A 288,358-nucleotide genomic window follows, 5' to 3' on the forward strand; every position below is an offset into this window, starting at 1 on the left:
TTTCTATCTCCCAATGGAACAGGCAACTGTAAAATTGTGCAGATTGCTTTTATTTATGAGGGTCGTTACACACGTATATTTGTGTGAGCATATGCATGAAAATTCTTCCTGCCACACACGTAGAAAAAGTGTTATCAAAGTACTGATGAGTATTCCCAGTCTAACTTTTGGCACATGTTAAGAAAACACAAACACACAATCAAAAGCTGAACCCAGAAACCAAGGCTTAAATGCAGTTCTTTGCAAGACATTGGCTCCTCCAGTAAGATGTATCTGTTCTTCCCCACACAATGGCTTGGAATAAAGGAAGCAAAAATCAGACCAAGGTGAAAAAAATAATTTAACAGAAAGGAGTGTCTCTACCCACTTTTGGCTCTGTCCCTACTTACAGCTTGTTTTATCACCTTCCACTATGCATCCTCCATCAGATTATTGCTTAGCTAATGTGATTCTGAATAGAAACTGGCTGTCCACCTCCACTCTTACCAAGTGGATAATATAAACAAATGACATTTTTGACAATGAAGACAAATGGGATAACAGGGCTTCATTGAAGGTGCTGACCCAGAGGGAGGCTCACATAAAGTCAGAGTAGGGCTTTCTTCATAGCAGTACCAACTCTGGAGAATCCCTTCCCCTACAAGGTTGGACTGCTTGCTCTCCAGCTTGTTTTAAGAAGAGATTAAAACCTGATTTTTATACCTAAGCCTTCCCCATTAAGAATATTTTCATATTTTAAGGTTGGAGCTATGAACTGTCTGTGATTACTGCTCTTTATGGAAGTTTTAATGGTTATAATGGATCTGGTATTTTTAGAACATATCTGTAATATTTATTATTGTTCTTCTTGGAGGTATCCTATGAACTACCAAGGGATGGAATAAGCTCAGCCTCGCAACTAGGGTCTGCGTCACCCGGGGCAAACATGGATTCCACGCCCATTTTGGCGCCCCCCCAGTGCAAATTTTGGTGCCCCCCCAGTGTGGCGCCCGGGGCACATGCCCCGCTTGCCCCCCCCCCCGTTGCGGCCCTGAATAAGCTGGAAATGACCAGGAATAAGTGGACAGAAATATGTTAAATTAATAAATACACTCTATTATCTAACACTGCCAGATCTGTTCTGTTAAAATCTGAACAGTCACTAGATGACAGGAGAGTGGAAGTTGTCTGTATTGTTTTGCGGCCATTGTTTTTCCACCACCAGGCAGGATAACCATATCTTTCACAGATATCCAAAAAACAGAAATTCAACAGGTGTGTCAGTAAAGAGATGCTATCTATTTCTCCCAGAAATCAAGGGAAAACTCCCTTTCATGCTAATATACATATTGCATCCAAATTAACATTTCTAATTATAAGAGTAGCAGGAATACAAACACAGATGCACAAATATGCACACACATATATAACTATCTCTGTTTTGTCAGCCTCTCATTTCCATATACATTGCTGGACTCTATCATGCTGCAAGTGACTTAAATGCAGTATTGTTTTGTTACTTTTTTCAGATCGCACACACAAAGAGCAACCTTTAGTTAGCAATTACTGCCTGAATCCATGCAAGGGAGCGTAGGGCCTTATTTACTAGTCCAACCCCCACCTGTGCTGGCTGAACTTGCTTGCAACTTGATGCAGTTTAAGCGTGGGCTGACCTTAGCATCCTTTATGACTTGTGGGAAACTTCAGAATGCAGAGAACCTTGAAACCTGGGAGAAAAGTAGGTCCATCTGGCATCTCTATCTAATGCAGGAAAGGCAGAATTAATATATTTGTTTCCTAGCAGTTCATATAATGCTAGGTTAAAGGATTATAGTAGCCTTCCCATGAATGTTTTGCTGTTCCTGACAGCAGCATTAAAATGCTTTCCTCTAGTCCTTGAGTCAGAAGAAAAATACACCAGCATAAATTGTGCTGGCCCAACAGCTGAGCTCTGTTCTGCTTCAGTAATAAAGCTGGCATGTAGCACATTTTTAATTGGGGGTGGAGGGGGTTGTTAAGGGAAGAAAGTGGTGGATTCCTCTGGCTTAGTTTTCTATCCTACTGAGCACTACCAGTTAGTGGGAAAAACAACCACAATTGCTTTCCTTAATATCGGGCTGTGGAGCTGGGTGTGTGCTTTGAAACTATTTTACTCTGTGACCCACAACAGCTGGGCTATTTTTGGACAGAGGTTTAGTGCTCTTTCAAAAGAGCTCTAGACCCATATTTTAAAATAGATCACCTGAGAGGTGGCAGTCAGGAGGGAGGAAAAGTTGTGAGGACAATCAGGGGCATTTGCTCCCGCTTTACTCCATGCACTTCCTCTCTACCTGTCACCCATCAGTGGGGCTCAGAGATGGGGGGATGAGCAGGGTTGAAGCAGCAAGGAGTCATTGATAATGAAAAAGTTCTATATAACTGTGCCCAGCAACACCTCGGAGTAACCTATGGAATAGGCAAATTGCACCCCCCCCTCCCTAAGTTAATAAATTCTGTAAAAAATACAGCAGTGCAAAATTATTTGTGGTTGAATCAACAGAATATAAAGCAGCAATGTAAAGCTGGCAGAAACCTCTTTTCCTTCCTGGTTCAAATCAATCTTCTGTGCAGCCTAAGACTAGCCGCTCAGTCCTCTTTTTTAAAAGTAGGTTTAGCACTCTTCCAAAAGTGCTAAACACTTGCATTTAAGAATGAGTCTAACATTCTTTCAAAAGAACTCTCCATAGACAGATAGATAGCCCACCTAAAAGCTTATACTTTGGAGACTTTATATTGGCAAATGTCTCTCCAGTCCAAACAAAAATGGATACAGAGGACAGTTCTCAGTTACTTGAGGTGAGAAGACATGTCCACTGCAGCCTTAAGTAGGCAACAGAAGCTGGGTAGATCCCAGCCTCTGATTGCATCATCAACCATAATCAATGAGGCATCATAGATTGTGGCAGAGAAGAGGGAAAACATTTCTTTAAAAGTGGAGTTTAAGTTGCCTCCACCTTGGCTGGAGATGAAACAAAGGGAATGCCATGAGGACATCTTGGTTAAAAGCAGTTAATGGGGCATGCCTGAAATATGATTAGGGGCTCCTAAGATCATTCTGTAGCACTCAGAAGTAAGTCTCATTCATTGAAGCAGACAACTGTTTTAATAAAAAGTCCCCTCCTTCAATTTTCAGCATTCTCACTTCTATGAATTGTCCCATAATTGCTTCATAATTAGCTACTTCCTGAGGGAGAAAGGTTTTCTTGTTTCCTAATCTTCCCCTCACAATTTTCTTTCTTTTTAAACAGCAAAATAAAGCAATTTCACAATAAAAAAGGGAAGGAAAGAAAGATTACTGTGAGTAAACTAGTAATTAAAAAAAGTCTCTTTTGAGTTGAGCTCAGTTCCTGGTGAACTCTTAGACATGTGCATATAGTTTACTTGGCAATAATCCAGAAATAATTTGGCATCACCTTCTTCCTACTAGATTCCACTGGGTATATCCTGGTAGCCTACCATCCCTGCACTAACCAGGTGTGATTTAATTAAGGTCACCAGGCATTACCGTCTGCTGTGGATGGTAACTAAAACACACAAAAAATAACAATCAACAATCTGTATGGGCAAAACTTCTCATTAAAAGTGTCCTGGCCCTGCTAGAGTTGTATTTGCATCAGGGTCTTTACAACTACATGTGCAAAACATGTCTGCATGGGCTTTCTCATATCTTCAATTAAACATGGATATAAGGCAGAGACATTTGTGCAGCTCTGTTTCCCCTGTACATGGGTGTATCCAGGACAATGCATGCAAAGTGCTAGCAAGACAGTCATTCAGATTGCTTTTAAGAGGATGAGTTCATCTTACCAGTGTTATAAACAAACAAACAAAGAATCCTGGAGGTAAGTCTTTGGATTGAGAGAGAGGACATGCTGCTGCTGCTGCTGAAGGTGAAGATGAAGGTGATGATGATGATGATAATGATTTTAGCAGGGATGCTGTATTCTTTGCAAGTTGGGCAGAAACTAGACACATTATAGAATCTTCCCTGCAGCTGCATTAGCATGCATTCCTCCAATCCTAGAGTTGGCTGAAAAAGTATTTTGGCATAAACTGGCATATGTTGGCTCCTTGGCTGTTGTTTATATTTTTTATAGTATGTTATTGTTTGTTATAAAATGGTGTAAGATGCCCAGAGTTGCTAATGTGAGATCAGCATCTATATAAACCTAATAAGCAAACAAACATACAAAATATAATAAATAATTGTGCTGCCCCAATGGCCAAACTCTAATGTGACTCAGTAACAATGCTAGCAAGTGGTGCTGTCCTAAAGAGTTTCAATGAGGGAGCATTTAAAGGAAATGATCTGGGAATTTCCCAGAGTCCTTTCCTTTCCTACTGAACATCACTTGCTCCTTAGGGTGTGGTAGGGTAGAGTTGGGCAAGGTTAGGCAAGTGCCTGTTATGGAGTTCAGCCACTTTTCAAGCTGCCCTAATCATAGGTCACCAGCACGGAAGTGCCCATGCCAACGACCTGTCAGTCTGGCTATTCTTGAAAAAACAAAATCCCACAGCCTGGCTTACAAATCACAGATACAGAGGGGAGATTGGACAAGCCACAGGAAAGCTCCCACCTACTTTGCCTTCTACCTTTCCACCACATCCGTTAGGTAACAGATGTGGTGGAAGCGTGCATGGTAATGCTTGAGCTTGAGGGAACGATCCAGAAGTGTTCCAAAGGAAAGGCAGCATAGGCTGTGACTGGTAATACATGGAAGTAGGTCTCAGAGTATGCAGAATTGCACAGGACTAGACAAAATGGCACTGTTTCCCCAAACTAATAAAAACAGTGAAAAGTGGACTAGTGCTCTGTTTTTTTAAACACAACCCTAGCATTTGTTTCAAAGTGCCAACCACAGTTTTAAACTTGGGTCTATTGCTCTTTCAGAAGAGCATCAAACCTACATAGAAATTATGATATATGCCTGCATAATAGCCAATCGGGCCTTATGGGAGTAGATTCATCAGTGGGAGCCAAGCATCTTGTCTCACTGGCAGCCCAAACCAAAATGGGTATAGAAGGCCGTGCCCAGCATCTGGGGGGAGGGTTATGCCCCCAATAGCCAAGTGGCCAATATTTGGACAGATCCCAGACCTTGACCACATCATCATTAGCATCATCAGTTAACTGTCACAGATCATTCAAATGATAAGGCTTGCCTAAGGAGAAGAGGGAAAACATATTTTAAAACTGGAATGGCTTAAGACCACTTTAAACTGCCTCTGTGGCAGGCTGAGCATTAGGCAAAGGCGATGTCTTAAAGATACGTTCTTTAAAAACAGTTATCAGGGCATCTTCATGGCACAGTTAGAGGGATTTTAGGATATCTGTTAACAGCTTAAGGGCTTCATACACACAGCCATATCATCAGCATCCCAACCGTCACCTTTGCAAGCTCTTAATCGTTTCAACTGTGCATTGGTGTTTTATAGCACATCCCAGAACAGGAGCCAATGGTAAAATATGTATTTCTTAGGTGCTGAAGAAAGTTGGCATTTGAGTCAAGAGCCAACTATGCTCAGTGTTTGAAAGTAAATAATTGTTCTTTCTGTATGCTCAAGATGCTAGAATATGGGAGAGAGTGGGAAATTGCCAGGGTTGACCTAACTCTACAAGGAACTCTAGGATTTGCTTGAACTAGTGACTCTTTTAGAAGCATCAATTAAGTAATTGGAGGGAGAGAACATCTTGAGAGGCTGCAGGGGATGATTCTGATAAATAGGTTGTTGTGACTGATCACATCCACCATAGCAAGCATTGTGTTAGAGTTCCCAGGACAAGCTCCCCCAATTCCAAACACTGGGCCAAAAAGATGGAGAATCTCTGTTCCATCATCAAAATCTTCCCTCCCTCTGCTTCCCTCTCTTCAGACTTCAAGAAGTCCTTGATGGCAAATGTTAAACTACTCCCACATCTTATATTATATTTAAATTTAGATTATTTTAAATATGTAGATAGTAGTGATTGCATTTTTTATTGAAAAGGAAATTCAAGGGGCCAATCTGGATCGGGACTCCAGTATGGGGGTAGCCTAATCTGTATTTTCCTCTTCTTCTTTTCCCCCCTTAACTCATTGTCCTACTCTGTGATCCTGATTTAAATCAGGCTGCCCATATTTAGACTCTGCTGTTATTAAAAAAAGGTTCCATTGAAATGAATTGCTGGACAGTCCTTTGAACATAATATACAGCTAGGCTTTTAGACTGACTTAACAGTCATTTCCTTTCTAAGAGAATCTGGGAGTCGATTGGTCAGTCATTCTTTGAAAAAGAAGAAATCCATCTCATGTATAGGAAAAAAAAAAGGAACTTTGATTTGCCTAACATTTGCATGCACTAATTCCTATGCATTTTTTAAAACAATGTTTATAATTGAAATAGAAATACAATCCATCTCATTATAACAGGAAAGATGGGGACTAGGTGGCTGATCGGCAAGGCTATTCATTCTGTTATCCCAATGACAACAGGTGATCAGGCGGCTTGAATAGTATAATTGAATATTCAAATAAAATAAAATAATGCAGAGATGGGCAACAACATTTGGTTCTCAGAGGTCACCAAGTTCAGGAATGCAAGGTTTTGCTTTTGGGGAGGGGAGGGGAATATGATAAAAAATTGGAAGAGCAAGGTTGAACCTTCATTGTCTGTATTTTGCATTAACCTCTCCAAAATTGGGCTAAAAAATTAGCCCAAACCATGAGACGACATCATGGCAGGACTGTTACGCATCTTGGAGGTTTTACAAAACAAACAAACAAACAAATGAAATGAAACAACAAATAAATAAATGTCCTTGTCCTCCAAAGGGTTGCTGGTGAAGTATAGGATGCTGTCAAATAACTGATAATGACTTTTCAAATAGAGGACTATTTTCTGTGCTGCAGAGCACTTAGCCACCTTATTCTAAGGACTGAAATTATATAGCCAAAATAGGATGGGTGAGTATTTTCTGCACCATGAGTAAAGGATTGCTCTTGAGGTTCTCTGCGGAAACCACAATAGCTGAGCTGGTATAATATGCTGTTGGTGTACAATTTGCTGAGCTAACATAAGTTTCCTCACACGAGTTCTGGTTTCTTTGCCGCTTACTCTCAGAAAATCTGATGCATGTATGAAGTCAGGCAAATTCCATACCCTAGGCCTAATATATGTTTCTGAAGTGTAATGCCAATAGGGTAGGTGGCATCTACCCTAGGAATGGTTGAATGATAGGGAAATGATAGGAATATGGTAGGAATGAGGAATATTGCAGGTAAGAGCCTATCAGGGAGACTAACCAGGAAAGTAATAGATATGGATCCTATGACAGATTATAGATTCCTAGGTCTAAGATTTCCAAGGTAGAATTGTGTTCCCCGAGTTCCCAATTCATTTATAACTGGTGTTAGTAACCTGCCCCAATCCCAAAGACTTTGCACAGTGCCCAACAACATGATGTCAAGAACAAAAACCATAAAAACCAAACAACTAAGAAATTCATTAAGAGTAGATATTGTAATTTGCTTTGCTATCAGATCAGATCTGGAGAGAGGGAAGACTGAACTTCTTCAAGTCTGAGGTAGTCAGGATGACCTCTGGTTCCAGAGAGGATGACAGCAATTGTTATGGGAAGAACTGTATGGCAGAAGGACCAGATGTTCCCTGTTTTGTTCCCATGTTTTGTCAGGGGAAGGATTGGGTGTATCCATAAGAGAGGTGGTGTAAGGACTGGCACATTCAAGCATTCATTCAGTGACAGTCAGGAGACCGGGCTCTTTCTACTGTTATAATGAAGCGAAATGACCAGTACAAGAAGAAAGCTGCAAATGCCCCATTCCCGCTCAAACCTACATTTAAAACTACATTCTCTAAATTGCCCTCTGCCCCTCTTCCCGCTAAAGCATGTCACTCCCCTTCCCAATCCAGGTAGCTCCTCTGATGTATCTTGCTTGCATGGCCTTGGGGTAGCCTATGCAATAAGTCCCTAGCCATAACAATTCAGTTTGCACTCCAATCTGGCACCCCCTCCCATCTGGCGACACAAAGTCTGTTCACACTGATAAGAGAATGATGGAAGATGCTCCGATAAGGGGTTCCGTGAACCTTTTGATTGGAGAGTCTGACAGGTGGAGTCTTTGTCAGATGTAAGAGGAGGGATTGGTTCTCTCGTGAACTGAAGATCTAACCTTGTTAAAATTGCAAACTACTACCGGAAGGATTGGACAAATGTAGGGCTCTAGTTCCTCTTGCTCTACCTGGAACTACAGAGGGCATGGCTGGCACTGCTTTGACATGCTATGGCTGTTATGACTTGAGTGAGCAGATAACTTGTTGGCCTTCTGGCCCAATGCCTCAGAGAAAACCTGGGTCTTAAAGGCCCTCCTAAAGGGCAGCAGGCTTGGAGACATACAGATGGTGTGTCATAGATGAGGCACACCTCCTGGGTCCCGTAAGATGGCATTTTATTATGGGACCCAGGGCATGTCTCCTGTCCTGATTACCAGGAAACACACTGAGACAATGACTTGGTCTCTAATATTTATTAGTAGTACTTAACAAGAATCCTAACAAACTGAGGAAGCGTGGGAAAAACCCAGCCATATAAACCCCAAAGGTTAAGGCGGTCCCGATCTGTGTCTCTTTGAATGGCTGAACAGTTCCTCAGTGCTACGCATGCGCTTGACAGTCTGGGTGGGAGCCCCCTGCTCGCCATCCTTACTCATGACATCTCCCCTTTCAATGCTTATAGGACAGAGGCAGTTATAGATAGATGTCCTGCAAATACCCAGGCCCTGGATATTGTGGTATGTTGCCTTTCAAAGGGGGAAGAATAATTCCTGGTGGACATGAGATTCTCTGCAAAGCTCTGAACATCATTCTGCAGAGGGAATTATGATGGGAATTAGGGTAAGGGCTAAAATTGTCTCAGAGTGGCTGTGCTGGAAGTGACAGTGCCAAAAACAATTCATAGCCTGCCAGTGTTTCACAAGTTGCACCATTTTAAGAGCCGTTTAAGAAAAGCTGATTTAAGATAACACCCTTTCTTTCTCCCCCTGCCCCCACTCTACTTTGGTGAAATGAGTGGTTGCCCTCAAAATGAAACCCAAGATCTCAGGAATTATACAAAAGCAAGTGAGTTCATCCATCCTATTTAAAAATAATTTTAAAAAAATTATTAGCATTTTTTGCTTATTTCCAATAAAACCATTTGATTTGATAAAGTTGGAAGGCTCAATCATTGATTTATCTGAGGTATCAGAGTGTAATTATTAAAAGTGATATATGCATTACTAGCCCAGTTCTAACCCCAGTGACATACTAGCTTTATTTATGGAGGCATTGCGCAAATTCGTCTTACCATTTCAGGAGATAACGCTGGTGCAAAATTTAGCCACCCCTGCATGAAGCCAGACAATACATTCACTGAATTCACACAAAATCAAACCAAAATCAGTAGGGTTGTATCTTGTATAAACTAGCCAAAAAACCCAAACAAGGTTCAGAAATGATCAGGTCTGGAGATCTGTGTTGCATAGCACTAACAATGCAGAAACAATACTTCTTACACTCTTTTTAGCCTGATCTTAAGTTCTTCCTTCACTCTTTTGTAGGTTTCAATTCTTTTAAGGCTGGACTTCTTTGGAAAGAACTGTAAAGCGCCACAGACTTTAATAATTCAAACATTCCTAGGCCTACAGAGCAGATATGTGTTAAGTGGATTGTAGCAGGACAGGATACACAAAGAAGCAAATATTCTTAAACAGTGCTGCTTGCAGAATCCCTTTTTATATGGCAGGCTTTGGGGGGAAAAATAATGTAAGGAGACAGAAGTACAGAAATGCATTGCAATTAGTTTTTTTCAATGAACACGAGACACCGCTAAAATTACAGAAATAATTGCATGAAAAATACCTTCACGTATACATTTGGTCCACAGGCTGAGAGTACAGAGCTGTTTGATTTCTAGTATATGCATGCACAATAGGGCACATAAAGTACTGGACAGTAGCAGTGATACTCTCATCATGCAAATGCCATTATGTACTTGTGTCCTGAAGTCTCACGCAAGTAAGTCACAGTAATTGTATGAAATTGCTGCACACTGTTACTTGTCCCCTCTCCTGCCCTTCCAGTGGATGCTAAGTCAGTTACCTTTCCCCCAATGCCCAAACTGTGACAGGAACATGATGGGAAATTAAATGTCAGGATGTAGATCCAGTCATTAGATGCCGACTGGAGAGTTAGACCATGTTTAGTTAAGTTTGCCAGGCCTAGGTTCTTTTCCTAGGTGGGCGCCCCGCAAGGCCTTTTTGCCAAAGGGTCCCCTTTTGTCTACTCTTCCAACAAGTTTGCTCACAATCTTCCTAACAATGTTTTTTCACATAATCTGGCTGAGTCAACTCCCCTGGGGTCCCCTCCCCATTTCCCTCCTTTGCTCCTCTTCCCTAACAAACACTAGGGGAGGTAAATGTGAACATTGGGCCTGAATATCAGAATGTTTAACTCCAGTGCGCTGACAACATTGTAAGAAAAATGTGCATGGGTACAAATCATAATATCTGTATGTATTTGTAAATTGGTTTATGGATCTTTAATTTTTTAAAAAAAGAGTGTCCTCTTCCACCTTAGTCTCTGTTGCCCCACAGTTTTGCTCTGGTTTGATACCAAAAGAAACCCACACACCCAGCGCTGCTCTCCTCCTGTAGTAGCTGGTTCTCTCAGAGCATTTTAGCAACAGGGTGTGTCCCTCCTGTTAGTAGCTCCCCTCCTTCCTCATGTTTATTTTTCCTAGTTTGCTCTCCTACAGGCTGGCTGCCTTCCCTTTTTGTGAATTTCAAACGTGAAGCCCAGCAAATGACTTGATCTGCTTATGCAACTTCCTGTCTGCCAGCCCCCCTGCTTTTCCTTCCCCCATGCAGCATTTTCACCAGTTGTTTTCGTTCCCACTGCCTGTGTTCGGCATTGCATATTTCCGTAGAAAATAAGGATCTGATGCCAGTTGTCCTCGCTGTAATGTTTTTACCCCATTTTGAAAAGAGGGTGATTTTTCTATTTCCCTGTAAATTGTACAGGAAACCCCACAGCTCTATGGCTAGGTTTCTGCTACACTGTTGCCTGCTTAAGGCAGGGCTGAGAACCAGATTAATTTCTTCCTTCCTGTGTTTTCACGGAGGAGGGGGTGGGGCGGGGCAGGATCAGATTACCATGCAGACCCCGATATGCATGTGCAATATATGCTCCCCTCTCCCCGAAAATGCCTGTGCATCAGTTTGCTTGGCATTTTGGGACCCACTGACGCAACTTGCAGATTAGAAGCCATGCATCCCCCACAGCTGAGTTGACGTAATGTACCCAAGGAAGCAATATAATGGTTTAGCGTGATGACCTGGTTCCCACGTTTCTCATTCCGTTCCTCAATGAACCTGAATCATATGCTCTGCGTGGCCAGCACACCCTCTTGGGAGAGCGGCAATCTCTGTGCGTGTATTCGGGCATAATCGTGTAACTTACCTGATTTATCCCCTTCTTTCTATTCGGCCCATCGCTCAAGAAGGCCGCCCACCGTCTCCTCCCAAGCAAACAAACCATTAATCTACCAACCCTCATCATAAAAAAAAAACAATACTAAGATGACGGGCTCAGATTCCAGGGGAATTCCGAGGCGCAGCGAAAGACGCTCCCCGCCCCCCTTGCTGGAAGGAGCTCCCCTCCCCCATTTGCAGGGCTTGCATTTCAGCGCCGGCCTAAATAAAGCCTATTTTTGCACGGCTCCACTTTTTGGTTGGTTTGTGAGCCCAGATGTGTTTCTGCGCCCTGCCTCCACCCTCCTCTTTTGAATCCGATCTGGTTTGTTTTTGCAGGAAGTAGGCGAAAGAAGGCAAGCAAGCAAGCAAGCAAGGAGGCCTGCCGGCCTGCCTTCTCTTGGCGCGCGCGCGTATGTGTGCGTGTGTGTGTTGTGTGCAAGAGCGCCTCTCTTTCTCTCTGCTCATTTCTGTATGGCTGGCCACCTCTCTCTCCCCAGTTGCTGAGCGCCGTTGGCTGCTCAGAGCGGTTTTGGCTCCTTCCCTTAGTAACAGCTTTTACATTCTGCCTCAATTCCTCTTCAATCGAAATCACACACACACACACGCTCACACATAAACGCACACGCAAACCATTACTTTTTTTTTTTACTGCCTCCTCCTTCCTGGGGACTTAATCTATAATTTTCCCCCACCCCCTCTCGCTTCCCATCCCCCTCCAGCAGCACCATCACGCACACCTCACCCAGACTTGGGTCATAATTGAATACATTGCATTCCCCCCCCTCCCGGTGGCTACTTGAAGTCTTTTTTTTTCCTTCCCCCTTTGGGCTGCACCCGCAATTGCAAACCCATATATTATACCTCTTAGAGAAGGAGGAAGCTGCATGAAATATAGCTCTATGTGTGTGAGCGTGGGGGGCTTTTTCCTCCTCTTTTGCCTCCATTGCAAAAGGAGGGGGGGCGGAGAGCCATACTAAGCCATCAATTGCAAGGTAAGAAACAAGAGTGTCCCCCCCCACCCGCCTTCCTTATGTGTTTGTCTTGTCCCTTTGCGTAGTTAATTATCTAGCTGCAGCTAGGAAATCTTTCAGGCGCCCATGAAGTATATTTTAAGGGGTTATTACGCGGGGGGGGCAGGGAGGGCGTTGGTGGAAAGGGAATTGAGAGCTGGGGGAGGTTGGGCTGGGGGAGGGGCGCCTGTGTTTGTAGATAGTTGGAGGAAGCAACGCGGGGGAGGGGCAGAAGTGTAACAAGCATTGCCCCCCCCCTTTGGGAAGGCAGTGTCTTTTAACTTTAATCTTTTTCGATCTCTTCTTTTTTCATCTTTCCGGAGGTGTTTTCAACCCCCACCCCCTGCTGCTGACCTTTTAATTTTTTTTAAAAAAAATTGGTGGTGGGGGGAAAGTGTTGATTCATCGCGTTTTTGGAAAGTGGTGGTGGGGGGAGGAGAAGCATTTGCACTAATAAATGCAACCCAGCAGCCATTATGAGGCAAGCTGGCTTGATTGCCTATTTTTAGACGATTTGGGGCAGAGAGGAGTTTTATTTGCATCGGCGGATATATACAGTGTTCTCTTGCTGGAAGGAAACACACGGAGAGGTGTCTGTAAAAGACCCAAGTTCGGAAGTGTGCGTTTGTGTGTGTGCGCGCAGGGTTGTTGTTGTTTTTCCAAAAAGGGAAAGGTCAGTAGAATATTTTTTTTTCTATTATTTTTTTTAAAGGGTGGGGGGAAAGAAAGTTTTGTTTGATGAGGTTTGCGTCCTAAATGTCTGTTTGCAAGGAGCGTGGGGGAGGGTAAGAAATGTGGCTGAGTGAACTCACACGGGAGGGGGATGGGGAAGGGTTATCGGTGGCCTTTGCTGTGTCTTTACAAAATAATGAAAAGGGCTTTTGATGGCTTCTTCCACTCGTTTTAAAATCTAGGCTGTTAGGTCTTCTGGGATTATTATTATTATTATTATTATTATTATTATTATTATTATTTGCTTTTGTGGACGCAGCGTTGGAAACTGGAGCGGAAAGGTCTTGTAAAAACTGCTCAAGGGGCAGAGTTGTTAACCATTCTAATAAGCCAAGTTCTGGAGCGAACTTTGGTCTTCGGGAAAACAATTGTACAAAATTCACGAGTTACACGTCTATAAGGCCCAGTTTTGAAATCAGGGCGGCTTTGCCCCTTTCTTGTCCACGTGTAAAAAGTCTCAAGATAATATCAGTGGACGGTGAATTTTTTTTCTTTTTAAATGGTGTGCTTTGAAAGTGGAGGATCTACTTGCAGTACAGAACGATGTGGTTAATCATCTACCTGCAATGGTAAACGTAATTCACTTTATTATCCTTTTGCGATGTTGGAGGAAAAGGAGGCAGATTATCCAATGGCTGGAGTGAAATGAGGGGAAAAGGCAAAGTAGAAAACAATGCAGCTGTGGATTTTCTGGAGCATGGAAGTTTTAAAAACAAACACTAAACTTTGCTTGGTGTACAGTGGTTGAAGAAAACGTCTTCAAAGGGTGTCCCTGAATTGCCTTGGGGTTTCTGAGCCCCGCATGTGCTTCACTTCCTTCCTTCCTTCTCTCTTTTAATTTGCTGTTGATGTAAAGGAAGTTGCATTTCGTTTATATAAGGCATTATAGAAATCTCATTTTCTGTCAGTCTGGGATTTGGGGGGTGAGTGGGAAGAAGCTATTCTAACCTCAATAGTTTAGGGTTTCTTTTTCAGTCAGACTTACCTAAACAGAACTTCAGTTTTGATTCATGAACAGTTATATCAGGGACTACCACAAAGCTCATGGTATGTAATCTGTCCTGGTTTTGTATCACAGTTCTGTCTTACTTATTTACCACCTGAATGCAATATTTCTTTTCCCCCGTCCTAAAAGCACATTTCATTCAAAAACTTGGGGAAAATGTTGGGGACTTGGAGTAGGCCTCAACCTGGAGGCCTTGTGGGTAGTTTTGTTGGAGGCTGTCCTTGCAAGGCCTGAGTACCAAGCTTCACCAGAATGTGGCTTCCTGGATTAACCCAGTTTCCTCAGATTGCATGGCACACTGAACCACAAATAGAAATTATACGTTATACTAGGCCAAAATGTAGGTGGGTCGTGCGTGGTTCCATGGAGAGTCAAAACCTACCCTTAAATTTTCACCTATATAAAACTGTTGCTCATTTTGTCCCTTTGTTGTGGGAATCAAGAAAACCAAGAAAACAGCAAAAGTTTTTTCCTTCTAAATATGGAAATGATTGAGAAGGAAAGATTTAACTGAACCTGCATGGATGGATGGCATGTTGGTGTTTAGACCATTATATTCTCACTGTGCCTTATAGACTTTGCTATTTCTTTAAAAATTGTAGTTGGACTGGACTTTATGTGGCCATAGTGACCTGGTTCATCTATGGCTGCTAAACCATGTTTGGTTAAACCATGTTTTGGCCTGAAACTCAGTTTTCTGGCTTCCTTTAACACGTTCAACCGTAACACACATGTTTTCTAGATCACAAACAACCAAAACCAAATCATAGACATAGGAATTAGTGTCATGGGTGAACCTAAGCATTGATGTTTCTATTGGTTTTCTTTGTAATTCAATTTATTCTCCAGTGGAAACAAATCCACTTAGAAGCCTTGATTTTTCATTCAGGAAAAAATAAAGATTGGTGGTCATGAGTTTTCCTTCATAGGTACTGCTTATTGGCTAGTGGCAAATCATAGGTACTGTAACTGTTTTATTTCACATTTGAAAAAACTGAGGAACTGTATATATGTATTTATTTCATGGTTATGACATGCATGGAGACCTTGATGGGTTCTTAATGGTAGTACATTTATGAAGGGAAAAAAAAGGAATTCTTCCCACAATTTATAATTAACTTGCACATTTGACAACCACAAAATGTGTTGTCAACCACTATCTTTATTGTGTATTAACCCACAGATATGGGAGCTCTTTACCCATAGAACAATGCTAAACAGCTGGAGAATAGTTTTTTGGTACATAATCATGAACAGAGATGACTGATTATGGGCTTTTCTTTATATATTTGTGATTTTCACACCTATGCTTCAGTAGGTGCAGTTGTGATTCCTGTAAAACTTGTTGCTGAGGGATGGAAGGGTTTGAATAGCTTTAAGAAATAATTGACTCAGCTCATGGGGGATGTCTGTCGATAACTATAAGCCGTGAGAGCTAAATATAGCTTTTCTTATGCGTCTCAAGTGTTCTGAGTTACAACTTTCATAATTTATGGATAGTGTGGCCATTGGTTGGGTTGGGTGGAGACTAAAGGAATTATAGCCCAGCATTTAACAAAGAACTAGATAGGAACAGGTTGGTTAAATCATATTTCTTGTAGAGAACTAGAATGTGTTTGAGAGTAGTACTGTCCTCAGAGGGAGTCAAAACATACAAGATGGTGGTCCTGGTATTATGAATGAAGCCTTCTCCTTTGTGTATGTGACAGCAACTTGCATAAAAGGGGGAATTTTGATTGCGATGCTGCAACTGTAATCTTTCCTGTTTTGACATATACATCCCAGCATGCTGCTCTTAGGAGATATACTACAGGAAATGCTTTATATAGTCAGGAGCATCTGCATACCTATGTCCAACCAGTTTTGGAAACAGAATGACTGTTCACCTAGTAAGATCACATACAGATCTAGCAGATGCCTTTGTATAGTACTCTAAGTTTGGCTTGTTTGTTTTGGTAGCTCAATGTATTCTGTAGCTTCAGTTTATTCAGTTAATAATAATAGTTGAGGCTATACTGTAGCATGAACCCAGAAAATGAGTTGATTCAGTTAACTGGGTTACGTACTGTGTGAACACAGACAAGGTGGTTTTTATTGTGATGTAAAGGTACAATAGAAAAAAAATTGCTTACTGTGTTCATAGGCTTCCTTTTAAAAAGAAGCTTATAACAAGTTTAAAATATAAAATAGGGAAAAAAATAACAAAAGGCTTCCCTGTGCAAGACGTTATACTGAGAATAGAGCTGGAGTTAATTATTTATTGGATTTATATCCCACCTATCCACCAAAGGAAACTAATGCTTGACTTGTATTTTGGGTTCACACACTGTGATAACATATGGCTTGTTGAGTGGTCTTCTATATTATACAAAGCTGTAAATCATGGTTTCTAAATGACAGTCATTGAGTTCCCATAGCATAGTCTGTATTTGCATGGCATGCTAAAAATCTTGGTTAACAAGTGTGCGCCTGGTCCCGTTTTACTTTTTCCCAAGTATGCAGCAGCTTAACAAATAGATTGGCCACCATTTTGGGGAAATTGTGATTATGCATTAACTATATTGTAGATTATAAATTCTGGTTTCTGGAAACCTGAAATGCTAGCTGTTTGGAATTTGGAGCTCAAAGTTATTCCTAAAGCTTTGCTAAAGAGGCATGTGTTAAAAGGATAACAGGCCCTCATTTGTTAACTGACTTTTTGAAGCTTAGTTTGTCATCTTAACATGACAAGAGTGGGTACAAACACTGCCCTAGTCTTATGGCATGGCATGTGTGAACTGTTGTCGCATGAATTAAGTTGTCGCTTAATCTGCAGACCATAGTTTAGCCTGATGTGTGAACTCATCCCCAGTCAAAGCAAAGCAAAACTTCTCTTTGGCTTTTATTTTATCCAGGTTTATTCCCCCTTACTTAAGGTTTCAAGGACCATTCAACATGTCTTTGCTTCATAGCCCCTAAATTTGTGTGCTTCCTCCTCCGTGCTACCAACTGAACACAAGTTAGAGAGATGTAAGGCTACATCTATAAAAGGGGAATTCACACAGATGCTTTACCAAGCAGGGAATGCCAGGGCTGATATCCCACATGATAATTGGGAGCACCTGGGATACATTTACCACTTCCTTCTAAAGGGTAGGTGGAGGTAAGGAAACTATTAATAGGCTTGTTTTGATAGCTGTTTGATTCAAAGTGTCTTCATTCCCAACCGAATGCTTGTAACTAAAAAGGTAAGTACCTGTCAGAGGAAAGTTAGCTTGAACACCAGGTGAACCTTGCTGCTTACATGACTTGCTTCAGCCCCTTGTTATTTGAAATAAGAGGAGTTGTTTGAGAAGCCAGTAGTTTCTTTCATGTTGCAGTAGCAATGAATGCTTGTTTGGTTCTCTGAAATGCTAAAGTGATGATATAAATGCAAATACAAAGTATTTTAGAATTTAGCTTCTGGGCTGTAGGAATTCCTGTAATTTTCCCTCAAGCGATAATTAAGGAAACTCATAGAAAATACTGCTTGGTTCATGTATTATGTCAAGCCAAAATGTGGGTGTCTTGGTTTTGGCCTAACATATGGTATGAACCCAGTCAGGATGGCCTGCAAGCTTTTATAGCAGAGAAAAAGAGGATTTCAATTGCATTTCCCAGGGTAGCTTGCAAAAAATATTTTAGCTTTATGGCTGAACCCAGCTTGCAAAAAATATTTTAGCCTTATATCTGAACCTAGGCTCAAGATAAACAATGATGTGCTTAAGCAAATCGTATCTTGGCAGGCTGTGTGGATTATCACTCTGACTCATTTAGACTAATGCTAAGCCATTGTTTGGCTGAGTCACAGGTGGCACATTCACATAACATGCAGAGCGTAAGTGGTGTCCTATAACCATGTTTAGGTTCACAACAATTTAAGTCAAATGGAAGTGGTTTTGGTTGGGGATTTTTAATGTATTAATATATTAGTTACAATTACAGATGGTCTTCATTTAGTGATTGCTTTGTTTATCAACTGTTCGCAGTTACTGCAGTGATGAAAAAATAACTTTGACCGGTCCTTGCATTTATGACCTTCGTAAGTCTGTAAAGCAAAGAAAAGCTGAAGTAAGATTGTAATCACAGTTGCGGTTTCACTTAACAACTGCTACACTTAATGACCAAGTTGCTGGTCCCAGTTGTGGTTGCTAAACGAGGACTACCTGTAAGGTGGACATTTTGTGTTTATCTATGCTTATTGACTATTGGGAGATTATGGTGGGTTGCCAGTTAAACCAAGTCAGTCTGCATTTTGGCTTACTTTTTAATAAATTCTCATTAGCTTGCAAAGAAAACCCCAAAGAGCATCCAGGCTTGGAAAAAAAAAAGTCTAAATTTGTGCAGAATCCTTACCTTGACGTATTATTTTACATTAAAAAAAAAAATGGAATTAAGCCTATGTTGGCACTGCATTTTGCTGTTCATTTGTTATCAGAGTAGTTGCAGGGAATATATAAACACACAGCTATTTTGCTGCCCTGTTTTGAAATAAGGGCAGGGCCTTTTCAGTAAAGGCGCTACAATTATAGAAAAAACATTGCACTGTTTCCTCCATTTAGGAAGCTAAATATAATGATTTAATAGTTAAAACTTTATTTCAGTCTAATTAATGTGTGCAATTGTTTTTTTTTTTTTGAAAATTTAATCTTCCCCAGTATTTGGCTACTTAGAAAAAGGTAATTCATAAATAAAACAAGTAACAGAATAAATTTAATGGTGTGCATGATACAAAATATATTTTGGCATCTGCAGTGAATAATCCTGTCTATGCAAGTAGTGGAATGTGTTTCTAAATTTTAGCCTTCCTCCCTCCTGAAATTTAATAAGGAATTTTAATTCATTTTTGTCCCACCTTTTCCATGAATTAAATGCAAAGTGGCACAGTAAGAGCACATTTTTTTTAAAAAAATGATACTTTAACATTTCCAGAAAGAACAGGCATGAAAGAAGACTCAATTAACATATTTGCAGAAAAATTATATCTTTACCAGGTATCAGCTGTAGATTAGAAGCACAAATGTGCAATTTCTAAGTGTAGAATCTCTTTTAAACTAGCAAATTTACTGGCATCTTCACTAGTTTACTGCATATGATTTTTTTGGGAAAAGTGTGACACGGTCTTTATATTTTCAAAGCTATGCAGAAAAAGTGGTTTTAAAACTAAGGGTGAAAAATGTTGAGGTGTAACAGAACTTTGGTCTGTAGGTTATAGCAGTTACAGATATTAGAAGTTGGAATACAACTTTATTTAGCCTACCATTTTTCCTGCTTACTATAAGGATTTGTGGTGCATCACAGATCAGCCTTGCATAGATTCCTCTGCTCAGTATTCCATGCAATAGTAGATTGAGAGCCAGGATCTGTATTGTGGTTTGTACCTGAAGACTATTTGAAACTGGAACAGTGCTTAGAATCTGTGTAATAAATAACTAAACTGTGACTTGATTTTCCCATTGTATTAAGCCATGGTTTAATAAATAGGCCATGATTATCTAGGATAAAATAATACACTAAGCTATACTCTAGTTTGCACACCATCATATCTGGATTTTAGCACAAATGCTAAACCAACAGGCCATGTCATGGTTTTGTGCAATAAGTGGTCAGGATTAAATTGTGACTAGAATTTTTGGGACCTTTTATATTATGTAAAACATACTTTCTATTTCTGAAATATGGGACTTCTCTTGACAGGAAAAAAAAGTCTGTTTCAGCAGAATTTAAAGCTGACCGTGCTGTTCTGGTGTCTTCTTTCTCAATCCATCTCAGCAATGAATAACTTTATTTTACTTAAAGTATTTACACCTTATCTAGTTAATTTTCTAATCTCAAAACTTCTAAAACATTAAGCACATAAGCCTTTCATGAGATTTTTACTTGATCCATTTCATTCTTCCCTTTATTTGGCAAGATTCAGCATTTTAATTTCTAGGCTTCTCTCTTGAAGGAAATTTGTGTTTTCTCAAACCAAGGGCAGAGAGGTGACCAGTGGCATAACTGTGTTAATGGAGGAGAAGAATGCAATGGAAGGTCCAAAAAATTGATTGATTGGTTGGAGTTTGTGAAATTAAGTAATTGTTGCCTGCATGACCATTGTGTAACTGTATGTTTTATGTATCCACAACAAACAGTTTATTGCTTTGTTTTTATTAGTATCCTGGATGTTTACTGAAAGTATTACGTGACTTGAATCAGCAGATCCAATTCTACAAAAGAATTTATTTTGATTTTACATCAGGAAGAGCTGTTCTGAGCAGAGTTCCTTGTTGGGCAAAGTTCTCTTTACTTTAAAAGTTTTTTGAGTTTTTTTTTTTTTTTTCAGGACCTAGAGGATCCTTATCTTGAATGCTTCCATTGCTCCCTTGTGCCTGATCATTATTATTTAGCTACTTTGAAGGCTTCTGGAAACCAGTGAGCATTGATTTGGAGAAACACGATGACCTGATGTTTGAAAAATGAGGCTTGGCAGTACAGTTAGTCCCCAAACCTATTCCATATACATAGTCAATTTTTTACGGTTAGGTAAGGATTGATATAACTGTTCTACTTGTTCTTTGAAATAATTGTGAACTGAACTGAGGAAGTTGAGATTAAGTCATCTTTTCTGTTCTCTAGAAATCTTAGAACATTACTCTTGTGTGCTGAAATAGAGTACAAATGATGTAAATTCATTTAGCATAGTCTTTGTTTTATGCTTTTATGTAGCCTGATATAATGAACATAATTAAAAAAAATCTTCATATGCACTACCTTGAACATCCTGGAGAGGGAGGATATTTATACATTTATACAGATTTTACTTTAGTGTTATTTAGGGTCAGGAATATAGGATAAGTATTTTTTGTTCTTGTACACAAGTTCTAACCGGTGTTCAGGAGAAAAAAATATATAGAAAAGGGGTTGTATCATAGGATTAAATATACTTCCTTTGAATTCACATTTCCTGAGATCTTCCTGTAGGTCTACATTTTGGTTTATCTTGTAAGCCAGCGAATATGATTACATTGGGAAAAATGCAGCTTCCCTTGATTGGACCCAGAAATTCAGTTCAGTATCTTGCAAAACTTACGCAGATTGGAGCAAAATGAAAAACAAAAGTTTAAGCTTCAAATATAAATTAATGGGGTCTGAATATGCAAAGATTAACTAGGGAGGGCATAATAGGACCAAAATGGATAGTTAAAATATTCACCCATTGTTAAAATACTAACCTGTTGTGCAATACAAGGAAGGAAAAACCTGACTCCATGCTGGAATCATCCGACAAGAACTAAATGCTGTGTACATTTTTGCCCACTGCACTTCTAATACAGATTGTGTAGAAGTTAGTTAAATGTGGACATCAAAGAGGTATACAGTATAACGTGATTAATCCCATAGAAAAATAAATTTGTTTTTATTTATTGAAGCTAATCGCAGTAGATCTGGGGAAGAAAATCAGAAGAAAATTATTTAGAGAACTCAGTTACCTAGAAATTTGCTGCCAGTAGATCTGATGATGGCCACCAATCTTCAGAGGAGATTGGCAAATTCATGGAGGATGGGATATCAATAACGTTTAGTTACAACAGCTGTTTCATACCTTTGGAATTGCAGGCAGCATACCTTAAATATACCTTCTTAGGAATCGACAAAGAGGACCATCTTTATGTTTGTTCCTGGATTTACTCGGCCAGCCACTGTGTGCTGCAGAATGCTGGTTTAGATGCACTATCTGCATGATTCAGCAGACTTGTTTGTTTCTTGATAACATTGGCTTTTAATATTGTTAAGTTGTGTATCTGATACTCCATATGCCTGACATCCAATTGGATTTGAGGTTCTTGCTGTTGGCCTTTTGTAATGCTGGATAAATATTAAATATAGATATTGTCATAACCATGAAAACTGGTTTATTTTTGATTAATCTAATAGAGCATACAATTGAATGAAAAGGTATCTGTTTAGATTCTAATAAAATGCTAGTCTAATAAACATACATTTGAAGAGAATCCAGAGTACTGGTGATTGGTATGTTAGCTTAAACCTTTGGGAGGAAGAGCAGTAGAAGAATATAAATTAATGATCTAGCATTTTTTCTTCACTTTTTTTACCTCCAACCTCTACTCTGAACTTCAGTTAACAGTTTATAGCAGCCTCTGTTTTTGTGTGAGAGAGGCTTAGTTTATTTTTATTTCTTCCAGAACGTTCTGTTTAACACTGGTCGGTGACCTCACCTCTTTTGTCAGTGTTGGACATTATTCCTTTGTGAGACTAAGATAGGAACAAATAAAAAGGATGAGTCTTTCCTGCTGTTTCACTTACTTTGTCACCGCAGTGAGCTTTGAATGCTTTCTTTCAAGAACTATCTAAAAGTAGAAATTACTGTATACCGTATGGGGAAATGTATGCAGTATCTTCTGTTATTTTGCACAGACCCAACAGATGTATTTATTTAGATTTTTTGTGGGCTTCATCCCTCTGGCTTGTGGCAGATTGGAACTCAAGTCACCAGCAGCCAGACCAAATAAACAGCTAATATTTTATACCTTCTCTGTGCAATTGATGATCCAACACATCAAATTCAATCCTCTAATCACAGTCCACTAACAAACCAAGGTTAAAAGCAGTTAACCTGAGGCCTTGAGTGTGCGGATGGTCCCGTCTCTTGGCTGTATTAACATCCATGCATTGCTCACTTGGCAGCCATGTATATTTATTTTGTATTTATTTTATATTTTAACTTTTAATTGTAATTGTTTTAATTGTTTTATAGTTTTATTGTTGTAAGCCACCCAGAGTCACTTGCTGAGATGGGCGGCCATAGAAATCAAATAAATAAATAAATAAAGTTTAGTGTGATATATGACTGTTGCTACTAAGCCCAAAAGATACTTGGTTTAGCATATTGTGTAAGCCCAGATAAAGTGCCATTACTTGACAGATGTCGGAAGGCTTGTCCAATATACCGAGCTACACAAGCCACAACACATTTTAGCATACAGTAGTGTACTAGTTGAGCTTGTTATTTGGGGGGTTATATTCCAGTGTCCAGCTGTGAATAGCTAACTTCAAATAATGAAATCTTGAACCTACGGGGGTTAGAGGAATTAGCTTCTGGAATATTAGCAAATAACTGAAAAATCACCTCAAATTCAAGGAAAATGTTAGCCATCTCAGATATTCTCCTCTCACACGCTTTTTTGTTCAAAATAAATATGCAAAAGGCTGCATTTGGTTGGGGAATTCTGGGGTGGGGTGAAGAGCTGGATGTGTACTTCTGTGCAGATGCAAAATGACTGATGGGTCAGGACCACAAGCCAACTACCATGGACTAGCGCACTAAGTTAATGTGGATAACATGTTCTGGTTTATATTAACCACAGATATGCCAAACCATAGACAACTTGTATTGTGCAAATATAGGCTGTGTGGTTAGTTAATGGTTTATGTATTATGGAGAATCCAGGTAACGAATAATTACAGAAAATATGATTTATTCAGTCCTGGAGAGCATGTCCTGAAAACAGCTCTCTTCTGTGATTGGATTTTTGTTTTATTTATGTATTTGGGTTACTTAAGTGTGAATAATAAAGAAGAAAGAGGGTCATGAATGAACAGGCACTGAAGGAATTTGGATTGAATATAAAAGTGACCAGTACAGAAGAAGTTCATTGACATGTTTGCCCATCTAGAGCAAATGAACGAGGCTTGAATGGCAAAACAAATATTGAGGAAAGGGAGACAGTCAAGAAAGTCTCAAAGACAAGGGAGAAGTTTAAAGAAAAAGGCAATTTGTGAAGTGTGTAGATGTGGCAGTTTGCAAGCATAGAAAATTACGGAGAAGCATAGTGAATGGTTCTGGTGTAAAATAGGTATTACTATAGTTCATTTTCTTATCTTACATCATGCCTTTAATTTCTTCGGGGTACTATTTCATACTCCTTTTAAACACATTGCACAGGGTTGTTTACCATGAAAATGAATAATATGGTAATGTATATTTATTGCTACAACTCTTGGAAATTGGTGCTGTTAAATGTGGCCAGGGCACAGTTGATATCTGATAGCCTATGATTGTCTTTCTCGATGCTTTGCTCCAAAGCTCATTCAAAACTCTCAAAGCTAAGTTGAGCAAAAAGATCCTGCTTAATTTCTAAAATTAAAATTCTTAATTTCTAAAAGATGTTCTGGTTCTGGATTTTCTCATGAGGATAGCTTTAGAGTTGTAGGTCGACCTGCTTTCCTGATAGCCCCCAGGAGAAATTTTCATTGACCTGAGAAAGGTAATCAAACATTACTCCTTGCTATTTCACTTCTGTTCCTTTTTCTTGACTTCTAGCTCGTATAGGGCTATTGCTTGTTGGCTGCAAAAATCCAGATGACCACTAGAATGGAGCAAAGAGCTAGAAGTTTTTGTTTTCTTGCTAGTAGTTTATTTGGAATTTTGCAGTCCAGATATAATACCTTGAGGTTTTATCTCTTGACTGATTTAGTACTTAAAGCACTACCATGTTTTGAGTATTAATTGGGATGAATTGTTTCAGAAGAGACACTTCTAAAAATCCAAGTACAAATAGAATAAATGTTCACTGAACCCTTTTGGAGATTGGTAATTTGAGTTTGTCAAAGGTGTACATATCCTCAGACACTTCTTGTAGAAAGCAATCTCTACTGATTGTTTGGCCAAAGTTTTTTTTTTTATTCCTGAGCAACATTCTCACATAGTCCAAATTGGGACTGATCACTTTTTGTAACATAGCTAGATTTCTTGGGTGATTCTAAATTACCATTGTCTCAAGCAATGCTTTGGTGGTACTGTTCGGTTGGCCTGGATAATATCAATTTGATATCTCCCTCCCATATTTTTTTTTACAGTTTGGATGCTCCCTTCTGTAACAGCTAAAACTTCTATGCTCTGTGCAAAGCATCCAGTAGTAATTGGAGTGGCATCGTGATTTTCAGCAACATCCTGTTGCTAATTATAATTTATTGTTGGAGGATGTAAGAGTTGGAGCCAGGTAATGAAATTGGTGATAAACTTTAAGAGATAGTTCACAAGGATTAAATAGATGCATCTTTCCAGGAAAAAAAAATAGTTTTGTTAAACGTTTTTCATACTAGAAAGAAGCATTCTTCTGACTCATGTATCTTGTTGAAGACAGCATGGGAAGTAACCGCTCCCAGCACAGTGGGATGTGAGCAGTTGGAACAAATGGGGAATGATTAAGTTCTGAGATAGGTAAACAGAAGCAGAGTAATTTCTGTGGATATAAGATACGTGTAGAATGTAATGCTATTACAAGAAAAAGTGTGAACAGGTTCCCCCCCAAAAAGAAAAAAATCTGCTTTGATCCAAGACAAATATTAATGCATTTTGTAGATGCTTTGTAGAATCCCAGACATGCTGGCTGGGGAATTCTGGGAGTTGAAGTCCACACGTCTTAAAGTTGCCAAGGTTGAGAAACACTGCTCTAGACCAGCCTTTCTCATCCCTTTGACCCTGGAGGAACCCTTCAAATATTTTTCAGGCCTCAGGAAACTCCTGTACATCCAGGCTCAAATATAGGCCAGAGGTTACAAAATTACCTTCGTTTCATGTGTGGGCCTGTATATATGCGTTAACAGTGTTCTTAAACTAAAAATAAAGAACGAAACTTATCTCTTTAATGTGAAGCTGCCCGAATTTGAAATATTTTTTCAATAAATCATGATCTCCCAGAGAACCCCTGGTGACCTCTCGCGGAACCCTAGGGTTCCACGGAATCCTGGTTGAGACACCCTGCTCTAGAGAATAGAAGTTCTTTATGTGTAAATATATTTCTAAAAGTAAGTTTTAAATTCCTGATGCAGAGAAGTCTGTGTTGAAGAATGAAGTCCAAAGTCTGCAAAAAGGTTAGGTTATAATTCAGGGTTAACATATTGCATATTTATTGATATTATATATTTATTGATATTATTGACCCAAATCAATTCACCGCAGGATGAAGGCCTCTTCATTGAAGGTTATACAGTAGACTATAGTCTACCCTGGTCCATTGATAAAGGAATGCCTTTCAACTTCCCAGTGTAAGACTAAGAGGGAGTGATTGGTTCAAATTTACCTAAACAACTTCTGTGTCTAAGAGGACAGGAACCTGGGACTCTTCACTCCTGATATAGCACCACAACTACTAGACCATAATGGTTTTGGCTTTTTATTATTAATATTCATATATGGATTCGGGGAATAATAATTTCTAACAATACTGTAGTGGAGAATATTGGTGAAACAGAGTTACAACAGATTTTGTGAAAGCTTTTTATCTTTTGAATATACTTGGTACAAATATGAATAATTTATAATATATGGAAGGGAGCCATTACTTACTGTGCACTTACTTTGGATCCTTTAGAACAGAGGAAGCTGTTTGCCTTATCCTTTATTGGGTTGCTTTCTTGTGTTACTACATTTTTTTTTCCAAATAGTTGAGCTTGTGATTTGCTACTTGCTTAGGATAACCTAACACCTGACCTCAAGTGGGCAGATCAGAATTTACAATTTTAAGGGTAGAGGGAGACGGCTGTTGCTCTCATCTCTTGTATGATGACATTCAAGATTTAGTTCATTGATTACTGGTAGAAAACTGAAGGGAACTGATGATAAAAGTGTGGGCAAAGATGTGTCTATGGGGGAGGGGATAATTAACATTGGGTGTGATAATTTTAGTTATTTGGATCTGAAGTGCAATGGGTTCTTCAAATCTGGTGTGGATGTGTTTGCTGTATATGTCAGTGTCTCCTTAAAGAAGCCACAGCCTTCTTGAGCATCTTAACTGAAATGTGCACTTTCCTGGGACTGTGCAGGTGATGTTGAAGCCCAGGAAAAGATATGGCTTGCTTAAAGTTCTACAGGAAGTATTGTATGCATGGTAATGCCAGACTCAAAGCACCTTTATCACTTTGGGTCCAAATACTGCAATGTAGACATCAGATGTCAGAATTAAACATGTGGTCTTTGAGGTAGAAGCAGAGAACAAGCTTAGAATTGGTATTGCCAAAGTTGCATTATTGCTGTAATTTATTAGTAGCATACATGAACTGTGTGCGGTATCCCAGCCTGAATCAATGGCCTCTTCAGAAAGGCTTAGGAAGAATTCTGTCTGAAAATCTGGAGACAGACATCAGTGTTACGATTAGTAAATTAGATAGTAAGGTTATGCATGACCTTCAGGTTTGTGTGGGAGCTCAAAGATAGGGAGCACCTATCTTTAACTCCTTCAAGTAGCCAAGCAACCCTGGGAAAAGATGCCTTTAAGTTTAGTTATATTTGCATACTTGCACACACTTTTCTGCCATTGCATCTGAAGTGCTTGCGCGCAGCCCTATTAACTGGATCAATAATCTGATTCTATATAATGCATCTTCCTCAGTTTCTGCAGTTGCCTTCAGATAGCAGATCCTGAAAATGTTAGAAGTCCATCATCATGGCTCCTTGAGATTCTAAGCCATAGCTTTCCACGTGCTAACTTTAGATGTTTTTTTGACCGGATAAGCCAGGCTTTGTACCTTGAACTTGACACATCCAAAGTATGTGTTTCCTCCCCCCAAGGAGAGTTGTGACATTTCTCTGTCGATGTCTATGTGGTGGTGGTGGGGGACATTGGTGTTATGTGGCTGCTTAGTGCTTGTGACTTATTTTTCACTCTATCAGTTATCAAAACAGGGCTTTTTTGAAAATAGCACCTTTTTATTTGGAAAATGTGATAGACGCTTATAGTACCCAGTGCTCGGTTACTGCACTTTATGATCTTTGATGAATTTATATTCTAACGTAAATCTTTCCAGGAAGTTATGCTTGTAAAAGAATACCCCACAGCTCTGTGGCTTGACATTTTGCATTTAATCTGTTATTATTTTTCTCCCTCTTCCATTTTGCAGCTGAGTGAACATGGCTGTAATAGATGTTTAACAGAAGTAAGTTTTGTGGTCCCTTTCTAAGCAAAAATGGTTTTACTCTCCTACGTTTATGAAAAGAAGACGAAGTGAAAAAAGCATTCATAAACTGCAAAAGATCTGTTGGCCAGTTTGTAGTGATACAGGCGAGGGGAACATTACTGTAAGTTGTAGAGGTGAGTTAGTTGTACGTGTTCTTACGTGTAATGAAAATACATGCTGGGAAAGGAGGTGGCTGTAGAAAACTGGCTGGCAAGGGAATGTTTAATGGTTCCCCTGCCTCTCACTTTAAATGCCTTATTCAAGAGTTTTATTTCAGTTAACTAGAGTTTTATTATTTGAATTATACTGGGGTTTCTGAAGTTGTACGGTAGACCTTTTAAACTACATTACACAGATAGGGACTTGCATTTGACATTACAGTTGTTTCCGCAATACATGCTAAAGCTGAATTTAAATCATTGCCTGCTTTTTAAGTATCTTTTATCTTTCTTCAAGGAATCTAAGGGGGTATGCATGGTAGTTGTGAGAAGTTACAGTATTTTCACCTCATAACCTTCTGGGTTGAATTGGGTTGAGTGATCTGACTGGAGATAACATGCTGTGTCAGAAATGGCTTAATGCAATGTGTGTACTCAGCTGTTGTGATTTGTAGACCATGGGTCATGGTTCAATGTGTTGTGAAAACTCAGAGAAATATACCTTATCAGTAAATAATGGATAAGTAAATTGAACCAGGCCAGAATGTGTGTAATCAAGTTCACCTTCTCTTGAGCATATAGTTGAATACCTGTCTCTTCCAAAGGTCAATAATGTTAATCATTTCAACACACTGGATACCTTGAATTATATATTCATGCTGCATTGAAACTTTTCATATTTTCACTTGAATCTTTGGCGGGCATTAAGTAATAGTTTCATTTGATTGTGTGCTGTCAAGTCAGTATTGTACCCTTGGCAACCACGTAGATTGATTTTCTCCAGGAAGATCTGTCCCCAACCTGGTTCTTCAGGTTTTCTAGTGCTGCATCCATGCCACTGTAATAGAGTCCATCTACCTTGTTGCTGGTCATCCTTTTCTCTTTCCTTCCACTTTCTCAGGATTGTTTTATAGTGTATTTTATATTGGAATTTTATAATATATTTTTTGTTTTATATTGTAAACCGCCCAGAATCCCTCTGGTTGGAGGAGATGGGCGGTGACAAATTTGATAACTAAATAAATAAATAAAATAAATTACGGACTTCTCAAGAGAGCTGGGTCTTTGCATAATAATATGTCTAAATTATGATAATTTGATCCTGGTCATTTGTGCCTCAAAAGAGAACTCTGGGTTGATTTGTTCGTTGATCTGTTTGTTTTCTTGGCTGTCCATCATATTCTTAGGTGTCCTCTCTAACGCTAAAGTTCAAAAGTGTCAATACTCTTTCTATCCTGCTTCTTCTAGGTCCAACTTTCTCTTCCATAGAGTGTCGCGGGGAATACCGTTCCTTGCACTATTCTAATCCATGTAGGTATAGACAGCATCTGAATATCTTTCCTGAGGCTCTCATGACTTTATGAAATACATTGTCAAATACAAATTTGTGGCATATTTTTTGACTGCTAGTTGCTTTACTGTTGATAATTGATCCTAAAAGGCAAATACTATCCACTACTACAGTATTGCAATTTTCAGTTCTAAGGCTGGTTGCTGTACCTGTTGTCATGAGTTTGGTAGTCTTTATAGGTAGTCCTTGCTTACCAACGGTAATTGGGACTGGGAACTCTGTCATAAGTGACATGGTCGTAAGGTACAACATCACATGACCGCGCCGACTTACGATGGCAGTTCTGGCAGACCCAGTTGTTGTTAAGTGAATCCTGTGTGGTTGCAGTGTCCGGCAGTGACATGATCACCACTTGCAACCTCCTCCCAGCTTCCCCATTGACTTCGCTTGTCGGAAGCTGTCAGTGAAGGTCACAAATGACAATCATGTCACCGCAGAACACTGTGATGTAATTGCAAGCTGGTTGCTGGGTGCCTAAATTGCAATCATGTGATCACAAGGGTGCTGTGATGGCTGCAACTACAAGGACCGGTCATAAATACTTAGCACTGTCGTAACTGAACAGTCACTGAAATAGTGACATTAAACAAGGACTGCCTGTGTATTTGTTCTTAGCCCTGATTTTTTTTACTGTGGTTCTTGACTTTCATTACTGTAGCTTACAGTTCATTTGCATTTTCAGTTGTTTGTGGTGTTTCTTCCTCCAATTTTCAGATTGGTGCTTCTTCCCCCAACGTTAAAACCACACCAAATTTCAAATCTAGGGTCCCTCGGTCCTTATTCAACGTTGTACGAGTAAGGGAGAATATACAGTTTTGTGTCACCCCTTTGCTGAACTGGAGTCTGTTTCATGTTTTGTCCAGACTGTGTCTTCCTGGCCTGTGTATCCATTTTGTATGAGGACAATGGGATTCCCATTTTTCTAAGCACATTGCACTGTTTGACATGATCGACACAATTGAAAGCCCTTCTGTAATCAATGAAGCACTTACTAATTTCTGCCTTGGTATCTTCGGCTTTCTCAATTATCCAGCATGCATCAGCAATAACGCCTTGTGTTCCTCGGCCTTCTCTAAAGCCAGCTTGAACATTGGCATCTCCATCTCCACATAGGGTTCTAATCTGCATTGGATGATACTAAGCATCACTTTGCTAGCAAGTGACATTAAGGATATTGTACAATAATTTGCATGCTCTGCTAAGTTTCCTTTCTTTGTTGTTGGTATGTAGGTTGATCTCTTTCAATGTGTTGGCCACTGTGGTGTTCTACAGACTTGCTGGCATAGTTTGATTAGGATCTTTACAGACTCTTCTTCAGATGTTTGCCATATTCCTGTGGCCCTCTGACTTGGCAATGACCAGAGAGTGTAGAGTATCATCTTCTAGTACTAGAAGTACTTGTAAGTAAAGAACATCATCTAAGCTAATTTGGATATCTCTACTATACAGAAGTTATGTATATTCCTTCCATCTTTGATCTTCGAATCACTATCTGTCCATTGGTGTCCGTTAGCATGTTAGTTTCAGGTTGGAACCACCTTCTGAATTCAGAGATCTTTTGGACTTTCCTTGTTTTTCCAGGTCTGTTTCCCTCTTTAATGTATTTACGGATGTTGTTGTAATACTACTTTTTATCTCATCTAACAGCTCTCTGAAATTCTTTGTAAAGTTCCTTCCTGAGAACTTTGTCTTTCTTGGCTTTGGTTTGTCTTCTCTCGGCAATTTCCACAGTTTGTTTTGACATCCATCTTGCTTTCCTCTCTTTCTTGATCTTTTCACATTCATCTGTAACAACTTTTTCAATTTCATTGCACAGTTCTTCTTGTTCCCTATCCAAACGAATAATACAGTCTGTTTGTTTTCTGTGTAGTCCATCTGGTGATACCTATGTATATAGGTATTGCTTTGGTTGTTTGAAGACTGATAGCAGTGAAGAAATCATTACATTGGTAGAGATTGATAAGTTGTTCTCCTGATCCATTTCAGCTTCCTAGGCCACACAGTCCAACTACAGTTTCCTCAATATTTCCACCTGTAGAATTCTAGTTTCCAGCCATAAGGTGCATCTTGCTGCATATTTTGTCAATTCCCATGTGAACTTGACAACAGACTTTATGGACCGCCTCCTTCTGCATTAGTGCTTCTGTGTTTTTTATTTTTATGTTTCTTACTTTTTAAAATTTTTACTGAGTAGTAAAAAGTATCCCGGTTTGTTTCAGTTAACTGGTACCTAAGATGTCAATGTGTGTGGTCAGTTCATTTCACTTTTCACTGTGTTGAGCTTTCCACATACATGCTTCTTACATACCATGTTCCCAATGTATTTCTGTCTTTGCGACTTTGGATTTCCTTTCCTTGCATGGCAATATCAGCAAGTAGACATCCTGAAGGCTTTAATCTGGCCACATCACAAGCACCATTAGTACTCTGAAAGATCCCCAGCTCTTGGTAAAGCAACAATTTAGTGATAGCGATTTTCTTACTATAATGGAACTTGTCTTGTTTGTCGACAAGCGTGTGCATGTGTAATATTAAACTTCTTGAGTTCGACCAAAGTTTAGAGAACCCTCTTCATTAAAGAATACTCACACAGGAAACCTGGGCTCTTCCAGTGCTTCGGATTATATTGCCTAACACAGTCACAGGTGATGTTGGACATGAAATTATTTCACCTGATAGATGCTGATGAAGGGTAATGGGTACCTAGTTCAGTGACTGGCAGCCCACATTTTTTTTATACGGATTTCACTAACTTTCAAGCAAAGAAAAAAGCTACAGAAAAACAAAAACCTACAAAGAAAAAACTAAAAAAGTATAGAAACACAAACAATTTTTCAAAATTACAAAAAGAGGTAACTCAACTTTTAACAGGAAGAATATACAACCATTTTCCGTAATCAATCCCTCACTCTATATTAAACCAAAATCACATTATTTCTATAAATTTTCCATTGGCACATATAAAGATCACTAAACACAGTTGCTTCCTCCTTTTATATTAAAATAAAAGAAAAAAAATATAGACTACGTAATCAACTTCCCCCCAAGAGATAGCATTTATTTATTTCCTTCCTACTACTATTCTATGCATATCTGTCTACTATAATAAAAATCAAACTAAAAAACATATAAATTGTCTGCCATTGTACTTGATAATAAGACAGTTTGTGACCATAAATCATATTGACCCCAAAACCAGACATTTATTTTTTTTCTTATACCATAACAATCTTAATCGAAATCGTTAAGAATAAATGAAATCAGCCAAACCCTAAAAGCAATCCAGATAAATATTCTTAAACCCTTATCCCACTTCAAAATAAACAAGAGCATTTACATTTCCTCACAATACACACACAGCTTTTTTCTTTTAAAAAATCAAACTGCCCAACTGCCCCCTCAAAAACTCTGACTTCTCTTCAGGAGACCTCCCATACATAATAACCCCTTCTTTTCCAAGGCGTTCCATCAGAAGCTCAATTTCACTTATGGCTTGGAACTCAATCTCTCCCTTGGATTTCTCTATCTGGACTAACCGATCTTCATCCAGCATTTCAACAGGAATCCTGATCTCACTCTTAGAGACATTTCTGCTGCTGTTAAAGTCTTCAGTTTTATCCACGACATTCCCAACCAGATGACACATTTTAGACCTCATATTTTCCACAGTGTCCTGAATGCCTTGCATAAAAACTTGGTAGGAATCGGAGAGAATCTGTTTAAAATCTTGGTGGAAGTCAGAAAAAGACTGTTTAAAATCCTCCATGTTTCACGCAGTAGTTTATGGTGCCCCCTAAGAGCTTAACCGGTGAAAGTCGAAGGTATGAGAGAATTCCAGAATGTGTTTACATAGGCGAAAGTGAGATATGCGGATAGTTCCCCAGGGAAAGTAGAAGCAGAAAACTGAAAGTTTGAAACAGCCGATTCAGCATGTATGAGAATGCTAATATCTTCAAATTTCTTACAAAAATAATAACAAGGAGACATTTACTTACTCCCAATCCCCCTCAATATTTGGAGGGAAAACAAAGTCTAAAACTGAAAAAGAATTAAAAAAAATAATCCCAGAAATAGTGATAAGCACCAAGAGAGCCCGCTTCTCCTGTGGAAAGCCTCTCTTAAGGTACACATACTTAAAAGAGATATAAATTGGGTGATCTCGAAATGGGGTGGCCGGTCTTTGTGTCCCTTTAAGGCTACAGCGCAGCTTGGAAATTGTGATATCCCAGCCTCCTGGCCGCTCTTACCAATAGAATGCGAAATGCTATTTGCAATCTTCTGGCTGCAAGCAGCTGTCCAGAGGACAGATGGGCTGATTCCAGATGTTTTCCTTTTTCTGGAATAACACTCGTGGGCTTCAGGAAAAACCTGCCTGTGCCCCAAAAAACTGCCGTGTTCTCAGTTCTGCCTGCTGAGTGTGCGGGCACAGCTGTTCAGTCTGCCATGTCCCCAAAGGAAGTTCAGCAGCCTGTAGTTATTATGACCCAAAATATTTGTGTAGTCCCAGAAGTTGGAAACCCTTTAAATTCCCTACCCATTTTTTATGGCTATTTCACTCAGATCAGGAGGTAGATCTATAATTTCCTACAGTGTCTTATTTTTCCTGGCTTAAATTCTGTTGTCTACACTTGCTTTTTTTTTTTTTTTTTAAAGAAAAAGCTTGAAAATTTGTATGTATTTGTGTGTTTGAACTCAGCATCTTAAAATTCAGAAAAATGTAGATATTGGTATTGTGCCTTTGTGTCTATGTCCTGAAAATACAAATTTTTCTGTACTCTGGAGTACAGAATTTCATGCTTCTCAAAATGATCCCTTGCCCTGGTACCTAGGCCGTGATGCTGTTTGCTTGCTTAAGTGTCTTGCAGACTGCCATATCTTGGGAGCCAAAAACAAAACCAAGCAGAACAATATCCGTCTCATTTCAGTTGTGATCCTTTCCCATTATAAAGTTTATGGAAAATTAATTTCAGCATGTCAGCAGGCCTTCATAATGCTTAGCCTGAAGAGCTGGATGGTTTGACTTTTGTTTTCTGTGAAAGTAAATCTGCATGTAGAGGGATCACACTAGATCAAGAGAGAGTGATTTTTTTTTTCAAAACAGTAAAAAACCTGGCTTAAATTATTCATGATTTTTATCCACCCTGATGGTCATGTAAAATTTCATGTAGAGAATGGCTGCAGGGTGAATTGATTTTAAATCAAGGCCCATTTTTCTCTCTCGTAATTTGTATATTTTCTGAGCAAGCATGCATGCTAATGGGATGCTATAGCAATTAAAACATATGCATTAGCGATTAAATAGCCCTTATTCTCCCCAGGAGCATATTCTGAAATGTCTGACTGAGAGGTGTAAAATGTCCAAAATTTGAGGCCCTTGAAAATGAGGTATGATGTGTGTTAGAAAAAATTGAAATAGGTGCAATAGGTGTACAAATTCTACTGTAATATAATTTATATGTTCATGTTGCTTCACTGCTTATCAATAAGTTTTAGGATCCAATTCCAAGTGCTGGTTTTGACTAATAAAGCCTGATGTGACTTGACTTCATGATACATCGGGGATTGTCATCTCCAAGATGAATTTGCTTGGCCTTTGTGTACCTGTATGGGCTGAAGGTTTACTCTCTGTGATGGCCCATACCTTAAACCATGGGGAGCTGTCTCTTGCATCCTTCCTGCTGTTATTTTGCAAGGTTGCAAAGACTGTATTATTTAGTTGGGCATTTGGCAGATGATTTCTACATATTTGGTGACTTGTTATGGAATGGCTGCCATATTATTGTTTCTTATTATAGAGATTTGAAATGAATTGATTTCTGTCACTTTAATTTTACTGTGAGCTGCCTGAAGCTGGGAGTTTATATAAGGATTAATAAATAAAAAGTAAATTGCCCTGTTGGCAAATTTGTGAAATGTAAACAGCAATCCTGCTTATATTTATGGAGAAGTAAGAGCTATTATAAGGACGCGGTGTTGTTGCGGGTTAAACTGCTGAGCTGCTGAGCTTGCTGATCAGAAGGTCGACAGTTCGAATCCACGTGACGGGGTGAGCTCCTGTTGCTAGTCCCAGCTCCTGCCAACCTAGCAGTTCGAAAACATGCACATGTGAGTAGATCAATAGGTACCGCTTCGGCGGGCACGTAACGGCATTCCGTGTAGACATGCCGGCCACATGACCACGGAGGAAGTGTCTATGGGCAAATGCCGGCTCTTCGGCTTTGAAACGGAGATGAGCACCGCCCCCTAGAGTCGGACACGACTGGACTTAATGTCAAGGGAAACCTTTACCTTTACCTAGGAGCTATTATAGTGTAGTTTACTCCCCGGTAAGCATGTAACACATTATAAGCACACACACAAATAACCGTTTTACAAATAACTACCGTTGAGTGTCTGTGTATAAGATTGTAGCATTGTAGCGGAGTTTTACTCCGTGAGGTGGTATGGTACAATGGACGCTATTTGTTGAGGCATGCTGGTGGAAGTGGGGTGTCTTCATCAGAAGTTCCTAATGATTACACCGATGCAATTGAAACTGATACCAGCAGTTTGTGATCAGAACAGGTGAGCAAAAATCGTATGAAAATTCTTTGCCCCTTTTCTTTCCCGCTCCTATGTTGTTAATGGGGACGCACAATGAGTATTCATATATTTTGCATATTGAAAAGTCCAATGAGACAATTCCCGTAGATGGGTGTGATTGAAGTAAGAGACCCTGTTGCTCCTACCTCAGTCCCATACAAGATTGCTCTTCTGTTTGGGCAAACAAGAACACAATTAGCCACTCTGCAAACTTGTTCAAAAGCTATTAGAAGAAGCTAGTAATCATCATGAATATCTAGGCTACCTTGTTTTTGAAGATAACAGCAACTTCTTGGTCAATTTCTCCTAAATGGATTCCTCCAGATGTGAAGGGGCTACAGTACTAGAAATTGTAGTCTATACATGTCCGGCATGAAATATTATTATCTAATTCAGTAGATGATGGTTTATTGACTTGTTCATGCTACACACTTTGAATAAAATCCATTCTAAAAAACACCTCATTTAAAAAAAAAAAAAAGCTCTAAACCCAGGGATCTTTCTAGGTGGTTTGCAAAATTTCCATGTTTGATATTTGCAAACAGCATTAGGTGCTGATGGGCAAGATAGAGAATAAATTCCTTTCATTCTGCTTCTTTGGTCTTTTAATGATCCAGAAGTTTGTTGTTACTGGGCAAGAAGATGTTTCTCTGTCGTGAAAAGTACATTTTTATATACCATGAATCCAAATACTGGTAGTTTCCTAATATAATACGATCTATTGCTTCTTATTTCTGAAACATCCTTTCTAGCCTCTCACCCTGTTGTATAGAAAAACGACTATTCTGTAGCTTGCTTTGGATGATTTTCCTTATGTTTAAGAGCAGTTGTATGTATCATCCCTGCTAGTTTGATTTTGCACAACCTACTATATTTAGTTGAGTTAGTTTTTCCCATTATTTGTATATTTTTAATAACACTGGATGAGCAAACTGGAATGTTTAAAGAGGGCTAATGTGCACGAGTACTTGTACCTTTTCCTTTTCAAAGAAAGAAATGAAATTAATGGCTCCGCTTGCTTGGCATTCTTGACTGACTCATGGGTAGAGTTAGTGTGTTGAGTGGACACCTAACCTCAATTACCCATAAAGATAGGAAGGGCAATTTAACCTCGAAAAATCCAGGATTTCAGATACCACAACCCAGTAAAAAATCGGGCGGTTGCCCATCTCCACTTGCTCAGTTTCCTAAGGAAAAAGGATGAGGCCACAAAGTGGCTAGAACAATCGAGGCCTCCATTGCGGAATTCACTGCCAGAGTCTGAGCAGCACCCACGTTTCCTCCTCTACTCCTTGCCTGCAGGAGCCAGTCAGGTCACCCATGAGTTGCGAATATTTCTCTGCCACCAGTCACCCCAAAGGAAATGACAACATACCTTAGCAGAACTCTTGCACCAGAGTTGTGAGAACATGGGCATATGAGCCCGCATGTGCTCAACCCTCATGGCAGGTCAAACAGTGCTATGTTGTAGTACAGTGCTTTGGTATCATGAATCGATGATGGGAAGAGGGTTCTGTGTCTGCTGTCCCCTGTGCTGGAGTCTGCCATTTCTGTCTCCATATTAGGGAAAAGAAAACTTGTTCTGCCAACCTTTCTGGGCTTGCCTTGGGAGATGGTTGTCTCCTTTCCTGTCACTTTTCTCTGTCGTTGGACTTTATCTGCAAGGGTGGCAGGGAGAGTATGTGTGTGTTACTATGAGCTGTTCGTTGGGGAGGACTAGCCTTATACTTGGGAGCGAGGGGCTTTTAGGGTTGCCTCTGGCAGTTTGTAAGTTTTTTTTTTTAGTGGATTGGAGACTTGAAGCCCTCCACCCCTCCTTTTTGTTTCCTTTTCCATTACCTTTCCATGCATCTGCTTTCTGACTGACTAATGGGGAAAGAGATGGTGACGTCCACAGTTGTGCCGTAGAACCCACAGTGACGTGTATATCATAATGTCATTGCACAGATTATGCAAATGATGTACTCAAGTCATTTTGCACGTGTGTCATTGTCATTTCGGTGTCACTCCCTTTCCTGCAGATGCTCACGGTGAAGTCATGAACCTTGTCGGTGCTCTTTGGAAGGAAGGTGGCGGGGATTCTGTGTCAAAATGGCAGCTTTTGACTCCCTGAGTGTGATTATGCATTGGCAGGTCTACTTGTAAGAAGATTTGACTAGGTTAGTAGTTGACAAGATTGGACTGATTGACTTGAATAGAGCCAGCCTACGCTTGCCTATTAGGGCTATGCAGATCACCGAAATAAGTGGCTTGGAATGCACGTATGAGGCACCTTTTTTTAAATTGTGAAAGCAGCCATAACTTTTTCCAGGCTTGGCATGGGTACTTTGGGGACTGCTTTTGGCTGTCTGTCCATGGAGATGCATTCTGAAGCACCTGCATAAGGCTGGAGAGGATGAGGTTGCTTGAACAATTCGCAGACAGATGCTTTGTATATATCCCCGCACATTCCCAAACATCTCCTGAATGATTCATACAACCCTGTTATCTATCTGTGTAGATTAAATAATCTGTAACTGTCATGGTGTCAAATTCTGTAAAAAGCTCTGTAGTTCCATTATAGTTGAACATGAAAATATGTAATGATGTGTAAATTCTTTTTTTCGGTTTCAGGTGGACATTCAATTTCATCAGTTGCAGCATTCTGCTTTTTTAAGCATATTTGATTATATAAAAAGGTTTTATACTTCGGTTTCGGTTGAAAATTGGAAAATCCCGAGTGCTGGTCTACTTGCACTGTTGGGATATGTTCTATTTTTGTAATGTGGAGTTACTGTTTGATCTCTGTTCAGCATTTTATACATTGAACAGATTAGGGTAATTGATGCTACAGAAAACAGATTGGACATGAGCATAAATGGTTCGGTGGACAGATTAGAACAATTTTGCGACCCATGCTAGGTATCTGCTGTCGCCAAAACAGCATTGAAATGTTGCACAAGTTGTGCCACAGGGAAATCTGTATATACTGCACCATCAGCGTGTATGTTTTGTTGGATATATTTCTGGGCCCTTACTTTACAAGTGTCATACTGTGCCACTATGATTGAACTTGATCCTGTGAAAACCACAGCATTGTCGTTGAGCTCATAAACTTTGCTAGCATTGTTGGAAGTCTGTGTTGCTTGCTGGGCTGTGTGTGGCCATGGGAGCTGAATTACCCGGGAGAGGAATAGGCTGGCGACTTCTTGCAATTCCTTTTCGTTAATAAAATAAATAGGCATGCCTTTGGGCATCGAGTCTTTGCCAGTGTGCATTGCAGTCAGTGGGGTGGTGTGATTGGAGCTGGCTTGGGTTCTGCCAGAAACGTCTTTGGAATCTTACTTGGTTAGTGGTGTTCTTCACTGAAAGGCAGATGCGATGCACAGATGCATCGTGGTTCAGACTTACTTTGGCTTGGGGGCCAGCTGCAAATATGTGTGGCGGCTCCATCTGCCTTGTGAAGGGCCCTTGGGAGGTATGAATCATGTTGGGTTGTGCTTTTCTTTCCTAGCTGCCCCTATACCCAAATGGTGGTTATATTTCTGTCAAAACTGGATCTATTCTTAGCTCCCCACTTAATGCAGAAATCTTTTTGGCAAACTGTACAGGGAAAACTTCGGTAGGAGCGGATGGGAGAGAGAGCTTTCTTACTCCCAGTTGTGGAAAGAAGTGTCGCTGTGGATTTATTCTTTTTCAGTGTTCTGGTTTGTGTTGTGTCATGTCATGAAGCAATATCTTCATGTTTGGAGATCTTGTGTTTGCTGATGGCTGCAGGGTTGCTCTGTCCGATTCAAGTTTATAACCACCCTCTTCTTAATCAGAGTGAGACAAACCATTTTTTAGGGGAAACGACCATTTTCCAGACTGCTTCCTGAGATAACAGGCAAGTCTGGTATTTCAAGGTGCTGCCCGAGTAAAATTCTGTCTGTTGCCTCTGATGTCTGCTAAACCAAGGTCTGACAAACCACGGGTTTACTGTATTTCCCACTCAAAATGCCGGGAAACTTTACTGCCAGTTTCAGCAGTAATGTTGGCTGCTAAATTTTGAGGAGGGTTCAAGAACTGCAAAAACGGGGCTTGAGGCCAGGTGGCCAGCCCTGTCATAAAAACCTGCTCAAACCACATCTTGACACATTGTAGTACATCAAAATAAATTCACAGTATGACTTACAATGACTAGATTCTTATATCATTCTATTCCTGCAGTTTGCAGATTTTCCTCCTAGGTTTAGTTTGGGTAAGTGAGTGGGAGAGGAAATAATAACACACCATCTTTAATTGTGTGGTCAGGGATAGCTTTGGGTGTGTGTGTGGGAGAGAGTGAGTGAGTGAGTGGATGAGTAGGGGAATTAGCTGTTGCCCAGATACTATCTTGGGGGCCTGCATTAGCCACATAAACTGAACCTTTCATGGGTGGTCATGTTCTATAATAGGAACTTCATAGTTACAGAGCATGGCTATTCAATGCACAGGCTGTATTTAATTCCAAATGTATTGTGGTGTGACATTGCGGAAATACGAAATATCTTCTCTTTTCCTTACAACTTCCAGTACTCCTATTCATTTTCTTTCTGATGGTAAATAATTCCAGACAGCCTTCTGAGAGGGTTTTTTTTTAAATTAACTTTACTAGTCTCTGCGTGGAATCAATGGATGTCCAGGGTCACTGATACAGTTGGTCCTTGACTCTCTGGGCTAGTGGCAGAGCCAGTACGATTCCTTGGTATCGGATTGCTCAGAGCTATAACATGATGATTTCTGATGCATAGGACATGATTGAGAAGATAATTCATTTTAGTCCTATTCTGTGAGAAGAGTGACAGGAGAGATGGTCTCTTCAGCTGCCATTTTAATAGTGATAGCTTCCCTTGATGATTTAGAATTGGGGAAAAATCTTATGCTTTGGGAATCATCTTTATTTGTATAATTCACATAGAGAGTTCCCAGTTTGCATTGATACATTTTCTGATCAATTACATCTCTCTTTCACATACTTGGTAGAGATGATTACCTGAAAAACATAAAATAAACTTTGAAGATGCCACACTGATATACTGTTGTATTTGCAGTTGGCGTCCTCTCATTATTACTAATGAATTTATGGAATGGAAACATTTCCTCAGAAAAATTAAGTGCTGCAAAATTTACATACATCAACCCAGTAATAAAATCAAATATTGGTTATCTGGTGATCAAAAATGTTGCCGACTAAGTGATCAAAGTGCTCCTTTTGCAATTTTGTCGTGCATTTTTTTTTCTAAAGAGATAATTTCATGTTTAGCTGCATACCTTAATGCTCTTAATTTTAACAGCAATGCATAAAGAGACTTCAGTATAGCATCTCTTGGGCCAGTGAACCAGTCTGAGTGCGGCACTTTAGACAACTGCAAGTTGGGGCCCTTCAACTAAATGGTGGAATGCAATTGGTTGGACTTGTCGAAGCCTGCCTGTTACAATGAGTTTGGTAGACACTTTATGAATAGAATTAGATTGATATCAGCTTGGATGCCATTATTTTATTAGACTTGGAGAAGGAATGTGATAGTATTTGGGAACATCTGGGAGCTAAAGTCCGTAGATTTGGTGGGCCTCCGTAATAAGGGACCATCTACAAATACTGCATTTGTTATCAAGCTATTAACTTCATTGTGGATTAGGGACTAAAAAAGAGTTGGGAACTATTGCATTGTAGTTTTGATCAGGAAAGAGATTACCTTTAGCTTGCCCGACCGACATGGCCGATTTTAGATTTGTTTATTTAAATGTTTTATATACCATCTTTATACGGCGGTCCTTTTCAAAGCAGCTTTATAAAGTTATTGTCATGATCACCGTTGCGATGCTTGTGACATCGCAATGGCTCGCATGACAATACAGGGAAATGGGTCCCTGGCGGATTAAGGCAAAGGCAACTATGAAACACAAAGGAAAGCAACAGGTGCAGGAAACTAAGTAACAACCGAGACCGGCGGTGTGGAAGACAGCGATACAAAGTTGCCAACGAGTGATTGACTAAACGATGAGAGGCGTGCCCGAGCTGTCAAAGGATTAAGAGCCTGATCGCCCGGCAATGAATCAATACCGTTCAGGAAGGCGATCGAGGCGACACCCGGGGCGCAGGGGGGCTTGACGACCTCTCACCTGACAGGGACGGGACCGGTGGGACTCGTGGGACGCACCTGGAATAAGGTTGGGTGGAGCGCTGACCGGCGCGGGCTATTTAAATCCCGTTCCGGCGCGCTCCCCTCACTCTCAGCTTTTTAAAGGGCATGCACTCTATTCCTGAATAAAGCCAGAACTTAAGCCTACGCTAGCGTCTGTGTCTTTACTGGATCGCAGGTAGAGCCTGACAGTCATTTAAACAGCATTAAATGTCAATACAATAAAGCGTCAAAAAAACCTTTTAGTCCAAACATACTAAAGAAAGAAGTGGGCAAAGCTAAGAAAGCATACAGCACTATATAAGTCAGCTTAATAGCTTTTAAAATTCCAATAGAAGGAATTCATAGAAGACCTCATTTGCAAGTATATCACACCACTTGGGGCCACAGTTGAAAAATCTGCTTTTTACTGTGGAATCAAACTTCCTTCTTCTGGTTACAGAACGTTGGAGAAATGCTTGTTCTGGATGGGGATACACTTCCCCTTAAGGGGCAGGTGTGCGATCTTGGAGTCCTCTGGGATCCAACATGGATGCTGGATAGCCATGTAGCATCTATGTCAAGTAGTGCTTTTTAGCAGGAGACCTGATTTCAGCGTCATCAGTGCTGATAATGTCAAGATGGATTATTACAATGAGCTGTTTGTGGAATGTCCTGTGAAGATAGTCCAGAAATTATATCTGATTAAGAATGCAGTTTCACAGGTGGTGAACGGTGACTCCTGAAGGTCCCATCCCATGTACTTTCCACGCTGAAACAATTGCACTGGTTGCCAGTTGCCCTGCAAGCCCAAACCACACTGCTTTCAATAGCGTAGAGTGACTAACTTGGCTTCACACCAAGCTACTTAAAAAATCACCTACTCCTGTGCAGTCCTCCCTGCATTCTTAGATCATCAGGGGGACAACTTTTCTGTATCCTGCTGAAGATAAATTACATATCCATAGATATTTCTGCTTTCCTTATAGCTGAGCCCATGTTGTGGAACAGATTGCTAATGAAGTTGAAGCAAGTCTTGTTGCAGCTTAAGAGGTGACTCAGTACAGGGATTTAACAGGGCCTTTCAGTTCTTTCATTTGTTATTTGAGTGTTAAAACTTCAATTATTTTAAACTGTATTATTTTAATGATGTTTTAAGGTTTGCTTTAATTATATTCTTCTGCTTTAATTGTATTTCAGTAATCCACCATGAGCTGTTAAAGGAGTGGGTGGTGCACAGAACTCTAAATATACAGTAGCTTTTTGAAAAGCTTTTGACTGTAGATTTGATCTAGGTCAAACTGGCTACTTAATAAAGCCTAAATGCCACCTCTGTGCCACGTTTTATTTCACTGCAGAGTCTAGGCATTTATTTAGCAATTGAAGACAGGAGCCGACACTCTTTTTAGATTAGGATTAGATTATTTTGATAAAAGTCAACCCATCTCAGAGGGAGGTTTTGATCAAAGTTCATGAAAATTAACTGATCTCTTGATTAATATGCTTCAGCAAGAAGGAGGAGGCTCCTAGGACGAGGTTTGCTTGAGATGTGCTGTGTTCCTGCACAAACTATTTCCAAAGCATAAATGTGTTTCTGGCCTTTACGGATGGTATGCACTTAGGGGAATCATGCTTCCACATGTTGTCTTCCGACCAAAAGCTGTAGTGTCACTCTCTAGGCTGAGTTGGGTTCACAGAATCACCTTCGGATCATGTTTTTTAAAATTGCTTCATAACTTCCTGCTGCTTCCTCCTCTTCTGTTGAAAGATTGATCTCAGATAACTCCTTCTTGGGTTTGATACCTAAGAATTGGAAATGTGTCACCACACTTTGCAGACTGATGAGTTTATATTTCAAATTATTAAGCACTAACAGTTCGAGATACCATATTACTAAGGTTGTAGTCAGGTTTATACATCACGATATGAGCTTTTGGCTTGTTTGGCTTTATGTGATGTGACGGGATAAAAACTGTAAGATTAAAATAAGTCGGAATTAGAATCGATATTAAAATCAAAATCAATTGAATAAAAGTTGGGTGAAAGGAGTGTGGGGTTGTTTTTTTTTCGCCATTTTATTAAATACTGCAAGATTGGGGGCTAAACTCATCCTTGTGAGGTACATTTGATAGCTTGGGGCCAAACAGAAGAAAGCCTTCTTCTCTGGCGTGCTAAATAGGTGGACTTCGAGCGGTGGGGGATCTTCCAAAGGGCCTCTGCCAAATAACAAGGCAGTTCATTGCAGGAGAGGTAGTCTGTCAGATAACCAGGTCTTAAACCATTGCAATGTGCTCAGTAGGAATCTGGAGCAGATCTTTCAGTGTAGGCATCCCATGTTCTTTGTACCTTGCATCTGTCAGGAATCTGTCTCTGGGATTCTGCCTACGTGGGCATAAGATTAATACCGTTTATATGGGTTTTTGGTTTTTGCTTAAGTGGCACTTTGAAGTCATTCTCCAATGCCAGTCCCATATAAAACACATTTCAGAGGTCAAGAAGGAATGTGACCAAGGAACACACAAATTGGTACGTCCACTCCTGCTGAGAAGGATCGTAGCTGTCTCAATAGCTGGGATTGTGCAAAAGTGTTCTGTCCTACATTTCCCGCTTCAAATCCAGTGACAGGTGGGATCAAGAAGCGAAACTGTACTTCCTGGACAAGTGCAACTTCACCTCAAGCATGCCATGCCATAAAGTGGTTTCCAAACAAATGCATGGTTGTGTGGCACAAGTGGAATTCGAGGAGATAAGGAGATAGCCCCAGTTGTGATTTTATTCATGGCTTGAAAAAAAAAAAATTCTTTCATACCTATTAAGGGTAAATGTTTTTCTCTTGGGGTGTTTGCAGTGGCCCTAAGAGTTAAATTAGCAACAAATATGACTAATTGGAATGTAGTTCAAGCCTTCAGAAATAAAAGAAACCTTATTTTAAGCTGTTATGGTTCATTGTGTTTTTAAGCGGATACCCATATCCTATGAAGAGCATTGTCTACTAGAGATGAATTTTTTTTTCAGAGCTTCCAGAAGTGCGGCAATGACTTTTGAATTACTGTAGGTATAGTTTTTATGTGCCTGTACTATTCTTTGCTAAACCTTAAAAGCATACTTTTGGGAGGAAGGAAAAAAAAACACATACCCACTGTTTATCAGGATTCTTAGCACAGATGTTGATTGGTTTCCCTCCCCATGTCAGGTATTTATTTAGAAAGATTCAACAGCTGACTTGATTAAGAGGTGTATTTCTTGTTCTGGAGTTTTTAGTCCCACCTTAGGCACAAAGCCAGTTAGGCAACCTTGGGCCAGTCACTTTCTCTCAGCTCTAGGAAGAAGTCGATGGAAAACCACTTCTGAGAACTGCAGGGACTTGTCCAGGCAGTCTCCAAGAATCTGACACGATTGAATGGATTAAAAAACAAACACAAAACCAAATTCTTGAAATTGGTAAGCTTGACAGCTTTCTAGATCACCAAAATCTGTACAACCAATGCTCACTCAAAGATCTTTTGTTTTGTCCCCTCTTCCCCTTGCAGAAAAGCGACAGGTGCTGCCTGGAAGCTACACACAACGCAACAGTGCCTTAAGCCTTTCAGATGGCTCAGGTTGTTTGGAAGATGGTCCTTGATTTGCCATCCAAACCATGTGTAGCATTCGAGCTCACAGAAGGTGCATAATCATGTCCTTGTGCCCTTATTCAAAAGATGGATTGTGATGACCTATTAAAAATCTTCGGTAATGCCCTCGGAGTCTTCCAAAAGTTGTTACGAAATTGTGTTGTGACAGAATGGGGAAAATAATAATAATGAGCTATTTTATTTGTTTGTTTGTTTCTATTGTATCCAATTCTTGGAGACTGCCTGGGCAAGTCCTTGCAGTTTTCTTGGCAAGGTTTTTTCAGAAGTGATTTGCCATTGCCTCCTTCCTATGGCTGAGTACAATATTCATGGGCCGAGCATAGCTCATTGCCCATAACTAGTTACGTGGTTGTGATGGAGATTGTGGTGACTGACTTCATGCCTGGTCCTAAGCTATGGTTTGTTTTGCCACTTCTTTAACAAAGTAGATTTGATTGGGTATTGATGTAATATGCTGAGCCCAAACCAGACACATCACTCTATTGATTTAGCATGTTGAGTTAACTCTGGCTTTGTTGTAAGGCCTGTTAGTGGCATGGGAGGTGTTATCATGTTTTTATCTGTTTTCAATTATTAGCCACCCATAGCCATGTATGCGAGATGGGTGGCCGTATAAATGCATTAAATAAGTAAATACATTTTTTTTTTTATCGTCTGGCATAGTAGTTGGGTGTTCATGCTGCTTTTTCTTGCTGGGAAATCCTTGTGAGGTCCAGCGGCCAGATGTGTAGACTGTTTAGACGTGACAAGTCACGTTGCCCAGGGTACACCATGAGGCTAGTCTACAGTGCACCGGATTGGGCTGAGAGAGCACGACTGGCCCAAGGTCACCCAGCTGGCTTTCATGCCTAGGGCGGGACTAGAACTCACAGACTCCTGGTTTCTAGCCCAGAACCTTAGCCGCTAGACCAAACTGGCTCTCTAGTAAGTACATCTGAAATAGGGAATCTGATTTTGGTTTGAGGCCTGAATTCACCTGGCAAGATGCAGGAGAACAAGGGCATTGCCTTGCTGATAGGAACATCCTGATCTGCTTTCCTTCACCTTCGTGAACCTACTCACAGAGTTCATGCATCCGTACCTCCTACAACCAAACTTCTCTTGAACTATCTTTCTAGTGGGCAGGGGAAGAAAGCTCATCTCGAGGCGCCTACTGATCTAAGAGAATAAATTTTCTTTTTCCCCTGTGGGAAAAGGATGGGGCTCTTCTGAGGAGTTCGACAGCCCACCAGCTGTGTGGGTCAGAGGTTCCTGTGCTTGAATTGAAAGGAAGTTTGATGTCAGGGTAAATATAGGGTACTTAGGTTAGTGAACTGACTTCAAAGGAATGTTTCCAGTAAACAACCAATACTTCTGTTCAATTTCTTGCTCTTCTTTCCCCCCCCCCCCCATCACTTTGAGTGGCTGGGACTTTCAGACTACTGTTATAATTCTGGATATTCTCACCCCAGTATATCATTTATATTGCTTTGAATTTTCTTAAATATTTAAGGGCGAGGCAGGACTTTCTACTGCGATGGCATTTCCCATGACATCCTCATGTGGTTGGTGCCATCTGTTTTCTCACTCTCTATACTTTTCTCTCAGGAATAAAGCACACACTGAGATTCCACAGCCGTGATGATGCATTTTATAGCTGTGAGGCTTCTGCCAACAAACCACATTAAGTCGAAGGCTTAGCTGAAAGCGTAGGTTTGCTCTGAAAAATTGCCTTATGCAGCAACATTAAGGATGTAGTGCCAACCATACAGCAGGTTCTGTGATGCACCCTACTAGTGTTCTTGAATTAATAATCATGGATGCCAGTCAACATCTGCTACTTATATTGTTCCCATTCTAGAATTAGCCCCAGTTCAGTCCCTGTCGTTACCAAGCCAGGTAGGAAAAATCTGCTGTGATAAATTCTGGGGCAGCACTTCTGGTTTTGGAGTAGGTGATAATTGTAAGCCCGAGATTATGAAATGGCTCAAATTTTGCTGGATTTCAGATGAGAATACATGCCCTCATCCTTTGTGATTTGACCATGCTAATTTTTATTTATGTTTCTGTACCGTTGCCAAGGTCAACTGAAAGAATAACAGTCTCTGGGATTGCCAGAGCAAATAACCATAAACAGATATTGGTGGTGTTTACTTACGTGTGAAGGTTACCAGAAAATGGTTGCAGGATGCTATAAGTCAAGTTCTCAATTCCAGCCCTTATCTCATAGAAGCTAATAGGTGCGTTTTTTCTGTGGGAAGCGGAATTGCTTGAAGGAACCACCACACATGGAACATTACAGGTTCTTGTTCCACAAAGGTCAAAGAGATGAATTGTCTACTGTCTTCCCTGGCATCCTTGAAATTCATCTTCTCAAACCCAGGGTAGGGCATCATTCTAGTGTGCGGGTGCTGCCCTTAATGAAGGGTTGGGCCAGTAGGAGGGTTGGGCAGTAGTTGGGACAGTGACAAAAACTGGATGGGAACTGTGTCATGGTTTTCATTTCCATGAGAGGAGGAATTCATTCTATGGCTTAGTCTGCGGTTTTCCTGTCTACTTGCCCTGAAATGGTTGAGATCGCCACTAGTTTCCTGCAGCCAGAGAAAGCCGTTGAAGTCATAAAAAATAAACTTGTGCTGCATGTGGCCTTAGGAAGCAGATAGCTCACCTCTGCTCTGGGCACTAGCAGGGCCAAAATTCTGCCAAGTCCTATCCTACTATTGGAAGAACACAGGGAATCTTAAGGATTATGTTGCCTGTCCCCCTGTGCACAGGTAGTGTCTGTGGACTGTCGTCAGGCCCATCTTTGAAAGCAGCTGATGTCAGGAATACACTTCCTATAAAAACTTGAGGCTTTAATTTCATATGGCCAAACATTTCTTCTTCCTTTTGAATTTATGGGATATTAGAAAAGTACCTCTTCAGTTATACTGTACAATAATTCCAATGAGTGAGACTATTACTGATACAACCTGACTAGAATTTGATTTCAAGATATTGTTCTGAAAGCAAATACTTGTTCATTACAGTTCAGAAAACCTGACTGACCAGAAGTAGCTCATGCTGATACTTCATCTTAACCTTCATTCATATTCTCCTTGCATCTTGTTTCTTCCCACCTTCTTCCTTGCTTCAGAGGGATTATGCTAGAAAGGTCCAAGAAGAGAAGAGAGATCTTGCATTTGTCACTTCATATTCTGCAAAACTGAAAGTATAGTGACCATTTAAAGCTTCTGAACTGCTAGTATGATGGGAAATAATAATGCAAAGGAACTTTGAGACCTTTTATCTATATCTCTTTCCAGTGGCAGTGTTTTTTCTTCTTCTGCAGAAGCTGCTTCTGAGGCCTCCGGAAGACACTCTTAATAAAGCCCAAGTGGCTTCATTTGGAGTTGACAAGTGTAGAAATCTATTGTACGTTTACACGGCATTTTAGGCCTTAGTTTCCATGTTTGGGTCCATGCAGTTGAAAATGTTTGTGTGTAAGCATAACCTTCCCAGCATCTTGGGTGGTTTGCGAAATCATAACATAAAATCCATGAACCCCATCAGCCAGGAAAATGGGGCACAGAACACTATTTATTTATTGATTTAGTACCCTACCGTTAGTTTTCCTATAAATAACTCAAGCTGGTGAACATGCCAAATACTCCTTCCTTCCTCCTACTTTCCGCACAACAACAACCCTGTGAGGTGAGTTGGGCTGAGAGAGAGCGATTGGCCCAAGGTCACCCAGCTGGCTTTCATGCCTAAGGCGGGACTGGGATTCATAGACTCCTGGTTTCTAGCCTGTCGCCTTAACCACCAGACCAAACTGGCTCTATACCAATACAATACTAGAATCAGAATACACAAAGTAATAAATAAAGTGACAGTCCAGCTTCACTGCGAAAAACAAAAGGAAACCGTATTTCGCCAGACAGTCAATCCACTGCAGCCACTTCTGAAAAGGCCATTCACACATGACTGCAACCCAGGAGTTACAGTCCTTGTTTCTGTTTCTCGTGTTTAGCTCCTTTCTCTTGGTTGGGGATTGTTTATAAAACACCAGTTGTGTGAGATACTTGGAATCCTTTAGCACAGATTGATGTCTGCCTGGTCCTATAACTTGCAAGATGGTTGACATGCACAATTCACCGTACATTTTTCACATCAAGTCACACTGTCTCACTTGCAAACTCTTCAGGTCTGACTAAATACCAGTTTTCTAGAATCACAGAGATGGAAGTGGCCACAAAGCCCAATGCTGTGCCCCATGTAAGAATTGAAACTGAAGCTTCCCTGACAGATGACTGTCCACTGTGTGCCTGAAGACGTCTAGCGAAGAGCACATCCCCCTCAAGTTTCATTAAACTTTGTGTCTTCTTGCCCTTTAAACTGAAGAGTCTCTGATATAAATATAACTGAAAGTACGAAAAGACAGATTAAATGAAACTCGAAAAGAGAAGAGGAGGTTAGGAATGGGGGAGGAAAGATACTAAAATTGTAGGAGGTGTGAGACCATATTAATCAGAATACAGTGGCACTGTAACAGTGGTTTGAAATTTGACACACAAACTTCCTTTTCTAACAATGTTGTTATTTCCAGTTCTGTTTCTTGACGGCTGTTGCTCAGTGAAGTGTTGAAAAATGACAGGGACACCTTTCTTGTGAGCAGTGATTTGCAGTACCTTTCCTCAATTTGAGCATACTCCTCTGGAAGTCTGTGCATCCACTCCAAGTATTCTCAGCAATGGTTGTGTTGGTCTGGAAATTCTGAGTGTTGAAGTCCATGTACCTGAAGAACAACCCAGATGGAGAAAGCCAGCTTAGAAACGAATTAGTGGATTGTATTTCGGTGATGCATGCACCCAAATGTGCTTGCCCACTTTTTTCCATTCCAGCTGTTGGATATACTCTTAATCCCACATAGAACACCTTCAGTTCAAAAATAACTTTACAGGATGCATATCTTGATACATTTATCCTTTAGAAAGAACAAGGAGAGTTTGATACGTTTAATGAAATCATCTTTTTTTGGTAGAAATGCATGTGGATGCAAACACGTGCATGTGTAGAGTTTGAAGAGAGGCCTAGATGTTGAAGTAATTGGAACTGGTGGGTTGTTGAAGTATAATCAAGTTAAGTAAGGCATTTGTATGCATTTGCCTGTTTTGACTATACAGATCATTAATGAATGTGTTGAGGATTGCTACTTCCATTACAGATATGTAGGAACCCTGATGTTTTTACCACTCTCTAGTGCTTTGGGGCACAGTAGAGCTTAAATCTGAAACCATTATGTGGTTCAAGTTTGGAAGTAGCATGGACCAGCAGTCCAGGCATCTTGTCTCCCACTCGCCATTCCCACCACCAAGATCTTTGAGTTTTTAAAAGGCATGGCTCATGCAGTTTCCAATGTCTTGATGATCAGTGAAATATCCTGTTGGAGGTGATAATTGGGGGTTCATGCTCTTCTCAGAATAATTTCCCTGGCTCTGTTGCCATAGATCTGATACTTTGCACGACACAATACACAGCTACACAGAAGCAAGGCCTGCCGTGTTCAGGGAATCTTCCAATTTAAGATATGAGTTTAGAATCCTTAACATTCTCACTTTTCCTTTCCTTTGGAGGTACCGTCTATGACTTTATGATTGGTTCTGTGACTGATGAATGGGGAAATCATGGGAGATGGCCAGTGATGTGAAGTGACCTTGATGTACTGTCAGTTCTTTGGAGATGTGCTGATATGGGAATACCTGCCCCATCTGGTTGAATTCACTGCTGCTTGATAAATGGAGACCGCTGAATCATTAATACCCATAAATGTATATAATATGGAGGTATCGATGGCATAGAATGAAATACTCTGGAAATGTATAGAATGGAATGGGAAAGGTTGGCAAAAGCTAGAGCTGTGCAATGTTTCGGATTCAGTTCCAAGATGGTTTGGCGTATGTAGGAACGCAAGCATAACACCTATCTCCTATCTGCAACTGTGTGCGTGCGCACGCGTGTGTGTGTCATCCATCCATCCATCCTATCTGCAACTATACAAAATTTTATTTATATATAAAATTTTATTGAGAATTTTAATGATGCATACAAATTAAAGTAGAATGAGAAAGGAGAAAGAAAAAGGGAGAAATAACAGAAAAAGCTAGAAGTGCAAAAAAGGAAAGTAAGAGGAAGGTAATGGAAAAAAAGAAAAACAGAAAAACGAAGAGATAAAAAAGTTACAAAGAAGTGGCTTCCTATCCTCTACACGGCAATTATAAATACGATTATATTTTAACCTCTCTAAGATTGCGTCATGACTCCGTTCTTTCTATAGTCTAGAAAGACTATAGTCTAACGTCCTGTCTAACGTTCAAAAACATAAATCACAAGTTCATTTTTTTTCTTTTTTAACCAAAAGGTCCATAAGTGGTCATACCTGCAACTTTTGAAAGCCGCTGTATTTTTTGGTGGGGGATTTCATCAGATATCCTAGTCAAAAATGCTATTTGTGTTTCACGAAATGCTAAGCATCCCAAATCTAGTGTTCTCCAGATGCTTTGGAATTTTATTTCCCAGAGTTCTAGCCAGCATGATGGCTGGTAATTTGAAAGTTCACTGCCAAAATCGCTAGGGGATATTAAGTTAGAGAATACTGTTTTAGGCCATGTGTGTAAGTTTTCAATGTGTGATTTTCCTTGTTTGGGTTCACTCTACCAATGCAGAAAAGGGCCTCCAAGGCAAAATGACATTAAAAACATTATCTTTACAGCTGATCTAAAAAAAAAAATCTGAGGTTCATTTATTTGTATGATTTGATCTTTTTGAGGTAATCTAATATGAAGTGATATTCTGATATTCTAATTATCAGATTAGTTTGCTGCCTCAATCACAAGACCCTCGGCAACTAACAAGGTATAAAAATACAATAGATATAAAAGGTAAAACCCAAAGTAAGTGAGTAGAATTTGGCCTCAAAAGCGCTGTCTTCTGCCTTTTCTGAGAGGCAGATAATGTTGGAGGCGAACAGATCTCCAGTGGGAAGTCATTCCAGGGGACTGACCCCATCTCCATGAATAGCTTCTGAGCTATGCCTTTCCCCCCTACCTTCCTCCTGAGTGAGTTTGCGAATGAAGTGTCGAGCAAACTGCTCACGGCACCCAGATGGTAGATCAACAGAATGGCTCTGAACCAAAAAGGATTTAGCTACCTGGGAGAGGTCTGCGGGGCGACCCACTCAGGCGGTAAGACATGAGAAGTACAGGTAGTCCTTGGTTAATAACCATTCGTTCGGTGACCGTTTGAAGTCACAGCGGTGCTGAATGAGGAGTCTTACGGCTGGTCCTTGAAGTTGCGGCTGTTGTGTTGTCCCCTGCAGTCATGGGATTGTGATTTGGGTGCTTGGCAACAGACTCGCAACTGCGACGGTTCCAGTGTCCAGTGGTCATGTGATCACCATTTGCAACCTTCACTACTGGCTTATGGCAAGCAAAGTCAGTGGAGAAGCTAGCGGGAGGCCGCAACTGGTGATCATGTGACGTTGTGCCTAATGACTGCATGTGATTTGCCAGACGACTGCAGCTGGAACTGCCAGTGTAAGTTGGCAAGGTCACGCGATGTCACACTTTGCAACTGCATGGCTTAGTGATGGAGTTTCCAGAACCATTTACGATCTACTGCCCATACTTAAGTTTCATCTTTGTTATCCCCACAGAGTAGGCCTGAACTTGGGCATGTGCCTGTGCTCCATGGAAATCCATACTACAGTATAGTACAGTGCAGCGCAGTGGGGTTCCTCAACCTTGGCAACTCTAAGCTGTGTGGACTTCAGCTCCCAGAATTCTGGAGTTGCAGTCCGCACAGCTTAGAATTGCCAAGGTTGAGGAACCCTGCTGTGCAGTACAGCTAAGTAGATGTAATGGGGAAATTTCTTGATGATAACTGATGCAAATGTTACGTCGAATTATCTCCCAAAAATGTGGAATTTGGTTGTTTTGAGGAACTATGACTATGTTATCTGTGGGGGATTGGTGACTGTTTTGAGGAATTGGAACAACACTATTATTCTAAATATTAAGGATTAGCTTCAACGCATGCATGACCCATTCTTGGAAAGACAGTTTTTTAAAACTAAAAACAATGATGCAATGTGTTTCTCTTTGGCACGGATGTCACGGTTTTACAAGAATAGAAGGTTTTTTTCCCTAACTTGAAAATTGTACATATTGTTTAATACTCGATATACAGATGACATGCCTCGGTGGTTCGTAATCTTTTGTTTTGCATGCTGCTGCTTGTCATTAATTACATTTTTCTGTTTTATTTTCAATTATAGTCTTCGTGGTTTTTGCCTTTTTCTGGTAGTTTGGCATTCTTACGAGAACTTCTAATCAAAGGAATGAAACTTTCTGAAAATTGAAATATACCTTGCCCGCCCCCTAACAGAATTTGGATATAGTTTGAGGAAGAAAGAAGATTCATGCAAGTGGAAAGGCCTTTCCCACTTTTAAACGAGAATGTCACGTGGTTGAATTTGGGATCTTCTGATTGCATGACCACTCCCCGGAGAAGTGCCTGTCTTTTTCCTTGCATTGGAGTGCACGCTGTTTTAGGGCGGCCAGGGTTGGGCACTTTTAGTTATTCTGGGGTATTGGATGAAACAAAATCCAGATGGGGCAAGTAAGGAAAGGTTGGTGCCTGTCGCCCCTACTCTCCCTTCCTCCAGCAGCTGTCACACCAACCTGCCCATCCCCTGACCTTCCCAGCCCAAGCTGCCTCTTGGATATCAGGCCTGCTTTTATTGAAATCTTATGAATGCATAGTGTCCAATCATGTGTCATAAGTATGGAATGCTCTCTGTGCCCAGAAAGAGGAACTTTTATCTGCAGAAAATGAAGCCAAAAAGCTGTTTTGTGCACCTAGTCACGATCCATAGGACGCTTTTCGTTTTCTGATTTTTTTTCCTATTTCTGGAGACAGTAGAGAAGATTACTGACCAGCAGAGCACAGGCACTGCCTCCGATTATTGCTTTGCCTGATGGAGAACTGGGTGTTGTGGGAGATTCCAAGGAACTCTTGTAAAACAGATCAGGGCCCTCTCTGTTTGTTCAAACAGAAATCCCGAAGTATGGCCATGCTGGCTGGGGAGGGTAATCCCTAGTTTGGAGAACGGCTGGAATGCATCTTCAGCTTGTGTGAGATGCAGGCTAAGCCTTTTGCATGCGGTGAATGGAGAGTATATTCTAGAAAATACTAGCAGTCCCATAAGGAGGGACTTAAGGAAGGAGGGAAGAGCAGGCATTGGAAGGATGGCAAGCCAGTGGGTTATGCAAAACTGGGTCTGAGGGAAGGGAGGGTAGAGAAGATCCTGGGAAGATTTGGTGGGGGGCCGAGGTAAGTGGTCTGCTGGATATGCCTCGTTAGCAGCTGCTGAGGGGAGAAAGGGAGAGACGGGCCAACCCGCACTGGGCTTTCCCTTCTCGGCAGTCGGGGTCATTTTATCTGAAACCCAAAACAACCACAACATTCAGGCTTCTGTTTCCGCTAAACCATGACTGGCCTGAAATTGCACAGCAGAACTCTCGGAAAGTGGTGGTTTGTTCCAAGTACAGAACCAGACAGTGTCTCTTTTCTGTGCATGTTTTGACACCAGGTGAAAAACAGCCACATCTTCAGGGAGAGGTCGTGTCTGTAGAACCTCTCAGATTCAATTCCTTGGCATTTACAGTTTTAACGGTAGGGAGGACCTTGGATTTCTTCAGTTCCTTGCAATTGCCCTTTTGGATTTTCTGTATTCTGCTCTGGGACATCAGTGGTGGTGGAGGGGGGGGAAGCAAAGGAAAATGAATGATAGGGTGGAACGAAGCCCCTACAGGAAGATATGGGCAACATGCATCGGCTTTGCTCTTCCCTCTCTGCCCTCAGCCACTGCCGGCCCCAGTGTCCTTGGTTTTTCTCTCCTTGCCCTCCTTCCCCACCTCAAAATATTTTGTGCAAAATAGCCTTTTTTCATGCATGGGCAAAGACATATGAAACACATAATTTGATTCAGGGAGAGACTATCCAGAATCAGCTGTTTACTGCTGAGAATGGTTTGTGCATTCCTTTCTTGGTGTGGAAGGATAAATGGGAAAAAATTGAACAAGGATCTAAAGCAAGAATTAATCAGCAAACCAGACACAAAACAGGTAAACAGATGTTTTGTCCCAAGATAAGTGATGTTGGGGATGCTTCGGGGTACAGATGCAATGAAAGTTTTGAGGGTGATGTCCGGAGTTTCCAGAAGAGAAGGTGATTAGAGCCTACAAATAATAATTCCAATTTAGGGAAGAAGTGAGGCTTGATTTTTATCTTTTTTCCCCCGTTGCTTTCTCCTTGTTCTGGATTTTTTGCAGCCTTGCAAATTGATCGGCAGAGCATAGGAAACATTTGTTGTCATTGTGTATGAGGAACTCCTTTTTAAGCCTCGGACTGGACTGCTCCACCTATTTCCTTTTGAGGTTTTTCTGCAGTAAATACTAACGTCAGTGAAATAACAGATGTTGGGAGTTTACAATATCCCGAAGTCCATAACCTGATAATACTTGCTGTGTAGGATTCCCTTTAACCTTCCAGAAAATGCAGATTTTGATTTAGTTAGCGATGTTCTTGTCTTAGACTGTCATGCCTCTTTCTTTTTAAATGCCTTAAGTGGGGTAACATGAGATGAGATCTGTAATATGTAGCTATTATTTTGAAAGCCTATAATCTATGCAATATAAGCTAGGAGGGCTTGGCATGCCTTTATGGGAGCCTTCTCTGCATAGTTTACTAGCAGTGGAGAGCAGTACACTCTAATTCTGTAATTTACAACATTGCTGTCTAGCTGACCCCTTGGAGAAGACACAAACAACCAGGAACCGCTGCCGGTGTATAACAATTCCAGGCAAATGGGGGACAAATAGTGAATACTGCTAGGAGACCGTGTGCCCATATCTTAGTTTCTTTTTACAGTGCTATCATAACTGGTAACACCCGTAGGAGAGCTGGTATGTCCAATAGGAAAATGTAAGCCCAATGCCTAGCTGGTAAGTCCAGTAGAAAAAATTGGAGGGTTATCTGCAGCTTTTCAAAGCTCTATGGGCTGCATATATAGACCTGTTCTTGTGAGTGAGGCAGTGATGGGAAGAGGTAGCTGATACTGAATAGATGTAACTAGACTTCAGAATTAGGGGCAAATTCTTTGGCTCCGCTCTTTACTTTTCCACAGTGACATGGATGATCTGAATACAGCTGCTCTCTATGTGTTCAGGAGCACTATACAATCAGTTTTCCTGATCATGCAGAAAGTGGCTGCACAGGCTCTTTGTCAAAGTGGGTTTTCATTTGGGAGAAATAAGATACCAAGACAGCGCTCATACGACAATTCTACCCGTGGTCATATTACCTGGGAGCACATGATGTTTTATGCTCTGCAGAGGCGTACTGGGGTATAGCTCTATGTCTGTATTCCAGTTGTTGGAAATTCTTGTGATGCAGTGCGATTTACTTAGCATGTTCAGGGTCTTGGACTTAATTATGCGATTCAACGGTGCTGCTCTTTTTACTGCAGAATAACATGTGTATAATTTGTGCACACCGATGTGTTTCTGTGTAGTCTAGGCGACATAATTATGTGACAGTTGGTGGAATGGCTAAAGCGGTGGAGTTGATAAACTATCCTTAGAATTCTAACAAGCATTAACTCTGTTGAATAGGCTTGAAAGCGGATTTTGAGTTTTCCTGGGCTGAGGCGAGTTGAACACCAGTGACCTTTATTATGTCACGATGTACTCCAAGCAATTATTTCTCTTGAGTTTTCATTCTTTAAAAGGCATTTCTGTTCTTTATGTGTAAATGGACAAGCACAATACGGTGGTGTGAAACTTGGGAGTTCATCGTTTATGCATTTTCTGTTGCGCAGACTTTTTTGTGACTGTTAAGAATTTGGAATTAATTTCTAAAATAGTCTACCTTTCCATTGAGAGGAAAATGAAGATTCATTTAATCTAAAACAGTTCTAATTACAATTAAATCTAAAATACTTCAAGATTAACTAGTCCAGACTTTTGTCCTGGAGTTGGAAACTTATTTAACTCATTACATTTTCCTTTAATTTATTTTGATTTGTACCTTGCCCGACAACAGGACCACAAGAAATTAAAATCAGAAGAAACAAAGGCATGAAAACATTAGACTGAACGGAAAGAAAAGGAGGGGGGATGAGAGTAGTCAAAGGAATTTTAAAAATAGTGTCATAAAAGCTGGATACAAGAGATTAAAAGCCCAGTGATTATTTTTAAATGTCTTGCCTAGTTGTTAAAATAGCATGAAGATAGGCATCATGCAAATACAGTATTCCTGGGAACAAAACGCACAAGTGATATCACCATTGATGAGGCCTTGTCACTGAAGCTGTTGTCTGTACCTCAGAGAAAAGAAGGCATGTTGAAGTGACATTGTAAATCGAGACAGCCTTTTTTTCGGGCTTCTGCAACAGGCTCAAAAAAAAAAGGTGGCTGCTTTAATGAATACAGAGGTGCTGTGCTTACATATGATCCAAAGCCGTTCTTCTGAATCATTTCTGGAGAGTGCAGAGCCCTAGTAGCGAAGTATAGCGCTGTTCCTGTTTGTCTGTTCCTTCTAAGCAAATGTAAATGGATTTGTCTGTGCTTTGCTTAGCGTTAGCAGCAAGTGTGAACTGCAGTCTCTGGCTTGTTTCTCTCCAGACAGGCTAGTGTCATAAGCCAAGAGTTGTCCTTAGGAGAAAAAAACAACCCAGAATTTCTAGTCAATACCTATTGCTAAACACATGGGAGCTGTTCCAGTTTGCTCGGTGGTATTCCCTGCCAGTCAGAAACAATTGAGCAATGTGCATTAGCACACATGCTCCTTCCTAATAGTGGATTGCATGTGAATGCAGCTATATATGAAGTCAGGCCTTTGCACCTCTATCAAAATGTACTTCTACCTGCTTTCTGATTTGGCAGAAAAGGTAGGTGGAATTGCTCTGTGCTCAGTCATGCCTTTCTGCTTGGCCTTCAACTTTCAGTCATTGAACATGTGGCCAGAGGCTTGTCCACTGAACACTGTGAGAAATGCCACCAGCACATCCATTGACAACTGTACACAGAATAGTTACAGCTGCTTTTCTCTTTGTGGAACTGCTTGAAGAAGTGGGGGTGGGATACCTCCTGATCGCTTGTAAATCATCTTCTGGTCACCAGCCTGAATGCTGCAGCTGTTAACTTAGGCTCCTCTGTAACAGATTTAATGAGGCACTTCCTTTTGTTCTAACAGATAAGAGTCGTATCTCACGACTAACAACTTAGCCTCACAGTGTTTGTGGCATTGCAGCGGTGACCTCAACTTCCTTGCATCTCTATGCACGCCTACATAACTTGGGCATGCATTTCCCAGGCTACATATGTGTGGCCAATTAAAGTTTGTTATGTTTGTACTTTATCTACTGCAGATATAAGGAAGGCCCTCAACCTTAATATGATCATAGATAGCATGTTACATTTATTTGTTTGCTGCTCAGTCACTGTTTTACTGGAAAAACAGCCAGAAGCTTTTAACAGTAAAATCGGAGCAGATAACCTGTGTACCCCCAGGAGATGCTGAAGTAGCTTCCCAATATCATTTTCCATTTGCCTTTGAAGCTGGGAGTGCTGGGAGTCATAGTCCAGCAACATCAGGAGACCTATGGATTCTTCCTGTCGCATTCTTAGGAAATGCCATAATCAAGTTCTATTTCATTATGTAGTGAAATAAACATATAGTTGTGTTTCACTTTCCGCATATGTAATTTGACTGCTGTCCTTACTTTGGTAATTTTCTGAAAGGTGACACAGAAATAATACTAAATAAATGAAACAAGAAGGAGAGCTAGGATAGCTGTAGGTGGTCTCACACAGATTAACTTACTCTTGACTCTGTGATAAAGTTGGTTAGCAATAAGGGCAGCCTAGTCTTACAGTAGTTGTATGGCGGGATGGAGTGGAAGCTCACCGGGTGACTTTGGGCAAGTCATGTTCATTCTAACCTACCTAACAGGTTTGTTATTCTGGAGAAAAATTAGAGGAAGTGATGTGTACACCACTTTGAGTTTCTAGGAAAAGGATATAAAACTACTGAAATGATCACTTTATTTCATTCCTGTTTGTTTATTATGTGGATTGTTAGTTTCTGTTTTGATCGCATACATTGCCCAGAGTCTCATGCAAGTGAGATGGGCGGCTATATAAATTTAATTAATTATTTTTAAAAATATGCATTGTCATCAAGTATTCTAGAGGCTGATTTCCACAGATTTGAAGGGTACCAATATCGGGGCACTTTGGGGTAGTGGTTAAGGTGCCAGTCTAGAAACCAGGTTAGGGTGAGTCCTCATCCTGCCTTAGGCACAAGGTCAACTGGGTGACCTTAGGCCAGTCACTTTCTTTCAGCCCTAGGAAGTGGGCAATGGCAAACCACTTCTGAAATACCTTGCCAAGAAAACCGCGGGGACTTGTCTAGGCAGTCTCTGAGAATCAGACATGATTGTATGGATCTAAGAAAAAAATTTTTTGAAGTCAGTGTCAGGTTATAATATGAACTTAAATTTTTTTGCCAGTGTGATATATGACTTCAGCAACTGGTTTGTAAAGCAGAGTTTATGACTTGATGTGAGGAGGGATCACAGCCCACTCCTTTTTTTCCCCCTTTCTCTAATCCTTCTTTCTCTGTCTCTTGCCTGATTGATGGAGCTGACACTTCAATGGCTCAGCCTCCTACTCTTATAAGTGCTGGAGCTGGAGAAGTGGGAATTTGATTCTGATTGTCACTCCAGAAAAAAGCCATTTTGTAAAGCTGGAACTTCTTTCTATGGCTTCTTCATTCTGTGCAATAAATCTACTGACCCGATATTCCCACCTTACTTGGAATAGGGAGTAAGGAGATGAACCTGGCATGAAGCCTTGACACTTGCTGCTTAGAGCTGATTCTGATTGGAAGAGGTTGGAGCAGGATAGGCACATGGCTGGATGGCTGGCATTTCACATATATAAGCAGGAAAAATTGCATAGGAAAATGGGGAGGGAAATTGTGCTCTGTTAATATCTTTAGAAAGTGATATCAAACCTTATTCTTGCATGAGAATATGTCCTGGACCGAAAGATGGACATACGGCATTCTAATATGACGTAAACCATGGATGCTAATTTCTATGTCCTTGGAATTGTTGGTTGTATATGGTTCCTATAGGGGTAACACAAAGAATCTGTGACTTTCATCTCAGGATGTTGCTGATGGCCAATGTAGTGGCAAAACATTTTGAAGAACAGATTAAGCCAAGGAAAGCAATTGGATATACTGCTGAGCTGGTAACTGGACTTCACTAGACAACTGATTTGGATCTTGGAAGCATACAGGTTAAATTGGCCAAGACTGAAATGGAAAGATGCCTTGTACAGGTAGTAGGACTGTCTCTCCTGGTCATGTGTATGTAAGGATCAAGCATTTTTGTTGTTGATGTTGTTGAATTTGATATGTTTGGATAGCAGTGGTGGTATAAAGCTAATGTTCTTAAAAGCCCATAGGCCTGGCCTGGTTGGAGGTTTCCAGTTCTAGGCACGAGAATGTCATTTCTAAAGTCTCCCACGAATTCTAGTTTTGAAGTGGGAAGAGGGAATTGCCTTGAGGGACAAGAGGAAGAGCCACTGAACAACAGTCAGAAGAAATATGAATCCAGGGCAGAACTGTAACCTGAAAAGACATCTTAGATAAGACCCTCCCTAGTTCTCACAAAGATAAAGGAAGGAGGAGAGAAGCATATTCAGACTTGCAAAATTCTGTTACTATATATTTGCAAGAAAAGTAGTATGGGACTGCATGACTTTGGTTTCCTAGTCTGGTCTACCTCGAAGGACTGACAGGTTTATACAGACATTGACAATTTTTCACTATCTAGATATTGAAGTAATCAGATGTCTATAATTTTCCAGCCTAGAATTTTCTCATGTTCTCCTATTTACCCTCCAAATTACAGCTGTGTTAAAGTTTTGACTGAGAACTCTCAGACTCAGAATGGTCTTCCTGGAAGTGTCTTGTGACTCTATTCTCAGCTCAAGACATGCTGCTTTGAGCTGCAGTCACTTCCAAAATGAATGGTTCAGTTAATTTTTCATTCAAAATGTTTCTGACATTCCAGATATATAATGCCCACAGTTCCAGTGAACATAGCCAACACATTTGGGCACTAAATTTCAGAAGGCTGGTTTTTATAAACAGTGTTTCTGATTTCTGCTTGTTTGCACCTTTCAGTAGCTGAGTGTTGCGTGGGTCCCAATCTTAAATTCTACTCTGCTCTCCTTTCTTTCCTTTCCTGTGTTTATTCTGTCTTCCTTTCATGCCACCTTCTTACAGTCTTGATTATGGTGTTACTGATAGGACCCAGTTATGCTTTGCAATTTTAACTTGCAAATCAGTAGGCCAGATGACCTTTGTATCTGTTCTCCTTTCTGACTTTGTAGTTCAGATTTTATGTTTACATTGGCTGAATGAAATACTTGCAGGCGGAACAAATCCCACAAAACACTGAGATGCCATCACTGATTTGCCTGGCATTGACTAAAATGAAGCCTCTTGTTTCTTTAATGATACAAGAAACATAGAGTGATTGGAGCAAATTGCTGTTATTGGATCGACATTTTCCACCTTGTGAATCTGACATATCAACCTTGCTGCAATAGCCATTGCCTCTAAATAGTTTTTCTTCCCTAATGCTTAAGTTTAGCATCAGGGGCTTGTTAATTTGGGGGTGGGAGGTGAATGTTTTGACTTTATATTCATTCAATGTCATGATATGCTTCTGAATTGGAAATTGGACAAGAATAACATAAGGAAAAACAGATTCATAAATGCACCTAGACCGAGGCCCATGGTTGCTGCCATTACCAAAGCACAATATTTTTCTAGGCAAATTTTGTAGGTTAGAGCCATGCCTCCACAACTGCTATCCCTTAGAAGTAAGCAGTTAATGTATCTCTATCTCCACCATGGTCCATTCTTCTTGTGACACCATTGAATTTAACCATGCACCCCATTGAATTCCTTTACACGCCTACATGAATTATGTTTTCCTTACCCGTCGTTTGTTAAATTAGGTTCACACAGCAAACCAGAATGCTTGGATTCATGCAGTGTGCTAAAGAAGGCAACTGCAGTTTGGCTCATGATGATGTGTGAATCCAGTACAAAGCTTGTAAGATCTAATACTGCTGACAAATCATACAAAAAAATTGTGGCGAAGCCCCACAAAGATTGTTCAATCCTTTCAAAGTATCTGAACATTTCTCTGGCAAGAAGTTTATGGCAATAATCTCTGAGAAATCATTGTCTGGATATAGATTGATTGTAATGTATAGCCTAAAACATTGAGCACCCTCGCAGCTTCTTTGTTTCAGTGGAATATTTGAAGACTTTTCCTGATCCTGGTCTGCAGGCAAACATTAGATAGGCTGTCGGTTCACATGACTGAATTTGGCCTACATGTGGCCCCAAACTAACACTTAATGTCTATGTTTTTAAAAAAAATACAGATAGATGGACAGAATAGTTGATATAGCAATTACTGTCAGCATCCAGTAGTATTGCCCAATATACTAACATCCTCGACACAGATGGGCATGTCAAATCCTTGTAATTGTATTTTAGCTAAGCACCATATTTATGTAAGTGCTGGAATAGATTTTGGGAGTTTCCCTTTTTAAGACATCAAATTAACAGAGCATTTGGGAATGTGTGGTATCCAATTAAATTGAACAATTAAACATGTTGAATGCTGGTATTCTAAAGGGTTGACTGTGGAGTTGAAGTAAATGTAATGTTTTTGACATCTTTTCCAGTTACACATGCATATTTTCTAGGAATTTTTTTGCAGTTTTTAAAAAAGATTGGAATGGTGTTACGTGTGATTGCATAAACTTTTATGCTTCAATTTTTAGTTGTGACTGTTGTTTGCTTGGATCATGTAAAATTGCAAACCGACATTGTGTTTCTCAGTTGAGCAAATGCATTTCTGTATCACTGGACAAAGAATGGGAAATAAACAGGAAGAATGAAAGATCTTTAATAAGGAAGACAGATTAATGTGATGGGCATCACTGAAACCTGGAGAGATGATACACATGATTAGCACGTATCAGTGGAAGGCTTCAATTTATTCAAAAGGAACAACCCAAGAGAAGGAAAAAGGATGTTGCATTTGCACAAAAATTCAGGAACCACAGCATGGAAATCCTGTTGAAATTATCTGGGTAAGAATAACGGGGGGAAAGAAGATTGAAAATACTGTGGGAGTTTATTGTAGACCACCCGCAGCAGTGGAAGATGCAGATAAGGTCTTTTTGGATCAGATGATCAGTGTTTCAAAGAGGTATGCAATAATGTTAATGGGGGAATTTCAATTATTCTGACATCTGTTGAGTATCTAACTCTATCGGGAGTCACAGGTACAACAGCTTACTGTCCTCTTTTGTTGACAACTCTAATTAAAAGAACGTGGAAGAAGGAACTAATCTTCACTTGCAAAGAGGAATTAGATGAAGTGAAAATGACTGACCCCTTGGTGGTCAGTCATCTTATCCTGGAATTTATGATATTCAGAGGAGGACGAACTGGAATTTGATGAATTCTGAGGGAAGGTAGGTCAGATCCACTGGCTTCAAAAGATTAAGTATCCAGGAAGGATGAACAATTCTGTCAAATGAGGTACTGAGAGCATAATCATCCACAAAAAGAAACAAAAGAAGAAATCTAAAAGAAGCCAGCATGGATATATAATCCAGAGTATAACCAATTATAAATCTCTGCCTCTTGGTAGATCAAGCAATACTGTGGATGCCTTATCCTGATGCCTGGAGGCTGTGAGGGTCTGGATGGGGAAAACAGGCTTCAGCTGAACCCTAGCAGCACTGAGTGGCTTTGGGCTTTGGGGCCGGCCACTTCTAGGACTGTACCTTCATTGGTGCTGGATGGAGTAGCAATGCTGCGCCACTGGAGGAGCAGGTGGCAAGGAGGGCCTTTGCTAAATTTCATCTTCTGTGTCAGTCGTGCCTGTCTCTAGATCAGGGGGCTCTACTCACAGTCACTCATGCCCCAGTCACCTCTCAATGTGGACTACTGTGATGTGCTCTACATGGGGCTACATGAAGAGTATCTGGAAGCTTCAGCTGGTGCAGAACCCAGCGGCGTGGGCAGCTATGTCTAGATATAACACGTGATACACCTCTGCTCTGTGAGCTGCAGTGGTTACCAGTTTTTTTCCAGGTCCACTTCAAGGTGCTGTTTTTGAACTTTAAAGCTCTACAAATTGGTTTAGGTTATTTGAGGGACCGCCTCTCCCTGATTACATCTGCTTATCCCACCAGATCCAGGAGAGAGGACATGCTGCAGTTTCCATTGATTAGGGAGTTACACTTGGTGGGCCCTGGGCAGCCTGCCTTTTCTGCTGTGGCTTCCACTTTGTGGAGTATCATTTCCCCCTCATCCCTTTTAACTTTCCGGAAGTCCCTCAAGACCTGGTTGTGCCATCAGGCCTGGGGACCCCAGGGGACTGGCGAAATCTTGAGATGACTCCAATGTAATTACCACCTACTCTGCCTAATAATTTTATTTCTGTCTTTTAGCTTTATGTCTCTTAAAATCTCAAAGTTTTAAAATAATATTAATTGTTTTGTATATTTCAATTGTTTTTGACCTTGTGCGCTGCCCAGGGTCACTTGTTTGTGAGGTGGGCGGCTGTATAAATATGACACAAATGCTGAGGAGAAACACTGACCTATATAAGAAAAGGGAGGAGAACACAACCAAAGAGAAATATAAGAATACCACTTTCGGAAAGCTGTAGGAATTCTTTCATAAAAGCTAAAGCTCAATGAATTGAGGCTTGTGAGAGATACCTAAAACAATAACAAAATGTTCTTTGTGTACGTTAGAAGTAAAAGGCAAGTCAAAGAGATTGTAAGTTTATTACAAGGAGGAGGTGATGAAGTGGTAATGGTGTGAAAAGCCAGAACGTCTTAAGTCCTGTATTGCCCCTCTCTTTTCTCAGAAGGGAAATAGAGCCCTAGCTAATCATGGTTATGCCAGTGGGGGAAGGAGGGAACTGCAGCTTAACTGCAGATAAGGAGAGGTATGGAAGAACTTGGCTAATTTTAATTTTGAGTCTCCAGGTCCAGATGAAACACATCCCAGGGCACTGAAGAGACTGGTGGAGATGATTGTAGAACCATTCTTGGTAATTTCTGAGAACTCCAGGAGGACTGATGAGGTCTCAAAAGACTGGTGGAAAGCATTTATCATCCCTGTCTTCAAAGCAGGGAAAGAACAGGACCCAGGAAACTACAGCTTGATTTCTGTACTTGGCAAGGTCTTCAAGTAGATTATCAAGCAACAAATTTGTGAGCTCTTAGGTAGGCATGCTCCAATTCACAGGAGCTAGCATGGGTTGCAGGCAAATTATACAAGCTCACCATATGTCTTCCTTTGATAGAAGCTTAGATAAGAGGAATGCTGTAGACACAGTGTATCTGGACCTCAGCAAAGCGTTTGATAAAGTGCCTCAAGTTATTGTTCTTCATAAAATGGTGAAATATAGAATAACTGACTGCAGTGAAAGAATAGTTATTAATGCCTTGGGTTAGCTTGGGGGTGAGTTAAGAGTGCTGTGCTCTAGCATTCTGTCCTGGGTGGCATGCTGTTCAATGTTTTTTTCAGTGACTTGGATGAGGGAGCTGAGGGGACATTTGGAGAGTTTTGCAGTTGACACAAAACTGGGAGGGATGCCAGCGTGCTTCCAGGTGCAATTCAGCGTGCTGGTCGTCACTTTTAAAGTCCTTCATGGCTTAGAACTGGGTTACTTGAGGGACTCTCTCCCCCCAGTTGTTTCTTCTCATCCAATCTGGTCAGGCAGGATGGGCATGCATCGGGTCCCACTGGCTAAGGAATGCTGGTTGGCAGGGCTCAGAAGACATGCCTTTTCTGCTGCGGCTCCTGCCCTGTGGAGCATTCTCCCCCTGGAGATGAGGATGGCCTTGACCCTTTTGGCTTTTCATAAGTCATTAAAGGCTCTGTGCCCAGGCCCAGGGTGCGTGCAGGGACCCATTTCTTGGTTATTTTGGTGATTACAATGTGTTTATTCTCGACTGCTGTGTGTTTTAATTTTTCTAATTGTTTTACTTTTCTTTTTAATTTTATTCGCTGCCCAGAGTCACTTGTTGAGATGGGCGGCCACGCAGATTGGATGAATAAAATAAATAAATACGAAATAGAGAAATACTACTGTAAATGAAAGTGAGATTTGAAAAGAGAAGTCGACAGGCTTGAGCTGTGGGCTAAAATGAGTGAATGGAACTTAACAATTTTTAAATCTGGATAGAAAGAATGTAAGGCAGAACTATAGAATGGCTTGCAAGTACTCCACCAAAAGGTATCTTGGTATTTTTGTAGACCACGGGTAAACATGAGGCGGTAGTGCAGTGCAGCTGCTAAAAAGGCAACTGCTGTCTTGAAGTGCATTAATAGGAAGTAGTTGTCCCACTGTACTCTGCTCTGGTCAGGCTTCATTTGGAGCACAATCAGAGGAAGGCTGGCAGGATGGTGAAGAGTCTGGAAATCAAGCCCTTCGAGAAATGGTTCAGGGATCTTGGTACAGTATGTTCACCCTGTAGAATAGACAGCTAAAGGGAGAGATTATACCAGTCTTCATATATTTTAAGGGTTGTCACACAGGAGGGGGAGTGGACTTCTATGACTTCTTTGTTATGACTTCCGGAAGAAACCATTACTTACAGTAATGTGGGAACCCAGTCATTGTCTTAAACCAGAGAGACAAATTTTGCAATGCCTTTTTGGAAATGACTGGAAAATGCAGAGCATTGAATGATGTGGTCAGCTCATGCCCCCTATGGATGCCTAGAATCCAGTTGAATAGAGGTGGCATATCAATTTAATAAATATTCACTAGAGTAAGCATAGTCACTGACGGATTTAATAGGCAGTGTAATAAAGCCTTACAGATTTAGCATTGGTCCAAGATGGAACCGAGACAGTGTGCGCAGGTTGTTTTGTGAGCCGATGGTTTTTGGTTTTTGTTTGCTATAATTAACAACTTTCTGAGTTCACACAGCTCACTAAACCACAAATTATGGTTTATAAACCAGTACGGCTGAGTATGCTCAAAGCTGAACAACCATATCATGTCTTAGCATGTAATATGTAAACTCGATCAGAGGCTTGTGTGAAATGCTTGGTGGTTTTTTAAAGAAGAAAGGACCATGGACTTTTGTAATTCATTCTTGTTTTAAGCACTATGCCTCCTTTTCCCTGCCTGTCGCTTTCTTGCCTGGTTGAAGAAAGATAATTTTTGGAGTGGAAATTCCAACACATTTCAAGAGCACCACCGGGGTGGAAAAGAGGCAGCTTTCTTGGTTCAGTTACTTCTGTTTGCCCAGAAACTGAAGTCATTTTTCATTTACACCAAACTTGTTATGAATGCATAATCGTGTATATATTTGAATTCTTTTTTTTAAGGAATTCAGCCTTTTAAAAGCAAGCATTGTTTGTATTTTTAGTGTGACTAGACCCTTCTAGTCTGTGCAGCAGCTGTGATACTGGGGAAAACAAGGGTGCACAGAACTGTGGTTACATAATACCTTTTGCTCTAATGCATTTGTTTTTCTCTCCCCTCGTTGAAAGTTTCTTACCAAGAAGTCTTTTTTTTTTCCTCCCTCGACACAAGGAAATGGCTTCGTGATGCAGTTCTTCTTGTAGTCTTGCCGCTCTACACATTCTAGTTCCCAGAGTGTTACTATAGATTTTATTTGAGGATACGTTCTGCATATAGATCATGGGATACATAAAGACTTGGTATTTTATCAGTGCTTCCCTCTCATCATCACCGTGCCTTGTTTCTTGAATATGTGAGGATCAGCAACCTCATCTATGCTAGCCTGCTCGATAGCTCTTAACTTTTCCGGGCTTCCCTATCAACGTACCCTGCTAGGACCCTATTTCATAGTTCCATCATCAAGTAAGGAAAATATAGGACAGTGACTTTGTCTAAGTCAGAAGTCTGGCTCCAAGTCTTTTTGGTCTGGTAGACCCGCTTGCAATTTGAGAACATTCTCACAAAATGCCTGTCACAGGAACAGAATCAGTTCAAAGGAATAAATTTACTACTGGTAGTCCTCGTCTAGCGACTGCAATTGGGACCAGCAACTTGGTCATTAAGTGAAGTGGTCGCTAAGTGAAAAATCATGTGACTGTGACCGTGCTTAAAATTTTACACAGGACAACGCATACTGACTGACTAATGGTGAACACGTGACAGAGAGATGCTGTACAGGTCGCAAATGTGTCCATTGGTTGCAAAGTTACGTTTTCATCACCATAACTGCAAACGGTTGCCAAGTGAGGATTACCTGTACGTTATGTACTTTTGTGTTATATACTTTTAGAATATATAAATAGATATAGGAACACATAGATATGTGTGTGTGTGTGTATTTAATATATAATGTAACATATTATATTGGAATATAGTATTTAGTTATTGAATATATTTAGTAAATAGGAACACATAGATATGTGTGTGTGTGTGTATTTAATATATAATACAACATATATTAGAATATAGTACTTAGTTATGAAAAATAGTAAATATAGTATATTCACATAGGATACTTGTAAATAAATAGTACTTACAAGTATCCTATGTAAATATGTTTTGCCCTCCTTTAGGAAATATAAACGTACTATATAAATTGTTATATATTTAGTCATACCTCAGTTGTCCTTTCTTGTAGAATGTGCCATATTGCTGTTCTTTTTATGGGCAAGTGAGTACACTGTCAGAATAAATGCTAGGCATTGTTTTTATTTTCTAAGAATGCGCCAATAGAGGCATTTGGATGTCCACAAATGCTTTAAGGCAAGTGTGCCAAAAGAAATTTGTAAAAAAGGAATCTTCCTAAGTATAATTCCACTTCATCACATATATCAAATTAGAATTAATGTCTTGATGATGCTGTTCCGGTAATGAGGCAGAAGTCAAAGCAACTCACAACGAAAAGTCGTCAAATGTGGTCAGTAATTGGTCAATATTGGTCAGTAAAGCTGTATCAGCAGAATGAAAGGAATAGTGTGCCTGGCTAAGGTACAGTTTAATATGAAAATGTAAGAATATTTGCTGTATTTGGGAGACACTGACCAGTGGTTTTTGGAGAGTTGTTCCTGTCTTCGGTTGGGCCGTTCCTGTCTCGTGTATACATTTGAGAAGTTTGCAGTCTTTAAATGATTTTAACCTGTGTAGCTACTAGATTATGAATGGCTTAATCTGTTTCTCTATACCGTTGTGAGATGCTGCTCTCAGTATGGGAAACAATGTAAAAATGGACAATACTTTTTTTAAGGGAAATTTAAAATGATGTCAGAAGATCACTCACATGAAAATGTAGATTAAATGCTCAATTTCAAATCTAGCTATCCTGCAGTAGGAGCTAGTGATTTCTCGCAGAAAAGAATCCAGAAATCATAAATGGAACTAAAGTGGGTTCAGTTGTGTTTTATGACCTTTTCGATCACATCACAACCTAAGTACATGGAAATAGATTTCCAGGCCTCTTCCAAAATGCTTATCTATGGCAAACTGCCTATTAATTTGGCACTTTATTTTGTGACGCCACAAAATGACTGTCCTCGAGTCTTGCCTTGACTCTCTGTGACTAGAGTTACTTATCTGTCCATTGTAATCTTGTGTTCCAGGGCGTTATCCATGTTTGTTAGGAGCAAATTCTTTCTACTTCAGCAGCTTTTTCTGTAACACAGCACAAGGCCTTTCTGCAAGAAAAGGACTTTCTCTGGATGCCCCGATGAGTTGTTTTTAGAGGCTTCCCTGTTCTTCCAAAGTGATGCCTGTTCTTACAGGCGGCCCAGTAATCACGCCATGTTGGTGATGTTGACATTATAATCGCTTGGCAGATTCCTTCAGCATTGTTTGGAAATTCTCAGGCATTGAGCTGGATAAAAGTGGTCCCAACAGTGCCTTGATTGAGCCGGAATGGCAATTTAAATCTGGCCCCAGTCAGAGTGGAACATTTCAGCCACATTTTTTCTTGGGGAATTGCTTTACACATCAGCTTGGCTGATTCAGCGAGAGAGACTGACCTGGCAGTGGGCTGATATTCAACATTCCTGCTTGGTTAAAATTTATATCAGAAACTCTACATTGAGGCAGCTGTCTGAAAACATGGAAAGGTTATTGCTGCAATATTTTGTCTTGGGTAAGAATGTATATGAGCCAGGTATTTAAAAGTCTAGAAAACACAAATAAGCTTGTTCTGTTTTTTGGTTTTTTTAGCAGACTTAAAAAAAAAAAAAAAAAGTCTGCAGCGAGGTTATCCGAATTTCAAGGCCAGAAAAAATATCTGAACTTAGGAAGATTGTGCATATATTGTGGCATGGATTTGTGTGCACGAGTATCTGCATAATTATTCCACATAAATTATTACTCGTTACCCCCAGATTGCAAACTGGGTCTGTTTGGGACAGTGCGACCCTATTCAGAGCCAAAGAAGACAAAGTTCTGGATACGGAAGAGCAATTGACCCACAGCCACTCCGTCTTACCAGGGTTCAGCTGAAGCCTGTTGTTCCCCATCCACACCACAACAATCCACAGGCACCGAGAGAAGGCGGTCACAGCATCAGTTACCTCACCCAAGATGGAGATGTATAATCGAGCTTCATCTGCATATTGATGATACCTCACCCCGTGGCGACGGATGATCTCAACAAGTGGTCTCACGTAGATGTTAAGGAGTGGAGAGAGCACCGAACCCTGCGGCACCCCACAAAGGAGGGGTCGAGGGTCGGATCTCTCGCTCACTATCACCATCGATTGGGACTGGCCCTGGAGGAAGGGGGTGGACTAGCGCAACACTACGCCGCCCACCCCAAACTCCCCCCAACTCCCTGAGCCACCCCAAAAGGATACCATGATCAATGGTATTGAAGGCTGCTGAGAGGTCAAGAAGAGCCAGGATGGATGCACTGCCGCCATCCCGCTCCCACCAGAGATCATCCATAAGTGGATTAGCTTTTCCTAAGGTACTCCTTTTTGTGCACTTTTCCCAGTGTGCACACCTTTGAAGGCATTTCCCTGATTATTTACTGCATCTGGTAAGAAAAATTGGCTGGACCTTATATTGCTTTGCTTTAAGTCACTATAGGTAGTCCTCACTTAATGACTGCCCTGTCTAGCAACCATCCAAAGTTACAATGGCACTGAAGAAGTCCTCACACTTAGGACTGTCCTAGTGTGTCTGTCTTGCCAGACAGGAAGCATGGCCAGATGAGGCAATTCTACTTTATTGTAAGAGTACGTCAGCAAAATCTTGCAAGTCTGAAAGTAAAATTCTCTTCCCATCTCCTTTGCCCATGAAAGTAGAATTCCCCTGTCCTACCCACTGTCCAGCTGCAGAGTATGCTGTCTCTTGTCTGACCATTCCCTCGGCAGCCCCTCTGGGCCCAGGCTCCCAAGGTCATTCCCACACACTATTACAAGTGTTCCCGCAGTCATGTGATTGAGATTTGTGCACTTTGCGACCGGCCGGCATCTATAACCGTCATAGTGTCCCACCATCACGTGATTGCCATTTGTGCATTTCACGGCTGGCTTCTGCCAAGCAAAGTCAATGTAGAAGCCAGCAGTAAAATTGCAAGTCACGGTCACATGTCTTGCTTAATGACTGCAGGTGATTTGCTTGATGACAATGGTGGAAGTGAGTTCATAGGCCTGTCATGGTCACATGATGTCTTGCTTAGCAACCGTGTTGCTTGTTGACAGAGTTGCTGGTTCCAATTGTCATTAAGCGAGCACTACTATAATGAAAACATGCTTGTTCATTCAGACAGCTGCCCCAGCATCAGACTGTGTTTTTTAATAACCTGTGTTTTACTTATCGTATTCTTGGAGCTTTTTTTCTCTTTCTGGACATTTTTTCAGATTTTTTGAAAGAGCAACATGTATGGATGTATGAACAAAGTGACGTGCATTAATGAGTTTCCAAAAGGCCAGATTGTCACGAATCCAAATGGTTTCCCAAAATCTGGTGAACCAGCATTGTTTTGGATAGTTTCTGGGAAATGGGGGAGTGGGTGATCTTGACTTGGTCATCAAGTTGTTAGTACTATTGAGTGTTTATGCACAATTACAGTTCTGTTCCATTATGTTTTTATGTCTTACAGTGTAAGCTGCTGGGAATCGATTATCTGGTTATTGATAAATATACTGCAAATTTTTGAGAACTGTACTTCTCCAAATATACAAACAACATACATGTGTTCTGGATTTGGCTACTGTATGTATTTTGCGGGTGTGAGACTAGTACAGCTGTATAAAAATCCTGATGGGGCATTCAACTTTAGTGGTCAGGAGTGCATTCCTGTTTACTGTGTGGTGATAATGACTAGTTATTATGCTACTACATCTCAAGTGGTGGTCTTTAGCGACAGTATCCCTAGTGGATGCTGTTCTGCCTTCTGTTCCTTGTTCAGTTACTTTTAATTTTATGGTATACGCATCTTAAGAGCTTTGACAATAGCAAGAAAAAAGTTGCTAGGATGTCATAAATCATTTTGCTAATAGCTGGTCTGTATTACTGTAAACTCCAAGCTGGTTAAACTAACACTGCTTAGTTATGAAAAAAAAAGAGAAGCCAAGATAGAAGCTTTTATAGTAAATAGACAGCGTTGAAGATTCTGAAAAAGGCAAGTCATATATACAAATTACAGAGAAACAGTAACAAATCCAAGCAAATATTTGTAGCTCAGGGTTGGACTGTGGAGTCCCTGGCACCCTCTGAGCCTTGTTGTTTTCTTGCAGACATTTCATCGCCAGACTAGGCAACATTTTCAGTGCGAAGAGGGAGTGGGACTTGCTCTCTGTTTATATACAGTGGCTTGCCTTGCTTGTGTCGGTGGGGGTGTTGTTCTCTCCTTGGGAGTTCCTTGATTGGATTGTTGTTTGCAGCTTGGTCGATTGCCTGAGGTGATAGTTCCTTGATTGGGGTATATTGTGCTGTTTGATTGTTCATCTGGTGTTAATCTTGGTATTGATTGTTGGCAAGGAGGTGTTTTGGTCCTTTGGCTTTTCTGTTGTCTCTTCTGAATGGTATGTAAATGTTGTTTACCTCTACGTGTCTCTTGATGGCTGCTTTGTCTGAGTGCCAAGCTTCCAGGAATTCTCTAGTGTTTTTGGATTTGGGTTGGTTTAGGATGCTCACAGTTTCCCAGTTGAAACTACGGTTGAGTCTGTCCATGTGTTGTGAGATTAAGGAGTTCTCATTGTGTCTTCTGACTGCTAGTTGGTGTTCATGGATGGGCTCTGCTGGTCTTCTGCCTGTCTGTCCTACATAGTGGCCGCTACAGTCTTCACACTGTATGTTGTAGATAACTCCTGTTGTTTCTTCTTCGGCTACTGGATCTTTTGGGTTACTTGGGATGCTTTGACGAGTTTTAGTTGGTTTATGTGCTACGGTGATGCCATGTGGTTGTAACAGTCTGTTGGTGGTTTCTGAGACGTTTCTGATGTATCTAAAGGTAAGCATGTAGTTGTAGCAATTAAAGTTGTAAATGTAAAGTTGATAAACTTGGGGACAAAAAGCCTGACCACTCAACCCACTACAACCCAACCAACAGAAGCTATGAAAAGGATAACACCGCCATACATCAGAAACATCTCAGAAACTAACAGACTGTCACAACCATACAGCATCACTGTAGCACATAAACCAACTAAAACTCCCAACACCTCCCAACACCAAGAGAACAACACCTCCACCAACACAAGCTGGACAAACCACAGTATCTAAAGAGAGAGCAAGGCCCACTCCCTCTTCACACTGAAGATGCTGCCTAGTCCGGCAGTGAAACATCTGCAAGAAAACAAGGCTCAGAGAGCACCGAGGACTCCACAGTAACAAATCTTTAAGCAAACAAGGTACAATTTTAATTGCTACAACTACAGGCTTACCTTTAAATATTATTAAATAAGTACAATAAAGTTTTAGTTAAGTAATAGAAGCATAGAGCTAAAGGGACTGATTTAGGCCAATGAATCTAGCTCGCTCTTCAGTACAGTCATCCAGGTTAAAGCAGTCTTACTTAATGCAACTAGATCTGGGCTAGAAAAATCTGGAAACACACAATATGGCAGCGAAGGCATACCAAAAACATCTTTATGCTGCTGCCACCTACTGCTTGCCTGGATATTTGCAGCTCCTATCTTAACTCTCTCATTTTTAGAATATGCATTGATTAAATAAATATTGGGGATTGGGTTTTTTTAATACAACTGAAATGGAGAAAAGTCTTTTTCATATTATAGCGACTGTCATCTATTGATCATGTAATAAACCGTCATTGGATGTTAGTGATCTAGTGACATTGACTACGAGTAGTTGGGTTCTCCTAGAAGTGTTTGTGCCTCTCTTGGATCTCTGTTAGTATGGCATATGTTTTCATTGTCTTTAGGAGGATGTGTAGAGATGTACATGTCAGTGAATCTATTTGATGCTAAAGTGATAGGTGGCGTATTTACTGTTACCAAGAAAAAACAATTCACTGATGTCTTTTCTGGCATTTACCTGAAAACAAAATTCCCAACAATTTGTCTCCCTGGATGTTGGATCATTGTAAAAAATGAATTCAAAGACTCAAGTGAGAGCATAGTGATTCCATCTGTGAGTTAGTGTTTTCTACGGTCGCTGCTCTAAAGAGCAAATAAGGAACAGAATAAATGGGGAAAAAGAAATCAGAATGGCTGTCTTGAAAATAAAATCCATGTTTCATGAATTATGCAAACTAAGCTCATTCATTTCAATGAAATATCTTATGAAATAAAGTGACTGTATATTTCTTCCCAATTGTAATGCCACTATCATTAGCTTTATGCATGGGGGGCATGGGAGATTTGCACAACTTCATTTATTATTCCAGATTGCTGTAATGTTGCAAAATTTGAGCACCCTGGTGGGGAAGGATAGACTGGCCAATTACTGAATAGGAAGGATTGCCAGCGGAGAACAACCAGAGTGGAACTTGTCTAGAACTAAATCTTCAGTCCAAGGTGGGTTGGCTCTCAGATCAGTTACTTTTCCATTTTTGACATTGTGGAAGCAGAGCCATGGTGGCAAAACATCAGGGGGAGTCCGTTAGCACCTTTTCCAATTAACAAATTTTATTAAAAGGCATAAGCTTTCATGACTTACAGCTGATGCATCTGATGAAGTCAGCTGTAGCTCACAACAGCTTATACCTTGTAATAAAATGTCTTCGTTCCTGACAAAGTCAAAGTCACTGCATTGTTTCGGTCAGATGATTGTGAGGTAGCGATGTACAGTAATGGGTTTTGCAGAAATGAAACTAAACTCTGGCTTAGTATTGATGATTTTCTTTGTGTATTTTCTGGAGCCATTGCTTCTTTCAGGTACTGGGTTAAGGTTCATTGAGTATGACTCAATCCAGGAATGTGGTGCCTGATACTTCCTCTCTTGATGATTACCGGATTTTATTATTTGTTCTTCACCCGATTTTATTATTGAAAATTTCAATTTAATGAGTGTCTGTTTCCCCGCCCCCCCATAGCAGCCATTTTGTGAGATTCATTACAAAATGTTCTCAAAATCCCAGATACATCCACCTGTTTTGTTTCGTTCTGTTTGCCATCCAACTCCAATGGACTCTGGGTGGCATACAAAACTAGAAGAACCATAAAAACAAATAAAAAGATCAAACCAAATGGACAGCCCAGACTGAAATAATCTTAAAGATAACAAAAAACAACAACAACAACAACAACCAAGGGTTGTAGACAAACAATGATACATCAACCCCAGGCCTGGGACCAAAGCCAGGTTATCAGAACTTTCTAGAACCCTAGGAGAGAGGGTGTCATCCTTTGGGGAATGCTGTTCTAGAGTGTGGGAACCACAACAGAGAAGGCATGCTTCATCGGTCCCACAAAATGACAATATTTGATATAGGCAACCTGGAATGTACCCAGTCAGCCAGAATGTACTGGATGGGCAGTAAAATGATTTTACTGTGGAGTTTTACTGTACTGATCTTACTGTTTTCTCTGCTTGCCCTGTTTTGGGGTTGGGGATTTGTGCATAATATGGACAGATTTTTAGAATACACATGTGGGAAGGATGACTAGTAATTTAGAAGGCATCCGGGTTGTGAGTTTGTCAGAATTGTCGACTCAGAACCCAACATCCTTGGAATTTGATCAAATGTTTTATACTGTCATGTGATTATCAGTCGCATTCTTTTTTGTATTTCTTTGCTTTCTGATCTTTTACTTTAAATTTCCAAATACTTCTCTACCACTGTTTATTGAAAAAGGTTCCACACACGTATTATAGTACAGCAAATAGAAGAAGTACACCCACTTAAAGAGACTTTTGAAAACTAAACAGCTGATGAAAAACAATATAATCAAGGCAGCACAGAATAATTGTAGCCCGTTCAAAAAAATTTACCACGTGTTTAAGAAAGATATTCTGAGAAGAAATATAAAATGGTTTAAATTTTTTTTCAGAAGGATAGCTTTAGAACTCAGGCCTAACTTGTAATTATAATAAGATTGAGAAAGGTGACGATTGCATAGCTGTCAGTGTGGATAAAAAGCTTTACATGTCCACAGAAGTGCATACAAACTGATGTTTTTGTATATGCTCAAGAAAGTATATTTCTAGCGATGAATTGTGCACGGCTTCCTTAATTTAGCACTTGCTTTTCAAATTGTTTTTCAAATTTCCCTTACTTGAGGACCTCCAATTTTGCATCTTCCTGTAGATTCACCAAAGGTTCTGTTTGAAGATCTCCTGTGAAATCTCCCAAAGGTCATATATATTAGGTCAAATTGAGCAGGTATGAGTTGCCCGATGACACATGCTTTCTGCTTATCCCTTTTGAAATGAGTCTTCTCCCCACCTCCCCCAGTAAATGGCGGGCAGTGATAGGGTGACCTATGTTGTATTTCCGTTGTCTGGAGTATTTAAAATAGCAGCTTTTCAGTTGTCCTCTGTCTCCCAAAATAAATGAAGGATTTGGAACAGATATGGGAGGCAGCAGATTCTTTTAATAATAGCTTTGCACCAGCTACACTACAGCTAGCAGGTCTAGGACCTGTTTCTTCTAACGCTGTACAAGGAACTTCAGTCAAATTTATGACAAGAGACATACAAGGTTGGCTTGCTGAACTCTTCCAAAAGAGTTCTGAGTATTTGGGGCTGAGGCAATCATTACACACTGGCACATATGTTTTATTCCTGTTAATAGTGGTTCCCTGGAAGTAGTCCACATCCAAAAAAATCACTTTAAATTATTAGATAGCTAGAATTTATACATAAACCATCAAATCATGCACAGAAAAATATATTAAGCTACTGTATATTGGGTATGACCATCTAGATCCACATTAGGTGTGTGCAATCCTTTATGTGTGTTTGCACGTGGACATGTTAAGTAATAAGTTGCATTAAAAAATTACGAGACCAAGATTGGTTGCACTGAAGTTAAAAATTAAATGTAACTACACTTTACTATTGTTTTATTAAATATATTTAATAAGACAATCTGTTTAACATTTGGCCGCAACATTGTGGGGTGGGGATTTTCTCTGGGAGACATGCCTAAACTTTTGTGGGTGAAGGGTTTCAGGTTGTGTTTCTCTGGCTAATATCAACTGAAAGTGACAGCTTCAGATAGGTTGAATTTTTTTCTCTGTTATTTTGAGGTGATGGGAGGTGGGGACCCTTTACACAGAATACCAATACCAGGAGTACATTTTGGCCAAGCCCGTTGAAGTTTCTGGTGTGGCCATCATCATGGACTTTTGTCTCCAAATGCCGGTGCTCGATGACCAATATCTTTCATGCATTTCTAATTTTTTTTTAATCTGTGTCCAACTCTCGGAGACTGCTGGAAAAGTCCCAGTTCTCTTGGCACGGTTTTTCAGGAGTGGTTTGCCATTGCCACCTTCCTAGGGCCGAGAGAAAGTGATCGGCACAAGGTCACCCAGCTGGCATTTCTAATTACAGCAAGACTGTCTCTTCAAAGGTTATAACTTTACGAGGTTGTTTGTTAGTGTAAGCTAAACCATGGAATTCAAGATTAAATATTTCCTATCCATCCCATGTGCAGTTGAGACATTTCACTTTGCCTGTGTAAGCATATCCACCACCACTACCACCCCCCACACCCCATGACGTGTACTTTGTGAGGAATCGGCAGAGAATGAGAGAGAGAAGTAATTGAAAACTGGATCAGTGAATCTTGTGATTTTATGCATAGTTGGAATATAGTCTCTGATGTGTATAGAAGCAATTGTTGAAGTGCAGTGGATCTATCAAAAGTTGAGACTAAGAAATACCTGCTTAGATTCTAGACAGCGCTGAAAACATTTAGTCAGTTTTTCGTCTTGGCTGGTAGGAACCTCTCTTGCATGTGGATGCTTAAAATTGAACTCTAGTAGCTGCTTTAGTAAACAAGGTGCAGGGGTAGTGTACAATTTAGAGGACAGTGTGCAGGAAGTGTTAAGTACCCTCTGCCTGGCAGAGCTACTTTTTGATGGTCTGACAATTTTTTAATGAGATATTAACAACAAGAGACACACAGCTCTTACATTCTGGTTTTGGACGTGAACTAGGGGGATGCAGTATCCACGTCCTAAATTGTTACAAAGCTCTGTAGGTTAGGGTTGCATTTAACGATATTAAGAAGCCAGGGGTCCTGATTGATGAAACCACAACGAGAACAACTTCTATCCATATGTGTATGCAAGTGGGTAAACTACCACTGTTAATTTGAATATCAGTTATAGGCTTGTGGTCTCTTGAAAGCCACAATTAGTTACATCAGAACAACTCTTGGTTCAATGCTAGCTAGTGAGTCTCTATTACTTAATAAACCCTCTTTTCCTTCTGTCCCTGTCTATTCTAATCGAAGAGAATATTAACTCGGTCAATCAACCAAGCAGCAAACAGCAGCCTAATAAAGGAACTCTCAAGGAGAGAACAACACCCCCACCAACACAAGCAGGGCAAGCCACTGTATATAAGCAGAGAGCAAGTCCCACTGCCTTTTAGCACTGAAGATATTGCCTAGTCTGGCAATGAAAAGTCTGCAAGAAAACAAGGCTCGGAGAGCACCAAGGGCTTCACCTGTCTATTCTGTTGGACCCCTTTTGTGGATAGGCTAGGTTCATTCTGTAGATCAAAATCTCACTACATGTGGATGCAGCTACTAACTCTCTGCCTAGTTGAGGTGTGAAAATAAAAAAATGTAGGGATTGAGCATGTCACAATTTAGCTCCTTGAAAGTGTGATGATCATTCTAGCACCAAGAAATGATTTTGTTTTTGTTTTTTGACAAAAGAGTAGATTACAGATCTGTTACTGTTTAGTTTAAACAACTCTCCCCTGCTGATTCATTGATTTGACGATGTGCCATCAAGTTGTTGTTGACTCTTAGCGACGTAGATAGATTTTCTCCGTGATGATCTGTCCTGAACCTGGTCTTCCACTGTCCTCTGCTACCACTCTGTTATTGTCAATTTCACTACCTGTGTGCACATTTACTGGCTTATTTATGCATTCTCTCTCTCTTTCTCTCTTCAAAAACTCTGTAATAACAAACTTGGACTGGAAGAGTGGGGCTGTATATAAACCCTTCACAAGGACAGCTGCATCATATTTTCCCCAAAATGTCAAACTTAGAAAATAGAAATTTGGAACACATACTCTGCACTTCATCCTGTGTTGATCAAACCTCACCTTCAAAGAATTGCATCCAGTTCTGTACTCGATATTTCAAGCTGGATCAGGTCAGAGAAGAAAATGAAGATGCTCAGGAGAAATGGAATGATCTGGTCATGTTTATAGTTGAGAAGAATGGGTGGGGAATGGATAACCGCTGTTCAAATACTTGAAAAGATGTCACCCAGAAGAAGGTCACGGAGTGAGATACACAATAATGGGTGTTATCTATCTATCAAATTTTCATCACTGCCAATCTCCCCCCACAAGGAGGGGTTAGTTAAAGGAAGGCAGATTCTGATCGTCTGTTGAGAGAAGTGTCCTAATGGTAAGAGCAGTTGACAGTAGAACCAATTACCCAGAGAAGTGGTGGGCTCTTCTTCACTAGATGTATTTGAGTAGAGGCTCGGCAGCCATATGTCAGGGATGCTTTATTTTGGATACCTGTGCTGAGTCGAAGGTTGGACTTGATGGCTCAAGTGGCTTATTTCATCCAAATCTTCATTTTTTTTTTTAGCAATGCTATGATTTTTATGCCCATCTCACTATGCAGGTATGGTTCCGTGTTTTCAAAAAATACTGCGAAAGCTGTCTTCTTCGATGTTATCCTGTTCAAAAGTGTTGAACTGCAGATACCAGCTTCCTTAGGGAAAAAAAAACACCGTAGTGGCTAATGATGAAGGGACTGGCAACTTAAAACAGTTGAAGGGCAGCAGATTATTTCTTAGATATATATTCATTACTATTGCACACTTTCAATAGTTGACAAGAATCAGATAGAAATCAACGAAATAGAGAAATTACAGTGGAAACGCAATAAAACATCCATACAATAACATTAAAAGGATAAAATACCAGTAAATCAGTATTCATAAACCGGTAACATCTTTTCAAGTGCCATAGGCTTTCTGAAGGAATTTAATTTTAATAGCTTATGGAAAGCAATAAGGTATAGTTTTGGGGCTAATCTGATTCCCAGTGGAAGGCTGCTCCATACACAGACACCTCACCGAAAAGTACCCGTGAGCCTCAGTTTTCCTGTCTTCAGGAAAGTGAGGGACCAAAACCACTTGATCCAGGGGTGTGCAAATTGGTCAGATCAATTCCAGCCAGAGAAGACCTTCAGGGACCTCGGTGCCAAGCCATGAAATGCTAAAAAGGTTAAAACCAGCACACCGCACTGCACTTGGGAGCTGATAGGTAGCTAGTGCGAAGCTTGAAGCCACAGTCTGACATGCTGTTGCCCGTTACGCCAACCAACCGATCGGGGAAGATGGATTTCGATAAAAGGCCTACCTACCTTACTCCCCTGGGGAATTTGTTCCATAGCAAATATGGCAAGGCTTTCCTTCGTGTTGTCATCTCTATACAGCTGTCGCTTTCTTTGATATGAACTGTAAAAACTTGAACCCTGGAATAAAGAACTCTTCCCCACTACAGTGGAATTCAGGAACAAAAGCCTGGCTCTTTCTGCTTTAAAGTTCTATAGTAATAATCATCTTGAGTATGCACTACAGAAGATACCTGGTGCAGTACGTCCCTCTTGATGCAGAGGCTAAACAGATCTAAAGGTTCAAAAAGAACACTAGCGATCACTGCATTTTCATGCGAATTGCCAGAAATCTAACTAGAAAAATGTAACTCGAGGTACCTTTTCATTGTTTCTTATGGAGCATTTGGTTTCAGACCCTTTGCTTTTAATAATGACTGTGGTTTTATAAATACAATGCTTTTTTTTCAATAAATTCCTGGACATGCATCAGTATACCGTATGTGCCTCTTAGTTGGCGGGATGCAGGCAACAGTATGTTGGCCTCCAAGATCAACAGTCGTAGATTGCATAACGTAGTGTGAGCTTTGTCTAAAGCTATGCTGTGGTCGTACTTGTGGCGAAGTAACCCAAATGTGACAAATCTGTCTGGTGCTGCCCTTACCGTTTACAAGGAAGGGGGCATTGTGATGACTGTGGGTGGTAACCTAGTCTATACCGTGACCTCCCTACAAAAATAATTATGTGGAAAGCTCTAGTGGCCAAGGCCATGATGGGTGGTGGAGTTCAGTATTTGTAGCTTATCTGGTTACTAGCGTGACATGGAAGGTTATGATTTTGATTTAAGAGAAATAAATAGTATGCAGGAATCAAATTATTGAATGAATGGAAGAAAAGCAGATCAGAACAATGGTGAGGTGAAGTTGATGAAAACTCGAGATATATATTTTAATTACGATTGAAAGGGTTGAAATGGGTCTCAGAATGAATTAGTCTCACCTAGGCTGCTGTGGGATGAGTATGAAAATAAGAACATGTAGGCAGGGGGTGGTTGCATGTAATGTTCCAGTGAATGGTGGACATGGAAGAACCACATATGAGTTCAGGGAGAAGTAGTGCAACTTTCTAAATAAATATATGGTCAAGGGGGATCGGAGAAAATACCCTGTTAGGCAACATAAGTGGATGGATGGCAGTAGTAGCATAGAAAAAGCGATCAAGCCAGTCAGAGTCCAAAAAATGAATGAAGATGATGATCATTTGGTACCTGGTTAGAAGAAAATGTTTATGTTTCAGAATAATTGTTTAAGCATAAATCTATATTTACACACAGTAAACGAATGACTATGAAGGTAAAAGCATGATTTCTTATTTGTGATGAAAAATAGGATTAGCAAACAGTACAGTTGTGATAAGAACATTTTTTGGTGGTGTCAAGATTAGATCTTGGGAAAAAGTGGACATGGAAAAAAATTCTGAATTTAAATTAGAGTGAAAATACAGTGATTGTAGAAGAGAAAGTATGAGTTCCACATGAAGAGGGATAAGGATAGATTGATCTCCCAACAGAATGAATGGGAAAGGAAAAAATGTGGGGAGTGTCTGTAGGGAGAATGATATAACAGGATGCTGCAGAAGTTTGTAAAGTTGTACTAATGGGAAGTGTGAAAAAGGGTGAAATTGTGAAGAAATGTATATAATGATTCTTGCAGAAAAGAAGATGCTATGTGATGTATTTAGAGGGAAAAGTGATATTTTAAAAGATGACAGTCAAACAAGACAAATTCGTTTATTTTAAGAGGTGTTTTTTTTTGTTTACAAGAGGCAGAGAAAATACTGGGTGATTTGAATGGAAATAAAACATTCTGGAATAGTGTGAGGAGGATTAAAGAAGCCACCTCCAGCAGAGTGAATGAAGTTCAAAATAAAAGTGATGAAATAATTGCAGATGAAATTGAAGTAGGAGAATGCTGGAAGGACTACTGTAGTCCAGAGACTTTTATGAGATTATAACTGTGGAAGAGTAGAATTGAAACATTATAATTGCCAATGTCCCAGAATAAATGATGAAAAGGAAGCCATAAAAGCTGTGAGAATGTTGAAGAATGGTAAGGCTTTACATGTTGATAGAATGCACTCCTTTAACAGAAATGTCAAAATATGGATATGGTTTCTTTATGGGGTGACTACAACTTTGTTAATGTGTATACAACAACTGTCTTTGTGCTTGGTAGTTCTCCTTTGCAAGGGGAAGGGTAGTGGGGATGAGTGCACAGACCATAGGGCAATTAATTTCTTAGGAGTTCCTCAGCAGGTGTTTGGCGGAATTATGATCAGAAGAATCAATATTCTAATCTTAGAGGAAAATTGGGAGGTGCAGTGGGCTTTATGCCAGGCTGAGGTTGTTTAAACCATATTTCTGGTCTTCAGGTCATTGAGAAATATATGAATATGAGAAGATTCATTGTATGTTTGTTGACTTAAATAAAACATATGATAAGATATGAATATGAAGTTGAGCATTGATTGCTGATTGGGATAAGAGCAATTTATAATGGAATTAAAGCATGTGTGACTGAAAATACGGTTCCGAGTAAATGGCTGGATACTGAGCAGGGAGTAAGTCCCCTTGATCGTCTAATATATTTATGGATAAATATATTAGGAATGCTCGTAGGCACATTAGCAGCGTGTTGATTGGGGACATAAATATATGTACGCTATTTATGCTCATGATGCCTTATTGTTGAATGAGAATACAAATTATTTGCAACAAATTTTAATTACCTTGTATGATGCAACAAGGGGATTGACCTGAAAATTAATGAAGCAAAGACTAAGGCAGTTGTGTTTGATAAGGAGAATGGAGGGAGAGATTGCAAGTTAACTTAAGTAACTGAAAACTGGAGCATATAGATGGACTTGTGTCCCTTGATAAAGTGTTTACCAAACATGGGAAAATGGAACAAAAAAAATGAGACATGCCATTAGTAGGAAGGAAGTGGGTATTATGTAGACTGTTGTGAGGAAAGAACGTGTGTTGGAGAAAGAAAAAATGGCTATATGTAAGAATGAATATCCTTCGGTCCGCTGTATTATATGGAAATGAGAATTGGTCACATAAGAAGAAATATAAAAGTAAATGCAGTGAAAATGCAGTATTTATGAAGTGTGTGGTAAAACAAGAGATAGAATGGCGTGAAGAGCAAATGGTTCCTGAATGAATGTGGATTTAATACCCAAGTGAGTGACCAGTATGAAAGAAGTATGCGGAAGTGGTTTGGTCATACAGAGACAATGGGATTGAATTACAGAGCAAATAAATGAAGGAAGAATGAATGAATGGGTTCGAGATGGGGAAGACTGAAAAACTCCTGGTTGGATGGTGTTGATGACATCCTTAACAGGAACCGGTGAATGCTTAAAGACATGCTAGAAGCATGAATTGTTTGCGAGTATAGAAAAGTAAGGGGAAGTATGGTGAATGGTGTTGCTATAAGCTAGACTCAGCTTTTCTTGTGTTTTTAATTTCTTTGGCATATGATTTCTTACTGCGTTTCTGCATTTTGCATAAAGTCGCTTACCTGGAAAGGGGATATTGTGATGGGTAGGTATGTAATATATTTTTATGAAATTAAATTAAAGATACAGCAAACAGTTGTTTAAAATAAAACAGATTGCATGGCAAGATACTTTTACAATCCAATCTTACGAATCGTTCTGCTTAGAAATAAGTGTGAAGTAAACTCAGTTAAATTTACTCTTCAGGCAGTATATATAGGAATACAGTCTTAATTTAAGAAAACTACGAACTAGATCTGCTTACAAGACTGTGTTTTAACAAAATCACTCCTTCAATTTCTGATACCATGCAACACACAGAGCAATAAAAGGAGTGGAGCTGCAGAGACAGGAGTACAAAAAAAGTAGACAAATAAGTTTTCAAGTGCCTCATTAAGTGAAATTAGGGAAATAGACTTAAGACATAGAATTGTAGTCAGTTTGGTTAAATACCTGTAGTGTTGGATTCTGATACATTATTCGAAACAGTGATGATGTACATGAGATATTTTTGACAAGATCATTTTTTCAATTTCTTCACATAGCACTAGACATCTGTGCTTGGATATGTACCATATTTTTATTTCAAAATGAGAGAAAATAGCAAAATGTAACTCAGCCAGCCATTAATCTTCCCTTGTAGACATAAAATCAGCTTAGAAGGATTTTTAGTGAAAAGTAGGACATGACCATAGAATGCTCTACTTACTTTAATTCAGTGAAACAATCATTATAAAACAGTAAGTAGGTAAATTCTAATCCAATTGTGTGATGTATTTTTACCTATGAAGAAGCAATATATAATCATAACTGTTTATTACAGACTCCTTTGATCTTAAATATTTATTAAAATAATCACTTCATCCAAAGATCAGGATTTTGTTATTTTTACTCCATTCAGTCATATCCAATTCTTGGAGGCTGCCTGGACAAATCCCTACAGTTTTCTTGGCAAGGTTTTTCAGAAGTGGTTTGTCATTGCCCCCTTCCTAGGGCTGAGAGAGAGTGACTGGCCCAAGGTCACCCAGCTGGCTTTGTGCCTAAGGCAGGACTAGAACTCACAACCTCCTGGTTTCTAGCCTGATGCCTTGACCACTAAATGAAACTGGCTCTCAAGGCAAGGATACAGATGCTTAAATAAAAAATAATAGGAACTGGGTTCAAGGTGGAAGCAAGAATCAAAATAAAAAGTCCCAAGAGTTGAGACAAAGTTGGTCCCCAAACAAAATCTGTAGGAGATGGTTACCCAACTTCAGGTCCCGGAAAAGCTGAGAAGTCTACCCAGCAGCAACAGCACCTTCCCTTCCAACTAGCTCTTGTTTTGCAGGATACACCTGAACCATCTCTGTCTTCTCCATCATGAGAATCCCTTTTCCCAAGTAATCTCCTGTTGGAGAAGTGTCTGGCATCCATGCAGGCTCTGGATTTTCCTTGGGGTCTGTTGTCTCAATTTATTGGCATGGTTGTTTGTTTGTCCATGTTAATTGCAACGAATGGGCATGTGGAAGTTTACACATTGGAGATTTCAAAATGTCCTTGGCAGCTATAGCTCAGCAAAGACTTGACCTGTGGTGGGTTTCTTTCCCTACTTCTCCTCCTCAGATGAGGATAAGGCTGAACAGAGTTACGGTTATTGCACCTGCAAGAGGAAAGGCTCTAATAATAGCTTCCCCGGGGTTGAAGTATTCCTACCTTTGCTGAAACTCCTAGTCCCTGGATGGGGAGCCTGTGAAATGCGGCTTCTGGTTGCTCCAGCCAATGAGGAATACCAGGAGATGCATTTCAGCAACCTTGAGTGCAACCGTGGCTCTCTCTATTGTGGAGCTCATTGTGAAACTATGCAATGAGGCCGAATCTCCTCAAGCCATCGAATTCAGGATTATTGAGCTGTGTGTTTGCTTCATTTGTTTGAATTGATTTCTGGTTCATTTCCCTTTTTTGTGTCCTTCAGATATTTCTAGATAGCGTTTGTGTTTGTTTGGGTCTGCGTCTCGGGGAACGATATAGGGCTTATACGTATTGATTCATATTTTTGTCTTCCTCCAAAGTGTTCAGTGGCATAAAATTGTATGTTCAACGGCTGATTTTGAGAACGTGTTGTGCTGGATATTTTTTTCTTTCCTTCTTGGTGCTGGGTGTGAGCCGTTTGCCGCCGCCTCTAGGTTGTGTATCTTTATAGTTTGCTTTTCTAGGATACTTCAGAATGTGACAAATCTAAGGTTAGTCATTATGTTAATTATAGGTTACATGAGTTTAGAAAAACAGAATGTCCCTCTTGGTAGCACCTGATACAATTTCTGTCAATTAGTTGAAGGAATATCCAACGGAGCAAAAATAAGAGTGTGTAATTCTGTCTCCAGTGAGCTACACTATGGAAACCAGAATAGAAAGCAAGCCAAGGTGAGAAAGTGAGGGGGATCAAGCTGTCAAGTTACCATGGTGACATTATATAGGGTGAAACGTCCATCTCCCAATTAACGAACTGCCAATTCCTTCTTGTAGGTGTGAGGCTTTGGTGATGAATATTTACTGTACGTGGGCCAGTATTTGCTGGAAACATCCTGTAAAATTTGAGTGGCGGGGTTGTAATTATATCGCTGAATACATGTTCAGATACAGACATCTGACAGGATTAACCCATCCATTCCCCACCTCAGGCATACACATTTGCGTGAAAATTAGTTTCAGCACAATCTTGATTTACTCTATTAGGGTTTCAGCCCTTTTGTAATGTTTTCTGTGTGATTATCAGCACCTGGACACACCTTTATTTCTAGCGCAGTCTAAACATTACCTTACGCGTTGCCCAGTCTTCGAAACCAAGGAATATATAATGCATAGCGACACACACGCATATTAATAATAATCTCTGCAACCATAGCATAATAAATATGCTGGCAGACAAAGCTTGATCATTTGCAGAGTTCAGAAGGCAGTGAAAGTCATCCAGCCATGTTCTTTCCTCTTTCAAGTCTTGTGATCAAATCCATGTTTCTTTTACAGTTTGTTTTGAAGTTGAAATTGGCATTTTTTTCACAGAGCAGGGTTCTTCAACTTGCTTGTTTTATTTTAAACCCAATAGCCCATGTTTTGTAAAATCTTCTTGGCAAAGATTGGTGTGGGACTATAAACGTTTTCTGGTATATACATATATACCTTTATTACAATGCTTCTTTAATCCTATCTCTTAAGCAGCTTGCAGTATAACATACAATAAATTTCTATAATTCAAATTTTGTTAAAATGATTAGACATCTCAATAATAATAATGACCGTCAACATAGATTCAATGTAATAATATCATCATAGCCCACCTTATCATACATTCTTTCACTTGTTCTTCAGTTTTGAAATTTCAGTGAAAGTTTATACATTTTGGCAATTGCATGTTCATGACTTGTACACTATTCTATTTCAAACTAAGTCTTACAGTGTTCAAAACTATGAACTCTTTTGTCTACTTTGAATCTTTCTGATAACTGTAAATAAGGAAACGATTGGCAACTATAACCCTCTGCCACCATTTCTCTTGATTTTATTATGTATTCTCCATGACAAAATTCTAGTATCTCATGATAAGTTAGCCATTTGTGTTTGCCTGTTACTTCTTGTATATAAAATGCTGCTTGTGCCGAGAGCCACAAAGGTGTTTTCAGACACAACCTGGGTTTGTGTCTATTCCATACTCTCGATATAGCACGTCTAACATAATGATTTTTGAAATCCACATTAACTTTGATTTTATTTTACCACAAATACCCATGCCACCCAAATCTCAGATCATGTTCTTCTAACTCCAAAAAGCCTTCTATTTCTCAGCAGCACCCATTCTTTCATCAGAACCAAACAGCAAGCTGTAAAATACAATTTCAAATCAGGTAAATCCAATGCTCCATTTTCCTTTGCATCATGCAACACCTTATATTTAACTTTTGTTTTTTTTTCCCCTGTGCTACACAAACTTAGATATATATCCGTTGCCACTGTTGAAATCATGTATTGGTCGTCAAAGCAGGTATCTTTAAAAAAATTTTTTTTTAAAAAAAGCTTCTTGTTTAAAAAAGGGTAAAGCACTAATACAAAGTAATATAAAGTAAGGAAGAACGAAAGAAAAAGAAATCAAAGAGGAAAGCTGAAAGTGCAAGAAAGAAAGAAAAAGTAACAGAAAAGGAAGAAAAAAACATACAAAGAATCTGATCTTCTTTACAGCAGTTATAAGTACAATTATAAATTTACCTTTTTCTCTAAAGTCACTTCATGACTCTCTTGTTTCTATGATCAATCCTGTCTAATCATCAAAACCATAAATCATAAGTTCATTTTCTTCTGTTTTCCACAAAAAGACCATAAGGGATATCTAGTCAGCAGTAAACATAGATACTATCTTTTCTCTATTCAAAGAAGTCAGTTTGACCATCTTAGCAAGTTCCATCATCTTCACCAACCATTCCTTCATTGTAGGTATTGCCAAAACTTTCCGTCTTTGTGCATACAATAATCTCACTCTGGTTACCATACACGATAAAGTTCCTTGACTTTTTTCCAGCTGTTTGTCCATCAGTCCCAAGAGGAAGTCTTCTGGTCTCAAATGTATATCAAGCGTGATAAAGTGTCTCTTCTTGTTCACATTTCCGACATAAATTGCCTCTGTACGTTCGAGACGATTTCTCTGGTGTCATATACCGACAATACAACATTTTATAAAAATTCTCTTTTAAGATTATAACAATGTGAATTTCAGTCCTTTCAACTACATTTTCCCATTGTTCAATCTGTATGTCATAATAAAGCCACGCCAATGGTGTTTGCTCGAGTTCCACACATACATTTTTGGGCTTTTGGCAATCATCCAACTGAACAGGTCAAGTCATTTGGACATTGTATTTCACACCACAACCACTTTTAAGATGCTTATGGAATATATAGTCTCCAAAGCCCAAAGGTCCCTGCAGACATGCCTTTATACTGAAGGGGCATTGTTCATGGCAAGCATTTTCAGTACTTAGTAGAGCACCTTTCTGCCGTGATGACCTGTTGCAAACAAGATGCATAGCCAGACACCAGCTTCCGGCGGCATTCCTAAGGAATCTTAGCCCATTCCTTATGAGTGATGGTCTCCAGTTTAGTAATCTTCTTGGGTTTGCATGCTGCGACCACCTTCTTCAAATTCGACCAGAGATTTTTTATGGGGTCCAAGTCAGGCGACTGTGATGGCTGCTGTAGACTCTTCCAGGACTTCTTCTGCATCCAAGTCTCAGTGGAATTTGAGGTATGCTTGGGACCATTGTCCTGCTGGAAGGTTCAGTGACATCAAAGCTTCAGCTTCCTCACAGATGGCATGATGTTTTCTCCTAGGATTTCCTGATACTTCGATGAATCCATCTTTCTGTCCACACGCTTCAGGTTTCCAGTGTCAGAGGATGCAAAGTGGCCCCAGAGCATCACCGAGCCACCACCATGCTTAACTGTAGGCAGAGTGTTCTATTCAGCATGTGCTTCATTCTTCTTCCTCCAGCCATTCCGCTGATCCATCGGGCTGAAAAGTTTCAGTTTTGTTTCATCGCTCCACAGAACAGAATCTCAAAACTTCTGTGGCTTATTTATATGATTTTGAGCATATTGAAGCTGACTTTTCTTGTGCTCTTGGGTCAGTAGTGGTGTATGTCTTGGAGTTCTGGCATGGGAACCTTCTGTGTTTAGTATGTGCCTTACTGTCCCGACAGGCAGGAACCACGCTGAGATGAGGAATAGGCCTCTAGTGTGTTCTTACTGCAACAGTAGACAGAAAGTCCTAACAAACTGAAGAAGCGTGACAAAACCCATACAGACAAACCCCAAAAGTCAAGGTGGGTCTGTTCTGTGTCTTTGAATGACAGCTCAAATTCTCTCTAATACGCATGCGCTTTCCCCCCTGGATAGGGCCCCCCCCTGCTCACCATCAGTGCTCATGACACTTACTGTACTCACTGACACCTCATTGCCTGTCGCCACTGAGTCTTGCTGCAGGTCTTTTGCAGTCACTCGAGCGTTTCTCTCCACCTGCCTTCTCAGGAATCTGGTTGCAGCCATTAACAGCTTCCTTTTTCTGCCCTGCCCAGGTAGTGGAACCACTGTCCCTTTAACTTCGAACTTGCGAACTATGTTTCCAACGGTGTCTCTAGGAACATTCAGTGCCTTCGCTATCTTTTTGTATCCTGTTCCTTGTTTGTGAAGGGCTATGATCTCTTCTCTTACCTTTTTGGACCATTCTTTTGACTTAGCCATGCTGTATTTCTAACATGCAGTCAAATGTGGCATTCAATAAACCCCTAGCTACTTCAGGTATTTCATGTGTTCCACTCAGCCCAAGTTTGAGCACCATAATTATTTGGTGCCCAGATAGGTCCATATACCTCTTTTGCTCCCTTGGAAAGGGTTCAGGCTAAGTTCCTCTTGACCTTATTTCGAGTTCCATATTGCATTTCACATGCAGCCCTACACTGCGAGGCTGCTGTCACTAAGATCAAATGCAATACCTGGATGCACATTTTCACAAATTGAACGAAAGTGTTCTTTTCCCTGGCAAATCTAACTCCCTGAGTCCTTCCTGATAATTTTGTTTCCTCTTGGGCAAAGGCAATACACAAAAAGTTGGAACTCTTGGGTTTTCCCTTAATTTAAGTAGGGCATGAGTGTATGGTAAAGATAGTCAGGCAGTTCTTTAAGGACATCGATATACAATCAGACCTGATGTCCCTCCCTAATGATGTATTTATAGCTTTCAGACCCACCAGATATCTAAACCAAATTACTGCCCTCAAACTAAGATGGACCTTAACCTTGGCACAGTTCAGTGCATTCCCGTAAGAGGTTTTAGAGGGGAGATTCAAAACTTTCTATAATCTTTACAAAGTTTTGAAAGTATCATTACTAATTAGCTGATCAAGGGCAATAATCCCATTTTCAGGCCATAGTTTTAGAAAAAAGTTTGAGTAGGCATATTTAATGATTATTTCAACAGGTCAATTTCTCATGGAACCCCCACCCCCCCACAATTCCAACCCAGTATCATAAAAATGTGTCTTGACTGTGTTCAGTCTTGGAAATAACAGAGTTGCCACTATGCTCAGAAATAAGTACTTGGAAAGATTTTAGATGTGCCATATAACAGATATCAACTGGGCCCATAATACTATTTTTGACAATACAGTTTGTTTATTTATTTATTTTTCAAATTTCTATCACCGCCCATCTCTCCTGAAAAGGGGTCTCTGGGTAGTTGTCATTCCAATACAAAACTGAAGTTAACAGATACACCCAATGGTATAATCGAAAATCAAGGAAGATTAATGCTTGAGATAGTCTTAACTCTGAAGGAGAATCATAGTCCCTAAAAACTAGTCCATAGAGCAATAACCGTTAACATTGATCGGCTCAAAATGACTATGTGGAATCAACATAGAATCAGGAAGTCTCCACGCATTTGAAAAATATGAATCATAAAGTTGGAAATGATAATTTGGACCATTAAGATCAACCTCCTCCTCAGTGCAAGAATCCAAATTAAAGCATTGCTGAGTGATAGCTGTCTAGCTTTTACTACAGATTCAGAGAAAAGGAGCTTACCACCTCTATGGGTAATTGGCTCAGCTGTCAACTATTATTCTTTAATCCTGAAACTCTCTTCATATAACTTAAATTTAATGTCCTATGTCCTGCACTCTATAGCTGGAGAAAAGAGATCTTGACAGTCTTCAATATGACAACCTTTTAGGTATTTAAAAGAGTTCTATCCCCCCAGTCTTCTTCAAGTTAAACATTTTCAGTGCTGTCATTCCATCTCCATAAGACTTAGTTTGTGGTCCCCTGTTCTTCCTCACTGACCTTCTTGAACTGTTTTCCAGTTTCTCTGAATCCTTAAAAGTTTGATTCCAGAACTAGACACTTTACTTGAGGTAGAGCCTCACTAAAGGAAACTATTACTTCCCATGATTTGGAAAGCAAACTGCGGTTGATGCAGTTTAAAATTACATTTGTTCTTTTTTGAAGCTTCATGATACTGCTAATTCTGTTTGCAATCCACAATTATTCAAAGATCTTTGCACAGGTACTCTCAGCAAGCCAGACATCCATCTCCTATACTGTGTGGTTCAGTTTTGTTTCTTGAATGAGCTATTTTGGATTTGTCAGTGTTAAAATTTTATTCTATTATTTTTAGCCCATTTCTCTAGCTTACCAAGATAGTTTTGAATTTTAGTTCCGCATTCTGGAGTATTCGTTATCCCACTTAATTTTATGTCATCTGCAAAGTTGACAAGCATTCCTCCCACCTCTTTTTCCAATTAATTAAGAAAAAATTGAAGGATAGAGAAACCCAGGGCCGAACCTTGTGGCACCCTTCTCTCTAGTTAGACTATAGACCAGCATCTCTGAGTACTATTCTTACGCCTCTATATCTCCACTTGATTGTCATGCTGTCCAGCCTACATTTAATTGGCTTGCTAATCAGGTTGTCATGAGTTACTTTGTCAAAAGCTTTGCCAATGTATATCCAATTGCTTGAGTGTTCTATTTGTTTTACTTTTATTCTAAGCATATTTGGGAATATTTATATTCTTTATATTCTTTATATTCTTTATATTCTTTCTTTCTTTTTGGCCCATCTTTCAGAACAACTCACAACAAACGAAGTTTGTATCTGACTTTGGAAAATTGGCTTGTCTTTCCACAGCTGAGCCTGTTTTGTATGTTTATTATTAAGGAGGAATAATAGTAAGAACTGTGGAATACCCAAAGAGCTTGAGCAGTGAAATTAGTGTAAGGACCAAGATATCTTATTTTCTAGACAATAGCTACCCTAAATCTTACTTGACAGTGCTACTTCTACGTTCAACATATTTAGCTTATAAACTTAATGTGATCTTCATTCAACCTATGGAGTTCCTGTCCCTTCTGCAGTGCCCTTCCCTGTCTCTGAAACTACTTTCATTTCCCCTGAGAAAGAACATGGAAGGAAGGTAATGTTCACAACATTCCTGTATTGGTGTGCAGGTAAGACTTTCAGCCTGTGCCAGTTGATCATGTTTCGACCATTTAATGATCAAATACAGTATGGGTGATCCAAGATTAAAAAAGGCTGATACAAAGTAAGCAAGGTGTTGAAGCATTGTGTTTGAATGCTTGTATTGTACAGAGCCTTAAGAAACAAAGAATTTTCCATGCATCCTAAATGGCGCACATTCCCAGTGGTTGCAAGGCATTGGAGACAGATCATTGGTGTCCCACTGAAACATTTCAGATGCCCTTTTTTGCAAGTGAACATGTACATGTTAAGATTCAGGCACTGGTTTTTTTTTATAGTTATGGGTACTAGATATTGTGTGTGTGTGTCCTTTTTTGAAGAAAGGGGAATAACTGCTTGTGTATCCACAGAATGATTAAACTCCAGTTGGCAAGATGGGGCAGAAAGAGTGGGCACTGATCTGTTTGTATTTCTTGTACTCAGTTCTTGACAATAGTATGCAGACTAGCGTATGGTTAATAGTATGCAGACTAATGATGGAGATAACTTGATTTTGTAGATGAGAATGAAAAGAAGACTTTCACCATGCTCAGGACTACGTTCCTATCTCTAGCTCTTTACATTTTTAGACTGCTACTCTTGAGCATGAGCTGGGCCTTCCCATAAGTACATCATTTGCTTCTGGCCATTGACATATGAGAGGTAGGAATACTAACCTCTGCTTGGCTTCCCATTTTGTTTGCTAGTTTCCATATATGGTCTTCACAACTCCTGGCTCTTAATTCTGGTGACAGCAGCTCGAGGACATCCATTGTATTTATATAAAAAAAGTTATCCTTAACTAAATCCCCACTACCACTCCAAATCCATGTAATACCTTATTCAAGATTCCTTCCATTGCTCCATCCTCCAGGGTTTTCCATCTCTCTACGGTCAAAACTCAGAGAAAATACCTGTTTGAGAATTCTAGTATGTTTCTTTGGAATGTGGCCGGACAAGGAGAAGAGGTAAAATCAGGATAAGGAAGAAACCAGCATTGCATTTTTAAGGAATTGGGCTGCTGGGTGGCAATTGAAAGCAGGGCAGGACAGGGCAGGGCAGGGCAGGGGGGCTTATATATCACAAATTTATAGGGCACAGTACACTAATCACTTGTTAATTTTTAAATTTATTGATGAAGAACTAAATGGCTTTTAAAGTCTGTGGGTATATACATCGGGATACATACTTTATTGACTTAACAGATTTATATCTTAGCTTTCCTCTATGAACTCAAGGCAGGATACATAGTACTCCCTCCAATTTTCCCACAAGAAATTCGTGGAGTAAGTTGGGCTGAGAAAATATGGTTGGGCTAGAGTTTCTGTAACTAAGGGTAGACTTGAAGATGGATCTCCCAAATCCTTAGTCTAAGATTATAATCACTATAGATAATGTTAACTGAGTTGGAAAAAAAAGATTGGCAACATTCAAAGATGGCCACCATAGTATAAAGTATAATTACATAGGGAGTCAAAAAGTGTCACATTGGAAAGAATTCGGTGTGTCGGGGTACTGGCTTAGGAATTCTGGGAGCTGCAGTGACAAACTTCTGGAGGGAGCTGGATTTTGTAAAAACAGGTGTCCCTTGAAAAGCGTCACGTGTAATTTTAAAGCTAAAAATGGAAGCCAAGATGTTTTTTGAAGGATTAGTTTCAACCAACTTCTTGAACCTTCTAGAGGTGGTTTGAGTTTTAGTTATAGCCGCTGTAGCTGCTGTAGCACAATGAGGACTTCAATAGCTCCAGACTTCAAATTCCAGTTAACTAATCTAACCAATTAATCCTGTGGTTTATTTTTTGTCCCCAAAAGTGTAGCCTTTCTTTGAGCCTTGCCTATGTCAACTAACTCCCTCTATATTTTGTGAAAATGTATTATTGAAGGGTCAGTTTTCCATTCCCTTGCAGTGCTTTCTTTCCGTGGAAACTGGCCTTCTTGGGGTATTCCATCTGTGCAGCTGTTTCAGCTTTCATGCAGACCACACCCATCCATGCTGTAGTTTAAAAGGCAGCAGAAATCAGTGGAGGTTGTTTATGACCTCCCAGTTCCTGATTTTTTTTTTTAAATTTGTGATCCCATCGGTGGTGCTGGTGGCAGCAGTGGAGGATCCAGATGCCAGGAAGAGGCAAGGTAAGGGTAGGGGCAGCCTCCTTTTTGGCAGCTGGGAGGGTTGAAAAAACGGCTGCCATGATCAAGCCATCTGCATTTATATGCCACTGTTGAATGGAGATAGGTTGGTCAGAAAAGAGGATTGCAGGATCAGTTGTGTCGTGTGAACAGTGCCACTGTTTTCCTCTAATCATATATCTTTGTATGGCAAAGGATCCAGTGAAACTACAAGTGCTGACCTTCACAGCAGTAATTCTAGATGTATCACCTTTTATCTGTCTAGATGGATGGCCTTTCTGTAGGGTTGACTAGAAGAATAAGAGATGATTATTTTTGGTCATCAATTCTCAGTTAAGCTGGGAATTCCAAGAATTGGACTCTCAGTACACCGGGGGGATACCAGCCCGGATTTAACACAAACCCCCCAAAAAAAGGGGTGGTGGTGGTGCCGGAACAACTTATTTTGAGCAGGAGTATTCGGAAGGAAAATGAAGTGCCATTTCCTTTCATTCTCTGTGATAAAATAGCGTGGTTGGAAAAATATCCTAGAGAGAAGGAATATATCAGTCACTAAAAGCTGTTTCTTCACTTCTGAATATAATGAAAACATTGTTCCCATTTTGCTGCCTGCAAATGAGGATTGGATTCTGACTTAGCTCTAGGGATGGGAAACTGACCAATCAGAGGCTTCTGAATCACAGCCGCCAATCCAAATCACCATTGGTGGAGAATGCATAAAGCCGTAACCAAGCAACTTTTTCAGGGTCATTATTTCCTTACCACTGTGCCAAAGTGAAATGTAAATAGAAGTGAGTAGGTCTCTTCTGGGCATCAGATGAGCCTAGGTAGACAAAATAGGGAAAGGAATTGTGCCCAGATCTTCTGATAGAAATCCTTTTGTGTCTTTGGAGAGTATAGATTTCTAATTCTTTTCCTCCTCCTGTACCAGTCAGCTGGAAAGAATAGGGAAGAAATTTTCAGCAGTTACATCTGGGAAAATCCCTGGTCCATGCTTGCTATCGCGAGAAAAGTTAAAACAGTTTTAAATAGCTACATGCAAAAAAGCTGTCAGCCAGAAAGTCTGAAATTTTACACACGTTGTGGATTATGAGGGAACACTTCTGTAAATAATATAATGTCATAAGGAAAAAAAGTCACATTTACATTTGTAAGACATGTTCCTAAGGATTAAAGTTGAATAATCCATTATAGCCTGGTCCAGTAGGCTGATGTAACCTAGAATCATACAATGGAAGCGGCCATTTAGGTGACTGAATCCAAACCCCTGCTCAGCGCAGAAATCCAAATAAAGCCTCTCGGACAGATTGCTTTTTCGGTCTGACATTTATACCCGTAATTGCCATGCCAGCCAGCTCACAGTTAACCGCCTCACAGACATGCAGGACATGCTTTGCTGAGATCGAGATACAGTAGTTTTGTTAACACTCCAGCAATTCATTGAGGGAGTTACCTGATCACAAGCTGAGATGCAATGGTTCTTGAAGTCTCTACATACCTGGAGGATAGCAGCCTGTGTTTAACAAAAGCCAAGAAACACAGCAAACCTATGAGTTATTTCAGTAACTTAGGGTGCAGTTGATGAGCACTGGAAAGTCATGCATATTCTTAGAAAAAAAGCAGTCCCTGACAGTGTCGCTGTTGGTCTCCTGTTGTTCTAAGTTTCCTGGTAGAGAACACATTCTTTCTTGTTGGAGATGACACTGCTAAAATAGGAGTAGAGTAGCCCTTTAGTTTCCTCCCTCCCTCCCTCCCCTTTGTTGTCTTCATGGAGCAGCTGCTATATGGATTCTTTTCTTTTGATTTTGAACGTAACTGAAAAGCTATTTTTTGTTCCACTTGGCAACATTCATAAACCTCGACTAGTTCCGAGTTTTATTTTCCTGGTGCCATCTGTACACTTCTGGGCTAGCTACCAGTACTCTTGCTTGGTGACCTGTCCTCCATTCTATTTCTTGTATATATCTTTTCAAATTTTCAGATCTTCTCTTAAGTTTTATGTGTAGCCACATTGGTTCTTCTGCTGTCCTTCAATCCCCACCCACCCAGAATGTTTGGTAGTTGTGCTTTTAATATCTCTAAATATCTTTAAACATTCCCCCCCCCTATATTGAGCTCTTTCCAAAATACAAATTTGACCATACCTAGCTTTTTGTTTTTTTAATCTGTTCGATTGTGTCTGATTCTTGGAGACTGCCTGGACAAGTCCCTGCAGTTTTCTTGGCAAGGTTTTTCAGAAGTGGTTTGCCATTGCCTGCTTCCTGGGGCTGAAAGAAAGTGACTGGCCCAAGGTCACCCAGCTGTCTTCAGCCTAAGGTGGGACTAGAAATCTCTAGTCTCTCGGTTTCTAGCCTTGATGCTTGACCACCACACCAAACTGGCTCTACACCCAGCTTAAACTTCCCGTAAAATCAGGAACTCCGACATTACAATGTCACTTTCCCAATGTTTCTGTTCTTTCCACTTTTTCAACACTTTGAGAGCAAGTCGTACCAGTTTAAAGAAACACATTGTTTGGCTAGAGCCTGGCCATTCACAAAATGGCTGGCGCAGTGGGTGCCATTAAATACTGCTTCGTCGAAGGCAAATTTATAGGTTTCCCCCTTAAGCATCATCCCCAGCATGCAGGATGTTCCGTATCTTTTTTTAAGAAGTAGACACATTAGTAAATAAAGTGTGGATTGAAGCCACTGTCCACTGTTACTTATCTTATCCTTTCCTGCAATTTATATGGCTGCCAATCTCAACAAATCTTAAAATAAATTAAAAACAATTCCAATAACAAATACAAAAATTAAAATACGCAGCAGGTAAGGAAGATATCACAATCAACAGTCACCAGGAGATGGGACCCTTCACACACTTGGGCCAACAGACCCAGGCACAGAACCAGTGTCTTATGGAAGACCAGCAGGTTGGAGCCATCCTAACCTCCAGAGGGAGAATGTTCCATACGGTGGGCACCATAGCAGATAAGGCAAGCCCCCTGGACCCCTCCAACTGGCATTCCTTGTCTAACAGGACCTGGAACATCTCCATGCCTCTGGACTGGATTTTCTAATACATATGGGGCCCTTATTGAATCCAAGGACATTCTTGGGGGAAAAAAAGAGATGATTATGGAACGTTGTGCTTTGTTTTGCAGTATGTCACCTATCTTTCTAAATATTTGAACAGTTGAAAATGAAGTGGGACGGGGAGTCTGGGGGCCATTCAGGGAGGCTTCCATGGGTATATGTAGGTATCACATTGGGGATCTTAGAATCATGGTGACAATATGGCCAAATCACTTAATATACTTAATCACAAATGAAGTTAAATAACTATGGTTAAAACTAAATGCACTTTATGTGGTGCTAATGCACTGCTAGATCTTGGCTACATGTATTGTGTGAACCTGGTCTTTGTGGTAGCCTTCACAACGTGATTAAACCACCTAATCTGTTCAACATCCTGTATAGGAAACAGAAAAAGGGAAATCTCAGATCTGGGTATTTTCTCAGGCTTCAGCTGCTATTAGGATTCACTGTTCAGCTTTGTATGTCTTGGGTCCCTGTAGATTAGCCAGCCACAGTACAACCTGTCTGACTGTTCAAGCTCTCTATAAAGAGCTTTTGAGAAACTGCAGAAAAGTGAGAATTCTTTGGCTCTAATTTAATAGAATGAAGTAAGTGGCTTGTATACAGCAAGGAAAGAACGAAATAGAATATAACAGCATCTAGCTTTATGTAAATGATTCTAAGCTGTATTTTCTTTTGCAGCAACCTTGTAAAATGGAAAGACTTCTGGCAGGCTCATCCTTATATATGGGGAAAAGTCGCAAGATCTAACATCTGCTTCCTTAGGTTCAGTTTTGTGTATATGTAAGGATCAACTGCCTGTCTTCTTCTGTGATGATCCATGGGTGAACTAGAGTATATTTCATATAGCTTGTAGATGGTAGCATGTTAAACATGTTGCTTTATTGACAAAATTGTTCCTCATATTAGTTTAAAATTTATCACCTGCCAGCATGTAGTTAGGCACAAAAGCATGTGATTGCCGCTGTTCTTCCACTTATTTTTCTTCTCCTTGGGTGTTGCAAATCTTGCAAGAAACCACATTCATTATTAATTGTCATATGCTTATGAGATGGCAATCTTTTAAGGTGTCCTTCAAACACATTTTGTAAATGAAAAATGGCCCAAATCTTGCAATATTATGTAATGTCGCCTTAAAACTCGAGCTTTCTAAAAAGTATTTAATGTAGGGGGACCATGAATGCTTGCATGATTTATCCGAGGCACTATGTATTTAGAATTACTGGTGTCCCTGACCCAATAACCTCCATCTGTCTTACTGGGATCTGTACTAGAAACATACTTTCTTTCTAAATTATTTAGTTTTTTGGCTTATTGACTAGGGTTGTACTACGCGCATCAGTAGTACCACAGTAAAATATCAACAGTAAAACAATACAAATACAAAGAGTAAAAAGCAAAGAATCACAGAATAATCGTTCAGGCTGATGTCATGAGCCCATCTCTGAAAGGCTCTGGTGGCAGCCCAGATTGCCTGAATGGGCAGGTGGGGAGCATAAACAGTTCCAAAGTGTGGAACATCACAGGAAAAGCACAGTTACAAGTCTCTTACTGTACATACCCACATACATCAAAAAATGGGGAGGAGGTATCACAAGAAGTTATCCTGAGGTGTTTAAGCCAGGTTGGTCGACACTGGGTAGGGAAGGCATTTGGGGAAGTGCTCTGGTGTCAAGTCCACATACAGCTCTAAAGATCAAAACTAGCATTTTTGGATTGTACATGGAAGCTAAAGGCTGGCTGGGGAATTCTGGGAGTTGATGTCCACACATCTTAAAGTTGTCGAGGTTGAGAAACACTGCTCCAGGGGTTGTGTCACCTCTCCAGAACAGACGCTATCGTACTTCTGATATCCTGCCATCTCCTAGTTTGGAAGAGAAGAAAGGACTAGTCTACTGCACCATTAGGCCTTTTGAAACCATTGTTTTGGCCATATCAATATTATGTAAGTACTGAATAACACATAGATTACCCGTACTTACTGGCAAAAGGACTGTGCCTTCAGTCCTGCTATCGGACAAGGTAGACGTTTTTCTCAGGATGCTGAACTAAATTATTCTAAGATACTAAGCATGACATTTAGAGCAGAGCTCTGCAACCATTTTAGATGCAGATCAGGATTGTGTGAGTGCCAGTGTATTAGTCAAATTTGTAAGTTGCCCAGATAAACTCATGTATTTGGTGGATTTGGGGTATTAATCGCATCAGTTTTTTAAATGGCCGAAATCCCACCAGATTGCGTTAAATATTAAATATGATAGACTAGGCAGTCTAGTCTCCTTGTATCATATCAGCCTTTCATTTATGTATGTATTTTTGGTTTGTGTGCACGCATGTGTGTGTGGAGAGAGAATGTTTGCAAGTCAGATGATTCAGGAAGGCTGAAAACACCATGGGAGATGTCGATGAAGATTCTCAGTCATCCAGGTGGAATTGTCTGTACGTTGAGTCATGGCAACTGGATTTCTTCCTTTTTGGTTGAAACATGTCTCTGCTTGTCCAAGCAGCTTCTTCAGTCTACTGAAGAAGCTGCTTGGACAAGCAGGGAAACGTTTCTACCAAAAAGAAAGAAATCCAGTTGCCATGACTCAACCTACAGACACCATGGGAGATGTGTCCATTGGTGCTCTAGTACTTCTGAACAGAATATTGTCCTCTTGGTTTCACAAACTTTTGTTTTATGCCTAATAGATATTGTATGAAGTGACTTACACCTCGGTGCTGTAAAAGTTCAGAGAACAATGTAGTTTCATGTCCTGCTGCCTTGTTTAGGTAAACAGCTTTGTGGTCCTGCTTTATTGCATTATAGTGGTTACTGTGAGAAGGATTTGCTGTTTTTATCTTGGCAAAGTTATACTATTGTAGGTTGTTCCCTACAGGGATACACCAATTGTCAACAGTTTTCCCAGCCACTACCTTTTGCTATGTGGCCTCAGTTTATGCTCTGAGGCTTTGTAGCTTTAGCTGATGGAAATTCTTATTGTGAAATAACATTGCAGCTTTTTTTTTTTTAAGGTAATGAGCATCTGGGTATTCTCCAGCTAAAGCTGAACACAACTACTTAGGGTGCCTCAATAATTGAATGAGTAAATTGGCATAAATAAATAAATTAGCATACACTTAGCACAAAGGATCATGATATTTTCTATTAAGTCAGTAACACTTGTCAGATAATATAATTCTGTATGAATGCTGAATTGGCCACTATCTGAAATGCTAATACTGTAGTCATTTCTCTGTATTCATTCCTTTCCTACTGTTACAAGAAATCAATTCAATGTTTCCCCTTTCCTCTGCTGAAAGAGTAATTTATAAGGTCAAGATAAAGTAGGAAGTGTATAAAGATGAGGGAAGGATTCTGCATGTGTAGATTTGATGCCTGTACAGGTAAAGGTAAAGGTAAAGGTAAAGGTTTCCCTTGACGTAAAGTCCAGTCGTGTCCGACTCTAGGGGGCGGTGCTCATCTCCGTTTCAAAGCCTTGGAGCCGGCATTGTCATAGACACTTCCGGGTCATGTGGCCAGCATGACTCACGGAACGCCGTTACCTTCCCGCCGAAGCGATACCAATTAATCTACTCACATTGCATGTTTTCGAACTGCTTGGTGTGCAGAAGCTGGGACGAGCAACGGGAGCTCACCCCGCCGCGCGGTTTCGAACCGCCGACCTTCCGATCGACAGCTCAGCGGTTTAACCCGCAGCGCCACCGCGTCCCTTGCCTGTACAGGTAGTCCTTGGTTAATAACTGCCTCTTACGACAGTGTCGAAAAAGTAGATTTATGACTGGTCCTCAAACTTATGGCTGTTGCAGTGTCTCCATGGGTACATGATTGTGATTAGGGTGCTTCGCCACTGCTGCACGTTTCTGACAGCTGAAGCATCCCGTGTTCATGGGATCGCCATTTGCAACCTTCACGTCCAGTTTCCAACAAGCAAAGTCAATGGGGAAGCCAGCACTAAGTCGCAAATCACAGTCATTGACATCAACCACAGCACGGTCACATGATGTTTCACTTAATGACCACATTGTTTATGACAGAGTTGCTGGTCCCAACTGCACTTGTTCAGTGAGGACTACCTGTATCAGACCACCATCCAACTACACCATTTATTTATTGGCACATGATTGTACTATATAGTCTCATTGGGTATAACTTGTAGCTGACTTTGAAACTAAGCAGGTTAGTGATGGGGGACCACCTGGGGTTTGCAGAGTTTCTAGGCTGGGCTGGAATGTCAAAGCAAACCAAAACATCCTGGGTGAAGACACTTCCATTATGCTGCCAAGAAAATAGCACAAAAGCATTACAAGGACTTGAGCTCAACTCATATAGGGTCTTTAAGTCACATTCAACTCTGATGTGATCCTCACCTCCTCGGTCGTCTCGTACTTCCCAAATAAAAACCCCAGGGTCTATAATTAGCCACCAGAATTTGATGGCTAAGTGTGTGGGAACAGACAAAAGAAAAAGAAATTGAACATTAAAAATAAACAGGAAGTATGCTTTTAGAACTGGTGAACTTCGGAAATATTTTGAAGTTAATTCATTTACAATTTTAGTTGATTTTTCCACAGCTGAGCTTAATGGCAAATTGCGTTGTATTTTTTTTCTTGAAAGAAAACTACTTTTAATTGGTTTTAAATATTTCAGTTTTAAAAAATGGGCAGTGATGGTGACTATATATGGAAGTCTGTTGTCTTGGATGTTAAGGCACTGACATACTTCTTATGGACCTCTTGAAAGTTTATGGTTGGCCACTGTTGGAGGAAGAGTTTTAAGTATTTGCTTAATAGATTAAATAGATTAATATTTCATCCTTTTGGCCACATTCTTTATGTACTCAGTACAGCACCAGAATATACTGTATATGAATGAATGAATGAATGAACACACACTCACACAGAGTATATCTCCCAAAACCATGGGGTGGGGAATATTTCAGAGGGCTGCATTTCTCTAAGGCAGCAGTGTTATCCAGCAATTCATTGGGTAAGATAATTCAAGGTGTTAGCTGTCATCTCTGAAACCTTTGTGGCTCCAGGCTTAGCTATCTGTAGGAATGTTCTCTGTAGTTATACCTGTCCATCTGGTTAGTTGTTAAATTATGTCATCTTAGGAGACCTTGGAGACATGCCATTTCTGTGGCCACAATTACCCTGTGAGATAGTACCCCCCAATATCTCCACAGACCTGACTGTGCTGTTGTTTAGCTAGGATATCATCATCATCATCATTATTATTTTCCATTGAAACATGGCTCTTTCAATTGACACAGCTTATAAATTCGTAGAAAGAAATATAAACCTGATGTCTTTTGTGAGAGCAAAGCTGCTGTTTGCAATAGAATTTCTGCTTTTTTTCTCAACCAGCGTCTTTGGTTCTGAATCTCAGTGGCAGTTTTAGGATGCTCTGGACATTTTAGCACCAAAAAAAAAAGGTGCTCTCCATGGATTCAGACTGTAACGTCATCCTGATTGTTCCATATTAAGAAAGATGACTATGCATAACGAAGAGTTCTTGTTGATTCCAACGTGGAATTCAAGATGACAGCTCCTGAACTGGCCTCCATCTAAGTATTGCCCGCACTCAGACTTGCATGCTTACTAAAACTGTAATCCCTCGCATCCCTTCCCCATGTCTCATTTTCTGCCTACAGTTTGGGATTAGAGGATATAATTCTTGCTTTGTGAGCATGATTCTTTATAAGTATGCATTGGAGATTCTTACAACTTTATCTAGCAGTGCTGTTTGGGGGAGGTTTGCTGGTGGTTATCGCAAAGTAAGCCATAGTCTTTGGAGCCTTGCTTTAGTGAGATAGATGGTTAATGAATTATGACAGCATCTTTAAATGTCAGCCTTACTCTTGAAAATCTTTCTGAGCAGTTGGTCTCCTCATTGTTGCAAATTAAACCTTGTTCTTTATTCTTTATATTTCAGTACCATCTTCCTGTGATAGGAGGCTCCTAAGAGGAAACCTTCTACTTATCAATGCACGACCAATGGTACGTCAGTTTAAATGGTCTTTGTGAATTAGTGTTTGAACTTGTCTTATATAAAATTGGCTTTACAGATAGTTCTTGCTTAATGACTGCCCTGTTTAGCAACTGTTTGAAGTTACAATGGCACTGAAAAAGTAACTTTACAACAGGTCCTTACATTTACAACAGTTAGGGTTAGTTTAATTGTAATATCTATCTATCTATCTATCTATCTATCTATCTTCTCTCTCTCTCTCGTTTTGCTGGTGGAACCGGAAAATTACAATAAGGGGAGAAAAGAATGGAATGTTTTATTGGGAATGGTTTATTAACAGAAGAATTAAATATAATGCAATATTTAAACGCTTCTTAAAAGCTGCTGGTTTTATCCAGGTATTCATATGTTCTTTTTCAAAACCTGCTCCGATATTTAGATTGCTACTGTCTCTTTCCTTCTCTCTCTGTGGCCTGCTTGCCTACTCCTTTCTTTTAACACCCATTCCTGCCAACAATCATTCTTTTTCTTCCCCCTAGTCTGGTAAAGGTTGTGTGACTGTGGTTTTTTAAATTTCATTGTTCTTAAAAGATGCCCAGAAGCAAGGAGCTGTGATAAGGAGAGGAGATTTATTTGTTTGTGTGCCTGTGGGGAGGGAATTTATTTCAGTAAAAATAATACATTCTCAGTAAAATTTAAACGTGCTGTTCCACATGAAAATGCTAAACAATGATCTCACTTTTTAAAGGATATAGCATATTTTCACACTATTGTGCCGAGTCCTTATACTTTAGCTATTTGAGAGTCTAAAAGAAAGTGTGTCCAAGTCCTTAAAAAAAAAACTTTCCTGGGCAGTGGCCTTTTATGTTTTCCTGCAAAAATAGAGAATGTTTTGCTTTGGTTTGGGTTTCGGAGGTTGTTCTCTTGTGTCCTCACATGTTCTCCACCTGCAGTGTGTTGTCTTTGCTGCATATCTTCATGGCATAATAAGCAGACGCATACAAAGATTGGTTAGGTAGTGTTATCACTAGAGGCTAACAAACAAGTCATATTGGCCTCAAGCAGAGTTGAGTGGAGAAGGAAAAACACATTCTGGAGACAAGTAGTGCTCTATAGCAGAGTGCCTCCCTTAGCCCAACAACAGTATTCTGATTTTTCAACTGATACTAAGTTTGGATTGAATGGCACTACTGGTTTAATATAATCTGGGCATGGAATTCTGCAGTTGGCTCATTAGCAAGTGCCCCAACACTATTTCTTGGTTTTAGAGAACATAGCTGGGCATGTTTGTCCAATGCCAGCCAATGTACATGGCCAAAAGATTGATCAGTAATGTGACCAGTCACAAAGTAATCACATATTTTGTTTAATGTCAAATTGTTATATACTGGTAAGAACTTCGTAAAATGGGACATCAATTGGAACTTTCTAAAGCAATTTAGTTATAACAGTTGTCCTACTCAACACCTTTCCTTTACATCGGTGTAATGGTTGCCTATTCTGACAGACTCAGTCTCACAAGCAGGTGCTTAAGGATAACTGATTTATTGAGAGAATAGTATGCAAATACAAAGAAAGCTGAGAATGAGCAGAAGCGCGCCAAATACAAACTAAAAACCCTCGCTTCAAACCCGATCCCACCCCTCGCCCCACCATAGCAACCACCCCCTCCCAGGTGTTGGTAACCGTTACACATCAGCCCGGGAAAGTAACCTTGAACACATGCAGTAACCCAAACACACATTCCTCAGTAACAGTTAGGAGATTACAGCCCGGCACGGCTGAAATTCTCCTCCCAGCAAATGACAGACACGGATCCGGAAATTGACATGAGAAACGTTATGATGTATTCAGACCATCGGAACGATGAACATGACATACCGCCCCGCCCCCCTTAAAGAAACTAAACTAAGAAGCAGGCTTATCAGGATAGGCAGTATGAAAATGGGTAATTAAAACAGGGGAGTTAACATCGCGGGCAGCAACCCACTCAGGATGAGGGAAATGTTTCCACCGGACCAGGTATTGCAAAGTAGAACGAAGGCGTCTAGAATCAAGAATCTCTTGGACTTCAAAGTGTTGCTGCCCATCAATCATAATGGGAGCAGGTGGTGAGGGTTGTGGGTGCCAGCGATTGGACGGGTGGAAAGGCTTAATAAACTTTGTAGAGAGGTAAACTTTATCCCCCACTTTGAAGGGTGGCTGAGGTGCCCGTCTGGTGTCAGCATGGCGTTTATAAGCAGCTTGGGCATCGGCGAGAGCTTGTTTGATTTTAGGCCAGGAGTCCCCCAGATGTGCTGCCCAGTCTGCAGGGGAAGAAGGAGGAGATGGTGGTCGCGGCAGCTCTGGAATGGGCACAAAATCCCGACCCAAGACAATGCGAAATGGCACCTGACCGGTGCTCTGATGCACTGCGTTGTTGTAGGCGACTTCAGCAAAGGGCAGGAGATCGACCCAATTGTCTTGTTGATAGTTAACAAAAGCCCACAGATACTGCTCCAGTGTGGAATTAAGTGCCTCTGTAGATCCGTCAGTCTCAGGATGCGACGCAGTGGAGAGTGCTTGTTTGGTGCCCACCACTTTCATAAAAGCCCGCCAAAACTGGGAAGTAAATTGTGTGCCTCTGTCAGTCACCAAACGGGAGGGGCTCCCATGGAACCTGTACACGTGTACGAAGAAGAGGCGGGCGAGCTGCTGGGCTGAGGGAATGGAAGCGCACGGAATGAAATGGGCTTGTTTTGAGAAAAAGTCCTTTACAACCCAAATCACAGTTTTCCTCTGGCTTGGAGGTAAATCAACGATAAAATCCATAGAGATCTCCTCCCAAGGGTGAGAGGGACTGGCCACTGGTTGGAGCAACCCCTGGGGCTTACCAACCTTCCGTTTTGAGCCAGCGCATACAGGGCAGGAAGCAATATACTCCTTAACATCCCGCCTTAGTGTTGGCCACCAGAATTGGCATCTAACCAAGTGGAGTGTTTTCACAAACCCAAAATGTCCAGCCAGTTTGTCATCATGGCAACGGAGTAAGATGTCTTTGCACAAAGTCTCAGGCACATAGAGACGATCGTTTTTCCAAGCAAAATCACGGTCAAAAGTAACAGTGTGTAAATTTGCTTGCAACCAAGTGTCAGATTTCAATTGGGAAAGAAACTGTTGCTGCAAGTCTGAGGGAACTGGCAAATGTCCCGGACGGGGTGAAATTGAAGTGTCTGGCTGTTGTGCACGAGTCTGGCTGCGGGTCACCGCTGCCAGACTCAATTGTGGGTCCATCCACAGTGTACCTACTACATCAGGTACAGTGCTGGAATCTTGGGGTCTGCGAGAAAGTGCATCAGCCAGAAAGTTTTTCCTTCCCAGAATAAATTTCAACTTAAAATCAAAATGGCTGAAGAATTGAGCCCATCTGATTTGCTTTGGGTTGAGCTTACAAGGTGCACTGAGTGCTTCGAGGTTCTTGTGATCAGTCCAAACCTCGAAAGGGTCGGTAGCCCCCTCCAACAAGTGGAGCCAAGTGTCTAAAGCTGCTTTGACAGCAAAAGCCTCCTTCTCCCAAACGTGCCATCGCCTTTCAGCTGCAGAGAATATGGGACAGATAAGCACAAGACTTCAAACAGCCCGACTCGTCTGCTTGTAGCAGAAGCACGCCAATGGAGAAATCAGAGGCATCCACTTGCACCACAAATGGTTTGCTAGGATCAGGAGGCTGTAGGATGGGCTCCGCCGTAAACAGCTTTTTGAGCTTGTCAAAAGCCACCTGGCACGCGGGCGTCCATTTCAGCAATGCCCCCGGGTTCTTCGCCCTCCGGGTGTCCCCCTGCCCTTTGGTTTTGAGCAATTCAGTGAGGGGCAATGCTATCTCCGCGAACCCCTGGATAAACTGGCGATAATAGTTCGCGAATCCAAGAAAACGTTGGAGCTGCCTACGTGTACGTGGTGGCTCCCATGCGAGAATGGCTTCAACCTTAGCTTGATCCATTTCAATGCCCTTGTCTGAAATTCTGTAGCCCAAATAGTCAATTTGAGATTTATGAAAAGCACATTTGGACAGTTTAGCATACAGTTCAGCCTTCCTAAGCTTGCTGAGCACTAGTCTGACCAATTCTATATGTTCCTCCATTGTTTCAGTATAGATTAACACATCATCCAAATACACCAAGACCCCTTTGAATAAATGGTCATGCAAGACCTCATTGATCAGTTGCATAAAAACCCAGGCGCTCCCGCCAGCCCAAAAGGTAACACTTTATACTGGAAAGAGCCCAGAGGACAATTGAAAGCAGTTTTCCATTCATCCCCCTCCCGTATTCGAATGCGGAAATATGCCTCCCTCAGGTCCAACTTAGAGAATATTTTCCCCTTTGCCAGATGTGATAACATGTCTTTGATTAACGGGACGGGATATTTATTTAATATTGAGACTGCATTCAATCCACGGAAATCTGTACATAATCTCAGAGTCCCATCTTTCTTGGGTCTGAATAGAACAGGAGCACCCACTGGGGAACTGGCTGGTTCGATAAAACCCCTGGCTAGATTTTTATCGACAAACTCTTGGAGCGTTGCCGTTCCTTCTGGGTCATCACATAAATTTTTGGCTTAGGCAACTTTGCATTAGGGATAAAGTCTATGGCACAGTCAGTTTTACGGTGCGGTGGTAGCTGATCCGCTTCCTTTTTGCCAAACACATCTGCAAAGTCTTGGTATTGTTCCGGAAGTCCGTCTAGCGGACCAGTAAGGAGATGCGGAGTTGTTGCTGCCGCCCTCCCCACCTCGCCGTTGTCGAATTCATCCCCCTCAGGGGCTTTGTAGAATCCATCTGCAAAAGTCACAGTCCTGTGCACCCAAGTTATGTGTGGGTTTTGCTGAACAAACCAAGGCATCCCCAAAATGACAAATGGACCCCCCACAGGCGCTACCACAAAAGGCAGTTTCTCCCAGTGGCTACCCATTTGCAATGCCACCATCCCTGTGGAGTGAGTCACCGGTTTCCCCCCCGCCGTAGAGCCATCCATTTGGGTGAAGATCATGGGCCGTTTCAAAGGGAACGTGGGTAACTCTAATGCAGCTACCACGTCAGGGTGCATTAAGCACCGTGAGCACCCCGAATCAATCATTGCCCACACTTCCACAGTCCGTGTCCGTGACCCCAATTTCACCTTCACGGTCAGGGTAGGGAAGTTTCCACTCACCGAAGCGTGGTCGCGCCCCTCCTCTACCACCTGCCCAGCGGCGCCTCTTAGGGCAGGTGGCTGGCGTTTCCCACCTGATGAGACGGCTCAAGCTCCCCTTTGTTCCCATAGAAAGGGACGTCCTCAGCCTCGGTTTCAGCCATCACTGCCTTCATCTTCCTGGGCACGGAGGGGGATTTCCCTGACGGCTTTGCCGGACGCTCCTTCGTCTTCCTCTGTGGGCACGCCGCTGCCAAGTGCCCCTCCTTCCCACATCGCAGGCATTGCCCTTTTGCAAAACGGCTCTCCCTCTCCTCCTGCCAGGCCATACGTCCCGCTCTGCCAGTGGTGGCCGGTGGCTTGGCCGTCCTCGTCAGGGCCATTTGCTTGGAACCCCTCCTGGTTTGTGCGAACCTAGCCTGGGCTTGCTCAACATTTGCCGCTAGTTGAATCCAGTTATATAGGGTGAGCGGATCTGCCCTTCCCAACGCCCATCTCAGTAAGTCGGGTCGCATTCCGTCTTTGAACATTTCTATTAGAGTAGTTGGCGACCAATCATCCACCTTGGCCGCTAGGGCTTGGAATTCCAGGGCATAATCTGCCACGGACTTTGATCCTTGGATCAGTTCCCTCAGAGCCACCTTTGCTTTTTCTTTTGCTAACGGGTCAGCAAAATGCATTTTTAGCGCCCACAGAAAGTCTCTGAGATCATCCAACTCCAGGGCGTCCATCTCGGTTAATTGGACAAACCAGTCAGCTGCCCTCCCCTCCAGTTGGGTAGCTACAGCGTTTATCTTTGCCCTTTCCGAAGGAAACAGCCTCCCAAACTCCTCCATATAGCTTTGCGCATTAGTCAGGAAGAATGACAGTTTTGTGGGATCCCCATCAAACTTGACAGTGAAATCCCTATATCTGGCTCTTTGCGGGCTGCTCTTCCTCTCCTTCCTCCTGGCCCTCCTCCTGGGCTCTGGAGACCTCTTCTCCCAAGGGGGGGGGGCTCGCAACTCCGACTTTGGGACTTTTCTTCCTCTCCCTGCTTCGTCCCCTCCCTGCATCCTCAGTCCGCCGCGGGGCGATGGGGACGCCCGCCGGGGACTGCGCGGTGGCGATCCCCCCCAGTACCTTCTCCGGTCCGTCCTCCTCACACTCGGGGGGGGGGAGGGAGAAACAGATGGAGACGACCGTCTGTAGTGATATTCCCTTCTTCCTCTATCCTGGCTGCCCCTCGCAAATGACATCCTCGCCATCATGTCTTCTAGGGACTTTACCCTGGCTTCCCACCTCTGTGATTTCTCACTGGCCTCGGAGACGTCCGACCCACTCCTCTCCCTTATGGCCACATCTGGGGACAGCGGATACCTTGGCTTCACAGGTGCCTGGGGCGTTCTGGACAGGGTTCCCTCATCCTTTCTGACCAACTTGCACTTTTCCGCTTTCGCAGTAGCTGAGCTGGCGTCCGAGGTCTCCGACAGCTCCTCCGATTCTGGAGTGAGGGTCCTTTCCCTTCTTTGCCTCATGGAATCCATTTCCCCCACGCTGGAATCCTCACTCTCTCCAGTAGGTTCAGTCATCGCTAACTTTATTTCCTCACAGTAACACTGGAAGGAGGTTAGTGGTAAGAGTTTTAAGATTCTCAGCTTTATGTAATGGTTGCCTATTCTGACAGACTGTCTCACAAGCAGGTGCTTAAGGATAACTGATTTTTTGAGAGAATAGTATGCAAATACAAAGAAAGCTGAGAATGACCAGAAGCGCGCCAAATACAAACTAAAAACCCTCGCCTCAAACCCGATCCCGCCCCTCGCCCCACCATAGCAACCACCCCCTCCCAGGTGTTGGTAACCGTTACACATCGGCCTGGGAAAGTAACCTTGAACACATGCAATAACCCAAACATACATTCCTCAGTAACAGTAAGGAGATCACAGCCCGGCACAGCTGAAATTCTCCTCCCAGCAAATGACAGACACGGATCAGGAAATTGGCATGAGAAACGTTACGATGTATTCAGACCATCCAAACGATGAACATGACAAACGGGTTTTCCCAACCTTTGCAAGTTTTAGATATATCTCTTCAACTTCCTGGATTCTCAACAGTGACCATGTTGCCTGGGAAATTTCAAGAGTTGAGGCTTAATTTGCTTAACTTGGGGATGCTGATTTACACTGTTGGACTCCCTCAAGAAAAAGAATGTCAGTTCCTACTTTTTGGAACTATGCTTTATGAATATTTGTGGTGGGGGAATTGCCTATGCTATGAGGAACAGCTATAGAAAAAGTGATGTAAAAGTCACCTTCCTAGCCCTCGACCCCTAGTCTGACCTTCAGAGCCTTTCCTGCCATAGATGCACCCAAAGAAGACAAGGTCTTTTTCTCATTCGAATGGACGGCATCAGTGGTGGATCAGGAATAGTATCAGCAGATATGTAGACCAGTATATTTTGTAGATTCTCTTTTCATTTTCATTTTCACAGAACAGAAGACATGAAAGGAGAAAAATCTGGATGATGATGCTTTGCCTTTTAAATTCTGTTTAGAAAATTTTAAATACCAAAAACAACAACAATGAAACCCGACCTCCCCGCTCCATAGGCACCACCCTTAAGGCAATTCATAAAATACTATAGATATGATAGACGACTGTGTCTCTTCTGCATGTGCATTTGACTAAAATGGGGTATTAAAATACAGTTTGAGTAAAATTAAGAAAAATAAAAACATACTTTTTGCTTTAACATTTTTAATTTCTCCGGTTGCTTTCCCCATCCACAACTGGACAAAGCCCTTTCTGTGTATTACTTCATACTTTAGTCAAGACTTCAGTACCGTTCTGCATTATTGCTTCTTTTTAAAAAACATGACGCACTACAACATAAAGTACTCCCAGCTCCATTAAATTTTAAAATACCAAGAGAAACGTGTTTGCAGTCATACTGCATTTTATTCTAATTACCCCTGAAAAATAAATATTTGTAGAGTTGCAGACTAGTTACTTGGAAAAGTAAAAGCTGATCCTCAGTTGCTGCTTATAGCATCCTTTGGGGAAGGAGAATCCTTCAAAAAAGGCACTGTCGTAAGAAGTGCAGTATAAAAATAAAGTGGAGCCTATTTTGTGATTGGGTAGCCCAAGACATAGTCTTGGGTGAAACATGTCCAAAACATAGTGCTGAATTATGCAATGGCACGAGAATTTCCGCTTCCATTTTACAAGCCTTTCTAAGGAAACTCTGTAGAGCTGCTGACAGCTTTGCAGAGAATACTGAATTAAGTAGTAGCATCCTTAAGTTGACGATGGCCGTGTAATAACCGTATCGATGTACCAAAAATTGGAGGAGTAAAGGGGAATGTGCACAGGGCTTTGAAACCCAATTATTAGAATATCTCAGTGGCTGCTCTTAAACTGTGGCTGGATGTGATACATGACAGGTTTAATGTAAGGGCTGGCCAGGTGTCTTTGCGCAAGGGGTTGCTCATTAGAAGGGAGTCGTGTGGGAAATTCTTTGGGATTTATTACATGGTTTCTGTCCAGGAGGCCTCGTGTGGCGCAGAGTGGTAGGCGGCAGTATTGCAACTGAAGCTCTCCCCACGAGCCGAGTTTGATCCCAGTGGAAGCTGGATTCTCTCTTGGGTGGCCGGCGCAGGTCGACTCAGCCTTCCTTCCGAGGTCAGTAAAATGAGTACCCCGCTTGCTGGGGAAGGTGACTACTGGGGAAGGCAATGGCAAACCACCCTGCTCTATAGTCTGCCAAGAAAATGTGTCATGAGTAAGGATGGCCAGCAGGGGGCTCCCACCCAGACTGTCAAGCGCATGCGTAGCACTGAGGAACTGTTCAGCCATTCAAAGAGACACAGATCGGGACCGCCTTAACCTTTGGGGTTTATATGGCTGGGTTTTCCCACGCTTCCTCAGTTTGTTAGGATTCTTGTTAAGTACTACTAATAAATATTAGAGACCAAGTCCTCGCCTCAGTGTGTTTCCTGGTAATCAGGACAAAATGTCACGAAAGGGTCAGACGTGACTCGGTGCTTGCACAGGGGACCTTTCACCTTTCACCTTTTTTCTGTCCAGGAGTGGCTTTTGAATGCAGCCTGTGCAGCCTTTCTTCATTGCATTTCGTGGAACTGCCGTGATGAATTATGCTGTGTCATTTTGAGAAGGAGGTATTTAGAATTTGCTTGAGCTCAAATGATGGTGGTAGGGCGGAGCCAGTGTCATTTATAAGCTTCGTCCTATGAAATCCTTTAACTTCTAATCATCCATTCTGATAACCTCCCAAAAGCAGTCACTAAAAGAAAGTTAGAAAATCCAAGACCCCAGTAACTTTGATGTTTCTTGAACCTTGTATGTTGCCTTGATTGGGCACATGTTATGGTGATAACTTAAACCATTTTCTGTCCTGGTTGTTTTGAAGTTATCATCTGTGATTCTCCAGCACAAAGCGGATTGGAAATATGATTAATTAATATTTCTTGTTGTTTTTGAATCCTGGCTAACACAGTTCATGTTTGGGCAAGTATTGTTGTCAAGCCAATAACCTATGTGTGATTAGTGTGCACAAAGTGCTCCAAATATCCCCAAATTATCATATTAAATAGCCAATTGTGTGTGGCTAAATATTGTCAATTTGTGCCTTTTACCCATATTTCTGTCTGTAAGGCAAACTTTGTAAATAGTACCCCATTTCATGCAGTTCCATTTTACTGTTTTTCTACTCTGCTGTTGGCTTCATTTGCTCAAGGGGGTGATGAGATTCTTTTATGATAACTGTGGATTTTTCTGTATGGTGCGTAATGTCCAACTTAAGCTCCTGTTTACTGAGTATTAGAACAGGCAACCAAAAATCTCATAAAGTGGCCTCTCAACTGTTAAAAAAAACCCTGACATTGGCCTTCTGTTTAACTATGCTTCTTTGAAGTGGCCTATCAGAAACGTATCACTACTTTTAGTGGTCCATGTTTGCTTCCTTTGCTACCGTTAATGGGCTGCCCAAAGGCTATTGTTTCTCTGCTCTGCACTCATGGGTATTAGCTTCAAGAATGCATTAGCAATTCCAAGTTTGCTTTGGAATAAAGGAAGCCAGCAAATTGATTGAGGGATGGTTATGTGTACTTGCAGGTATTTACTATTGAAGGAAGAATGTTGGAAAGTGTCCTGGTTTCTCCCTCTTCCTGGCATGGCTTTATTTTGTAAGACCAGCCGAGACATATATGGGCAGATTTATATATCTCATTATATGAGAATTTGTTTGGATTGAGTTTAGAAAAGATCTGTTAGGCTTTCATCCAGCTTGGTTGTTTCCTTGATGACGTTCATTAGACAGTAATTGTTGGCATATAACATTTGACATGGTTACTTTATCATTCCTGGAAGGAGGTTAGTGACATATATGGCCTCCCTGCACAGATTTTATCCATGTTCTGCAAAATAGGTTAGGCTGAAATTTGGAAGTGGGTTAGATGTCATCCAGTGAGTTTAATGGACCTATAATTACTGGGCTCCCAGTGCATGGCTTATTCTAGGATTTGGCCCTTCAAGTATTCATTCTTTAGTTTTGCTGTATGAAAATTAGGCGGGATGGTCAATGGCTGAAGATTTTGGGGGCCAAAGCATCTAGGAAGGTACCAATTTATGCATCTCTGCTCTTCAATTTCTTGCTGAAATTATTGGGATGTAGCAGTCATACTCCATCTGTACTACATCTTCTGGGCAGGAAGGAATGAGGTTTGAGCCCTGCTTTGCTGTCACAAGAGAATGAAAGAAGAAATCAGAGCAATATTATTTTAATATTAATTATTTTTTGTGTACTCTATTCTGTCTGAAGGTTTGAGTGTATTGTTTCTGTGCTTAGGCTTGCAGTTAAAACCTGGGTTTGTACAACATAGTAAATTGAACTAAAATTGAGTTGAATGATTGGTAATTCAACGTGCAGTGAGAGTCCAGCCACTGTTTATCATGTAGTATGAACCCGACCAATACGTTAAGCAGTTGTGTCTTATATTTGTTTGGACATTGCATGCCGCATGAGCCCAGCAGTTATATTTTGTTAATCCAGATCTGGTATTCAGTGTGCAGTGTGTCCAAACGTTTAGGTCTTTAACCTTTTTATTTTAAATGAAACTGGAAGTAGTTGTTTGGATGTAAAAGCAAGGACCTCAGTGTCTTCTCTGCGGTCTCATTTTAAAAAGACAGTATGATAACGCAGAAATTGCAACCTGGAAATCCTCATGAGACCCACTCTTGATTTCCCAGGTAGAATCCAGGTAAAGGGAAACTGTCAATAAATACAGAGATGACTTGATAGCATATGGCTTTACAGGCTATCCTTACACAGACCTGAATAGCTAATCCCATCTCATCTCTTGCAAAATTTATGGCAGCTGTACTATCCAACTGCTGTGATGTGCCTTTTGGACCTGTTTGGGAATCCCCACAAAATCCCCTAAGCCTTGCTCAGTTTCATATTTAGTGATTTAAACCCATCCCATCTTATATGTGGAAACCACTGAACATAACAGTGTGCAAAGTGTTCAATTCTAGGTGAGAACATAAGAATTGCCATAATCCCTCAAAGAGTTCGGTCCGTCCTTCTGTGTCTCACTAGCCAACTATGCCTTTGATCATAACAAAACCTCCTGGTTGTCCTTGTAGCAGCGTGGTCTAGGGTCATGCACTGTGATGTCTAGTTTCCAGATACGACTAAAGCTGGGAAAGTCTGTCTGCAAAAACAAGTCATATTAGCCGAAACTCTGTGACTGAATATATGTCGTCTGCAGTTCAGAATTTTTTCTCTTCCCCCACATTTGGAGAAAAATAAATGAATAATGAACAAATAAATAATACGACTTTATATTTAGGCCAGGACAGAAATTGTAGGAGATAGATGGCTTACAGCAAAGCTAGCAACTTATACTTCCTTCGCTAAATTCTAGTAATAGAAAAATGTGTGAAGCCATATCATGGCCTTGTGAATTTCTCCAGTCTTGCTTCACTTAATTTGCTGCTTATCTGAGGGAGGGGGAATTAGCAAAACAGTGATGACATCATGGCATGTCTTTAGTTTGGATTTTTACTTGCTCCCTGGGGATGAAGGAAGAACAGCTGGTATGCTGCTCTTTCCAGTGGGTCTGCATATTCCCTCCAGTGTTGCATTCTACTGTCTTCCTTTCAAAATAAACACCGTCGCAACAGAGAATTATACACGCCATGCTTTCATTGCAGTCCCGAAATACTTTTATCTTCTATTTTTAATCCGTTCAGTTGTGTCCGATTCTCAGAGACTGCCTGCAGTTTTCTTGGCAAGGTTTTTTCAGAAGTGGTTTGCCATTGCCTCCTTCCTAGGGCTGAGAGAAAGTGACTGGCCCAAGGTCACCCAGCCTGCTTCATGCCTAAGGAGGAACTAGAGCTTACAGCCTCCCGGTTTCTAGCCCGATGCCTTAACCACTACACCAAACTGGCTCTCTCTGAAATATAGATAAGGAAAAAGTGGTCTATTGCCCTATATAGGCTAATGAATGAACACAATCTAATATCAGCATCAACAAAATGTAAACGGGGAAATATTTATTTATTTGATTTCTACAGCCGCCCATCTCAGCAAGTGACTCTGGGTGGCGTACAATAACTTGTCTTGTACAACATCTTAATTTAGAATTCACTCTCAATAATATTGTTATATTTTGGAAAATGTAGAAAGAATCTTGATACACAACTTAAAAACAAAAGGCTTCTGAGTTTTAAGCAAAGGTGTAAGCACAGATTTTGTATCAGGGAAGCAGATTCCTAATTTGGAAGTTAAAGATCCAAACTTGTCACTGCATTTTGAAGGGAATTTATAAATCACCTACATTACTATGGTGATAAATAAATTTTATTTTCAGTCCCCTTTGTAATCACCTCAATTATGGAATTTGCCTCTGCATTTTGAAACAAAATATGTCTAGCACAAGTGAAGAGGAGTTTTAGTAGAGAAATCCATGATGTAAATGTTATAGGAAGGGAACTAATTTCGTTTTTGCTAAATCGACTGGTATTTTATTGTATTTTACTGGCAGTTAATTAGGTTTCTTACAATAGCATACAGAAGAGGGTTGCATGAATGAGTGTGATTAACAGATGAATATAAGATAAGATGGATGTGAATAAAAGATAGACTCCGTGTGTACACACACACACAATAAGGCTTTTGGGATACCCTGTATGTCAACCCAAAGCAATCTATTACAGGGTGAAGGTCTCTTCATTGAAAATTTGAGACTATTATCTACCATGCTGGTTCCAGTGCAGGTTGATAGGTAGATTTTTTTTTCCTTCCTAGTCTAGGGCTGAGATTGACTGTTCTAAAGTTATCCAGGTGCCTTCAGTACCTGAGGGGAGGACTAGAACTGGGTCTCCCCATTCCTAGCCCAGTAGCGTAATCACTACACCACTCTGGCTCACATGGATAGATAAATAGATACATGAAATGTAGGAACAGTAAAACCTTATTTTAATGGGTTAATTGAGAGAAGGAATGCCCTTATTCCAGATTATCTGTTAAACTGGACAATGTCTAATTAAATTATACAAATTAAAGCAAGGTTTTAAGGGTGAGAGGATAAAAATAGCCATCCCAAGCACCTCTGGCGAGTGCCCGAGTGAGGGAATGGTGTTCCTTGCTTAGGCTTTGAGGTTGAAACAAGACCTCCGAAAGAAGAGCAGAAAGGAACATGCAAAAGGACAAAAGAATCCTTGGTTAGCCTCCATAACCATTTGCTCCCTCACTCCTCTTCTGCCTTTTACTTCCCTGCCCTAGCAGCCTTCCTACTGCCTCCCCAATTGTGATTAGGTTGCCACCAACTCCCCCAGCTCAACATGCACACTTGTTGGCTGCGGCAGGCCGCTGCTGCTGCATCCCTCTTCTTTTCCTTGAGCTTCCAGCATGTCCTAGCCAACCCACACTGATGAGTTGTTTAGCTTGGACACTTCAGGTGAGCTGGTGGCATGTTGGTATAGTTGACCATGAAGACAGCGAGAGGTAATGGCAGTGAAGAGGGGAAGAGATTGAGCAAACAGTACCTGAAGCCTAGAGGCAAAGGAATGGCAGCAGTGGCCCCAACCCTTTGAGGAAGTCATCAGCAATTGAGGGGGAGTTGGTCCCCTACCAAGTGGTGGCTGTTTATACAAGTAGCCCTCAACTTATGACTGCAATTGAGACTGGAACTTCTGTTGCTAAGCAAGACGGTTGTTAAGTGAGTCACGCTTGATTCATGACCTTTTGGACGTGGTCCGTAGAAGCAAATCATGTGGTTGTTAAGCGAATCTGGCTTCCCCCATTGACTTTGCTTGCTGGAAGCCAGCTGGAAAAGTTACAAATCATGTGACACGGGATGCTGCAACCATCGTAAATACATACCGGTTGCCGAGCACCTGAAATTTGGTCATGTGACCTCAGGGATATTGTGATGGCCCTAAGTGTGAGGCCACTAGTCACTTTTCTCAGCTCCGTCATAACTTCAGACATTTGCTAAATGAATGATTGTAAGTTGAGGACTACCTCTATAGGATATTGTTTCCATGGTGCATTAGGAAGTTGATTATTAATAATGTGTATTTTTGTGGTTATGAAGGTGGAGTGTTAATATTAATAAATAATGAGTGGGCATAGCCGATAAATGACAGATGTGAGACCAGTGAGAGAAGCAAAGCAGGGACACACTGTGTCTTTCTCACACAGGCCAAATGATTCCTCCCTCTCCCAGAAGGCTCTGGTAAAAAGCAGCTTTGGAAAAAGAAGAGGCAGAGAGGTGGGTCCCTGCCTAATGAAGAGAAGTTTTGCAGGAAGGCACCCTGCTTTTCTTCTTTGCCTCAGCGATGCCACTACAGCTGCCAGCTTTTGCTTAATATATTCAGAAGTACCTGGGGGTATTCCCACAAGCCATTATCCTCAGATACCAGTTTTAATCTTAAAATAAGAATGAGTTTATATCCTTTATCTTACCCACCAGCAGTGGTGATGGCAAGGAGGAATGAGTGAGTGGACAACAGTAGTAATTGCATAAAGTGAAAGTGCAGATGCCATAAATATTTGGGAATACAGTTCTTCACTTCCATTGCATCACCTTAATATGCCAAACTGCTTCAAATGGAGCCAGGCTGTTGAGTTTGTTAGCTTATCGTCGAGTTCCTTCAGCAGGCATAGGATCTCTGAGTTCATTTTCAGTGGTGATTCTAGGTCTTGAACCTGTATACAAAGCTTACACTGTTCCCATGAGCTTACATCTTGATCTGACTAATCCTAGTTGAATACTTGCCCAGAAGTATATTGATTCCTAGGGCACTAAGAGAGCTTAGGGCTTCTGTCTCTTGCTTAATTAGTGAAGTCTCCCCTTCCCCCACTCATTGGCAGTCTTTGAGTCAAGTTTGGATGAGGACAGAGATCGCTTCAGGGATCGACACTGCATGACCCCTAATTTAATATACAAGTGTATGAGTGAGGTTGGGCATTCAGAGACACGTTCAATACTGCAGTGCATAAGAGGTAAAGATATTTTTTCTTACCTAGCTATGTTGCAGTCAAAGACAGAACGATGAACATTCTCGTTTTATTCTACAGTGTTGGGCTTAAGCATTTTTCTTCTCTTCTTGTGTTTCTCCAGGAAGATCATGATGAACAATATGTTCATTTTCATTCATTTTCCCTGGTAGCATTTCTTTTAACTAACAGTAAGTGAAGCACGGGCTTTGCATGTAGTAGACCCTACATTCAGTTCCTGGAAAGTGATTGGAAGGCTGTGTGTCTGAGATCCTGGGGTTCCACTGCCAGTAAGAGTACACGATGGTGAACTAAAAGGACCGGTGTCCTTACTTGCAGAAATGTTTCTGATTATCTAAATTTTTGCTTGAATTTTATAATGTATTAAAATGGAATTATGCAGAAATATATTTCATAATAGTAAGGTCTGGAACAGTTTTCTCCAACTGGTTGTCCACTAGTATAAATCTCAAAGGCCTTGGGGTGAAACACTTTTAGAGCCCAGCGATTTGGAGGAAGCAGCTCAAAAGTGTAAAAGCAAAATGGCACAGGAGTAGTCAAGCTCACCGATGTGGGTATTGAAGTTGTATGGACGATACTGTTCCTCTTTGAGAAACCGGTCAGTTGAATTAGAGCGTTTGTATCCCACTTCATAAAACAGCTTATCTAACGAAGCAGATGGACAGTGCAAATGTAGCAGTTCTTTTACAGTCTCCGAGAAACCTGATTCAAGGCAAGTTGTCTTCCTAGGATGTTCAATATAAATGCCACATGTTCCCATTTTCTAATATTCCTCTCTGGGTTTTTGTGAACATTCAAAGCAGCTGCATGTTTGCTAATTGTGCAGATGTGGGGGTAGGGGTGGGGAAAATTTTAAATACTGTTTCAGTGATTCTTTGGGGTTTATTTAAAGAAAATTATACAGGAAATAACTAAAAAACTTTCTGAGCAATTCTTGTTCATGGCAAACAACAAAGGAAACATTCAGAAGTATCAGATGCATAACCTATAAATTAAAGAAAAAAGCAGATAGAGAAGGTTAAAAGGGAATGAGAATACAAGCTTAAATAGTCACAAGATCAAATGAGGCATTAGTTAATTTTCCTCTTCCTTTTAGTGCAGTTCATCAGAAGTTCAAGTAATTCAACTGAGCAATTGAATGGAACAGAGCGTCACGCCAAACCCCTGCTTGCTGATAGCCTAAGCAGAGAAATAATCAACCGAACTGGAGTACTCAGTGTTATTTTCCACATAGGAAATTGTCTTTGAGAATGTTGGGATTCCACCGTAGTTCCAAAGTTGCAAATCTGTGTTGCATGCAAACATTCATAGTGGATATGGAAGGCAGCACAGCCTCATGTGGCGCAGAGTGGTAGGCGGCAGCATTGCAGCCGAAACTCTCCCCACGACCCGGGTTTGATCCCAGCAGAAGCTGAATTTTCTCTCGGGTAGCCGGCTCAGGTCGACTCAGCCTTCCATCCTTCTGAGGTCGGTAAAATGAGCACCCAGCTTGCTGGGGAAGGTGACGACTGGGGAAGGCAATGGCAAACCACCCCCCTATAGTCTGCCAAGAAATAGTCACGAAAGCGGCGTCCCCCCAAAGGGTCAGACATGACTCGGTGCTTGCACAGGGGGCCTTTCACCTTTCTTATGGAAGGCAGCAGCAGTGGGGGAATTCTCTTTGCTAATGACAAGTCAAGAAGCTTTAAGATGAAAAATGGATGAGGCTGGGTGAGAAGCAGCAGCAATTGACTATTGGAAGAAGAATGTCACAAAAGATTAGCTGTATAATGGAAGATGATATATTTCCAAAACAGGGTTCTGGGAGTTGTTATATCTGGCACATGTTGAACAAGAAGACAGGGTCAGTGAGAAAGCAGGGTCTGATGGAATGTTATAATATAGGATATGGTTGATCCACCAAAGTAGAATGCTAATTTCACATTTAAGAAACCAGCAGCTCTTCGCAATTGATTAGTGACTGATTATTGTCAAATTGTCATGTACTGTTCCCCTAAGGAGAATCTTAAGTGACGCAATTGAGAAAATAACCTCACCTTTCTGTATTATGTTTAAAGCATCTGAACCTTCTTGTCAGCTATAAAGGCTGTGAGAACAATGGAAACAAGACAAGCCAATCCTTAGGCTTATAAAAGTCACAGCTGATGAGATGAGCAGCTCTATAAATCATTAAAATAAATAAATTAAAAGAAAGAGAGATGGGAAAATAATGAAAAAGGATAGTTTCAGCATTCAGTTTCCAGCTCTAATACTGTATAAACAGCTGTGCCAGAAATACGTTAAACCCAGCTATGGTGCTCTATGACTTCTGACAATCAGTTTTATGAGTGCCAGGCTTCATGGGTGGTACAGTGGACAGCTTAGCAATGCATGACTTACTGACTCAACCTCTCTCTCTAATGTACATATACAAGTGCTCTTATAGTACGGCAGATTAATATATCTTATCTATTGTCTCCATAATGAGTAGTGTGCCAATTCAAGCCAAGGTGAAAAGCCCCCTATGAGGAACATATGAGGTACTATAAAAATGTCTAGGATTGTTTGTGAGGATTCTGTAGTTGTGCTGTGGAAGTGAAAAACATTGGCCTTATCTGTAATGGTTGCCTAATCCCAAATACTCAGTCTCACAAGCTCGGGCTTAAAGATAACTGATTTATTAAAGGAATAGTATGCAAATACAGAGAAAGCTGAGAATGAGCAAAAGCGCGCCAAATACAAACTTAAAAGCCTTGCCTTCAATCCAGCCCCGCCCCAAGCACCCGTCAGCAACCACCCCCTCCCAGGCGCTAGCAACCGTTACACGCGCCTGGGAAAGTAACCTTGAATATGGTTGCAAACCCAAACATACATTCCAAAGTTCCAAAACAAAGAGAGCATGAATGGAAAATACCAGCAAAGAGCAAGCCGAGTATACACAGAGAAACGGTTTGACATGTGAAACGTTACGATGTCAATAGAACATTGAAACGGGGAACATGACATTATCGTTTTGAAGACCTAAATCCCAAATCATCTGTTTTAAGTTCAAATAAGGCCTTATCATAGCCAAGTGATAATATAGTCAGGAGTGACAAGCCACAGTGTGCCAAATCAGAATCAATTTGCCTTCTCAGGAATGAGGTAAACCGATCTAATTGAGTAAGATGAACCAGGGGCTCTTACTAGAAAATTTGTCTCCCTGTTCTACAGCATCGTCTCATGTATGCAAACTGTCCTTCTGCTTATTCTGACTTCTTCTTTTTCTTACATATTCTTATCCAATCCATTTGTGTTTAATCTCAACAGCTAGGAGAGTTGTGGAAGGGGAGCAAGATTTATTCTCTAGTATTCACTATAAGGATCAGAGGAAGAAACTGACGAACGGTGGCAGAAGTGACTCTGTAGAATTGGCTTTCGGGGAAAGGTGGATCTGCTGAGTCAAATACTAACTGTGGCAAGGCAGACACAATGGGAACAACGTAAATGCATCCAGACTAATCTAGTGCTTACTGGCTTTTCAGAGCTCCAAAGGCATTAGTGTTCCATTGCTGTCAGCTGTTGCACAGCTGAATTGAATAAAATAACATTGCACTGGGCAATTCAAGTGTTGACAGATCATAGCTTTTGGGCCTGTACTAATAAGAGGTCCTTTCACTTGCAGGCAGGGCAGAGAGAGCTTGGTGCTGTATACTAATTGAACATTGTCCAAACAGACCTTCACGCCCTCCAAGAGGTCTCAGTTGCTAGGGTGGCTTGATTCTGAAGAAATCAAGACTGCTGAGTGAAGAGTCTTGAAAGTCATTTATTGTTTTATTTTTAACTGAGACCTGAATATCAAGGCAGTGTACTCTCTGTACCTGATAAATCAGTGATGGGTAATGTGCGCCTGCCAGATGTTGATAGGCAGTGATGAGGGATGTTGGGAGTCGCTACCCAACAACATCTGAAAAGTCCCATGTTGCTCACTTGTGTCATAACATGAGTCTGCAAAAAAGAACATCTCTATCACCAGGAAGGGTGAGGTTCTAGATGGATTCGTTTTCTGTGGATTGAAAGAATTCCTAGCATATTTCGTTGAAATACTATTCTACCAACTGCTTCATGCTGCTGCCTTTTTCTAAGAAGGCTGTATGACTGCTTTCTTGTAGAGCAGCAGTTAAACATTCTACATGATTCCATCTTCCTGCCTGCATTCACTTAAACACTGTTCTGTCAAACGGGACTCTAGAATTTCTAAGCTCTGTCCTTGTTTTCTGTATTCAAGCTGAATTGGTGTAGACTTTTCTAAATACATCCTCTGATTTTCATCGCTCCTCCTTTTGCAAAAAGCTTAATAATAAACTTCTTCCCCAGAGACACTTCCTGCTTTGCTACTTCCCATGACTTCTAAACAGCACCTGTGTAGTGTCTCAATCCATTCCAAAATTCCTTCTGGACAGATTCACTGATGGCCTAGCTGATTTTCTCATAGTCTCATGTTATTATCTGTCTCTTCTGATATTTTATTCTCTGTTCTGAGAATAGTGGTCCTCTTACAACCTAAATAAACAGTTCAGTAGCCCTGTTTAAGTAGTCACTCTTCATGTAATTACCAGGTTTAGTTCCCTATTCAAGAAGGCATTAACAAGGACTCTGCTCTCCATGGTTGGTGTTTTCTTTGATTTTCATTTTATGTGCATTCTCTCCCCACCATTAGTTTAAGCATGCAAGATGTGAACATCTGTATTAGATTCTGGTTCTGATTGGACTGCAAGCTCTGCAAATAAGTAAGCGAACAAATTATTCTATATATTTCAAATACTGTTCTTACTTTAAGTCCCTCATTTGGAAGTGTCTGTTTCTTCAGGAAAATCATGTGAAAGACTTTTGCCTTTGGCATCTAAGCTTTTGTAACAACAGGAATGAAATTCTAATACTTGCGACATTAGCAATATACTGATTAAGTTTATTGGGGGGATTAAACCTTTCTGCACAGCCAGAATAAATTAGAACGTCCTTCAAATGAGCAGGGAAGATGAGTGCCCAACATATGCTTAAATACCAATTTGTTACCAGTGTATGATCTATGGTTTATTTCCATTTGGATTAGCAATTAGCCTCCCACTAGCAAAATGTCAATTGCAGATGAAGTAGAAGGAGCAGAAAACACTAGACTGATAATAAAACTGTTCCCCAAATCCAGCAGTTACCTCTGCTGCTGCTCAATTAAATTGGTTACATATAATAACAATAAAATGTAAACACATGAATCTTTCAGAAATAGAAGAAAATATCCCTCACGTACCAGTGCAACATAGCCCAATATTATTATCTGTACATGTGTATAAAATCTCTCTCCATCTCCCCAATATATACATCATTCTTTTAGGGGTCGGCGGAAATAAATATTTCCTATTTGGAAATAATTTTTAAGAGGAGCCTGCAGCTCTACCAGTAGTTCTCCCAAACCCACCCTCCCTCAAAACCCTTCCCCCCCATGTAACTTCTTTCAATATAGACTAGTTGCATGGGCATTCAAAGATTATATATGCCCAGCATGTTAAACTTGATTAATGTTGATCTTGGTTTGTTTTGGCATGGTTTGGAGTCTTGTGCAAACACAGTCCATTTGGTTAGTTTAGGATCCAGTGTATTTCAGTATTTCTCCATCACAACCCCATGGTGTACATAAAAACTGCCTAGCTGTTTTAGTGTGAAACCCAAGTTCTAGCTATTTCTGGCATTGTTTCTTTCACAAAGCTAAGTTGTTGGCCAGAATTTCGCCTTCCTGAAGTGTATAAGCTTCAGCTTCCAGAGCCAGCTGCACCATTCACTAGCAATCTAATGGCCATTCATGGTAAGGGTTTATGAATGATCCAATAAACGTTTGTTGTGGTCAGATGAATAGTAACAAAAGTCTAGCTTGTGCATAGGTTGAAGATCAGTTAATAGGAAAAAGAGGAGTTGTCATTGCTAGTGTCTCTTTCAAAGAGCCCTTTGGTAGAAGACAAGGTTTTCGGTCTGTCATCAGAGGCATAGAAGATCTACATGCTGGCTAGTAGGGATCAGCTTAGGCTACAAGGATCTGATTGTGTCAAAGGAAACACTGTAACGTACATGGCTTTTAAAGAATACTGCAGGTTTAAACATGTTTCCTGACAGGTGATCAAATAGCCTCTTAGATCCAACCAAGGTTGTGCATTTCCCCAAGCTATACTTCTATTATTTATTTATTCGATTTCTATAGCTGCCCATCTCAGCAAGTGACTCTGGGCGGCTTAAAACAATAAAAACCATAAAACAGTTAAAACAATTACAATTAAAACAATTAAAATACAAAATAAATATACATGGCAGCCAAGTAAGCAATGTATGGATGTTAACATAGCCAAGAAACGGGGCCATTCCCACACTCGGGGCCCCAGGCCCGGGCACATAGCCAGGTCTTCACGGCCTTACGAATGGCCAGCAGGGTTGGGGACATCCTGATCTCTGAAGGGAGAATATGCCAGACGGCAGGCGCTATGGCAGAGAAGGCGCGCCTCCTAGTCCCCGCCAACCGACATTCCTTGGCTGACAGGACCCATATATTTTATTGTAAATAAATGAAGAAAACCAAATGTCTTTCCCCTGTGGTTGCTTTTGTGGCTCATAGATTTTCCGATGGATAGCAGTTGTCCTTTTTTGAGTCATTGGCTGTAACACCCTGGCAATATCAAATAGGTAGCCTTATCTTGCGCGTGCCTTCGAATCAGTGTTGGCTCCTGGTGACTGCTTGGACTAGACCCTGCAGTTTTCTTGGCAAGGTTTTTCAGAAGTGGTTTGCCATTGCCTTCTTCCTAGGGCTGAGAGAGAGTGACTGGCCCAAGGTCACCCAGCTGGCTTTGTGTCTGAGGCAGGACTAGAACTCCCAGTCTCCCGGTTTCTAGCCTGGTGTCTTAACCACTGTACCAGACTGGCTCTCTAGCCTTACCTTACATGTGAGATATTAGAGGAATCTTTAAAATCCTTTGGTTTGCATTGCTTTTCCTCTGGAGCTGACTATGTCTGGTCTGTGGGTCTTTTGTTGTTGCTGCTCTGTTTTCTGTTTTATTTCAGTTCTAGATATGAGATTTCTGTAAAGAAGAAATTGACTAATGCTGCCAATTTGTGAGTGGTGATGACCTTAATCTTTTCTCCCCTTAAAATGCCTGACCTTTTCATGGTCATGTATCTTTCATCCAACTTTGAACGAAATCATCCTTCACCTACCTTCAATGCTCTGTTTGTATTATTGCTAAACAACGTTCATTTGTACTTCTGATTCTCTATACTATTACACCTTCCTTCTACAACTGCTGCTAGTAGAAAATAAGGGCAAAGATTGGTTTCACAAGAATTATAATGGAGAGATGTCTGGGCTTTAGTGGTAAATAGATTCTGTGTTTTGGTCTGACAGAGTCCAAAGAGATGGAATTAACTTTTTGTGAGAAAGCTGGAGCAACCAAAGGACCGTGCCAGAAGAAACTAAGATCACAAAAGTTGCAGTTTATTGTTATTATCTTCCTGCACTTTCTGACTAGTGCTACTGAATGCAGTATAATTTGAGTTCTTGATTTTCATAGAGTACAATTACTTCTTGAGATCCTGAACTAAATATTCCAGTCCCTTCACAAGTCACATTTGCTCCCCCACGAATGGTATCTTCCATATGATGGTGACTCCATTGTTTATCTAAGCTTTTTGTGGATAGCATGCCAAAATTGCAGTGCCAGAACTGATTATTAGTGAATGTACTAAAAGTGTGTGGAAGTACATCATTTTCAGTTTTCTGTGCTTTCACAGCGCAGTCACATTCCTTTCAGGATGACCTTCGCTGCCCTTCTCTGTTGCCAACCCCAAAGGCATTTTCTTTGAATTTGGTTCATAGAATTTCATGGCTATGAAAAGAACAATTTAAGTACTGTTCGAAAGGACGCAGAATGGAGCAAAAAAACCCCAAGCTTTTTTGTTCTCTGATAATTTTATAGGATGGTGCATTAACTATCTTGATGCATTGTTCATTCTGCTGTACTCCTCTTGACCTTTCTATATCAAGGTTTCCTTGGGCACTTGGTTTCTCTGAAATGGATTTAGCACGTTTTAAATTCTTACAAGAGCCAGGGGCACTTTAGGTTCAAATCCTATAGGTACCTCCAGGCCCAGAGTATAAATTGCTAACTTGCCAGATTGTGTGACTTACTGAGATTTGGGTGGATGACATAAACTGTAGTGGTTGCTTTTTGTTGTGCTACTTGAAATTATTTGGTCTCTGAGGAGCAATATATATGTTTCTACCACATTTTTTGAATTGTCCTTGTTCTCTGCATTTAAGAATGTCAGAGAAACAGCTTCTGAGGGCCATACAGTCCTTAGCACATGTTTGGATTGCAGGATTTCTATCAGTAACAACAGCATGTAAACCAATCCTATAGCTCTTGCAATAGCATCTGCTGTTAAGAGTGTGTGCCATTCCAGACATCAAGTATTCCCTTTTTTTTCTCCTTGCATCATCCAGGTGGCACTTGTTACAGGAAAGAATTGTAGCTGTTCATGGAAGGACCCCCTGTGCTTGAAATGTCCCAAAGTATCATTTCCCACATACACATACCCTGCATACTTTTTTATCACTATGTTCCTGAGGCATCCTTCCTTCAGTTTTACTCCCTCCAGTAAAACTCTTGTTTTGCCCAGTAGAATATATAGCAGAGGAAATGGGTACAGCATCAGGATGTGAACCCAGTTATAGAAAGTTGCCTTGAGCAGAATCAGAACATTAGTTATCTAAATTAACTAATGAAAGACAGACAGGTAGACAGTCATATGCATTGTAAGAACATTGTGTTCCAAATGGTTTTTACTTTAATTTCTTGTAGTCCAAATCCATTCAGAGAATCATAATTTTATCCTGACTTTTTCCACCTAGTGCTCTCTATGCTGTATGTGTTAAAACTGCAGTTCCCAGAATGCCCCACTTCTTCTAGAACAGGGGTCCCCAACCCCTGGGCTGCAGACCGGTACTGGTCCATGGCCTGTTAGGAACCACGTCACACAGAAGGAGGTGAGCGGTGGGTGAGCCAGCGGATTTACAGCCTGAGTGTTTACAGCCGCTCCCCATGGCTCGCCTTACCGCCTGAACTCCGCCTCCTGTCAGAGAAAGCTAGCCCATTGGCTGCTATCTCCAAATGGCGCGAAGAAAAAAGAATAAAAGGTCGGGAAAAAGGAAGTGCTTGAATCATCCTGAAACCATTCCCCCCCCCATCCATGGAAAAATTGTCCTCCGCGACAATTTGGTGCCAAAAAGGTTGGGAACTGCTGTTCTAGAAGTATAGTTCCAGCACATCTGAAGTACACCAAGTTAGGAAGACTGTTTCTAGCTATTCACTTCAGATGTGCTTGGCTATGCCCGCCCACCAAACCTGTACCTTGTGCTTCCCAGAGTAATAGGGTTCTACAAGCCATGAGATTCCACAGGAACTTGATAGGGTTCTATGAGAGATTACTTGGGGAAAAAACTTGAATGCAGCTAATTTTCTATTCCAAGAGCATGGTATCTTGATCAGGGGTTTCAGGAAATATTTTTTAATGAGTTCTGCAGCCTGAAAATATTTGAAAACCCCTGGTTTAGGAAACTTCATTATAACAATAGAACCATACTGACAGCACTTCCTTTCAGATACTTTTTGATAGCTTCTTTTTCAGAGACCTTCATATTTCAATAATTCAGCAGATGGCAGAGCTGGATATAAACAAAGCTGGAGGGATTGTTATTTCTTTCCAGTCTCTGGAGGTCTCAACCTGAGTAATTGGCAGCTGGAAAGAGAGAGGCTGTAAGCTGGAGTTATTTCCAGGTAACATGGAACAGGACTTGTTTGCAGTTTCCAGTGGCCATGCTTTCAGGGGATGATGAGAATTTAAGTCTAAGCTACAGGGAATGGACCAGATTGAGGACTCTGGAATAACCTTGATTCAGATAGCTGAGTGGGGTTTTCACCTTTGTCTTTGGATGTCAGTGACTAAGCTTGAGATTTTCCACATGCCAACCATATACTGTTACATTTAACTAAGCTCCATTCCCCCTTTTTCCTACCTTCCAATGGCCAGTAAGAAAGACTTATCCAATGTTATATATTCCAGTCTGTCTTACTGTCCATGGTTTGTGGCCTGATGCAAGTGCAACATCTCAACTCATCCTGCTCAGTTCTACGTGAACTGGCACCCTTAACACTGAAAGTTTTTTTTCTTTTTCAGTGAGAGCCCAGATTAACCCAGGGCCACTTTTCAGCTGATGGTAAGAAGTAATACAGTGAGTTAACTGCACTGTAAAGGCAGCCTAGGTTATCTTTCCAGGTTGCAACTCGGTCACAAGTCCCTTTCTAGTAAGTATCAGCCTCAGAATCTATGAGAAATATAGTTGAGGTCATATATAGTACATCAGGGGTCCATCTGTGATACATAGTTTATTGCAAACCAGAAAATTTGTGCATATGTCACTTTAGTGGTGGCTTCCCACTCCTTTTTGGTAGTCTGTTGCCATTAACTTCCAATTAAAGAACTCCAACCAAAGACAGCAATACGCCTAATGAATACATTTAACATCTTGCCCCCCCTCCCCCAGCATAGTCTTTACATTTTTATCTCTTTATGATTGAGTAAACGGATTCCTGATGGTTAGTTTAAGTGAGGGAGAATCTTTGAGATGGAAAATACATGTTTGAGATGGAAAATGTTTTGGAGAAATCCAGAGGAAGCTTTCATAACAGGAAAGGGAGAATAAATGATGTATGTGTTAACAATTGCAATTCAATTATTTGAGGAACGGTGTTTTACATAAGTAATCATATATTTCTTAGAATGCTTTAATCAATGTATAGTTTAAAAATTCTTGAATGATAATGGTTTAAATATTGGATGCTTACATATGTGGACTGCCTCAGACACTGCATTAAGATGTGGGCTGTTGAATAAACCATAATTGGCTGAGTTCACATAGAATGCTAAAACATAAATTATAATTTACTAAGCAAGAAGAGCTGGGTTTGCAAATCATGTTAAGGGCAAAGCAAGTCACTTTTGACTTAATGTGAAATGTGAACACAACTAATTTTTATGTGCATAGAACTGTGTTTTGTTGCTTTTTCTAATTTCTTCATGAGCTTTGAGGGCAAAGAAGAGGTGTTCTATTCTGATTCTGAATAGTAGCTCAGACAGCATGTTTCTTTTGAGATGGCAAATCCAGCCATTGTGAGTTAGTAGTTCCTTAGGTATCTTCAAATTTTAACTTGATCCAACAGTCTTAAACTGAAGCCAGATAACTCTTGTCGAGCTACTCTTGGACAGTGTTCCCTTATAAGGTGTCTTTCCTTATCCTGGTGCCTTCCAGGTGTTTTAGATTGCAACTTGCACAATTTTTGAAATCCTAAATAATCAAATGTGCATTGTGACATGGCATAAAAAGAGTTGTGGTGGGCTACTGAGCAAATGCTAACCTAGCTTCCACTCCCAACTGGTTTGGCATTTCATCCATCCATCCATCCATCCATCCATCCATCCATCCATCCATCCATCCATCCATCCATTCTTCCTTATCTTTCTCTTGGTATTGCCTTTCTTCTCTTTCCCCTGTTTCAGTGGGCAGTGCTTTAGAGCAGTGTTTCTCAGCCTTGGCAGCTTTCAGATGTGTGGACTGGCTGGGGAATTCTGGGAGTTGGAGTCCACACGTATGAAAGCTGCCACGGTTAAGAAACACTGCTTTAGAGGTTGGGGCAAAAAGCCACCACTCGGTGTTCTGGAGGACTGCAAGAAATCTTCAGTGCTGCTGCAGTGTCTTTGACATTGGAAGGCAGACCACTCCTTTCCCCATCTGTGAACCCTTCTTCCAAGCCTGAAAACAGGCTGCCAGTTTTCAACAGTTCTGCCGCAGATTTTTATGTCATGATCTGGGGATGTACAGGGTTGCCCTCCATTTTAGCCGATATTTTCAAAATGTATGTTATGTAACCTATCAGAACAGGTTTTTTTTTTCTTAAAACACACAAATTTTAACCTATTCAGAGAAAAACAGTCTACTTGTTACAAGCATAAGTGAAGAAATAATGATTGCTCGTACCAGCCCATCTTCAGATGAAAAATGAGATCTTTTGGTTTAGAAGAAATCAAAACATTGCATGTCTAAATACCAAGAAACTTCAATATCACTACTTTTCAAAGCTTACAATAGTTAAGTAAGTTCAAACCTTTAAATGAAGCTAAACTTTTGACAGCCTGTTGCTAGTAGTGATTTATGGTTTTGGATTTCCTTTGATAAATAGAAAGAACATAAACTTTCACTTGACTATAATCAATGTGTTCTAACAGAAAATCTAAAACTTCGGTTGATGTTGTTCAGCTATATACAATTTATCTTGTTAAATCACACCTTCATAATGCTAACATCTTCCTAGAAAATGTTTATTCTGAACATCATTTGCTAGTAGGATATGGAAAGCAATTAGTGGCTGTAGTGATTGTACTTGTTAGTTAGCTTCTGTTATGGGCACTTAAAAAGTATTGGCTACTAATAAAATAAAATACTAACAGTACAAAAGACTTAAATGCTGTAACATCATCCTGGAAAGGCCTTAGGCGGAAGAACAACATATTTATAAGTATTCAGGAATTGTGAATAACAAAACCGTTCTCCAAATTCAGTAGAAAGAATTTGCTTGAGATTTCTACCTAAATTTGGTGGTTTAAAATGGCATCTCCTTATCATATAGATTAATCAGCCAGTTTAGTCATATGAGATTTCCAGAAAATTGAACAAGAAGATTTTCTGGAAGTTTACACGCATGCTTATTTTGCTTTACGGGTTGTTCCAGCAGAGGTACATGCTTGTGGAGATAATCAAGGACAGCCTTTGAAGCAGACTTCCAAAGAGCCTAGCTATTCAAGTGTTTTAGGAGGTGCTTTGCATGCATTAACTTGTTTTGAGGCTCTTCTTTTGAATGCTTTGTGCTTCCCTGTAAATATCATTGAAACTGTATGAAATGGTCTTGTGAGTAAGTAAGTAGCTCCTATACTAGACAGAGAGTATTACCATAAGCACATGAATGGGCCTTCTATGCAATTTGTATCTGCCACACACTCAGTTCTATAGCATGAGTGAAATGGGCCTTAGCAAACAGGATAGAAAACTTAGGTTCCCTAAGACATTTGACCCACTAGGCTGTTATCTTGGATTAGTGATGGCTCACCAAGATGTCAGGAAGATGTCATCATAGTTTCAGCTCCCTTCCATTTTTTCAGTGGAAACACTAGGATCTTCTCTATGTAATATTCTCATTATTGATTTCTGTACAGATTGCCATTTACTTGTCATTGTAACTAGTAGCAGTATGAATTGTCCTGTGCTTATGTTAAGATGGCAGATCTTCCAATCATTGAATTATGTAATGGGGCTTGCAAGAGCTATATAGTTCGGATCAGGAACCTTAAAATTCATTCTCTCTCTCTCTCTCTCTCTCTCTCTCTCTCTCTCTCTCTCTCTCTCTCTCTCTCTCAAACCTTGAATGCATTTAGTTCTGCCTGCTTGAGCAGACCCTTTGGTCCAATGTATGTCATTTGTTGATAGCATGTACTTTCTTGAGAGCATCACTTGATCTGTGATACATTTTGGCCCCTCTTTTGTGAACTTGGAAGCTTTGCCAAGAGGATTTGTGCACCAGAGCTTTAGAACCAAAGAAAAAGGAATTTCCTTTAACAGTGTGTGCTTGGGGTGAGTAGTGGCCCTGCACTGTAATTCAGTATCTTGCGTTAGGCAAACAGAAGCCTAGCTGTGGCCTAATAAATTTTATTTATTTGTTAAATTTATTTCACACTTTTCATCCAGGAGCTCAGATGGCTTGATCCTCCAATATTTCACCATAACCACCTGTGATGGCATCTAGGTGGAGAGACTGTGAATATCCCAAAGTGTCCAGTGGACTTACATGGCTGTGGGGAACTGGAATTGGGTCTACCTTCTCCTAGTCCACCATCTTTACCATTACACCATACTGGCTCTTGAGCAAGAGGGATTGACTGGCCCCAAGTCACCCAGGAATCTTTGGTGGCTGTGGGTTGATTTGAACCTTGACCTCCCCAGTCTTAAAAACCTTAGTGACTACACCACACTGGCATCCAATTTATTATTGTGTGAGGAGCTGTTTGTGAACAGTTTTTCTGCGAGGATCTACGGCACTGAAAAGGAGCTATTCGAGTTAATGTATTTTTTCCCTTCAGCTGATAAAAATAATTACAGCACTTGGTAAAACAACAATTAAAATGTTAAACCTCTGAAGGGAGTGCTCCAGTAAGGAGGGGGAGCCCCTGTAAAAAGTTGCTTGTACATAATTTCATAGTATAGGCAAGTAAGTTCCTGTTTTGGTTTTGAAATAAGATCAAATCAATCTGTGTTACTTATGTGTGAGAAAACAGGGGGCTTTTTCTCCCCTTCCCCAAGAAAGAGTGAGTTATATTTCATTTGCATGTAGATGCTGGAAATTTTGAGATGCCCTTTTAGCTTCTGTGAGATACCTGAAGATTTCAATTTTCATGTTGAAATAAATTTGCCCATCATGTTCATTATAAGATAAAATCATGCTACTTTACAAGAATATATGATGAAAAGTCATTAATGGGAGCCCTCTTCCCTTCTCAATGCAGTTCATTTCCACCACATATTTCTGTGTTGGACAAATGAAAGCTGATCTATTTGCACAATGAATTCAAGCGCTAAGAGTTTTCCTGGTTTTGCATTTCTTAGATGTTTAAATGTAAACACACATACACACACACACCAGCCTAAATCTGTATGAAGTTCTCTATTTAACATTTGCTCCTTAAATATATTGGTTCGATCCAGATGTCACATGTATAGTTAACTTTGGTTTGCATCAGACAGGGTGCATACAAAAAGCATTTTTGAACAGCCATCCTTTTCAGAGACCTGGCCACGATCAAACTGTAGTTAGCACTGCTGCCTTTAAGGAGCGTTTGCACTAAATAGATAGCTTATATGTTACCGTAGCCTGGTTTTAATGGACCAGGATGTCTTCTGTGAAACTGCATAGGGAGCAGTGGATTGTACCACATAGCTATTTATTTATGTTACACTTATGAAATTTATATTCCACTTTTTTTTTTTACAGCTTTGCTTCCTCCTCCCATTTTCTCCACATGAGACAGATTGAATGACCCAAAGTTGCCTAGACAGTTTCCATACGTAGTTATAATCAAATAAGCTATAGACTAGCAGTGTGATGTGAGTACTGTTAGTTGCGATCAGGCAGATCCTTTGGGCCTGTTGAATTTGAAGACACCCAGGAGGGAAGGGATGTAAAAATAAGTCAAGATGGCAGACGCGACAATATTAGCCCTGCCCCTTTTTTGTTTGTATTACACATGCAACACTATTCAGAAAGGAGCAAGGCTTTGATTGCATGGTTATGGCTGACATCTTGAGTTATTTTACACACACACCTTTGCAGACACCTCTGGAGACATGCTCACCTACTACACCCAAATCAAGGTGGGGGGGTACCTGTAATAAATCCTTTTCCTCTTGAATATGAAATATATCATGAATATTAAATATAATTGCATCCTAGGAAACATTAGGAAATGCACCTTTCTTTTGGAAAGTTCGCGGAACTTGAAGAAGAAATTGGGAAGTATTTCACACATCGCACAAGGTCACAATATTTATTTATTCATTCATTTATTCGTCAAATTTTGCCACTGCCCGTCTCCCCCCAGAGGAGGGACTCTGGGCATTTAGTGTCAGTTGGTGCATATTGACTTAACTTGTGCTGCAAACCTGGGCAGTTACAATTTATTCAACAAACTATAGACTTCCACTGTGTGTGAATCCACCTTTTTTTTTTTTTTTTTTCCTTTACAACACTAGAGGAGTAAACAAACAGAGAAAAGATCTGAAAGGTTGATGGCCAAAACTTTTAAATTAACACCAACAACTAGCCTTCTGTGTCCGTAGCACAAGTGTTTGTTTGTTTTTTTTGAAACAACCACCATAATATATAATGAGCTATTGTTACAATTGTGGAAAGCTTCAAAATAAGATGTAGTAAACAAGCAATTATATTTTCTGCACTGCTATTTGGGAAGTAAATTTCCCTCAACCCCAGGAAAAAAGGGTGGATTGTAAGTGGTTTGGATTACAGGTAGGATAAAATTAAGGGCCACAGTACTGCCACATCACAATCGTGTGGGATTTCAGAGAATGGTTCTGGTAAGACTGGTCAATGTTGTTGTTAATATATAGATAGATGGAAGATGATTGATATAATAGTTGTAATAGTTGCGTTACTCAGCTTGCCATTAAATTTGATTCATAATTGATTAGATTAGAAATCCCTTTAATGGAGTGTAATACACAGTACAGTGAAAAAGTTGCGACTAGAGGTTCCCGCGCTACCCCCAAGTTAAACAGTTCAGTGAGCTCAACCCCCTCCCCTTCCTCAGCATGCGGCCCCCCCTTTTTGTGCCAGTCCAGTTCCCTGCAGATGTCTCCAACAGGCTCGGCGGCTTGACCTTGGATGCCAGAGATAGTCCAAACAAGATGCTTTCACACTCTTGGCATGTCCTCCTCCCCCTTTTGCTGGCCCGCAAGTCCTAAAATGTGTTAACTCCATGCATGCGAATTCAATCAGATGTTCTGGGAACGTTTGATCAGGGAGCATGACAAGAGCGTAGTCAGGTCAAAAAGTGTGTTCCTTGCTTTGGTAAGCTAATCATCTTTAAATAGTTCCATTGAAATTTAATATATAGGTGTTTTAAGAACTTCTCTGAAGAGCCAGCATGGAATGTGCAATTCATTTCAGCAAATCTTCATTTTAATATACTATTCAGGGGGAAGGGGAACTGTTAAATCAGAATGTCCATTAAATCTGAATTTATATCATACGCATCATGGTGGATAATGTGTGAACCAAAAATGTGTCTCTTGCATCCAAGGTCTGCTGAATTGATATTTGTTAAATTGAGGGTTTACTGTACTAAGAATGATAATTCCCAACTTGGATAGCTGTAAAAGAAAATTGGATAAATTCATGATACAATGTTCCCTCTGGACATTTAGGAGCATCATGCTTCTAAATACCAGTTGTAGCAGAACAGAAGCAGAGGAAGGGTATGTCTGTACCATCTGCTTGTGAGCATCCAGGATGCATTTAATTGGCCATTGTGAGAAAAATGGGCTAAAACAGCAGTATGAGAACCTCACTCAGATCTTATCCATGAATCAAATTAAGTTCTGAGAATGGAACAGTTTCAGAAAGCGATATGTTCCTATCTGAAGATTGATCTTGCAACATTTTCCTATGACGATGTTTGTTGTAAATCAGGGCTTCTTAACCAGGGTTTTGTGGAACCCTAGGGCTCTGTGAGAGATCACTAGGAGTTCCCTGGTTAATCATGATTTATTTAAAAAAAATATTTCAAGCTCAAGCAACTTCACATTAAAGAGGTAAGTTTCATTCTTTATTTGTAGTGTAAGAACACTGTTAATGCATAGATACAGGCCTAAAAATGAAGTGAATATAATTTTGTAATTTCCAGGCTACACTGGAGCCTGAATGTGCAGGGGTTCCCCAAGGCCTCAAATATTTCAGGGGTTCCTCCAGGGTCAAAAAGTTGAGAAAGGCTGCTGTAATTGAACTACTTGTTCCAAAAAACGCATGCAAGGACACTCAGATTCAGTCTCTCTTTATGTGTCAGGTTGGTTTGCACAAAAAAATTTAATGGATATGAATTAATGGACAATGCACTGGAAATTATAAATGTAGATTTTCTAAACCTATGTTTTAACAATGTCTGATGGATCGTAGCTTAATGGAACAGCTTTGCATGAAAAAGACCCCAGCTTCAGTTCCAAACGGTAGGCATTATAAACCAGTCAGGTGGTCTCAAAAATATTGGACTTTATCCTTGATCAAACTGCTTGGGAGTTGTAGTCTAACATGTTTGAAAACCAGGAGGTTGGAGAACGTTTATGAAGACAGTACTGAGTTAGCCAATCCATTTGTTTATTTCCTATAGTTGATAGGAATGATAATCCAGTGTTAAAGGTAAGACAGCAAATGTTATTATCCATAAAATGTTTGATGTGTCAATCACATAATGACCTTAAAAGTATTTGTAACACTTCCCTGTCTGGTTGCCTGGAGGCAATTTTTACTCACTGATGATTTTTAAGAAGCTTTTAGTAATCACTGCTCTAGCTTGTATTCTATTGATACACTCAAGATTTTCTGTCCAAGTACATGTTACATTTTGTTCCTATTGAATGTATAAAAACACTCTTGACATCTGGAAATCCTTAAATGAAAATATTAAAACCAACATTTTTTCTTTTCTATGATTAATTCAAAAAGTGGTGGAATTCATTGATAGCAGATGTCATGGCTGCCATAGTTACCTGTTTTCTGTGAAGTTTAGGGCATAAAACACTAAGTGTTTTATGTATTTTATCCTATACAAATGCAACTCTATGTGGCTAAAGCATTAAATATTAAACAATTTTATTTTTTTAAAAGGACCATTGTCCAAAATCCATGCAGGAAAGGTCTGGGTGAAGAAAGATCTTCAAGTGCTGTCTAAAAGACATAACAATAGGCATGTCACAAATTTCAGAGGGAGAGAAGCCCAGAGTGCAGATGACATCACAGATGGCTTGCCAGCAAGTAACCGCAAGATATTTTGTCACACTTAGCACAAAGAGGACTTCCTCCAAGTGATCTTGGAAATTGTGAAGACAGAGCGTTATGGTCTTGGGATCAGAAGCATTCTAATTCCAAGATATTTAGGACCTCACATGTCAAAAGTAAAAGCTTTTGTATGTTAATGAATTGTATGTATCTTCTGTCATGGAAGATACTTCTATCATGGAATTCAAGGCACTGTACGTAAATTTTGCTGGTGGTTTCCCATGCAGACTAGGTAATGCTATCATGCACTGCCCAAACTTTCCTACTCGGAGATATTATGAGGTTGAATGCAGGGAATATTTCAGTTCTGGCCTACTCATAAGCTTTGTGCTTCTGTGAGAGAATGTAGTAAGTCATAAGACTCATGTTGTATAAGTAGGAACTTAGTTATAATCCATCAGCTTCTTATTATGTGTCTTATCATATATTGTTTATTACAGGTAAGGTTGATTATGATTATGATTAGATTTTTATCCTGCCTTTTTAATATATTACTCAAGATATGCTAGGACCGCAGCTGCTAGAATCCTTAGAAAAATCTCAGAATGTTCTTACAAGGCAAGGGAGACTTCTTAAAAAGTTTTTGTTTTTAGAAATCTATCAAATCATATCCCACCTGTTGTTCCCCTTTGTCCCATGCAGAGAAGTCTGACACAGGATCTGTGACTTTGAGAAGCAATGGAAGCACCTGCAATAAATGTATGACCAGTTGTTTTGTTATCCAGCAACATGCTTCATCAGAATGCTTCCATGACCTTAATCGGTTCCCCATTGCTGAAAGGGGCAGTTAAGTTAATAGGATTCGCATCACTGTAAAAAAAGAAACTATATTTTAGGTCAAATATGGCAAAGCAAAAGCAATGGTTGCTTCTTGTGTGAGAGAGCACAACTGTGCTTATTCCCTCAGCAGTTGATAAAGAGGGGAATTTATTTTTTACCTTGAGAGGGTTTAATGTATACTTACAGTATACAGAGCCTTACAGTGGGCAATTATTACATGTCTCAGTAGTATTTATTTTACATTGTGCTAGCCTTTTCCCAGGGAGAGGAGGGAAGTAGTTTTAAGTGGCCAGAAGCCACTGAATCACTGGAATAATTGTTCTACAATTCTTCCAGAAGGAACTTGAAGATTGGGTTTTTACATTTTCCATCTCTTTTTCCATTTCAGTATTTTTGTTTGTTCTGCAGCCCCCGAATCAAAGAATCCCCACAGAGATAGGATTTTAGAACGTGAAATGGGTTGCCATCTTGGTTTACAACTATGTATTTTTATGATAATATTCCAAGCACTCAAAACACAAAGAACCATCTTTCATTTACAGAAAGACTTGAATGCCAGATCTTTGAGAAAATCAATCTGTGTGGTTGTTAAGTGTCAACACTGGCTTGATGGCATATAATCAGTCGATGAATACTTGAAGTGAGTTAAGCTTATAGGGAAGATCAGCATTATTTGAAAAGTTGTCTTGTAGCGTTTAGCCTCTTACAATAAGAAACTTTAAAAACAAATTAAAGTAAGATAGTTACTGTAATTACCTCTTACACAAAAAGTCACAGTTCACAGTATTGTGGGGGGGGGGGGCAGTCCAGAGATGCTCTTACCCCAGTGATTTATCTGCCTCTTCACTATTCTGGCTAATCTTCTGAACAAGAAAGAAAGAAGAAATAAAGAAAATCCTATATACAGTTTGTGTGGATGTATAAATGTAAAGATGATGCAATAATATGAGTTGGTGCTACCTTGATTTTCTTGACTTTCTAAACAACCTCGAGGGTTCATGGTCCAGATGGTAATTAATGAGGAATCAATGTATATTTGCCAACAGTTGTAAAGAGAGACTTAGAAATGATTCAACTTGCTGCAATGTATTTGAGAAAATTACTATGTGTTTTCATTGTTTTGGTTCCTTCCTTCCTGGTGAAGACTGAACGTAAACCAAATGTTTTTGCTAATGCCACTTCTACTCAAGGGACATGCATGGCACAAAGCACCACTTTCCACCAGTTTCTAATTGTTCCTCTTCTTGAATTTAGAGATGCATTATACAGTCACGTTCCACTATTCCAGAATAACTTACTGGTAGATGTTGCATGTGGTGGTGCTCTTTCTTAGTATGCTCATCCAGTGAAAAATGTCTGCAGACCCTTTACCTAGGATTGATTGATATTAAATACTTGAGATGCAGTATTGATGACTTCCTGTCTTTTCCAAATAGAGATACAATTCAGGGCCCTTTGTGTCATCTTGTATAATTAAAGAAAGTATTGTGAAAAATATGACTTTTCTTGCTCTTTTTAAGCTTAGTCTGTAAGTTCTGATCCAGAGATGAGGCAGGTGGTAATATCCGGATACTTCCATAGTGCATGTTTCCTATAGAAAGAGAAAGTTCAAGTCAGTGTTGCTTCTATAACTTATAGGGGACATGCAGCTCTTTAGAGGGCATTTATTTATTTTTATTTTATAAATTTATTCACCTCCCATCTCTCCCCTACGGGGGGACTCTGGCCGGCTTACAATAAAACCATTACGGTTACAAAATACAATAAAAATATAAAAAAATCTACTTGGCGAAGAGATCTTAATTAGTCCTTCAGTGTTGTAGGTCCCTCCGAATCACTTCATGGTGCTAGCCATCCCCAGGTGTAATTATTTGCCCTCCCATTCCAAGCCTGCCTACAAAACCAGGTCTTTAATCTTTTGCGGAAGTCCAGGAGTGAGGGGGCTTGTCTCCCCAAAGGGCGGGAGCTACAGCAGAGAAGGCACGCTTCCGAGACCCCACTAGATGGAATTCTTTTATAGATGGGGCCCATAACATGCCCTCCCTGCATGACCGGATGGGGCGGGTCGATGTAATAGGGATGAGACGGTCCCTCAGATATCCTGGTCCCATGCCATGTAGGGCTTTAAAGGTGATAACCAACACCTTGAATTGGACCCGGAAGCAGACTGGGACCCCGGAAGCAGACTGGGACCCAGTGGAGCTCACACAACAAAGGTGTTATGTGTGCAAATCTTGGAGCACCCAAGATTGTCTGCGCGGCTGCATTCTGGACCAGCTGTAGCTTCTGGATATTCTTCAAGGGTAGCCCCATGTAGAGCCTACATTATCCTAGATAGATGGCATTTCTGTAGGATATCAACCTAGATATATAGGACTGGGGCTTATTTGGCACTTTTTTCAATTCCAGGTGATGATCGTTTATTCTCCTGGGAATTAATGGAGGATTTGTTTCATTCTAGCTCAGCTTTTTCAAATGCTGGAGTTCAGTTCACAGTGCCAAGCCAATTTAGCCAAAGGTAATGGGAACTGAAATCCAGCAGCTCTGAAAAGGACAAGTTTGGGGAAGACTGGGCTAGCTAATAGTTTTTGTTGTTGCGTTCATAGTTTTAGTATTAGTGACTTACTCTAATCATTGCTATAGTTTCGTTATGCTATTTTTGTTATACCTTTACATATAATATCTTTGCCTATTAAATTAAAATATACCATGTCCATGGTAAACTGAAATAAAAATTACGGCGCTTTGCCCATTTGTAAAATATATTTATTGTTTATACATTTTATGCCAGATTTCCAGATTATTCAAAGCTTTGTAAAAAGCACAAAACACTGCAAAATAAATGAAAGCCAATAAAACAAAAGCCACACTAAACTGGAATAGAAGTGAAATCAGCAGCTGTTCCTCCAGCCTTTATTTCCCTTTGCTTGGATGCCCATTAAACATAACATACATATTAACAAAACAATCATACAAGAATGTGGAACATTGTGACAAACATATTTATTTCCACATTTTCTTTTCAAAACACTGATACCATTTTTCCTGTTTTCAAGGTAGCTATTACAGTGGTGCCTAAAAGTCAGTGAACCCTTTTGAATTTTCAACATTTCTGCATAAATACTACCTTTATTGGGTGTTGGTTTTTTGTGGCGGGGTCTCACCACCACCAGAAGGCAGAAATGATGTATTTCCTGGTTCAAACTCCGGGAGAGGATATGATGTGATTAGTTAATTTCTCCTTATTTTACTGGATGTTAAACATTGAGATTTTATCTGCTTTATTGCCTCTTGTTACCTTTTTGAGTTTTCAAGAAATTTAAAAAAGAAATCATTGTTAGGGTCGTCCTGGCTGAAAAGCAGTTAGTAAGATTTCAAAATAAGCAAATGGATCTTGTAAAAACTGGCATCTTCATGCCCGGAACTGCATGATCCTGCTAATTTTTTATCTTCATCCAGTTGGTAAAGGCACAGAATCCTTGCCAGCAATGAAAAAGTGGCAACCTTGTTTTTGTTTTTGGAAAAAATAACAATGGAATTTATTTTATTTTGGAAAGTTGAGTTATTCCAATAATTCTTTCTTACACTGTTGATGAGTAACTTCAATTAATTTTTAGACATGATGAAACTATGACATACCTGACTTCTGCAACCTCTCAGTTTCTGCATAATCCTGTGGATTATTAATGCTAACTCCTTGCTTTTATTTTTTTCCCCTTTTGACATTTTAAGCAAACAACATTGAAGCTATGAATTTTAATTCTTTGCTCCTATTACAATTCCTAAACAATCTGAAAGCATATGGGAGAAGGTTGTCTGACAGTTTAAATTAAATCTTATTCTGGTTGCTTGAACATACTTCTTTTCTTTTGGTGATTTTTATTTTAATTAGTACTAGTTGTGTACTTTGAAGAACAGTCAATCTATATATGCTCACTCTACAGAGCAGACTGAACGGAGATATGAGAGCAGTCTTTGAAATACCTGCAGGATTGTCACATAACAAAGGGAGTAGATTTACTCTGTATTACCTTAGAGAGTAGGTGTAATGGTTGCCTATTCTAAAACACCATCAGACTCATGAGTAGGAATTCAAAGATATCTGATTTATTAAAGAATAGTATGCAGGATCACAGAGAAAGCTGAGAATGATGAAAGCGCGCCAAATTCAAACTAAAAGCCCTCGGTGCAAATGAAATCCCTCCCCCTGTAGAGTCTTCTCAAGTTCACAATCCCAGGTGCTCCTAACGGTTTCTGGTGGTCTGCGGGAAAAGTCCTTGAACAGAGAAAATAACCCAAACACATTCCATTGTACTGATTTCACATACAGAGCTTGGTACAAGGTCTCACAGCAGCTCCCTCCCAAACAGAAACGCTCGTCAGCACCATGGCATGTGAAACGTTACGATGTATAAACTACATTGAATCAGTGAGCATGACAGGATCATAACTGGGTTAAAATTACAAGAAAGTAAGCACATGCTAGATCTCAGGAGGAATTTCCTGACTCCACAAATGTTTGTTTGTCTATCAAATTTATATGGCTGCCCATTTCACAAGAAGTGACTCTTTGCAGTGTTTAGCTAAAAAGTATAAAACAATACACACGTCAAACACAGCCATATTAAAAAAGTTTTAAAAAACACAAGGAATTGGATCAGCGACAGAGCCACCTCAACATTTCACTGGTGCCCTGAGAGCCCAGATCTGATGTCATAACCAGGTCTTGAGGGACTCTCGGGAAAATAAGGTAAATAAGGTGGTGAATGCTCCTTTGTTGATGGTCTTGAAACAGATGCAGGATGGTCATCTGTCAGAGATGCTCAAGTGTGGCAGTTCCCAAAATGTGTGTTGTGATGCTCCAGAGTGCCACAGCAAACACACAAAGGTGCCATCAGATATTATAAATTTTTGAGGGAAACATAAGGATACTCGACATCTGTTGGACAGTGTGCAAATTACTAGCTCAATTTTAGAACTCCTTTATTGACAGGAAGTGAATTTTAGGTAATATGGCATCCAGTCCATACATAAGCCAGGGTATTGCCTGTCATATTTCTGAGTTCACAAAATTGATACATAGTATTAGAATAGCACCAAAAAATAACTGAGAAGTTTTAATTTCTCATTTTTCACAGACCTTGGATTTAGTATTGAATCACTTGAAAGGCATATAAGGAATAACCTGTCCTAAACCAAGATTGGCACATTTATTTTGCTGTTAAGCCTGTGGAAAGATCAAGTTTGCAGCCCCAGAGATCAGTGGTATCAGATTTGGTCACTGAAGGAACAAAAACAAAAGGGAACTTTTGCATTCATCCTAACCTCCAACTTTTCCACTGCTGCTGCTTAAACTGGTATAGGCGGAGGAGGGAATAAGTGCATGCAACTCATCTCTGGGAAGTATGCTTAAAGCACCCATTTTACCCTAGAGCAGAGTTTCTCAACTTTAGCCACTTAAAGATATGTGGATTTCAACCATGCTGGCTGGGGAATTCTGGGAGTTGAAGTCCACATGTCTTAAAGTTACCAAGGTTGAGAGACACTGACCTAGAGGAACACTTGAAATGATTTTCAGGTCTCACGGAACCCTGCATTTAAAATATTATGTCTATAGCATTATGTCTGTAGCACACAAAATTTTTTAAATGTTTATTTCTTTTTTTCCAATCACGATTTCTCACGGAACCCCAGTTGAGAGATGCTGGTTTAAAAAATAACTACCCCCCTGATACCTTGGAGTGAGTGTCCCAACTCTCCAGCCCAAATAGAGTTTATTGCCATTTGCTATTGGCACTGATGCATGGAGGACAACAGATTATAGAAATAAGGGCTATTCAGTGGAAGGAGAGTCAGCGAGCAGAAGGGACTAAAAGTGGAATTGGAAAGGAGTGTAAAGCAAATATTACATGTTTTTGTCCATCTTAATTAAAATCTAAAATGGCCCTTCAATAATTTTTGGACTCCAATAGAAGAGAATAGAGGAATTTTTGGACTGTATAGCCCTGTTCTAGCTGTGGTGTATCTGAGCAGTATCTAGTGGGCTTAATCTCAATGTGTAAAGAATAGGCGAAAATGTTTACCACTTAATCAGAAGATAACTCCTGTTTTTTATTACATATTATTTTAATTCTTCAAGTGCGGAACATTTGAGTCAGTTGCAACGAAATGATGTGTCACCTCCTCCTCCTATGTTTGCTTCCATTATGATACTTTCTTGGAGGGATTTCCATTTCAGCCTTCTTTCTTTTAAAGACTAGTTAGTATTCAGCAGAACACCTGCCTGAGGAAACATTTGTCAGCTTTCATGCACTTGGCAGAGAAGTTCTGAAAAATGGATTCCAATTCCCAAACTGCCTCAGCTAATAAAATCCAGAGCTTCTCCCCCCTTGGGATTAGTGGTTTTAGGCAAAAATCAAGCCTAATACCGAGAAGCATACTGATTTTATTTGCATTTAGCACAGACAGCACTCTCTCTCACACATACCCCATGTGTCTTTGTAGATGGAGACACCCAGATCCTGCCTGTTTTATTTCTCCCTGAACAGTTGGCTCTTTGGCATCCTTCCTGGCAGGTGCTGGACGAGCTTTTTCACAAAATACTTATGCCGCTAGGAATCTTGACAAGTCCGTAAAATATAGGATGGGGTTATTGTACTCCAGTGATCTAGCCTTGCCCACGTGAATGTGCATCTCACCAACCAACCATATTTCAGATTGGGATGGGAGATCATCTGCTATTGTGATAAATTACACACATGGTATGTAGACCTGGTGGATTTCCAGACATACTCCCATGAAAGACACTTGTCTCAAAATTAGTGTATAGGTAGGACTCGCTTATTGAGTGTCTCATTCAGTGACCGTTCAAAGTTATGACGGTGCTGAAAAAACTTCACAACCATTGCCCACATTTACAAACTTTGTAATAACAGCCACATGATTGCTATTACAGTCAGTAAGCGTTGCCCTGTGCCTGACCTGTTGTTTTTCTCCACTCCCTGCAGAGTGGAGAGATTGGAGAGGAAGGAATTACAAGAGAATAAGCAAACATACAATGTGGAATACACATCGAGAGCAGTGTGCTGGTGCTGGCAGTCGCGAGCGCACTACACAAACAGCCTGGTGTATTCTTTATTGTGTGCCTGCTTACTCTCTTGTAATCCCTTCCTCTCCAGTGAATGTAAATACAAACATTAATTCTTGCTAATTATCCCAACGTCGAGGTGAACATTCCAAAGGGTTGGGGAGTGGTTAAGAGGCAAACAAAAATGGAAGGCTGAAACTGATTAGTCTTGTCAGTTTTGAGTCAGCTATCCCAGTACCAGCAGGGTGAGCATTCCAAAGGGTAGGGGAGTGAGGAGTGGAGAAAGTGCAATCACGTGATTTCCTGCTTAGTGACCATTTCGTTTAGTGACAGTTGTCAATCACAACTGGGATTGCTAAACAAGGACTGCCTGTAATGAGATTTTAAGTGAAGTTTAATATTCACGTTTGCCCATTGGCTAGTTTTGTTTTTGTGTAGTCCTTGGGGCTCTCTGAGCCTTGTTGTTTTCTTGCAGACGTTTTGTTTTTCCTATGAGCAAGGGAGGGGGCAGAATTTGGCAGGACCTACCTGAAATTAGGAAAACTTCCAACTTTTTTCACATACGTTATTTATGAAATCTCACCCATACCTTTGTGGTTGAGAGGCTTTTAATGGTTGGCCTAAAAAAAGTGACATTTTAATTTATTTTTAACAGTTAACTTTCCTATAATGTTGAAATAGGTCGGTAATTAAATAATTAGAAAGTGTTTACATATGGGATCATCAGACTTTCAGAAACTCTGGAAAGTGGAAATATTGATCAAATAAGTAAGGAGGAAAAGTTCATACCAAACCCAGAAATGCTGTTGCAGCCTCCATTAGTATCTCTGTAGCCTGCCAATGGAGTGGGTGTTAATGCTGCTTATTTTAGGGAGCAGTTGACTAAATGGAATGTAAAGTATGATAACAAGAATAAAAGCAGTGTTCTCACTTTTACTTTCTTCTCCTTGTAATGGCATCTTTGTAACTAGCCTTTCCTTGGTGTCTTCTAGGAATTAAAAACAAACAAAAGATTTCCTTGAATTGAATTTGATTCTTGGTGACTTCATGCAGAGTTGGTTTGCTGTTGCCCTTTTCTAGGTTTTTTTTTTAATCTACACAGATAAAATACCTAATGAAAAAGGCATGTGAGTTGCATTACTAAAGGTTTATTCCAAGTAATATAAAATCATTATTCAATTATAAACAGCTTGCTGTTTAATATATTTATGTCCTGTTTGGCTGATCTCAATAAAGAATAAAGATGTATAACAAAATTAAAACAATACATACGTAAATAGTAATAAAGTAGAAATAATTTTGAAAATATCTTAACATTGTAGTAACATCAAATTGGTATGCACACTTATTTAGTAAAGAAAAAAACAACTTACATAGAAACCTCATTTCATGTATTTGTTTTTTTGTTTTTGATAAATCTTGAACCCTGATTTAACTCTGATCTCAGTGTATCTTGTGGAATAGAGTCAGTAGAGTAATTGAAAAGAAAATTAGGTACAGTGAATATTGTTGAATTATGTTCAGTGGGTGGAAAACTGATTAGTATTTCTTAGTATAATTGATTGATTGTTCATCATGCTCTCCTTACATAAATTCTACTCCACTGTAGGAGACTTAAGAAATTCTTGGTGAAAAGCTATGGACTGCAGTGTATCAGCTCTATCAAGCTAATAATATAAATATCTTGTTCATAATAAATGGAATTTGTTGCTGTTGGAATCGGTTGTTTATCAGTCTTCAGGATAAGCCCTTTGGAAGGGTCAAAGTCAATTACTGATAAAATTTTATGGGTCGTGTGGGCTTATTTTGATTTTGCTTAACTATAACAGGTTAGTAGATGAGGCTGTCTATAACATAACTGGAATTTTAAGCAATAGTAAGATGATAATACTTCTTCAACACTTCTTTTCTTGGACACCATCTCAAGACCCTCCCTTTCTCTCTGCTGTTAGTAATGTGTAGTAATATTTTCTGTGTTGTGCAACTTAATGCCTTTAGAAGCTCAAGTTCCAATAAATTTGTTCAGATTTATAGACAAAGTAGGAAGAAAAAGGATAAATTTAATCCAGCTATTTGCTTTCAGCTATGATAATCTACAGTGATTGTTTTCCATGTCTGGTATTCTGAGGTATATTGCTTCTGAACATGAAGTTGTCTGAACAGATACTGTTTCAGTCATCTGTGGTAGAATGCTTTTCATAATGGGAACAAAATAATTTTGCTTAGTATATTGATGCTGTCCTAACAGCCAGGAAACACACTGAGACAATGAACTGGTCTCTAATATTAATGCTAGTACTTAACAGGAATCCTAACAAAATTGAAGAAGCGTGGGAAAAACCCAGACATATAACCCCCAAGGGTTAAGGCGGTCCCGATCTGTGACTCTTTGAATGGCTGAACAATTCCTCAGTGCTACGCATGCGCTTGACAGTCTGGATGGGAGCCCCCTGCTCGCCATCCTTACTCATGACAGATGCTCTTCAAATGATTTCCTTTTTGAGGGTTTGTCTGTAACACTCAACATATCAAGGTGAGAACCATGTCTGTACTGGTGTCTGAGTTATACAAAAATATGGCAATAAAGCCATCCAAAAGAACTTTTATGAATTCTGAAAGGCTAGTTTTAAGATAAACTAGCTCAGCCTTTTCCAGCTTATGCTTTTCTAGATGTTTTAATTTTGGGCAGTATGGGAATATGAATGTACAGTCTTGGTGGTTTGCCATATTAAGTGTCTTATCTCCTTAGTGCTTCATTGGAAAGCAGAAGCAGTGGCTTAGGAAACATTAGGAAATGGAGGTGTTAGTGATTAATTTCCATATTACAAGAACCGCCAGCTTGAAAACTCTGGTAGTGTGCCACAGACTTTGAAACACCCTAGAAAGTAAAGATGTTCAGAAGGAAGTGACCCAGCTACAGGATCTGTATCACAAAAATAATTTATGTTTTCTTTTTTTAAATTCTTTACAACCAGATAACTATCTTTATGAAAATAAGTAAGATCTTTTCATTGTAACTGGACTGTAAGTCGGAAATTGAAATGTTGAGGGTTTCCATTTCCACTCCATACAAAAATTCACCGGTATTGCAGTAAGGTTTTAAAAATCCATGATATGCAATCACATTCTGCATTTATCTCGGCAAGAAGATGTTGGAATGAGAGGCAAAGGAGATAATTGTTTTCCTAGATCTGCCTCTAATGATGGTTCAGTGAAGCGTTTTTGGTAGCAAAACGAAAGAGAAATAAATTGCTTCCCCCTTTTTCAAAGGCTGATTTTGTTTGTTTGTTTGTTTGTTTGTTGGATTCTGGTGTGAGGAAGACTTTTGATCCAAGGAAACTGCAACAACAAATAGTATTAGAGTGCTCCTAACATACATACAATCTTTTACTGCCATCTGGATTTTTATTTTATGTTTATATGTCGTATTTGTATTTGTATTTATATTTTATGTATTATTTATGACTATTGCTTTTAACTTGTTTTAATCTTGTTAGTTCTATTGTAAACCGCCAGAGTCCCTCTTCTGGGGGGAAATGGGTGGTAGCAAAATTCAATCAATCAATCAATCATTTCTACTATTAAGGATACTCAGCCCAAATTATATATTGACTCTGATCTAGTACATCAGAAATTTTTATTTTTATATGAGGCTCTATAACACTCTGTAAGAGATTAGATAATCTAATGATTGAGATTCACAAAGCTTTTTCAATCACTGTTCTACAAAATGTAGCAGTTGAAGTTAAAATAATGAAACATCAGAGGCAGGAACCACAATTTCAACAAATTTGGGCAGACTTTATGTATTATTTTATTTGATCCACTATTGGCAATGCTTATGATATGCAAATATGAAGGCATTTGTTATTTGTTCTTTTTCCTCACCTTTCACTTTTTAGCAGGTCTCTCTTCTTTCCTACGCATTACAGACTTCTGGTGTCGAGTTACTTGATAAAGTTTGTTAATTACTGCTCAACATAATGAATATTGGGAGCAAGTTTTGGCCAAATAAGGAATTACTTTCTTATTAATTGGATCAAAATAGAACACTCTGATCCTTCAGATGGGGTATTATAAATTGAGTGATTGCCTCACTTACTAAGATGACTAATGCGGTTCATCAAGGATGTCCTTTATCTCCTATTTAATTTAAAATTAGAACCATTGGCCCATTTTAACAGGCAATCAAAGGACATCCTAGGCATAAAAGCAGCTATGGCTGAATACAAATTATAATTTTAGTCTATGTCTTATTGATAATCATGAAAGCTCTTTACCAAAATGTGTTTATATAGTTCAGTAGCTTAGTGAATTATGAGGTTACTGAATTAATTGGAATAAGTCTGATATACTTCCTACAGCAGTGACATATCTATGAAAATCTGTAAAACTTGGGGTTTTACTTGTTTGGATTCTTAAAAATATGTTATAAAGGAAACTGTTTTTCAGGATGTAAATATATCTGTTGTTCCCATGTTGTTGTTTATTCGTTTAGTCGCTTCGGACTCTTCGTGACTTCATGGACCAGCCCACGCCAGAGCTTCCTGTCGGTTGTCAACACCCCCAGCTCCCCCAGGGACGGGTCCGTCACCTCTAGAATATCATCCACCTTGCCCTTGGTTGGCCCCTCTTCCTTTTGCCCTCCACTCTCCCTAGCAACAGCATCTTCTCCAGGGTGTCCTGTCTTCTCATTATGTGGCCAAAGTATTTCAGTTTTGCCTTTAATATCATTCCCTCAAGTGAGCAGTCTGCCTTTATTTCCTGGAGGATGGACTGGTTTGATCTTCTTACAGTCCAAGGCACTCTCAGAATTTTCCTCCAACACCACGGAACAAAAGCATCGATCTTCCTTCTCTCAGCCTTCCTTATGGTCCAGCTCTCGCAGCCATATCTTACTACGGGGAACACCATTGCTTTAACTATGCGGACCTTTGTTGTCAGTGTGATGTCTCTGCTCTTAACTCTTTTATCGAGATTTGTCATTGCTCTTCTCCCAAGGATGAAGCGTCTTCTGATTTCCTGACTGCAGTCAGCATCTGCAGTAATCTTTGCACCTAGGAATACAAAGTCTTTCACTGCTTCTACATTTTCTCCCTCTATTTGCCAGTTATCAATCAAGCTGGTTGCCATAATCTTGGTTTTTTGGAGGTTTAGCTGCAAGCCAGCTTTTGCACTTTCTTCTTTCACCTTCATCATAAGGCTCCTCAGTTTCCCTTCGCTTTCAGCCATCAAAGTGGTATCATCTGCATATCTGAGATTGTTAATGTTTCTTCCAGAGATTTTAACTCCAGCCTTGGATTCCTCAAGCCCAGCATGTCGCATGATGTGTTCTGTGTACAAGTTGAATAGGTAGGGTGAGAGTATACAGCCCTGCCATACTCCTTTCCCAGTCTTAAACCAGTCCGTTGTTCCGTGGTCTGTTCTTACTGTCGCTACTTGGTCATTATACAGATTCTTTAGGAGGCATACAAGATGACTTGGTATCCCTATACCACTAAGAACTTGCCACAATTTGTTCTGGTCCACACAGTCAAAGGCTTTAGAATAGTCAATAAAACAGAAATAGATGTTTTTCTGAAACTCCCTGGCTTTTTCCATTATCCAGTGGATATTGGCAATTTGGTCCCTAGTTCCTCTGCCTTTTCTAAACCCAGCTTGCACATCTGGTAATTCTCGCTCCATGAATTGCTGAAGTCTACCTTGCAGGATCTTGAGCATTACCTTACTGGCATGTGAAATAAGTGCCACTGTTCGATAGTTTGAACATTCTTTAGTGTTTCCCTTTTTTGGTATGGGGATATAAGTTGATTTTTTCCAGTCTGATGGCCATTCTTGTGTTTTCCAAATTTGCTGGCATATAGCATGCATTACCTTGACAGCATCATCTCGCAAGATTTTGAACAGTTCAGCTGGGATGCCGTTGTCTCCTGCTGCCTTGTTATTAGCAATGCTTCTTAAGGCCCATTCAACCTCACTCTTCAGGATGTCTGGCTCTAGCTCACTGGCCACACCATCAAAGCTATCCCCGATATTGTTGTCCTTCCTATACAGGTCTTCTGTATATTCTTGCCACCTTTTCTTGATCTCTTCTTCTTCTGTTAGGTCCTTGCCATCTTTATTTTTGATCATACCCATTTTGGCTTGGAATTTACCTCTGATGTTTCCAATTTTCTGTAAGAGGTCTCTTGTCCTTCCTATTCTATTGTCTTCTTTCACTTCCACGCATTCTTTAAAAATAATTCCTTATCTCTTCTGGCTAACCTCTGGAATTTTGCATTTAATTGGGCATATCTCCCCTATCACTGTTGCCTTTTGCTTTCCTTCTTTCCTGGGCTACTTTTAGCGTCTCAGCAGACAGCCATTTTGCCTTCTTGGTTTTCTCTTTCTTTGGGATGTATTTTGTTGCCGCCTCCTGAACAATGTTGCCAACTTCTGTTCATAGTTCTTCCGGGACCCTATCTACTAAGTCCAGTCCCTTAAATCGATTCTTCACCTCCACTGCATATTCCTTAGGAATATTAGTGAGCTCATATCTAGCTGATCTGTGGGTGTTCCCTAATCTCTTTAGTCTGATCCTAAATTGTTCAAGAAGAAGTTCGTGATCTGAACTACAGTCAGCTCCAGGTCTTGTTTTTACCGACTGTATAGATGTCCTCCACCTTTGGCTGCAAAGGATGTAGTCGATCTGATTTCGGTGTTGTCCATCTGGTGAAGTCCATGTATAAAGCCGTCTCTTAGGTTGTTGGAAGAGAGTGTTTGTTATGCAGAGTGAGTTGTCTTGGCAAAATTCTATCAGCCTATGTCCTGCTTCGTTTTGTTCTCCCAGGCCATGCTTACCTGTAATTCCAGGTGTCATTTACTGCTCACCTTAGCATTCCAGTCTCCTGTGATGAAAATAACATCTCTTTTAGGCGTGTTGTCCAGTAGGTGCTGCGGATCCTCATAGAACTGCTCTACTTCAGCTTTTTCAGCATCTGTGGTTGGGGCGTATATTTGGATCACTGTGATGTTAGATGGCTTGCCCTGAATTCAAATTGAGATCATTCTGTCATTTTTTGGATTGTATCCAAGCACTGCTTTAGCCACTTTACTATTAATTATGAAGGCTACTCCATTTCTTCTGTGGTCCTCTTGTCCACAATAGTAGATCTGGTGGTCATTTGATGTGAAGTGGCCCATTCCAGTCCATTTCAGTTCACTGACACCCAAAATGTCTATCTTTAATCTTGACATCTCACCAACAACCACATCCAATTTGCCCTGGCTCATAGATCTTACATTCCAGGTTCCAATGGTGTGTTGATCCTTAGAACATCGGATTCGCCATTCACCACCAGCACCGTCGGCCGCTAGCCGTCCTTTCGACTTTGAGCTAGCTGCGTCATCACGTCTGGGGCTAGTTGAGCTCATCCTCTGTTCCTCCCCAGTAGCATTTTGACCATCTTCCGACCTGGGGGTCTCATCTTCCGATGGTATACCGACATATCTCTGGTTGTACTGATCCATTTAGTTTTTATGGCAAGAATACTGGGGTGGGTTGCCATTACCTTCCCCAGGGATCGCATTTAGTCTGACCTCTCTGTCATGACCTTCCCGTCTTGGGTGGCCCTTCACGGTTTAGCTCATGGCATCATTGAGGTGCTCAAGCTCCAGCACCACGACAAGGTAATGATCCTTCGCTGAAGGTTGTTCCCATATTGATATTAATATGAATAAATATTTTAAAATCCCAGTGAGCTTATGGGGAAAGATAAGTATTGTAACACTGATTATCGCTTTAACGTTGATATGACCTTCCTGAAGAGCGTTAAGTTCTAAACTAGCTTGGGGAATCCAATAATGGTAGGCATCCCTGGGGAGGTTGGTGGTGTGAAGATGCTCTCTCCACTTTTTAGTTTTTCTCTTTTAACTTGCTTGTATTTTTTGTATTTTTGTGTATCTTTACAATGGTTTTTATGACTTTTTATTTGTAAAATAAGATTTTTCAAGTGGATTGACTTTTTTAAAAGAAGTTTTAATGGAAAGGACAAATCCATAGATGATCTTTATTTTAAACTATGGTTAACATTTGATTAGGCATTTTTTAGGGAGCTTTATCATTGGCCAAATATTCTGACTTCTATTTCTCTATGGAATCCAAGTGATCAAATCACGAATCTTTGTGAAGATGACTGGAAATTTAGTCGGCCATCTATTTGACTTCTTGATGGGCTTGATTCTTTCTTTACTCAAAATATTGTTGAAAAGTTGGAAAAAGATTAGGGTTTTTTTTTTACTTAGTTTCTTAGTCAGATTAGCTTTGTCTCAAATTGGAGAGTTGTTGAGGCAATGAATTTGAAATATGTGGGTGTTAGAGCAAAAAAAAAGGCTGTAAGTTGGATAAAAATCTAGTGTACTGTTGACACTTTGTTTAACTGACTCAATGTATGCAAGAGAGAGAGGAGAAAGTACAATCACTTCTGCTTAATGCACTGAAGCTTATTGTCTGTTGCTGTTTGGGTTTTTTTTTGGCAAGAGTTCCTAGTTAGGGATCACATGATAGAGTATATCACAAAACTGCATATTCAAATATGGCAAAATATAACTGTGATCAAAGGTAATTGATAGTTAAATGAAACCTAAACCAATAGATGAACTGAAAAAAAGATAGGTGAATTGAAAAAGCAAGTAATATTTTGAGTTCTCTCAGAATTGTTTGAAAATAAAACCAGAGGAGTTTTTGTTGGCTGATGTTAGAAGCAAAATGATATCAGCCTGGTTGATGCATGAATAGGAGACCACTTGGGAATTCCAAGGTTTAACGTTTCCTTCTGATCAAGACTCGGAAGTAAATTTCAATCCACCAACTTCACACAGGTTAACTTGATTGCTAAGCTTGGACTTAGCTATAGTATTTCTGACACAGCATAGCTTGGAAAGAGTCTTTATTACAAACTAGAATTAAGTCATATTGGACAATTGATTGCCCCCATCAGCATGATGGTACAGTTCCCCCCTTATATCCACAGTAGTTTAAATGTGTTGCTGCTGCTTCCCATGTTTCAGTGGACTCCTTGTTGCATGCTTCATTGAAGCTGAACATTTGTTGGTGGTTGACGTAACTGATGCCTGCCTTGAGAATTGCTGGCTCCTCAGATTATTTCTCACAGGGCTGTTGTCTAAACTGGGAAGTTGAAAATACATCTTTGAAGAAGTCAATGGTAACTGCTTCCTTGATATTGCTAAAAGAATTGCATGTACTCTGCGACCATGAGTCAAGTTCTGCCACCATGAGTCAAGTTCAACTCAAGGAATCTTTACCTTATCTTAATAATGTTACAACAAGAAATTTATACTTAAAAACTGTGCTTAATATTCTGTAGGAGTTCTGCTCAGCAAGATAGTTGCATATAAAGCACATCTTTTTATAACTTTTAACAGTAACTATAGGCTTATGGGACTCTGCTGATTAATATAGAGTAGTATCTTATTAACCTCTGTCTTCAATAAGCCATTTAAATAAATACCTTAATATAAAGTCATTAAAAGGATATTTTTAGCATGGTAGCCTTTGACCATTAAAGAAACTTGAATGAGAATTGTATTTACTGTGTTTTCCGTGTAATTTATGTACTATGTGGAATTAAATTACTAAGACACTTACTGTTGAAAGATAATATACAAGGCAAGGATTGAGGAAAACCGAATAGAAGTAGCATTTAGAAATCTAAAACTGGCATTTTGAACTTTCCTTAAAGTAAATTTCTAGACCATACAAATATAATTGGTTGGTGCTAGTTCCTAGGATTTGAAAGTATTTTTCATCTGGGATATTAATCTGCATCAAGTACGTGCGTTATTTTCTTCTTCTTCATGACTATCCATTTGGCAATACAGTAATTGATTATTTTTGTATGTGTGCTACATCAGTTAATTATTGTATCACATGAATATTTCTATATCATCTCAAGCCTTTGCCTCCATTTGGAATTCTACATGTTTTTTTCAGCTCCTAAGAATTTACCTGCAGCCATTTCAGTAAATTTGTACATTTTATTTTCCTACAGCAGAGCCAGAGCATGCTGAAGTATCTCCTTCTCTCTTGTTTCAGGTGCAGAGCTAGAAAATATTCTGTCCTCATTTCTTGTGGGAGGGAATAGCTCCTTTCCCCAGTTCTGGCCCTATTGTGCTCCAGAAAACATGCATGTTTGTGAACTCTGTATTCCAGGACGAACTTAATCACAGATCTTTACCTCCATTTATTTTTGTTCCGTTTTTCTAAAGTTTTGCTCAGTCTTCATTTTTGTTGTGTCCTCTGTCTACCTTGTTGAAATGGCCAGCAAGTTGACTGACAGTAGTGTACTGTCAGACTGTATTTCAGAAGATGTTTCCAACAGCAGGGAATGCGTGAGGACTTCGGCACACAGCAACATGAAAGTTGGGTGCAATGAGTGTTGTGGTTCCCAAGTTACCAGCTGTGAACAGCAAACTTCTCATAGTTACCAGAAGGCTTGTCGCTGATCCTTTGGGAACTGAATGGCCTAGGTAACAAAGGGGATAAAAGTCAGTGGTACCAGGCACCCAGTTGCTCCCCTCAGCAGCACAACAGCAGCATTTTTGTCTACCAGGTAGTAATCCCTCCTGTAGCTCTGTAACTTTTTGTTCCTTGGGGTAGATCATGGGGCAAGTTATAGGGCTACATCTTCAATAGAGTGGGCCTGCACTGAAGTCCACACACCCAGGAGGAAGAAGAAGGGTGAGATATGCCATTTTGAGAATCCCCAGGTGGAGAGAGCCACAGAAGAGGAGCAAGGAGAAGGAAGAAGAGAAGTACCACCAAGAATCCCTCCTCCTCTTCTCCTTAGAAGTTCTCTCTCCCAACTCCCTCTCAGTCTAGGGCTTTGCCAAAGTCTCCATCTTCTATACCAGTTCTCCACTGGTATCTTATTATGGGACCTTCAGCTAGTTCTTCTCCCAAACCTTGTTAAAGCTTTTGTGCAAATTATCCCTCAAACATCTGACTAGGAAAGTGTTGTTCCTAATAGCCATAGCTTCCGCCACGCAGGGATCAGAAAAATGCCCTTTCTTCAAGATGTTCTGTGTTGTCCACCTGAACATGAAGCAGTAATTTCTTCCTTCTGTCCCAGATTAGAGAAGGGCTGGCACAAATTGGACATTAGATCTCCCTGAACAGAACAGAGGAATCCAGAGTCTTGAAGAGTCTCATAGATCCCTTTTGACAGCCAAGGCCTGTGTCAAACTAGCCCGTGAGGCCCAAAGTAAGCCACAGGAGATTGTGATTCATTCCACTAGAAGTGGAACTACCTCAACCACCCCCAACATTAATGTTCTTCTAGGAGACGTCTCTCCAAGTGGTCCTCCTTTATGAAGCACTGTAAAATTAATTGTTACACATAGATGAAACAGGAACAAGAGGCATACAGGAAATAGGCCCCATTTCTAGGGATAGTTTTGGTATGTCCCAATTAGACTGACCCTGCTCCACTCTGGAAAAGTGGGATATTGTACTTTTTTTCTGCAACAGAGACAGGATATTAAGCCCACTCTAGCATATTTATTAGGTATCCATTAATACTGGCAAGTTACACAAAATCTAATATATCTTGCCCATATTCCTACTTTCTAAATTTTATTTCTTTGAACTCTCTCTTCTGGCTTATCCTTCCAAAAATGGACAAGGGAACGGGAGGGAGATACGCACTTCCGATTGCCCTGTCTGTGCTGTAGAAGAGCTTTCACTGCAAGTCAAGTATACTGTTCTTTTTTCATAAATAAATTTTGTAACACTCTATATATTTCATAATTCATAAATACGAATTATATATTTCATAAATATACTTTTGTAATGCTGTAATATATGTTTGTATACATAGTAGACAAACAAGTAAAACAGCCTTTGTTCCCAAATGCTGAAGTTAGCACAAAGAAACATCAGGAGGAGGAATTGTATCCGTTGGTAAATAGGAGGAATTTATCATGATCATCATATTTTTATCCCACATTTTTATACACACAAATGGGGGGGGCAACTCAAGGTGGCAAACATACCTAATACTATTCCAACTATATAGATTTTGGTTTAATTACAACAAAAAATAAGAGACTAGGATAATGATCCACAGGAAACCTGAGAATTATAGAGCATTTTAAAGGAAACTTTATTTAACAAAAAAATTAACCTGTCCCAATCCTGATGGACTCTAGGTGAGAGAAGTTATTACAGAAAAGTAAATCCTGGAACAGTAGGAAAAAAATAAATTTGTCTCAAGAAATTGTACATGTGCTTTTTATTAACTATTAATGCTTTTAATTGTAAGTTATCCAGAGTTGTTGAGAGTCAGGCAGCCTATAAATTGTATAACAGATGCAGGTGGTCCTTGTTTAACAACTACTTGTTCAGCGAGCATTAAGACTTACAATGGCATTGAACTAATGGTAGTTACGACCAGATGTCGTGCTTACGGCTGCTGCAGCATCCCTGCAGTCATGATTTGCGACCTTCCTGCCAGCTTCCCACAAGCAAAGTCAATGGGGAAGCTGGCAGGAAGTCAGAAGTTGCAGTCACATGAGGTCCTCACTTAACAACCCGCAGTGTCCTCATTTAACGACAGCAACCGGGACTCCCAGAACTGCTGTTACTTAAGCTGCATTGTAACGTGGTTTTTCAACTTACTGTTGCTTCATAATGGAGTTTCCAGCCCCAAATATTGTCGTTAAAGAAGGACTACCTGTAAGTGTTGAGAGCAATCTCATCTACATGGAAGAGCATGTGTTTTATATTCAGTTCCAGTTTCAGGCCTGGCATTTTCAGGGATGGTTGTTGGCGGGAATCAGGCAGCAAATGATGTAAAAAGTGTTTGCTTAAGAATCTGGAGGTCTCCTGCAATCGAGCATGACCATTAGCAGACATTTTGACACAAAGTGGTTTTTATTTTATTATTTATTTTCCAGCATCATTTGGATTGCTTATATTTAATTGCGGGCCATTTATGGCAATGTTGCATGAGCAGCATTTTTGGGGGTGGGGGTGGGGGAAATACTATTTTAGATGGTGACATAGTCTTTATTTTAACTGCTGCTACTGACACTTCTGCTGAACAGTTGTACTGCATTCATATTGTAACAGGCACAGTAGCAACAAAGCGACTTACATACGGTAGTTGCTGCAAGAGTTTACAGGCCTCATTAGATAAATAGGAATCTAATGTGGGCGAATTTCTTCTTACCACAGATCTACCAACTGTGCTTTTTAATCGTGATGAGCATGCAGAAGAGCTAGTCAAGCTATTCCTCCTAAGACTGCCATCCAGTGTTAGGTTGTTGTAGTCAAAAATCGTACTGCAGTGAGAAGGTGGTGCTATATACCATTGGATTAGCAGTAGGAGACTGCAAAATATTCTGAATTTGAAATGTGTCAAACTTCAGATAGTTGTTTCATTTTGAGATGGGCAGTTCCAACGCTTCTGGAAGCGTTTCAAGCTCAAAATGGACATTTTGAGTTGATTGGAACAACCTGTTTCAAATTTGAGAAGTTTCAAAATAGTTTGCATACTGTTCTGAATGCTTATTTGATAGCAAGGAGCTCACATACAGCAAACCATGGTATGCCATATTGCAGATGAGTAGGCTTATAATTGCTTAAAGAGACATTATCAACTTTGGTGACTTCTTGGACATTTCCATGTAGTTTTTCTTGGAACAATATAGAAATGGCTTGCTATTGCCTTCTTCCAGACTGTTCTTTGGTTTTGCTTTAATTCGGCTTTCCTATATACCTACATTTAAGATTTCCTGGTGGTCTCTCATCTGTATTAAGCAGTCCAATCAAGCATAGTTTTCTGAGAGTAGCTAGTGTTGACCCCTTACCTCGACATGGCTGGGTAAAAGCTGCTTAAGAAGATTTTAAAAGAAATAAATTGCTGCTGTTACTTGTTTAGTGCAGGCCATGCAATTTATTCTTTCTCTGCCTTTGATATATAGTTCCTTATTTTGGAAATTGTAGTGCAGTTATTAACTCTATCCGTGACACAACTCCAGTCTTTCTATACGATTTTAGCTCCCTCCCTTTCTTCCTTCCAAAATTCAATGGCACAATATGGACTGTTTTCAGTTCTGCCTAGGTATAGCAGCATTTAATGAAAAGCGCCCTTCTTCCATTTTGCCCATGACATCAAAATTGCAAATGTGCCTTCTAGATCGAACGTTTGGGGGCCCTGCTTTATTACTTTCTTGAAAGGCACTATTAGTAGTAACAATGACCTTAGTGCTGTAAAAGGTGTGGGTTGTGGTCTTTTTTTGGTAGACTATTTCTAGAAAGGTTCCAAATTATCTTTCCAGATGGTATAGGAGAAGAGTATTTCATTAATCTGGTATTTCATTCTCTGCTGCTCAGAATAGTATTTGTGAGTAAAATTCTGACCAGTCAGCAAGAAAAATTAGAGTTTCTGATGTGAAGGCAGTTCAGTTTACTGTTTTGATAGCAGAGATTTGTCCAGGTTGCCTATGATCCTCCCACCATAAAGATAATGATGACAGCAGTAATAATATTTTGCTCTGGATCTTATTTGAGAGGTAGTCCATATCTGTATTTGCTCCTGTTCCATTAGAAGTGGCAGAACTATGGGCACAACCTGTCCTGATTACCAGGAAACACACTGAGACAATGACTTGGTCTCTAATATTTATTAGTAGTACTTAACAAGAATCCTAACAAACTGAGGAAGCGTGGGAAAACCCAGCCATATAAACCCCAAAGGTTAAGGCGGTCCCGATCTGTGTCTCTTTGAATGGCTGAACAGTTCCTCAGTGCTACGCATGCGCTTGACAGTCTGGGTGGGAGCCCCCTGCTCGCCATCCTTACTCATGACACAACCTTTTTGAGCATTATGCTCAGTTTAGCAGCCTTTGAGGATGTAGTTATCATGTAATGTTTTCCATTACACTAACCTCTCCCCAGCTCTTTAAACAATAAACAAAACCTCATAATTTTTTTTCCTTAGAAAATTCCAAGCTGGCTGTGTCATCTCATTTGCTTTTTCTGTTCACTTTGGCCCAGAGAGATAGACTTGGCTGCCTTAAATTAGGTCACTAAAGCTTACAAGTATGAGTTATGAATTTTAAAGGGTGGTTAGATAGAATCTACAGCAGAACACACACAGAAACACACACACACACACAACACCAACTTTAAGGATTACACAGCATTCTCTGACATGGACATGGCACCAGTATGCTGATGGGATGCCTTGCTTGGTGCCCAAAGATAACAGGCAGGCACATTCATATGAAGATATAGCCTTGAATAACCTAGTTAGTCAGACAATTTCTCAAACCTTTAAAGTATTTCAAGTAATTAATTCCATATTTTATCCATGCACTGTTCTTCTTTATTGAAGGTTATCTTCCCCAAAATGCTTGTAGGTCTATACAGTCCTTTTTTCTTTGGTCCCAGGTAGAGGCAGGCAGTATTCAGAGCTGAAGCAGGAGAAATGCTGTGGATTCAACAGGAGCACACTTGGCATACTTGGAAAGGGTGCCTTAAAGAAGCCATATCTGTTCCTCGGCTCTCACGTTGAAGGCATCTGAACCCAGACATATGTAAATGCAGTATGCACAACTTCCCCTTTTTATTGCTACACTGCTTTGTTCTGTTTACAATTTAATGTTTCACCTTTTACTCTTTCGTGGATTTTTTAAGGGTTGTGAATTTGGGGGGGGGGGAGCTGCTGGGAAGTTTTCCAATATTTGTTTTGTCCTCTGCCCCAGATTTTTATGCTGCATGTAGATTTCAGAATGTTACACATTTAACTTCCAGGTATCCTTTTTCTTTCAGATATCCTATGTTGTTGTTTATTTGCTCTATGTGAAAGGTGAAAGGTCCCCTGTGCAAGCACTGAGTCATGTCTGACCCTTTGGGGGGACACCGCTTTCGCAATGTTTTTTTCGTTCTGTGGGGCAGTGTTATTAGAAAATATTCAGAAAATCATTGTATTTTAGGGTAAGGTACTCTTAACGTCATTTTTTTTTAAGTCTTAAAAGGAAACATTTGAAATTGGTTCCAGAAGCAAGCTAAGACCCAAGCTCTGGTTGAATGATATATAAAATGCTCATACGTCTTATGAGTCAAGAAAGAGTTTGAATACTAATACTTTGCATGCTTCCTAGCCTGATGCCTTCATAAGATTTGGGGGAAAATTCCTATTTAATAATGTGATTTAGACAGTTTAGTCAAGTAAAAAAAAATTAGTCCGTTGTCATCCCCCATTTTTTTCCTCCTTAATTTTATGGCTCATCTCATTCAGTACTGAAGCAGCTTGCAAAGTTAAGTTAATTTTGTTAGCAACATAAAAAAACGCTTCTTCTCTAATTGAAGGAAAATATATCTAGAGCAGATATGGACAACCTGCTTTCCATATGGCTGGCAGCCAAATTTCAAAAAGCCTTCTGCATGCAATCCATTTGGAGTTCCAGCAGACTGTTAGAGGAAGGACCTGCCCGCTTTTGATTCTGGCCCTGCCTACCATTCGGATGTAGCTTGCCACAAGGTTACTCCCACATTAGTAGAGTCCTTGAGAGAAAAATGACTTTTTTGCTTCTTATCTAAAGAAAAGGTTAGCCATTTTTTAAGGTAGTGGGTTTTATTACGCAACACTACAGATAGTGTGGGTGCCTACTCAAAAAAATGTTGAAATGATTAAAATCTTACTTATTTATAATTTCGATTTCTTAGGCCACCAAACTCAACGGCGACTCCTGAGTCTTGAGTAAGAATGCTGAATTGTAAGAGATTAGTTCAAGTAAAATATGACTGAGGGGGGGAAAAAACATTTTGTTTCAGACCATCCCTGATATATGCAATTTGTGAAAACTATTTTTTTAAGAAAAAAGCAAAATTTTAGGTATAATGGAATTGTAGAATATGTATATACCTATACCTATACCTATTCCTGTACATAGGGCTGCAACTGGGGGGGGGCAACTGGGGCATGTGCCCCCGGCACCATGCTGGTGGGGCGCCAAAATGAACGCTGGGCGATGCCAAAATGGGCACGGAATCCATGTTTGCCCCGGGTGACACAGACCCTAGTTGCTGCCCTGCTGTACATACACAGTTCTGTAGAGACATTTTTCCTACTCAACCTGAGAAAAGCTGCCCCCCAAATTCATTTGATCACGCCCACAGAAGCCTAGATGTGAGGTTGTAGAGGTAGATCAATAACTTCCAGCAGGAGGCAATATTTAAGAACTCAGAAGTTTGCGGGCTGGGGAAATATCAGAGTTAATTCAAATTAATACCTAATAAATGCTGCCTGATAAAAGTCATAATGCATTTAAAATGTATGAGCTACCTATTCATTATACGAATTTGCTTCTGTAATGACTTTCAAATGAATGACTTTTCACCCAGCTTCATTTCTCCTTTGAGTTATGCCAGGGCAGTTTATTGAATCTTAGGGGAGGCTCATTGGAAATTATCGTTCTGCATAAACTATATGAAACTTGGCATAATGTATAATATTTCATGGATAAATCAGGACAAAGCTTTGATCCTCTCTTTGGTTAAATTGCAGCTCAAACACCTACCTATTGGGGAGGGGGTGAATATAGAAGCTTGAGGAAGAATGATTCAGTACTATCATATTTGCTGGGAAATATGAATAGAAGAGCGTCATGGCTATTTTGGGGGCAGAATGCTGGAATAATAAGTAGAGATGTGATGGCCTGAATTTTTTTTAAAAGATGTTTTTACATTTTTTCATCAGGTTTTGTTTTGCTTTCCTGAGAATTGAAAAGTGAAACATTTAAAAAATACTAGTGAAATATTCTATTATAGAACAGTGAATACAGTAAGAAAAACTGCTCAAATATTGCTATCCTTTATTTTCCCAAAATGGTTTCTTTTCACTTATAATAGGGACTGTGTTGAGTATCAGAGCACTGTCATCCCTCTGCAGAGATGGCAAGTATTATTTCAGTCAATCAATGTCCCATCTTTTATTAAGAAGCTCAGCCTAGTGTCTTTTCTCCCATTTTCCCCATAGCAGTCCTGTGAGGTAGGTTCTGCTGAGAGGGAGGGACTGCCCCAAAGTCACCCAGTGAGCTTTTGTGGCTGAAAGCATACTACAACTCACTTCTAGTCCAACACCTTAACCACTGTACCACACTGGCTTTTGGGTTGAGAGCATGTGGCCCAAAGTACCCAGTGTCAGCCCCACTAGATGGACCAGACCAGAAAATAAACTCCACAGAAAGGCTGAGCTACCTGTGTTGAGATTGGCTCCAATAGCAGAATCTTGCAAAGCTCCTCCTCTTCCTCCTTATAGTTCAATGAATTAGGGAGATATCTGTCTGAGCTGCTTCCGAATGTCCTCTCACTGTTCTGGACTTAAAATGTACCTCAGCCCCTGCATATCTCCATCAAGGTCATCTTCCTTACCCTCTACATCCATGAAACTGGCTTGGTGGCTTGAATCTGGGTCTCCCTTGTGCCATTTTCCAATACAAGAGAGAGATGCATTTCTAAACTGCCACAGGGAGGTGGGGGCACTGTCATTTTCACCAAAGAAGGATGGTGAATTGAGTCCTGATCTGCTTGTTGGTTTGACTCTGAGAAATAGGAGGTTTGACTCTGAGAAATAGGAGGAAGAGCTGCAACCAAGACAACTTTCAGATAACAGAAATCTGAACCCAGGGCAGAAATGTAATTTGAGTAAGCATCTCAGACAAGACCCTCCCTAGTTCTCATGAAGAGAAAAGGTGGGAGGGGGGAAGCGCATCCAGACTTGTTCTGTATTATAATAAAGGAATATTAGAATTCGTAACTCTGGCATCCTAGACTGGTCTACCTTGAAGGGCTGTCATGGGTTGTCTATTGCTGATATTTTTTATCTAGAGGTCAGTACATCTGTTCTTGACTAGGCCTCACTGGATGTGATTGATTTATTGTGTTGCTGGCTGGTTTCTTTATTTACTAAATTGAGAACATTGGGACTTCCTGGTGTTCTTAGAATTCTGCAGCTTATAGTTCCGTGTGTGTGTCTGTGTGTGTACACGCGTGCGCACACACACACAGTTAGTGAATGGAGTTATTATCTGACTAAATAATACTTTTACATTTGATACCAAACATGATAATTGTGTGACAGATCGAAGTTACAGGTATTGCATGGTGTGTTTCTAAAACAGCAAAGTGAATTTAAGGCATATTGCATAAAATTACTTTTTTGGTGCAGGAAAATGTTTTCCCCATGGCTTCCATATTTCTGCATTTCTACTAACAAGCTATGGTATCATTCAGCACAATTCTATTGTTATTAAATTCAATTGTAAAGATGGAATTTGGAGCACTGGATGGGCAGTTATCCATCCTAATACAGTTTTCCGACTGTTATCTCCGCCTTAGTTTTTGAGACTCTGTGGATGTTAGGTAGCATGAAGTCAGTGAACACCACTGCACCAAGATGCTTTACTTTCAAGAAGAAGAAAGAACCGGACTGGCTGCAAAGCATAACCTTAGATTCCAGCATATCATCTTTATTTCCAAGAATGTCTTTGGTCACTCACCTATAAAAATGTGAGTAGCTGCAGTCCAGTGGTTGGTTTGGAAGTTGGGAAACTGAAGGTGGTAGGAAGCATCTTTTAGGGCTAGTGAGTTTGGGATCAAACTTACTTTTTTACCCTCTGCTGAAACCTGGTAACTGATGGTGGCTGATCAGCGACCACAACGGCTGACTTTTTTCTGAACGTATCCATGACGTGCTCTCAGAGCTACAGCAGGTCCAGAATGAGACAAGACAAGTAATAATGGCTAACTCTGTTTTGCCCTCTGTAAAACTGTCCTTTGCAAGCTCCAGTGATAGGGAGGGGAGCTTTGAGATGCATTTCCAAGTGTCAGTTGTCACCTATAAAATCCTTCATAATCCCTGCAGGAATGCCTTTCTCTGATTGTCTCCTCATCTGGTGAGATCTGTTGGGGTTAACATGTTCCAGATCCCATCTGTAAAGCAGTGGGATCTTGCAGATGGAACTCCTCTGTGGCTGCCCCATCCTTCTTGAACAGGGTCCCCCTGATATCTGCATGGGCTTCAACCCCCCTCAAGGCCTTGGGGCAGGATAATTTGTGACTTTGATCTTGAGTGACTTGCTTCACAGCCTAACTGCTGCATTGTCCCCTACATGGATTGCTAATTTTTTTCATGTTGCTGTTTTAATTTGTATTTATTATATTGTTGTGCACTGCCTAGAGTTGTTAGCGAAATTGAGGTGGCCTGTACATTGATTAAATAAGTAAAATCGCAAATGGTTTTACTGGACCCGAAAACCTTCTCTGTCTCCTCATCCCATATGTTCTGCATTATCGTTTACAGTGTGCAAATTCAGACCTCTCAGTCCAAGTGGATTTTGCTATCAGACAATGAGCAGGGGGGTATATTAAAGAAGTATCACTTAAAATAGGTTCTACTGCCTGTCTCCATTTAGCTTGCTCAAATTGAGCACATGTCTTTGTCTGCTTTGGTTTCCTGGTTTGTGTTATTGTTGTCTGTATCAGCAGGAAAAGAACTGAAAAGCATTGTTGCAAATTTTGTTTTTTGGCCGATGTTGAACAGATTATTTTCCTAATCAGATTGCTTTCCTAATCTTCCCTGAATATGTTCTAAGACATGTGGCAGATTACCTTGCAACTGTAACTTTCACATCTTTAAGTTAATACCAACACTGGGCGCAGGCCATAGATACTGTAAAAGGTTAGGCCAGCATTTCTGCATCATTCCCCTGTTATGTATTAGGTATTTATAATGCGGCCATAAAATCCATCCAAGATTTGAAACTTGGCATCAACACTGGAAATCTGAAGTAACTGTTGATGTGAAACAGTATGATATGATCAGCCAGCATTGCTGCTGTGTGTCTTGCCCTTATCCTTTGACAGCCAGGATGTATAAATTTGGATTGGGGGGATCATATTTCAATTGCCACTTGGTTACAAGAAGATTCCTGTATAAATCTGGTTAGGCGCTGTCTCCCAGCTTAAACATTTTTCATGGTGGCTACAGAGCTGAAATATTTCGGAAGGGAGTGTGTGTGCATGGACCATGTACAATCGTGTCCCAAGTACAATCATTCCAGTATGTGTGGTTTGATAGCTTCCATATAGGAGGCATGGAATTTGAACCCATTCTGTGCCCCTGCAAGCTCATTAGCACCAAGACTTGTACATTGTTTATCTAAACACTGGTCTCCCTTTGGCTCTTTGCTGCAATCTGAGTACAGTAGAACCTGATTCATACCAACAGAAACTGGGAGGGAGAAGGAAAGGCATTTTTGGCAGAGGTTAGGCCTGGCTGGATAAACACAGGGGCTTATTTATAATCCAGCACCAATGAAGAGCAAGCAGGCAGGCCATGTAAATCAAAGCCCCATTGAGGAGAAGCAAGGGAGAGACCAACTCTAATTCATATAAAAAGGACTTTGGGAGGGGTATTTCCTAATTGTGCCATTTTTTTCTTTTCTCGTCAACCAGACCACACAGTCTCATTCTTGTCTACTCTTTGGTGGTTCCTTAAAAAATTCTCTTGGGAAATTTTTTTGTATTAAATAAACACCATGGAAAGCAGAGAATGGTATCGCAATTGTATTGCCTTGCTTTGATTTTCTTAGTTTTGCAAAAAATGGCTGAAACCCAGAGGTGGAGCTTAATAGGACAGTTATGGTAAGTGTAGCAGGCACTTCTTCTTTTTAAGACCTTTATTGCAACATGGGATTTCAGAAGAGAGAATGTGTGTCCAAGAACCACTTTGAAAGAATAATGTAAGAACTAGACATCCCTTTTTAGTTAGGATTTAGTTCTTGTGTGTTCTGGCATATTTCTACCTCATCAGATTTTTGGATGTTATGATTTAATGTGTGATAAGCCTGTTACCCAGTACATTAATTAATCAGATTGTGACATGACCCAAAATTAGGCATTGGCAATCTCTGGCTGGGTACAGGCTACAAATCATTTCTGCAATGAACATAATTATTTTATTGTGAGCTGCCCAGAGTCCCCTGTATGTGGGAGATGGGCAGTGATAAAAATATGATAAATAAATAAGGCTGCAGGATGTTTTCTGGTGAAAATTATAGGCATAAACTCCGGAGTGGAAGGGGAAAGTTTCTCTCTCTGAGAGCACCGGACTCTGAAAAGTCCCTGAGGCGTTGATCCCAAATTGTTGGGCTAGGAGCTCATTTGTCATTTTGATACTGTAAATTGTGGGCACTTTAAAAGAGAAAACCCTGGCCGGTGTAGGAATGGACATGCCCATCCTCAAAATGGCTGCCCTGGTGGCTTTGCCCATTCACAAAATGGCTGCCAGCCACAAAACACTAGTTACTGATGGCAAACGGTTCCTTGCCTCCCTTTCTACTTTCCCTGGATGCATCCTAACAACCGAACATGCTTTTAAAATTATTTTCTAGATAAGGAGGTGTCCTTATAAACAAACACTGGGCTACAGTGCTCACCACTTCTATTTTTTAAGAAAGTTTGCAACAGCAGTGCATAATCAGAACACCAGAGCCATAGGCTGTCCCCTCCTTTGAATTCCACCGTTTTTTTAAGAAGGGAGAAATTATGGACAATTATATATGAACTATATTTTTAAAATTAAATGGGGGGGGGCAGTTGTCTATTTGTTCATCCTGGCCATGCCCACTATTTTTCCAAGCCTGGATCCCCCCTCAGCCTGGGGGGAAAAAAAAAGCTAGCCTATGGAATCTGTGGAATCCAAGACCATTGAAAATAAAACCGATTCTGGAAGCTAATACTTTATGTTAAGGCATGCCAGCTTCTTTTTAAAGTTTGATTTAAAATTAAACTAGTCTTTAAAAAACTAGAGTGGAGCTGGCATCAAGAGAGATGTCTCTGTGTTTCTTGCTGTTCAGGGTGCCACGTGGGGGTTTCTATTCCTGAAACCACACATTTTATATGACTGACATTTCTGGGCTGGTCTTTCTGTTCTTTGTGAAGAATCTTGAGTCTCCTCCCTTGGCCAAAATTAGAGGCAACATTTGGATAAGATTTTAATTAAGGCTGGAGTCCAGGGGATGTACCTTGTGGTAAAGCAAGCATTTCTGCTGTGCTTTGTTGCTTCAGGCATGTAAAAGATGAAAGGATCACAGTGGACAAAGGGAGGCATGTTTATTTTGGATGCCCCTGTACCTGTAGATTACGCCTTTCTAATCAGGTTGCTCTGTGATACTCTCACTGGGAAAAAAGAATCCCCATTTAGTTCACAAGCTTCCTTTGATTTGTCATTCACTGTTGGCTGTTTCAAATACTTATGTTATACTGCCCCCTCATGTCCATTCAGATGGAAGCCTCTTATCATGTAGATTCATGATAGGGTTTTATTTTTCCCCTGTTCTTTTTATCTTCTTGGAAGAGAACACTTTGATCCACCTTTGGAAAATGTTACTGAGGCCACATGAACGATGGTGTTATTAACCTTTACTAAACCATTACAGTAAACAAAATGCCCCCGCCTGTACTAAAAGAACAAAAATCCTATGGCTAATGTTTTAACCATTCTGCAGGGTTTTTTAAAATTATTATTTATTAGTTGAGTGTCATCTTCTCTTACTTCAGACTCTTGTCTATTTAAAATTGTTGATTTCTCCCAATTCCCTAGCCCATCCCTGGGAATCTAATTTTTGATGAATAAATAACTATACCCATGCATCAACTAGAGCATCTCCTTCAGTGCATTTGAGTTATACATCTTGGTTTTGCTGATTCCTTTCCCTTCCCCCCTTTTGAGGGGCTAGTGTGGTACTTACATTCTGTTTCAGTTACTTTTAAAAACACCAATCTTGCAAACTACAGAAATATGGTTGAGTGAGGAGTTACCTGCTACAGCATGGCAAGATTGGATTATAAATCAAAATATGGTTGAAAGGTAAGGATCTCCTTGAATTGAACTTGAATTCTAGTGACTTCATGGGCATGAACATAGCTACATAGCATTCTTGGCAATAGAACAGAAGTGCTTTGTCACTGCCTTCTTCTGTGATCTTATTTTGATTTCCCATTCTAGCCCCAAACACTGGAATGTCCTTATGGTTTCCCATCTATGTATGGACCAGGTCCTGCTTAGCATTTCAAGATCAGGCAAGATGGGCTAGATATTGCCACCGAGCTGGACACATCATTGTTAGGATATCCCAAGTATGCACACATGTATGTATGCGTGTACCTATGTGATGTAAGCAACCTGTAAATAACTGCTAGGAAACCAGGCATGTTCTACCTGCTTGTTTTTCTCCCTCCCACACTTGTATTCTAACTCTTCCACCTATCCATTCAAAAAAACTGTTTCTTGTAGAACTCAGTAATTGTTTATTATAATTGTATGCCGCTGAATTGTACCAGTTTACAGCAGAAATCAAACCAGAAATCCAATAAAATTGAATCTACATAGAACATGAATAAAACAAACAGTAATATTTGTAGGATTGTAGTAATGATGACAGTGGCTAAAGCCTCATCCACATGGCAGCAAATTGGGACTTGTGAAAGTGTTCTGTTTCCTGGGAAGATAACAGGATTGGTGGCAGCCTTTCCTCTCTGGGAGGCAGTTACACAGTGTTGGTGCCACCAAGGAGAGATGCTGTCTTCAGCAGCACTTGTGCAGGGAATGGTGAATATTTCCACCAAGGATAAATGCACAGGTCAGGCCAGTCCCAACTGGAAAAGGTACTCTAGGAGATACTTGCATGCCAAGCCATCTAGTACTTTTTAAGTAAAAACCAGCACCTTGAATTGTACTTAGAAACCTACTGAAAGCTAATGCAGTGTCTGCGGCAGAGTTGTGAGAATGGATTATTTCCACTCCAGCAGTTTTCATATATTGACCTATTTGCCCATTCCTCCAAAGATTGATTAGAAACATTCTCCAAACATGCTTTTATGATGCACCCTTTCAACAGTTATTTTAGGTATATCTGTATGTTTGTGGGCAGCATATTTCCATTGCACAATTTCACATGATAGCATCGACAAAGACGTACTTTTCTTTTTTTAAGCTGTCCCAAATCCTATAAGATCTTTGCAGAATTTCAGCAATCTTACTCCTGAAATCTTGTCTTAAATCTCATGAGATTTTGCTCAAATCAGTCTCATCAACAACAACAACGTTTGGGAAGAGCTAGGGATGTTTCAGATGCCCAGGCATTTATGGATATGATGTTGCTGACCCCTCATATATGTATTGTGAAGTATTTTCAGTGGATTACTGAGCACAAATCCATCTCTTAGTAATGGGTATTGGTATGCTTGTAATCTTTCAGTGGAGAAATAACACAGCTGGGGCAGATAATCGTTTTGTTTTGCTTTTTCTTTTTTGTGTATGAACATTACCTGGATGCTTCTCAACAATTATCTTAGTAGACTTGAAAAAGGTCCCTTTTAAGGCACAACTACATTATGTGCAATTTATCCGTTTTTTTGGACAAAAATCCAGTTATTTCTCTGCATATTTCTAACTTGCTGTATTTTTATATATTTTTAGGGTTATATCCTTCATCGTGACCTCATGGTTTAAGCGGGCATAAAGATGAGTATAAGCAGTGATGAGGTTAACTTCCTCGTATATAGATATTTGCAAGAGTCCGGTGAGTAATAATTCTCTGAGGAATTAATTTTGAAACTAACACTTAATATTAAATTAAATAATTGAGATTTACTTTTAGTCTGTCTTACAGGATAAATGAGAAAAAGACAGGTAGAGTACTATTGTGTTGATTCACAGTGATTTTCCCATGGCCTTTCTTCATATATATTGGTGAGTGACTCGAGTTGAAAATTGGAGAGACCCATGTTGCAGGGTTTCCATTCTTACTTGCAAATCTGTAACCTGAGAGCAATTGTGTTGTGCGGTCACACAGGGTTTTATGTTGCCCCAGCTGGTAGGGACTGTCATTGGAGATCTGGAGTATGGAGTGATCAGTTGGCTGATGACCTATCACTGGTTTCCACCAGAATCAAGAGAAGCTGTGCAGATGTTCAGCAGTTGCCTGGAGTAAATGGGATCCAAAGAAATGCAGTTACACCCAAATCAAGGTTAGGTGGTGCTCAGGCCTGGGAATTATCCTCTCCTAGAAGAGCTAGCACTTCTTCCAAAGTAAAAGAGGCCTAAGCAGCCTTAGGGACAAGGAGAGCCTAGTCATTCCCTAATAGCATCATAGTTAGATTACTTTATGTAAAGTCTATCCCTGGAAGCAGTCCAGAAACTGCAGCTAGAACAGAACAGCAGCCAAGATGGTATAGTAGTTAAAGTATTGGACTATTTAGGGAAGCAGGGATACCTTCAGCCATGGAATCTCACTGGGAGACACACTCTCTCCCTCTTTCAGCCCAACCTACCCCCCGGCGTTGTTGTGGGGATGTATAGGAGGTGAGGCATTATATATGCTGCCTTGAGCTCCTCTTATAAAGGATGGAGTATAAATCTAATAATAAGCAATCAAACGTGGCTATCATATTCTGAAGTGGCATGACTAAACGGTACATGTAACATTGCAGGCCCCAATACTGTTGGACTTGTGCACTAAGATTGGGTGGGAAGAGTTAGGCCCCCTACTTATGATCTCATTGATTGGTGTGGTTTACAGGAGGGGAGCCTTCTGCTTCGAGACAGTCTTTGCTTACCAATGACTCATTCAGCGACCATTTTAAGTTGTGATAGTGCTGAACAGGTGGTACTTATGACCAGTCCTCGAAGTTCTGGCTGTCAAAGTGCCCCTGCAGTCACATGATTCTGATTCAGGCTCTTGGCAACCACCTCGCACTTAAGATGTTTGCAATGCCCTGTGGTCATGCGATCACCATTTGCGACCTTCCCTGCTGGCTTCCCCGTCAATGGGGAAACCAGCAGCGAAGGCCACAAATCACTCTGGTAAGTCCCTCCAGCCTCCCTGCACTCACAAGGCGCTGTGGCCTCCTCCCCCCAGACACCCTGTGCTGCTCCCCCCCCCCATGGCACCCTTAGGCTCCTTGTCTGGGAATCCCACTGCTTCCTGCATAACAACGTATATGACGGTAGCTGAGATTGTCATCACTAAACTATGATGTCGCAAGACGTCACACTTCATGACCACATCACTTAGCGATAGCAATCCCAGTCCCAGTTGCCGTTGTAACCCGAGGACTACCTATATTTCCAAAGACTGTTCGTTATTTTTGATTGAATAGCTTATTGGTGATCAACATTACTGGTTGTTCAGGATAGAAATATTAATGTGGTGTAGTTGTGTATATTGTCTTAGCCTTGATTCTGTAAGTACTATCAAACCAATAGCATTTGTTGGACATCTGGCTGAAAGTTGATTTATGTCTTGTTGTTTTATTTTAGTAGAAAGTAATGGTGTACAGTACATTCAGTTTACAGATAAAACAGAGGCTTTCTTTTATTTGACATGAAATAGCAAAATGGGAAACTTGTGGCTATCCAGATGTTGCTGAACTATAATTCCTAGCCTGTAGGTTGAGTCATGGCAACTGGATTTCTTTCTTTTTGGTAGAAACGTTTTGCTGCTTCTCCAAGCAGCTTCTTCAGTCTGGGCAAAGGTTGGTGAAGAGACCCCATATATGTCTTCCAGGTTGGCTGCATTGTCCCTACACCTGAATGGCTGTTAATTGTGCCATGGAGGTGTGGATTGCCTTTGGGATGTCTTACTCCTAGATCCTTTGTTCATCCCCCAGTGGATTGTTAAGAGTGGCCTTCCTGGTGGTCTTAAACTTCCTGGGGACTGATGAAATTGAGGGGAGACCTCAGACACAACTTGTCCCCCATTGTTCATGCTGCTCTTTCTACAGACAGTTCCACCTGGATGACTGAGAATCTTCATCGACATATAATTCCTAGCATGCCTCCTTGTTAATCATGCTGGCTAAGTTCTGTATGATTGTGCTAGCTGACCTATGTTCCCAGTTCTATGTAGATACATAGATACACTTGTCAAGTTCATAGACCAGTGCTTCTCACCCTTGGCAGTATGCTGGCCTGGGAATTCTGGGAATTGAAGTCCAGACAACTTAAAAGTTGCCAAGGTTGAGAAACACTGTCATAGACAACAGCTTATTCCATTCTTGGGCACCATGGTTGAGTTCTTATACAGATGGAGGGACCTGAGAGACTATTTCTGCAAAGTTTGAAATATATTTTCTGCGTAATTGGGAAAAAAAGATGTTAGCTGGAAGCATTCTGATTTGCATTTCTTTTTTTTTTTTTCATTTTTTCAGTGTCGTAGGAAAGCTCTACCTGTTGGAAATTCCATCAAGCATAGAATTGTTTATTTACTTATTTATTTTAATAACTGAAAACTTTCAGAAACATTCAGTAGAAATTGACCTGAGAGGTGTAATGAATGCCTGTTCTAAACACTCTCAGACTCATGAGCAGGAATTCAAAGATACCTGATTTATTAAAGAATAGTATGCAGGATCACAAAGAAAGCTGAGAATGATAAAAGCACTCCAAATGCAAACTAAAAACCCTTGGTGCAAATGAGATCCCTCCCCCCATAGAATCTTCCCAAGCTCACAATCCCAGGTGCTCCTAACGGCTTCTGATGGTCTACGGGGAAAAGTCCTTGAACAGAGCACATAACCCAAACACATTCCATTGTAATGAACATAGATACAGAGCTTGGTACAAGGTTTCACAGCAGCTCCCTCCCAAACAGAAACGCGCGTCAGCGCCATGGCATGTGAAACGTTACGATGTACAGTGCACATTGAAACAGTGAACTTGACATAGTGCCCCCCCCCCCAAAAAAAGAAAACACTAAGCAGCAGGCTTCAAAGGGTAAGCCAAGTGGAAACGGTGAATTAAATCAGGAGCATTAATGTGGAGAGCAGACACCCATTCAGGATGAGGAAAGTGTTTCCATCGGACCAGATACTGGAGGGTGCTGCAAAGCTTGAGAGAATCAACGACCTCCTTCACCTCAAAGTGCTGTTGGCCGTCAATCATGATCGGAGAAGGAGGAGGAGGTTGGGGATGCCAGCGGGAGGAGTGGTGGACAGCCTTGAGCAAGCTGCAATGGAAAACAGGGTGCAAGCGTTTCAAATTGTGAGGCAGGTCCAACTTAACAGTAACTGGATTGATAAGACGAACAATAGGGAAAGGACCAATGAACTTCGGAGCAAGTTTTTTAGAGGGTTGTGGTGACTTGATGAATTTGGTAGATAGAAACACCTGATCCCCAATCTTGAAGTCGTGTTGCAAGGAACGATGCTTATTGGCTTGAAACTTGTAAGCAGCCTGGGCATCAGCCAAAGCCTGTTGAATCACCGGCCAGGAATCAGCAAGCTTAACAGCCCAGTCAGAGGCAGAACATGTTTGGGAAGGGGGTTGTGGCAGTTCAGGGATGGGAACAAAGTCGTGACCAGAAACCACATGAAAAGTCTGATGGACAACATTGTTGTAAGCCACTTCAGCAAAAGGTAATAAGTCCACCCAATCGTCCTGATGGTAGTTAATGTATGCTCTAAGAAATTGTTCAAGGGTGGAGTTTAAAATCTCAGTAGATCCATCAGTCTCAGGATGGGACGAGGTGGACAGCGCCTGTTTGGTGCCAATCAATTTTAAAAATGATTTCCAAAACTGGGAAGTAAACTGTGTCCCGCGGTCACTGACCAAACAGGAGGGGCTACCGTGGAGACGGTAGATGTGGATGAGAAATAGGTGCACCAATTGCGGGGCCGACGGGATGGACGCTCATGGAATGAAATGGGCCTGTTTGGAAAAAAAAATCTTTTACAACCCAAATGACAGTTTTCTTCTGACTGGGAGGAAGATCCACAATAAAATCCATAGAAATCTCGTCCCAGGGATGGGATGGGCTGGCCACAGGCTGCAGAAGCCCCTGCGGTTTCCCCCCTTTTCGTTTTGACATTGCACAAACAGGACAGGAAGCCACATAGTCTTCTACATCGCGTCTCAAGGTAGGCCACCAGAATTGACGACGAACCAAATGCAATGTTTTAACAAAACCAAAATGCCCAGCAAGTTTATCATCATGGGAACGCTGTAAAATGTCAGGTCTTAAAGTTTCAGGTATATAAAGGCAGTGTCGCACCCATGCCAGACCGTTTTCAAAAGAAACAGTGTCTTTATTAGCTAGCAACCAAGTGTCAGATTTCAACGCCTGGAGAAAGTCTTTCTGTAACTGGCAAGGAACTTGCACTTTCTGCTTCCCAGACTGGGCTGGGGGCGGGGATGCCTGCGCACGGGTCTGACTCCGGGTGACAGCAACTAAGCCCAGTTGTGGTTCATTGAGAACAGTCCCAACCACATCTGCCACGTGGTCAAGGTCCTGTGGTAAACGTGACAAAGCATCGGCCAGAAAGTTTTTCTTTCCCGGAATAAATTTTAACTGGAAGTTAAAAGCGACTGAAAAATTGAGCCCAGCGAATTTGTTTAGGACTGAGACGCCGGGGGGTGCGGAGGGTTTCCAAATTCCTGTGATCGGTCCAAACCTCGAAAGGGCATTTAGCGCCTTCCAGGAGGTGACGCCAGGCTTCCAAAGTGGCTTTTACAGCAAAAGGCTCCTTTTCCCAAACATGCCACCGGCGTTCGGTTTCAGAAAATTTTCTGGACAGATAAGCGCAGGGTTTTAAGTGATGTTCAGAATCTCTCTGTAACAATATAGCCCCAACTGAGGAATCAGAAGTGTCAACTTGGACCACAAAGGGGCGTTCAAGATCAGGCTGCTGTAGAATAGGCTCAGCAGTGAAGAGGGTTTTTAATTTCTCAAATGCTGCCTGGCATTCAGGCGTCCAATTCAGCACTGCCCCAGGGTTTTTTACTTTGCGTGTCTCCCCCAAGCCCTTGGTACGGAGTAAATCAGTGAGGGGCAAAGCAATCTCAGCGAACCCCTGGATAAATTGGCGATAGTAATTACTGAACCCGAGGAAACTTTGCAATTGCCTCCAGGTGCGGGGACGTTCCCAACTTAAAATCACCTGAATTTTTGCAGGGTCCATTTCAATGCCCTTGTCAGACACCCTATAGCCCAGATAGTCAAGTTGGGTTTTGTGAAACTCACATTTGGAAAGTTTGGCATCTCTAAGCTTGCTTAACACCTGTTTGAGGAGGTGTTCGTGTTCCTCCTCGGTTTCAGTTTAAATGAGAACATCATCTAAATAAACCAGGACCCCTTTAAACAAATGATAATGTAATACTTCATTAATCAATTGCATGAAGACTCCAGGTGCCCCTGCCAACCCAAAAGGGAGGACTTTGTACTGAAACGATCCTAGTGGGCAATTAAAAGCAGTTTTCCACTCATCCCCAGCTTTTATGCGAATGTGGAAATAGGCTTCACGAAGATCAAGCTTGGAGAAAATCTTGCCCTTAGACAAGTGAGCTAACATGTCCTTCATGAGTGGAAGAGGGTAGTTGTTGCAAATTGAGATGGAATTTAACCCCCGATAGTCTGTACAGAGTCAAAGCGTGCCATCTTTCTTTTCCCGGAATAGCACAGGGGCCCCAACTGGGGAATTTGCAGGTTCAATAAACCCCCTTGACAGATTTTTGTCAATAAAGTCCCGTAATGCCTCAAGCTCCTTCTGAGTCATTGGATAAATTTTTGGCTTGGGCAATTGAGCGTTGGGAACCGACTCTATTGTACAGTCAGTTTTCCGATGGTTGGGTAGCTGATCTGCTTCCATTTCCCCAAAGACGCCTGCAAAGTCTTGGTATCGATCGGGCAAGCCAGTTCTGTGTTCCCAGTTTATATATGGGCTTTGATAGGTCAACCAGGGGATCCCCAGAATTACCAAGGGATTGCCAACAGGTGCTACTACGAATTTTAACGTCTCACAGTGGCTGCCCATTTGCATTGCGACAGTTCCAGTGAAATGGGTTGCCGCCCCCCCCCCCCCCGCCGTTGAACCATCCAACTGTGTGAAGATCAAAGGCTGCTGGAGGGGGAAGCTAGGCAGGTCCAAAGCAGCAACCAGATCAGGGTGAATTAGACACCTGGAACACCCAGAGTCAACTAAAGCCCAGACCTCTGTAGTCTTTCTGCAGGAGCCCAATTGCACTTTTACTGCTAAAGTGGGACAGTCAGCACTCACCATAGCATCCTCGCGCCCATCCTCCTCCACCTGCCCGCAGGCGCTCTTCATGGCAGGTGGCTGGCGTTTCCCGCCGGCTCCTTAGAGTCATCTTCAGCCTCTCCCGAGAAGTAGAATACTTCCTCAGCTTCGGCTGCGCCCTTGGCTGCTGTCATCCGCCGCAAGGGGGGGGGGGCGATTTGGCCGGCAACTTGCCCACTCGATCTCCAGCCTTGGCTTTTGGGCAATCAGCTACTTGATGCCCTTCCTTTCCGCATCGGAGACACTGACCCCTCGCATAGTGCCAATCTCTCTCCTCTTCCCAGGCTCTATAGCCTGGCCAGGCAGCAGTTGCAGCACTTCGGGGTCCCCTCATGGTGGCTGGTGGTTATTCAGGTCGTCTGGTTTGCATGAAGGTATGCTGGGCATGCTCAGCCTTGCCGGCCAGACAGATCCATTCGTACAATGACTCTGGGTCGTCTCTACACAACGCCCACCGTAGGACGTCCCGGTTGAGTCCCTCTTTAAACCGTTCTATTAAGGTTGACAGACCAGTTGGGGATTTTCCCAGCTAAAGCCTTAAACTCCAGGGCATAATCAGCTACAGACAGCTGGCCCTGGGTAAGTTCCTTCAGCGCCTTCTTAGCTCTTGCCTTGGCCAGAGGATCCTCAAAATGCAGCTTTAACGCCCCCATGAAGTCCTCAAAATACTCAAGTTCAGGGGAGTCAGACTCACTTAATTGAACATACCAGTCAGCCGCTCGACCCTTCAACTTGGTGGCGATGGCAGTTATCTTAGCCTCTTCGGAAGGGAAGTATGCTCCAAACTGCCTCATGTAACTTTTAGCATTGGTTAGGAAGAAAGATAACTTGGTTGGATCCCCATCAAACTTGACAGAAAAGTCTCTCACGCCCACTCCTCTTGGAGCGGAATTGGCGGCTGCTTGAGTGGTTGGGCCCCAGGTTACAGTAGTTCTCCCTCTTCGGGGTGGGGACACTGGTGGTTGAGCCCTGCAGGGTGGAGATTCATCCCGGAGCCATGTCCGGCCCCGCTCTGCTGGCGGTCCAGGTGGGAGGATGGGGGATGGTTGCGTGAAGCCGGGACCTCCGTCGTGCCTCCCCTGCCCCCCCAATGATAGAGACAGGTTTCTTAACATGTACTCCATTGATTCTATTTTGGCCTCCACCACTCTTAGCCTTTCAGGGGTTTGAGATTCCTCCCTCCCTCGCGTGTTAGGCTGTCTCTCCGTTGATACCGTGGTAGATTCTACATCTGGCGTCAGCGGGAACTGATACTTCCAGGACGCCTGGGACGTCCCTGGCTGGGGTTCTCCCATTTCATCCCAGGTGATCAGCTCTGTGGGCGATTCGCTGGGTGCCAGTTGCTCTGGTTCTCCCCCGTCAGATTCTTCCACCTCAGGGCTGGAACTCGAATCCTGCCAGAAATCTGAAGGTTCTGGTGTGAGGCTCAGTTCTCCGCTCTTGACCATCGACTCGGGCATCAAGCTAGCCGGCTCCTCAAGTCCCCCGGTCGTGAGCTTGGACTCAGCCATTGTTAACTATTTTCCCTCACAAGAAACTGATCTTGGTAGGAGCTAACGGTACAACTTTGGTGATTCTCAGCTTTATGTAATGAATGTCTATTCTAAAACACTCTCAGACTCATGAGCAGGAATTCAAAGATATCTGATTTATTAAAGAATAGTATGCAGGATCACAAAGAAAGCTGAGAACGATGAAAGCGCGCCAAATTCAAACTAAAAGCCCTCGGTGCAAATGAGATCCCTCCCCCTGTAGAATCTTCCCAAGCTCACAATCCCAGGTGCTCCTAACGGTTTCTGATGGTCTGCGGGAAAAGTCCTTGAACAGAGAACATAACCCAAACACATTCCATTGTAATGAACACAGATACAGAGCTTGGTACAAAGTCTCACAGCAGCTCCCTCCCAAACAGAAACGCGCATCAGCGCCATGGCATGTGAAACGTTACGATGTATACTATACATTGAAACAGTGAACATGAGAAGAGGGCACACAAAGGATGGCTCACATTAGGGTTAGCATGAACCTTGCTATATTTTCCTTTTGTCTAACTTACACCTCTTCTCCCTCTTTTTTTTTTTTTTTTTTTGAAGAGTCCTTGTCTCTAATTTCATTCTTTTTCATCCTTGCATTTATTTAAACAAACTTGAGACTACCTGAAGGTCAAGAAAACTAGAGTCAAGAGCTCTGAATCCCTTCTGTTTTCTTATCATTGTTCAAGTAGACAGGAAAGTTATTTCAGCAGAATGGCTCTAAAACAACCCATTTTGGGAGCTGAGTAAATAGGTTATCGTTGATACAGGAAACAGCAATTTTAATATTTCCTTTTATTCAGGACAGAGATACCTGGGAGTTTCACTTAATTCTTTCTGGTAACCCAGAGGGGGTTATGCGCAGTACCAGCAAAAGGATCCTGTGCCTAAATTTTCACTGGCTTAATATGGAAGGATTCTCTTCTGCAATAAATTGAATGAAAATCCACAGAGCTCAGGTTTTATACTATGAAAAGCTGAATACTAAGGATTAATAAACTGAGATAATACACTGAGAAATGTGGATCTTTATTTAGGACTGAAAATGTCTAGCCAGCTTGATGAGACACCTAGCTTCTGAGATGGTGTTACGTTTGGCTTTGTTGTTTATTCGTTTAGTCGCTTCCGACTCTTCGTGACTTCATGGACCAGCCCACGCCAGAGCTTCCTGTCGGTCGTCAACACCCCCAGCTCCCCCAGGGACGAGTCCGTCACCTCTAGAATATTACATTTGGCTTGGGTACTTTCAAAACTGTCTCTTTGCCTCCTTCACCCTTCCATTCCTAATGATACTCAGTATTCCAGAAGGTTGTTGCTTCTTTCATTTCCTGTTCTCTAAATATTTTTAGTATATATTTCTAGGAACCTCAGGATTCCCTTGAGCATGCTGTCACTGCCATCTTTTTGAGGGTGATGCTGCTTTAACTATACAAGGGTTGGCACAAGATGTGAAAGACTTTGATTTACTACATTCATTTTCACAAATTCCTTTCTTGGTTTCTTTCTCCTACTGCTGCTATGTTGTTTCTGCTCCCGTCACCTTTCTGACTGGGCAAGAGATAAACTAGCTTAAGTAAATGATCTCATATTGCATCCAGAGTATCAGTTTCTTAGCAGATTTGTTTCTAGGAGCAGCACTATGCCCCAGAGCAGAGACTTAAAATATATTAAGTTCTGCAACTTGTGGTTAATTGGGAAGAGCCTTGTGATTCTGCCCTCTTGAATGGAAAACTGAGAGATGTGGGTGTTGCAAGAGGAGACGGGTAATAAAACGCATGGTGACATTATCACACAAATGCCACAACTTAAACTTTGGGTCAGCTGTTGGGACAAGTATGTAATAGCAGGATTGGTACGGTGATGATTTGCCTGCGTCATTGCAGAGTCATTGTGATTTGCTGAAGATAACGACTGTTGGGAAAGTGTCATTCTAAAAGCTGAGCACAAGAATGACTTTATGCCAAGATGGGAAAAGCAGATGATAAAAATAGCTTCTTGGGTTAAATTACTAGATGTTCAAAACACTTGAACTACAGTATGAGGCCAAGACTTAGCAGATGGAGTTGTTATGTGTGTTCTGGCCCCAGAACTTTTTTCAGATGCAGGAAAGAACAGAAACCTCTAAGCTGGCAAGGTATCAATTCTAAGAGACTGGCCTGTGGTCATGAATGGATCAACAGAATCATTTATTTATTCATTTCATTTCATTTCTGACTTAGTGATATTTTATGTTCCAAGAACATTATCTGAAGAAAGAATGAATAACAGTGATTAAATTTAATACGTAATAATACCATAGCAGTAATCTGACCAGAGAAAATCTGTGCTAAAACAAAGAAATGTTGGAGAAGATGAGAACTGCTTTTATCTGGCATCCAAAAAGGAAGGGTCCATGATGGGTTTATGTGTTTGTAGAGAAAATTCAGAGTGTACCACACAAAAGGTTCGGTCTCCAAATACATTCCCCTTGTATTCCACAGAAGTAGAATCTGGAGAAGAACCTCTAAGCAAATGTTAACTTTCAAGGAAGTTGTGAAGTCCTTGGATTCTAAACTAAGTCTGGTGTTGTGTTCTTTTTTTTTCCCTTCAGGAATGTCATCCGATATCACAACTCCACTTCAGACACGGAGAAGCTTTTTATTATGGTTTTAAAAAGAAAGAATCCTGTAGCATTCTGTTGTTAAATATACAGCAAGAGTTCTTAATCTCCTCCTTCTGCCTCTGCCCAATACGCACCTTTCTAATAACGATTAACTCAATTACTTTGCGTTAGAATTTATTAATAGTCTTGTAGGCTAAAACCAGTGCTTTGAATGTGCCTGGAAATGGACTAGGAGCCTGTATTTCTGATTGCTTTTTTTTTTTAACCAATTTGTGGATTTAACTTTTTGCAGGTCCAGCATCTGTCTTAAAGAGTTTCTAAGCTTTGACCTTGTGACAGCTGGAGCTATTTAGGTGGAGAATAGAGAGCGTGGACCAGATACACGATTGTTTTGAAAACATTGACCAGTAACCAGGGTAGCCTGAGAAATAAGATTATAGGCAGCCCATTTCAAAAAGGATGGGAGAAGGAAATGTGGGGTTTAATGCTGGGGCCCACCCGTATATAGAATCAGATTCTTGCTCTTCATAGCAGCTGCTTTTTGTCACACAGAAGGATCTATGTAACTGCAATAAGGTATCTCACCTAATCGCCCATGGTTCTTGTCTTCTCATGAGAATACCAGTTCCAGAGAAATAATTAGTGCAGGGGCCTTTGGGCAATTTGTGGCAGACCACATACCAACTGCATTGATGGATTGGAAAACCCCTTGGTTCTCTCATATGTCTAATAGACAGTCTCTGTATCTATCTGGCTATTTGCTTTTATCCAGCAAGCTCCATTCTTTCAGGCAAAACAGGGAAATGGATTGATTCTTTCCTAAATGCAACATGTCATGTCAGAGTACAAGTCAAGTCAGGGTTCTCTGAAAAGCTTGTTTCAAAAGCTCTGATGTGATTGAATAATTTTAAAGGGATCTTGCTTTCTCGGGAAATAAAAAAGAAACTATTATTCAGAGAACTACATTTCTGGTTGTGCTGCCTAAGCAAAGACCACGCCAAGACGAGGAGAAAGTCTCTAGTGTTTTATTTACTGCTATTGTAGACAGCAAATCCTACCAAACTGAAGAAGTGTGGGAAAACCCAGACAAATAAACCCCAAAACTCAAGGCGGGTCTGTTCTGGGTTTCTTTGAATGACAGCTCAAAATCTCTAAACTATGCATGCGTTTTCCCCCCTGGATAGGGGCCTCCTCCTGCTCACCATCCATATTCATGACACTGGACCAGTGACCAGGAGAAGCTTGATGGAGGGGCTAGTAAAGGTAAAGGTAAAGTTTCCCTTGACATTAAGTCCAGTCGTGTCTGACTCTAGGGTGCGGTGCTCATCTCCGTTTCAAAGCCGAAGAGCCGGCGTTTGTCCGTAGACACTTCCGTTGTCATGTGGCCAGCATGACTACATGGAACGCCGTTACCTGCCCATTGAAGCGATACCTATTAAACTCCTCACATTTGCATGTTTTTGAACTGCTAGGTTGGCAGGAGCTGGGACTAGCAACGGGAGCTCACCCCGACACGCGGATTCGAACCACCAACCTTCCGATCGGCAGGCTCAGCAGCTCAGCGGTTTAACCCGCAGCACCACCACATCCCTTAGATGGAGGGGCTACTATGTGATAAATCAACTATCACTCCAGTTTAGTGGTTGCTCATTACTACTAGGAAGAGCAGCATCCAAAAAAGAGCTGAACAGACACATTATTGCTAGTGATGGCAAGAAGCTGGCATATGTGTGATCCTCACAGCCTTGCTATCTGCAGAATCTTTAATAACATTTGTACCTGTTATGTATCTGTTTGTCTGTCATCTGTGCCAAGGCCATTTTTCCTCAGTGCCATGAAATGATGCCTGTAAAGACAATTTACATTCTTCCTTGTCTTTACAGTGTTCTACATGTTGTTTAATAGTTCTGTTAAATTTTGCAGAAGTTGACACTGAATCTTAACAATTCTATTCTGGATCGCCAAGATTCTATTTTAAAAAAAAAGAATTATGCTCACTTCGTTTATCATCACGATCCTACCATTGGTTTCATGTATTAACTCACGTTGAGTGGCTCGTTAATATGATTCTAATAAGAGTTCGGAAATTATTGTTTAACTGCAGAGCTTGTCTATGATTTAGCCACTGTATTAATGCTTTGTAGGCTCCCCCCCCCCCCTTGAGTATCTAGATATGTTCATTTTGTTTGCATATACAGAATTTGGGGACCTTGAAGATTTATCTTGTAGCAAGTCCTAGTTTTGTGTGTTTTTACTTAAAAATAGTATATGAAGCCAGCACAGTATTGCATTTTATAAATATTGTCATGAAATTCAGATTTAAAAAGAAAGCACCACAGGTCTGAAACCCAAAATTCTTCAGCATTGAGATATCCACCTGTAAACAGAGATGCTCCATGCAAAGCCGTTACAGATACTGAATAGAATGGGATGCTCCCTAAATAAGTACAGATTTGTGGATGTTTTGGCATTTATATGTGGGATATTGCTTGATGACTGAATGCACATGGGATTGTGTTTCTGGCTGTAATCTCAACCTTTCCATTTTGAAGTTGTGCTTCTTTTAAGCACAGATTTACATACCTCTTCAGTAGGGCTTTTAAGCTAAATGGGAAAATGTATGACATAATTGCAAGTTTCATAAACTTGGGATAGAGGACTATCTCTCACCCATCCCCGCTCAATTCCTACCCCACCACAAAGCCTGGCATTCGAAACATGAAAGAATCGATCAAATTACACTTTTTCCCAGTGCTACCGGTAGATATGGGATGAAGCAAATGCAATCCTACCTCTTTACCTCCAATATCATCAGATATATGTGGCCTTTTCATTCAAAACCAGCTTCTTATCTGCATTGTCTCATCAGGATCTTGGCCATGTATTAACATATTTATGAGATACATCACCTTCTATTTTCTGCTCTATGTGCAACATTTCAGTATCTGGTTTTCTATAACTATCTTCTTACAACGTCCCAATAGGGGACACTTTGAAAGTTTTAATTACCCATGAATAGCTTAAGTCGAATCTCTTCCTCATGATGGATTTAACTTTTTCAGGGCAAAGCAAATAATGCATTTAGATCCATTAATCCTAATTTTCCTGCTTTGCAAAACGTTAATTATGCTGTTCTTGAAAGGGCATGCAGAAATAATGCATGCCTGGTGGTGGCACGCACACACAATTAAAATGTTTTATCATGGTTAATCCTTCCTTGTATAGACATATTCTCCCTTGTCCTATACAATCTAAAAGAGAAATTAAGACAGAAAAAAATAGCAAAGACATTTCAGTGTCTCACCCTTGTCTTAGGATTGGTATATTTAGCCATTGTTTACAAAGGAAATAGGTTGTTTCCAAAATTGGGGATTAAATATAAATATTAAGAACAGGGTCTCTACTACTGGCTTCAGTTAAGGTACTTGAAAATAAACTATGAACAAATTCTGCAGTTCAAAAGTAGTACGTTGATAATGCAGGTGGGAACAATATATTTGAACCCCCTTATGTGGAGAGTCAGCACCGATCCATCTTTTATGCTTGCTTTCTCACATTCTGAAAATGAAAACATTTTAAACACCATTTTATAGCTTGCTGTTACTCATCTGTGTTTGTGGTGAGATGTAGATTCCTACTTGCACCGAATGGTCCCACTCCTAGGAGGAGCATTATTACCAGATGCTTTTTCTGAGCACTACAGTTTGAAAGCAAAATATAATTGAATCGCTGACCATTACCAGCTGCTATACATCCATGTGTTTTCTCTTCTGTTTAGTAATATAAAGTGGAGAATGATGTGATACTACTGCAGTCAGAGTTTTTCCACTTCACTTTATTGGCTGCCTATAATGAGGGTGGTGGAACCTGATGCATGATGATTTTGGGCTGTGTTAGTATACAAGCAGTTGGGTTGGACAGCAGCTAAACAGCTGTTATTAGAACAATTTTCATCCAGTCCCAAACTTCATCCATCCATAACTATAAACACACACAGATACAGTATGTGTATATATACACACACATCCACATCTTATGCCACATACATTTTGTATAAATGTAGCTCAAGTCAGCCATTTTGAAGAGTACAGCCATATCTCTTGGATATATTGAAGACTATGTCTTCAGTAATCTTTCTTCAAGAGAGGTGTGTGTGTGTGTGTGTGTGTGTGTATTAATAGCAACCGGATTTTAGCTTGTGATTTAATTAAATAAGGTGTGGGACTAAGGGAAGTTCCTTTTACATAGGTGATACTAGTTTATCAGCCTCAGCACCCTGCACCAATAAGAATTAATTCTGCTTTGGTAGGACTCCAGCATGTGATTTCCTTCCCTGACGTGCTTGCTTACACTATCTAGGGAGATGGAATGTGTCTCAACCGTGAGGGAGAATCTGGTAACTAGCTACACTGGAGTTACAATCTTGATTGGCCCATGTGTAATAGCCTTTTTGTGAAACAGGAAGATACTTGTTTTATAAGGAATGCCAGTTTTATTTAAAGACTTACTTTAGCTGTTGTAACTTCCTTCCTTCCTTTGCTGCTTCTCCATGGCAATATCCAGCACGTTTGCGATCTTTCTTTAAATACAGCATCTAACTAGATAGGAGCAGTTGGGTGGATTTTTTTTTTCCTAGTGAGGGAGATGGTGATTTTGCAGAAGAGACCACATATCAGGGAAAGGCTTTCACAATCACACCATTTTCCATGGTTGTGGTATGCACACCAGAACTTTATGGGCAAAATAGCTGTATGCGCAAATGTCTCTAACGATGACGTGGAAGCTTCAGCTCTTGCAGAATTCAGATGCTGGATTGTTTTGTGGTCCAGATTCAATAGTGATGGCATTACAAACCCTAAAGGTAAGGTTAGGGTCCTCAATACCTGAAGAAGCACTTCTTTCCTGAATAAAACTGCCTGAGAATTAAGATTTTATAAGGGTGTGCCTCTATGCCTCACCATTCAAAATAGAACAATATGTGGAGATGCAAAAGAAATCTTCTTAGCTGTGGCACCCAACTAGAAAATGTACCCCTCTCAGGCTTTGCCCCAACATAATTTTCATTTTAGTATCAAGTATTGAACTAACTCTTCCCCCTAGTTTTTAAGGCTAGATATTGGGAGACCACGAGTTCCAATCCTTCCTTAGGCATGAAGCCAGTTGGATGACCTTGGGCCAGTCACTCTCAACCCTAAGAAGGAGGCAGTAGCAAATTGGTGACAGTTTGGTGTAGTGGCTAGAAATCAGGAGACCCTGAGTTCTAGACCCGCCTTTGGCATGAGAGCTGGCTGGGTGACCTTGGGCCAGTCACTCTTTCTCAGCCCAACTCACCTCACAGGGTGGTGGTTGTGGGGAAAATAAGAGGAAGGAGTATTAGGTATGTTGAGTTATTTATAAAAATAATAAAGGCAAGATTTTAAAAAATCTTTACAAAAATTCTACTGACTCGAAAGCACCAAAAAAATGCCTCCCATCACATAATTTTTTAAAGGCATTTTTCTTTGAGATTTTCCCTGCGATCCTTTGATGCTTCATGGGCTGTTGTCATTTTAAATAGTCAACTTTTGCCTATAACACTGGAGAAGCCTAGTCCCTTTTATATCAGTAGCATGTTTCAAGTTTACTATGAACCTCATGGCCCATTTCCAACCTTCTGGAAGTGAACCCTCATAGGAGGCCTCGCATGTATCCCAGATCTTTGTTTCATACAGTTGAAAGCTTCAGTAACAATCTAGTAATCCGTTGAGGCTGCTGAGCATTGAGCGATTATATCTTAAATGTCCCTGACTGTGACCTGGTTTACACCTATTTAAAACATTGATGGATTGTTTAATATTAACTAAAGTAGAGCTGCCTCTTTATTGTCCTATTTTAAAGCAGAACTTTAAATTTACGTTTATATGTTATCCTTTTCATTATTACGGAGAAAAATCTATGTGAGTTGACACTGACTTGATGACACATGATCAATCAAGCAGTTTTCTGCTTCTTAGTCTGCATTCTGGTTTCCATTTATTGTTTTTTAATTGCTTTACGATATTTGGTATTTTCTTGATTGACATTTCTTCTTGTTTATTGGCCATTTTTGTTAACCACCATGAACTTGTTTTCCTGGTGGTCTGCGGTATATAACTGATAAATGAAAAGAAAGGAAGAATACAGTCCACAATGCAGAATTAATACAGAAATATAATACCAAGTCAAGGTAACTCTTAACTGGAGATTGATTTAACTTGGGGTTTCTAGAGAAAGACAGCAAAAGCTGTGTTTGGGAAACATGATTAGGAAGGAGGCGTGAGCAGTCATGATTCCTTCGCCATCCCTTACTCAGATTGAATGTTTTAATGGTAATGCCATGGAGTTATTGAAGAGGTTATTGGGGCGAATTCTGTTTTTGGATTGTCAGAAGTACAGTGTTAGTTTCTCTCCGAAACGAATTGGAAAAGGAGATAGAAAGATTTTAAATTCAGTCTGAATTCACTGAACTTCTTGAATGTATTTCTTAAAATGGCACCCAATGTATCCCTCTCCTATTGCTAATCCAGAAACTGAGCAGAGTAGCTGGCAGAACACTTTATGGATAGAATAAGATACAGTGATGGACTTGTAGAGCACTTAAGTCTTATTCTGTGTGGATCTACAGGGGAAGCAGTGGTGCTCATGGCTTGACAACATGCTCTTTCTATAAATGAAAACATCTTTGTAATTTCTCCCTTGCCTTTAGGGTTTTCTCATTCAGCATTTACCTTTGGTATCGAGAGCCATATCAGCCAGTCCAACATCAATGGTGCTCTGGTGCCCCCAGCTGCTTTGATTTCAATAATTCAAAAAGGCCTGCAGTATGTAGAGGCAGAAGTCAGTATTAATGAGGTAAGGCATTTGCTCATCTACAGGAGCATTTGAATGTTTTTCTTGCAATATCCTGGACTACCTGTCTTTCCCCACTCCACCTCCTCCCCGACTTTCCTTTTTCTGCCTCATATGTGGACTACTCCTGTCATGTTAGATACCCTCTTCTTTGTGTCTTCCTTAACGCTTTCTTGTGAATAAGATTGAAGCATTTCAAACGTATACTTGGGTTCAGATCAGGGCAGTTATTCATTGCAATGTTTTGGCTTACAGTGTTTGTGCACAGGCCTGCACTTACCAAATGTAGTATTCCCTGCTTGTAGTGTTGGCTGTATATTTATCAAATATTAAGGGCTCTAGAAATTCAAAGATTTTTCAGTACTTACGGAGATGAAGTACAGTTTAATTGTGTGTCTCATGCAAAGAGGAAATATGACCTTTATTTTTTTACCCAGCAATTAAAACAACAACAACAACTGGGGGCACCCTGCCATTATTATTATTACTACTACTATTAGTAGTAGTACTTCTAATACTATTATTAATGTTATTACATCCAAGATCCACAGAGACAGGACTGTGACATCATCGTGGTTTTGGTAAGATTCATTAGCTTCCTTGGATATTTTTGGGTTTAAAATACTGCACTAAGTTAAAGACTACCACCTCTTTCATACTTGATTTCCAGCCAAAACCAACTTTTTCAGCATCACAATCTTGGGAGGCTTGAGGAATTGATAAAAGATAACTTGATGTAATTGTCCTTCTCTTTGACTTCTACCATCAAACACGGAATCATTTTTTTAAACCCAATGATTAATGCTGAGTCAGATTCCCATTTCTTGTCATATGATGTGAGAATCTCAACTTGAAACCTTGAAGTTGCTGCATTGGGTCCCCAGTGAAGTCTTTCTCAAGTTCCTTAATGCTGCATGGTTTGTTATGCTGTCTGTGTTTCACATAAGAAGCCTTTTTGATTCCTCAGTTGAGGTTGAGCGGCAACACAAATTATTTCCATCACCTTTGAATATTTGTCTACTTTCTCCTTTGAGAAATTCTTCACAGCTTTCATTGTTGCAGGAAAGGGGGTGGGGGGGTGGGGAATCCGTGCTGTGTGGGAGACAGGTCAGAGTAAGTAATGAGGTTAAATTAGGGAGAACTCCCATCAAAGGGAGTTCCCTGGGCCTCTAAAAATTAACCAAAGGACATTGAAAATTCTTTCACGAAATCACCTTTAACTTAAGAATGGAGTTATTTTCCCCCCATAGCAATTATAAAAGCAAATATATATTCTTTATCAACATGCTTAGTTCCAGCGGACTGCATATTTATTTTTGCTTTTAGGCCTTGGTTTCCTGGAAGCCACCCACTGGGCTGTGTATCTATTGTTGGAATTGTGTTTTCTAGCTAAGAAGCCTGAGTGAATTAGATGTGGTTCATTACTGAGGCATTAGACAGCTCCTAGAGCAATGATCATCAACCTTGTACCACTGGATGACTTTATGCAACATTGTGGGCACTAAAAAAGTAATAATAGTCAGAAGAAGAAATGTTAAAATCCCCACTTTTACTGTGAAAACACGAAGTTACTGCAAGATTTGGCTGCTTCATGAGATTCATAATTTGGTAAAAGACATGTGCAACTAGCTAGTACCATATGTGGAACATTTTACATGCACATTGAAACACTGATTGCTAGTCGGTCTTCAAATGTCATCTTTCAGGACCCCAGAAGCATGCCTTCTCTGTAGCAGTGCCTGTCCTCTGAAATGATGTTCCCCTCCATGATTTGCCCCCCACGGTGCTGGTATTTCAAAGGGCTTTGAAGACCTGGGTCTTCACCCAGACCTTTGGCGAGGGTGACTGAAGCCCCCTTTAGACTCTGGGGGTTGTTTTCTTTGTTCCCATCCAGTTTTATCATCCTCCTATCTTTACCTTTCTTTTTGTCTCTTTTTGTTTTCCTTCTTCTAATATTTTAAACAGTTTGTAAACCACCCAGAGTCTCTGGGATTCAGGTGGCGTATAAATTTAATAAGTTGTTGTTGTTGTTAAAGTCTTAAAGCGCTCAGCAGTTGGGCTTTGTTAATGTGACTTGTCCAGACATTGTGATTGGTCAGAGAGCTCTCTTAAGCACCCAAGTTTTGTCCTTCATTACTCCCACACTACAGAACATTCTCCCTCTGTCTTTTTGCTCAGCCTCCATTCTTTCTGCTAAGTCAACAAGGCCCTTCTCTTGAAGTAGGTCTTCTTACTTTGAATTAGTCCATAGTGATTTGAAGTATTTTTAATCTAATTTCAACTGATTTTTAATTATTCTTCTTAGTTGCCTTCATTGCCCTCTGGACAGTAAGATGGAATTATTATTATTATTATTATTCTCAGCTTTTTAAAAGATTTGCTTTTTTAAAAAAAAGTCAACAGATGCCATCTAGTGGTATTGCAGGTGCTATTTTTCCAACCTTCATCCTAGAGGTAACAGCTGTAGCTTATTGATTCATACTGAGTTTTCCAGAGTGTCTAAGAAGTAACAAGCAGAAGTTTCGTCACTGCCTCATTTTTAAAAACGGATGAACTGTGCACGCATTCTGTACTTCAGCATCTGTATCCAGTACAGAGGGAATCTGTGTTTTTCATTACTGGGTCTGTGAGGGCAGGATCCAGAAATAATCATTCTGGGCCTTCCTACCCCAGAGTCCAGTGCTTGAAAGCCATGATGCATTGAGAAAGTTAATTTTAAGGCTTCAGCCAGTCTGGGAATAGTACTGAGCTGAACCCATTATTCTAGAGCATATGCTTGTGAGGGCACCTTGAGTCGTCAGAGTCCGACCCTCTCACACTCCAATGCCCTTATTGGCTGCCGATCCCCAAAGGCCTCGTCGGATCCTTTATGGAACTGCTTCAGTTTAAAGTAAATTATTTTATAGGCTCAGCTCCTCTTGTCAGGCAGCAACTCAGCCAGTGGAGAAAGCAGAAGAAAGTGCTTATTTGAAAGAGAGCCAAATCCTGCCCTGTATTCCTTGCAAAACAGGCACATATAAAGAGATAGTTGCAGAATAAACAAAAATAAAATAGAAATAGAAATAACTCAAGCATCAACTGTTAATTACAGTTCATTTTTTAAAGCAGTTTTGCCAAACAGTGGTAGAGCGGTACTACAGGCGACATGGCTTCATGGAATATCTGAGAAGTATTGGGGTGAAACTCCGTGAGTAACACACCTGCTTCCCATATGGAAGGCGTGAGGCTCCTGACTAAAACCATGAGCAGCCATTGTTGGTCATTGTAAACAACCAGACTAATGACCTGATTTCAGTATATGGTAGCTACCAACTAGATTGTCGATTAGCTGGCTATAACCTCTCCACTTCTTAGTACGAGAATTACAGTTGCGTAATGCCTAGCTTGGCTGATTTTCACTATTACAGTAAACAGGGTTAATAATCAGAACTCTGTAGAATTTATTCATCCCAGCACATTCAGGATTTATGTCCTGTTTTCCAATTTCTGTTGCAAATTTCACCTAACACTAATGAAGGTTTTTTTTTTCCCCTTCTCCTCTTCCACTTGTCTCTTACCTTCTACCCCTGTATTTTTAGGATGGTACTTTGTTTGATGGTAGGCCGATAGAGTCTCTCTCGCTGATAGATGCCGTGATGCCCGATGTGGTGCAAACAAGACAGCAGGCGTACCGAGACAAGCTTGCTCAGCAGCAGGCGGCCGCAGCAGCGGCAGCAGCTTCAACAAATCAACAAGGATCTACAAAAAATGGTGAAAATACTGCAAATGGAGAAGAAAATGGAGCCCACACTATAGCAAGTGAGCTGAGCTGCCGTTAATAGATTGAAAATGGGTTGGTAGATAGCCTGGGTATGTGCTTGTGTACTTAAAAATACTGTTACTCCACTTTCTACATAAAAAAACACTCAAAACTTTTAAATGTTTTTAATTTAAAAAAATGTGTGTGTGTGTGTATAAATATAAATATAAATATAAAATGCAGCCTGTGGTGCGGACTTTTCAAACGTTTAAACCTTCAGGTCGGTCAGATGAGTGAGAAGGCAACTAAGTAAAGCCAAAGGCGGGGGAAAAACATCCACCCAACATAGCTATTATTTGGATTGGTTTTGCGACATACCAATTCATGGAAATGCACCTTCTTTTTTAGGCCACCATTGTCTTCCTTGTTTGCATTTACAACACCCTCTTGCCTGCTTATGCTGGAAATGCAAACTGTCGATGTAAGGAGATTCTGATGTGTGAGCCACCCCTGCTGGCAAAACAGGCAAATGATAGGGGTTCTCTGTCTTCCTAGATGTGAATATATCTGTATTCAATGCCAGTTGTGCTGGAATAGCTGATTCAGTCTGTTTCATACACACAAGCACATATATATATACATTTGTGAGCACGCACAGCCCTCTGCCTCTTAGGAGTACTGTTCCACCCGTGAGTAGAAGGCTCCTCTTAAATTAATTCGCCTGAGATCAAAGGCTGTGCTTAGCATGGTTCCTCATTTAATATAAAATGCACTGTGTGATCATCTTCAACTTCTACTCCCATTCCCTTGATACAATCCAAAGCTTTCAGCATTTTAATTTTAATTTTAATTTTTTTAAAAAAAAAACCTCAGAAAGGTTTTGATGCTAGCTCAGAATAAAACTGTTTTTGGTAAATCAGCTTGCGTTGTTTACTGAGAAATAGGTGCTTAATATGCCTTTCTTGCCAAATAAATATATTACTGAATCTTAGCCACTGATTGGCCATGTAGTTGCAAAATTCAGCTGAAGTTAGATGAACATGATAAAGCCATCAGTGAGCTGTTTTATAGAGCCAAGAAAGCCAAACTACCATCTAGTGCTGGTCCCAACACTGTCCTCTTTGAGCTTACATAATTTTCATCATGGAAGTGGTGGTGGGGGGGGGGGAACCACACATGCACAAAGAAGCACACCCTGTGTAAATTTCAAAACTATTTTGGCTTTATTTTAAGTCACTTCCATTATTTCCTTTATTACTAATTACATTCCCATTCATAATTCATCCATTTTTAAAGAGGAGGCAGTGGTGAAAGCATTTTGTGTTCCTCTTATCCACCTGTCATCTTAGCCTCCTCCCAAAATAGAATATCCCATCGGACAGTTATTGAGCTAAGGTTATTCTGATTTTTGTGGTCAAGTGGGGATTTAAATCACCATCTCCCTCCTTAAAGAACAGGATATGAACCTGCTGCAGCTTCTCCAGACTGGAGCCTCCTAAATATTTGAGATTATGTCTCCTATTATTCCTTTCTATTAGCCCCATGAGCTTGAGCTGATGGGAGTTGGGGCACTCTTATTAGGGCACTCTTACTTTAGGACCAAAATATAGACAGAATTAGTGACAAAGATATGGAACCTTACTTTGTTTTTTGTATTGAGTTAATTAAAAAAAAAGGATATGGAACCTTACTAAAAAAATTCGAGTAGATGTATACAGGTAGCCCATTAACAACATATCTGTTAGAGTAGAAAGAGTGAAATAATAACAGTGATGATGTCCTGAGTGTCACCTGAACTACAGGTAGGGCATGAGAAAGGAATGAATAATAATAGTAACAATAACAACAACAATAATAATCTAATGGTAACATACCTCCCTTTCCTTATGGTTTCTGTTGGATAGATAATCACACAGATATGATGGAAGTGGATGGCGATGTTGAAATCCCTCCTAACAAAGCAGTGGTGCTGCGGGGTCATGAATCTGAGGTTTTCATCTGCGCATGGAACCCTGTCAGTGATCTTTTGGCCTCAGGGTATGTTTTCCTAAAGAAGCTCAAAATGTAACCTCTCTATTCCAGTTTTAATCCTAAGGAGCACTTCTTCATTTCCATACCTGTGAACTTGTTGAATTGGAAATGTAAGAAACAAGGACTTTGATTCTGATTAGTAGCAAATAGACACTTTGGCTAAGCGCTATACAGTATGAAAGGGTTAGGGTTAGGGTTAGAGAATGCAGTTCTGGTTTGGTTGGTTGAACAGGAACAATCAGGTTATCTGCATAAACACCAAGGAGTTTGAATATCTATTATGTAACCATCTCTGTGTAGAGGATGGTTGTAACTGAACAGTGGTAGTACACCTTTTCTTGATGCTTTTCAAGAGCACTCCATATGTCTTTTCCTTTTTTTTTTTAACCCTTTGGTTATGGTGACTGAAAAGAATTGTATTTTTTTTTTAAAAAAATGCTGTTCATTTTGCAGATCTGGAGATTCAACAGCAAGAATATGGAACCTTAGTGAAAACAGTACCAGTGGATCTACACAGCTGGTGCTTCGGCACTGTATACGAGAAGGAGGGCAAGACGTACCAAGTAACAAAGATGTAACATCTCTGGATTGGAATGTGAGCAAAAACTTCCATGTTCAAATTAATGGAGTATTTTCAGCTTCTAACACATGCATTTTTGGAGGCGGCTGGTCCCAGTTTTCCCTGAGAGTGTGATCTTTTATTCCTACTGTGGCAGCACATGCCCATGCTAACTGTTAAAATAGGTGTTCTCCTGAAGTGTCAGTGTATGGTGTACCAGGGACATTAGCTGTACAAACTCATTAATCTAGACAACAATCCCCTGTTTTTCAGAAAGCTTTCAAAATTCAGCAGTATTTGAAAATTGGTTTGTACTATACTGTATCGGAGTTATAAAACAGCAATTGTGCCTGGAGTGTGGCTCCAGAGAAGGTGAAGCAAGTGGAATAGCAGCATTTGTATGGGTGAAACAAAAGCCATCTTCAGCGTTTCCCGATAATCTTGGCAGAGGCAAGGAACACATTCACCCCCAATTAAATCTTTGTGCAGCAAAAAACTCACCCCAGAGTCAAATCAAAATGAACTAACTCAACCATCAAGTATTTCACAGAGAAGAGTAGGGAGCAACTATTGCAGGTTCACTAAAGGAAGGATATTAAGATATGATCGATCTACAAGAAAATCAGTGCGAAATGAAATATTCTTTAAAAGCTTCTTGGTCAAAATGGCTAGCTGCTGATCCCCGAGAGAGGCTGTAGAACATTTTTTCTCTAAAGGTATTCCAGATAGGACTCGTTAAATACACTTTAGAAGTTTAGAGGTGCAAAAAACCATTCAGAGTTGAAATGGTCTGCCCCCCAGATACTTTATTCTGATCTTATGAGAGGTCAGAAATGTCCATCAGAAGGTAGGAACGCTTTAAGCAAGGTCGTCATGGGATATTTCAAGGTTGGAACATTTTGCACACCACTCCTTAGGTGTGGCAGTTCTTCAAACAAATGGCTTTTCTTTCTTGGGAGGAAGAAAAAGAATAGAGCTATTGTCCCAGTACCAAAGAAAGAGGTGGTTCCGGGGGCACATCAAAGCCTTGAGAGGGGATGTGTATAATTTACAGCTTATGCATCCCTGTACCAGAGGAAGCATGCTCTGTTTGAAGATACAGGCTTTTAAAACATGCAGTGATAGAATAATATTTGTACTTTTTATCCCACAGAGTGAAGGTACGCTCCTAGCAACGGGGTCATATGATGGTTTTGCAAGGATATGGACTAAAGATGGTGAGAGCAACATTTCTAGTTCTTTTCCTGTTTCAGATATAAAATACTTCAGGAAGAATTGTTTTAAATACTTTCTGTTAAAATCAATCAAAACATAACGTGGGTCTTCTGATTTTCAGGTAATCTCGCCAGCACATTAGGACAGCATAAAGGTCCCATATTTGCATTAAAATGGAATAAGAAAGGGAACTTCATTTTAAGTGCAGGTGTGGACAAGGTAAGACAACATTGTTTTATTTGAAATACGTTGCTGCAAGATGAAATTATGAAGATAGTTTAGGGTGTGGAACACACAAAACGAAGTGTTCTTTAGAAAGAACACAGGTAATTGGCTGTTTCACTTCCCTGTTAGCAGCTAGTGAGCATGTGTGGATGCTACCCTTCTTTCCAGATAAATTGTGGGGCAGGTATAGGAATATAGTCCCAATAGATCCAGATTACTTTTTTTGAGTTCGAAAAGTTACGTTTGCAATAATTGTAAACCTAGAAAGTACAGGTAACGTATGCCAGTGAAAGGAAGCATTTTGATAAGGAAAACCTGCAATTTATACCCTTCTACTAGTTAGCTTTTAAAAGGGAATCTGTGCTTTAAAAATATGGTCTTAAATAATGATGTTTCAGTTGATCTGATAGATTCAACATATTCAAAATTATAAAGCCATTTTATGGTTTTTGTTCCATTTTTGAATTCAGACCACAATTATTTGGGATGCACATACTGGAGAAGCCAAACAGCAGTTTCCTTTCCATTCTGGTATGTATTTTCTCTTCAGATAAAAGAAGGAACAGTTCATAAGCCAGTGTTTTGTCACTTAGTTAATAATGGATTTTAACTTTTTTTTTTGTAGTGTGGGGTGTGTCTGTGTGTTTATGGTCAGCATGCATTATCAACACCACTATTGATTGGTATTCCAGTTAGTTCAGCTGTGAGAGAATTACAACTTTTTTAAAAACAGAATTGCTATTTTGTTTCCGATTTCTTCTTTTTGACAGAAAAAGAAAACTTTTGTATAATTTGCTTTCTCTTGAGTCAGTTTAACTTCTAGTTTGCATTGCTGCCAGCAACGTATTATAGTAGACTGCTTTCTTGATCCTGTCATAGGATTTTACTTAAACTAATGATTTATAATATTCCCATTTAGGTTATACAGGTAGTCCTCACTTAATGTCCATTCATTCAGCGACCATTCAAAGTTACAGCAGCACTGAATGAAAGGACTTACAACTGGTCCTCAACGTTCTGGCTGTTGCAGCACCCCCATACTGGCCGTGTGAACAAAATTTGGTTGCTTGGCAATCAGCTTGCAGTCTTACAACTGGCTGCAGCATCTCATGGTCACATAGTCACCATTCGTGACCTTCTCTGCTGGCTTCCCACAAGCAAAGTCAGTGGGGAAGCCAGCAGGGAAGGTTGCAAGTTGCTTGGGTATGTCTCCTTCCACCCCCGGCCTTTCTTTGCTCACATGCACCCCACCCTCCTTCCCCTTCACTCACACGGACCAGGCCCTCCGTCCCCTCCTCGCTTGCGCACACCACGTTCTCCAACCCCCTGCCCTTCCTGGGTTTGTGCTGCTCCACAATACCCTCTCCCCTAACTTGCATGCAGCCTGTGCCGGGCCTCTCAGGGCCTCCTTCACCCCCCACCCCCGTGACATCCCCACACTCCTTACCTGGGACTCCCACTGCTTCTCACTTAATGACTTGCGCATCTTGTGGTTATGATGGCAACCTGGGATGCCTGGATTGCTGTCACTAAGTGTTGCAGTCACATGACTTTGTGCTTTATGATCGTATTGCTTAGCGACAGCAATCCCAGTCCCAATTGCAGTTGTAACTCGAGGACTACCTGTATTCTTTCAGCACTGTATAATGCATTTGGTATACCAGTATTCACACCAAGGATGTCTCTCATATTCCACCTTAGCTGAGTCATGTGATGAATCCTCAGTGCTGGAGTGAAAGCCTTTCCATGTTAGAGCCAATCCTTCCGCAAATATTTCACTAGGTCAGTCCAAAAATGTCTGGAGACCTTCAGAAATAGGTGTTTTCACTGATACTCTTCTTGTATATGTAAAGTTGGGAATAGTGTGGTGTAGGTATATCCCTTGGTTATATCACAATCCAGCTTCATCTGTTCTCAGGTTACAATTTTGTAAGAGGATTGTAGTATAGCAGCTTCCCATGTAACTTGCCTTGAGATCTTGGAGGAACGGTAGGATATAAATCTGACAAATAGATAAATACAGATTCTGATCAGTTGTAGTATTAACAGCTTCTCTTCAAGTATAAAAAGTCTCTCTTTAAACCTTTCCAGAATGAACCTTGCATTATACTTTGCATTCCAAATTCTGTTTCACTCTAAACTGGCCAATCATCTCATCATTTCCTTTTGCTGATGATTGCAAAGAAGTTTTATTTCTTCTGACTTTTTTCTTTCTTTTTTGTCAATAGCACCAGCGTTAGATGTTGACTGGCAGAGCAACAACACATTTGCCTCCTGTAGTACAGATATGTGTATTCATGTCTGTAAGTTAGGTCAAGATAAACCCATCAAAACCTTCCAGGGCCACACAGTAAGTAATTTTTCTTTAGCTGTTATCCACTTAGTGCTAGTTGCATGCGTGGAAGAAAATTAAGAGACACTATTCAGACCAGTCTGTCCCAACCCGCCATGCACCCTCCAAATATGTTGGGCTGCAATTCCCATATTTCACAATCTTCAGATTCTCAAAAATTCAACCCCAACTCGTTTGTAGGACATCAAATGACAACAAATGTTCCAGATGTTGAAACAGGAGTGTTTTCTTCCCTGTATGTATGCTATATTAGGTTGAATATGTCAAAAGTCACAATTCCCAGTAAAAAAGTGTCAGCTCTTCGTAGACATCGGACATGACTCATGTTTGGAGCATGAATTCAGCTAGTCTTCAGGGAAAGCAAAAGTTGTAATACATGATTCAACTTCTGCAATTTATACACCTTTGTGAAGTCTATATGCTGTTGCTGTGGAAGTTGTGGTGCTGTGATATTATTTAGAGGATGTTCTTGGTCAGTGGTAGAAAGTGGATCAAGGAGGAGGTCCCCAGTACTAAGTACTTTTCCTACTAAATTACTTTTTAATAAGTATGTTTTGTGATATTGGCCCCTTATAAATTTAATCCACTGTAAAGATCCAACAGACAGGCTCAATGGATTCTCCTATGTATGCTCTCTGCCCCTGGATTACTTCTAGCCAGACATTTTTCACTATGTTTTCTACACTGTCCCCTTCTTGTTTTTCGCTGAGGTGGGAAACCATTCTTCTTCCTTTAATTTGCTGTTTCTTTTATAAAGAAAACCGAGATGCCAATATCCCTCTTGCTGCTCATTTTCAGAATGAAGTAAATGCAATCAAATGGGATCCCACTGGTAATCTTCTGGCTTCTTGTTCCGATGACATGACTCTAAAGGTAAAAGTCCATTGCCGCGCTGGGCGATTTCAGACTCCTGTTGAGAAATCATTGGGAAAGCAGCTTCCCTCCACCTGCAGTTGTTGTTCTAACATTTATTTCCATACATATGTGATTGCACTGTGGAAATCACTGTTGCCTTCATCTGCCTGAGCCCTACAGCTACATTGCTGTGTGACTTATGTTGCTAAATTTCCAAAAGTTAATAGCATGCAAAAGGACTTGATTGCTTTCTTAGTCGTAAGAGGGTGCCCATTTATGAGTAAAAAGTAGGATAATAATGGTGGTGGGGGATGAAGAAGAAGAAGAGGAGGAGGAGGATTTGTGCAAAGTATGAGAGAGGATGAACACTCAGCTTCCACCCTGGGCCTGAGGAAGTAGTTTTTCCTTTACCAGTATGGAAGTCAGATCAGCTTGCTTGGATTGGGGGATGGAATTTGACATCTTTTTATCAGTCTGCATCCTTTCCCAGAGAAATTGTGTGCACTCTTTTGTAAACAGTTATAAAAAAGCCTTGATTCTACTTCTTCTGACATCAAGCTACAATAAGTTGATATTTCAACAATGTGAATCCAATAGAAACCTATGCTTTAAAAACATAACTTCATTTTTGAGTATTGCTATCTCATATCCAAGATATAAAATGGGTCTCTCTTTCTTTAAAAAAAGAATTAAAATCCTGGCTTTGTTTATCCTTTTGTTTTGTTTTTTACTCTTCTTGCTTTAAATCACTGTAGGATTTATGAGAACATCTTTACCTAAAATTAAATGCAGCTGATTGTTGCTTTCTTTATTCACTTTTCTATTAGATCTGGAGTATGAAGCAAGATAGCTGTGTTCATGACCTGCAAGCCCACAACAAAGAAATTTATACTATCAAATGGAGTCCTACAGGGCCAGGAACAAACAATCCAAATGCCAATCTTATGTTAGCAAGGTAATACAACGTGAGGTTTCCCTGTGTAGGAGAAAAAAAATGAAGCCAGTAATTTTGCTTGCTTATTTTTCTGAGCTAGTCCTAGAAACTGTTCTATCAAGGACAGAACGATAGGAGACTACACACTATTCTGCCTTCTCTGAATATAGAAATGGTTCCAGACCTGTGTTTCAGGATTTTTCCATGAAAATTTGGAAGATATTCAGAAACAGTACTCTTACTGTTGTAGGGTTCCTCTGCTTATTTTTCTTTTTCCTTCCTTCAGAATTTTGAAGTGTAATCCTATTAACACAGGTTACCTCTCAAGAACATGCTTGTTTTGCAACCACCATCAATCCCTTTTCTGATTTGGAAATCCTTTTTTTTTCTTCCTTTGTTTTTTTAACATATGAGGTAACATGAATAGATGGAACATGGGGAAAATAAAACATAGTTTGCTTTGATTGGTAAAACATAGTCCCTTTTTAAACATTTATAGAAGGAATCAAATTAACATTTATTAAATAGTTTAAAATCAGTTATAAGTGGGTTCTCTTAATATTACAGATCAGATTAAATTGGTTAACGTATTCTTTTAAAGTCACACCTGAAGAGGTGTCTAGTAACTTACATTTTACATGGGTTGCCAACCCTTGCTTATCCTGCTACTAAACATATATTCACAAACCTGCCACACTGACAGATGATCGTTTTCCTAGGTTTGGGACTTTGAGTTCCACCCACATCTCCTAAATTCCCCTCTCTCTCCAGAATGTAAACTAGACAATGAGGAGGCACCTTGCATTGGCATGCTTTGAATGATGGTTCTAATACCTAATCATCATCTAGCTAACCTAAGCAATCATAGATATTACATAGCATTAGGATTTAGCACCATGTATTTGAGTCACAACAAGGCCCTTTTGCTTACACAGTTGTTTGCTGACCTTTTAAATGACCAAGTTCACATTTACTTTCCTTGCTTAATGTTACCTAAGTTGTGGCTGCTTGATATGAAATGACCTGGTGTAATGGCTTTTCTTATTCAAGATGGGCAGAATTTCATAAAGCTTTATTGATTTTTCAAGATATAATTAAAACACAAAATACAGAATATGGAACAGATAGAATACAAGTCTGAAAAAAAATAAGAAAAACTAAAACACTGCAAGAATAGACAGAAGGACATAAAAGACAGATGACTTCCGACCTTCTCCAACACAGATATAAAAGCACATAAAAGAATCTCTTGCTATTAATTAAGCATTTAGTAACATTATTTCCTCTAAAATCAAACCATTTAATCATCAAAACTCAAAATCAGAATTTCATTTTCTTCTGTTACAAGCAAATAGACCAAAAGCAGCTTCCAAATAGAAACAAATCCGGTTACAGTATCTTCTCTTATCAGTGCTGTTAGTTCAGCCATTTGCGCCAGTTCCATTAACTTAATCATCCAATCCTCTATTGAGGGAATTTGTGCATCCTTCCATCTTCGAGTATATAAGAGTTTTGCTGCTGTTATCATATATAAGAGTAGAGTTCCATGTTGCTTCTCAAACTGTTGGTCCATCAAACCCAAGAGAAACAGCTCCTGTTTCAATTTTAAGTCCGTTTTGAGAATCTTTTGAGTAATAATACATATTTGATTCCAGAATTTCTTAGCTTTTCTACAAGTCCACCATAAATGATAAAAAGTTCCTTCGCCCTCTAAACATTCCCAACAAACATTTGATACCCCATTATACATTTTGGACATCTTATCAGGAGTTAATTACCAACGGTACATCATTTTATAAAAATTCTCTTTCAAATTATAATTCAGAGTAAATTTCATACCTTTGTTCCACATACTATCCCATTGTTCAAGCATAATATTATACCCAAAACTCTTGGCCCATTTAATCATACAATCTTTAACATACTCATCTTCTAAATTCAATTGCAACAACATTTTATACATTTTCTTAATAAGATGCTCATTGTTTGTACAAAGTTCCATTTCACATTGTGTTTTTTCATTAGCAAAATTACATACTTCCTTATGCCAATTAAACCATTCTGATAGTTGTGTGAAATTAAACCAGTGACAAATATGACCTTCCAATTCTAGTTGTTCCCTTGTTTTAAGTTTAGGTATCCCTTCTTCAAAGTTCAGCACATCTTCATATCTCAACCAGCTTGGTTTGCCTGCCATCTCTCTTCTAAAAAAAGCTTCTTGAGGGGACAATCACATAGGTACATAAGATGGGCAGAATTTCCATCCTGATCATGAACAACATTCCACATTTTTTCCATATCTCAGAAATTCTAAGACATGGAGAGTAACAGCCAGTTTTGCATAGTGAGCACTGAGAGAGAAAATGTTACATTTTGAAGTTGAGAGTCTTTTTATGATTGCGTTGGGATGTCAACTTTATGAATAAATTACAGTTAAAAAATAGTAATTACTGTTTTCCTCTTGCCTTTTGCAGTGCATCCTTTGATTCTACGGTCAGGTTGTGGGATGTAGACCGAGGGATTTGCATCCACACCTTGACGAAACATCAAGAACCTGTGTACAGTGTAGCTTTCAGTCCTGATGGTAGATACCTGGCCAGTGGATCTTTCGACAAATGTGTACACATCTGGAATACACAGGTATGTCTCCTGGAGCACTTGTGATTTTATCTGTTTATTTTTTCTTACCTGTTAAAGGTTTCTTGTGGCCTTAATCAGATCATCAACTGTATTAAAAGGGCAATTTTGGTCGGAAAGACAAAAGGATGACATTGTTATTCCTTATTATTGAATCAAAACATTTTATATCTCATGTTAGAGGCAGTACAGATCATTTTACAGATTAGGCAATAAAGACAGTCCCTGTCTTTCTCTTACATTCCAAATATTTAAAGTTGATTACTGTGAGTTTGGTCTCTCCTACCTCCCACCAAAAAAATCCATCTGTAAATAATGTGAGAAGCATTCTGTACTTTCTCCTGCTGATGGGCATCTACTCAGTTCCCAAGTAACAAAAGTATTTCAGAGCTGGCTTAGGAATGCTTGCTGTACCTTTCAGTGTCTCTAAAAGAAGCTGTGCCATTTTCTGGGCATTCAGGAAAGTAATGTGAGTGAACCCAGGAAAAGACTCAGCTTCTTTAAGGGGCTGTTGACAAATACAACAAGCACTTTTCTTGCTCTGGGTCCAGATTGTTAGGCCACCTAACAGGTTTATCCAGCGCTGTATTTTACTGATGCATGCTGCAGAAAGAACAGTGGGGCCAATTAATTATTGTTGTTTGTGTTGTTCTGAATACGTACTTGCCAGGAAAAATAATTAGTTAATGCTTATAATAATGAAAAAAAAAACACGTGAAAGGTCCCCTGTGCAAGCACCAAGTCATGTCTGGGGAGGTGGGGGGGAAATGCCGCTTTCGCGACGTTTTCTTGGCAGACTGTAGCGGGGTGGTTTGTCATTGCAATATAATACAATAATACTGTACTTTATTACTTTATTTCTGTAATGGCATTAAGTTATATCCCAGCCTCTTTTTTGTTTTTTTTAGACGGGTGCTCTGGTGCATAGTTATCGGGGAACAGGAGGCATTTTTGAGGTTTGCTGGAATGCAGCAGGAGACAAAGTTGGAGCGAGTGCTTCAGATGGTTCAGTAAGTAAAGCAAAATGAGATATTATACTTGATCCTTTTGCCAAATTCCAGTCCCAAGGGGCCCAAATGTGCTGGTTATGCTTGGGTCCAGCTTCACTCCTCTAAAGGGTAGTGTGTAGAATTTTTCTCCTGCAATTTATTTAGTACTCTTTAAAATAAAAATAAAATATTAAGCAATCAAGCCAGTAATCATGAGAAGAACCCAAGAGTTTGTTCTTGATAACTATAATATTATGAGGAATGCTCATTCATCAGCATTTGTAACCTAGGGTCTCTATCAGTATCAACCTTTTAATAACTTTTAAAGGCAACCAGATTGTTTTCTGTTGAAATATTACGTAGTTACTGGAAGTAAAGGCAAGGTTAAAAACAACAGCATCAGTACTTTGCAAGTTGCCTGGGAAAAGTAATGCAGGACATGTTTAAACATTCCCAAAAGCAAGGTTATGTTTAAATGAACCCAGTGAAGTGGTAATAAATTTTGAGGAGGTGATAAATGTTGAAGGAACTTCTCATGAAATCCCTCACTCAAGAAAAATCCACTGTCGTACCTTCAGGATGTTTCTCAAAGGAACTAATACTAGGGCTTAAAAATTCCAGTCATTAAATACATCCAAAAGAAACAACCATTCCTCTGAAAACTCAGCTGTAACCCATCATTAAAAGGCAAGAAAAAGATGTTGTCTTATGCTGAAAAGACAATAAATATGGCAGTAGGCATACTTCACTGGTGAGGGCATTACAAAGTTGGGGATCTACCACTGAAAAGGTACACTCCTGAGTAATTACTCACTGTGCCTCATCAGGTTCATGGCATCCTGGCCAAAGGGTTCCAAAACTAATCAATGTAATATGGATGATTATGACTTGGCATGTAAGAGGAATAAATGTAAAGAGCTTGAATTAATGAATGAAAGGAAAGAGAAAAATAGCTGTGTTGTGTATTTGTGAAACTAAGAGAAAAGGGAAAAGATGTAATATATCTGAATGTAAGTAGTCTGATCTCATGGACTGTAGTTGATGAATACATGCAAGGAACTGAATGGAAGGGCTAAAATGTATATTAGAAAATAGGAATTGGTATCACCTACACTATTGGGAATATGTATGTACGTACGTACGTACGTACGTATGTAGGAAAATAGGAATTACAGGTAGTCCTTGGTTAACAATGGTAACTAAGCAACACGGTTGTAAAGTGACTGTGCCAACTTACTCCGGCAGTTCCAGTTGTGGTTGTTAGGTGAATCCCACGTGCTCCTTAGGCTCAATGTCATGTGATAACCATTTGCGACCTCCTGCTGGCTCCCCTGTTGACTTTGCTTGTCAGAAGCCAGCACTGAAGGTTGCAAATGGTAATCACGTGACCACAGGTGACGAAAGTGTGTGTCTAACATATAGTGTATTTATATATTATATTTTATACACACACACACTGAGTGTCTAATATGTTATTTAAGAATAAATATATTTATAAGTACAAATGACAAATGAATTAATAAACATCTAAAAGCATACTTGATTTGATTGTGTATGATGAAAGATTGAGACAATTAGTGAAGCATGCAGTTAGTGATAAATCTCATAAAATGAGTGAAGAGATTTTTTTTTGGTAGTATCAAGAATGGATCTTGGGGAAAAATCATGGGAGAAAACAAGCAAAAGAAATTAAAACAGAATGACTGCAGGAAAAGGAAAGATGAATCCTGTATAAAATAGATGACATTGGAACCAAATTGGGAGTGAAAAAAAATACACATTGCTCCAAAAGAGTGTTGGGAGTTACACTAGGGATGTTTGAAAAAGGATTATTGGTAAAATGATGAAATAAAAGAGGCCGTAGATGAGAAAAAATGCATATGAAAAAATGATTACTACAAAACATGATGAGAGGTAGATACTGTTTAATGTGCATAGAGGGGAAAAATACAGGTACACAGCTGGAAAGTCAAAGAGAGCAAAGAACACAAGATTTAAATCGAGAAAATGCTGAGTGATTTTGATGGAAATAAAACATTTTGGAAGAGGGTAAAAACAACTAAGCAAGGCACCTCCAGCAGAGCAAATGAAATTCAAAAGAAAATTGATGGAATGGTTTGGGGTAGAAACTAAAGTAAGGGAATAGTAGAAGGAGCATTTGGAGTTTTGTAGAGAAATTTTAATGATACATGAAAGAGTGAATTGAGATGAATTGGGTGAATTTAAGTGCCCAAGAAAAAAATTGATAAGTAAACAAGTGGTACCTAGGACCAGTCCTCAAAGTTACGGACATCACAGTGTCTCTGCGGTCATGTGATCGTGACTTCAGTGACCAGCTCATAATTACAGTGTTGCAGCGTCCTGCAGTCACGTGATCACCATTTGCAATCTTCACTGCCACCTTCCAACAAAAGTCACTGGGGAAGCCGGCAGGAGGTCATAGATGACAACTACCTGACATTGCACTTAACAATGTCTCAGGATTCACTTAATGACAGCTGCTGGAATTCTGTTGCTAAATGATGTGGTCACATGATGTTGTGCTTTACAACCGCAGCACTTAGTGACAGAAATTCCGGTCCCAGTTACCATCATTAACTGAGGACTACCTGTATGTGTGCATGTGGTGTTAGCTTCAAATTACATACATTGTCAGTTGAACTGTTAACAGAACAAAGATATAATATGTTTTAGTTCAAGTGCAAACTTCAGCTTTTAATTAAAATGCCAACAATCATGGAAGTTAAATTGAATGGGAAAGCCATGGTGTGAATGAAAGAGTAAATAGCTAATAATCAGTGAGCAAAATCCATTCATTTGTCACTTCTATTAAATTTCTATTTGTCTGCAATCTGTATTAAACTCTCAGTGTACAACAAAATAATACAGTTAAAATGTCCATGTTATAAACATTAAAACTACTGCAATAATAATACATTCAGTTTAAAGGTCAGTTCAAAAGCATCAGAGCAGCAGTAGTTTATATCAGAAGGATAGAAGTCAGGATTTTTCCACTCCTTAGTCCCTTGAATGAGTGAGTAATGTAAAACCTGTTATATTTTGTTCACAAAGCACTTAATTAGACATTGCCAAGCTATACTTTTTATTTTAAAATTTGTGTCACACCATTTTACGCAGCCAGAGGGTCCTGATGTTGTTTAGAGCATTAGAACAAGATTGATTGATTGAATTTCTCGACCACCCAACTTGTATACGATGACTCTGGGCGGTTTACAGATATCTTTACAAAATGTCTTCAAAAATGCTCTCTTCTTTGAAAAGTATTTTCTAGGGCTGCCCCAAGCAGAAACCTTTAGCTTTGTCACCCAGTATGACAAATCTTGCTGAACAAGTTGTCTTCCTAGTCCTGGTCTGGGTCAGGGGCTGGGTTCGAACATCTGGGCTGCAAAAATCCCTATGATCATCAATTTTATTTATTTACCAAATGTTTATTACCAGTCCATTTGATGGTGATGGATTGCTTATGGACCTTAGGCCTTACTTGTTGAACCCCAGGGCTAGAGTATGTTTGTGTCCTTATCCATATCCGACCACATTTGTACTGCATGGTATAAGTATGTTGATATGATATGATATGTTGAGTATGTTGATAGATCCATCAAGTTTCTTATTTTAGCCAGAAAGCTGTTGGTATCCAACAGCTGTGTTTGCTAGTGTCTGGAATGCACTTTAGTCAACAACCAGAGTATGTTGATGATGATGCACAACTGTGGCTGCATTTTTCTTAGTCATGGGAAATCTGTTCATTCAACAAAGACGTGACAATGGTGACTGAAATGGCTAGGAACTGCCGATCCTCTCCTATATTTATCAGAACACTTTTTTTATTTTGTTCGTTTGCTTGTTTTTTTGGCCTGTGATCAAGTTTGCTGTACACACTGTAATGCACATAATACAAATAGTACACATTTTCTCTATTGTAAGATGCCCAGAGTCTTCTGGGAGTTGGTTGGTGTCCAAATCGAATAAATTTCTGAAACTCGTCCCCCCCCCTTTTTTTCTTCCTACCTCTTTGCAGGTTTGTGTACTAGATCTACGGAAATAGCGCTACTAGTTGGAAGCCATGGACCGACTATGAATGTGTACATAGCCAAAATGACTGTCCCCATGACCCACGTACTGCTCTTGTCCCAACTGAACCATGGCCAGTCCACTACAGCCAAACCCGAAATAATTAAATACATGTACTGTACATTTTTTTTTAAAAAAAGCAAACGATTATACCCTGAAGAAGATGACAGAGTGATGTCACAGCTTGTGAAGCCTGTTCACCAAGTGCTGGAATTTGCTGCAGACCCCCCAAAATTTGGAAGTGGGAGGAAATTTAAAAAAAAAAAAAAAACCAGGACAAGAGAGAAAGAGAACCGAATTATACAAGCAGCCCTTTGAGAGTATCAAATTGAGGAAAGCAATGTATGACTTTTTTTTCCCACTTTCTTCTTTCTCCTCTTTCTTTTATTTTCACCCTTCTTGAAACTTTGAAAGATTTTTTTTTCCTTCCTTTTGATCCTGCCCCCAGATAGGTAATGAGCAGTTTTCATGTACAGGGAAAACAGACTTGCATAGCCCTGCAACAGTGATTGGTTCATTGCTTCTTCCCACCATGCTCTTAAGTTTTACTGATGCTCAAAGCGAGGATATGAAATTCCTTCTAGGTGATGGTAGATCTTTTCACCAAGAATTGGAGGGAGGGGAATCCTTTTCAGCAGTTCTTCAGAATTCCTCATTATTGTTTAACTGTATAGACATCTGGCAAGTGTTATGTGTATCTGCTCCCAGTTTAGATAAGGAGAGGGAAAACAAAACACATCCTGACAAAGGAGGATCTACATTCCTTTATCTTTTCATCAGATCCAGTAGTTACGGGCTTGGACGCTGCACCTTGGATTCTTATTAGTGATGACCGTTCCAAAAAGCAGCAGTCCCTGACTTGAGACATTTCTCCCAAGCCTAAGAGGGTACAAAATGTAAGAGGGCACAAAAACTAAGACTGAGATATTTGGAATATGATGCCCACAGTAGGGAATACGTCACTGGATTTGTGAGCCTGATGGTGTGGGGAGTGGGCCCTTCTGTACCCAGATCCTGGGGGAGGGAGTGGTAGATCTTGATGGGAGATAGGCTCAGGTAGTCCCATCTCCTATGGTCTGTACATTCCAAGTTTAAGCAAAAGATAACAAAACTTGAAAAACTGGATCCTCTCTTTCTTCAAAAGCATGATCATCGTCCATTTGGGTAGTGATGTGAAAAGGAACAAGCTGGTGGCAAGACATAAAGGGCTTGTGTCACGCTCAGTTTGGTCAAATGTTTCTGCTGCCACCTCTGTACGAATTTTCCCCATTTTTACTCCATATAACCAAATTCCCAGTTGAAAGTATTTCGACCTTTGGGGACAGCACTTAATTTTTTTTTCCTTCATACAAAAATACATCCGAGGCCTCCTTGCTAAGATTTCTGAAATAGGGCAAGAAGTTTACTGTCTTCAGATACTGATCCACTAGAAACTCTCCCCTCCCCGGCAAAACATGTTGAACAGGGAACTGAACAGCATTGCAGCAGTGCTTAAGATCCACTGTGCTGGCGAAGTTCCCAGTGAACAGCTCCTCTTTTCCTCTAAGTGGAAAGAAAGGAGGAACATCCCTGGCAAAATTCTTGCTTTATGCTTCTTTAAATACCAAGTGATTGAACTTCCGTACAAGAAAACAGCCTTGCACTAATTTTACCCTGTTGCTCCCATCTCACCATTTTTCTTTTTCCTTTTCTGTGTTCTTGTATCCTTTCTCTTCACTCCACACCACACTTCAAATTTAGGTTAAGTGTAAGTTGCTATTTGTTTTTACGGAGACAATATGATCACTACTTTAAAGTGTCTTGTTTCTGATACCAAGTCTTGCTTTTCCTTTCTTCATGGCAAGAGGGGTATCTGGCCAACAAGCCATCTGCTCATGTTTGATCAAAAGTGGTAGCAACGGTGGGATGCTTTTTGCGAAGGTACAGCAGAAAGGCAGACCTGTTCCACTCCCGTTGATGCTTCATGTCCTATGCAGCTTCCAACTTCTTAAACAAAAAGATGTTCAGGGTTTTTAAGATTTCACCTGATTTTTACTTAAAGGAATGCTTTGTACTCATTTGCTTTGCAGGGGCCTCCATTTTAGATCGCCATTTAGATTGTCACAGCAACACAATGCAGAAATACTAAACTTCTAATCTTTTCCATTTTTGCTACTTCTTTCAATAGGCAGTATAGCATATAAACACAAAGCATGGGCCTCCTTTGAAGATGAAAATCGATCCCCTCTTTATTTGTAAATTTTACACCATTATTGAATTCCCCTTTCCCTCCTTCCAATGAGGGTTTGTTTTTTGTTTCTTTTGAGTGTATGTGTTTCTAGACATTACAATGTGTGTTTCCTTTCTTTACATCATCAGGCAGGGAAATGCACACCAAAGCTTAATTGACTTAAGGCCCAGCTTAAGAGCTAGATTACAAGGAAAGAACTGCTGCTTCTGCAGTAACCCCACTTTCTTTATAAGACTTAGCTCAATCTTTCATATTCCATTGTGGCTTGTGCTAAATTAAAGAAGTGCATCCCATTTCTCCTCTTTTATGAAGTACGTTCTTTCAGCATTGACTTCTGCTACCTCTGTGTGCATGCCCAGAAGCTAGATTTTGAAGCAAGTAGAGTTCTGCTTGATAAGGCAACCACAGCCATTTTAGCTGACTTTTAATACACTATCATGGTTACTCTTAATGGGGGATTATAAAGTTATGCACAGCATAGTGAGAGAAGAAAAGGAAAATTTATACCCCTAAGAACAGTCATTCCATCTAATGATACCTCTGTATTAACTGTTTATAGGGTTTGGGAATAGGCTTAAGAGGTTAAGAATAAATTTCCCTGTGAATTACAGTATGTAAGAAACTTAACCTGTTGAGTATCTGGCACTTGAAAAACCTTGCTTTTTACCGCTAGAGGTCCAGGACTGTGGCTGACCTCTGTCATTATTAAAATAATTTTTTAAAAGTTTAAAATATGTAAAAAAAATCTGTGCAATAATTTTAAACTGTGCTCCCAGGAATAGACACAAATGTGTTTTTTTTTGGGATTTTTATTTTGAGTATATTTAAACAGCATTTTCTTTTCCTTTAGCAACACAAATGTCAATTGCACTGAACTTAAATCTTTTAAAAAAAGTCAGAGGTGATTCTTGATAGTACTTTTGTATTTTGATATGGACAGTCTGTTCGTTTTTCATACAAGCTCTTGAACTGATGTTTCAGCTTACTTCAGAAAAAGTGTATTAAAACGAGATGGTGTTTGAAGTCTTTTGACACAGCTGCAAGATTCCACAGCAACGTTCATATTTCTGGTTTTGCAACTGTTTAGCTCTCGTTCTTTTGGTTGGTTGGTTGGTTTGATCCTAGCCATTTAAGTATGATATAGCATGTAGACTTTATTGAAGCTGCATTATCACAGCTGTGTTATCAACCAAATCCTGGGCTGATTTCCTCTCCTTTTTACATAATTTTGCTTTTAACACAATTTAAGGAAGACTGTTATTTTTGTGGGCCAGATGCTCAGTCTTGCTTTTGAGTTCCACAAGCCACATTCCAAACTCCAAGCCCCATGCCAGACAAGAGGGAGCTTTATTTCCACAACCTGTAAACCCCCCCCCCCCAGGCTTTCTATGTTTCATCCCACCAGAAATCATCACTGTTAGGAGTATTCTGTAGGAAACAGGATGGTAGCCTTTGGCTGTGTTGCAGAGATTTCCTTTTATCAGATCTGTTTGTATTGCATAGCTTTCTTTTCTTCCCCCCACCCTGCAGCTTCCCTGTCCTGTATCATCCCATAGCATGGGTCACTGAAGGGGAGGAAAAAGTGAAGGGAGGAGACAGCAGCACACCTTTTAAAAACAGGTGTTGCGGTTGGGAAAAGGGCCAGATGTATTGTGGCGTTTGTGTTGACAGGCATTGAACTGCAGGCCTGGAACTCTCCAATTTTGGGGCTGCTGTCCTTTGATCAATGTGCCACAGTGCTGCTCCAATTTTGAACTGCCTTCCTTCTCCTTTTCAGTAGGAGACAAAACTTTCAGAATGTGGTATGAAAAGAAAAGAGATTAGCACAATAAAAAGAGCAACTTGAACAGCCAAGGCAGAGCGAACAGAATGAAAAATCTCCAATGATGTTGTTCCTCATTCCAGGGTAGAACTACACATTAGGTCTCTCCACCTTGTGTGTTTTTGCATGCTAGCAGAGATGTGGAGGGCATTTGTGAGAAATATCACACAGTGTTAATTAACCGTTGCTTAATCTTTCATTCACTCTTCCACCACTGTTTTTAACTTGTGTGCCCATGCAGGTTCTAAAAGCAGAAGTAAGTCTGGTTGCAGGGAGCATTGGTAAAGATGGGAAGAGTCAGATCCCTCTTCATGGAACCTAGTCTCCCCTGTAAGAGTTCTTCCATTCAAATGACTTGAGCAAATACAGCTTTAGGAATATTAATTTCCCATGGTTTGATTCCACCCTGATACTGGTTAAGGTCTAGATCTGGCTTCTGCAATCTGATGCCCTTGGATGCATTGAACTACAGCTCCCTGAATTCCCAATCCCCATGACTAGAGTTTGGATTTTGCCAAGACTAAGGAAGCTGATTTATGCTTGGGCACGCCATGAAGAAAAATCCAAAGCATGGGTTGAAATAGGCTTCATGGCTGTTAACAGCCTGCGTAAAATGAACATTCATTCTAGGAATGACACAGCCAGAAAATGTTTTTAAAGCCATTTTTATCAACTACTACAGTGGTTGAAGTTTGTTGGATTGTTTTTAAAGTAGCTTGGCATTTTGTATAAGTTTTAAGTGGAAAAAAATTGGGGGACACTTGTTATGTCTTGGGACAGACGGCTGAGGTGTTTTCATGGGCAGCAAGGGTGACATGTAAACAATAAGTGGAAGCGTACCTCCACTGTTGTCGAAATGTTTTGACAAGACATTGACCGTTAGGATGTGGCTATGATGCAACTTCTGTCTCTATTTTCCTTAGTACATTGGGTTAAAACTATTTAGGGCATGCTTCCCCAACCAGGTAACCCTATGGTTATAGTGGGAATACAATTCCTAGAGTTTGCAGCGAACTGGCAGTTGTAGCTCCAATAGATCTTGGGGCCACCAGCTGAAAGAAGGCTAGTTTAGGCTTCTTGTTGTTACCTGTGAAAGCATTACTTTGTTGATTGGCTATTAAATATTTTAAATTCACAGTGAGGCCTCTAGCTCTGAGCCTCTTTTTGAAAACTTGGTTTCAAATCAGTCTGTGGTTTGGGAGGCAAGGTGAAATTAAAGTACCTCGCATCCAGGAAAAACAATCTGAAAACTGCTTGTTGATTTTTATGGTAAGCTAAATGTGATGGAAAAGGACCAAAAGTTTATACCAATTTTAATTTTCTTTACTGGTTTTCTACAATGCTAATGTGTTTAAGAAACATTCAGCAGCTTTATATTTCCTAAGTTCTGGAGTAAATATATGTAACGCCTAGGTCATGTCCTGCATTTTTATGCTGTGGCAATAGCTTTTTGGAACAACAGCAAAACTGCAGCTTTGCAAAACTGTCATTGGTCATGTATGGTTCCTTAAGAAAAAGAGATGCTTAAACTACAGCCTTTCCATGAAACACATAATTTCAAAGGAGGGGAAAAGCGTTGGATATTTAGATGCCCTTCTCCAGTTCTAGTTGTGGGAGAAGCTCCCATGTTAAAAAACACCACAGAGATCTGTGTGCATGAGAAGCAGTGAGCAAAAATTAACATTGGCTAGGCGAGGGCATCTGGAACCTGGGGATTTTGGAATGGATTTGAAAGGTACTTCTGGAATCAGTAAGGGGAAGACAGTTAATTCTGAATTTTCCCAAAAGGGGGCAGCATTGTGGCACATGGGCACAGACAAAAACTTCATAGTTATGTCTGAAGGGATTGATGTGCAGACAGGCTAAAGGACCAGCCCATACCAGTAATAGACGAGCCCACATCCTCTTGACTTTATTCCATACTGCATTCTGACTTTCCCCATCTGGTGTCAGTTGCCCAACTGCAGTCCTGCTTCTCTCAAATAGCCTCCTTTAAAACACGTGTTTCGTTGGCTTTCCGCATGTCAAGATTTATGTGTAGAAGTTGAACAGAGAGAGCAGAAGACACCTAAAGACAGCTCTAGGTTTGGGCAGCAGCAAAGGTTTTTGAGATTAAGCGCTTTGAATCTACTATTCGGAGGGAAACCTATCGCTTTTCTGGTCTTTCCCTAGATACTGACCGATGCCTAATTGTCAAACTCATGAAAAACCACAGCCACAGATGTCAATGCTGCAAGAGCTGTCCAGCCATTTAGGTTCCAAATGTTGAGGTCAATAAAACAAAAGCATGATTTTACCACCACCTGAGCTGCTGCTTTCCTTGTTGTTTTTTCCCCCCTTTTTCCATTTGTGGATAAATTCAGGAAAACCTTCTGTTTAGTTATGGCTTCTCTGGTGTGCTTTGCAATCTTGTTTCTTGACAGGCTGCGGTGAACAGGTCCGTGACCTATAACACAAAAGCAATCTCATTTTTTTTTTTTTCCTTTCTCCTGCCCACGCCTTCTCCTTCTCTCCTGACTTTGACATTGTAGTTGTAAAAAGGTTCGATCCAGAGTTGCAAATCTTTGGGGTCTACTTCGTGATCCTCCATCTATAGCACTGGATAAAAATGTCTACCCCATTTCTTCGGTTATATATCCAGTTAAATTACAAACGTGTACCAGTGTAAAACCAGCCCATGTGACAGTTTTTTTTTCCTCTGCTTTTTTACTTGTTCAGAAAGACTTCATTGTTCAGTTTTCATGATTTATTGTCTAAAGAAGACCGATATAGATGTTCTATACTGTCCTGGACCCATGTTAATTACACCTTTTATGATGTACTTTGGTTCCACGTCACAATGATTTTGTCCCCACCCCCAAAAAGCTCTTTCTTAATCCTTTTCCAGGCACATTTTTCTGTTGCAGGTTTCCCTTTGCATTGTATTGCTCTGACAAGTGTAATTTGAATCAGATCTGAAAGAGGTCCAGAATAAAATATATTTTGATACGATGCTAGTTGCATGGTCTCTCTTTTTTTTATTTTTAAGGTTGTTTTTTTTTTTTTAAACAGGTGTGGGGTGCAGAAAAAATATCCCCCCCACGTGCATTCCTATGGGAGGGACAGCTGGGCTACTTCTCCATTCAAACCCTTCTCCCTTCAACTTCCTGGTCATGTGACCCAGAGTGGACAACACAGAGGCTGCCCATGCTTCCCAAGATACATGTGCAGGCAATCAGAGATGCAGCACAAGCTTACAGTATAGGGGAGTCTGCAAGGAATGGTTTTTTTAAAAAGTCAAGATGGCAGCTGCAGTGCTGTGTTCAAAGCTCCACCCATTTTTTTATGTGCACCACCCCCAGAACACCTAAACGGGCGTCATATTCACCATCTTGACCTTTTCGATCATTCTCTGCGGACAACCCTCATAGAGCAGAAACCGACAGAGACAACATCTTTACAGCCATCCTGATGATAAATTCAGACACACAAAACAGTATACACGCACACATACACCCTGATTAGTCCCTGGAGGAAAAGTACGTGTGCGCACTTTCATCATTCAGAAGAAAACACAGATGTTTCTTTCGCCCATTGTTGGTAAAGGAGCTGGAACACATTTCTGGATTCTTGTATTTTTTCTTAAACTGTGACATCTCTTGAGCCCATCAGATTGGCAGCTACAAGCAACTGGAATTGCTGTCAGCATAATTATTAAGCCACATTTCCCTGATAGAGCCAGATAATTTGTTTTGGGAGAGGAATATAACTAGTTAATTATTTTAAAATGTCTGTGATGCTCTTTCAAGACAAAGAGTGGGCATATGGACAGGAATCAAATGAAGGCATGAAAATCACAGTATGGAAGTTCATATAAGTGGTAGGTAAAGGAATTGTGTTGCAGATGACACATTAAATTGTACACTTCCTGGGTTGAAGTGATCATGTCCTCACATGACCAACCAGTGAACAAGCTAGAGCAGTGTTGCCCAACCTTGGCAACTTCAAGCTGTGTGGACTTCAACTCCCAGAATTCCCCAGCCACACAGCTTGAAGTTGCCAAGGTTGAGCAACACTGAGCTAGAGTAATATATTTCTTTAAGATTTATACTGGCAAGGTTGAATTTCTTTAGAAATTCACTATCTCGTGGATCAATGACATGCAGTGATTCTGTGAGTATGGAAGTCCTGGATACTTGCTATAACGTAATGAAGTACAAGATTTTGGTGTGACACCAACCTGGTACTACATAGTACAGTGGGAACACAACTTCGAGTGACAACTGGAAGCCTTCCCACTCCTAATTAATTTTTTAAATTTATTATTAGATTTATATCCTGCCTTGATTTAGTACATGATTAAACACCTTAACCATTAAATCACCAGAGACAACACTACCACAGGAGGTGTTGTCAAGAAAGCCATAATGGGGGCTGCAACCATGTGATCAAAGGGCCCCATTTTTATTTTATTTTATTTTTATTTATCAAATTTCATCACCGCCCATCTCCCCCAAAAGAGGGACTCTGGGTGGTTTACAATAAAACAAAAAAGATTAAAATACAGTAAAAACAAGATATATTACATAACATATAAGTATAAAATATGAAATAGTATTGGAAGAAGTACATGTAAAATAGTATTTTTACATGTATTGCATGTTTGACACACAAAAAGGGTAACGGTTTCAATTGTGTGGTTGCAGCCTCCATCTTGATTTTTTTGACCTCCTCTGCAGACAGTCCTGTAAACCACACTGCTGTGGTTTGCTCAAATGGTTGATTAACCTGGGATATGAGAGAGAGAGGGAGACTTCAGCAACAATGACCTCTGGTAAGGACAAAATGGAGCATTCTGGAGAATCTGATTTAACCCCATTTAACATTTTTTAATACAGTTGTGGGTTCTCGAGCTTTATATTTACTTCCCTGTTTAAAAATGCTACTTAAACATGTATTAACTTTCCCCAGCGTGCATACACCAATCACATCTTCTGACTAGGTGAGGCGGCCACAAACACTGTTCACATCTTTTGCAGTGTGCTTTAAAAACTTCATTTGATATATACATATCTATCTATCTATATCGATCGATCGATCGATCGATCGATAGATATCACTGGTTGGTCATGCGAGGACATGATCACTTCAACCGAGGAAGTGTACAATTTAACGTGTCATCTGCAACACAATTCCTTTACCTACCACTTATATGAACCTCCATACCGTGATTTTCATGCCTTCATTTGATGTCCATATGCCCACTCTTTGTCTTGAAAGAGCATCACAGACATTTTAAAATAATTAACTATATATATTTATTTATATATATATATATATATATATATGGAGAGAGAGAGAGAGAGAGAATGAAGGGAAACCTCAGGAGATGATTAGCAGACTGCTGGCTTTCTGCCCCAGCCCACCTTTCAAAGCTACTGATTTTTGCAAGATGTTCTGGCACTCAGAATATTTTAGGAAAGGCACCTTTTGGATCTCATTAGATATATAATCACTTGCACATCAACTGTTTGCAGATAAGTACACAGTTTTATTCACAAAGGTATGTGAAAAGATAAACTGGGCTTCTGTTCCACAGCCATAGGACTACAATCCAGATAATGTCCAGTTACTAATCCCATTAGATGGGAATTATGAGAACTATAACTCGGCACCAATAGAAGATTCTGGGTTGGGGAAAGCTAAACTAAACTGTCTATGTGGGCCAAACAAGATACAATATTTTGATAACATGAAATGTGGGTCACTTGTTCTTAAATAGCCACCAATAACCTCCCTGTGGCTCCTCTTCCCAGCTCAAGCACGTTGTATTCTCACCGTTCATGTTATAGAAGCACTATTGATAATCAATCAATAACCCTCACACCTGTGCAGGGAGGGTTATTTCTTAAATAACAAAGGTTAAACTTCCCCCATCCTATGTACAGCAGGGCTAATCCACATTTGGAAGCTGCAAGCTTTTGATTGTAAAGGAAAGGAGAAAATCTGAGCAGAACCACTCACAATTTACATATCGCCCTGTTAAGCTTCTATTCAGCCACTGTTCTTTCTCTGGTTTCTCATATTTTGCCAGGGGTTGCCTCTAATGTTTCATCTCTGAGGGACTGCCATGTCTCTCACTTGAGATCTGCACATCATTCTTGCATATTCCCATGCTCATACAAGCTTGCATTATTATCTTCAGCATTGACTCTTTGGTGGAATTTGTTGAAGCAGAGGAAGGGGAGGGGTGCAAGCAAGAATATTGATGCTGTAATTAGATAGGATGGATCTATTAAACAGATGACCCATAATTTCAGTTTTCTTCCATAGGGAATATTGCCAGCTAGGGAAGCCTGAGTGTCATCTGATTACTGTAAGAAGGAGTGATTTGCAAGAGTGCAAAGGAATAAAAAAATCCAAGAGCTGCCACTTTTGCCCAATTTGACATATAATTTTTAGAGAAGAGAAAATAACCATAAAGTTGGCAGCGGAAGAGATCTACGTACCTTAAGACCTCAACAGTCAGTTTGTTGCCCTTTATTCATTATGGATATAATTTAATTTCTTATACTTACATGCCAACCAATATCGCCTAGCAATAAAAAACAGGCGAGACATATGCTAATCAACAGCTCTGATAATTACACAATCTTCAAATTAATTAACAAGCCAACGGCAGCCAAACATTAGCATTTAGAAAGAGCTTTGCTGCATTAACTGCTAATGAGTTCATTTAAATCTATCGTGCAACCCATTTTGAAAAGCATGGGCCATATTCAATCAAATTTAATAATGAAATTTGTACCATCAGGCATTGTTGAGTGTGAAATTGCCATGGAATTTTAATTGTTAAATACAGAGGTTATATTTTTGATGGCGGCTGTTAACTGAATATCCATTCCATGTAAAAATGGATCATAGATGTATGAACTGGTGTGTATTTCTAAGCTTTGTACATGGAATAGATGTTAGTTTGAGAGAGGTTCCTGTGGTTCAGAATGGTCACCATTCTCTCTTTCCTGAGGCCCAAACATTTTCCATATTGTTCCAAAGATCATCCAGTCATCTGGACTAGATTGTCAGGGAGTTGCAGGGGAAATTGGGGAAAAGTTTTGGGATGCATGTCTATGCTTCAGTATTCAAAAAGACACCACCCACTCATAGCAGAGATGTATTGGACTAGATTAAGACTGACTTAATAGGATATATGCAAGATATAAGAGCTGTCCTAGAGGAATGCTTGGATCAGTTGTTCTCCCTCCAGTGTTCTGGTGAATCGGGTAGTTGCTATGACCTGACAGTAAAATGGGCATTTGCCCACATCAACAGCAATCTGAGATCAATCCCTTTTAATCAGGGGATGAAGCCATAATTACCTGAAATGTTTTGTCCATTACATTAAGTAGTGAGACTCCTAAATCTTGTAGAACATCAGTCTTGATCCTAGAAAGACTCACAAACCATTCATTCACTAAGGTTTTTCAGGATAGGAAGACTATTGATGCCTTTGGTGTTGGAGAAGACTCCTAAGAATACCATGGACAGCCAAGAAAACAAACCAATGGATCATCAAACAAATCAACCCAGAGTTCTCACTCAGGGTACAAATGACGAGGTTCAAATTATCATGTTTTGGACACATTATGTGAAGACCCAGTTCTCTGGAAAAGGCTGTAATGCTGGGAAAGGTGGAAGGAAAGAGAGGAAGAGGGTGACCAGCAGCAAGGTAGATGGACTCAGTTACATTGGAGATGAGTGCACCATTGGGGGACTTGAGAGAACAGGTTAGTGATAGATCAACATGGAGAAAATTTATGTATGTGGTTGCTAGGAGTTAAAAACAACTTGATGGCACACAGTCAATAAAAAAATCATTAGGACTTGTGCACTTGTTGCCTAGTTTGAGAAATGACTGATGTCAATATAAAACTTTAAACATAAGCTTACCCCTTTCTTCCCCCATTCCCCCCTCGACATTCAAAACCCATATCCAGAAATTTTCAGCTTCAGCTCTGGTGTAAATTAAGTGAGAGCTTCTATATCGTTTGTGAGAATCTATGTCATAAATATCTCCATTAAGTAGCAATTAAGATGCGGAGATTTAGGCTCTGTGTTCTAGGAGGTAATTATAGAAGAATTGGATTAATTAGCCACTGAATTATTTATGTAGACATAAATAATGCACACACCATTAGTGTTAAATAGGATATTGCTATCCTTACCGAGAGAGAGAGTTAAAGATAGATTGAGTTCAACGTTGCTACAATTCCTTGATCACTGAACAAAAAGCTAAAGTGATTGGAATCTCTTAAACCCAACCACCTTTATACAGTGTGATCCCAGTGTGTAAGATGATGATGATCATCATCATCAAGCTGGTATAATGTATTAGAACAGAAGTGGGAAGTTTGTGGCGTTCAATATATTACCCAATTACTATTCCCTAGCTAGCACAGCCAACAATGAGAGATGATGGGAAATGTACCTCAGCAAATTCTAGGACTCCATGGTGATCTACTTAGAAGTAAGTCCCACCGAGTTCAGTAAGATTTACTCCCAGAAAAACAGACAGAGATCGCAGCTTAAAGAGTTCTTTCTTTCTGAGAAGGTAATCAATCAGGTTTATTTCTGATGAGATTTAATGTATGGGCAAAACTAAGTTTGGTTTGATTTGCCTGATTCTCCATTTTTCAGCAATGAGGAAAACTATCAAAACAAGTTCATAAAAATTATAACTATTCACTTATTGGGTTTATACACTACTGTATAATCAGTGTAATCAACTTTTGGCAGCTTACAACAAATACAATGAAATGAAAATTTAACATTTACACAGAATATCAACATAACTGGCAATTTATTTATTCCGCCTTTATTATTTTTATAGATAACTCAAGGTGGTGAACAAACCTAATACTCCTTCCTCTCCTCCTCCTATTTTCCCCACAACCACCACCCTGTGAGGTGAGTTGGGCTGAGAGAGAGGGACTGGCCCAAGGTCACCCAACTGGCTTTCATGCCTAAGGCAGGACTAGAACTCTCAGTCTCCTGGTTTCTAGCCCAGCACCTTAACCACTAGACCAAAGTTAAGGAAATAATAGAAATGGTGCAGTAAATTAATAACAGAATCATGGAAGTGCTCTTCAGAATAATTCAGTTTTTAATAGCTTCCATTGACCAGTAGGGTGGGGGTGAGTCTGATCTCCAATACATTACAAAGCAACATATATAGAAACAACAAAGAGAAATAAAGTTGACAGCAGATAATGCCAACATAACATCAAGGAAGACCTTACCTGAGATGCTACCACTGACTATATTCTGTCCCTTGAAGGCAGATCACCCATTTTTCAGATTCTTGGTGCTTCCAAAGAATGTCTTAGCATATACAATTATTCTTGTTAGGTGTGTATAAAAATAAAAATTCTTCATTAATTACCAAGATGAGAAGATTTCCAGGAAAACTAGCTCAGGCCACATTTTGTATTCTGCCTTGGCTTCACCTTCCACAACAGTCTTCATCTCCAATCAATTTACCCAGAGCATCTGAAGTTGGTGGGAGTTGCAGTATAAGACATTCAGAGAAAGCCAAATTGAAGAAGGCTATTCTAATCCCTGCATCCAGCCCAAGAGGTAAGCAATTAAAAATGAATTGTTGAAATATCAAAATAGAATGCATTATAGACTGATTTTATATGGTGGTTATGTATGTATTTTAAAGCAGCTGTTTAAAATCTCTAATTTTTAAAGATACATTACATTGTTTTTATAACTTTATAGACACCACCCTGGAAATCCATTTGGTAATGAAGGAGAAATGTTGAATTGTTAAAGCAATCAATCAATTGTAGCCACACCCCTGAATCAAGCCCCTGAGATCTGTTGTTGTCTTTTAACACATAGGAAGAAAGAAGTTAGTAGATGGCATTCCTGAAAGTGTTTCAGCCACAGCCTACATGTAAGATTTATTATGTTGAGTTCATTTGATAGAATTGGGCTTACTCAGGAAGTGGAGATTAAACTGCCAGAGTGAGGGGGTTTAGAAAAATGGGCCAGAGTGAATGGAGTGCAACTTTCTGTATTGTTTGGCTGGCTGTTTTTCATGCTTAATGGGTCAGCCTGCAGTCGTGAACAACTGGAGTCACCCCATCAACGACACTGCTATGAACATAAAATTGTCCTCCAATGTGGTTACTATAGATGAGTATTTCTTCATCTTTTGGCCCCCAGGGCCCCTGATAACAGCAATGAGATATAAGTCCTTTGAGGAATTTCACCCCCACTCTACCATCAATCTGACCTGACCATTCACCAGGGTCACTTTTCAAATATTGCAGAAAACCTGTGTGCTGGGTGTATGGGGACCGGTTGGAATGCTTACTGTGCTTAACCAGGTCAGTAAGGACCTACAGGATGCATTTGCAAACCATAACATGTGTCATTATCATTAACCTTGGATAGTATTGGGGTGGGGGTGGGGAGGTAGCTTGCATGTTGTCCATTCCCAGTCTGCTTACTTTTATGGTTCTCTGTATTGAGTGAATCCAGAAAATGGGATAATTGAGCAACTAACTTAAATATGCTATACAAATGCAGCCACTGTTGTATCTTGGACATGAACGCTGTAGTGCTGCATCTTCATACAATTGCCCAGATTATATGGGCTGTAATGGGCTGTGAGAATAACCTTGAGGAAGAGGAGGAAGAGCCGCAGCCAAGGCAATGGTCAGGTAAGAGAAATCTGAGCCCAAAGCAGGAATGTAATTTGAGAAAATATCTCAGACTTGACCTCCATAGTTCTCTTAAGATAAGGCAGGGAAGGGGGAGACACATTCAGATTTGCAAGATTGATGTCAGCTCTTTGAGGTAGACCAGACTTGGACACCAAAGTTATGAACAATAAAACGACTTCTATTTTATTATAGGGTTACAGTAATAGAATCTTGCAAAGCTGAATTATACATTTTTCTGTATAACCTTTATAATTAGAGTTTTCACTTGAGGCACAAATTACCATGCTCAGATTATATTTTAGACACATTATGCAAAGACCCATCTCCATAAAGCTGGGAAAGCTAGAAGGAAAGAGAAGAGGATGACCAGCAGCAAGGTGGATGGACTTGATTACAAAGGCAATGAAGGCATTTTTGGAAGACCTGAAGACCAGGTTGGGGACAGATCATCCTGGGGAAGGTCTGTGAAGGTTGCTATGGGTCAATACTAGCTTGATGGCACATAATCAATAATCATTATCATCCGAGCATAATAAAAAAAATTGTGTCAGACTCCTACTGTTTTTATGCCCAGAATGTCCTTCTCTTGTCTGATAAAGCAGGCCAAATTATAGAAAGTAACAATGCCATTTTGTCCTGTTTATGGGAAGGTCAGATCCAACCTTGCGTACTGAATTCAGTTCTGAGCATCACACTTTTGCCGGCTGGGTGTCTTTGGATCGGTCACTCTCCCTCAGCCTAACTCACCACACAAGGTTGTTGTTGTGGGGAAAATCGGAGGAGGAAGGAGTATTAGGTATGTTCCCTGCCTTGAGTTATTTATAAAAATAATAAAGGTGGGATAAAAAAAAATCTAAAAAAAAAGGTGCAAAGAAACAGAAACAGTTTCAAAGAAGGGCAAAGTGAATGAAGGGGATTAAAAATTATGTCCTATGAAAAGAAACGGAAGGAACTGAGAATGTTTAGGTTTCAGAAGAGAAAACAAAGGACTGATAGGACGACAGTCTTCAATATCTCTAGTAATGTAACACAGAAGATTTGTTCTCTGATTGCTTTAAAGAGTGGGACACAGAATAATGGATTGAAATTCTAAGACAGATTCCAACCAGAGAAAAATATCTTGCATATCAGTGGAACCAATTTGAGAGACCCTAACCCTAACTGATTCAGGGGTGTCCAATGGGGAGGTTTGAAAAAGTTAAGGTGACAGTTGTGACTGTGCAATAAAAGCCTCAAAACATTTTGTTTTAGTTTGTTGACATGTATGCCTGAATGATGCCCATAGAAAAGGGGCAGGGCTTTGATCATGCAGTTTCAGCTACCATCTTGACTTTTTTGACTCTTCCCCCTCCTGTGGATGTCCTTGGATCAATTCAGAGTTGTGGTGGCCTCATTTTCAGCATTCAAGTAGAGGCTAGACCATCATCTGTAGAACATGCTCTTATTTGGACACCTTTACCGGAGGTTGAGCTCTTAAGGCCTAAATGTGCCCTTATAACTCGATAATTCAATAAGCATCTCTTTAAAAATAAGACCATTGATGAAAGAATAACAATAAAATCCAACTTTCAAAGGCTTGCTTAGAATTGTTCCTAAGTGCTTTTCTAGCATTGCGATAAATGTGAAGTCACAGGATTTCCACTCACAAAGTATTTTTTTTTTAACCTGAGAAACAATGAGACCTCTGAAATACAAGACTGCATATAATTCACTCTTTTGCTCAATGGGCAGTTCAACTGAAGTGTTGACAATCTAGAGCTCTATTTGAACTAACTTTACCTCACTGCTAACTGCACATTATCCTTTCAGCCACTAGATGGCACTCGTGTTCTGTAATAAACCGGTCCTGAACTGTATTGCTGGGGGATCCTGCTGACTGCTATTTCATTCTATTTTTAAATATTGCATTTATTTTATAATATCAGAGCTTTTATAATATACCTAATTATCTCTGCTAAATGGGCAGGCATCTCTGAAAGGCTTTAATCAGTACAATTTAAAGTAAAAAATACAATATATATATATATGTATATGTATATGTATATGTATATATATGTATGTATGTGTATGTATGTATATATGTATGTATGTGTGTGTATGTGTATCCATCACAATTGGCACCGTTTTTTTAATCTTTTAGCACCCAGCTCTGAACATACTATTTTGAGAAGAGGCTTATAACTTAGTATTTATATGCCTGATGAACAATCAACAACTGCAGAAAATGGCTTGGGGAGAATACCACGCGCCACTAAATTATAGGGCTGGAAAATGTCTAAGCACCAATTTTCCAATTTAATTTTTGGTGGGAAATAGAAGTAAGATGGTAGAAACCTTGAGTCCCACGGCTTGCTGTACTTTTGATGAGCAACTGAAAAGAGTCAAGATTCCCTTGCTCAAGTTCATCTCTACATTTGAAGCTCAGCTCCGATTTCGAGAAATGTCTCCTTGGAAAGGGGTTACATTGAATTAGAAGGCCTTTACTTCCCCAACTCTGTCCTCTCCACGTGTTTCGGGACTGAGGAATTGCAGCTATCTCAGCTTTGGGGGCTGGGAGTTGTTGTCCCACCATATCCTGAGACTGGTAAGATGTGGGGAAACTGCAGTAGCAATCATTATTCCGGCCTTCCTTCTGATTTCACCCTCTTCACTGGCTTAAAAGAGGGAACAGTGGGCCTGTTTGAGTCATCTAGATTATTCACCTCCTCCTAGTTATGCAAGACAGCCAGTTTGGTGTAGTGGTTAAAGGCACCAGGGTAGAAACCAGGAGACCATGAGTTCTAGTCCTGCCTTGGGCACAAAGCCAGCTGAATGACCTTGGGCCAGTCACTTTCTCTCAGCCCCAGGAAGGAGGCAATGGCAAACCACTTCTGAAACCTTGCCAAGAAAACTTCAGGGACTGGTCCAGGCAGTTGCCAGGAGTCAACACTACCTTGAAGGCACACAAACACACCTAGTTATGCAAAGAATGCAGACTTTGTGAATATGTTAAGACATTTCCTAATTAAGTTACCAGGAAAAAACTAGAAAATGGTTACTTTTCCATGGTGGGGAAAATGCTTGATTCCATCACAGGATAGATCTATTATTGTTGTTAACATCTTTAAGAATAAGGTGAAACTTCAGATGGTGGCATATGATCTCCATTGTAGCCTATCAACCCCTGTCAAGGGTGGGCATTTATGACATTTCACCCAGGACTGCCAAACAATGTTGTGCATGCCCACAGCTGGGGGGAACCTTTGAGGCAGTTGTAGAAGCCTGCTAGAAGAGCAGCTACTGAAGGATGCTCTGCTCACACTAACAAGCTTTGTAGAACAGTTTTTCTCAAAGCTTTGCTCAGCTTTAACCTCCACTATCTCCGACCTATTTATCTTCTTTTTCACAACCCTGCCAATCGATCGTTACTGTATTCATTTCCAAGTGTTTGCTCTTTCCAAACGTTGACCATCATGTCTCCTTTCTGACTTTCATGTCAGATCACCTCCAGTTTCCCCACTGGCTTTAAGCCTGAAGTTCTGCCTGCTGACTGGGATCATCTGACCAATACCTCCATTCTGAATCAAAGTAATTTCTTTCACTCCTCTTGTGCTGTTGTGCAATAATATTCATAGAGGAGAAACTACACCTGGAGAACGGTAATGTTTACTTGAGTCATTTCCTGTTCTCTGACTTCTGCTGTGTTCATCAATTACAAATATCAATACAATTTAAGAGCCTCATTTTCATGTTATGCCAACCCACCCTCCCTGCTAAAAGACAATCAATTAGCCAGGCACATTAACAGATAAAGAATCAGCCTTTTGAGGTAGGCCAGCAGGAAAGAATCTCCACATGTTTGCTTCAAACAACAGTTTATTGATATAGACTACAGCAGTGTGACTGCCTACAGAAGTGTTCATGTCAGTGAAGCTACTGTTTTTATATTATTTTAAATTTCTACCTTTTCAAAATGGGGTAAAAATGTTGGACAGTAAAAGAAAAGCTAAGGTAATACTGATAAAATTAAGCCTAAATCAACAAAAATACATATCTTTTGATTTCACAAACATTTTTATTAATGGAGAAGAATAGCCTTAGGCAGCTACTTGTAGAGAATTTTTTTCTTCTGAGAAATGAGAGCAAGCAAATTAAACACGTATGCAAAGAAGTCATAAAGTGCTGTCATTGTTTTACCTGGTATAAATATTAAAATTGAAGTCTTAAAGGTAAGTGGCTTATTTATTTCTTGCCTAGCCTCAGTAACCTCAGAATAAAACATTAGTTTTATTCACTGGGAAGACATCGCAAAGCTTCATTTATCATGTTAAAGGTAAAGGTAAAGGTTTCCCTTGACGTAAAGTCCAGTTGTGTCCGACTCTAGGGGGCGGTGCTCATCTCCGTTTCAAAGCCTTAGAGCCGGCGTTGTCATAGACACTTCCGGGTCATGTAGCCAGCATGACTCACGGAACGCCGTTACCTTCCCGCCGAAGCGGTACCAATTAATCTACTCACATTTGCATGTTTTCGAACTGCTTGGTGTGCAGAAGCTGGGACGAGCAACGGGAGCTCACCCCGTTATCATGTTAGGGGCATGCAATATTGCATAGTTTAAGAATTCGTGGTGCAAGTTCTTAAGATTAAAATGCACCATTTGGATTTAGCTCCAAAATTTACTAGCAATTCTTGAAGTTACAAGAGAAATATACTTTTTTCACCTACTCCTTCTTATCAGTATAACCTCCGGGTTTTGGAGTGCTGGTAAAAGTAACCTCACAGAAGTGAAGCTCAGTAATACAACTCAGAAGTTACTAGGATGTGACTCAATATAGTTAGACTCTGTCCAAGAATGTTCACAGACAATACAGCAGACAGAACTAATAGGCATAGGCACATGCTACAAGCTATGGTGATGTCACATGTACTATGCTATCCTCTCAAATGATGTGAATTGAGTAATTTACGTTATTTGCATGATGGTGTCACAATGTATGTGACATCAGCTGGTTCCTCTTGCTGTAGATGCCCTTCTTAATAGGAGGTGCTTCATGTCCCTGTGAACATGATTTGCTAGATTTAATCGTATTCCCAGATGGGGGCCCTTCCTGTATTGTGCCAACCCAGGAAATGGATTAATTCAGTAACCACAGTGAGTATGCTGTGTGAACACACCCTTTGAATAATAATGAACTGTCTCTTGGAAAGTGCATACAAAAAACCCATAGACCTTCCTTCATACCTGAAGAGCAGACTTGAACTTGATGAGCAGCCATGAAGAGCTTTCCCACAGCAATTGGGTTACACCAAGCCCTCAATTTTCTGAAGTTTAGTTTAGTGGACTTCTGATGCCAGGAAGACAATCTGTTCTCTATCTTATGTCTGTGTCCTGTTGTTTTGTGCAGGCTTAAAATCCTATTCACTAACAGCTTTTGGGTCTAACAGATCCCTCTTCCCCCTTTCTTCGTGTAAATCAAGAGTTACTGTAAGTGATTGTACCAAGTGGGAGTACAGAATTCTTCATGTGAGCTTCTTAAAAGTAACCTCTCAGCTTTGTAGAAAACCAGACAATGATTTCAATTGCCCCTTCACCTGATCCAATGCAGTCAGTTTTTAAAAGTATTGAAGGATACTACTTAATGTGTTAAAGAAAATCTTTTACAGGGGATATATATATATATTTACGTAGCTTTGGAAAACAGACAATATACTGTATGTGTGTGTGTGTATGTATACGTGTGTGTGTATATATATATAGCCTGTTTTCCACAGCTACGTAAAGAGGCCACGTAAAGAGAATAGGTAGCATGCCTCACTGCTTCAAAATTAGATCACAAATTTTCTGGCTGATGGAAGCATCTTAGCATTCACCCTGAAGTCAAAGATCTGAGCAAATTATGTTTTAACATTTCAGGTTCATTTGCCCCTGCTGAAATTTCACAGCAGGAAAGTGGGAGGGGGGGATATATATCCAAGGACATGGCAGGGGCTAGTGGCTTACTGGGGATTCAGTTCCAGTGCTGAATTAATCCTTGACATAGTTTTATGCTATCAATTTTACTGCCCCGGTTTCAAGGAGCTCCAGACAAAGTGCATTGCTTGATGCCTTTTCCCATTTTAGCTTGAAAACAATCCGATGAGGTACGCTAATAAGATGCAAGCGTCTGTCTTGCTTGGTTTATCCAGGAAACATCATGACCGCATTGAGACTAAAACCCTAGTGTTTATTCTATTAAAGGCAAAACTGAAATACTTTGGCCACATAATGAGAAGACAGGACACCCTGGAGAAGATGCTGATGCTAGGGAGAGTGGAAGGCAAAAGGAAGAGGGGCCGACCAAGGGCAAGATGGATGGATGATATTCTAGAGGTGACGGACTCGTCCCTGGGGGAGCTGGGGTTGTTGACGACCGACAGGAAGCTCTGGCGTGGGCTGGTCCATGAAGTCACGAAGAGTCGGAAGCGACTAAACGAATAAACAACAAGTGTCCAAACATTAGGAGATAATGTCTCCAAATGTTATAAATATTAGGGCTGTGCAATACTTTGGATCTGATTTGAAAAAGGTGTTTTAGAACACATGAAACTGGCACCAGACTGCAACTTCTTGAAGCAGTGCGGTCTTTCTTGAGATAATGCAGTTGCCCTCCCAGGTGATTATGGGAAAGGATGCAGCCGTTTTAAAAAGTGGCAGTCAGGGGCTTGCTTTGTGCTTCAGCTTGTCTTGAAGGACCTGTTTGCAACTGAAACAAAAACAGTGCACACCCCTAATAAATATAGTTTCAGTTTTTACCCTGCTACAACCTCTTTCCTTTGTATCAGCTTCATGGTGATGGAATTCTCTGATCCTGGGACTAAAGAAGGACCATTCCAAAATATTACAGATCAAGAACAGATCTGCATTCTGATATCTGCATTGATATCACATTTTGTGATATCAAATAAGGAATTAGCATCCTCCTCATCAAGCAGTTAGGAAGAAGATCAAACGTACTAAGGAGGCCAAGCTTACTGATAAATAAAGGCCAAACTACATATAGCCAAGATTCTGTAACCTACCCCCCTACTCATTGCAAAAAATATTCTACTCTGATTCTTTGAAAAACTTGCTTTTTAGATTATGACCTTCCAGAAGGGGCTTGACACTTACCCACTTTTGTATGGCTTCTTCTTGTTTGTTTCTATATTGTATTCAAGTTTTAGAGTAGAAATCATAAAGTATTACTCTTAAAATCTGGCTCAGGAATGGCAATTCTTCAGAAGTCCTGGATGGGATGCTCTTCATAAGCCTGAGCAAAAGTGGGAGAGGAGATAGGCATTTGTGAGGAGCCTCCATGATGTTGTGCACATCGTTGTGAACACCATTTTGCAAACAATATGACTTAGGAGGTTTGCATCAATAGCATTGCAGTGACATGGTGCAAAGGACATATAGCACATTATTTGTGTCATTAGCATGACAATGTCATGTCATGTGTGATGGCCTTGCCCCTCTGGGGGTGCCATGGGAGAGGGTTACTCTGATTTGTCTTTGCAATCTGGCCAGATAGACCTGTGATCTGGTCATGCTGGCTACATGGTCTTTGATTTAATCATGTAGCCAGCAATGTGATGAAGCAGCTCTTTGAAATCAAAAGCACCGGAGGATAGTGGGGGAGGGGGATCAGAAGTAGCCAAGAGATTCAAGGGGTAAAGAATGGAAGGTCATGGGAATTTCCAGTTGTAATTTCCAGTTAAGCAGAACTGGGGAATCTGAGGTTCCACATATACCGCTGAACTGCAATCTCCAGAAGCATCAAGACACCATAGGTGCCTTTCCCTTGAGCGAAAGTTTCTTATCTCAGATAACAGAAGTGAGACAAATTGACTGACAGCTAAGATTAGGACCACAATCCCTTAGGTCTCTACAGAGAAATAGGTTCCACTGTATTTATTAACACAAATCATTGGAAGCAACAGTACTGATCTAGACATACTTTTGTAGTTTATTGAGGGTTAACCTTTACCATAAGAAGGTAGGATGGTGGATTCTGCCAGTTCATTTTGCAGGCAGGTGATCACTATATAAAAGAAAAAAAAAATCCCAGATAAACATACTCTCTGTATATAGGAAGTTCAGTTCAGCAAGACAATACAGCCAGCAAAAGACATTTTCCTTTAACGTATTGGGTACTAAATGGAGAATGTTTCTTGAGTGGGTTAATATTCCAAGTTATGACCTGCTGAAAAGACACAGTTTAGAATTCATTAGGCATAAAGCATTTTAAAAGTTCTGAGTAGTTTTTGAGTCAATCAAGTGTTTGCCCTAGCCACATGATTGCTGGCAGTTCAGATAAATGAGGAAGTGATACTCTCTGATTCTGTAACAGCCCAAGGAGTTTAATTCTATACTTAGGGCAAGTCCAGATGTTCTCTGATCAAAAGACAGAGATAGATAGATACACATACCCGAGCATGTGAATAGTCCCGCTTCTTGGCTGTATTAACATCCATACATTGCTTACTTGGCAGCCATGTATATTTATTTTGTATTTATTTTGTATTTTAATTGTTTTAACTGTTTTATAGTTTTATTGTTGTAAGCCTCCCAGAGTCACTTGCTGAGATGGGCAGCTATAGAAATCGAATAAATACATAAATAAAATAAATAAATACCTACGGTACAGATGAGGGATTCTACCCAAACCATACTTTTACTTTAAAAAAAAAAAAAAAAATTATATTCCCATTGTGGTCAGCTTATTATGATTTAACAGAGAAAAATGCCCTTACGTAATTCCCCAGAGCTTTGATCTCTCTCTTTTTTTTTTAAAAAAAGGGAGGTGGATAGGCCTAGAATAAAGAATGGAGAATTAGGGCAGTAGGATGAAAGTGGAGATGCAGGCACTCATAACTTGGAAATCCATAAAGTCTGAATTGTAAAGTGTCCTTCCAGTTGACCATGACTCCTTGTGATTTATGTCCACATATTCAAGTAGAAGTCTTGATATGAAATGGACGCGGTTCATACACACCTTCTGTGGGCTGGCTTTTTTCAGCTTCCAAGGACCTGGCTATCTTTGCTTGGGCTCGGAAGCTAAGCTGAGTCAGGGCTGGTCAGTACTTGAATGGGTGAACCCTGGAAATTTCAGGGCTATGGAGAAAGGTTACCAGACTGGGTCTGCAAAAATTTGGATCATCATTACATGGCAGGAATGAGTTAGACTTTTCTGCATCATTGCGATTTTTGCATGCCTGATCTCGCCGCTCTAGAGTAAACTAGATTGGGGTAGTTAAAAATATCCCAGAAGAAAGTCTTTTTTGTTTTGAGGGGTTAACTCTGTTTTGACTTTAGTGAGCGTGCTGTTACAGAAGACAGGTTGTCACTCTGGGGTAGCATTGTAATGGCTGACTAGCTAACAGCAGCACCACATATAAAGGGGAGAATAAAAAATGCACATTTTTCTCTTGTGATTTTTTTCTCCTTTTCTTCTTTTGGTCTACATTCACATGAAATGGACTTTGAAGTGAAGATATTTATGGATTTGCAAGGAAAGTATAAAGAATATTCTCAGTAAAAGGCAGCTCAATGGTGACATTTCATTGTAATTGGTACCTTGGAGGAGTTGGTGAAAAGTGAAAGGTTCAGGTGTTTTTTTTTTATTACAATAGCACATGCTGAGACTCTGATATATTCCGACCTATCTCTCTTTCTGAGTGTGTTTGTGTGTGCATATCCATTAATTTTATTCCCATGTTTACTAATTAGCAAAAGTTGCAATAGGGATGCATTAAGGATGCATAAACTGAACTGTTCTAGGTACAGAACATTCCACCAATATTGAAATATTCTTTTTCTTCTGGATTATGTCAATGTGGCCAACCCAGGGGGATCCAGTAATTTTTTCAGAAGTAAAACTTCCAAAACCAGAAATGGTTTGTGGTGATCCAGATGTGATTCTGCCTCTAAATGGCTTGGAAGAGCATCCAATTTTTCTACATTTCTGTTAACCTACTGTTTATCACATGTCTTTTACAGCCCCCTGTCTTAGTTATGTTGGCTGGGAATGATGGGAGCAGCAGTCTAAAGCAACTCTGGGAATAATAGGCACAGCACGCCAAAGCAACTGAGGTAGCCCACCCTTCATGTATAAGGATGTATATCCAGACACATTTTTCTCCTAGACTTCAGCTATAGAAAATCAATACCATGATAGACATCCAGCCATATACAGACCCACATGCCTTCTTTTGTACTCAGCTTTATTGGGTGATGTCCTACTTCATTACAACATCGAACATTTAAAATCAGATTAAAACCAATGGAGTGCTTGAAATAAACTGCTGAAAATAATCACTATTTCTTTTTACTTGAGCTCTAGAAGATGGCCAGCATTGGGCAGATTGGGTTTATAAATCCTGGAAAAAAAAGAGGAGCAGAAGAAATGTGGTCCATCCTGAATGTATGATTCAGAACTTGGCTACTGGCCTATTCTCAACCACATTGTTTCCTTGTGACTTATTATAATAAGTCATTCATTCATTATCAATTGGTTCCTTTTCACTGCAGAACCATGCATGGACCTACTCAGCTGACTTCTCCATTTGACACCACTGATATTGACTATCTGTACAATCAGGCAGTGAACATGCAGAAAATATGGTGCAGTTGATGTGATTTCTTGCTAACAGTGCTGATCTTATGAAGCCTGCACCTGAGCTGTCATGAACAGTTGACTAAACATAGAGACAGGAAGAAGAAAATAGGTAACTTGATGGTCCTACCATTGCTGGGAATCCCAAACAGCATCAGACAACCCCAGCCACCTTTTTCTGCAGTGCATGCTTTTGAAGCCGGACCAACAATGACGTTCAAAGGAAAGTCCAGCTGTCTTTTCTTTTAATATACTCAGACTTCCTCAGTCCCCTGGATATTGAGCTCATGGATTGCCATGACATGGTTATCTTTGGAAAACTTTCACTACTAGTTTATATCAAATCCTTAGGAATATTTTTACATCAGGGCAGGGAAGAACAGAGGCAGGTTGTGATTCTTTTTGGGGAAAAAAAAATGTTTCCAGTGCATAAAAGCAAGCAACCAAAATCATTTTGGCCATACAGCCTTTCTGACAACTCCACCATCTTGTCCCTCCTTGAGATGACAATATTCCTTTTCCACTTCATTAGCTCAATGCCCTCTCCCAGATGACTTTATCACCCTGTGTCACTCAGCAATCTGCAGCATAACAGATAGAAACACTGGATAAAACCTTCTCCGAGGTAGCACTCAAGCTTTGACATTTATCCCTGGAGGGTGACAGAGTTTCTCCTTTCTTTATCTGTGAAGTGATAACATGATAGTTAGGCATGCATTTTAGCCAGATGATCATACTTGTCCCTTTACTTGGTTTTATTGCTTTAGTACAGTGTTTCTATCTCAGTGACTTTAAGATGTGTGGACTTCAACTCACAGACTTCCTCAGTCAGCATGCTGGTGGGGGAATTCTGGGAGTTGAAACACTGCTCTAGAAGGTGCTCTTTTCAATCTTATTATGTTATATTGTTATTACTTGGCTATGTTTTTTCTACTCCACATTTCAATTAGTATTTAGATCCTCTCAAGATTCCATCTGTGGATAAAAAGAGCATACACATTTCTTTTAAAAGAAGGGTAAGTAAGGTTATCTATTTATCAGTCAATCCATCTATTAGCACCACATGGACAAGTGGCTTTCAGAAGCCGAGCCATTTGTTCTTGGATTCTGCTTTCAGAGGACTAAAGTAGTACTTAATTAATTCCTTGGTGGTTCTGCCTCTCACAGGCTGTGAAGCAAGTTGTCATAACTACGCACATGCTTTATTTAGCTTTGCCTTTGTTAAGAGGTTTAGTCAGCAGAGAGGACCTTACTGGTTTACTGTATGCTGGGCACTTTCATTACTTCTTCATGACTTTGGGGACTATTGTTCAAGTCCTGTGGGAAGCCTCAGAGAGGATGATGGAGGCTCTAACCTCTGGCTATGAATTGTGATGTAAGTTAGGAGTGAAAAGATATTTGTTCCCTGCTTGCCTTTTGCTTTCAGCACAAGAGTATATTGTTAAAGCAATGATGCAATAGTGGCTTAGGATCACTGGAGACTGATTACCTTTTAAAAAAAAAACCTAAAGCCATCTTATGAAGTCAGTTTCGTATATTGTACATGGTAAGGGTAATGTTTCTTCATTTATCACATTCCTTATTTTTAAGCTTTTGTTTAAAAGGAAGCTTTAAAGATAGAGATTGTCAGATTGTGCTTAATTACCTGTTATTACCAATTTCAGTAAGAAAAGGTCTTCTCAGCATCAAGACATATGTCACTGATTGCACTCACAAGATCTGTGAGCCTGCACTGCATTTGATTTGGTTACCAAATTCACCCATTGACTGGGTCAACACAAAACATTGAATCAGAAATGTAATGGGCTGGATTTGTATAACACACTAAACCACACACATTTACACCCACCACAAAACCTAACCAAGGTTAAATTTACCAAGCTTATCAGTTTGTCAAGGAGCAGCTGCTAGGTCTAAATTATCTGAATCAAAGCATCCTGAACAGATGGCTGGTTAGCCTCCCTTTTGAACCCATCACTTCTTGACTAGTTTTATTGTTGAAATGCTTTTACTTTTAGAACTTTTTATTTTGGGTGGGGAGAGGGGAATAACATTCAGTTGGAATCTGCCTTCCTGCATCTTATATCCATTATTTCAGGTCCTACACTCTGGAACAATAGGGAACTGGTCTTAAACTTCCACTGCACATCTTCCCTTCATGTATTGTTATCCTTTCCCTGCTTTGTCTTCTCTTCTCAAGACAATTGTGCCCAGATCCTTCAATCTCTTCCATAGAAGTGTTTCTGATACCTTGAACCTTCACTGGACCTGCTCTGGATTTCCTGGATCTTTCTTAATATGTGATGCCCAGAACTGAGCACTATACTTATGGTGGACTTAACCAATCCAGCATGTCCCTTGCTTCCTTAACCTAAAGCTACACTGAGGCTGGCAGAATTAAAATCCCTAAAGTTTGCTGTCACAGTTACTGTTTTGAGAGGAAGATTCTTGATACTTTAAAGTGACTTTTCTGTGGTCTCACATCACTACCTACATCACGCTTTTCAGTTAAGTCAATTTTACACATTCAGCTGTGATTCACCAAATAATTAAGTGATATATAGCTGCATGTGAGAATCAGCCTAAAATTCAAAAGTGTGAACCTAGTGGCATGAATATTTGTTTTTATTCCTTCTTTTTCCTTCCTTTTCCTCTTTTTGCCCCACCATGTGCTATTCATGTTTATTTTCAATGATGTTTTTCAAGCCAAATATCAGATCAAAGATGGTATTACAAACCTACGCAGTGCATGCTGAATGTTTAGCAGTGAGGGAAAAACACCATCTGCTCATGTTCTCGATATACCATCTCTATATCCAAAGAGCTATTCCTTCTATTTCACAAGGTAGTCAGGGAATGTAGGCCTGAAAAATGTTTCTACCTTCTCTAACGTATGTCTGCTGATTCAAGATCCACTCCTAGTTACTTTAGCCATGATTCCATGTAGTTTTCTTAGCAACAGTATGCAAATAGTTTATTACTATCTTCTTCAATCTACTCTACAGCTCTGAGATTTCTGGTATTCTCTCCAAGTACTAACCAGGATGAACCTTTCTCAAACAAGGCCAGCTAAATACGTTCTCCATTTTTGTGCAAGTCTATTGGCATCTACGTAAACAAAAAGCAAAAGCCCCCATTTCTTTACAGCAGAAAGGAAAACATAAGGGATTGAATCCAGCCTCCCTGTTATTGGTATACTATGGCCGAGTTATTGCATTGTTCAAAAAAGTTCCTGAAAAAGGTTGGCTTGAAGCAGGTGAAGCTCTCTTTAGAGTTTATGGCTCCTGCTTTGCCCGCCCTTGTGAGCTGAAGTCATATACTCTGATTTCTTAGATCAGAATGGAATGAAACATTAGTTGGGTATATCCCCTCTCATATCTTAGCTGAAAAATGAAATAGAATAAAAATGCTTTAAAGAAATAACAGATGGTTACAAGTATGAAAAAATGATTGGCCACATTGGTTTCAACCTTGGCTTTTCAGTCTTTCTGCAAGCCAGCTCTTGCATAATTTGCTTAATTAGTCATTGCTTAGCTTTTCGTGCCATAAATAACACCTAGACCTGTTATTTTGACTTGCATCTGCCTTGCAAATCAGCATAGTGAATCATGATTTGACCAAACTTTCTAATCTAATTTACAGGGCAAATAAAGTCTGAATGGGAAGGTTTTAATGTAACTAGTTTGCTGTGAACAGGAAGGAGCTAATAAAGGCTGTGGTCCTACACTCATTTAATGGAGGGTAAGCATTCACAGCACATGGTAAGTTTGCTTAGTGTTAGCCCTGGTTAGTTTTTGTGGCTTAGCATGTGCATTAATTTTTGATTATGTATATTGGGCAAACCCAGAAAATGAATTAATGCAAAAATGAGACAAAAGGTAGGTTGAATCAGGGATGCTAATACTTTTTGATCCCTCTTTCTCATCCCACCAGCAAATGTAATTTTAAGAGGAGAAAAAAATAAAAAGAGAAAAGAAGGTAAGAAAACAGAGATTAGGCGAAACAGAGAAAGTAGAAAAAAGTGGAAAATTAGATTTAAAAAGGAGGCTGGAGATTCACATTGCAAGGAGAGTTAAAGATGGCTCCCAAGCATGATAAAGTGTTAATTTTCTGCTGAAAATTACGTAGTGCCAGTTCAGTGGCTCAGTACTCACATATTATTCTGTTTTGCATTCCATTAATCTGATGGCCATTCTTGTGTTTTCCAAATTTGCTGGCATATAGCATGTATTACCTTGACAGCATCATCTTGCAAGATTTTGAACAGTTCAGCTGGGGTGCCGTCATCTGCTGCCTTGTTATCAGCAATGCTTCTTAAGGGCCATTCAACCTCACTCTTCAGGATGTCTGGCTCTAGCTCACTGACCACACCGCCAAAGCTATCCCCGATATTGTTATCCTTCCTATACAGGTTTTCTGTATATTCTTGCCACCTTTTCTTGATCTCTTCTTCTTCTGTTAGGTCCTTGCCATCTTTGTTTTTGATCATACCCATTTTGGCCTGGAATTTACCTCCAATGTTTCTAATTTTCTGGAAGAGGTCTCTTGTCCTTCCTATTCTATTGTCTTCTTCCACTTCCGCACATTGCTTGTTTAAAAATAATTCCTTATCTCTTCTGGCTAACCTCTGGAATTTTGCATTTAATTGGGCATATCTCCCCCTATCACTGTTGCCTTTTGCTTTCCTTCTTTCCCGGGCTACTTCTAGTGTCTCAGCAGACAGCCATTTTGCCTTCTTGGTTTTCTCTTTCTTTGGGATGTATTTTGTTGCGATCTCCTGAACAATGTTGCGAACTTCTGTCCAGAGTTCTTCCGGGACCCTATCTACTCAGTCCAGTCCCTTAAATCGATTCTTCACCTCCACTGCATATTCCTTAGGAATATTAGTGAGCTCATATCTAGGTGATCTGTGGGTGTTCCCTAATCTCTTTAGTCTGATCCTAAATTGTGCAAGAAGAAGTTCGTGATCTGAACTACAGTCAGCTCCAGGTCTTGTTTTTACAGACTGTATAAAAATATAAAATAGAATCCAGATGACAGATAAAGGTTCTAATTCAGTTTGTCTGTATATTAGGGCCATTTAGGGCACTAGCCATCCCCAAAGACAACTACTCCCCTTCCTGCCCCAAGTGAAATGGCAGAGCCAGGTTTTCAACTTTTTCCGGAAGCTCTGGAGAGATGGGGCTTGTCTCATCTCTGGGGGAAGAATGTTCCAAAGGGCAGGAGCCACTGCAGAAAAGGCCCACTTCCTGGACCCTGCCAGACAGCATTCTCTTGTAGACAGAGCCCCTGTCTGGGGGGAGATGGGCGGCAACAAAATTTGAATAAATAAATAAATACTTTTTCTATCCTGCTTCCTCAAAGTCCAACTTTCATGTCCATAGAGCATTGCAGGGAAAACCACTGCCTGCTCAATTCTCATCTTTGTAGGTATATATCACAGCATTTGAAAATCTTTACCAGGGCCTTCATTGCTACTCTACCAAGTGCTAGTCTACAGTATATTTATTGACTGCTGGAACCTTTGCTATTAATAGTCAATTCTAAAAGGCAGAAGCTATCCACCACTTCAATTTCTTCATTGTGAATTCTAAGGATTGTTGCTGTACCTGCTGTCATGGGTTTGGTCTTTGTTATATTTAATCTTTACAGTGCTCCTTGACTTACATTATTAGACCCTACAGATAATTTGCATTTTCAGCTATCAGAAAAGTGTCATCAGTTTAGTGCAGGTTATTGATGTTCCTTCCTCCAATTTTAAGACCACGCTCATCTTCCAGTCAAGCTTCCCTCTATATATATTCAGCATATAGGTTGAATAAATAAGAGTATAAAACCTTGTCTCACTCTTTTGCTGACCTGGAGCCAGCCTATTTTGCCAAGTTCCATCCAAACTGTGGCTTCCTGATCTGTGTATAGGTTTCACATGACGACAATTAGATGTTCTGGGATTTCCATTTTCCTAAGAAAGTTCTAGCTCTTGACATGGTCAACACAGTCAAAGGTCTTTCTATAATCTATGATCAATAAAGCACATATTGACTTTTTTTTGGGGGGAGGTGTTCACTTGGCATGTTTGTTTCCTTAAGGAATTTATGGTCTGATCCATAATGTCCATCCTCCACTTCTGGCTTTCTTCTTCCATTAAAGAGGAAAACTGCCTGTTTCTTCTTGGACCATTCACAGATATTTGGTGATGAGGATCTGCGAATGGGGAGTGGAAACAAGGTATGAGATATGTGCCATGGTGTCACACTGCACATTCCTCCTCTTATAGGCTTGCAAACAATGTTGCAATGCAAGTCTGAAAGGGTGGCACTTGTGTTGTGATGTCACAACACATGTTTTGTCATTTTGGTATAGTCATGGCTAGGCTGCAGGTGCTTCTGTGTGTCACAAAGTAAAATAAATGGGAAATGCTACTAAAGCTTGCTTGAACTGCACTGTTTGTGACTTCAGACCTCTGCCAAGAAACTTGTAGCTTCTGATCAAGAAATGTGAGTGGGTTTCAGGTTCACATTCCATCTTCTGGAACTGAACTCAGCAGTTTTTCCATGTTTTCAGGGCTGTTATTTAAAGCAGTCAACACCTGATTTGGACCCCCAGTTCCATCTTGTTTTCTCTAACGCTCTCCCCCCTTCTTTGTACTGGAATTACAGTACTGTGCCTAAAGCACACACACGTGCCACATTCACCCAAATTAATCCACTCCCATTCTATCCCCAAACAGAGATGTCTGGCTACAGGACTTCTCCTTTCCCGCACCATCCCACCCTTAACTATAAGGGGACTGAAAGCTATTTTGTAACCTAACCATTTTGCCAAGCTGCACAACAGACTGGCCTCCTGTAGCAAACTGTCATTTTCCTGCAAAAAGCAGCAGCGGTTCAGGAGGCCCAGTGTTCAGGCTGTCTGGAGCAGGTGCTCAGACACAGTGCCAGGGCCTAGCACGGCACTCCTCAGGAAGAAGCCCAGGAATGTTGGATATAAAAATCACGAAAACTAGACCAGAGATCTCTGAAAAGGAACTTACTTTATTTGAGCGGTTTGCAAAGCGCGGTGGGCACCTCGACCAGGCTACGCAGAGTCTGATCGAAAGGAGAGATGCCACACCCAAAATTACAAATACACACTTTCTTATACCTTTCCCTGTCCAGCCTCCCCCCTCCCCTTTCTGGCCTGTTTACCCATTGGCTGGGCACTCGGATGCACAATCTTCTGACCGCCTCATCCCTCTTACCCTTATTTTCACCAAACCTTATCTCCTTGTTCCCAGTGGAGGCCCCTGCCTGCTATTTCCTCCCTTGCATTCTTTTGGCACATCCTACCCTAATTCATGGGGAGGTCATCCTGATGTTGATTGCATAGTGCTAATGGCATAGGGTCCCACCGTCTCTCTCTTTCTGTTAAGCTACTCACAAAGAGGCCCATCTTTTCCCTTTGTTCTCTCTTGAAAGCCTGCCAGTTTTCACCTCATTATCCCAAGGTTTTCACACATTGAAAGCTTTACTTGTGCTAACTGTCTCTTTCTGTCTTCGTGTTAGTTTAATTATTTAACATTGTGTTACTAGCTTAAACTTTGCTATTAACTATTATTAGTATTTACACCTTAAAATCTCCTCCAACCAAGATCTATATGATACTGCCTTATATGTTTATATAGATCTTGCTTATTTACAAATTGTATTTTTCTAGACCTTACAGGAAGAACAGAAAAACTGTAACAGTCAGTTTGCAGAAGCCAGACTGAATGAGATGAAGACCATACTTGGTTGTTATGGTGGACTTGGAGTGCAGAAAATCAAGGTTTGTAGGTCTCCTTTAAGCCATGTTACAGCGGATAGATAGGAGTTAATATTTGTTCTGTGCTGTTCCGTCTCCCTCTCTTTTGCAACAAAAGCTTGAACAGGTTTTTCGAACATGAACACTTCAGTGCTCCAGTGATCAATCGGAGCTGGAGAATGGATTGCAAAAGCACCTTTGAACAGAGGAGCTAATATTTCTGCCCGAGCTGCATCGAAGAGTCTCTCTATGGCAAGAAAGCAGAAATTATTGTTGCTGCAGAGGACAATAACTTACGCCTAGCCAATCCCCTTATCCTGTGTCCACATTGCAGATTAGCACATATCCCCATGATCAATCTACGTCACTGATTTTTTTCCCCCCAATTCAGGTTCACATGGGAAGAGAAGATTAGTACCTTGGTTAAATGCTTGAGCGATTTACACAGGATTCTAAATAATAAGCTCCGAGCATTTCTGAGCTGCTTCATTTCACCTGTGGTTGAAACAGAATCCTTTGCCCTTCCGTGCTGTCATCTGCATCACTGGGCCCTCGCTGTCATCTCACCCTGTTTGTGCTCATCAGTGTGCTTCTTGGCTTTGCTCAAAAAACAGGCATCGTTACTGTCAGATGATATGATGTTGTCAACTGCCAATGCTTTCCTGAACATGTCTCATGCTGCTTCACATGACTCTTTTGCTGTTCTGCAGGAAATGAATTCACATGGCATGACCCATGCTGAAATTTGTTTCTTGCAAAGTGTGAATTAAAACCTAGGCCCAGATATTAGAATTAATGTGACTGCAGCCACCGCTTATATAGGATACCATCCAGATATTCCAGAACATTCATTCAACATTCAACAGTGTATCACTCAAGATCTGTTGATATAGTAACACAATCTCTCCTTCTCAGAGTCAAAGCATTGAGCAGAATTTATTTTCTCTGCTATATAACCCATTTTAGTTTCAAACTCACCACTATCCCCATGTATACTTTTTTGCAAGCTCTAATGTGAAATCTGAAATGAGCTAACAATTGCTTCTGAAATGCCAGTGATATCATTATCTAAATCATGGGAAATGTCATTGTCAAAAAAACTACATATACTTGAATTTGGAATTAAAAGCATCTTTCTCATTGAGGATCATCCTAGCAGACTAGGATAAGTCCTGTTCTCAAGTCCAAGGCTACCCTGTAGCATTTAGGAAATATATTCTCTATATTGTTGATAGGACTGGACATTCTCAGTTATACTGCCAGTAATACTTGGGTTATGGTCTTTTTGTGGATATTGAGTTTTTCTGTATCTCTTTGTTGCTGTCTAGTGGTCATCTGGATTATTTTCAACCCAGTTCTGATAGCCCTAATTTTCAATACCTAAACATGACATTAAAAAGGTCCACTTTTTTGCCCTTTAGGTTGCATCCTACTCCAAGGGCCAGATGTTTGAGCAGAGCCCAGATATTTCTATAGTAATCCAGATTCTGGACTAAAAAATTGAATCTTGGTTGATATATTTATTGCATGAATTGTCATGATGAGGAAGTAAATCTGGTTTGGATGGAAATGATAATGGGACTAGATACCTTAGAGTGACAACCTTAAAATGATAGGAACTACAGTATATGGTCTAGGCCATAAGTCCATCAAGGTTAGCATTGTTTGCAGCAGCTCTTTGTTGATTCAGTCAAGGTTCATTTCTACTTTCTCTCTCATTCTCTGTCTGTCTTACTTATTCATTTTATATCCCATTTTTCTGGATGTGTCAGGAACTGAACCTGGGAACTTTTGCATGGAAGGGATGCATTCTATCATTAAGCTCTACTATCCCATAAAAGACAACTTAAGTAAAAATATGGGAAAGGCACAGGGATAAAGGGAGTTGGGCTGACAAGAAAGTAGCATTCTTAGAGATTCCAAGCACATGTCCATAATCATTACTGCAGCCTTCCCCAAACTGGTGCCTTCCAGCTGTTTTGGACTCCAAAAATGGATTTATATTCTTGATATATGTCCTCCAAAACTTTTCAAAGGTCGCATGTTGAAAAAAAAATCCATGATATTATAAAGCAAATTTCTCTAACCAGACTTTCTTCAAAAGTAGCCATGCTGGCTGGACATTAGGCAGCCAAAGTTGGGGAAAGCTATTATGGAGTAATCTACATCACTCTTGATGTGAAATTCTAAGTATTAATAAACTCCAGGAGCTCCTAGGGTCTCATTAATTATACTAAGTTTGTGTCTTCTAAGCATTGTGCTAACTTGACAAGTGGGGACCAAGAACCTCTTTTTCTTTACTATATAATGGGATGTACAACTTCATGTTCCTCCACATCAAAGCCTTGGGTGTGGCTTCCCAGTCCTGTCCGAAGTTGGCCCTAAAGTATAATGTTTAATCTAATCAGGTAAGAAAGTTACTGAGTACATGGGGAGTCATCTGTACTGAATTAATTTTATATATTATTAATTAAATTAAACTTAAATCAACATTAATTAGCCCTTGACCTGAAAAAGTTGTGCTCCCTTGATACAAATGGTCTGAAGCTCACAAAACACTGGGCATTAGTTGTCAAAACAAATTGCTTACCATCCCCAAATGGCACTTAGCTGGATTCAGATATTCACTAAATAGAAGTACGTACTTCAATCTGTGATCTGAGCATTTGAAGAAGGTTCACTTCATCTTGTTCCATTACGATCTTCGCTTCAGCACTATAGTACGTCAAAAATCTCCTGAGGACATGTCTTCCTTGATGTTATTGTGCCATCTTATGCAAAGCATTACCACTTCATATCACCTCGATTACTTTACCAGGCTGCACAGAGTAAATCACATACTGTATGTCATTAGCTTGTTGCAGGCTTTGAGTTGTCAAGGCATTCAAAGGAGTAACGGAATGCAGGAAATAACACTCCTGATTTGCTAAATGCCATGAAATCTAGACATTCCATGATAAGCCTAAATAAATAAATAAATAAATAAATAAATCTATTAAAGTAATGGTAATCTAAAGTTCACCACAACAATTCCAGATGTTTCTTTGAGAGAAAGCTACCCCTCCTCCAGTTGTGCTTTAGGACAGCCATCAAAACCATCAAAGCCATGACAGTCCATAAATGAGAACTTGACCCCACTCCATATATTGTTCTTGTCTGTTTATTATTCCTGATGGCCTTAATCTCTTTGATAACTTCCACTGTTTTTGCTATTGCAGTTCTGTTATTTTGCTTTATTATTTTACTCTTCTTTTTTCTAAGAATGAGATGTGAACTGCCCGGAGTCTTGCAGGATTGGAGCAGCATATAAACCCAAAGAAATAAAGAAATAAACAAAGTTAGGAATGGATATGTAAAGGGGAAGCAGAGTTGTACATAATAACCTTGATGTTAGTAATGTGGCCAACCCCATTAGATAGCACACAAAGTTTTCAGCGTAAAAAGTAAAAGATAAATAAGGGAACAGTGGTCATCAATGACATTGCATGAAATCATTGTGTGGTGTCCATTCCATAAAAAAAGGATCTGCTTCTGATATTAGTCCAAACTCTTGGTATCAATATGTTCTGCAGAGGTTCTCCTTCAAGTGCTTGCATGTTTGTTCCGAAATCTAAAGAGGACTTCTTTACACATTTAAATAGCCAGTGCTAAGCATTCTGGGAACAAAGTCTGGGTTCTTGAGGGTTCCCAGGATGGGAAAAGTTGAGGTAAAATAATGACTAAATTGAGACAATTAAACCTTTAAGCATCTTTTTTTTAAAAGCCTGGAATAATAAGAAGAAACACATACTCATTCCTTCTACTCCTAACCTCCTCATGTTGAAAGGAAGAATCTACAGTATAAACATTGTAAGGGCTGAGGCTGGCAAAGTGCAAACCAACAATTCTCAGGACAGGCAGAATTGTTAAGTAAAAGATGTCTCCAACTCACAAAGGAAAGAAATAGCCCAAAGACTCAACAAGGTAAGAGCAAAAGGCATAGAATTAGAAACTAGGGTTGATATACGTGAAGCTTCTGCTCTCAGCTATTTATTGAATGTGGGGTTGAGTTTCTGGAAAGAGGAAATTAATTCCCATGGTTACTGAGAAGTCTGACAACCCTAATTAATTGGGTTACAGCTATTGGGAACCCTGAAGAAACTGAACAGGGCAAAACAGTGCAACCATGTTCTGCCAGGCATGGTCTGGGTGCAGTTCTGGGTGCTATTTAAGGTGCTGGTTGTCACCTTTAAAGCCTTTCACAGCTTGGAGCCAGGTTACTTAAGAGGCTGTCTCTTCCTGGTGGTTTTTGTTGGCAGATGCTGGGAAAGCCTTTAGCCCAGGAGAGGTCAAAAAAGTCACACACCAAGCATTTCTATAAAAATAATTTATTTACAGAAAACAAAACAAAAGCAAAACATATTTAAAGGACTTAGCTCCCTTGGAGCAAGCCTTGCTTGCCTACATTGCCGGCAGAGAAAAAAGAGGAAGTGAGAAACAAGTCCGGGCAGGTTTTCTCCCCCCCCTCCCCAGTGATTTGCATGAAGCACGTGAGAGGAGACAATCACTTGCAACCTTTTCACCTGGCCAAAATGACTAGGTACAATAGCAGCTTAATCTGTAAGTAGGAAAAAAAACTCAACACTCCCCTTTTTACACTATAGATAAAGTTGCAAACCAATCTTCTCTGACAACTCTTTGTGTCTTTCCATTCACATTACTTTACCATTATCTCCCCTTCGGTTTAATAGAAAGCTACCATTCTTCTTCCTGTGTTTTTCCAAACTTAGGTTATTAAAATTCCAAGGCTTTTTAATGTGAAATCGCTTTTCATGCAGGCTTCAAAATCAAGCCTTTGTTTTTCTGTTGATGTGAACAGCAGCAAATCATCAACATAAATGCACAGATACATACATTCTTGTTTGTCCTTCATATATACACAGGGATCTGCTTTTCCTTTTTCAAAACCAAAATTCTGCAGTTTTTCATCTACTTTTTGGTTCCAGGATCTAGCAGCTTGTTTAACCCATAGATTGACTTCTGCAGTTCACAGACTAGATTCTCCCCTTTTTCATAGCCAGGGGGTTGCTGCATGTATAATCTGTGGTCTAAATCACCATAGAGAAATGCAGTTTGAATATCATAGTGGTTAACTGACATTCCCTTGAGTGCAGCAACTTTTAACAGTAATCTAATTGATTCACCTTTAGTAACTGGTGCAAAAGTCTTGTCAAAGTCTAAATCTTCCCTTTGAGTGAACCCTTTTGCAACCAACCTTGCTTTATATTTTTGGATTTTGCCATCAGCATCCCTTTTCAGTTTGAAAACCCACCTACAACCCAGACAGCGTTCATTGGGAGGTTTGTTGTTGTTTATTCGTTTAGTCGCTTCCGACTCTTCGTGACTTCATGGACCAGCCCACGCCAGAGCTTCCTGTCGGTCGTCAACACCCCCAGCTCCCCCAGGGACGAGTCCGTCACCTCTAGAATATCATCCATCCATCTTGCCCTTGGTCGGCCCCTCTTCCTTTTGCCTTCCACTCTCCCTAGCATCAGCATCTTCTCCAGGGTGTCCTGTCTTCTCATTATGTGGCCAAAGTATTTCAGTTTTGCCTTTAATATCATTCCCTCAAGTGAGCAGTCTGGCTTTATTTCCTGGAGGATGGACTGGTTGGATCTTCTTGCAGTCCAAGGCACTCTCAGAACTTTCCTCCAACACCACAGTTCAAAAGCATCGATCTTCCTTCGCTCAGCCTTCCTTATGGTCCAGCTCTCACAGCCATATGTTACTACAGGGAACACCATTGCTTTAACTATGCGGGCCTTTGTTGTCAGTGTGATGTCTCTGCTCTTAACTATTTTATCGAGATTTGTCATTGCTCTTCTCCCAAGGATTAAGCGTCTTCTGATTTCCTGACTGCAGTCAGCATCTGCAGTAATCTTTGCACCTAGGAATACAAAGTCTTTCACTGCTTCTACATTTTCTCCTTCTATTTGCCAGTTATCAATCAAGCTGGTTGCCATAATCTTGGTTTTTTTGAGGTTTAGCTGCAAGCCAGCTTTTGCACTTTCTTCTTTCACCTTCATCATAAGGCTCCTCAGTTCCTCTTCGCTTTCAGCCATCAAAGTGGTATCATCTGCATATCTGAGATTGTTAATGTTTCTTCCAGAGATTTTAACTCCAGCCTTGGATTCCTCAAGCCCAGCTTGTCGCATGATGTGTTCTGCATACAAGTTGAATAGGTAGGGTGAGAGTATACAGCCCTGCCGTACTCCTTTCCCAATCTTAAACCAGTCCGTTGTTCCGTGGTCTGTTCTTACTGTTGCTACTTGGTCGTTATACAGATTCTTCAGGAGGCAGACAAGATGACTTGGTATCCCCATACCGCTAAGAACTTGCCACAATTTGTTATGGTCCACACAGTCAAAGGCTTTAGAATAGTCAATAAAACAGAAATAGATGTTTTTCTGAAACTCCCTGGCTTTTTCCATTATCCAGCGGATATTGGCAATTTGGTCTCTAGTTCCTCTGCCTTTTCTAAACCCAGCTTGTACATCTGGCAATTCTCGCTCCATGAATTGCTGAAGTCTACCTTGCAGGATCTTGAGCATTACCTTACTGGCATGTGAAATGAGTGCCACTGTTCGATAGTTTGAACATTCTTTAGTGTTTCCCTTTTTTGGTATGGGGATATAAGTTGATTTTTTCCAATCTGATGGCCATTCTTGTGTTTTCCAAATTTGCTGGCATATAGCATGCATTACCTTGACAGCATCATCTTGCAAGATTTTGAACAGTTCAGCTGGGATGCCGTCGTCTCCTGCTGCCTTGTTATTAGCAATGCTTCTTAAGGCCCACTCAACCTCACTCTTCAGGATGTCTGGCTCTAGCTCACTGACCACACCGTCAAAGCTATCCCCGATATTGTTATCCTTCCTATACAGGTCTTCTGTATATTCTTGCCACCTTTTCTTGATCTCTTCTTCTTCTGTTAGGTCCTTGCCATCTTTGTTTTTGATCATACCCATTTTTGCCTGGAATTTACCTCCAATGTTTCTAATTTTCTGGAAGAGGTCTCTTGTCCTTCCTATTCTATTGTCATCTTCCACTTCCGCGCATTGCTTGTTTAAAAATAATTCCTTATCTCTTCTGGCTAACCTCTGGAATTTTGCATTTAATTGGGCATATCTCCCCCTATCACTGTTGCCTTTTGCTTTCCTTCTTTCTTGGGCTACTTCTAGTGTCTCAGCAGACAGCCATTTTGCCTTCTTGGTTTTCTCTTTCTTTGGGATGTATTTTGTTGCCGCCTCCTGAACAATGCTGCCAACTTCTGTCCATAATTCTTCCGGGACCCTATCTACTAAGTCCAGTCCCTTAAATCGATTCCTCACCTCCACTGCATATTCCTTAGGAATATTAGTGAGCTCATATCTAGCTGATCTGTGGGTCTTCCGTAATCTCTTGAGTCTGATCCTAAATTGTGCAAGAAGAAGTTCGTGATCTGAACTACAGTCAGCTCCAGGCCTTGTTTTTACCGACTGTACAGATGTCCGCCACCTTTGGCTGCAAAGGATGTAATCAATCTGATTTCGGTGCTGTCCATCTGGTGAAGTCCATGTATAAAGCCGTCTCTTAGGTTGTTGGAAGAGAGTGTTTGTTATGCAGAGTGAATTGTCTTGGCAAAATTCTATCAGCCTATGTCCTGCTTCATTTTGTTCTCCCAGGCCATATTTACCTGTAATTCGAGGTGTCATTTGACTGCCCACCTTAGCATTCCAGTCTCCCGTGATGAAAATAACATCTCTTTTAGGCGTGTTGTCCAGTAGGTGCTGCAGATCCTCATAGAACTGCTCTACTTCAGCTTCTTCAGCATTTGTGGTTGGGGCGTATATTTGGATCACTGTGATGTTAGATGGCTTGCCCTGAATTCGAATTGAGATCATTCTGTCGTTTTTTGGGTTGTATCCAAGCACTGCTTTAGCCACTTTACTATTAATTATGAAGGCTACTCCATTTCTTCTGTGGTCCTCTTGTCCACAGTAGTAGATCTGGTGGTCATTTGATGTGAAGTGGCCCATTCCAGTCCATTTCAGTTCACTGATGCCCAAAATGTCTATCTTTAACCTTGACATCTCACCAATAACCACATCCAATTTGCCCTGGCTCATAGATCTTACATTCCAGGTTCCAATGGTGTGTTGATCCTTAGAACATCGGATTCGCCGTTCACCACCAGCACCGTCGGCCGCTAGCCGTCCTTTCGGCTTTGAGCTAGCTGCGTCATCACGTCTGGGGCTAGTTGAGCTCATCCTCTGTTCCTCCCCAGTAGCATTTTGACCATCTTCCGACCTGGGGGTCTCATCTTCCGATGGTATACCGACATATCTCTGGTTGTACTGATCCATTTAGTTTTCACGGCAAGAATACTGGGGTGGGTTGCCATTACCTTCCCCAGGGATCGCATTTAGTCTGACCTCTCTGTCATGACCTTCCCGTCTTGGGTGGCCCTTCACGGTTTAGCTCATGGCATCATTGAGGTGCTCAAGCTCCAGCACCACGACAAGGTAACGATCCTTTGCTGAAGTCATTGGGAGGTAGATTTACCAGTTTCCATGTTTTATTTTCTTTCAAGGATGCTAATTCCTGTTGCATGGCAGAATGCCAATTTTGTGCAATCTCAGGTGGTAAAGCATTCACTTGTTCTAAAGACTCAGGTTCTGTAAATATGTGAAAAGCCTTTACTGATTCAGCCTGAAAACGTGATGGAGGAACGCCTTTATTACTCCTCTGAGATCTGCGAGGTAATACAGGGCTTAAATTTTGACTATCACTTTCCTGAGAAGCATCTATCTCATCAGACAGATCTTCAGTTTGCTTTTCTGGTTTAATGTCCTCATCAGGCAAAAGATCACCATCAGCAAGTCCTTGCTGTTCTCTTGTGGTGGTCAGTTCAACTGGAGAGCTAGAATTTAATCTCCCCCAGTTTTGTTCAGCAAAAGAAGCGCTTTTGCTAATTATTAATTTCTCTCTCATTATGAACCTGTAGCTCCTCTGGCTTTGTTCATAGCCAACAAAGATGGCTTTCTTTGTTGTGGGGCCTCCTTTCTTTCTCTGCTGTTTTGGAACGTGAACCCATGCAGTGCTACCAAACACTCTAAGATGGCTTACCTTTGGTTTCACACCATAAAACAAATGGAATGGAGTGTCCTGAATCACAGAGTTATACAACCTGTTCTGTACATAAGTGGCAGTAGATATTGCCTCTCCCCAGTACTTAAAACATAATCGTGAATCTTTTAACATGCATTCCATTGCATTTTGCAAGGTTCTGCCCTTTCTTTCAGCAACACCATTTTGCTGAGAGGTGTACGGGTTAGAAAGAATTTGTTCTATCCCCTTTTCACTAGGAACCTTCTGAATTTGTGAGAAAGGTATTCTCCTCCTCTATCACATTGGAGTGCAGATACAGGCCTAGGGAATTTTCCATTTGCCCATGTCACAAAACTTTTAAATTTCTCAAATGCCTCATCTTTATGTTTTAAGATGTAGATAAATGTGTATCTTGAGAAATCATCAATGATTGTCATTGCATACCTTGCTTGTCCAAGACTTGGAGCAAAAGGACCAATAATGTCAGAGTGTACAATTTCCAAAGGTCTAGTTGTAACTCTGTCACTGTGCTTACTCACAGGAGCTTTTAGTGTTTTGCATTCTTTGCAAACTACACAGTCTAAGTATTTATCACAGGGTTTTATCTTTAGGTCAGCACACAGCTGTGGCATTTGTGCTATATATTTGAAATTAGCATGACCAAATCTCCTGTGTATCAGGTGTACACATTGGTCATGATATGGTGTGTTGCCAACTGCAGCCTTGCAGCTTGGCTTCCTTGCATTTTGCACAATGTACAAGGAGTCTTTTAACATACCAGTAGCACACAATTTCCCATTTTTACGTATCTCACAACCATTTTTCTTAAATGTTATGATATACCCTGTTGCAGCCAATTGTGCCACAGATAAAAGGTTTGATTGTAAATTTGGCACATACAACACACCTTTTACAGTTTCTCCTAAGCAGGATAAATACAAGTCACCTTGTCCCATAATTTTGGTCACAGACCCATCAGCCAAAGATACACGTTGTCTTTCAGTTTTAGACAGTGACACAAAAGAGCTTTTACAATTACATAAATGACAACTGGCCCCAGAATCTAACACCCATACATCAGAATTACCCTTCTCAGCAACCTGTGCAATTTGGGTTGTCTGAAGAGCCTTCTTCTGTGTTGCTCTTGTGTTTTTCTTCTCTGTCTTTCTAGTCTTGGGTCTCATGGCACAGTCTCTTTGCAAATGTCCAGCTGAACCACAAGTGAAGCATCGCTGGCTGGCTAGCGCTGTGGCCTCAGGTTCCTTTCCCTTCTTTTCCCTCATTTTTGGGTATTGCAGCTTTCCAGAAGAGATGGGGGGGGATCTTTCCTCTCTCTTCTCTCATTCAGCGAGTAAGCGCTGTGTAACATACGATGGGGTGAAGTGTGCTTCAGGCATAGCCTCCAGGGTACAAATCAGCATGTCTCACATTGCATTTAGTGAGGACAGGAGGATATATGATTTTCTGAGAGGTGTAAATTCCATTCCTCTCTCCTGCAACTCAACAAACAGCTGCTGAATATAATGCAGGTGCTCAGGAAGGCTATCTCCTTCTGCAAGGTAGGCTCTGTACAGCTTTTTCGTCAGAGTAACTTTACTCCCTGCTGTTGCCTTTACATATAAGTCTCTCAAAGCGTCCCAAAGTTGCTTTGCAGACTGCATGCCTCGCACGTGGACTAGCTGATTGTCCTCAACTCCCAGGATAATGGTGGCTCTAGCCCGCTCATCCTGTCTCAGCCATTCAGCACAGGGATTTTGTGGGGTTTGCTCACAAATTGGCAGCCAAAGATTCTCTCTGCGAAGATACATCTCCATCTTCAGGGCCCAATTCAAATAGTTGGTCTCTGATAGGCGCTCCAGAGGCATCGCTGAGGGCTGGGAGGTAGTCATGGCTTCTTCCTTCTTTTGCAAGTCACCTCAGCTAGCTTCTTTGTCCTGCAGACCGGCAGTGGGTGGAAAATCTCCAGGTGGCTCCAAAGAAAATCTTCACAGGTCTTTGCTACCTGCCTTTAAATTGTGCATGAGGTGTGGAGTTGATCTCTCTTTTCTCTCTGGGTTTTACTGCGTTGTTTACTGGGCACATAACCTGCTGGCAGATCTGGGAAAGCCTTTAGCCCAGGAGAGGTCAAAAAAGTCACACACCAAGCATTTCTATAAAAATAATTTATTTACAGAAAACAAAACAAAAGCAAAACATATTTAAAGGACTTAGCTCCCTTGGAGCAAGCCTTGCTTGCCTACATTGCCGGCAGAGAAAAAAGAGGAAGTGAGAAACAAGTCCGAGCAGGTTTTCTCCCCCCCCCCCCCGGTGATTTGCATGAAGCACGTGAGAGGAGACAATCACTTGCAACCTTTTCACCTGGCCAAAATGACTAGGTACAATAGCAGCTTAATCTGTTAGTAGGAAAAAAAACTCAACAGTTTTTACCTGTCCAATCCAGTCCAGCAGGATGGGCATGATCCAGGTCCCATCAGCTAAGGAATGCAGGCTGGTGGGGCCCAGAAAATGAGTCTTTTCTGCCATAGTGCCCACCCTCTGGAACATTCTCTCTCCAGACATTAGGTTGGCTGCCACCTTGCTGGCCTTTTGTAAGGCCCTCTGTGCTTTGGCCTGGGGCCCCGAGTGAGTAAAGGGACTGATCTCCTGGCTATGTGGATGATTGTTGGTTTACTCAGCTGCTGTGTATTTTAATTTTTGCGTATGCATTTGTTTTATTTTTATTATTACTCGCCACCCAGACTCATTGTCAGCATGGGCAACCATATAAATTGATTAAATAAATAAACAAATCATCATAGTTAGTCGCAGAACTTCCTGTTCGATAGGGGGAGGTCAAAGAAAGAAAAGATGCTAAGGTTTCAAACTATTATTCAAATTTAATTACTGCCCATCTCCCCCAAAAGAGGGACTCTGAGCAGTTTACAATAAAATCAAACTCCAATCAAAATGTTAGTCAACTCCTAAATGGAACAATACGTAAAGACCTTGCATCCCTTTTTAAAGCTCTTCCTGAAGGGTTCTTGCATAAACCCTTGTGAGGTAAACTCTTGTGGCCTTCTACATGTTTCAAGAAAAGCAATGCCATTCTTTTCCCAGGACAGGATGCCTGCAAGGGAGGGGGGTCAAAAAGGTCAAGATGGCTTACCCCCTGTGGACACCCCTCCCACAGTCCCTTTTGGGAGATGGGCAGTGATAAATTTGATTAATAAATAAATAAATAAATAAAATATGCATTTAAAATGCCTCTGTTCTGCTATTTCAAGTTCTCTTAGAAAATGATCATAGAGCCAGAGAATTAGGAGAGTCTTAAATAATCCAACCAAACCCAGTCCCCTGTGCAGTGTAGCCAGAAACTCTACTACCCTTACTACCAAGGCTCTTTCCCTCCTTCCACCATTCAAGTGAAAGCTTGTAATCTAATCCAGTCACATCAAACCCCTGCCCTTCAAGTCTGCAGAGAATTAGGCTTTTTTTCTTTGACAGCCCTGCACTTCTTTGAAGCCTTTTATGCTGTACCTGGGGATTCCAAACCTTTTGGGGCCATGGGCAAATTTGGAATTTTGAGAACATATAGCGTGCGCTCTACAAAATAGTTGCCTTTGTAGGTAGGACCCATCACAAAGGCCGATCTGTCAGAAGGCGAGCCAAGTTCTAGGCTGTAATGACCTTCCAGGAGTTTTTCTAAATATTTATCTGGATTCTCCTGTATATTGGCCCAATGACATGACTATGTTTGAAATTCATGTTTTGCTTTGAAACATGTTAATTTCCCTCCTTCCCTTTCTCCTTCTCATTAAAATAATCTTTAAAAAATGACATAAGGTGTTGCAGGGAACTTGATGGGCACCAAAGGAAAACCTTGACAGATGTATTGGGACTAATATTCTGGAACATGAAGTTTTAATGTTAATGTTATGTTAATGTAAATATTATTTAATGTTAATGCATTTTTCTTGTTGAATTTGGGATGTATTTGTATTTGTTATTTTGTGTTAGGGTTGTTTTATTGTGTTGTAAACCACCAGGACTCTTTGTGGAGTGTGGTGGTATAAAAATACAATAAATCACTGAATATTGGCACCCTACGTGGTATGTTGGGAGCACTGGTCCTATCCTATTTTGTCCCCCCTCCCAATTCTTTCACCCTATGGGTCTTAATTTCCATACCTCTTGCTTTCTAGAGCATCACCGTAAGCACTGGCACATTCAAGCATTCATTCAATGACAGTCAGGAGACTGGGCTCCTTCTACTGTTTTAATGAAGCGAAATGACCAGCACAGGAAGAAAGCTGCAAATGCCCCATTCCCGCTCAAACCTACATTTAAAACTACATTCTCTAAATTGCCCTCTGCCCCTCTTCCCGCTAAAGCATGTCACCCCCCTTCCCATTCCAGGTGGCTCCTCTGATGTATCTTGCTTGCATGGCCTTGGGGTAGCCTATGCAATAAGTCCCTAGCCATAACAATTCAGTTCGCACTCCGATCTGGCACCCCCTCCCATCTGGCGACACAAAGTCTGTTCACACTGATAAGAGAATGATGGAAGATGCTCCGATAAGGGTTTCTGTGAACCTTTGATCGGAGAGTCCGACAATCACTCTCCTTTGAACCCTTTCTGATTGCTTAGCTTTTTCTTGGGCATGATCCTCCAGATGAGACCTGTCAAGGCAGACACAAGTAGACCCTGAAACTCTGGATCTGTTAATTTCCTATAATGGATTCCTGGAATTTTTTAGGGAAAGAGAAGCTACCCAGTAAGTTACTGAGGAGTTGTTACTTAAAATATTAATACTGACAACATACAGAAGACCAGCTCTTCAGTTTCTTTATCTGAAGCCATTAGCTTTGATTTAGTGCAGTCATGGAAAGTATTTTAGAAGCTCCTTAGTGTCTTCTCACTCAAGTTTAATAGCATTTGTTTAAATGAGGAGTAGTTTCTTGAGCAATATTTCTCTTTAACAGGCAAGTCCCAGCAGTAGGTAATAAGTAAACTGGGAACAATATATTTGGAAAGAAGAAAGATATCCTGCCAGTGGAAGTGAGAGATATATTTATTACCTATGATTTTTCAACTATTTTCCAAGAAAGTATTATAAAATTATCTTCCTGAGGAGCAAGAGAGAGAGAGGGAGGGAGAGAGAGAGAGAAGTGGGTGGGTTGGAAATTTTTATATTGTCGGGGACTTAATGTATCTTATTACTCAGTACGTTACAGAAAAAAGGACATTACTTACATGAGTCAAATCGATCACTATAAAGAATCTTAGAAACTTTAGGTATGAATCTTAATTTTTTAAAAACTTCACTATGCTGCAAAGTCTTGGCCATAAGTTTGTCTAAATGAAAATTGGTTGAATCTAAACAAATGCTATGCTATGCTATGCTATGCTATGCTATGCAACAAAACAAAACAAAACAAAACAAAACAAAACAAAACAAAACACGTATAGGAGAAAACACAAAAAACTTGCAAGATTGTGGTCCACCTCGCTATATAGATCAAACCAAGAACTCAACTTCATTCAAAGGCTAAAACTACTTTTATTAATACTGGCTTTAGTAACAGAATCTTGCAAGTCTGACTGTGCTTTACCCACCCACCCCCCACCCCACCCCACCCCAAACACTCATATGATAGTCATGTGAATTAAGGAGGTGTTTGCCTGATTTTTTGTTCATGCCTTCTTCTTGTTTTGGACTTAAGGCATATTCCCCCTTGTCACTTTGGTAACAGATCTGGTCTATCTCTGTCAATGTCATCTTCCTTGCTGTCTACAAGATGCCCATTGCTCTAGCTTGAATCCTGGTGACTACATGGACACAACCATGCACTTTTTGGCAGTAGTAAGGAATGTGTTTGTCACTTCCTTCTGGGATTTTTTTTTCTAGTCTAGTCCTCAGCCCTGGATTTCTCTGGTCACTCAAACATGACTCAAACAGGCCTAAACTTGCTTAGCTTTTGAGCCCAGGGAAAGTCAACCAGGCAATACCACTTGCTGTAGTAGTGTTAAAGAAAGACTAGGCATATTTATGGAGGATAGATTTATCAATGATTAATTGTCATAGTCAGGCAAATATATGTATATTCTCTAAAGCAAGGCAGACACTGTATCTTTTTCGTGTCTGGCTTGTGAGAAAAGAGTGCTGGACTAAACAGAATTTTTCTTATGGGAGACAGTCTATGCCTGACAGTAAAACAGAAATTATACCTTCTGTTCCCATAACTGCTGGTCCCATCAATGGAAGCACCCACTTGCACTTGTACATCTGCAATTTCACTCACAATGATGTTGCATCATGGAAACACATTTATTTGAGGCTAGCCATTGGGGACCTCTGTTCTCTTTAATCTTAGTTATGCTTTTGCCATCCCAGATGCTTTCAGCTGCCCTAGCTGTTCTCAGTCAAGATCTCCAGCCCTTCATGAATTTATCTTGCCTTTACTTCTGCTTAGAATCTTTGCGCAATGTCAGGTTTGTTTTTGCTGATTTCCCCCCCCCCCACAGTTCTTCATGCAGAATTGATTTAATACATACAGTATGCTGTTTCTTGGAAGCTGCTCAATGAAGACTATGCCCAGATATTTATTTCCACATCATATTTGGTGATGTTGCTTTCATTTCCATCAATTATAAAGCACCATCTTGCTTGTGTTGGCTCTTTGAATTGCTGCTAACTAGTGAGTTAATCATTTTAAATTTGAGTGTTGACTTCTTTTGTGTCCCTTCCCCATTAAACTCCCCTTCACTGTATTCCTTAGGCTGATTAGTTACTTGGATGATTTTCCCAATTAGTAAACATTTCCCTTGCTTCTTTTCAGAAATGTATACATTTGTTCCCCAAAAGAGTGTATTATCAAAACACATGTCCAAACATACTAATAAGGCTTGCAGAACCATACTGAATGTGGTTAGTAGCAATGTCTGTGGGGGCAGGGGTGGTGGTGTCAACGCAGGCAAGGTGGCAATCATGGCAGCATCACTGAAGCCCCAAATGCTGATATACATACAAAATGGCGAGGCTTAGATCATACTGCTATGACCAACATTTTTCTGTTTTGATCTCCCCTGGAGACTTTGGTGGTGGTTAGAAACTCCAGAGATCTTACTTAATTACATTTGAAATTAAGAAGCTAGGGAAGACAGACATGAGGAACATTAAAAATAAGGCTAGTATATCCTGTCCTATCCTCCTCCCACAGTGAGTTTTCAGGTATCCTGAGGGATGGATGAAGAAAACAGAGGATCCCTGATTGTCTAGCACTGACCATTTGACTAATCCAGACAACTGAGCAACAGCAAGGGAAGAATCACAGTCAGGGAATGAACAGATAGGAAAATATAGTGGATACTTGTAAGGTTCAAATCAAGCCTTTGCTTGAGAGAGATTTCTTCTCCTAATAAGACATTTCAAGTAGGAAATAACCAGGACATTCTTCAAAATCCCACAGAACAAGATTCAATTCTTTTTTTTTTTCCAGAAGTAGAAGAAGTTGGAAATTTGGTGAAAAAACAGACCATTTTATATAGTTCTACCAAAGATTGGCTCAGCTTGATTGATGCTCACTGATACTGGAGCAAAGAATTGAGTCTGCATTGCTTAATCCTCTTCTTATCTAGCTTTGGGAATCTTCAGTAAAATCACCACTTTGCTAAATCTGGTTTAAGAAAAGGTAAAGGTTTCCCTTGACATTAAGTCCAGTCGTGTCCGACTCTAGGGGGCGGTGCTCATCTCCGTTTCAAAGCCAAAGAGCCGACGTTTGTCCGTAGACACTTCCGTGGTCATGTGGCCAGCATGACTAAACGGAACGCCGTTACCTGCCCGCCGAAGCAGTACCTATTAATCTACTCACATTTGCATGTTTTTGAACTGCTAGAGTGGCAGGAGCTGGGACTAGCAACGGGAGCTCACCCCATCACGCGGATTTGAACCGCTAACCTTCTGATCAGCAAGCTCAGCAGCTCAGCTATTTAACCCGCGGTGCCACCACATCCCAAAATCTGGTTTACTACATGGCATATAAAATCACATTGTTTCATTATCCCTATTTGGCTTGCTTGCTTGCTTATGTGCCATCAAGTTATTTATTTACCAAATTTGTCACTGCCCATCTCCTCCCACCAGAGGGACTCTGTCAACTCTTAGCATCTGCACAGATAGATTTTCTCCATGATGGTCTATTCTACCTAGTCTTTCTATTTATCTGGCCAAGGAAACAGCTCAAGAGTCACTCCCTTCTACTTTCCTTCTTTTGCCCAAATTGATTTTAAAATGTCTAACCTGATTTCCTATGTTTTGTTGTGAGATCATTCCTTGCATTATGTCATCTCTAATTAAGTTGGAGTCCCTGGGGGAGCTGGGGGTGGTGACGACTGACAGGAAGCTCTGGTGTGGGCTGGTCCATGAAGTCATGAAGAGTCGGAAGCGACTGAACGAATAAACAACAACAATTAAGTTGGAATGTGAATATATACAGTACTTTTTTCCCCATCCCAGCCATTTCATTTTAGTTATGCCTGATTCTTGATATGGTCAATTAAATTGTTGGAAGTGAGATTCAAGCCTATAAACTGTGGAGGTGGAGTAAGACCCTCAACCATATTCTTTGCTATGTCAAAATGACAAAACCAAGTCGGGGTCTCATAAGGTACCTGGAGAAGTGGCTCCAGAATTTAGACATGCACAGCCCTAAGGGATGACATTCAAAATCCATATAGAAAATTGCTGTATATTTTCAGTTTCTGTGATACAGTGAAAATTGTAGCTTTGGGAGTCTGCTGTTTTGACCTAGTGATATAAGCAACCTGCTGGGTAGGCTTGATATTCTGGAAGGAATCCGCTAATAGATTTTCAACACTTAAATTACAGAAAGTCCAGGAACATCAGCCAAACTGGGGAGGGTCTATTAAGTACAGTAGCTACTAGGATAATGTGTAATTTTGTTTCAAATGGTGAGGAGTGGAGAGAAAATCGTATGACTGAAGTGGTAGATCATTGCAAATGGGAAGCATACAATATTTGAACTCTGGCCTGCTGTACATAGAAGTCTGACAGATGTCCAATGTACTTTGTGCACTGATGGCTCCTCATGCTTTCTTTACATGGTTGGATTCTTGAGCATTCCTTGATCTCTTGAAAGTCTATTCCCCCCCCCCCCCCTTTATTCAGTGATATGATTACAGCAGTATGCCTCCTTCTTCAGGGTGCAACACTGCTGTTCTTTCTACAAGTGGTTCCATTGGTCAGGCCAAAAATACATCCTATTGCCCTGCACCCAATGAAGCATTTGGGAGCCTTACATGCTTTCCATCTGAAGCAATCAGTGACTTCCTCCCCTCTATGACTGAAGCACACATGTTACGGCCAGTGGCATATCTCCCATATTTGACAGTGGTAGCAGACAATTTTTTTCACACTCCTGTCACAGCTGTGGTGCGCTGCCAGCTGCCAAAAGCTCGATTGGTGCACTGAAACAGTACCCCAACTCCACACCCACCACCAACCCTTTTTGTTATCCCCAAGTCACCAGACAATGTACCACCTTATTGCTTGCAACAAAGGTAGTTTGTCCTGACTGACAAACAAGCCTTCCAAAGGCATTCTTATGCTGGTGTTACTCAAATCTATTGGTCTTTGCGGATGTAATGGTATGTGGGAATGACCTTGGGAGACAGGGGGAAGAGCTGCAGCCAGGGAAACAGTTGGATAAGAGGCATCTTAGCCTGCAGCAGGAATGTGGACATGGCAAACATTTCAGAAGGGGACCCCCACCCCCCACCCCCAGTTTCTTGGACTGTAAAGGTGAAGGGGGAGAAATATACTTTCAGATTTGCAAGATTCTATTAATGTAACCTTGCAATAAAGTAGAATTAGTTCATCTGGTTGTGCTTCTTGTCCAGACTATTTCGCAAAGCTGAGAGCGGCCCTTAATGACATGTGTGGTTAACAGTGACTAGCATTTCTTCCTGGATATTCTCCCAGTGCCTTAGGTTGAATATGTACAAGAGTGAGATTGTTATATTTTGGCTTGATCATCCTTCCCATCTTCTACTGAGTCTTCTTCCTATTTGTGTTCAAGGCACATCGTTTGCCCCAGTTTCTTTCTATGCACAGCCTTGGGATCTGGGCTGAAGATCAGCTGGTTTTGCACCCATTTATTGATTTTATAGCTCGGGTCACTAATTTCACTCAATGAATATTCATAGGGTCTCAGGGATTCTCATGAAGTAAACTGCAACATTATTGATGTGTGCCTTGGTTGTGTAGATTATTGTAATTGCATCTTGGCAGATGTTCCTGATTCCTCCTTCCACCCCCTGATCATAGTCCAGAAAAGTGCTATTTGGTCTATTCTGGACCTCCTCCATTATTCTCATGTTCCAATACAGAGACTTGTTATTGTTTTTCTATTTGGGCCAGAGCCTACTTTAAGCTGCTGGGGCTTGTGTCTGGATCTCTCTGGCCAGTCTCAAATGCCCCTGTACCAGGCTGTTTTTATCTTTCCCCCTACAATCTTGTTCATTCTGGATCTTCCTCTGAGTGGGGCCTTCTTTTGGCTTCTCGCTCCATAGTTGTAGTTTCCAAACTCTGGGCTTTTAGGGACCCATTTCTGCTCCTTTGAACATGCTCACTTCCTCCCCTTTTCTCTGTGAAAATGGGATGGCCTTTAAAAGGGGCTTAAAGACTTTTAAGTTTGATTAGTGGGCTAGTGTAGAATCTAATGATTCCACCCTACTCTTATTTATGTGACAGTTCTAGAATAACACTTTTTTTTTAATGATCTGTTCAACCATGTCCGATTCTCGGCGACTGCCTGGACAAATCCCTGCAGTTTTCTTGGCAAGGTTTTTTTCAGAAGTGCCTCCTTCCTAGGGCTGAGAGAGAGTAACTAGCCTAGGGTTCCCCAGCTGACTTTCAGGCCCAAGGCAGGACCTGAACTCATGGTCTGCCAGTTTCTAGCCTGATGTCTTAATCACTGCACCAAACTGGCTCTCATAAAATAACCCTAATTTTAAACTATTGTGGATGTATATTATTTTAAATGTGTCATTGTTGTGTTGACTGTTTCAGAGTTAATGCTTGTTTACTGGGTTCTGTTAAGTTCTGAGCTACTTTATTGCCTTTGGTTGTAATTAGTGTGTTTTGTTTTGTACTCAGGCTTGGTTAAAACTGATGATGGTGATAGCGATGATTTCAGCCATGTAAATTTCTTGGAAACATTTCAGAAATGATTTGTTACTGCCTTTTTTCTGGATTCTTTTAAATTGCCCAGTCTAGCCTAGACTCCTAGAATTTCCAGTTGTCCCCCCCACCCCACCAGCCAAGTAATGACCAGGGCTCATCCTGTTTGCTTCTGAGTTGAACATGTTCTCAGTTAACATTCCCCGCTAAAGCAGAAAATCCCCTGTAGTCTGTTAAAGCTGGTTTTAAGTGTGCCTTTCAAGTACACACTCAACTAATATTGGTGATATCTCAGATTGATGTATATCACAGGATAGGAATGTGATGATTAAATTGTGCACTGAAAGATTGGTCCTTAGCATTTCCCTGTGATAGATGTACATCTATCTATTAGGCAAATAAATAGATATAAACCACAAAGGGCATCTACTTTACCTTGCATCTGAAGATTAAATTTCTTATGAAGTGGAAGGCTTCTGATAGAAGGGCAGAGAGGAAGTTCACCAGGGAGGATGTGAATGTGATTGGAACTGAAGCACTGAGAAAGATACACCGACAGCCACAAAAGTTCTTTTTTATCCAAATAATCTCTTCAGGAGTTTCTCATTCACAGGGACAACAATAAACCAAATTAGGTAAAGACCTAGAATATGCATTTACACAACATGCTAAGCTTGGTTAACGTTAACTTTGGTTAGATTTTTGTGGTTTAGCATATTCTTCAAACCCAGCCCATTTGATGAGTTGATGTTTTAATATATCTATGAACTAAGATAATAGATTCATTCAGTAACCAGGTTATGTGTATTGTATGAAAATGATCTATGTGGTTTCCCCCAAGAAGAGGAAAACAAATTGCTATAAATCCAACCTACATAACTTTATTGCCATTTACCCCCATTACTTTTCCTGTCCAAATTCACATGCTTCAAATTTTATTTAGCTGATTCCAATTTGCCAGTGAAGAGTCACATCCAGTGAGATGGGGGGCTATATAAATTTGATAGAGATAGATAGATAGATAGATAGATAGATAGATAGATAATTTTTACCTATCCCCAAATCTGCAGGAATGGACATGTAGATTTTAAAATGTATCATTCCTCTATATGTGGTTTTGTACAATTTATGTAAGAGGCTTATAATAATTATGTAATGCAATGTAGTCTTCTGTATCCTCCCTGGTTAGCAATTTAGCAGCACTTCTAGTCTGCCAAGGGTTTTATGTGGATTGACAATCCGTGATAGAGTACATGCTGGGTGACAGCAAATAGTTTTTTTCAAAATGTGATATATGATGTGCAGAGAACCTTGATGCTAGTGGGGGAACAGAATACAAAAGAATACATTTGCATGCAGCGGATCTCAAGTTCAGCTTCCTATTTCTTTGGTGTTTGGAGAATAATGGAAAAGTACTTTTCCGCCCACACAGTTCTGGATTGGCTTGAACATCAAGGAAATTAACGTGGAAATTGGAAGAGAAGTAAAAGAATGTGGAAATTGGAAGAGAAGAAAGGTGGAACTGATATTGACTAGTACAGTATGATCAGGTGATTCCAGGGGGTTGAATTAGTTGATTTCCAAGATGCCTTCCAACTATTACATGAATGATTCCTCCTCACTCCAAGGCTTGATGAATGCATTGGGAAAAGCCTATGGTTGCTAGATGCTTTAGAAAAAATAGGAAAAGATGTTCAAAGGGGACTCCTAAAATTTGGATTGACTATGCTCAGTGAGCATGTAATTGTGATTTTCTCCTAGGGGAAAACTGAAAAATTGGGATGGAGGAATGGGGTATAGAATGGAGTAGCTTGGAAAAGGGCATGTCATAACTGACTGGCTGGAAGTCTGAGAATTCCACATTGCAATATTTTGTAATAGACCTCTTTGTTTTAAAGTAACATCAACTTGGGAAGAACCTTCAGAGACCAATCTAAGTTGTCTAGGGTCAAGATGCAGACTCTAGGCCATGGCTTCCTCATTCATGTCTTAAATAAAAATATGCTTTTGAAGAGGAAATCCAAATGGATTGAATGTTTGACTCAGCCCCAGGTCTGGGACCTCATGTATCTTGAAGTAGTTTGGACTGAGATTCATAGCTTCAATCACATAAAGAGGAGCTTTTTTGGTCTGCAAGGATCCACATCTGGCATTGTGAGTTATAAAATATTAAACCAGATGAGCCAGTTGGGTGCACCACAGCACAAGGGAAAGGAAATGTTAGCCATGAATGCTGCTATTAGGAAAAGCATCATGGGACTTTAATGTCAGCAGAATGCAGAGAAGTTCTCAGCTTTTAAGCTGTTTATCTGGAAAGATAACCATCGCGCAACAAACTGCATTTCTATTTAGGAGAGAATGAGGGAGAGAGAGAGAATTTGCCATTTTCTAGAGAGCAAGTCTGCAAGCTGAATCTTAAAAAGCAATGACACTCTTATGTGCTTGCATTATTTCTTCTTTTTATTTTTGAGCTCAGCTATAAGCCTTGGTCTAAATGAATAACATTCCACTGTCTCTTTTTTCTTAATATAGCAAGGAGAAAGTGAAGCTGAATTTCTTCCTGACCTGTAGCCCTAGCAGCTTTTGTGACTCATAATTTTTATTTTTAAACTTACCAGTTACTCTGAAGGTGTGGCAATATTGGTATAAAGACAGGTGGATGAGCACATACCAGTGTGTGTGCTCCATCCTCATTTCTTAGTAGTCGTAATGTTTCTGATCTATTATCCACAAGTTCTCCATGGAGAGTTCCCCCAACACTATGTTTTGGGAAAACATAGGAACCAAATCACGCTTTCTAAAATTGCTGTTCTCCTAGAGATTCAGAATATGGGGCACCCTCAACTTGTCAATTCCCTCAATTTGTCAGATGTTGATGCCTAGTTTTAGATGAATGTAAACTGAATCAGTGCACTAAGAAGGAAGGATTACTACCCTGTTTTAAATCAGTATCTTCCTTCCAAGGTAGTGAACCTTGCTGATCATACAGGTGAGGAAGGACAAGTGCCTCCTTTCTACCACCAGATTTACTGAAGCCCATGCATTAGTGATGGTTAGGATAGGAAGATAGGAAGCTGCTATTTACTGAGTGACCATTGTCCCATTTGGCTTAATAAACAGAACAATAGCAGTGGAATATTTCCATAAATTTAGTATTTACCAGAAAAAGATTCTTTCAGTGTTGGGGACTGATTTTATGTAAATATGACAACTAGTACTTTTCTCCTACTCTGAATCTGAAGAAAGGCTTAGAAAGTTATCTGCAAGATGGATATTCATCAAACCTTATGGATAGATGGTAGGCTCAGTGGATGGATTGGCATTGCTCTATTTTTCCCTCTGGCTTCCAAACAATACTGTTTGAAGAATTAAAGCCAAGCCTTAATATTTTCAGGGTGCAGCATGACTGAATGGTAGTTGTGCAAAGCAAATTGCTTCAGACAGAATTTGGCTTCTTTTCTTAATTATTTTTATCTTCTGTTTGGCCAAAGAAGCTTTGATGTCTTCTTTCTTTCATTGTATGGAGTGAAGGGGCCAGGACCAGGAAAAAAACTTGAAACAAGCTTCCCAGGAGCCGGGTCCTCCAAAAGCTTTGAATGAGAGAGCAAAGGAAAAGCACATTCTTTAAGGAATTAAGACTACAACAGTGGCCCACAAGGAGAAAATAAAGCAGACTTCGAAAAACACTCCCCTCTCCCGGAGGGTTTGGTTGGTTGCTTAAAGGAAGAATCATTTGTAAAAATGAAAATAACATGAATTAATCAATTCTTCCTTCTAAGAGCCATGTAACTCACCTTCAGGGAATTCTTTGAGGAGCTCATATATTTCACTGTGGTTCATAACTGAAGGTACTGTACTGGACATCAGAAAGGGAAATTGACAAGCATGAATTCTAATCTAGGACAGTAACTGAGTCAGATTTAACTGGATGAGAGTTTGTTGTTATAAAGTTCTGGAATAATATTCAGACTAGAATTGGAGGAATGGAATCTGGATGGCTTCTGGATGATAGTTTTGGAAAAACTGACTGGCAAATCAGTATTTCCTCTAATAATGTCTTAATTTTTTAAAAAAAAAACATGGCCCCTGAGTGGTGCAATTCCATTATTTCACAACTTCGCAAAAATGTATGTGTGTGGGGGGAAATAAGAATAATTCATACATGTCAAGGCAATGAGAACCAAAGCAAAATGAAAAAAAGAAATCCTGCAGGGCAGTTTAAAATACACACACACACACACACACACACTTGTTGATTTGATTACAGAAAAGAATGGATATAAATATGCCCTCAACTAAGAACATAATCCTCCTGCAGCTCTTTTTCACAATAGGTTGGACATCAATATTCACCTGGATGAAAGTTCAACCCTCTAGCTCAACTCTCTGTCTTGCCAGGACTGACCTTCTATTTATTGGTCTTTATCTAGTCTGGGCATAGATTAAGTAGGATCTGATGAAGAAGAGAGAGAGTGTTGTGTGTGATCTGCATACTGAATGTTTGCAGTCAGCAGTTGCATGGAGATGTTACATAGCCTGGGGGACTGAAATAGTTCCATGAGGAACTCCATACTATGCCAGATAGTTGAACAGAAATCTTCCAACACCACTTTCTGCAAATGCCCATCATGATATGACATGAGGGAAACCATCATACAGCTGTCCTCAGGCAGCCTCTCTAGAAGTAGAAATATTTTAATAATTAAATATATGCCATGATCAGTGGTATTGGGTGGTTCTGGAGAATCAACAAGATCACATAATTGCTGTCCTTCTCTCAGTGAATCTAGGCATTTTAATTGTCCAGCCAGCCCCCAACTTTGATGAAGGGGGTTTAGAAAATCTATTTCATCCAAGAAATCTCTCTGTCCAACCCTCCCCCCGTCCTAGCTCTAGGTTTCATTTCTCTTTATTATATATTCTTTGAAATGAGCATAATTTTCAGGAAGATTTTGGTTGTCACATACATTACAAAGGACAAATCTGGCACAGTGGTGACCAGCAGTTCCCAGGCTACGGAAAATAGTTACAGAAACAAGGTCACCACCTAAACTACCAAATATCCATTAATTCAGACCACTGGGAGGAGTTTAAATTCTGGCTCAAAGACTTATATAATGGCTCTGCCTTTTTTGCCCGATAGAGGCCAAATCACCTCTCTGTACAGTATATCCTTGGGAGGGAGATGGGCAGTGATAAAATTTGACAAATTAAAAAAAAAAAAAAAAGGTTTCATTCTTCCTGCAATAAAGAGATAAAGTTAGCTAAGTTTCCTTGTGACTCTTCTACCAAGTATTCCTGAATAAGGGATTAAGCATCTGGAGAGTTGAGATTTACTGCCGAGCTCTGGTGTGAAACCTGACATATACCTTATTTATCTTCTCCTTTTGCAGCCTCTCCTCCTTCTAAGAGTCTCAAACCTACATAAATTGGATTATTTAGGAATGGTAATTGAGGGACAGTAGAACTATCACTTATTCAGCCCCATCATGTTTCAGAGGACGCAAGACATTTCTGAAGAAATTTCTCATCCACTTAGGGGCTGGTGGAGGGCATATATAGAAAACAAAGTGACTTTTACCACTGTGAGTTGAATAGTGAGATTATTTATTCAGCTTGTCTGTAATATTTCCTTTCCTTCTGCACTCCATTAAAATGTGGGGAATAATTTAACCATTTCCTCCTACAGATTGTTCTTTAGCTATGAACTTTGCCCAGAAATCCAGCTTCCTGATGCAGGTGTGGTGCTAGTTGTACATTTGCTATCAATATACACACTAAAACACTCAGACTCTGATGAACAAAACAAATCACAATACTTTTATTAAGCCTATAATTATCAACCTTATACCAAGTTCCTATGCTCCAGGGAGGATAAGTTTATGTTCCTTGTTACAGTTAATCAAAGACAAAAGACATAATGACAATGTTCACTGGGGCAATTCTTCTGGTCAGGGCCTGTAGATCAGAGGAAAGAACCTGACCCAAGATAGGAAGTTCAGTTTTATACCTTCTTGAATAATGTTATGTCCTCCTCCCAGAAACTCAAAAGATCTAAAACAATTTTTCAGGGATAACAGTGGGGGAAAGCATGTGCAGAATAGCAAAATAATATATACTGAAATATTCAGAAAGGGGACACCTTGGGATAGCAGAAGTCAGCAGGAATGATTTGCTGGTCAGGTACAATAAGGGAGAAGTAAACAATACTTCAAAAATACCAATCGAAGCAAATATTTGTAGCTCAGGGTTGAACTGTGGAGTCCTTGGTGTTCTCTGAGCCTTGTTGTTTTCTTGCAGATATTTCATTGCCAGACTAGGCAACATCTTCAGTGTGAAGAGGGAGTGGGCCTTGCTCTCAGTTTATATACCGTGGCTTGCCCTGCTTGTGTTGGTAGGGGTGTTGTTCTCTCCTTGGGAGTTGATTGGGCTGTTGTTTGCTGCTTGGTTGCAAACAACCAAGCAGCAAACATGATGTATGGTTACCATACTTCAGAAACATCTCAGAAACCACCAATAGACTGTTACAACCACATGGCATCACCGTAGCACATAAACCAACTAAAACTCTTCAAAACATATTAAGTAATCCAAAAGACCCAATAGCCCAAGAAGAAAAAAAACAGGAGTTATTTACAACACACAGTGCAAAGACTGTAACAGCCACTATGTAGGACAGACAGGCAGAAGACTAGAAGAGTGCAGCCATGAACACCAACTAGCAGTCAGAAGACACAGTGAGAACTCCTTAATCTCACAACACATGGACGGACTCAACCATAGTTTCAACTGGGAAACTGTGAGCATCCTAAACCAAGCCAAATCCAAAAACATCAGAGAATTCCTGGAAGCCTGGCACTCAGACAAAGCAGCCATCAACAGACACATAGAGGTAAACAACATTTACATACCATTCAAAAGAGACAATAGAAAAGCCAAAAGACCAGTACACTCCCTTGCCAGCAATCAACACCTAGATATGCAAAAATCAACACTAGGATAAACATCAGATGAACCATCAAACAGCACAATACACCCTAATCAAGGAAATATTAACTCAGTCAATCAACCAAGCAGCAAACAACAGCCCAATCAAAGAACTCCCAAGGAGAGAACAATACCCCTACCAACACAAACAGGGCAAGCCACTATATGTAAACAGAGAGCAAGGCCCACTCCCTCTTTGCACTGAAGATGTTGCCTAGTCTGGCAATGAAACGTCTGCAAGAAAACAACAAGACTCAGAGAGCACCAAGGACTCCACATATTTCAAAAATATTCTAGGCTATATTTCAATGTGTAAAATGTGCCTGAAAACCATGTATAAGCATTGAAAATTATTTTGAAATCAGCCTAGGATTAGATGCTTTGAGAAATATTGATTTGGGGAATTTGGAAACAAACTTTCTCAGTGGTGGCCCCATTCCACATAGGATTTTATTTATTTTATTTTTATTTATTCAATTTATAGCTGCCCATCTCAGCAAGTGACTCTGGGTGGCTTACATCAATAAAACTATAAAACAGTCAAAACAATTACAATTAAAACAATTAAAATACAAAATAAATAGAAGATAAATATACATGGCTGCCAAGTAAGCAATGTATGGATGTTAATATAAGCAAGAAATGGGACCGTCCACACGCTCAAGGCCCCAGGCCTGGGCACAAAGCCAGGTCTTCACAGCCTTATGAAAGGCCAACAGGGTCAGGGACATCCTAATTTCTGGAGGGAGAATGTTCCAGAGGGCAGGCTCTATGGAAGAGAAGGCACGCCTGTCATGTTCCCGTTCCGATGTTTATGGTTCCTCGTAACGTTTCACATGTCATATCTGCAGTTGCGTGCCTGCCTGGCCACGCTGGTAAATTTCCTTTGTGCTGACTTGTGATCTTCTGGAATGTATGTTTGGGTTATCTCTGCTGTTCAAGGTTACTTTCTCAGGCCGATTCTAACGGTTGCTAGCGTCTGGGGTGGGTGGTTGCTATGCTAGCCTAATTAACATCCTAATTTCTGGAGGAAGAATGTTCCAGAGGGCAGGCGCTATGAAAGAGAAGGCACGCCTTCTAGTTCCCACCAACTGTCATGTTCGCCATTTCAATGTCTTTGATACATCGTAACGTTTCGCATGTCATTAGCAGGATGCGTGTTTCATCTTTCTCGGGAGGATGGGAGTACTTATCTTTTGGCTTTACTCTGGAATGTATTTGCATTATCTACTGCGCTCAAGGTTACTTTCCCAGGCTAGCAACTCTGACGATTGCTTGCACCTGTGCCGGGCGGGGCTGTTACGAGGGAGGCGGGATACGTTTGCACCAAGGGTTTAAGTTTGTATTTGGCGCGCTTTTGCTCATTCTCAGCTTTCTCTGTATTTGCCTTTAGTTCCTTAATAAATCAGATTTCATATAGCAGCCTCTTGTGAGTCTGAGTATTTGGGCTAGGGCAATCATTACATAAAGCTGAGAATCTAAGATCCTAACTCCGCTGGCCCCTGTCCAGGAAAAGACAAGTTGTCTAACCCTGTGAGGGAGAGCGCCAGCGATGACCGAACCCGACATCGTGATGATGGAAGAAGGGGAACCAGACTCGACCGTGAGGCGGCCCGACCGACCGTCCCAAGGGGGGGAGCTGTCAGCCATCCTAGAAGAGGCGAGCTCCAAGTCGGAGGGTGAAGCCGAGGGTCTGAAAACCGCCCCGGAGACTACCGTAAATTCTCCGGGCGAGCTGGTCACCTGGGATGAGACCCAAGGGGATGTCACGGTGGCAGGGGGCCCATCCTGGAGGCAGAGATACCCATTATCCCCCACCGTGGTGCAGGTGCAGCCAACGGAGGGCTCCCCCACCCCGGATCGTATCCGAGTACTGGAGTCAAAAATGGACTCGTTAGAAACTATACTGAAGCAGCTGAGCCTAGATGTGACCTCGTTGAGAGAAACCTGGGAAGGATCAAGCCAGCGGCATTCAACTCCTTCGTCCCATGGGCGGTCCCCGGAGCAACGGCGGCCGGCGCGGAGGCGCGAGGGGGACCAGTCGGTCCAGATGGAAATCGCAGCATCGCCGGCGCGGCCGTCCCCGGGCCCCACGCCGCCGCGAGCCCGGGAGGTACCAACCCCTGCAGCCCCGGTGGCGGGGCGCAGCCCGGCGGGAGGCGGGATGAGCAACTTCCCTGTCAAGTTTGATGGGGACCCAACCAAACTCTCATTTTTCCTGACGAATGCTAAAGCCTACATGGAGGAATGGGGGTCGCTTTTTCAATCGGAAAAGGCAAAGATCATCACCATTGCCACCAAGCTGAAAGGGAGGGCGGCAGACTGGTATGTCCAGATGTGCCAGTCGGAAGCGCCTGAACTGGAGAAATTCGATGAGTTCCTCTGGGCATTGAGACAACACTTCGAGGATCCCTTGGCGAAAGAGAGGGCAAAGCGAGCTCTGAAGGAACTTAAGCAGGGGTCAAGATCCGTGGCTGATTATGCACTGGAGTTTAAAGCACTTGCTGGGAAGGTGGATGATTGGTCCCAAGCCACCATTATCGAGCTATTCAAGGATGGCCTGAATACAGAGGTGCTGCGCTGGTCCTTGGGGAGGGACGACCCATATACGCTCTACGAATGGATCCAACTGGCGGGGAGGGCTGAGCATGCCCATGAGATCTTCGCCCATCGAAAGACCGCCAAAACGGAGCGGGAGGTGAAGCCCAGCCGCCCATCGAGCACCGGGGGGAGACCAGGACAACGACCCTGGGATGAGGAGCGAGAGAAGCGGTATGCAAAAGGCCTGTGTCTGAGATGTGGTAAAGAGGGGCATCGAGTGGCGGCGTGCCCGAAGGCAAAGGGAGAGGAACGGCTCGGCAAGCCGCCGACGAAGTCCCCTGCCCTGCCGAGGAAGCAGAAAGCTGCGGTGGCTGAAACCGTGGGAGACGATGCGATGTTCTACGAGGAGGAGGGTGAGCCCGAAATCCTGCAGCCAGCGGGAAACGCCAGCCACCTGCTTTAAAGGGCGCCGCAGGGCAGGTGGTGGAAGAAGGGCGCGAGCCTTCATCGGTGAGTGGCAGTTACCGCATTCTCACGGTGAAGTTGAAGTTGGGCTCCCAATCCAAGACTGTAGAAGTATGGGCCATGATTGATTCGGGGTGTTCCCGGTGTCTAATGCACCCTGATGTGGTAGCGGCTCTGGAGCTACCCACTTTCCCTTTACAGCGACCCATCGCCTTTACACAGCTGGATGGGTCCATGGCAGGGGGCAAGCCGGTCACCCATTTCACAGGGCGGGTATCCTTGCAGCTGGGCAGCCATCAGGAAGGTTTGTCTTTTGTCGTGGCTCCAGTAGGGGATCCCTTGGTGGTGTTGGGGGTGCCTTGGTTGGTTCAGCAAAATCCCCAAATAAACTGGGTTTACCGGACTATCACGTTTAGGGATGGGTTCTACCAAACGACTGAAGGGAAGGGTGCCCCAGAGGAGATGGTGGGGGTTGCGGCAGCTGCGACTCCGCATGTCCCGGCCCCTCCTCTGGAAGGCTTGCCGGCAGAGTACAGGACGTTTGCTGATGTGTTTGGCGAAAAAGAAGCCGACCAATTACCCCCCCATAGAAAGACGGACTGTGCCATTGAACTGGTGCCCAACACCCAATTGCCCAAGCCAAAGATTTATTCCATGACACAAAAGGAACTGACTCTGTTACGAGACTTTGTGGACAAAAATTTGGCGCGCGGATTCATCGAGCCGGCGAATTCACCGGTGGGGGCGCCGGTTCTCTTTCGCCCAAAAAAGGATGGGACATTGAGACTTTGTACCGATTTCCGCGGATTAAATGCCGTCTCAATTTCCAATAAATATCCCTTGCCATTGATCAAGGACATGTTGTCACATCTGGCTAAGGGGAAGGTCTTCTCTAAACTTGATTTAAGAGAAGCCTACTATCGTGTACGCATCAAGGAGGGCGATGAGTGGAAAACTGCCTTCAATTGCCCGTTGGGAGCTTTCCAGTATAAGGTGTTACCTTTTGGTTTGGCTGGGGCCCCTGGGGTATTTATTCAACTGATCAATGAAGTACTGCATGAACATCTGTTTAAAGGGGTATTGGTGTATTTGGATGATGTATTGATTTATACTGAAACCATGGAAGAGCATGTGTCTCTGGTAAAAAAAGTGCTGAGTAAACTCAGATCAGCAGAATTGTATGCCAAACTGTCTAAATGTGCATTTCACCAGAGACAAATTGACTATTTGGGGTATAGAATTTCAGATAAAGGCATAGAAATGGACCCTGCCAAGGTGCAGGCTATCATGGACTGGGAAAGCCCCCGCACCCGCAGGCAACTTCAAAGTTTCCTGGGGTTCAGCAATTACTACAGATTATTCATAAGGGGATTTGCTGAAATTGCCTTGCCACTAACAGAACTGCTCCGAACCAAGGGTTTGGGAGACACTCGAAGAGTAAATAATCCAGGGGCGCTGTTGCGCTGGACGCCTGCTTGTCAAACGGCGTTTGAGCGGCTGAAAGCAGCCTTTATAAAAGAGCCCATTTTGCAACATCCTGATCCCTCCAAACCTTTTGTGGTGCAGGCGGATGCCTCCGATTATTCCATTGGGGCATTGTTGATGCAACAAGATGGGACAGGATGCCTCAAGCCATGTGCCTACTTGTCCCGCAAGTTCTCCGAGACTGAGCGACATTGGCATGTATGGGAAAAGGAGGCATTTGCAGTAAAAGCCGCGTTGGAAGCTTGGCGGCATCTGTTAGAAGGGGCGAATCACCCCTTTGAGGTGTGGACTGACCATAAAAATTTGGAGGCTCTTAGCACCCCTCGAAAACTGAGCCCGAAACAAGTCCGTTGGGCTCAATTTTTTAATCGGTTCAATTTTCATTTGAAGTTTATTCCGGGGAAAAAGAATTTCCTGGCTGATGTGTTGTCAAGGCAACCTCAGGACTCGGGGGCAGCGCCAGAAGTGGTTAGCACCCTGTGGACAGCGCCCCAATTGGGTATGCAGGCTGTGACGCGTAGCCAAACGCGCGCGCAGCAGCCACCCGCTGCGGACGCCGCCCAGCCGAGCGCTTTGTCAATTCCTTCCCAGTTGCAACAAAAGTTTCTAAAAGAACTGAAAACAGATACTTGGTTGCTGGCAAATAAAAACAATGTTACTTTTGACCGAGGCTTCGCTTGGAAATCCGACCACCTCTACGTCCCTGAAAGCCTCAGAAAAGAGGTGTTACTACGTTCACATGACGACAAGCTGGCAGGTCACTTCGGTTTTGTAAAAACCTTGCACCTTGTTAGGAGGCAGTTCTGGTGGCCCACATGTCAAAGACTATATTGCCTCCTGCACTGTTTGTGCGATGTCTAAGCGCAAGGTGGGGAAGCCCCAAGGACTGCTGCAGCTGGTGGCTGCCCCTTCTTGCCCCTGGGATGAAATCTCCATGGACTTTATTGTTGAATTACCACCCAGTCAACGCAAAACTGTCATTTGGGTGGTCAAAGACTATTTCTCAAAACAAGCCCACTTCATCCCTTGCGTGTCCATTCCGTCAGCACGTCAATTGGCCCGCCTCTTTCTAGTACACGTGTACAGGCTACACGGATGTCCTTCCCGCTTAATTTCGGACAGGGGCACACAATTTACCTCACAATTTTGGCGGGCGTTCCTCAAATTGTTGGGAACGAAGCAAGCCCTGTCCACGGCTTGGCACCCCCAGACGGATGGGGCCACAGAGGCTTTAAATTCTACTCTGGAGCAATACCTTCGAGCTTTTGTGAATTATCAGCAGGACAATTGGGTAGACCTCCTCCCTTTTGCCGAAGTGGCTTACAACAATGCAGTGCATCAAAGCACCGGTCAAACCCCATTTCGGGTGGCCCAAGGCAAAGACTTTGTACCTATCCCTGATCTACCGCAGCCTTCGGGCGGATCGGCCACTCCGGGTGATTGGGCGTCGCAACTGGCAGACTCCTGGCCAATGATTCAAAAGGCACTAGCTGAGGCACAATTGGATTACAAACAGTATGCTGATCGGAAGCGTGCTCCTCAGCCGGCGTTTCAAGTAGGGGACTCGGTTTACCTTTCCACCAAGTTCATAAAGTCCTCACAACCTTCCAAGAAGCTGGCCCCTAAATTTGTGGGTCCTTTCCCAATTACCGCTCAAATTAACCCTGTGACTTTTAAACTTGACTTGCCTCATAACCTCAAACGCTTACACCCTGTTTTTCATTGCAGTTTGCTCAAACCGACTATTACTTCTGACCGCTGGCATCGCCAACCTCCACCTCCAACCCCCATCATGATTGACGGTCAGCAACACTTTGAAGTTAAAGAAATTTTGGACTCTAGACGCCTTCGCAATACTCTGCAATACTTAGTTCGTTGGAAACATTTCCCTCATCCAGAGTGGGTCGCTGCACCAGATGTGGCTTCCCCTGTCCTAGTTGCCCGTTTCCACTCTGCTTATCCCACTAAGCCGGGTCCCTAGGGATATTTTTAGGGGGGCGGTATGTCATGTTCGCCGTTTCAATGTCTTTGATACATCGTAACGTTTCGCATGTCATTAGCAGGATGCGTGTTTCATCTTTCTCGGGAGGATGGGAGTACTTATCTTTTGGCTTTACTCTGGAATGTATTTGCATTATCTACTGCGCTCAAGGTTACTTTCCCAGGCTAGCAACTCTGACGATTGCTTGCACCTGTGCCGGGCGGGGCTGTTACGAGGGAGGCGGGATACGTTTGCACCAAGGGTTTAAGTTTGTATTTGGCGCGCTTTTGCTCATTCTCAGCTTTCTCTGTATTTGCCTTTAGTTCCTTAATAAATCAGATTTCATATAGCAGCCTCTTGTGAGTCTGAGTATTTGGGCTAGGGCAATCATTACACCAACCAACACTCCCTGGCTGATGGGACCTGTAGCATACCCAACCTGCCAGATTGAATTGGATGGGTAGAAACAACTGGGAGAAGACAATTTATGAAAACATTTGTAAAATCTGTAAAACTCTGGCTTTTGAGCAGTTGAGGCCTGAGATAACTCTCCATTTTTAACTTAATTTTAAGGTTGTTATTAATTTTATATGCTGAATTACTGGTCTTAAATTTATTGTTGAGATATATTTATAATGTTTTAGCCATGCAGACTTGGTGGAAGTGGGTAGGGCCCAAATCTCATACGTACACAAATAAATAAAGTTGCATTACTATACATGATTAATAATAACGGAACAGCAGCATTTCACACTTCAGTCACCGTGTCCAAAACCAGTGGAAATAATCTCCTCCCCTCCACACTTTTGAGACTGTAAACCTGAAGAGGAAGCAGCAACATGATTACCACAATGTGCTCTACACGGTGCTGCCATTGAAAGGCCACTCACAAAGTGCAGATGGTACAAAACGCTTGTACCTTGCCTTAAGCATGACACACCCTTAGTGTTTTATATATCTGTGGCAGGTGCTGTGTTTTATATATCTGTGGTTTTAATCTATAATGCCACATGAGCCACCTCCATTAACTAGAATTGACCTCTCTGTATGAACATCAATCTGTTACGAACATCATGGTGCAACTGATGTTCATACTTGTACTTTCCCACTACCATGAAATCAGAGTGACAAAGGCCAGGAAGATGAAATGGTTTTCTGCCTTGGTTCCCATTTTGTGGACAACCCTTCCCTTGGAAGTAAGACTTGCCCCAATCCTGTCACCTTCTGAAAACAAGGTAAAGCAGACCCTTCTGGTGGGCTTTTAAAGCTAGCTAGATAATGGTATAAGGATGCTCTACGCTACTCCATTTCTTTCGGATTTATGTTTGTCGATCTATTACTGAATAGTTTTGCATTTACTGTGGACATTTTAGGTCAACACTGTTGAGAATCATATGATTTTGGTGGTAAAGATTGGGAGGGAGATGGGCGGTAATAAAATTTGATAAATAAATAAATAAAAATATAATAAAATAAATAAATAAAAATATAATAAAATAAATAAAATAAAAATATAATAAAACAGACTGTCAGCACTAGTTCATTTGAGCATTCACACAATAACAGTCAGGAGCCTAGGATCCTTTAACTGTTTAATGAAGCAAAATTAATAGGACAGAGGTAAAGCTGCGAATGGAGAGTTCCCGCTAAAACCTACATTTAAAACTACATTCCCTTGACTGGTTTCCTTTCCCAATAAAGTATGCCACCCCCCTTCCCATTCAGGTGGTGTCTCTGGTATATCTCCACCAACTGACCTTGATGTCTGCCATCATAAATGTGTAGCCATAATAATACAATTCACACTCCATCTTCACACCCCCTCCCACCTGGCGACAGAGAGTCTGCTCCATTGATAAGGAAATGATAGAAGATGCTCTGATAAGGGGTTCTGTGAACCTTTTGATCGGAGGAATCTGACACAGACACACAAATTTAGGCCTAACTTAATTTGCAAACAAAGAAATCTCCAACTTTTTCTCCAAGCCCCTCACATGGGACATGACTCAGCTCCGGATCTATGTGCTTTCTCACGATGGTACTCAACCCCATCCCAAATGTTGAAGTGTGGGCCTCTAACTTCAAAAAGTGGTTGTTCCGTCAAGTGTCCAAGCAGTGATCAGGTGCTCAAACAATTGGTTCTTTTAGATCCAGAGACAATAAGCATGCCAGTGGATAAAGAAACCTTAAGCTTTATTATAAACTCAAGCAAACAGAGTTAAACAGAAATGCAGTTTAAGTAGATTAAACAAAAGTATAAAAAGCATAGCATAAAGAAAGAAATCATAACATACCTAAGCAAGTTGATACCCAATCCCTTTTATGTTGCCAGGAGCCTCCTGACCAAGGCAACAGGAATGCCCCCAGGGTGGCAATTGTTCACCCAATGCACTGGACCTATACAGAAGCTCCCAAACCCCCAAAACAAGCCCAAGGGTTTTATCCAAATCTGGCCCTTAAACCTTGTGACCATGTTTCCATGGTTGCAGGCTATGAGACCTGACTTTTACTAGGAAGCTTCCCAAGGCCCCAAAACACCTGTCTATGACATCATCCAAGACCCTGGGAAATTTTACAGATCTTAACAAAACAATATGGGGGTTTTCTCCTATCTCTCTCCCCACTCCAGACAAGCCAATTAAACATCAGCATAACTCAACATAAGCTCTAATCTCATTTGTGTGAGGGAGAAAATAAACATATGTCACTTAACTCTTCAAAATAACAATGGTCTTCTGCATTGCCACTACAGTGGTCTACTCAAGTAGCATAGCAGAGTATTTGTCTATGTGCAAGTAAACATGTGTGTTGTATAATGTCCAACCTTTCTACAGCCTGACTTTGTTAAATCTCTTTGAGTATTAACTGCTAATTTGGACCAAGGATTCTACAAGCCATCTGAAAATGGCAAGAATCTAAAATGTTTACACGCCTCTCTCCATCATTTATATAATTTCCTCCTGCGGGGCTGTGCCCAACACTCTATAAATTTCAATTATATTAGCAAAGGCTCTTCAGTGTGGTAATTGGTACACTTTATCTAATGGAGAATTTTCATTTAATTGACTCCCAATTTATCATATAAATGTCAAAGCCCAATTTTTCCATAATACCCTATTATCTCTGCTTTTCTAGCTCACTGCACTTGTACAAAACAGAGTAGCAATAATCTTTGAAGATAATGAAAGACAGCAACTTAATTCTCAAAGTGCCATCGTGAACAACAGTTTCTTCTTTGTCCAAAAGAGGAAACTTTTTAAATAGATTTGTTTAATTAGGTAAATGGGTTTTATCTGCTAGATGGGCATTTTACACTTTTCCTACTCTCTTTCCAATAGCAGTGTTGCAACACAAGAATTAACAGAAGGAAATAATATGAGAAGATGACCATCAACTGTAGCAGTGAAAATGTTGGACTGGGATCTGGATGACCCAGCTTCAAGTCCATCCCCAACCAAGGATACCCCCCAGGTGATTTTGGGCAGACATTCTCTCTTGTCACTATCTACCCTCACAGAGTTGTTGTGTTGGTGATAAATGAACGGAGGTCCACATGGAAGTCAACATAAGGTCTTTGAGAAAAGATGAATCTCAGTGTAACAAATAGCTCACACTGGCTAACTGGTTTTCTGCATGTGGCTCTTGTCTCCATTCAATCAATTATGATGCAAGAATAGGCAATTATACAGAAGTGACTAAGAATGGCAAGTGTAAATATTTGGGAACAAATGCAGCAGGAGGTATACATAGCCAGGAATTGAAACAACCAGTCTTAGGAATTTTAGAGTGCTCTAAATAAAAGGTAGATCTTAATAGATGGCTGACACACATTGATTGCTGGATCAAGTAACACTGGTTATAAAATATTAATATAAAACATTAAAAGAATCAAATTATATCAGTTCAAATACTAACTTCACATATATTAAATTGTGTCAGATTTTTGGAAAGGTTATACAATTTTAAAATCAGAAGCAATGATAGAATTTTAATATTTATTTTGGGATCAAATCTATATCTGTCTTAGGACAAATTTCCAAATTTACGAATCTGGAATTTCCATTGCTGTTCCTCACAGCTTCTAGCTAATGTTACTTCTCTCATAAATATGGAAGATTTTCTGGGTAGACAAGGAAATGAAAAGATCATGAAGCACAGTAGGTTATAATAATTTAACTTCAGCATTACAGTTTCAGGGCACAATGAAAAGATGGAAGAAACTAGCAGCATGTCAGTACGGAATATATGTATCTGCAGCTTTGTTATGAATACACTCAAGCTAACTCAAGTTTTAACTTCAGGGCCATCATATATTTCTATTTCTTCTGTTTGTTATGCAACAAATCAAGTGATAATGGTAGCAGCAGGTGCTTTTTGTGTTAATATCAAGTAACACAGCAATTGCAGACAATTTGCTTGAGAGTTGTATTTACACTGAAAGGGCTTCTCAGAATTTTTATCAAATGGCATGAGTGGAAAACATTTTTTTTAAAAAAAATCAAACCATTTGAACCACCAATTGTGGACAACTGGGTATGTATTTTGACTTCTAATAACTAGGGCGAGGATTTCTATAACCTAAAAATGTTAGAAATATGCAAGCATTTATGACCTTAAAACCATTTAAATATGACCAATTAAACCAAAAATATGACTTTTAAAGCAAAAATATGACTTTATATATTTTTTTGAAATTAGCACCCAATTTTTAAAAATCTGTGCTTACACACACACACACACACACATTAAAAGGTTTATTCTTCTTCACTTCCAGTGCAGAAGTGCTAGTATTGAAGGATTGAAGGAATCAAATGAACTTTTTGAGAGTAAAATGGTCATCCCTGGATTAGTTTTCATTAACAGCAGAATTGCATTGGATGACCACATACATCTTAAGGTTATCAAACTCAAAACTCCTTCTGTTGTCCACCGGTATGTTCTTGTATCTGGAGAAACTCCATTCGACATCACAACAGGTTATAGGAACAAATGTGAAAAAAGCAGACTCATCTGGAGAAAATTCTGGCTCAAAGTCTTCAAATTTTGCTTCAAATCCCTTTAGAACATTACTTATTTTGCAAAGTGTTGAATAACCCAGATTAGATTGCAGCACTCTTTGCAGTTTATCACAAATTTTTTCAGCCACTTTCCCCTTTGCTTGCTTTAAATCAGTCTCAGTTTGTTTTACAATGTTCAGTGCATCAGTAAGTTCCATTCCTACAGTTTCAAGACGGGTGATTGCTCTTGATAATCCACTGAAGTTAGATCCAGCCAAGGTTTCAGAAAAGGAATCTTGCACAATCTGCACTCTGTACTGGATGCTTCGCTTCATTAAATAGATTTATAAGCACCCGCTTATGAGTCATAACTGAGTAAAAGCTTGAGTGTCCCAGTGCATTACAGGGTGGATATGTCTGGAGGCTGTTGGGCTTGGATGGAGGAACAGGCTTAGGCTTAATCCAGAGAAGACTGAGAGGCTGTGGATGTTTGGACTTCTTGAATCTGGAGTGGTTCCTTCCTTAGCTCTGGGGTTGCATTTTCCCCTTCAGGATTGGTACACAGTTCAGGGGTCTTCTTGGGTTCATAACTCCTGCTTGAGCAACAGGTAGCAACTATGGCCATGAAGGCCTTTGCACAAATTCAATTAGTGCACTACTTGTGTCCAAACCTGGCCTGGGAGATCCTTAAGACAGTCACCCCATGCTTTGGTCACTTTGTGTTAGGAATATTGCAATGTACTCTATGTAGGGCTGCCCTTGAACACCACTAAAAAATTGCAGATGGTCCAAAGAGCAGTAGCATGCTACAGAATATTCGTGTAATACCTCTTTTTGTGAGCTGCACTGATTTTCATTAGACTTCTGAATGAAATGCAAGGTGTTGGTTATCTTCTTTAAAGCCCTTCATGGTATAAAGGTAAAGGTAAAGGTTTCCCTTGACGTAAAGTCCAGTCGTGTCCGACTCTAGGGGGCGGTGCTCATCTCCGTTTCTAAGCCTTGGAGCCGGCGTTGTCATAGACACTTCTGGGTCATGTGGCCAGCATGACGACTCGGAACGCCGTTACCTTCCCGCCGAAGCGGTACCTATTGATCTACTCACATTTGCATGTTTTCGAACTGCTAGGTGAGCAGGAGCTGGGATTAACAACGGGAGCTCACCCCGCCGCGCGGTTTCGAACCGCCAACCTTCCGATCGGCAGCTCAGCGGTTTAACCCGCAGCGCCACCGCGTCCCTTCTGGTATAGCGCCTGGTTATTTGAGGGACCACCTATTTCCAGTAGTTTCTGCCTATCACATAAATTGATGATGATGATATACAGAAAGAAATAGAAAATTACAAAATACAAAAGAAAACAGAAAATAAATAGATGAAAAATTATGAAACCAAACCACACCAAACAAAAAAGAACAGAAAAGGGGAGAAACTATTGATATGTGTCAGGTATTAATTAAATGTCAAACATATTTCTAAATCTACCTTACAGGGCAAAATAATTAATGATTGTCTAACATTACAAAATATAATAAAATCTATGCCACAAAGAAAACATACTGAGTCATTTTTTAAATTAGTAGATAAAATTGCCTTTTTCAAAAAATGAATGAATCATAAATCTCTTGAAACTAATCCTTAATATCAGAATATTACTAATTTTCAAATTTCTCAAATTAATAGTCTTAACAACATCCCAGGCCCAATGCAATCATAACTCCTGAAAAAATCATCAGATTCCAAAGTTTTGTGACATAATTTAATACAATATTAACATCTTTAATGCTAAAATAAAATTCCCATGAATACAACTATGTACGTCAAAATATCTGATGTGTTCTGACAGAATCAGCATGCTCCAGGTTCCAATTAAACAGTGTCATCTGGTGAGACCCAGGAAGTTTCTCTATACTTTAGAACAGTGTTTCTCAACCTTGGCAACTTTAAGAGGGGTGGACTTCAACTCCCAGAATTCCCCAGACAGCATGCTGGCTGGGGAATTCTGGGAGTTGAAGTCCACCCCTCTTAAAGTTGCCAAGGTTGAGAAACACTGCTTTAGAACAACATTCCCCAGGAGAGATACATGGCCTACACCTGACTTTATTTGAACAGGCCTTGAGTTACAAAGGATGACAGATACTTTAGGGTTGTGGTGTTTTGACCTATTAAATGGTGTTTGTTTCTCTGGAGTTTCTCTTTTTAGGTTATGTATGTTCTTGTTTTATTGTCTTACTTTGATAAGCCATTTAGAGTTGTGATAGACTGGGGTGGCCTATTACATAAATAAATAAGTAACAACTAAATAATTTGACTTAAAAACTATCATAATCTCACATATGTTGTTTTTCTGAAGACATTAATTTGGTTTGAAACCTAATTACTGGATTGAATTTTCACACTGCTTTGTCCCTCCCCCCCAAAGGACGGTGTAAACATGAATAGTCCTTTCAAACATTATTTTTAGAATCCTTTAAATCTTTGGAAATCTTTAATCAAGTTAACATGGTTCTATTAACTATATTAATCCCATTGATTAAGTATCTTGACCTTCTTGGGTGATTTGATTAAATCTAAATAATTGTAAGTCTAAATTCTAAATAATTGTAAGTCTAAAATCTAAATAATTGTAAGTCTAAAATCTAAATAATTGTAAGTCTAAAATAGCATCCTCATAATATGTCTCATCCTTCTTTGTCCTATGAGAAAAAATTCTTTAGAGTGGTCACCTCATTATCCTTAAAAAAGAAATGAAAAGCCTTTTAGAAAGTTAATAATGTAACATGGCTATTGTGAAATGATTTATACCAATCTAGTAAGCAAGAGCCAGAATTGGTGTCTCATTTGCTACTGCCTTGATTAAATATTTCAAGTAGTAGTAAAATGGAATTGTTGAAGGCAAAGTGATGATGGCATTGGCCTGAGAACATTTCTTCAACTGTGACATTTTATTAAGAAGGAGGAACCAGGATTTTCATAGGGAATTAATGCTGTGAAATATTATACCATCCTGCATGGCATTTGTTAGGCTTGGAAAAGGAATGAACTTGTGAGTTTGAAAGAGTCACCTCAGTGATTTCAGACAAATCAGCCATCAATAGACACATAAAGATAAACCACATTTATACACCATTCAAAAGAGACAATAAAAAAACTAAGAAGGAAACAAAAGACCAGAAGACATCCTCTTCAGTAGCCAACACCGAGATAATCAGGGAATAACACCAGATAAAACAAGCAGAAAACAACACCCTAAGCAAGGAACTACCAAGAAGAAAACCACACCCCCCACCAACATGGGCAGGGCAAGCTACTGTATATAAACAGGGAGCAAACCCACACGCACTGATGATGTTACCTAGTCAGGTAATGAAGCATCTGCAAGCAAACAACCAAGCTCAGAGAGCACCAAGGACTTCACAGTTCAACCCTGAGCTACAGAGATTCTCTTCTGTTGAAGAGTAGCCTCCCCTTCCTTCCTCCCCATCTCCAACCCTCAAAATCCTGAAAATTCTATATCACAGAAGAGGAAGGTTATGTCAAAAACTTATTCTTCCTCCAAATAAATCAAACTATAGACTCCTTCTCTTCCAAGCCTGAGACCCCTCTCTTGGCAGGGTTTGAATCCTAATCTAAAAGTAGGCAGTTTATAGGCTGTATGTCCCTCCTGTATTACTCTTATGCAACACAATAATTATTTCCTTATCATTCCTCCCAGCAGTGCAGTTTGACACCAAAATTCCACAGTGTGCTTGATTTTACAAACATTAATGGAAATCCATGTTTACTGAAGATTAACTATGCAGCTGGCTTGGAGCTATCTGCATCATACCATTGTCTGCCCACTTTTGAAGGCATGCTATTGCTGGGGCAAAACCCTTGGATGCTAAGTTTGACTTACCCCTATTCTATAGGTACAGAACATACTTGTTTATTATTTATTTCTTGAATTAATCCATTTTCTGGCATTAGTATATTGAACAACATCTTCACCAGAAAGGCTGGATTTGCAAAAGCTGCTAAACAAACAAACAAAAAAACTAAATAAGACAGACGCCAAACTATTCTGCCAATGTACCTCTGAGGTCTTGATTTGGTTAAATATTTTGCTCTGTGAGAGAGTCTTGGTCATTAGTCACCACTAGGACCATATTTTCTGTGACACTTAGACAAGCACCTTTTTGTAAGGGAGCAGGCAGAGCTGAAAAGTATTCAATTAAGTATTAAAAGGGGACAGTTAAGATATAATAGTGAAGGAAAACTGCTGGTTAGAAAAATGGTTGCTGGCCATGAGAGATGGATGGAGTGAAAAAAGGAGAAGGAAAGGAGAAGGTCACTGGTAGTCACAAAGACCATAGGAAGTTAGCACCTTAAGGCTCAGTAGACAATCAACAGAGATTTGAAGAAAGGAGATTTCTGTTGGAGGCAAGATAGAAATGGCTAAGTTGCACTTAGCAACCCAGTAGATCAAAAACCTCAGGAGGTTCCAGGCAGAGCTGACCTGGGAGAGAATAAAATTGGAGTGGTGGACAAACAGACTCAGAGATAAATTCAGAACAGAAGTTTGACTGAATCTGCAAAAATGTGTATCTGTGAGTGTGGAGGATTTGCCACTGTGACCCTACCTCAGTATCAGCTATTAAAACGATAAAGGTTCCAATACTGGGAAAAATCACTTGCAATGACCATGGAAAGCTAGTAGATGGAGATGGAGTAGACCAAGTTGGGCTAGATAAATAACATCTTCCTTCCTTGTTACAAGGGGCTTCCTAAATGGATTATCAGGAAAACATCCTGAAGTTTTGCCATGTATGGCTAGAGCTACAATGGCTCAGTTGATGGGAGAGAAGCCTGGAGAACAGCTGTAAGGTGGTGATAGGGAAATTATATGACCTAGAAGGGAGATGGTTTCTCTTTCCATCCCAACACTGTCCTCTTATTAATATCCTTCTTCTACAATAATGCCCCTGGTCTGTCAGTCAATAGCCAGTTGGGTGCCAGTAGGATTCAAGACAATAAACACACTCATAGGTCAAAGACCCCAAAAGTTTACTGAAGTGATATAAATTAGAAGAGAAGGTATACCTAAGCATCTTTTCTGCAGACAGGAACTCTGAAAAGACTGCAGGCGGACCTCTTAATTGTGCCTGCTGGAACATAGCACCTTCCTACTTAGGTCTACACTGAAGTTCCAATCCCACTCTGACTTTGCTCAGCTTAAATACTTTTTCAGAAGAAAGGGAGGGTGATCTAATTTGGCACCTGGAGATGCTGGCCCAGAACATTCCAGGGGAGATGTCTTCCTGAGAGCTATAAACTCATCCTCCCTTTTGAAGAGCTAAACATCTGTGCATTACAGCAATAATGTTGAAATAA

At 40.5% G+C, this 288,358-nt stretch overlaps 1 protein-coding gene across 2 annotated transcripts; it reads left to right on the forward strand.

Moving 5' to 3' along the window:
- Window positions 1-12,049: 12,049 nt before the first annotated feature.
- Window positions 12,050-218,109, forward strand: TBL1XR1 (TBL1X/Y related 1). 2 transcript variants are annotated; one of them, XM_063306430.1, is made up of 16 exons: window positions 12,050-12,520; window positions 105,958-106,022; window positions 173,841-173,943; window positions 191,295-191,440; window positions 195,016-195,235; window positions 197,081-197,213; window positions 197,661-197,802; window positions 198,920-198,983; window positions 199,103-199,200; window positions 199,677-199,737; window positions 201,435-201,556; window positions 202,358-202,432; window positions 203,242-203,369; window positions 205,823-205,988; window positions 206,894-206,995; window positions 211,014-218,109. In XM_063306430.1, exons 3-16 carry the CDS (start codon window positions 173,886-173,888, stop codon window positions 211,038-211,040), a joined length of 1,542 nt encoding a protein of 513 aa, XP_063162500.1. In that variant the 5' UTR covers window positions 12,050-12,520; window positions 105,958-106,022; window positions 173,841-173,885; the 3' UTR covers window positions 211,041-218,109. The 2 variants fall into 2 exon arrangements, with proteins under 2 accessions (XP_063162500.1, XP_063162502.1); XM_063306432.1 differs by lacking the exon at window positions 12,050-12,520 and adding an exon at window positions 101,275-101,964.
- The last annotated feature ends 70,249 nt before the right edge of the window (window positions 218,110-288,358 follow it).

This window comes from Candoia aspera, chromosome 6, assembly GCF_035149785.1.
Source record: "Candoia aspera isolate rCanAsp1 chromosome 6, rCanAsp1.hap2, whole genome shotgun sequence".
In the NCBI taxonomy this organism is placed as follows: domain Eukaryota; kingdom Metazoa; phylum Chordata; class Lepidosauria; order Squamata; family Boidae; genus Candoia; species Candoia aspera.

Excerpts from the sequence above, each read along its gene's own strand:
- TBL1XR1 (XM_063306430.1), top strand. The coding sequence starts at position 173,886 with ATGAGTATAAGCAGTGATGAGGTTAACTTCCTCGTATATAGATATTTG. Across the intron at positions 197,214-197,660 it reads AGTGATCTTTTGGCCTCAGG|ATCTGGAGATTCAACAGCAA; the intron begins GTATGTTTTCCT and ends TTCATTTTGCAG. Across the intron at positions 199,201-199,676 it reads TAAGTGCAGGTGTGGACAAG|ACCACAATTATTTGGGATGC; the intron begins GTAAGACAACAT and ends TTTTGAATTCAG.